Consider the following 264,734-nt stretch of genomic DNA (forward strand, 5'->3'; position numbering starts at 1 on the left):
TATACATAAGAAAGCACTTAAATACATATATATTATAGGTATGTGCTCAATATTTACTTAAATTTAATTCAACTTACATTCATATTGAGACTTTTAGCCTCCCATTCATGAAAATACTAAAGATGTCATCCATTCTGAATTGGGAAAAGCATGTGTTAAAATTTTAATAGTTTAACTTCTTATACTTTAATCTGAACAGCTGCTTAAACACAAGTACTAAGGCTAAAGCTATCAGCATCAAATTCTGAGCTTGGGGGCGATAATGGAGAATAGAAATGTATTCCTGAGGACGGAGAAGTACGTACCCATTCTAAACAGAAAGAGCAATATAAAAGAGGACTAAAAAAAAAAGGAAAAAAAAGGACTTAGATGCAAGAAGAGTTGCAGAGCCCAAATAGGCAACAAAAAAGACAGCACTCTGAGATAGCTTTGGCATTGCGTGGGAGGAATCTGCTCACAGCAGGAATAAGGAGACACCTGAAGGAGAGTGGATTCACTGCGGGATGGGAGCACGGGGGGTGATTGCCCTTCATTATCCCCAGCCAGGGACAGGGGCTCACATCACAGGGCTGAGCAAAAGCAGCACTGCTGCACCTTCCAGCCTGGGGAGCAGAGGCACCAGCAGCAGGGTGATCACAGAACTGCAAAGCATCACAGAACGCTTTTACAGATGTAAAGCTTGGAAATAAATTATTCAGAGGACCCAGAAAGGACAGGGTTTAAAAGAATTAGATCTGGAAAAGAATCTCTCTGCTATGCACGCTAGAGATGCAGCAGTGGGAACGGGGATGGTTTTGGACCTGCTTCTGTCCAGCAGAAGAAATCCTACAAGCAGCTGAGAGATTCTCTTTGTAATTAGGATGCTCCTGCTTTGAGAGCCACTTGAATTGTGTCTGCTCTAGGGACAGCAATGGAGCAAAATATTTTACTCAGCCTGTTTTCAGCTCCAACTCAAGAAAAGTCATTTTTACAGAGTTTGGGGAATATTTACTTAGTGCATCAAAAAAGCAAAAGAAAAAAGACCAGAGCGCTCAGAAGATGTAAACCATTGAGTTTATAAAATCCATCTTGTGACAATCCCTCCATGACTCTTGTTTTTCACATGCATTTTGTGACATCTCAAAGGCCTCTACATTCATTTTTCTCAGACCACATTCTCACTTGATGAGAGAGTTTATCATCCTCGACCTGAGGAGAGGCATTTTCACCCGAGTGCCCCTCTCCCTGTAACAATCTCCCAGTACCCAGGAAATGTAGCAGGGCAGGGAGGTGAAGTCACAACTCTGGCAGCTGTGAGCATAACCAGCCTGGTCTGAACAGGGCTTCAAAGTTTTGTGCTGGAATTTCCAGATTAGTTATTGGATTAAATATAGGAATTTTTGCATTTTCTTTTTATACAGGACAGGTGGAACCCTGAGCTGCTCCCGATTTCCATGAAAATCAGTTTGTACTTTCTCACTCCACAGTTTCATCAGCTGTTCGCCTCATCCCTGATTCACCTGTAGTTTTCAAATATTTTGTTCATTAAAGTCTAAGACAAGCATGCTTGCAGAATCTAAAACAAAAAATCCACCCATAAATAGTGGCAAAATTGAATGCCTTCTCTGATTAGTATCTGTATGGAGTAAAAAGAAGTACACAACAAAATCTCTGATAAAATACATAAAGGATATATTTTCATTTAATTATTACATTAGTGCAATATAGGTTTTATTACAAGTACTTAACAAATTGCTGCACTTTGCCTAGAAGTTTTATGTGTGCAAAATTGACTAATTACTTATTAGCTTTTTATGTAACTGAAGACATTATAAAACTTCAGATGAAAATTCAGGGTGAATTAATCTAAATTGCAGACCATATCATTAAATAAGCCCCTTAAAATGCAGTATAAATTCTGATTGTTCAAATGAAAGCACTGTTTAAAAGTCATGACCTTAACAGCCAGATAGGGTGTTCCTTTCATAGTTTCATTTGCCTTACATAATTCTCTGAAAAAAATATAAAATCTACTTGGATTATAATGAGAGTAATCTAGATTAGGCAGCATTTTTCACTAAAAAAATAAAAATAAGGAAAGTGCGAGCAGAAACCAACTAATGTAGTGTTTTCTAGTTATGCTAAGTTTCCAGAAGAAAAATACAAACTATATTTTAATATAAACTTCATAGCAAAAGGATATTGTTATGTTTTATATATCATAATAGCAATTTGGTAAAGTAATCCTAGTATATTACTGAAGAACAATTTTCCTTGTAAAACAAGACAAGTATATTCAATCTGCTCATATACTTACCCAATTTAAAGATTGCTCTAGTCAGTTAAAAATAATACCAGAATCCTAAACATCTAGATGCAGCTGTGGCCACACTAAACTACAAACATCATGAAGCAGATGTGGGTTATTTATTCTGGAATGCAATTCAGCACAGTTATGTGGTGTAGCCCCCACATGGCACCATTGTCTATTCCTGTACCTTGCCTCTGCATTTTCAAACTGCAGCTAAACTCGCTTATCCTTGCTCTTCTCTTAGTCCTTGAACACCTTCAATTTTCCCAGTTGCCCTGCAAGACCTCTGAATCTCTGCCAACAATTTGTGAAACAGTGAAATGCTAAACAATTGCTGATTTTGATTAAGTTCCTCACTAGCAAGAAGAGCACAAACATGGTAATCTCATTCAAATATGCCATGTTTGAAAAACCATCACTCCGGGGCGACACCTATTCTCAAAACAACTAAAAAAGAGTTTGGCTCTGATAGTCAACACCTTCAAAAGCAACAGCTCTGTACCAGGACCCTGGGAGAAGCAGCTTTGCTTCTATTCCAGTGGCTGCTGTGCAACCTGAAGTTACATTTCCCACTCCATCCAAGACCCTCCATCCCTTTCAGCTGGCACAGCTGTTGATTTTATCAGAGACACTCTCAAATTGCAACTCTTCTACAGGATACAAGCTACAGTGTCAAGATAAGCATTTTTGGGTTTTAGTGCATTCACACAAATTAAAAATAAAACCATAGAAAAGACTGTAAAATAGGGAACTTTAATTAGTGCTTCAAAATTTTCCTTCCAGGCAGCAAATTATATCAGCTCTTGCAGCAGCTAACATATCAATTGTCCTGTTGCTTTGCTGAACAGAAAAACTTGCACAATTTACATCTTCAGTCACATCAGAGGGTAACACTTAGTTAAACATTTCTTTGGATCCACTCACAGGTCATTCCTTCCTATTTAAATCAAGTATTTCCTGGTAATTTCTCCCTCATCATTTCACAGGGGGCACACACAGCCCTTACAGGTTTTATATTTTCTGAATGGTGCTGAAAAATCCAAATACAAGTTCTATTTCACTACCAGCCCCCAGGAGTTTGGAAGTTAATTTAAGGTGAGATATGCAAGGGGTAGAGTGATGAACAGGGGAATGAGAGGGAAAGCACATTGAAGGAGCAGGCTGCTACACAGACCAGCTGTGCATACAATTGAATATCAGTATTTTTAAATTTAAACTAAGAATTTGTTGAAGTAATAAAATAAAAGCCTTAAGATCTGGTATCGTATAATCAATTTCAAAATATTTAATCTGCTACATTATTAATGTTAATTGCACTGTTCTATGTGCTCATTCAGTGTGGGGCTTCAGACAATGCAATTTATTCTCCTTCCCAGAAAACCATTTATGTATTCCTGACAATGCACTATAAGAACACCACATTTTTTTTCTGCCTCAGTCTCCATAATCAACTCTTCACTCAGCCCACTAAAATACAGGGGAGGAATTTGGGTCTCATAAATACCTAAATAATAAATGAAGCTGATTTTGAGTAATGCTATTCTGAGTATCTCAACAATCAGGAATAAGTTTGCATCCAGGAAGAGATTCACAAGTCCAGAAGCCTTTTCTGGATGTACTCCCTTATAAATTCTTCTGGAAGCAAGGAAGTGTCTAAAGCTCTGGGAAAAGCTTTTCTGTGGCAGGGCAGGACTAAAGTGGCACGGGAAGGAGATCACATAGAATGGGTGTCTGACAGAAGGAAAACAAGATGCCACAACTTTTTCTTCCTTAGCAAGATACAAACAGAACTAGGGGAAACACAAATATGTTTTACTCTAAGAATAGCTCTAATAGCTGGAATTACAATTTATACATGTAGCAGTATGAGTTGCAAGAACTACTGTGATAAATCTATCAAATTGCTTTGCAAACAGAGCTTTCATGTAAACATGACAGGTTTACTTCAGCTTCATTATAAATTCATCTTTTAATGAGACTGGCATTGTAGTGAAGTGGGCATACTCCTAGCTAGAGTAGGAAAGTTAAAGATCAGGTTGTTTAAATACTTATAGTCTTAATTTTAAATTTCATTAGCTAAGCAGATCTTTTATGAAAACATTTTTTAAAAATGCTGCACCACCAAAGAATGTAACATACTAGCCTTTTGTTTGGACAAATGGACAATTTCATGGTTAGACAGATTTTTAAACATTGTTTTATCCCCTTGCAGAACTGCCATTGAAAAGCCTAAAAGAACATTTTGCATAATTGAGAAAAAGGAAAAGTGAAAATTGGATGCACATGGAAAAGTGAAAGAATCAAAATAAAAAGCACTTCTTAACAATCAAGACAAACAAAGAAAAATTTTCCATTTCGGTAATCTTCTACGTTATTTTCAATAATGTCTGGTAAGCATATATCAGACCCAAGCCTAATGTTCCCATTATCACTATCATAAGTAACAAAATTTAGAAAAAAATGCTGTCTCAGTGTCCAAAAACCACAAGGGGTGTGATTTTTCTCTAGCTGTCTGGTAACTGTTCCATCTGTTTTTACAGAGGAAAACTCAGTGCATTACCCATCAGAGCACCTCACTATAGTGACAGTACTCCAATTAAAAATAAGTAGAATATCTTACAATTAGACTGTTTTCTTTGCAATCACACCAAACATGCTTTTCAATGCATTTAAAGACTGCATTGCAGTTGCTCTTGAAAATACAAATGCTTTCAAATACAAACTATCACTGAAAAATATGCAAATAGGGAAAAAAATATCATAGAAATAAAGACAAGGTACAAAACCTAGCAAAGAAAATGAGAATTTCTCTTGAAAATACATGAAGAGACAGGAAATACAAGTATTTTTACATACAAGCAGGATAACTTTACCTTGTACTGACCTTAAAAGACAAAAGCAGACCAGTGACAGTATAAGGAGAAAAACATATCTTAATTAAATTCAGCCTTCGTGAAGGGTGACTGAATTTAGCCAAAGTCATGGAGAGCACACCATGAGCTTTCTTTATCCAAAATTATCTTTTCTTTCCTCGCATGCATCCATAACATAGATTAAATGCTCGTAGGATTAAAATACCCCTCGAGCCTAAAGAAACAAATGTCATTTCAAGTAATTTCCCTAACAAGGGTCAGTTTCAGAATCTTCTCCTTACACAGAAGTCCAGCTGTGTTTCTAAAGAGCCACCTTTTCCTCAGAGATGTCTGTGGGGTTTCATTAACATTCTCAATGTGAGCCATTCACATTCAGAAAACTCAAAATTTATTTCCTGTGTGTTTACCTGTCATTGCTTTTATGCACTTGATGTGTGCATTCATTCCTATTATGATGTTAACTCACCAGCATACAGCCAAAGTGAAACCTTGAACAGAATTCAAACAGAAATATTGGCATAATTTCCCAAATAATACTGAATATTACAGTTTCACAGCTCCAGGATTGCTCATACTTGCAAGAGTATGTCTGTTTTGGGAGGGCGGAAATCAATGGAAAATGAATACTGAAATCTACCATTATTCACTACATGCACTTATTTTAATTGGAAATATGTTTCTTTCATTAATGAGTGGTTTTCTTACCCATCGTACTTTGTCCAATCCTAACACAGGAAGAGGGTTCACTTATAAAATCCTTAAATCTTCCAAATGCAGTAGTGCCCAAAAGTATATTTTAAGTATGTCTAAATCATGGGTTACAATCAAGAAATGCACAATTTTTTTCATTGCATTGAAACAGAATATCTAATGCTGAGTTTAGAGAGAAATTGCAGGCAGAAATCTCAGAGGAGAAAGAAGAAAATGACTGGGCAGTGGAAGAGCAAAATTAATAATACTGAGCAACTTTACCTATGTCTAGAGTTAGCTGAAGATTTATTTAAACTGTGTGGTTGTCTTATTTCTCATGTGAGGCAAAATTATGAGCACTTTATTGTTTTGCTACATAAACCATCTCTGCAACTTTAATATTCAGTGCTGAAATGCAGCATCAGTTAAGTGGTCCCTGGAGATAAAGAAACACATATCTGCCCCTCTCCCACCAGAGAGAGGACAGAAGACAGAGATAAAACAGGAAAACTGAATCACTGATAGGAACAGAGAAGGCTGTGACTCCTCACCCAGGTAAAGGCTTTCAGCAGAAAGACAAAACCACAGAGATCATGGGATGAGCAAGGACCAGTACCTCAACACTGTACACCAGCAGCCCTAGAACCATTGCACAGGGGCATAAAGTGCCCAAGAGATGCTTTAAGTTGTCAAAACCCATGAATTTACATCTGCTGAAAGAATGGATGAGCAGCAGCCTCTTTCTTCCATGCAGACCCAGAATGAGGGTCCATGGCCCAGGTGTGTTCAGAGCAGCAGGCAAACCTGCTCCACACAGGGAAGAAAATCTGCACTGATCTTCCTGTGCCAGGCACACTGGGTTTACTGCCAGACTCTGCTGGCAGGAGAGGAGCAGATAATTCTGGTAGCATGGCAGGAACATAAAGCTCTGCCCATAGCACAGAAAATTGAGTAGCTTTGCAGGAAAGACAGTGTTACATAGCAAATAGCAGAAATGCACTCCATGCAGACAGCTGGCATTGTTAATTTATACCCTTTTATGAGATCTAGAAACACAGGGTACCAGGGTGAATTTAGCAGTGGAATGGCTGCCATCCAGGTTATTTTCATGTCCACATTTCCATACAAACTCTTGTGCTTTGGTCACTTTTTTTTTTTTAATCACTTTGATCTCATCTCTTCTAGAGCACTTTGTTCCACACCCGCTCAGGTTTGCTCCCTTGCCTGATCAGAGCACTCAGGATGCAGGGATCTCTCTGCACAGATCATGTTATGGATATTTCATGACTGAGTGAGGATGCATCATGCTGGGACACCTCAGCTAACTCCACCATAAACCTCATTCCAGAACTGGAGGAATAACTACCCTGGGGTAGCACCCTGGGTACACTGCACTGCTGCCAGGACCTCTGCATGAAACTGGGCATGGCTCCCTGCACCTGGCAAATATCCCAGGGCTATTTTAGGGATGAATCTGAGCACAGAAATCCCCAAACTGATGGTGTGTCTATCACCATCAAAAAGCTATGCTAATCTTGATGCTCTTTCCTACCAGCATTACCATAGGCAAGTTCTGTGGCTGAAAAACTCCACAAAGACAGATAAACTCTCAGATAAAGTGGTAAATTCTGGCCAGCCAGGTATAGTCAGTATATAATGTCTAACTAAATGTATAAAATACCATTAACTAGGCAGTCACCCTGATTTCAGGCCTATTTTACTGAGATAAAGTCTAGTTGTTGCAACACCTCTACAGGCAGAAAAGTAGAACACAGTGTTTTACCTTAAAGCTGGCACATAAAAGTCTTTTTTTTTTTTTTTTTTTTTGCACAGATCCCTGCTCATTTTAAAAGTGAATAGCTGGTATCAAAAGATACTGCATGAATTAAGATTTTACACTTCTTCACATTCCTTTGCAAAGTTTACATAAAGTAGTTTGCTGCAACCCACCCTTTGATGCTTTGTGTACTTGCTTTATGACCTTGGGCTGCATGAATGCTACTTTAATATTTTTCTCAATTAGTGCTGTTCCAAGTATTATTGCATTTATGGATGGGGTTGGGGACAAATATAGTGATGGGTGAAGTGATTTTCCACATTGACTTTACTGTGGAAAGGATTATCTGTAGCAATTAATTTTTTCTTCCAATATCACATGGATGTCCCAATGAGACAGGAAAAGTAGGTCGACTCATTATCCCAGCTGCACTGACTCAGCAGCACTCTAACCATTTTCCTAGATCTAAACCAGGCAGTGCACAGAGAAACACATACAAATTAGGGGAGAAATATCAACATTGCATAGGTCAGCAAAACCATATGGTGTTTAGATTAAAGACATGCATATTCAGAAATACTGCAACCTTCAAGCTGCATATAAAAACTCACAGCACAGCTTTGAAGTCCTTGCTTCCCTTTCTATAGCCTAATCTCAGAGTCCATGAGCAGTTCTGTACTGACAGCTCTGGGCACCAAAGGATTCCAGCTGCAGCAGTGGCAGCTAGAGCATCACTGTGCTGTCCTGCCAGCTCTGGCTGCTTTGGGAATGCCACCTGTCTGGATCAGAAGGTGTTTCAGTCTCCCTCATTAACCCACCAGTTCCTCAGTCGAAGCTGACAACAGAATGCTGCAGGGGAGGCCTTTGAGGTAACAGACAGTGGCCAATGTAATCATTCAAATTGCCTTCAGCTGGATTTCACACCAGATGTAAAAAATGGCCCAAAGGAAAGCACTAAAGAACAATGAAAGTTCAAACCCCTAGAAACCCTTTTCTTATTTTCTTGATGACTCTCAAAATTATTTTCTATGGAGTGCTATATTGCCTCTTAAGCTCCTCAATTTAAAACCAATTTTATTGTAAGGCTATCACTACTCACAATCTGAAAGGAAAGCCACATAATGCTTAGGGTTGGAAAAGTCCTCTGTGACCACCCAGTTCAACCATTAGCCCAGCAGCACAGTGTTCACCATTAATCCATGTCCCCCAGTGCCACATCCATACAGCTTTTGAATACTTCCAACCACAGCGATTCCACCACTGCCCTGGGCAGCTTGTTCTCATAACTGACCATTTTTCTAGAGAAGAAATTTTTCTTAATTTCCAATCTAAACCTCCCCTATCCAAGTATCCAGGAGCCACACCAGCACTTGCAGAACTTTGACTGAGGCCACCCCACACTCACAGCCACACCAAATCTCCTTACCAGCTCAACTTCTGGGTTCCCACAGCAGAGTCTCAGTCATCCATAGCCTTACAATGATTTAATCTTGCTGCAACAACCAAACAATAAAACAACAGCCCAAGCTGGTGCTTCTGAGGAGGGATCCTGAATAATGCAGCCCTTGGGCTTTTATCTCCTCACGGTCAAACGAGCCACAGGTGCCCTTTGTTATCCAGAGGCAATTCCCAGCCTCTCCTCCAGAGCCCCAACCCAGAGCTCAGCTGCACTGAGTGCATCCCTCAGCACCTGCTGCACGCTGAGCCAGTGAACTCTTGGCACTTCTTACCTGGGAGAAGAGCTCAACTCCAACCTGCCTACAACCTCCTTTGGGGATTTGTACAAGTGAGAAGGTCCCTCCGAGACTACTTTTCAACCAGCCCAGCTCCCTCAGCTGCCCCAGACCCTTCCCCAGCTCTGTTCCCTTCCCCGGACAAGCTCCAGCCCCTCAAGGTTTTTCCTAAAGTGAAGGGCCCAGAACTAAACCCAGGAGATAAAATGTAACCTTCCAGATGAGGACCTGGGCAGTCAGAGGCAGACTGGTTTTTATTACTCTGCAACTCTGAAATCCTATTTACTCTTTTTAGCATTCTAAACTGCAGAAACACAATAAAATTTCCTGTATTCCCTTGAGTTACTTCATTGTTCCTGTTTTCTATCAGATAGAAAACAAGACCTTCTTAAATTTTCCTAAAAGGTAAAAATGTGATTCTGGAAGGAATTCAAGTTTTGAATTTGATCCACTGTGATATGGTTACAAAGCTCTAGCATCAGGTATATTGGAGGACTGGGATAGATTTTGGAAAACATGTGGCCCAGTTCTTAATGTTGAACTCTGAGTTACCTAAACTTTCCAAAGGAGCTCAGAGCATGAATAATTAAATTCTTAAATTCCTCTGGAAGTCACACCTGAATTCCCAAAGGAATCTCATAATATATTGCATAGACTACCAAATAACAGAAAAAGTAGCTACTGAGATGAAAGGTTTAATATGGTGTCTCTGAATTGTGGAGGTGCTCCACTCTTTGCTTGAAATTCCAGATGTAATTTCACTGTCTCAAATAAAAAAGAATGAGAAGCTGTAACTTTTAATTACTACATAAGCACATCATCCTTCGGAGCTATTAAAAAAGACATTCTACCACTTTTAATTTCCATTTGTTACTGTATTTTTAAATACAGTGACTCACATTGAGATTTCAGTGTTGCTGAGCACAGTACTGTAAAATTGTTTTGAAGACCAAGGAGCTGTTTTTCTTGTATAAATATCATTAACCACTGAATGCAAGTGATAAAAAAGCTGTTATTAAAAGAACCAAAGTGTATCAAACTAGCCCAGTGAGGTGAGCAAGACCAGGACATAATACCCAGTCACCATATTGCTGATCTGCATAGTGCATTATGATTTTCAATCACACTGAAGTTCTGATTTTCATTATCACCTCTTTTTGAAGAGAAGATATTAGAGTGGATAAACTGAGGAAAGCACTGATACCAGAAACTCCAGAATAGTTTATTCTTCCCTTTGATATACGTTGCCTGGCACACAGCTGCTAATGATGTGTACTCACACACAGCAACGTGGGTGATATCTGCTGAGCACACAGCATCACACTGGGCATGCAAAGCAGCTGCTCCCACTTTGTGGGTCCCAAGGGGAAAGAGCAGAAGCAGCTTAGGCAGTTTTCAGTAGGTATGACCTGACTCACCCTAAGCAGCATAAAACCTCATAATCATCCCTGCATCTTTGAATCAGGCTGTCAGAGGAAAGAGAGGCATTCTACAGCTCCTGATATCAGCAGAATCCAGAAGAAATTGAACAAAGCAACTTGGGATTTTCTGAGTTTTTGCAGAGAAACAGCAACTCACAAAGGTTTGAACTATGAGTATTCATTGCAACTGAGAAAAAGAGTAGGGAGGGTCACAGCAGCTGGGATCTACATCAAAACCTGGACCAGTATTTTCCTGAGGGTTGAAGTCTGTCAGACCCTGACATGTGGCTTACAGGCACAAGCCGGATCAGCTGGTGCCCTTGAGAAGCTGCAGCTACAGTCTGACAGGAATCTCATGCTGAAACAAAGACAAATGCAGTGTCCTGTGCTGGGGATGGAAAAATCCATCAGTACAGGCTGGGGGGCAAACAGCTGTTGAGCAGTTATGCAAAATCCCAGAAGGTTTGGGGTTGGAAGGAAGCAGCCTCCACATGTGGTTTAACCCCCCTAACCATGGGACACCTTCCTGTAGACCAGGTTGTTCCAAGCCCCATTCAGCCTGGTCTTGAGCACTGCCAGGAATGGGGAGTCCACAACCCTTCTGGGCAACATCTTCCAGTGCCTCACCAGCCTTAGGGGAAAAATTTTGTCCTAATATTGAATATAAATTCTCTCTCTTTCAGCTTAAGGCCATCCCCCCTTGCCCTTGTCAAAAGTCCCTCTCCAGCTCTGTTGTAGCTTTTTAGGTACTGAAAGGTGCTCTAAGGTCTCCCCAGAGCCTTCACCTCTCCACCCCGACTCTCAGCTTGTTTTCACCAAGAACTGAACATCCATAACATTTCATAAATAAACAGATTTTAAGTAAAGCAAAACTGAACTCTGGAAGGGTCAAATGTGATACACTCATTGGTTTTAGCTACAGAAAATGGTTTGGCTTCAAATTTTCTGCTTAGAAAGCTGCTTATGTAAAAATGGCAGAGGACAAAACAATCAGTTCATACATTATAGATGGCCTGTCTGAGCAGTGGATGCAGTACAAAGTAGGTTTGTTGCTTTGGAAAATTGTGGTCTCACAAAGTATTTAGGAAAATGAAAGACTCTCCCTCTTTTTTTATGCTAGGGAAAATTAGGGCCAGCATCACCAAGTGCAATGACTTTCTCAGGTGTTATTAGTGAAAATTCCCCATATCAAAGGAGAATTCCATGCTAGGTTTCAAGCAAATTTCAGGCATGCTTTACCTAACTCAGCCCACATAAGCTCACCTTATTACAGGTTTTTATAAAAGCTCATGGGAATTTCAGGAATAATCTTTAGTGGGTTCTTTTATCTTTTTTCCTCCACAGATATGTCAGGATTAAAACATGTTCAAAGTTGGGTTTTATATGCCACTATACAAGGTATCTGCAATTTTGAACTTTGGGAAAATCATTCTTAAAAACAGCCAGAAATAAATACCTGATTTTCTTTATCAATATCATACTTTAGTAGTTTGGGATACAGAGCTATTCAGTTCCCATCAGTGCTTGCTGTTAGGTACAGAAAAGAAAAACTGTTGTGTTTCCTGTTCTACTTTTACAAGAAATGTAGTAAATAAAATTAATTTCCAAATACTACTTGGACCTTCTTTTTTTTTTTTTTTTTTTGTAAACCATATATTACTAATCATAATATATGATTAACCATATATTAAGACCAATACAAAATTTCCAAGTTATTTATAGATTGACTTTATTCCCAGTAAAAAAAGGGATGCAAGAATTGCAGTATTAGCACATTTGGCAGGACCCTCTTCATCCTGAGAGCCAGATTCTCCAAAGTGCAAGAAGTGCTGCTGTGGCAGGCAGAGGTCAAACCTGCAAGTCAGGACTGAGATGAATGTGAGCAATGCTGGGGTGTAAAAGTCAACCAGCTTTTGTCTCAGTGAGCATTCCTCCAGCTTGTCTGTATTGTGTATATACTTGGATTGCAGATATTGACCTGAATCACAGCAAAAGCACTAAAGAAATCATTTTCCTGTATTCTTTATGCATGTTTTCTGTATTTATTACATCTGAGTGTGTACTTGATGGGAGGTTGAAAATTTACATTCAAAACTGTTTTCAGTGTCAGATGAAGCAGAAGAGAAAGTGATAATAAAATTAAAGTATGAAAAGAACACCCCTATAGTATGGAGGAGGGTTGATGTTTTGCTTTCCTTTTCTTTGTGTTCTAATTAGATCCTTCTCTGCTTTTAACATTGGTTAGCTCTACTGTGTTTTTGGTTTTTTTTATAATTTAACTATTTGTAGAGGCCAAAAAAATGTACATCAAAATATCTTCTTCCTGAACTTAGTATTTTCCTAGAAATAAAAGCTAACATTTTGATATTGAAAGATTCCTAACATTTTTAAGAATAAGGCTACCACTCTGGCCAATTCAAAAAAGCCACAAAGATTTTATGACTAAACTTTTAAAAATTGAAATATTTTCCCAAGAGCAGAACCTATGAGCTGAAACAGTTATTTCAAATGCCAGTGGTGTACAGAGATTTATTATAAAAATTAAGTCTCTGAAACAGAAGCTTATGGTGGAGGAGATAAAAAAACTCAGATCATTTTGTGACAGAGAAGACAAATAAGAGTGAGAATAAATGTTAGAAGCCCTAAAGCAATTGCAGTGCTGTGTGTGAGCCAAGAACCCCAAAGAACAGCACAACCAGCCCAGGATGTGTCACCCATGCAGCCCCACCAGCAAAGGCAGCAAAAGGACCAGCAGTGATTGCTTCTCCTTGGCCCCACCATGCTGACCATCTGAGTAAATTAGTTAATTAGTGGTGCAATCAGCTCCCAGTCAAACAGACAAAAAGCCCAGCTCTGTGCAGTGTGTCTGTAGTGACCCTGTCCTTGCTGTTTGCCAGGAAGGGAAGTTCCCCTTTGTGAATGGCAAAGGAACAACTCCACCTCTCTGAAGTTGTGCAGCACTGTGAAATTGCAGAATTCATGGCTAGTCCCTCCCATTGATATGCCAGTCCTGCTGTGCCTTTCAGAAGTTTTATGTATCCTATTAACCAAGTCTTAGATGTTATTTATAAGGGATATGTGAGTATGAAATATTCATTTTTAACCTGAAAACATTTAAAATATGCAAGCATATATTCAATTTAGAATTTCAATTTCATGCTGATTTGCATAATTCATTGAAAGGGAAAGCTTAGTTTATTACAAAGCTTCAGGATAAATTTCCTGCCTCAGGGTTGCAAAGTATATCCAGACCAGGTATATGACCATTCAGAGCATGAAGTGAATGCCTCAGGTTATTTAATTTAAACTAAAGGACTAAATGCTATCTTCTGGCATCCTTCAATATCTAGACAGGTGCCTTACCTGGCATTGAAATGCATACTTGTATATTTCTTTACCTCCTTTCATTTTTAAAAACTGTTCATATACATTTCAAATCACAGCAATCCTTAATACCATTTCTCCCAAAAAAATCTCTACCTGCAAACCATTCTCACGCCAGGCCAAACGTCAGGCACTGTTTCCCATGGCTGTTTCTGGGCTCTCCCTTTGGGCAACTCTCCATGTTTTTGGAGACTTGCACACACCCCACGCTGCCAGGCAACTGCAGCTCTGCCATCCCAGTGTCATCAGAACATGAATGGGCTTTAATGTCTGTGAACCACGACTCAAGGCACAGATGCTGACAGTGCCAAACTCACTATCACACATAACATTTGCCTATGTGCAGATGATAATGCCTTCTGTTACTACAAGCATATCAGATCAAGAACAAAACTGAATTTTTGTGCAGGCAGCGTATCACAAAAACATTTGTAAAACTATTCCCAGCAGAACCAGTATGTTTACCCACTTCCACACCTATAATATGTTTTCTAAATTTGAACCAATGCTTCAACAATCCATTTGTACAAATCATCTTTGCAAATAAATCCTCAAAGATTTGTGACATAAGTATGTGCTCACTTTAGATTTCACTCTTTTCTAAAGTGTTCACTTTATATTTCCCACTTTTTTCACACTTTAACAGACATGGTCCAGCACTTCTGGAAGAAAATAGTAATCAAAGAAAAAGATACACTGTCTAAAAATCAAATAAATTATCTTCCCAGGAAGCACCCAGTCTTCTCTTCCAATATTTAATATCCATATAGAAAAAACATTTCAGCTTTATTCCAGTGAATCAGAATAAAATCAAGTGGTAATTTTTAAGCTTCATAAAGGTATAACTCAGAAAAAAAATTGTCACCAAAAAAAAAAAAAATCTGCCCTGCCTATGTAAATGTACCAAGCAACAAACCACATTCTTACCTAGAAGTGCATGACTTTATGTCTTTGCAATTTGAAACTATTATGCTGACAAATACAACCCAGTAGGGATCAGGCACCACTTGGAGATTAACATTTTTGAAACCTATATCTATCATTAAAAAATCCACACTATCAAATACAGTGGAACAGATGGATCCTGATCAGGGACCAGGAGAGGCTGAGTGCAGCAAGTGCTGAAGATTGATACCTACTTACAAAGAAGCAATCTGGGCACAGTGAACAGCAGGTTGCTACAGACATTTGGCATATTTATTGAAGCATTAAGGGAGTTCCACAATTCCATTTACATATATACAGGACTATGTAAAAAACATAGTGTATTAGGCTTCCCACACGCATAGAAATCTTGAGTTATAATGACTAGGCTACACATAAAACTTAGTGAAATCTGCTTAATGTGGGATAATCCATTGTCAGCACTGCAATTTAACAGTACTTCCATTTTCAAAATGACAATGATATTTACAGCTCAAAATGCCTGGCCCAGTTTTGTTCCCAATAGCAAAATCAATTACAATCTCCCATAAAGTTGGAGAGAAGCAAAATCAGGCACTGTTGTATCTATTAAAGCAAAGGTACAAAACTTCACCATAAATATTCCCAGTTTAATTGCCCTTCTGCAGCACAAATAGCTGAGGCAAAACATCTCTGCTGCTTCTTTAGAAACTCTAATGTGTAGTAAGAAAACCCATAACTGGAAAAAGTCTTGAGGTAAATTTGAAAAGTCCAGTAATAGTTGTTAGCAGAAAACCAGAAAAAACTTGTATTCATCATCAAGTGCATTGAAAAAAACAGATTACATCCCTGCAGCCCATACCCAAGGACATACATTTGTCCTTCTAATGCCAATGGAGTTTAAAAGAATTTATCTCACCAAATTGAGAAGCTGCTATATCATTTTACCTTTTAGCTCTGAACTAATGTTTTTGGTCACAACCTGACCTTGACTTGCCCTTTCCTCTTTATTCTGACGATAATCTAGCATTCTGACTTGTAAGCAGAAGAGAAGCTTTCTAAAATCTTACTTCCTTTACTTTGATTGTTTTAATCTAGTTTGCTGTTGTACACACTAGACTAAAATATCTGTCATGAGTTTTGTTGTTCTCTTTCTGTGGGAGGAGAACAAATTTAAGATTTGAACAGTAAAAAAAAAAAAAAAGAAAACAATCTTAGAATAGCTATGAAAGTTTTGAGAATCATTTGGATTTAGTGACTGTTTCCAATGCTATAACACTGCACTCTTTAACCAATCATTTCATCAGCAATGAAACACAAAAACTGATATATTCAGCTGAAGTTTCAGCAACTAAACATGTGTCATCACCTAGGAAGCATGCAGAATCCACAGTCAATAAACCAGCTATCTCTAATCTGTGTTAGTCCTTCTGTGGCATCTTTGAGGTTGACTTTCTTCTTAAAAATGCAGATCACATTCCCCTGAGATACTCATCTTTTCCCGTGATGCAGCTGAGTGACAGAACAACAAGTTCAGTGCAAAGCAATGCCGCTGGGGTTGACAAGCAAACTCCATCAGTATGCAGTGTTTGCACAATACAGTTTAGTACCAGCAGCTCCCACAGTCCATTGCTTTGGAACAGAATTATAATTAAGCCTTAAATCTTCAGCTTTCTGATTAATTCTTATCACACAGGTCTTATACATTTTCCTGTGTAAATCTGAAAATATGCTTGTCACTGAAGAAAACAGCATATAATGGTTAACCAGCTTCAAGATGTTGTTGTCTGTAAAATGCCCAGGTACAATGAATCTAGGACACGAATATCTAGTGATTTCCTCATTAATTATGAGGTTTAAAAGCCTTATCAGAACATTAATGTTTTTCTGAAGTAACATTTCCCTCCTCTGACATGTGAAAACAATGTAAGTGTGGCAAGTAAAAGCTGTAAGAACTTGAGATGTGTCAGATCAGTTTAGAAACATCCTCTCTGTTTTATGAAAAAGTATTTTCTAAATATTTGCAAGTTCACAGCAAACATAATCCAAACCCAAGGGCTGTATAGACCTACAAGCTTCTGAGGAATGCCTCAGAAAAGAAAACAGAGGGAAAATGCCAGCACGACCCCTTTGAGGCCACCACATTCAAGAAGGACTGTGCCATTCTCACACAGGTCTAAAAGATCTTTGTTGCATCTTACCTAGCTCAGAACAACACCATGATTTTGTCCTTTTCACCTCTGTGTAGCCAAGCCAGAGGATCACTTGGAAGAATTTTTCCCAAGCAGTCCCAGGCAAGGGCAGATGTATGGGCTTAACATGGGGAAGGATACAAATCCTTCTCCTCAGACTTCGTTCCAGTCTGTATGGGAAACAACCTCCTGTCTCTCTTTCATGTCAGCAAAATAATTAACATTTTTTAAAGACTGCACAGCAGGCTGGGGAGAAAATCACCATATAAATCAGAACCCTTTACCGAACTCACTCTTTCTCCAACTCCAAAACATAAGCTCAGAAAAACAGTCTCATGTTATTTTACCACCCAAGACACATTATAGCACTAACTCTCATCTGCAGCAATTACTTTAACGTTTTTTTTAGTGACATATGCAGATCTTCCAAATGCATGTGCATATTTTCCATAAAACATGAATTACACTTACTGCATAGCAAGTAAATATATGACACTTGATATTTGAAAAGAAATAAACATTTTGGTAACCCTCTTACTGATCTAATACAGATTAACTTTTCATGGATGCTTCTCTCAGCTGGAGATGATATATTAACTGTACCATAGAATGGTTCAGGTTGGAAGGAATTTTTAAAGACTGTAGTCCAAAACCTCTTTAGTCCAATCTCTGTGCCACAGACAGAACATCTTTCACCATCCCAGGTTGCTCAAAGGCCCTCTAACCTGGTCTTGAACACTTCCAGTGATGGGGCTGTCACAGCTTCTCTGAGCCTGTGTCTTCCTACCCTCATCACATACAAATTCCATCCCTATATCCAAGTCAATCTACCCTCTTTCACCCCATTTTCTGTCACGCCCTAGTAAAATGCCTTTCCTTCTTATAAGCCCTTTTCCTATACTAAAAGGCCACAATAAGCTCTCCCCAAAGCCCTCTCCTCTTCAGACTGAACAGAAAAAAACTGCATGGCAAAGGGGATTATGTTTACGCTGAGCTCCAATGTATAAAGAATGGCTGGCACCAGTTGAAAATTACCAAGTAGGGAGTAAAATCAGAGAAGGTCCCAAGATACAATCAGTGGTGAGGGTACACAGCAGATCCTACAATCAGAAAACCTGATTTAGCAGAGTCTGTAGGCGTAGCTCTTGGACAAGTAATTCAGCACTACTAATCTGCAGATTGTTGAATCCCACAGGTTCCTGGGTTTTTGGTACAGATGATGGTGTAAAGGGAAGTCCTCTGGATGTCACACAAAGTGCAAGGGAAAGGCTAAGAGTGTCAAAGTGGATGGTAACTTGTATGACAGGTATGAAATAATAATAAAACAGTGACAAAAAAATAATACTGCAATAAAAAAAAATTCATTTCGGGAAGACAGTTCTCAGTAAGTGAGAACTGGAAACAAGCTGTCCCAGGATGTTGGCATCCATTTAAAGAAACATTTTTAAAGGCCAAGTACAAACGATTCAATCACAGAGTAAGAGATCATCTTGGCTATGCTGTAAGCTGTTCTCTGATCCTAATACAAGGAAGCATGCTGGAGATGAAAATAAAATCAGATTATTGTAGAATTTAAAGCTATTTTCTAGTTCCCCATATGAACTTGTAGGGAGAAATCCAATCAGCAAAATGAAATAAAATTACAAGAAAAAGTAATACAAACATATTGTGCCCTATAAAAATATAATGACAACTTACTCAGTCCTGCACTCAAGAAGTGACCAAAGGGGATACAGGTCTGAACACCTTGCCCATCAGCTTCTTAATCAAAACTGAGTCAAAATACATTTTATTTTGATCAGCATTTTAGAAAAGCAGCATTAAAAAAAAATGGAAAAAGAAAACATAATAATGGTGAAATATAAGATATTTAACCTAATCTTCAAAATCAGTAGAGAAGGCATTAATACAGGGCAAATAGAGGCACTGAAGCCTAGCTCCCCCAATTACAGATACTCCACGACCCTCCCCAGCCGAGGATGTGCTGGGATCTCTCCCAGGCCGTGTCACTCAGTGCCAGCCCCGGCTGTGCCCGCCAGGGAGGGCACGGGGAGATTTTCTGCTCCGTTCTGCGCTGATAATGCCGAGCCATCAGTGCCACCGTGTGGTGCAGCTCCCCGGCTCACCCTGCCCGGCCGGCCCTTGCCTTTAGAACAGATCGACAACGAGCAAAAATATGTTAAAACCACGAGTTTGCTTTTTAAATCGACTGGCTGCACCGCTAGCATTTCGAACTGAGCATCACTCTGGGGAGGTGAGAATGAACTGACAGTGCAGTGATGCCTGAAAAAGGCAGGGTAAGGGTTAGGGTTAAAAACATCCCTTCTCTCACTCCCTGCATCCACAGCTGCAGCCATGAGGCTGTAAGTGATTTTTTTTTTTTTTTTTTTTTTAGACAACCACCAAGGATAAAATTCTCTTGGAGTTTTTCGTCTTTAAGCAAGCAAAATAAAAATACCTTGTGACCATGAGTGCAGCCTAGCCGAGGCACAAGGAAGGTGTTTCCTGGCTGACACTGGCTGATCTCCTGTGCTGCCTCACATCTGACAGCCCCAGGTACCCTGATGAACCAGCTTTGGCTTCCCCCAGATCTTTGCTTCCTGGTGATGCTGCAGGGGATTTCTGGCAAATTCTCTCTGAGAGCTCCTGCAAACGGTTTTAACTCACTCTCACAGGCTTACAATGCACATTCTAGATGTCCTCAACTTCTTTAAAGCATGGAAATTAAGCTGTTACACAGTGGATAATTCAATCAACTCACAACTAAATATGGCACTTTTGAAATTGTCCCTCTTTACTCTCTGCACAGCTCTTTACTCCTAGCTCTGAGTTTCTAGGTTTGATTTGTATTTCAACCATGTGTTAACATTGAGAGAACAGGTCACTGACAAGTTAAACATCCTGGTTTGGCCCAGGCTGAACAGCTAGACAACTTACATCTACATCCTCATTATGCAAATGACGTATGCAGATAATTGCATGTTTCATCTTATTGTTTTGATGTCTTGGAGCAGATGGCAGAAAATGAACCACACTGGAAGCAACCAAGTGAAATTTTTGCAAACCATTGCCTTCAGTGCCTTCCTGCCATTGCTCACATTACGGTGCTGACATTCAGTCTGTCCTCCCTCTATCAGATGCCCGAGCTGCCAGGCTCCTCTTATCACCAGCCAGCAGAAACTCCACTCTGGCCTCAATAACCTGCTAGTTCTATTTGCAGCCAGATTTTTAAAGAAGCAAGTCAAAGCCCCATAATTCATGGGAACAGATGAGTTTCTCCTCCTAAATAAAGATGCACAAAACTGCTGTTCCTGAAGAATGCATTAAACTCACATCTCTTTGTTTGGCAGTGCAAGAGACTGTGCTGAATGAAATAAGCTCTGTCTGTAAAACTTACAACAGACAAATAATGATAGGAATCTTTAAATAAAATCTTTAAATAAAGTATGTGTGCAATAATAATTCTGTTGGTTCTTTAATTCTGAGGGGTTTTCTGCTTAATCTGGTTTGCTGTTATGATTATTATTGTTCAATCAAATACCATATGCTTTATTTGTACACCACACAAAGGTCTTCAACTTAAAGAGTCAACCTAGCTTTCAGACCTACATTGTATCCTAAAGAAAAGTGCTTTGATTTGGTGATGTAGTTCATAAAAATGCAGTGTTTTTAAAGAATATCCAACAAATCTGATCAGTTTATATACAGAGCTTTATTTTATTCCACAAGAATATATAATTGGAGAATAATTTGCACCAGCCATAATCCACCAACACTTAGTAGGCCAATGTCGCTGTTGAGTCAGGGATGGACGAAAAGCCTCAAGTCACAGAAGGTGAAAAAGAGCCTTTAATGAAAGTAGTAAATCTCTTTTATAATGTAACTCACTAAGGTGAAATATGATTGGTCTCAAAGTAAAAACCTTGCACACCATTGGTGCAGTGTGAATAGCACACTGTGGTAGAACATATCTACAAACAATATGAACAGATAGAGAGATAATAATTGTTTTCATTCTTCCTCCTAACTTCCCCAGGCTAGGCCTGGGAGGAATCTCTCTCTTCTCTCTCTGACTGAACTGAGAACATCCACAGGCCAATCCCCATTTAACAGTCCCAGCTATGAGCCAGCCATGTGAATATCAAGTTGCTCTCCAAAGAATGTTATTTTACATGCAGAAAACCAAAGTAATAACACCACCTTACTGTTTGTGGACTTTCTAAAGTTGACACACTGCTAACAAGTTTCATTTGAATTTTCATTTATCTTCTTGACACCTAATGTCTTAGAATATGAAATATTTACTTTGCTGCCTCTAGTTTCAATGCTTAGTTATCTCACCACTAGCAAAACCAAGCAACATTTCAGCTTATATCTCTGAAATAGGTTTCATTACTTTTTGTTCACCCAAGGAGTACATTTGTCAACTTCTTAAAAACACATAAATAAAATTTTACAATCTCTACATGGGTAAATCTGGAAAGAAAATACTGCAGATTATTTTTCTCTTTCTTGAATGTTAATTTTCCTGTCTGTACCTTCACAAAGGCACATATGCTTTTTAAAGGTCATTACCTTAAATGACATATTTGTAAACATAAAATATAAATCTTCAATTTAAAAAAAAAAAATGGGCCACAGTTATAGGGTAGATCACAGACCACATTACTTCTCTGGGGTCTAAGTACAAAACAAAGTTTAGGAGGTGCTGCACACTCTTTCTGTGGCCAGAGTTGCTAATCAGGGAGCATGCCATGGCAATGAGTTACTCTAAATTTAATATAATTTCTTTCCTGAAAGCAAGAAAAGTACAAGATGAGTTGCACAGGGATAGGATTCAGAGAATGCATCATAAATTATATACTTCCTTGGTATAGCTTGCACAGAAGCACAAAATTCAAGTGTTTTAAAAGCAGTTCTGGCTGTATCAGGTAAAAGTGCTGCTGGGAGTGGCAGGTTTGTCATCCAGGCACTGGGAAGACTGTGCAGGTACTTATAAAACTTTCTGTAAGGTACTCAGCATGTCACTGAATAAAAAAGAAGACAAATGTACACAGAAAAATACTTCTGGGAAGATACAGACTTCTTCCTGAGCTTGTCATGCGTTTTTAATAAAATGCCAAGTTTACTGCTAATGGCTGTTAATCAGAGCCTTCTTCAACAGAATTTAAATATATTTCACTTCCTAATTTAAAGTTTGGTACTACACAATCTTTTAGACTCAGAACCCATGTTCATCTTGGTATGAAATATTCATTTTGTTAACAGCATTAACAGCAAATTTCAGTGCTCCTTTGAAATATGACTATGCTTGGGAAAGAGGCAGGCTCTGACAGAAAGAGGTAGTTTCCCCTTGTAGCCTGGGAAGGTATCAGGTGAGTAAAAAACTACACCTAATAGTCTTGACAAAAAAACGAAATCAGGAGACAGCACAACTAAGATTCCCCAAGTCCAGTTTAGCACCTCATAAATGCATATGGAACAACAGGGAAGTGACAGGGTTGCTTCAGGGAACAAAACTTTTTCCAGACAGATATAAAATCCCGACCTTGCATTCAACTGAGTCAGAAATACTTGCTGAAATATTTGCCTATGTGTGTGCAAATTTCATCAAAAAATTCAAAATTCATCCATAAAGCCCAGAACCCCCATTCTGGAATTCTCACAAGGACTGCCAGCCCACTTCCTGCACCTCATGCTGCACATTATGGAGGAGCAAAACAAAAAGTAATAATGCTGCTGGAAAAAAAAAAAAAAAAAAAAAAAAGAAGATTTTTTGTTGTTTTGATTTTTCTCACAATACCAATGCTAGACAAGCTCCACTTATAACCTGACACAGTAGGAGTAATAGAAGAAGATTATGGGATTCAAAAGGTGATGCTGAAATCAGGTATGAGTCAAGTCTATTTCCTTTAGCAGTGCAAGAAGGTTACTTGAAATAACAGAGACAAGGTATTGTCCAAAAAAAAAAAAAAAATCCATGAAACACTGAAATAAGCTGAAGAGTCATGGCTTAAAATGCAAACTGGTACCTGACCTGCTACCTTTTAAATTTTTCTATATTCTCATAGCTCAGGAAACAGTTCTGTGGTTTGGTTTTTTTAATCATTGTCCAACCTTTTAGCTTTTCATTGAAATACCAACCTGTAGAGCTTTTAGTCAAATAAAAAAGTAGTGTATGACAAGCAGGGGAACTGCTTTGTGTGGTGCATTTACAAATCTTGAGGGGTACCTGAGTACACAGGCAGGTGGTTCCTTTTCTAGAGAAATCCTTCAGTGGGTAAATTCATGCTGTTGTTCAGACACACACATAACACACAGAGTTTCTTAATCTGAAATTTGATACATTTAATATTTAAATTCATTTTTCAGCAAGTCCTATCCAAAAAAGCATGTTACTATTCAAAACACAGTACTGTGGTCTGAATTCCCTCTTCAGCCCTGCCAACAAAGAACTCTTACCGTGACCTGCAGGTGCACACACAAATAGCACAACAGAGAGCACCTGGAAACATATTTACCTAAAAACTCAGGTTCTCCTTGTGGTACAGGTTTCATGTGTGATGCCTGATTGCTTAAATTAAAAGTTTTGTTCCTAACAGATGTGTAGTCACAGTTATTTTCTCAGTCACAGGCAAAGGAGTTCCACAATTACAGAAATGCACAATTTCTGCAGACTTAAACAGGACAACATGACAAGTACCAGTACAAGTTAATACTTAGAAAGTTCCTTCCTGACTTGTTAAAAAACCCAAACAAAACAGAACAAACAGCAAAATAAACCAGCCATGAGGAAGAAAATGCTCTTTTCTGTAATTAAAAGGCAGAAAACAAGGAGAATTCTGCAGGGAAAAGGTTTTCAATGCCATTTGATGTAGACATAGCACTTCCACCCCCAGCCTGTGACTCAGAAGTCCCACAGTGCATCAGCAGAATCAGTCTGGCTGGAAGGAAGCCCTCCCTCTACAGTCTTCATAACCTGTTCTGTCAAAAATGTATGGAAAAGAATTTATCCATAGCATGTCCTTTCACAGATGTGGTCACAAAATAATTAGCAGCCACAATTCTTAGGCTAACAATATTTAAATGATGTTAAAATAAATACACACATGCCTAATGCTGTTGTTGGATTTATTTATCCACATCATTTCACTGGTAAATAAGATTAATTGGTTTACATCTCTTATACACTCCTATGAGACAGTTCTGGAAACAACTCAGAACAGCAGCAAATCCCAGGGTCTCCATCTCCTCAGAACCAGCCATCAGCCACATCAAAGTGCTTCAACAGCCAGGCTTCTTCCCCAGCAGTGTATCAGATAATTAATCATTTTACCAAGAGCCTCACAATCACTCTCAGACACAGCTGCTCCCAGGCAGCTCTAAGCTCATTTTCTGGGATTGATCCTTCCCAGTGCTGCTCCCCTCCAGCCAGGGCAGCTCCCCACACCTCCAGCTGCCCAGGCTCCTCCAGGAGCACAAAACTATATAATAAAAATTTATAGTATCATAATTATGAACAATAAATAGTAAAGGATTGTTATTATGGGACATGTGGCTTGGTTGGGGAGTAAGGAATAGGAGTATTCTAAGGTTTGTGTTCTACTCAGGTGATTTTCTGAAATGCTAAATGAGATGAAGAACACCTGTTTCAGGAGCAGCTCTAGTAGCATTGCTATTATCCCTGCATTACCTGTTCCTTTCACTCACTTTTAATCTACTGTGAAATCTTCAAGTGAGGCCAAAATCAGATCATTAATTAATCTTCTGAAGGCTTTTAAATATTGCATTTTTGTATTTTGGAATATGTGTGCCTCTACATTTCTGGAATCAGCATATGCTCTTCAGCTAAGTTTAATATTGCAATAAATAGTGTACCTTAGGCTATTTATTTTGTCATTCCTACTTAGACCTTAGAAAATCATGTACAAAATTGTGTCCATACAATGTACAGATACACATTGGTTGTGCTCAATTTTTGTTTGCATTTGGTTACTACTTGAAATATTGAGCTTTATTAGTAGAAATGCTTTGGAAAGTGTATTCTCAGCTTATAAAAGCTACCATTTGCAAAAGGAAAACTTAAATTTACAAATGTAAACACTGATCTGGAAAGCATTTCTGTGTATAATTGGCTTAAACCAACAATGTACATTGTCTGACTCATAAAAATGAGGCAAGAAACACAAATTTTCAAAAGGTCCTTGGCAACAGATGGAGCTTCAAACTGATGTTTGTACAGGAAATGCAACTATTACAGACAGAAATAAACCTACTTCTGCATTTGTGACAATTAAGATATAAGCTACATTTCAAATTATTCCTGGTATGTGATTCACTCACATTCCTCTGTTATCTTAACCTTGAGGGGCTTTCATTGTGTTCTAGAAAAATTATTCCTGTGCTCTTTACAGACACATTAGGGCTTCGAAATGTTTCTACTTCTGCTTCATCTCTGAACTCTTTGCTGACATTTCCATTTAAAGAGAATCTGTAGCAGATATTCAGGAGCACATTTACACTTATTTTACACAAAGACAAAATTGCACAGTTTCCACATCAGTATGAGAACCACAGCCTTTGTACTTGCTGCGATTTTCTCTTTTTGAAGCCAGTAAAAATTGAAATTTAGAAAGCAGTCTCATGCACTGTGCCTTGAATAAAGTTAAACTGTATTTTTACACTGATTCATTAAAGTGTCTTGATTTTATGTTCTATTCATTTTGACCCTCCACCCACATTTTAATTCTAAGACAAGCCCTGCATGCATTGCATAATACATCACATAGGCAGGAGGTCTTCCATCTTAAACAGCTTCATACAGTTGTTGCTTTTACTTTACAAACCAGGGAAAATATTCAGGAAAATATTATATTGCTCTTCTAATTCCTACTCAGCTAATATCAATTTTAGTTAAGGAAGAGCATTTTGTTGTATGGATTAGCTCCCCTTGTTGAGTCTCACTGCAATCACTCCATGAACCAGGGTAAATTTGAGTTTGGCAGGCTGATGGCACATTCACTGCAATTTTTTGTCAAAAAATGTTCCCAGTAACAGAACAGATACCAACTTTGTAGTATTTTGGCATCATATGAACCACATATTCCAACAGCCTTTCCTTTTATTTTTTCTCATGTGTCCCAATCAGTTCTAGTCTTAAGTGTTTATTAAATAATTGGTTTATTTCATCATGCAACTAGTTTGATTGCTTTAAATTTGTTTAGTAAAAAACCTTTTCAGCCACCATGCAGCAAAAACACAAGACAGGTTTATCTGGACAGATGCTGTTTTTGTCTTCTTCAGTAACTCCCATGGCTATTACTGAGAACAAAATGTCCCCATGAGTTGGAAGTCTCATAACATATCATTGATGCATTGGAATAATTCTGAAATGTGTCTTCTTTACATCAAACAGAAACAGAGTGTAGTGGTCTGCTATTATGATATTAGTAACTAACATTTAAAAAGCTACAATATAGGATGAGTTGTGAGTTGCGAGTCTTAATTTATTCCTACCCAACCTATAGCTGGAATGAACTCTGTGAAATACCCTGAATTCATTTATGCTACTGTTTAAGCAGCAGGTGAGTTATAGCTGAACATTACCAGAAAATTACTGATCTAATCTGAGATTCTGTGTAAATTCATATCATTCATGCTGAGTAATGATGAATAAAGGATTAAACAGAGTTTGTGAGATTTCCAGAAGTAAGAAAACTGTCCTATTTTAAAAAGGAGGAAAAAAGTCAGTTTGTTTTGGCAAAAGACATAGTCATTCTTTAAAGGTAGAGAGGAATGTAAGAGAACTTAGAGAAAAATGCTGGCCCAAAATTTGACAAGTGTGAACTGGCTAGAAATTAGAAGTCTGCACATCAAGAGTGAGATTGACTGCAGGGAAGTATTCTACCTGTTCTAAAGAAGGCTTGCTAAAAGTGTTGTTGCCTGTGACTGGCTATGACATGGCAAAACATTTAACTCTAATACAGAATCACATTTGAAATCCTAGCAGTGTTTTGTAGTGAGTGTTAACACAATATTTATGAGCAGGGCATTTGGAGCAGACCAAGGCAAGTTCTGGCTATCAGAAAGAATCGCTGTTTCATTTTGTAGAGCTTAACACCACTTGACCCTCTTGTACCCCTGTTAACATACTGCTTATTCTTAAAGCACAGGGAATGTTGGAAAAGCTGAAACTGGTACAACAAACTAATTAAAAGCAACAGCAGATGAGCTGAAATCTGTCCTGTTCATGGACCATAATGTCACAGGCTGCTTGGTGCTGACAGTAGCTGCAGAAGAAATGGTGTTTTTCCTCTCTGGGGAAAAGGGCAGCATGACTGGGATGAGTGTGACTACAGTGGCTCAGGGTTACATCATTAACTTAACTCCTGGATCCCTCTGCCTGAAATAACACAGCCCCTTTATGGATCCTGGCAGCTCCCTTTTGACTCGGAGGGCATCAAGCTGCCCACATTTCTAATTCTGCCACCTTATGATGAGCTTTCTGTTGTTCTGAGAAGAGCAGGAATGTGATGTGCCTAAAGCTGAACTGCTTTATCTAATTTGATATTATGAAGCTGTTAATAAAAAAACTGGAGGCACTTTTTTTATAAAACACCCTGCATTTCAAGGGAAATTCCCTTCCCCATAGCCAAGTGCAGAGCAGCAGCAAGGTCACTTAGAAGAGCAAATCCAGGCCTTTTTTCTCTTGCTGTTAAATCTTGGGTGAAATATATGCTGTCAGCCAGCCCCTGAGATTAATAGTTCTATTTGCTGTTCAGTATATTTGAGGCACTCCTATTATTAATGTAATTTGGGAAGAACTTAAAGTTCTCAAGGCCTTTTTTAGAATATGTACATGTGCTGGTGAGATTCTTTCTAACATCTTATAAAAGGCAACATAACATGGCAAATTTACCCCTGTATAATTGTGCTCAGAAATATATGACTGACATATTTCTCATTCAATAATTATCCCTTATAGCTCTATTTGTTCTCACTTTACCTGCTTTAATTAAAAATAATTATCTAGAGATCAGAGATGCATTAAATCTTCCTTTGGAATTTATAATATATTCCCATTATTCTGGATGAGTCATATATTATTTTCTTCATTAAGCAGAAACATGATCTTGTGCCACTAGTAGTTTTAAAGCAGTGTATGCCTTACCTTTTAGTGTTCCGGTAGAGTACGTACAACTGTAAGGTATCAGCAAAGTTTCTCATGTCTCCTTCTAATAGGACAATGTCTAGATCAGTTAGTACAATTTTTTACTTCAAGCAGTAGGCATGGATACTGAAATTGAAACTTGTTTACATCCTTTTGTTATGCTGGTGTAACAGGCAATTGCATTATACTCCAAAAACTGTACCTTAGACTCCTGATCACAGAACACAAGATGATATTTTAGTTGCATTTTAGTGAATTCCTTTAATTTGTAACAAATGCATTATTACAAGGTAGGCTGTAAGATTAAAATCTCCTTAACAAGTACATTTCCATATACCTTAATGTTTTCCAGTACTCTTGTCTTAGGTTGGAAATGGAGGTGTGTATTCTATTCCTATCTGATGGGGCAGTTATCTTCTGTTCATTGGGCAGTTTTCTTTATCTCTTCCACAACCAATCCTCCCTCTGGGAGATCTCTTCTGTTAATAGGCCATTAATTATTAATTATCTCCTGTTCATGGCCACTGAGTGTCCCTGCATGGCTGAGAAAATTCCATCATCCCACGGGAGATGCTCTGCCTAGGGGAGGAGCCAAACATTCCTACCTGGATCCAATCTGACCTGGGAACAGCACAGCAGCCTTTGCCCCCTGCATTCCCAGAGGAGCAGCTTTCTTCCTCCTGCATTCCCAGAGGAGCAGCTTCCTTCCCCCTGCATTCCCAGAGGAGCCCAGGCCCATCTCCCCCAGCCCTGGAGCTCCAAGGAAAACTCCCCCCTTGTGCAGGATCCTGCTCCAGCAGAAGCACAGCTGGCACTGCAGGAGGCTGAGCCACCCTGGGATGGGACTGCTGCCACCTCCCTGACACACAGGGTGTCAGGTTGGATTCTGACTCTGACAGTGCTGTTTTGTATTACTGTATTGTTTATTTAATTTTTATTTTCTTCCCTAATAAAGAACTGTTATTCCTGCTCCCATATCTTTGCCTGAGAGCCCCTTTAATTTCAAAATTATAACAATTCAGGGGGAGGGGGTTTACATTTTTCATTTCAGGGGAGCCTCCTGCCTTCCTTAGCAGATACCTGTCTTTTCAAACTAAAGACAACCCTGTATATAGCAGGTAGCAAGGGGAGATTGGATTTTCTTTACATTTAAACTGAATATATTCCTGCATTCATCTTACATCTGTGGCTTGGCAAGTTCTCTCACCAGTTGCTTCATTACTGGGGGGTGGATCCCATCAGAGCCCACAGACTCATGAGTATCCAACTGGCAGAGCACATCAATAACCAAGCCCTGGTCACAGGGGTGTGGCAAGCACATTTATCTCCCTCTCAGGATTTTTCATAGAGGTGCACAGACAGAAATGAAAGAAAATTTCTATTTCTGCTCCTTGTTTTTCCTATGTGAAATGTGTTTGGAGAATTGTTTACCTGAAGTGAATGCTTGATTGGATTCTGGTGAGGATTGTTTGAGCCTGATGGCCAATCCAATCCACCTGTGTCTGGACTCTCAGAGAGGGTCACTAGTTGTGTTAGAGAAAGTAGTATGTAGTTTTACTGTCTTCCTTTTTATATAGTATATTAATGTATTTTAGCATAGTTATAATAAAGAAATCATTCAGCCTTCTGAATTGAATCAGACATTGTCATTTCTTCCCATTGGGTTCACCTGCATTTACAATACAGGGGCTTTACTCAACTCAACATTCCAGCTCTGGGGGCTGGGTATCCTCAGGACAACTGGCCCTGACATTAAAGACTGAAAAAAGAATGCACCTCTGGATTTTGTTCCCCATCCCCTGTCACTACACCACCCTCTGCTTATAACAAATGAAGGCCTTGCCTTTCCCAGCAACCCCTAGCCTTTCCTAGCCTCCCTTGAACCGCCTTCCCTTGCCTAACCCTTCCTTGCATTTCCTAGCCTCCCCTGTCCCTTCCTTGCCTTCCCCTCACCTTCCTTTCCTGCACCTGCTTGCTTTGCCCAGCCCAACCTTCCCATGCCCTGCCTCACCAACACCTCCCTTGCCTTGTTTCCCCTTCCCTTGCATACCTGTGCCAGCTCCAGTCTTTATCCCAGCCCCACAAGCTTTATTTCACTGCCAGTTCTGCTCTTTCAGCTCCAGCTCCACATCTTCCCAGCACTGCCAGGTGAAAAGGTTGTCAGTGAAGGATTTTCTTTATGGCTCCAGCTCAGCAACACTTCAGCTCCCATCCCACCATCTTCATCCCAGTCCTACACTCCCTATCCCAGTCCTAAAATAGTTTTGTCCCCAGCCCTTCCATCTGTCAACCAGCTCTGCTACCTGAGCTCCAGCTTCTCATCTTCCCACTGCCTCCAGCTAAAAGCTGTTCCTGGTTCTCACTGCACCTCGGGGCTGCTGACAAGGCCACAAATGAGTCATTGTCATCACTTAAACATATCTATAAGCTGTTACCCATCCCCAGGGGGGTCCCCTACTTTGGTGGGAACAGCCTGGCTCTTCTGGGGCTGGTTATGAACAGCCCTGAGAAATGCACTCCTGGTTTGTGCTTGGTATCATGCTGGGGCCTGGAGGTCCCAAAGCACCTCCTGCAGCCCCTTCCCCATGGGATTTATTTCAGTTCCAAATCACTTTGGGGCTGGGTCCTGTGTAGGTGAACACAATTGGTGTTTCAGCCTGACCACCTTTACTTAATGGGCATCATGCATCCAGTAACAGAAAAAAAAAACAAGTACCAAAAATACAGTAATGCCATAGTATAATACATTAATCATAGACTAGTATGTAGAACGCTAAAACAACAGAAGGTGGTAGTAGCAGAAAGTGAAAGTAGAACAAAGCAATAATAAAGCAAAATGGGTTTATAGCCCGTATTTTTCATGCTACTTTAACCTCCAGAACCCCGCGGGGCCACAACCCAGCACTCAGTGAGCCGCCTCAGGGCAGCGGCCGCTTCCCCTGCCACCCCGGAAGGCCCCGCACCGGCCTCTGGCGCCGCCGCTGCCTTATTCCCCCGCAAAGTAGAGCAGGGGGGGTTCACGGCCTCTCCCCGCGGGGCACACCGGAGGCCGGACCGGACCGGGCCAGCAGCACCGGCCCAGAACAGCGCCCACGCAAGGCCCCAGGCGCGGCTCGGACCGCTCCCGCTGCCACAGCAGCAGCACCGCCCGCCTCAGTGACCCACAGCCAGACTGAGGGCGGCGCCCACTCGCGCACATTTATAGCCCCCGGCACGGCCAGTCCCGCCCCGCCCCGCCAGCACAGCCAATCCCAGCCCGAGGCAGAGCCCGGCCCCACCAATCGCGGCCCGCCCTTTCGTCTCCCGAAGCCCGCGTCCCCTCAGGCCTCGCTCCCACCCGCTCGCCGCTCGCTCCCATCCCCGGGAGAACTCCCGGCCGGCGCGTGGACAGGAGCCCCCGCCGGCCTTTCCCGGGCCCCAGCAGCACCTCCCGGGGCAGCGGCAGCGCGGCCGCGCCGGCTCCAGAAGCCGCGGCGGTAGGAGCGGTAGCTGCGCCTTGGAGGAGCCGGGCTGAGGGGCAGAGTTTGGCGGGCTCGGGGCCGTTTGAAAGGGCGGCTGTGATTGGGCGGGGCGGAGAAAGGCGGGCCGGGATTGGCGGGGAGCGGGGTGGGTGGGGCCGGTGGCGCTGAGGGGGCGGCCCGGGGCCTGCGGCAGGGCCGAGAGAGGCGCTGGAAGGGTCGAAGTGTGGGGATGGAGCGAGCTTTAGTGTTGGGAATTTCTGAAGGGAAAAATAGCCCCCAAACCTGCTATACGGAGCTGCTGTTACACCCTTTATGTGAGAAACTGCATTGACTTGTTTGTTCATCAAAAGTATGAAATTAGGATAAAAGGGGGGGAAGTCGGGACATGGAATTTGCAGGCTTGACTGGTAACCACAAACAAAGATTGTGAAAGATTTTGCAGGACTGGCTGGAACTGATAACCGCAGTGGAAACCCATTGTTACTGAAAACTGATAAACCGCAGTGGAAAGAGACACACCACCCCACTTGTGAAATCCTTTGTTTTTAGGACTGATAACCACGGTGGAACGAGACTCATCACCCCCACTCATGCAAGATAAAAAGGGACTGAAGAGAAGGAAAGGTTGTCAGCTTTTGGCGGAGCCAGGCTCCCAGCTGAACCCAGCGCTGTTTTGCTTGCTATCGCTTGCTGTAATTAATAAAATTATTAATTGATCTTAACAGGCTGAATCAAATTATACGCCTCAACTTATAACACTTTATACACATGATCCAACTCCCCCAAACAAAATTCCAGACAAAAAGCAGAACGTATTATATACGCACAACTTTTTTAACCTTATTATCTGGAGTTAGTTAGGAGATATGATGGGTTTGGGTAATTCCTGGACTTCTTTTACACCTTTGACATGACTTATTGAAGATGCCGCTTTGTTTTCGGGTTTGGGTTTTTTTTTTTTTCAGAATGTATGGAAGAAATTCATAGCATGTAAAAGATTGCATTTTAAATAAAGAGCACACAAAACAGGGCAGTCGTTACTGAGAGAAGACAAGAGGTGTTGCCATGGAAATTATTCTAATTTGTGATCCACTACAACAACAAACACTTAATTTTTTTTTTTGTTCTACCTCTAGATCTCATTGGAATCTTGCAAATAGTCAGCCGTACTGCATTATGATTTCATAGACTTCATAGATGTATTTTTTTGTCATGGTTTTTAAAAATAGAATAACTAAATTTAGATTTTAACAGCTCTGAAGTTTGAGGTAGTTCATGTCACACACTGAACTTTTAGGTAAAATCCTTGTTTTATTAAAAGAGGGGTTTGAGCAGTGGTGGAAAAAGCAATATAATTCCAGAAATATGCAACTAATTTTCAGATTTGTTGCCCTACCATTTCATTCAATAGAAGAAATTTTGAGATGTATATTGACATTAAATAGCCAGTCTTTGAACCTATGATTAAAAGATTTACCTATGCTTGAGAGCTCAGATTGTAGCCTAGAGCCACATTTCCTGTGCAGCTTTTGTACAACCTTCCATTATTCTGCTCACAAAAAATATACTCAAAAATGCAGTTTCATGACAGCAGCAATATTATAGATTATTTCCAGTGAATTAATTGCAAATTGCTTTTGTTTATTCACTATACTATGATAGCAATTATCATTCTGCATCTGCAACTCAGGGCTTTCAAGAATTTCAAAAATGCCCATTTTTGAAAGTCTACTTTTCACATTCCAATTGTGTTTTCTGGAGTAAGGTGAATTGAGAAGAAGAATTTTAGTTGGCAGTTAGGTGGGTTGTTGCTTTTTTATTTGTTTGTTTGGGGTTTTTTTGGTTTGTTTTTTGGGTTTTTTTGGTGGGTTTTTTTTTGTTTGCTTGTTTTTTAGTAAAATCTAAGCTTCCATTACTGGTTAAATAGAAAGGTAATATTTCCAATACAGAAGAAATATTAGCAAGAAGGCATTTTGAGCATAGATTTTAATATAGATCCATTTCCTCCTCTCTTTGAGGCAATAAGAATTGATTTTAAATAAGGATGTTTAAGATGGGAAATTTTTCACCAGGAAACACAGCATGTGGTTGGAACAGTAATTGCAATATTTGCCTTAAAGTCCAATTATAAAACTAATCCAAACATCAGCATTTCATTTTGTTACTTTCATCAGAAATTTACTTCATTTTACTAAAATGTTTGTTTTTAAAAGATTTATTATGAGTTGTTCATTTCCACATTGAGTTTTTAGATTTATTTGCATAATATTACCTATAGCAGCAATATAGATAATATTCCAGTGTTATAAAATTGAACATTAAAGAAAAATATGAGTATACAGCACTTTCATAAAGCAATTAATTTGCTGTGTATGGACCTCATTTAAATCTGTGATAGTGGCATGTTAATATTTGCAAAATAGCATCATCAGCTGTAGGAATCTCTGGACCCTTGTTAATATAGATAGTGCTACTTTCCCCAAAAAACCTCTTTGTATTCAGTGAATTGTTTATTCAAATACGTATTTCTGCATCAGGTTAGTCATGTACAATGCTAGTAGTTTATTTAGCTGTTGATTCTTTTCTTACGTATATGCAGTCTAAAAAGACTCAAATCCCTGGATTATTTTTTTCAGTTATATTGATGGTTTACATTTTGAAAAACAGCCATTACATTGTAGTACATTTTTTAAAAATCTACATTTTTGAAAAGACTTTTCTTTTGAATACAGTCTGCTGAAGTGTAATTTTAAAAACCTGTGTAGTTGGAATCTGCAGTTTCAATGATAGCTGTGATTTTATTTGTAATTTGCAGACTGTCTGAGGTAGAAAAAAGAGATCTCACTCTTTTAAAATCTAAGGGACTTGAAGACAAAGAAAGAAGTTCAACTGCCACCATATCATTGCAAAAATAAAATTGGGCACAGCAGATTCTTCCATCTGCAGCCCAGAGCCAAGGAGCAGCCCACAAGTCTGGACCAAACAATGCCAGTTCGAGTGGGTGGCTCTGCTTAGTGCCAGTCTGCATGGAGCACCCAAAAACAGCAAGGAGAAGGCCAAGGCATGGCCTTAAGTGGGATGTTGGTAGAAAAGGGCAGAACTAAAATGACTCCAGGTATGGACTGTCTGAAATAAAAAAAATAGCATTGTAAAAATGTTGGTTTCTAGTCTGTCTACCACTCGTAATTTAAAAAACAACAATTAAAAAAAAAAACTACAAAAATAACCCCACATAATTTCTTGCCTTTTCTTTGTTATTCAACTTTTTTCATGAACTGGCTTTCTCAAATAATTAGCTGGGAGCTCTGGCACTTTGGTACTTGGATATACTTGTGTTCATCCCCTGGATAAGTGATGTACAGAAACAATGTAAGCAACAAAATTAGCGGGGGAGCAGAATGGCCCAAATATTCTGCAATGCTGCCAATTTTCAAAGTAAGATTTTTTTTTTCAATATATTAGTCAAACTAAAAACTAGTTTTCTTCTTTCCATGCTAGGTGAGATGCTTAAAAGTTCTTTAGCTGTGGGAGAGGTGAACTGTTATTCCTGCTCTCATACTTTTGCCTGAGAGCCCCCCTTCATTTCAAATTTATAACAATTCAGAGGGAAGGAGTTTACATTTTTCCATTTCAGGTTTTGAGGCATTTACTGCCTTACACAAGATGGCCATTCGTGTTGATCAGAGGCACTTTTTTTCTGGTTTTGTTCAATTTCTTTTTAAAATGTTGTCATTTACAAAGAGATAAACAAGCTGTAAATAAAAATTCATAGGGTTTTTTTACAGTTCTGACAACAACTATAAACAATTAAGGCTTCTCAAATCACTCATTAAAATCTAATGCTATCTAAAGTTCAGGGATCAATGTATCCATTTAGTAAACATACCTTTTTGTACACGCTTTTAGCCCTCTCGTATTAGCATTCAGGTAGAATCATTACTGAAGTATTCTAAATATATATTGGCTTTTAAGTATATATCTGGCTTTTAAGTTTATACCCTTCAAATTAATAAAAGGTCTTCCATTATGTGACATCATGTTTTGCAATGACTGTTTTTAAAATGCTTTCCTTTCCTTGTATTTTTATCTTTTAATGTAGTTAAAAATAAGAATTGTTAAAGCTGCTTCTAAAATGGAAAGCTTTCTTTTGTTTGGCCACAATATAAAGAGGACACTTAAAATTAACAACTCAAATCCTTTCATTGCTTACATATTTTTAAAATTTCAGTCTAATAATTTTTTGCACAGCAGTATTTCCATTAGTTCTGTGTCTTGCTCCAGCTAGACCAATATACCTTTATACCTCCTGTGTATACCCTACCCATGGCCTTGTTAAGCCTTGCTACATATACAGTCTTCAACTTTCCTCATAAGGAGATTATCAGGGTTATTTCAGCCTGATGGATAGGTAGCCTGAGATAGGGAGATATTTTCTTCAACAGAGAATTGTAGCATGATGTTGGAGGTGGAAATAATTTAGAACTGTCCATTTAAGTCTATCTTATTTCTTTTTTTTCTTTTTTTTTAATTTAAACTGAAATAATATTTTTGCTTTAAGGTCGTCTTTTAAAAGGGATTTTATGAGCAGGTCATTCCACTTTACTGGATTTAGTAGAACTGAGGTATCTCTTCACTGCAGATTTGTTACTAAAAATATACTTGTTTCACAATTTGCTTACCCATAGTTTTGTCACTACTAAAACAAATGCTGTTCCAGAATCCTCCTGTGAACTTAAAATAAGTATTAATTACCTAGACAATCTATGATTTCGTTTTCACCCTTGTCTATGTATCTGAAAAACTAGTTTTACATGTAATGCTTACAGCTCTCCCTTTATCATTACCCATCTTGATCTGGATGGTGATCTCGATTTGAATCTTAATAGGGAAGATTAAATAGAATAAATGAAGCCTGAAAAACAGCCTTGGCAGACACATAACTGGATGTGCATACAGAGAGATAATTGCCCTCATCTCTTCAGCATCCACTGATGTTGTGGTTCAGCTGATGTTCACAGCCCAGGGCTGCAGCAGTTGGCTTGGAAGGGTGGGATTGGACTGACAACTGAGCACAGAGCTTTTTTATTTCATACAGCATCTCTGAGTGACTTTGTGTGTCTGAATATCTTATATATGGACAGAGAGACACACATAGGCAAATATATGTACACATTTACAGGTTTTCTTTTCCAAAATTTATCAAATTTTATGTTTATTGATATCACTACACAAGAATTATTTAAGTGTAATAAACATTCAGGGTTAAGTGTTTCAGTTTCTCATCATGCTTCCAGTTCTGACCATAAGAAATGGGTAGAAGTTGGCAATTTGGCTTCAATGTATAATCACTCAGCCATATTCACCCTAATTAATAATGAATGTTAAACTGAAAGTGAAAATTAGGAGCCAATGTTCAACATTTGGTCCTGAATTACTATGATTTATCTCCTATTGTAAATGGACTTTTTCCTTTTTAATTAAAAAATCAAACTAGATGTCACCATTTGAAAAAGCCAGTAGGAATGTGGGGTTTAGCACTGAGATGAACTGATTCTATTTCCTCCACTCAGCTGTGTTCTTCTGTTTGCAAAGAGTAACAAGCCCTTTTTTAACCTCACAAACATACACTTGTAGATGCACTTGCAGTTCTAATCCCTTATGAGAAATAAGATCCTCAATTCCATCTGAGTTCCAATAGTAGCTGTTTTCAGACAGCAGACTTGGGAAGTCAATTTGGCTAAGCATGGCTATCTCATCTGTCTACCAGAGATATTAATATGTACTTCACCTAAATGCTACATGGTCAAGATTACTTCTCAGCCAAAAGAACATAAACAAATGGGTTTTCTCATCCTCTACACAAACTATGTACTGATGTCATGGAGGTACAGGAAAACAGCTTCACACAGAGAACAAACTTGGACAAACTTATATTCACAACCAAATTCTATGGCCAAAACTGACAAAAAAGATGTATCCACAATGATACAGGTTCCCGGTTCACTGTGTGAGGATACAGTTACTGCACAGACAGGAAGGATGACCCAAAGCTCACTCACACACATACAGACACCTTTAACTCAAGAGCAGCCGGCAGATCGGGCTGTTCCAGCCAAAGGGCTGAAGAATCCCTCAGAGGATCCAGCAGAAAAACAATCCCTCACCAGAGAGTGAGGGGTGAGGGGCCCCACTCCCAGGCAGCCCCTGTGGCTGCTGCCCCTGCCCCAGGGGACACTTCCCTTCACAGCCCTGCTGCTCCAGGGAATCCACACTGGTGGAACTCCTACACACCTGCTCTGGGCAGTGTTCCCTCTCCCTGGGCAGGAGAACCATCTCCTGCTTTGCTTCCAGCAGATTGTCTGCTTTGAAGGTTAAGCTCTGTCAAAGGTTAAGGCATCTCAGCAGTGGTGATTGCACTCGGGCTGTTATAAGCTCCATGATTCATCCCATCTTGTGTTACTACCATGCTCTGTGGAGACAATGTGCCAAGAATTTGCGTGATTTGCTGTCCATGCCCAGTGCACGTGAGCTTTGGGGGTCCTTCTGCCAGCTTGCATCCTACAGGACCATGCACTACACAGCAGTTGGGAATGAGCATCCTCTGTGGAGTATGTCCTGCTAAGAACAGTTGCTGCAGAATGATCTGTCATGTTAGTAACACTTCCTTTAGTTTGTGCCCAGACTGCTGCAGGCACTTGTTTATTTTTTCTTCTTCTCCATCTGATTTTTGTTTTAGAGTTTGCTTCTACTGAGATCTCATACTCTCTCAGCTGGGTTTTGTTTAGCAGCTCAAAACAGCCGGGCCAGCAATGTCTGGAGTTACCTGAGAGCAAGATTTCTCCTTCTAAGCTTTAGAAATAAGCAGCACCTGTGTTCTATCCATTTACTTTCTTACATTGTTTTCTAGATCAAAGTCTGGGCATTTAAAGGCCACTGAATTACTTGATATGTGAATGTGTATTTTTTTCCTCTCACTCTGCTGCTGTTGTTGCTAAATAGAGCACCCTTTCCTTGCTTGAATTTGAGAAACCTCATTACAGCTTTTTCAACACGACCAGAACTGGATTGTCTCAGATGCAGCTTCACAGAGACTGGGCTAGAATCACTCATCCGATTCATCTGGTGTGGGTGTATCCTGTCAGTGGGGAATCCCATTGCCCTGCCTGGTTTTGTTATTATTACCTAACTCCCTAGGTCTTGCATTACAGATAGAACCTTGCACTTGCAGAAAAAGCAGAATTGATCTTTTTCTAGGGTAACTGATGTACAGGCCCACACCTCACAGAACCAGCTTTGTACTGAAGGCATGCCTGAGGATGCTTTGTGCTTCTATGTAAGTGCCCGGAGAGCTGTTAATCTGCACTTCTGGGGGAAGCAACAAGGAGAGGGAGAACTCAAGGGAGATGTGAGATCTTGTCAAAATTCTATTTTTACACGTCATTCTCTGGTCAGAACATTGTTGCACCATCAAAGCACACCCTCGTGTTCCAGTGAAGACTGGCATGTGGTAGGTGTCAATGCCTTGAGACACTAACATTTGAAGTTAGCATTAAGACAGTTTTCAAAAAACAGTATTTTTTTCTATTATTATGTAACATAACTCTAGCAAGTAATAATTTGGATTTTGTTGGCTATGCTGTTGCTCTTGAAGTGGCCAAAGAGATTTTGTGGTAGAAATATTTTCCTCCAAGTCCTGTATTGCTTTTAGGGCTGGTATGAAGACTGCCATTCACAATCTGTACAATAACACTTATCATTAGCTCCAAATAAGTATTAGCTGATTTTCTGATCCATCTAGCAAGAAAATATTAGTGTCATCAGTGTAGGGGGCTTAATATAGTAGAAGTTTTCCAAGATGGATATAAGGCTCTCTATAAAATAAAAAATGTAAGCACAAGTGAATAGAGGTATTCAAAACCTGATGAATTTTACCAGTTCTGTTATATTCAGTATCCAGCTCTGTAACAACTGTCCTAAAAATTGCAATTAGACACTGGTCCATGAGTTTTTTATCCCAGGGTGGTTTTCAGCATTTTCCCTCAAACTTTTTAATAGTATTTTATAGACTCAGGAACCTGTTAATATTTAGTTTGATTTGGGCTTACCTCTGTTTTCATTTAATTAATAACTAAAAAAGGAGAAGTTTCTGTACACACTTCAAACAGCAACTCATATAGGAAATGGAAGGAAAATTCAAACAGTTTTATGCAGTTTATTATATCTGATAGTCCTTGGGAGAAGACTGAATAAATAATAGTAGACTGAATCACTTTTTAAACTACATTCAAGAAACTTTAAAATTATGAAATAAATCTCATTCTCTCTGAGTTGATGGTTTGTTTTTCCTTCTTGCCCTTGCAGAGGATGCAAGTCATTTGCTAAGTACAGCAATAGAGTTATTCTGCAGATTACTTTACCCAAAGCAAACAGGCTTTGTTCTTACCTTTCAAGTCTGCAATCTGGTATGGTAGGTGTGCATGACAGATTCTTGATAAATAAATGCATAATAAAATGTGGCTAGACTTTTATTCTTCCCTGAAAGATTGTAATGTCATAAAGAGCTTGGCAGATACTTTACCTTTGCTGTGGCAGGTATGCACATAATTATTCCTCATCCTTGCAAATGTAAAAGCAAAACCCAAAAGAAAACAAAACCACTTTGTTGCTGGCTGAGATTAAAATTGAAGCTTGCCTTTTGGTGGTGATATGAAGAAAGGAATTAACTTTGGTGATATGAATTCCATTGTGTAGCTATTCTACACATTTCATTCACTCAAATTCTTTAACTGTTTTGAAAATAAAATGTAGGGAGACAGAATTTTTTTGAAGCTTCTACAGCTCTAATTACTTTCTAGTGACCTTTTGCTCAAGAACTGTATCCCTCTCTTTTTCTTACTTCTGCTTCTGTAATGGGGACTGTCACAGGACTGTCACACAGAGAAATATACACATTGCTGTTTTCTTTAGAATTGTGCATAACTAAAATTTAAAAACTTATTTCAAGGACTGAACAGATTGTTAAAAACAGGAGAGGGTGAGATGGGAATTGCAAAGCCACTGGGTAAATTGGACCGGAAACTATTGGGTGAGGAAGTTATCCAGAAGAAAAAGGCAAGAGGACAGAAAGGAGAAATGATGACCAGGGGGGTGGTCAGATAATGGAGGAAAAAAAAATCACTTCAGACCCTCTTCTGACAAAAGGGCTGCATGAATGGGTAAATCTTCAGTGAGCAGCAGCCTTGACCAGGGTTAGGAATCAGGTGTAAATTAGCAAAAAAATATTTTGTGATCTTGTATGACTAAGTATGACTTACTGCACTATTAGTTCAATTCAGGTTACTTTACTCTTCTTTGTCCTTCATTTTAATTCCCCATTTTACTCCCAGTTGCTTTTTAACCAGATGCTTTTCTTTCTGATCTTGCTTTATCCCAACACTTTCACTGACTCAGCTAGAATCCTCTTGTCTGCACTGCTTTGGCTTGGTTTTTAACTCTCAAAAAAGCCTGGTGCCATTTGTAATTTCAGGAAGCTTTTCTTTCTCTCTTTCTTTCTTTCTTTCTCTCTTTCTTTCTTTCTTTCTTTCTTTTTCTTTTCTTTCTTTCTTTCTTTTTCTTTTCTTTCTTTTCTTTCCTTCCTTCCTTCCTTCCTTCCTTCCTTCCTTCCTTCCTTCCTTCCTTCCTTCTGCAGAAATAATTTTTTTTCTTCCAGTAATAATAAGAATTATTTGACTTTGTATATATCAGAGTAGGCCTATGATATAATAGAGGAATACAGAAAATGCTGTTGGCAAATATGAAGAGTTTATAAGTAGTTTTTTATTGTCAATAGTGAAACCCTTAACTTTTCATAAATTAAAGCCATCCCCTCTAATACAAGTGTCCTTTTCATAAGCAAATTAGTACTGATTTGCAGTTAATCTATTAAATGGTTTTCTTTAGTTCAGAGACTTCATATTTTATGGCAAATTTTCTAAGAGACCAAAGCTATTTCATTAGCTTCCCAAAATATGAGGCAATTATTAATTAGATACATGGTTTTTTCCTTGCCAATAAATAATCTAATGCATGTTTGGTTGCAGCAAAGTCTCGGCTATGCAGTAAAATCTTTTGGCTTTGATTTCAGAAATTAGTTTTATGTACAGAAAAGTATTCCTGGGAACTACTGAGCAATTATGGCCTCTGCTGGAAGCCTTAAAATGGCTTCTGATAGATAGCAACCACTGGAAGTCATCATTACTGTTACTTTAGGCACTAATCTGCAGCATGCTGGGCACTGTACAGATGGATTAAGAGCTTGCACTAGTCTGAGGAGTTTACAGGATAAATAGTAAAGGAAAAACATAAGCATAAATAGAAAATATAAATTAAATCAGAGGTCATCAGTGGCAGTGGCTCTTAAACTGCATGTGATACATTTGAAATAGTATAAGATAGTGATGAATATTTACCATGCTTATGGGCATGGTTATAAGTATCCTGATAAACCGAATACTTCAAATTCTTAGTTAGAAACAATATTCCTTATTATTCTTTCCAAATAAAACAGTGAAGAATTTCTTTGTTTAGGAAGAAATTCAGTATTGAGTTACTACTGGGAAAAAAAATAGACATTCACATGTGTATGACAGAGGGAGAATTTAGTGGAAGCACAAGGAACTATATATTAATTTCTCTAGGATTGCCTTTAGCCACCATTCATGATTCCAGCCCAGAGTGAACCTCAAGGTGCTCATAACCCCAATGCTTTAAGTGATGCAAGGCTGTGCATCAGCATGAAATGTACAATAAACCACAAATTTCACTTGTATTATTGGAAAAAGACTTTACATTTGACAACTTAGAGTGAAGAATGAACTGATTGTGGAGTTTTGAAAAATGCAAATGAATTTATGGCTTTTCTTAGAGTGGAGCATTTGCCATCCTGAACATATGGTTCATAAAGGCTTCAGCAACTGTTTACTGTGGTTAAAAACAGGGTTGTGGGAATTCTAAAAAGCAATGCAGTAAAATCAGAGCTCTTTGATGTCAGAAGGCCCTGAAGCCAAGGCTGTTTGCTTTCCCCATGCATCCCTGTCTTCTGTCATCGTGTGTACAATATGACTATCCTTTTAAAAATATCTTTATATTGTGATTGTGTTAAAATATAGGCATGTCCCTAAGAACCTCTTAGGTCCAAGTGTTATGTAATGAAAAACAGATCTGCATGAAACTTATTGGGAAATAGGATTAGTTTAGTACAAAGAGTAGCCCATTTACTGGATGGTCAAATCTGACTGTCACACTGGAAGGAACCACTCTGCCATCCCAATTAAACCTTCAGGCATTCTTTGAATAAATGGGAAACTTCCATTGCTTTTGGTCAAGTGATGAGTTTAGCCATAAATAGCTTACAGTGTATAAATAGCTCTTGAAGAGAAGGGGAAAAGATGCAGGAAGAGCTGAGAGATGGGATTTCTGTCTATACTAGGGAAAGAGCACTATGAATCCTCTGCATACTCCTTATCCTTCTAGCAAAGCAAGTGGGGAAGGCATTGTCATTTCTTAAAATTCCTGGAGAGGAAGAATATTCAGAGAAGATTTAAAAGACTATTTACTGAGGGCAGAAACACACTTGGAATGTTTCTGTTTTCCTCAAGAGAATAAGTCTTCAAGAAGTCCTTTTGATGAACTTTAAATATAACTGAAATATAAATTACATACCAAAATAACAACATTCTTTATTTCCTATGGATTTTAACTTCTTATACATCCCTGTTTATTTCAGTATATCTGTTTAATTCTTCTTGGCTTTTGCAGGGATCTTCAAGGTGCTTTTTTGTCATAGCTTAGTTATCAGGCTTCAACAATATGCTTTGAATTGTTCCAGATCCTTTTAGTGCAGGTGCAGAGCTAATATAAATCAGGCAATTAAACTGTGAATCAAGAGGAACGTTAGATGGTATTCTTGGCTTTTTCTTTGCATTCTATAATATTATTTTGTTTTTGAAAGACTCTTAGATTTTCCTGGTGGGGCACAGGGAGGAAGTAATATCCTTGAAGTTCTGGTGGAACAGCTGGACCAGAATGCAGAGGAAAGTAAGGTACTTTTTCTTTACTTTTTCTTTGCTTTTAAAGCAAGAAAAGTGTTTCATGTGTTAGTGTCTTACAGGGATGAAGACAAGGAATTTTATACCTTTTGAGATTGCAATGAAGAACCAGCAAGTAATAAAAAACAGCATAGCAAAAAGAACAATGTTATTTCAAAGCACATGTTAAGGTAAAATACTGATCCTTTTGAAATTACATCAGCATTCTACTAGGGAATGAATAGAGGATATCAGTCCTCATTTCCTCATTGCCAAACAGACAAGTAGTACAAGATTGGCCCAGTGTGATAAGATACCTAAAATGGAAAATTAATCATGTCATGGGAATTAGTAGGAGGAAAAAAAGAATCTAACTTAGTCTGTGGAGGAGCAACTCTGTTAATGAGCCTGATGTGATTTCATGCCTACCTAGAGACCACTTAACAGGTGTGCCTGAATTAGAGGAAATCTGACTCACAGATTGTAGACAGAGGATGTTCCTGGAGATTTCAAGGCAGGACAGTGCCTATATTTATTGGGACTGTGAATAACTAAAATGCTTGAAAATATGGGGAGTTATGTTTGTGATTATTATAGGGTGCCAAGTCCAAAAGGGGTCATAGGTTAGATTTTGCCACAAGCTGTAAAAATAAGTTTGCAGATGAGCAACTGAAAGTATGATTATTCTCTGAAGATACACTCTCAAATTGTGAACAGCTGTACTCATTTCAATCTGAGAAACTGCAAAGTCTGTATAAAGTCTTTGTGAAGACTGAAATATTCAAAGTATATATTGTGCACTGTAATAAAATTTTGAAATGGTGGGAGTAAAATATTCATAATTGAGAAAGCTTTGCCTAATAAGAGAACAAGACAAATTATGACTGTCAATAACACAACTGGTATTTAAATCCTAAGCAGGCAAGAAAGCAAGGTGGAAGGACATGCATTTCTAAGCTTGTGGGTGCCTTGCTCGAAGCTGAGTATTGCAAGCAGTAAGTGTAGACTTACCTAAGTAATATTTTATACATTATACTACTGTCCCTAGTTCCTGTAGCATCTTGATTACATTAGTATTCTAAGTCCTCTGCACTTCCTTTGTGGGGAAGTGCTAACTTTGGCAACTGCAGCTTCTCAGCTCTAACACTAATGAAAAGGGAGTACAAGTGAAAAACCTTTCATTTGTTGTGATTCTGCTGCTGAGGAGCCAACAGAGGGAGCTTAAGTAACAAACTCTCTTCCCAGGGCTTATTAATAATGCAAAGGTACATATACAAATAAACAAAAGTCTGCCATGATAGCCTATTCCCTGTAGGAAATGGGAGGAAAAAGAAGATCTGTAGCTCTTGAATGGAAAATGGTAAAATCAGTAGGGAAAGGAAACTTTCCTAGTAAACAAGAATACACTAAAATTAACATTAAAAAAATCAGTGTTTTAAAATATATAAATCTCTGTCAAATTTGCAGAGAATAAATGGTTATGTTCTTCAACTTTTATCCATATCCATGAAATTTGCTGTTAGTCTTGTTTACTTTTTCTTTTTTATGAATGCTCAGAGTTGTAAGAAATGTCATCTGGACTTTTTCCTTTACACACCATTGTCTTACAAGTGCTGTGACTTCAGAAAAATATTTGGGATAGATTTGCACTGCATTTTCTAACACAGTAGAATAATGTCCAAGAAATTCCTAAGCCTATCTCTTTACCTATCTCATCAGGACAATCAAGTTGGTAGAAAGTAAAACAAACAGGAAAATAATGTCCATCTCTTTTTCAAGGAGCTACATAACCTCAATTGGCTTTTTCAGCTTAGACAAGCTCCAGGACCACTTGACAGAGCAGTGACAGGAGAACTCTAGTTCCTGCTGAGCTGAGGAGCCTGGGGCACTTTGTTAGAATGTCATGAGCACCTTATTTCAAGTGTATAAATTTTGCCTATGCTAGCATCTTTGAGGAATATAATTTTGGGCAACTATATCAAGGTCTGGAAAAGACATGAAGAAGAATCACAAGTGTGTTCTCAGGTGGGTTTTTTTTTTGCCTTGTTTTGAAATATGTATGTATTTGTGCTCAATATTTATGGCACTATCAGTTATAGAAGAGTTGGAGTTTTAAGGAAATTTTATCAAAGATTTCCTAACAACTGGTGGCTAGAAAGATTGGTTAGTATTGAATAAGAATTTTCTAATAACAACTTTGCTGTTAGAGCTCAATATTGATTGTGTAGCTTGTGGCTGAGCTGTCCACAGGGCACATTGTAAAATTATATCCTCTCACTTAGTTTCTTTCACTTGAGGCATATTAGAGAACAGCTGCTGAAACAAGTGTCAGTGATCTATAGACTTGCTGAATGTATAGTTGATTTCCAGCTGTACGCACATTTATTTCACATTGCCACTTCTAAGTGCCAAGTTTGGGAGTACTCTCCTTGAATATGCTAGATTTTCAAGTTATGCACACTGTTCTGATTTGCTTTGCATCCCCATAAATAAAACTGGTTTATGGCTTTGACAACAGGAAAGCAGACCCCTCAATGAAAAATTTCTGAGTTCCTTTCTTCTTGTGGGTCAATACAGCACTTGGCTGCCTACCTCTTTTCAGCCAAGAAATCAATCCCCTTCAGAAAAGACTGAGACCAATTTCACACTTGCTGTGTACTTCATAATTGGCCCAGTTCATTCCAGTGTCAAAATTATTTATTTTGTCATGATGATAATCTCTTTCCAGTAGTCCTAAAGTGTCACCTTGTGGCTTATGCTGGTTATGAATTTATGTTTTCAAGAGAATACATCCCTAAACAAAAAAATACAGAAAATCTGTAAGTTCCTCTCCAGGTATTCATAAAATTAATTTGGGGAGTCAAGATTATTTTATTTTAACTGAGATTAAATTATTGAAATAACTGGTGATAGGTAGAAGCAAAAACCTACTAAGCAGTTGATAAACTATTTGGAAGCTACTAATAGATTTTTCTATGTTCAATTGCAGTCACATGACTTTAGGATGTGTGAAAAAATGAAATGTAACAAATCATTAGATCTTTAAAATGCTGACTGCTGAGTAATAAACCTAAATGTTTATTTTGAGCGGAAAATGTATGTGTGACTTTTGCCAGTGGGTAGAGTCAGAGACACAGACACCAGCTTAAGGAATAGTGGCATTTACTGTGATGTAAAACTGCAAATAATCACCAAAGGTTATGCTAGGCAAGGCACCTAACCATGAGCAAAGAATTACAAAGGGACAAGCTAAGCAATGCTAGTCATTGCTGGGAAAGAATGCCTACAGTGGTTAAGAAAGATTCATCACCAGTTAGCCCAGGGTTGATACATCATCCAAGCCCAAGAGACATCAGCTCTGGGGGAAGCTGGCACAGCCAAGGACTGGAGAACCACGCCAGGAACTGCAACTCCTGCAGTGCCTCCTCCTTTACAGGCCACGAGGCTCCCCCACTTTGCTGTGACGGTGGTCCAGCTTTTACAGTGCTAAACAAAACAGCTGACATCATTTCTAATTTCATTTTCCTGTCAGCATTCTCCCAAAGCCTGGCCAGGGCTCAAGGAGGATTCAAGGGAGTTGTCTTTGATCCTATACCTCCTAATTAGGCTGGATGTGGCCTTATCCTGTTTCTAGATTCAGAAAGGTGAACATTTTGCCAGTAAATGAACACATATAACTTTGTTCATGAGTTTTATATAAAACAACTATGTATATAACATTTAGTTGGAAGGTTCATCTAGAAGTCAGCTTTGGCTTGGGCCTGTTGTTAAGGCCTTGGTACTTCCCTGACCCAGAGCACAGGGGATCTAAATTCATTTGCACAAAGGGCAATGGAGTTAATGTATAGACAAGATGATCTTTCTGAGATGAGAATTGCTGATGAAACATATTCCTGTTGTTTGAGCTCATTTGTGTGTAATATTTTACACTGCATAACATGTCTTTAAAATAGATTTTTAAGTTGTGACTGAGCTAGCACAGATGCCCACTTTAGTGATAACTTCCAATGCTTCTGAAGTACTGCTAAGGTAAATTAGATATTGATTTCTGACAAAATGGAAGATTTGTCTCATTGCTGAATTTTGAACCTTACATGTTAAATAAGAATTTGATAGCTGATGCAAAAACTTATTGTTCTGTTTGATATATCCAGAGTCCTAAACTGAAAGATGCCACTGCACAAGTGCTCTGTTTAAAAACAAAGAAACAAAAACAACAACAGCAAACTGTTTTCCCTGTCAGCTCTGCTCTGCTGGAGCTTCGAGTGATGACTCTGAAGTGTTTCCTTTTTGCCAAATCATTTTCTTGGGGTGTCAGGTTATTTCTGCTACAAGCAGCAAATTAATGACAGCTGTGACTGGTACTGTCAGTGTTCACACACACACCGGTGACTCCTCACTGGCTGACACTGTTCACTTGCTGCATGGCTGTGACTGAGAGCAGCATATTGAATTCATTATTACTGGATATCTGTTATCTGCAAATCTCATGTGTTAAACCAGGCTTGCTGATAAAGCAAGAGATATTTCAGAACCAAGAACGTCAAGAAAACAATTACTGACAGTATAGCACTAACAGTTTAAAAATGAAATATGTAGCAAAAGAAAATCTTCTTTATCCTTTAGTATTTAAGTTTTTTAACATCGAAGTTATAAACCCTGTGTCAGAATGTGATGAGATTCTGCTGAAAGTCATTAGCAGTGGTATAACAATACTAAAATTATTTACGTCAAGCAACGTAAAGTTAAATGAGCTAGACCTTGGGTTCAAAGAGAAGATGAGTTTTTATGTAAATGAAAACAGATTTTTACTGGCCATTAATCAAGTGTTTACCTGTTTCCATTAGAACTACATTGAGTTCAATCAGTATGCCTTTTAATGCATGCATTTCCCCCAAAACAAGGAGCATTTTTGTCATGATTATTTAAATTGGATTTTAAGTCCGTGAAAGTTTAATTTAAATAAAAAATGAGATGGTTTTCTCAGGCTTGAAAGTTAGCATCCTCAGATCCTATTTAAAAGTGTAAACAATTTTTTAAATTAATCGTCTCCAAAGACTTCTTCTTAGCATTTGGGATTAAATGTCTTTAATTGTAAAAGGCTTAAATGTAACTACAATTAATGCAATGCTATCTGTATATAACTATAAAGGTTTTGTTTCTGGTAACTAAGGAGAACTATTATAAAATAATTCAGAAATGGGCAGAATACAGATTAATTTAAACATAAAACATGTAAATATAACCGAACCTTATTCAAATCTCTGTGGAAAAAAGGCCTGTGGATGTAGATTTCTATGAATATATCTTCTACATACACAAACAGAAGTGAAGCATTTCATGCTGTAAGGAGAAACCAGAATACAAGGAAGCAGGGAGTTGACAAATGACAAACAAGTGATGGCCTGAGCGAGTGGCCACAAATGGAGGGGCATTTTCCATGGATAAAGAAGTTATTTCCCCAGGGTCTGGGTATCAGCTCAGAGGTAGCCTTTGGGGATATAAGGGAATGTTTGGTCCTAGCTGCTGTCAGCTTCAGTTTTGGAGAAATTCAGCAAAATTTGCAAATTTTTAGTTTGCCACCCCCCTATCCTTTAGGACCAGTAGCCAAAAAGAGAGGCCATGTTCCATGGAAAAAAGAAGCCATTTCACCAGGGTCTGGCTACCAGCTCAGAGGTGGCGTTTGGAGCCGCTAAGAGAATGCATGGTCCTAGTGTCTCCCACCTTTAATTTTGGAGAAATTAACTCCACCACTCACCACCCAAGTTTCCTGATGTCAGTTTGCAGGATACACTTCGGACTCTCAAGGCAGCCCAAACTTGAGATGGCGGCAGGACACATCCTGCATTATTTGGAATTTCAGAAGTTGGCCATGCTCTCAGGCCCACAGGCCCCTGAAAATGAACGCCAGACCTTTTCCCTGTGAAACAAAACTCACTACCCCATATTCCTGATGTCAGTTTACAGGATGCATTTGGGACTGTCAAGGCAGCCCAAGTCTGAGGTGGTGCCAAGTTCGGATTGAGACACATCCTGCGCTGTTTGGAATTTCAGGAACTGGCTGCCCACTCAGGGCCACAGGCCCCTGATCACAAATTTCAGCCCTTTTGCCTGTGAAACAAACTTCACCACCCCAGGCTCCTGATGTCAGTTTGCAGGATGCACTTGGGACTGTCAAGGTAACCATGAGTTCGAGGTGGTGGCACTTTGGGTCTGGGACACATCCTGCGCCGTTCAGAATTTCAGGATGTGACCGTTCACTCAGCGATGGTCCTGGTGATGAACCTCAGCCCTTTTCCCTATCAAACTAAACTCGCCACCCCAGGTTCCTGATGCCAGTTTGCAAGATGCCCTTGGGACTGTCTAGGCAGCCCACGTTTGGAGTGGAGGCTGGTTGGGTCCGGGAGACATCCTGGACCATTCAGAATTCCAGGAGGCAGCCGCCCACTCAGGTCACAGGCCACTGAGCACGAATTTCAGCCTGTTTCCTCCCAACACCTGCCCCATAGTGAAACACTTTTAATGTTGAATAGCATATTAATACCAATACCAAACCCAGTATACCCTGTGCAGCTGCATCTGTTTGCAATCTTAGAAAGCTTTTTCTAATCTTTTTATAGAATTAGCTTTCCTTTTGTTAATATCACTAAAATTACTTTCGAAGGAACCACTTACTGCTTTTCTGGACTGCTGTTCTGTAAACTAACCCAGCAGAGGTATGTTATGTGTAGTAGACATAATTCACTCCATTTCTACTATGATATATGTGATATTGAATATTTGTTGGAGTATACACGTTTGTATTAGGAGTGTCCCGTCCCCCCCCCCCCACCCTCGCAGGTGAAACCTGGTGTTATGTTGAAACCCGATTTACACTTAAAAGGATGTGGCTCTCTGGAGATGGGCGTATCTGAAGCAATACGGGGATACCCGAGTGCTGATCATTGCGTGAACGACACAAGATGGATATCATGGAAATCCTCTGGATAGATCCATGTGAATGCAGGATTCCCATAAATTTCATCAAGGGATTCAACAACTCTGGACATCAAATTGTTCTACCTCATCGCCAATAATAGAAATCTCATCAAACTATGGGACTCTGAATAGAAGGAAGGACTGTTTGCCAAAATCCTGACCTCAGGCAAAATTTTCCCTATAAAAACCACTTGTACCAGAATGGTGGTGTGGGCACAGAGGAAAACCTCTGCTGAGGCTGTCTTCTCTGTTGCATACCCAGCGCCGACCCCGGGCTCGGCTCTGTTCTTTTCCTTGTGGCTGGCTAGATAGAATCTGACTGCAAAATGAAATCCTTTTATTTGTATTTTTAATTTGGCTGGATCAATTTCCATTTCTAACAGCTACAACAGCCATGAAGAAAACGCCTACATGCTGCACATTTGAAGCAGCACCTCCAGCTCCGCTGCCCGGCTCCGCTCCCCGAGCATTGCCCGGACTACAACTCCCAGCAGGCAGCGGGGCGCGCGGCCGCGGAAGCGGACGGGGCCGTTTGTCCCGCGGCGGTGGCGGTGGCGTCGTACCGGGGAACGAACCGGGCCGGCGGGGCGGTGAGTGGGGCGGCGGCTCCTCCTATGGCCGCGGCGGCTCCTCCTGCGGGAGCGGCGCGGGGAGCGCGGCGCGGCCGGAGCTGCTGAGAGGGCTGTGCCCGGCCGGGGGTCCGGCCTGCGGCTTATATCTAACTGGAAGTTCCTGTAGGCTAATTCTAAAGATATGGAAAATCTTCCACTCTTTTTATGTTTTTTCCACTCTTTTTTATGTTTTTTCTTTTCGCTTATTTTTGATTAACAAAAGTGCTGAAGTGACTGTATGGTAACTTTTCTTGGAAATAAAATCTCATTAAAATTTATAAGGTTCAGCATAGCATCTGGATCTGCCCAGGTATTAATTACTATTTTGTTCTAAATTTCAGTGATGAAAAAGATTGAAAGCAAGACTGACTTGTTGGAAACGGAACTTCCATTAATCCTCTTTGTTCCTTTAGGACAAAGCCATATGGAGGCTAGTTAATGATAGAGGGCTTTGCTGGTAGAAGAAAGGCATCACTTAGGCAGTAGTTTTGATAATAAAATGAAGAGATATTTCATGGAATGTCTGTAGATTATACTATGTCACTTCTGTCTTCTGATGCAAGTCTTTTTAACATCCCTGTTAATATGCCAATGGACTCCTAGATATGTTTGGATTCACTGAGGATTTTATCATCTGAAGGGTGTAACAGTGTGGGGGGGAAAGGCCATCCTAAGGACTTCATGTGCCTCCTTTTCACATTGTTTCAGCATTCCTTAATTCTCTGGCCAACATTTAATTTTGTGCCCTGGAAGATAAGAAACAGCAGCATTTTCATATATTACAGTGATTAATTAATACTTTCTTAATCTCGCTTTGTCATGTAGCTGAACTTTCTGTTGTCCCAAAAAATAAATGTGTTTGGATTTAGGAATATCATTAGTAGGAATGTCTCTATTTTAAAAAGTAATTTCTCTTAGAACAATGATTGAAAGAAGACTAAGAGATTGGTAGGTAGCACTGAAATGACTCCATAACCCCCAGCACTTCATCTTAGGGTCCCATTCAGAATGTGAAGGATGGCATTCCTCATCTACCAGTTGATGCCTTAAGCTTTGACCTGATTTAAAATGAACAAACAACTTTAAAAAACCCCACAAAACAAAAACAAATAAACGAAACCACAAAACAAAACAAACCACCAAAAAACCCCAAAAACACAGAAGAAACCCCATCAAGTCCTCCTCCCACATCCACCTGGAAATATGGCCTTAGCCCAAAGATTTCTGAAGACAATCTAGAACTAGAGCTTTAAAAACACATACATTCTGCAAGCATTAAATACAATTGGAGCTAGCTACTGCATAACCAAATAAACCATATTTTGTGCATGGATTTAAAATGGCATAACGTTAAACTTGAAGGTTTTGATTGTCCTCTGAGGAATTCAGTTGAGATAGGAGCATTTACAGTAATACACGAGTTGGTCATTCCAGTGAATCTGTCATTACTTTTGCCATCATTTTATATGATGTTTTTTTAGTTCATTCTAGTCTCAGTTTAAATTGCAGATAGAGAAGCATTTGAATTTTGTTGTTCCTAGGTAAGCCATGCCTGTTTCAGCTGATGAAACTGTGGGGAACCTGGCTGTGAGAGATACAGTCCTTACTTCAGCTGGAATTGAAGAATTACAAGGTTTGTACCTTGTAATTCTAAGGTACTTTATTGTATGCTCTTTCTTGCAATTGCAGACTTCAATCAGTGGCTTTCTTAGCTTCGTCCATAAAATGAAGTTCAAAATCTGGGTTAAATTTTGAAAGGTAGAGTGACTAATTCTATATTCAAGTAGGTTGTTGCAAAAGAGTAATTGCTGTGAGATACTAAAAACTGGAAAGCTCATCAAGCTATAACATTCATCCTTCCAGAAAGAAAGGATGCTTTTATGCTGAACTGAGGACAAGGTCAGATCCATTTAAGAAAATGGAAACCAAAAGTGCTATGCAGTTCTTATATGTTACTCAGCTGCTATTAGAATGGAACTGCTGGGCTTAGTCTTCATAGTAATTTTCATAAGTGTGAGTTAATTCTTTCAAGCTTCAAGAGGGTATGTTCACTTTGAAACAGATTAGAAAACATCTCAATGGTAATGTTCATCCTATCTTTTGATTAGTATGTTTCACCATTCCTGGTTGCTTGCTAAATTGTTATCTTTGCATTGCCTGGTAGGTAATCAGTTTGCTGCATCATTTGAACTACATTCTTTTTAGTCTCTTAGAGAAAGGAAAAAGGAAGTGATTAACCTGCCAATAAGTCTGAGGAAATTAATCAATAGACTGAAACAAGTGTAAAATATCATATTACTTGAAAATTTTCGTTAATTTTTTTTCAGATTTTCAAAGTGAGTTAGACTTTGAATTATGTGTTGTTGAATGTATTGAAGGTAATTTAAAATTGCCTTGGTTTGGGTAGAGTCATCATCTATACAGAATGTAAAAGCTCGACAAGTCATATCAAAAATCAGTCGGGAGGAACTGGAAGACAGATTTCTTCGTCTGCGTGATGACCACATCCTACTCAAACAGTATGCCAATAAGCAAGAGAAGAAAATTAAAAGGTATGGGATATCTTTGTCCCCTTAAAGGATTGTGAATAAATTAAAAATCATGCTGATTTCTCTCAGAGCACTTTTTAATGCCGTAGCAAAAATCACCCACTGGACATGATTTTTGTATTGAATTCTACAATCTGTTGTCTCTGAATACTGAGATGGTTTTTACAGGGACCCCTATTAGATCTCCCTGTACAGAGGTACACTGCTGTCTGTTACATCAGAGATGATACCTTGAATTCCCAGCTGTGCTAGTGGAGTGTTCTGGGAATTGGAGAGCAGGCTGTAGAAGCCTAATGGTTCTTCAGGCTTTTCATTCTAGAATCAAAATGGTTTGTCCAGAGAGATTCTGACCCTTTTTTGTCCCAATCTGTCTTTCAAGAAGTTGAATAGCATCTAGATTTTTATTGGTGAACTAGCAATAAAATGTCTTTATAATCATCACTCCTTTATTCAGTGTAGTAGATAACTGTCACATTATGTCACAGATAAGCTGGCTTCTACTGGGTAATTAATTAGGCTACAGATAAGAAACCCTGTCAGCTCCATAAAACTGGCACCTGGGTTGACTGGCAGTAACTTCAGGCAATTACATTCCATCCTGAGCTGCAGACATGTCACTGGTTTGGGAGCTGGGTGGTGTCAAAGATCAGACCAATGAGCTATCCAGACTGGGTTTTTCAGACCCCTTTGTAAAGAGGGGCTTGAGGAATAAACATGCTCTTTTGCCACATGGACATTGGGGTGTGTGTTATCCCTGTCCCCAGCCACTGACACCACAAAACACATGGATATTAAATGTAATAGATAACTTCAGTGAAGAAGTCCCAAATAGCATGGGGAGCACAGTACCCAGTTGACCCACAAATATACAAGCAACTTTAGGCTGATTATTAAACTCAGTGTCTTACAACTTGTGTGCTAATCTTTGCCAGGACTTAGTGTGGTGGCAAACTGATCTGGACTGTGAAGAACTGTTTGTAGTATTACGATATTGCAGAAGGGCTCAATGCTGTGACTGTTTGCATTGTGCTAATTTTTAACAAAGTCTTTCTGCATCTAAGCCAGTTTCTGGTGAGGAGCTAATGAATTCTTCAAAGGGTAGTTGAAAATACTGCCTATTTCATGCTTTAGTATTGCCTATTACATACTTTAAAGTCCAAACCATTATTTTCTTTTGACTCAGTATTCAGTGAGCCACTTTCCAGTTGACCAGCATTACATAATTTCCATCTTTTCTGTCAGATTGTTGCCAAATACAAGATTGTAGACTAAGTGAATTGTTTTGTTATTTCAAATGGCAGTTCTTATATTTCTGTGTGCAGGAAATACTGCTCATCATCCACTTACACCAAGTGGGTGTACTCATAGTCCACTTAGGTAAAATTACATACAATGTAAATGTGTCCTTCCTTTACTAACCTTAAATGATAAGCCTTAGGAAACTGTTACTTGTCAGTGCTATAAAGCAGATTGCTGCTCAGTGCTATCAGTTGTCTTCAAGGAGTTTGTCACAGGCAACAATAGTTATATCAAAACTTGAAATTTATTATCAGACGTTCTATGCTGACATATCCACAGGGGTTATGCTCTTTTGAACAGAATACTTTTTATGTTGACTTTTCACATATTTTTTCTTTTTTTTTAATTGTTTTCCCCAGAACGACCACCAAGTTAATACGGCTCATTAATGATAAAAGAAAATGTGACCAGGCTGGCTCTGGACCCAAGCGCCTGGGTCAGGCCCTGGAGCTGGAAGAAATGATTGAGGATTTGCAAGAAAAAGTTCGTGAGCTTGAGAAACAAAATGAGAGCCTCCGCCACAAACTCATTTCAACTAAACAGCAGCTCCAGATTCAAGGCCACAGGCCTTGTCTCTACAGCTCTGTTCAAGCTCGTGTCAACACTGGTCTCAGAAAAGAGAGTGAGGCTGCTGGCATGCCAGAGCACACCAAGAAGGGTATAATTCACTTTTATTAAAACAGCAGACTTTTTGATTGCACTTGAAACCATGATTCTGAATTTCAAAACATTTTTAGTGCAGATCAGAAAATACGCAGAGCAATTACTGAAAGATAAAATGCCTGGAAAAAATAAGGATAGGTTAGCTGTCTCTAAGGTATTAAGAGACAAAAAAACTCTACAAACAATAATTAGAGCTTCCTGTATCTGCTTTTTGTTTGGCTGATTTAAAAATACCATGTAAAGCTAATCAGGTATGGATGTTCTGTAAATACTTGCTTTCTTTATTGAGTGCAATCATCTAAGAAATATCATTTGAACAAAAGTAAACAAAAAAAATTTCTAGGCATACACACACACACACACACACACACATATATATATGTGTGTATTGCAACTACCAGTACCTTAAAATAACACATAAAGGTCAAAATTCAAAATAGGTCAAGTTAATGCAGCAAATTAGGTAAGTTTTTCAGGCATTTTGGGGAACTGCTGGTGTCATTGTACCTTAAACCTAAGTGGTGCAATTCTGAGGACTGAGGGATGGCTGCCTTAATTGTGGCTTTGAAATTAAATGTATTTGGTCCCACCTCAAAACTTGTTTAATTTCTTCTTTCTAAGAGTCGGAGAAAAATGTGGAGAAGCCATTGCATTTGCTCCTTAAGTAATAATTCTTCCTTAATTAATTTCTTACTTCTCTTCTTCACCATGGTCTTAGGATGCCTCTAAACAACACAAGGAAATTATCTGCACTGCAACTGAAATACAGTCCTAACAATTGCATGTCTGGGCAAATGACACTTGGGATTTTGCAAAGAAATTGCTGAGAAAAAGTGATTACAAGTCCATGTTCCTGTCTAATAATACTGATATTTCTCTTCTTTGAAGACATCATCTCTGTTCTCTGTTGAAAGTAAAATCTTCTAAAAATCTTTCAGGACATGTTTTTAACAGTTCGCTTTAGCACTGTTTGGCATTGCCCATCCTTCAGATTTTACATCAGCTTATGTTGTGCATACTGTGATTATTTCTTTCCATGTGGTTTTGATGTAAAAATATTTTTAATGACATCTATATAGAAGTTGCAATTGTTTGTACTGTATCAAGTTAGTTAGTTTGTTAAAAGCTTTCTCATTCAACAAGTCAAAAATTTCTCTTTTTTTTCGTATTCAGGAATGAGATTTCAAAATTTAGAATTGAGATCATCTGACCCTGTGCTCCCCAAATATGAACAGAGTCTGCTTGAGGATTCAAGGGCTGAAATCAGAAATTTGTATGATTTTCATATTACTTTTTTTGTCATTATAGTTCTTAGAACTTACGGTTTTCTTGAAGAAAAAAAGTGTATCTTTTAAGAAGTTTTCAGTTCAGAAAATAAAATGGTTGGTTCTGACAATAATAACACTGGTAACAATGCAGAATATTAAGGAAAACAGGAAATCAGGTATTTAGAATGCAAAATGTAGGTACATAAGAATTTGGCAAAAGGTTAACACTGGTCTCCAGTGATGAGACTCTCTTTGCTAGGATGCAATGTCTGCCTTGTTTGTTATGGGTCAAAGCTGACAAAAGAAGAAAGAACCTTAGCTGCAAAATTTTTACCAATGTAAGTCTTAAAATGTGCACCACCATGCAAGTGGTAACTATGTGGATGTGTTTTGCTGATGCATTTAAGTTTCATTCCTAGAGGCAGACTAATTTTATGGATAAGTACAAAAGGCACAGTATTGGGATAGTTATGTAAAATTATACTGATTCACCTTTGCATTTTGAAGTGTGGTTTGTAATTCAGCTCCACATTTCAAATGAAATTTACACTTAGGAAACCTTTACAACATCCTTGATGTAGTGATAGCATGAGACTAGAGAGGTGTTACATAAAAAAGGTAGCTAGCATCTAATTTCAAGATATTGAGGTGTCTGATTAGAATATTTTTCTTCTCTGAATTGTGTGTTTAGAACCTGGGTTTTCTAAAAGCTGTTTGTTTATTTTAACAGTGATTTATTTAAATCAGATTATCAATTACATTCTCTGTAAATGCTAAATTTCCAATTAATTGGCAAGCTAAGTTTAGAAATACATGGATTAATGTGCAATCATTTATTTTGTACTTGAAATTTTATAAATGCAAAGATGAACTGGAATCATAAAAAACAATTGTACAGAAATAGTCCTATAATTTTTTTTTTATTGCATTTAGTGGATAAATTCCACTGTTAAAATTTTCACTGTTTAAAACACATCTTTTGATTTTATTTTCTTTTTTGATTTTTTTGGGGGGTTTAGATTTTTCCATCTCAGAATAAAAGCTTAAAAATTACTTTCAGTGCTCCATCCATTGAAGATCAAATTTTGTGATAGCTAGTAATGGTGGTTTACTTTTGACAAACCATTGGTGCTAATGAATTAGAAGGAGGATACTTCTAATACAGAGTGTAAGAAACCATGAACAACAGTGTTTTAGTGAGGTCCTGCTAAGCATTATTCAGTCCACAAAAACATTTATTTTGAGAGTTTGTGTTGCGCTTTCATAGCAATTTAAACTCATAAGCCTCTCTTGTGACATATGTTATTAGGAAATACAGATTTTGCTGAACACTTAAAAGTTTGACTTATTTGAATACTTTTTTTCCCCTTTTTAAAAATATATAGCTGGTTTTAGAATGTAGGATGCTTGTGTTTGCAGGGAGAGAGTCATTGAGTCCCAAAAGAACCAAATTGAAGAACTAGACCGTGCCAGAGAGTTTCTTGGGAGTCAGCTAAGAAGGAAAGAAAAGGAAATTGAAGAATCCACCCTACGGCTGAAAGAGCAGGGTACAGCAAGCCAAAGGTATTGTGAAAAATTAAGATCTCCATGGTGGAAAAGTCAGGAAGAGTTATACCATACTGTTTGTAGGTAGCTGTGGAAGTTACTACTTCTGTAAAGAAATATAGGCCTTAGTAATTTTTGTCTGGTTGGTGAAACCAAGCCATAAAATGTTTTGCCAAATAGCATGGATAATTATAAGCAGGAGATTGTTACAATAATAAGTTATGATGTTTTTTTCATAAATAAGCAAAAAAAAATCATAATTACCATTTCAGAGAATTCTTTTCCAACTGATACAGGTTCAGTTGAAATTCAAGTCATAAAATTTTAATCATCTATTTTTCCTTCACTTTAATTTTTATCAAATTTTAGATGTAGCTTCATAGTGGATAATTTAATGTTCACTAGTATTCAATAATTTGGAGTCTACAAATAGTAGAAAAATACTGGCTCTGCTGTTGCAGAAAATGTTGAGATAAATGAAAGTCTCTAACCATGTTTTGGTATTAGAGAGCAACATTGTTTTATTCACTTAGCTATTTTGCAGATATTTAAGCTTTGTAGCCCCTTCACTTGTTCCAGCATGGCATTGTGACTATTTGTCCAGCATGTCTAAAATAGGCAAGTACTGGAAGAGAAATTGCCTTTTCAGATATTGAAAGTCTATTCTGATTTTATCATTATTTATATTAATGAAAACCCAAACTGGTTTCTCCTCTCATACTTGTAGAAATAATGGGATTTAGTTGCACCATTTGAAGTAAGGAAAAACACCTAAGTAAATATTTTTTAAATTCTGAATAATTTTAAACATCCTTTCTAATACACAGTACAGTACAGGCTCAAATTAATCTTAGAATTGTAAGATTATCTGCATAGATAATAAATTATTTTCATATAATCATAACACACTGGAAGCTTGTTACAGTCTAAATTGCTAGGTCACACATTCTTTGCAGTATCTGATAGGTGGAAACTTCACAAAATGGTGTTCAACTGGCAATGAATGCTTTGGATGGTGGGAGAGAGGGAAAACAATCTCTTTAGGCACAGGATTGTTTATTGTATAAAACTGTATATGACAGAAAAAAAACCAAAGATGTACATATATTGATTGAAGTTGCTGTGTCATCAAACAATACAATGTTTATTTACCTACACTCTCTAGTGTGAACTATAGATGAACAAATTAATTTGGGTATTATATGCTACATCTTATTTGAAATATGTGTTTATGATGCATTTGGTTTTAATTTTGAAGGCTAAACATTCAGGACAATGTGGAAATGATCAAGGTCCGTAAGCAGCTGGCTGAGAAAAGCAACGCTCTTTCGGCAATGGAAGGAAGATTTCTCCAGCTTGAAGAGGTAATTGCAGTTTGATCAGTAGCATTCCTATATCTTATTGCATAAGAATGCTAAACAGAAGACAAATTACACATAGTTCATGATTCAAAGTCAATACTGAGTACATAAAAATCAATCACATCCTACATTGCATTCAAACTACTCCAGATGTAGTAGGGATTTTTAGTCTTCATCTCTTTTTTTCGTCAGCAGGGTCTAGCAGGTCTTAGTGATTTCATCTGCATAGTCATACCAGGGAGATTATGAAGAATGAACTGAATTGTCTGGCTATGGAAGGAGATCCCTGATCATTTACAGAGAGGACTTTGATTTAGATGTATTGATTAGCCAAAAAAGAGTACCAAGCCCCCTCTACTTTATTACTCTTTGCTGAAGTTTGGGCTGTTTGGCTCTTCTGATGTTAGGATTTAACCTCTGCTCATATGTTCATGGAAATTATTTTAGAGGACTGCTTTAAGTAATAAGAGCAATTTTATGAAAATATCTCCAGAACATACAATTCCATGGTAGATTATCTAGAGGTTTTAATTATACTGATTATTTTCTGCTTTTTCCTGTATATATATGTAAAACTGCATATGCATACAAAGGTGGTATGATAATACCTTGGCAATGGGAGACTTCCTGTAAGGAGGAGCCCTAACTGCAATAGAGCCTTATTAAGTATCCAGGATTAAGAACTGGAAGCACTGAGTATCCTTATAAACTCTAAACTTCTGTATGTTTATTGTTAACATGCTAAATAACACTTGTGTCATTAGATTTTTGTTTGATTCCTTTTTTTGCCCATGTTTTTCTGTTTCTGTATTTTGTTTTGCTTTGCCTCCTTCCCCCTCTTCAGTGTAACTCCTGTATCTTCTCTGCCAAACGGAGAAAAGGCTTAACATGGTTTTTTGTCTTCTTTCTCTTTAAGAAATCTAAAACAGAGAGAGTTTAACTCTAGAATTTAGAATTCTCTCTATTTATAACTATAAAATAACTATTTCTTTTTTTTAATTATTATTTCAATGCTAGCATTGTGTATTCTCCATGATTTTTGTCTTCCTGAGAAATGAATACAAAAAGCTGAAGATCAAGTTGGTGACTGATTTTTCATGGGTTTTTTGTTAATTTCCAGTCTGTTCAGACTGCATGTAAATGTAAACAATTTTTACAGGATTAACATTTAGCTTCTCCATTTAACTACTTCGTAGGAATATTGTATGGAAAAAATGAAGCTAACTTCTTTATGTCTAAAAGCACTAAACATTAACTATATTCGTGTATGTATTTGGCATAAATTATCATCCAGTCATTTTATGAAACAGGAGACTGGGCTTTCAACTGTTTTGTCTCAAATCGTAGTTTGAATGTGATTTACATGTGAATTTTTAATGAATGAGGCTTACCTACAGGATTGTAGGCAATATAATATTAACTAATATTCTGAAAATAGAAACTCTATCAGCATCCTCCATTTAATTTTAAAATTGGTTAAATGTGTCATCAAAGTAAATGAAAATATAAAGGAAATCAGAAGTCCCTTATTAAAGTTCTTCAAGCTCAGAAATAGATCTGAATGCATAAGGGTTGCAAAAGAATCATATATCTACAATTGTGTGTATGTGTATCTATAAGTATAAAGATTTATATGTGTGTGTGTGTATATTTATATTAAATATATAAGAGAGCTGTGGTAAGCTGTATGATTAACACAGATGTGGACAACACTGATTTCTGCTTGCTGCTGCAGTGGTTTTTAGTTAGCATGTCCAATCACTGTAACCACTGCAAAATCTTTTAATTGCTTTACAAATTTATTTGTCATTTTCATCATGAGTAAACTGAAGGTTTGTTGTTCATGAGGGCAACCAGGTCACCTTCTGCTGGCCTTCCTCACTGGAAAGTGAAAGTTACTTTCACTTACTTACTTCAAGAATGTGTCCTGCTTATCCCATTGAGAACATCTACTCAGTAGCACCTTGAGAGCCCCCTGTTGAAATAGACAGTGTGGGAACATTCTACTAGGTCTGATTTTCATATTTTTTCCTTCTTTTTCACAGAACCTAAAGAACTTGAAGACCAACCATGATGCTTTATTAGCAAAAGGTGATGAACTGAATGTTCAGCTTAAAGAGGAGCGGTTAAAGTGCTTCCATCTTCAGAAAGAATTGCAGTCGGTAACTATTTCAAACAGAAGGACAGAAGAGGTGAGACTGTGTTCAAGAGATCTTGAATCTGCTTGAAGTACATATAGATAAGGGAAGAGTTAATGACCTTTTAATTGTGGAAATGTGAATAGATGTTTCAAACACATTCATTTAGAAGACTGACCTGGTGATATATATACTTTTATCCCATTAAAAAGAAAAAAACAGTGGTTGCTGCTTGCATTTGATAGAATATCAACCACACTTGATCCCTGTGCCACATAGTCACTGCACCAGTGTTTGGACAATAGTAGAGGTTAAAGCTTAGAATTTCATGTCAATTCTGATACTGAACAAGTGGTTTGTTAACTGAAAGAAAGTGATACTTAATTTATTGATAATAGTTTTTTAGTATTCTTTTAACCTGATTTAATTCCAGTACAGTATAGTGTTATATCTTATTTAGCAGTTCAAATCAACTACTTCTGTTTCTTTGTCTAGAGGCTCTCAGACTATTGTTATCTACACTTAGGGCTAGAAATCAAGTGCTTTATTCCTCATTCTCTTCAATGCATGAGGAGTAAGAGTCTGCAATCTTGTTTTTCTGTTACTTTTTGTAGTAAATTTAGTTTAACCACCTGGTTTACCTATTTTAAATGTATTTTGCATGAACCAAGTTTACCAAGATTATCTCATAGGTACTTCCTCCAAGCCTTTAAAGTATTGCAATGCATGAAGTTATGTTCTTGGTATCTCATAGCTTTAAAATTGTGTCTTGCTTTAGTGAATATTTTGAAAACAAGGATGTGTTCTTTACCATGTCAGTAATACACTTAGACTTTTAGATTTTTATATTATTTTGCATGTATACCCTGAGATTGGCTCTGTTGATTAGAGCAGGGTGCTAATACTACCAAGACTGTGGTTTTCATCCCCAAATGGGCCATTCACTTTAAAGCTGGATTTGATGATCCTTGTATCCCTTCCATCACAGAATATTCTGTGATTCTGATTTTGTATAAAAGGAACAAATAATAGCTTGGCAATACCTACAAATGATTAACTATTTGTCTTCATACATTCATTGTAATTTCCTTTTGTGCTGTGCATCAAATAAAACTTCCTTCTTCATTTTAGTTACAGGAAAGAATAAATGATCTAGAAAAAGAGAACGAACTCTTGAAGGAAAACTATGATAAGCTGCATAACAGGTAAGTTATGGATTCTGTATATGAAAAATTAGATTCCCATCCTGTTGAATAGGTCTTCATACACCAAGTGCTGGAATGTGCCTATTGCATGTTTGTGCACACATGTAAATATGTTTGTGCTCCAGTTTTTCATATCTAAGCATATATGGAAACTTTCATGGTACTCTGCCTTTATTTCATCTGTCCTGTTGAAATGGACCCACTTGTTCTAATACTCTTGAAACAATAGGATACTACTTTTAAAAACATAATTAAAAATAAATAGGAGTCACTTTATTTTGAACATAAATGAAAAAAGTTCTCAGTTGAATTTCTCATTCTTTTCATTAGAGTTATTGTTGAAAGAAGGATACTTCTAGGTAGATATATATTAATTTGGGTTTATTTTGGGTTTTAGGATTGTTTCTTGTTGTTTTTTTCTTTAACAAAGGGGTGTTTGAATTTTTGTCTTAAGTTTTTCCAGCACTTCACAGTGAACCTATATAAAGTTTGATATTTGACAGCTTTTTCCACAGTTTATGATTTTTCACAGAATATGTAAGTGAATAAACTGGTTTATAGTTTAAGATGGACATTTTTCCATAATAAGAATGCACGAATTGAACAAGAGTAATATGAAGAGCATAGTACTCACTGTCTAAGTTACAAGAAAGCACATTACATTGCTTTTTCTTTTTACCTGCAAGGAATTACACTGTAGATTATATAATATAATTACTTTTATTTCAGTCTAGTTATACATTTTGTTGTGGTTTCAGCAGTTCTGATTCTGTATCCATGCAGTCCTTGCAAATAGATTGGCAATTTACAAGCAAATAATGTTAAAGGCAAAACAGTTATTCTAATTTACTTTCCCACTTTTTTTTATTTCTTCAAGATTACTTTATATGTGCTTCTTAATCAGCATCAGAATTGTTGTTTTAGAGTATGAGAAAACTGTTGTCACTTTGTGGTCAACACTTCTTTGACCAGGCAACTGACATTAGGTTCTGCATGTCTCAAAAATTTAAAAGAAATCAGCTGGATGATCCCAATTCTCTACATTAAGAGGGTTTGTACACCAAAAAAACCCTGGTTTTGTAGTCACTTGCTGAAGTTTACAGTTGTGGATTATTCTGAGATATGTATCTCAGCTCCTTTCATAGTCTCACAAATGTTGGATGCTACCAACTTATTTAACTTTGGAGCTCTAAATTAAGGCCAGCTCCTTTGCTCATCCCACAAATCTTTCATGTTTTTTAACTGCATCCTGAGAGAGCCTCCTGGGTTTCAAGAGCAGCAGACCAACATATGTTTACATAATTCCTCAGCCACAATGACAGCGATCTCTGTGCTGCTAAAAGTTTTTTTTCTTGATTATTTTCTGCTGAAGCTGTTTTCTAAAAGTTTTTCATATAACATATATTTTATTGCAGTGTCTTCAGTCTACCCCATGAACAGCAATGGAAGTCAAAGGAAGTGCAACTGAAACTGCAAATTGCTAAACTAGAGACAGCTATCAAAACTGATTTAGCAGACAAAAATGAAATCCTTGACAAGATCAAAGTAGAAAGAGGTATATTTTTGAGAAAACTAGTATTTTCTCAAAGTGTGATGTTATACCCCTGTTGGAGTTGAGATATACTGCCCAGAAAAGTGGAGTCTCTGTTGCTGGTGTTTTCAAATCTGCATTTTAAGTGTACATTTGCTAAATACACTTAAGTTATGACTATCTATTTAGTGCAGAATATGACCCAATACAGAATATGGGCTGAATGAGGCTCATATAATTTCAGCTGAATCCATTCTTCATCTGTTGGGTTCATATTTACTCTTTGCTCAGTATTTCTTCTCTACACTGGTGCATTTCTGTGAACAATTTAATGGAATGAAGTGGGCCAACATGTGAATAATTCTTATGCGTTGAGTTTAGCACATACTTACCATTAGGATTCTCAGTAGTTCTGCTGACTTCACATACCAGATTGAATATTTAAACATTTTGTTTGACCACAGCAAGTGTTTGCAAAATTAGCCTTAATTGACCCTAAAATAAAGATGCCTTAAGGTACATTATTATGAAGTTATGACATACTAACAGTTGTTACTTGTAGCATGATTAAGAAAAAACTGGCGTTCCATCTTCTTTCCTTCCTGTGGGGATTATATTTAAGTGTCAGGTATTTACCATCCCTTCCCCAGGTAGCTTGTTGTACTCCTAAACTGAAACACCAGAGTACTACACTTCTGATTTCTATTGAATTGACTTGCTGCAGCTGGAGTAGATGTTCTAATATCCTTCCAGACTTCTGTATATCGGATTTGATTACAGCTCTGTCTTTCACAAAATGTAGGCAGTAAACTTTCTTCAGTCACATATTTCAGAGTGTCTGCCTTTGCTGCACATTCTTCTTTGAAGTTCAGTATGAGAATTGAAATGAATGCTTGTCTTAACGTACGGCCTAGAACTAGTGTAGAAATAATGTCATGTCTACCCTTTGTAGTTTGGCATATGAATCTTTTTCCTAAACTTCTTTCCTGTGTCCAAGAAAGATGGTAAAATAAGTGAAGCCTTGAAAATTCTTAATGCTACAGGAGACCAACATGATCATGACATTTTCTATGTCCTCCTTCTGTAGTTCCCTTTTAGAATGACCCTATAATTTGATCTGATTGTTTTAGAAGTATTTTGATGGCCATAACATCATAATGTGCTTTGTAATACTTAAAAGAAAAGTTTTTAGATAGGAAATAGAGTAACACTCTATGTTTTCTGGGTTTTTTTTAGTATAGTATTTTCAGAAGCTATATCACGCTTCCACCAGCCCCATTTCCCTTAGACATTTATAGTTGTTCTTCTCATCTTACCAGTATTTCCCACATTCTCAGCCATAAATTACAATAGCTGTTTGGTTCATGTTCATTGAAGATTACTCACAGTAGTGTTTCATGCAGGTTTTAAAAGCCTGAGATAAGCTAGTACAAAATCTAAGTTGAAACAATTCCTATAGCAAAGATTCTTTTCACTCATCTCATAAATTCATACACTGTATCTATTTATTTAGTTATACATACACTGTCTAAAATACTTTTTATTTTATATTAACAAAATCTCATGCATTGCTGTATTTGTACTTATTTATAGTACTGTTCTACAGAGTACAATAAGTACAATTTTTTATGATTGTCTTGATAGAGAAGTATTGATTGTGTCAGAAAAAGTTGACGTCTCACAAAAATTAACCCTGTCCTAACCAGAACAAGGACACAAAGATTTCCCCAAACAAAATACATTTGTTTCTGCTTTTTGCAATGACATTTTCATGCATATATTAATATGAAAAAATCCAGTTTGTAATTTTCTTACCTATTTTTAATTAAGTATAATATTTTGTTCTTCTATATCAAGACCAAAAGGAAAAGCTGATGCAAGACAACAGAGACCTGCAGTTACGCTACCTGGAACAAAAACAACAACTAGATGATCTGAAAAATCAAGTGAAGTTTTTAACCAAGGTGAACTGTATTTTTGTTTTTAATATGACAAAAGAAACCCCTCTATGTTTTAGGCATAGTGCAGATACTTCTTGAAAGTCAAAGAACATAGAAAAACAAGTGTTTATTTAGTCATGCTATCAAGCAAAACATCATATCTAGTGAGAATGTATATTGTTATCCTGAATGTATTTCTTCAATTCACATCTGGTAACACCTTTCCATTATGTTTCAGGAAAGTGATGTTGGTATGGCAGAATTCAGTGAAAACCTCTTCCTTATAAAGGTACCTTACAAAGAATGCAGGGCTGGAACTAGATGATATTTAGGATCCCTTTCAACCCAAACCATTCTAGAATTCCATATTTTGCATTCTCTTATTTTCTTATTTGTGCAAGGTGTTTTTGTTGGTTTGTTGGTTTTGTTGGTTTTTTTTCTTCTTTTGTTAAACCCTTGGCTGACCATTATATGCATTCTACACACCTCAAATTTTCAAGGGCTGAATTATTTGAGCATCTTTCAGTAGTTAATGCCTCAAGCTCAAATGTGTGCTCTTGTCGTTTTTTAGTTACAGTTAATCAGAAGGGAAAATGAAAAAAATTGCCAGAATTAAATCTTAATTTATGTAAATAATTAATTATAACAACTAAAGTGAAGTAAATTAGATTCACAGCCATTTGAAAAAAAACTTAGTTTTTCTCAGTTAAATAACTTACCATGGCATCTTGTTATCTCTATAATGTTTACTAAAACCAATTTTTTTTTATTAATTCTACAATTGATGCAACTTTACCATAAGCATAGATGTTCCAATATGTAGTACAGCAATGCTTAGGAACTTCTCTTTGTTTATTAAAACAGAAAACCAAAAAAACAGAAAATACTCTATTCTTTTTTCTCTTGCACAAATTAAAAATGGAGTGAGAGGAAGATATCAGTGAACAAATAATTTTGCAATATTTCCACTGTTTGGGTAATTTATGTTTTATTTTCTTGAGGAAGTGTTTACTATAATGATGATTATATAATGATAATGGAAAAAAAAAAACAAGTACAAAAAACCTCAATGAAAACTAACTCCCCAGTATTAATAACAGAAGAAGTGTAGACTTGAGAATAATAATTCGGGGTTTGTACATTTATGGAGGCAGGATTATTAATTATGAGAAAGGCAAATATATCTGTTTGTATTTTCATTGGATAGAAAGGAATGATTGCTTCTGAATATCTGATATATTTTAATTGGTTCCTGAGATTACATTGTTGAAAACAATCCTGACACATTGTAGTCTACCTCATTCCTATTTTTGTGTTACCATGTGCTTAAAGTTTGTAAAGTTCTGCTTGCTGCCTTACTGTTGTACCAAAGTATATGCCAGTATTGCATTAAGCCATGCACAGATAAACACAAATATTTTGCAAAAATCTTTTCTATTAATTTTTCAAATGTGCTCCAGGATCAAAAGCAACAAAAGAATGTGGACCTTCTGTTCTTGGAAAAAGTGGAAAAAGATATCCATAAAGATTTAGAACACTCCATGCAGGAGCTGCAGTTAACACATGCAGAAACAGTGCAAGAACTGGAAAAGACAAGGAATTTGTTACTTGTGCAGCACAAAATTAGCAAAGATTACCAGGTACTAAACTCTACTCACAGTGGGAAATAACTTGGTAATAACATTTTAACCTTTGTAGCTCTGACACTTGTAATAATTAAGACTCGAAAATTCAGCAACAAAGCCAGTCTGTGCATAGGGAACCAAACACAAAATCTTCTGTTGCTGAAGGTATTGTTTAAAAAGCATGAGATGCAGGTGACTAAATTGTAGTCTTTTAGCTCATCCTCCCCTTAACCCTCAGACTGTGCCTTCTCTCCGAGTTCCTACCAAGTCTTCACAGGTAAGATCGTAAATATGCTTATCAAGTAAGCTTCCTTTTCCATACCACTCTGCTTTCACTGTCTTCTTTCTACTTCCACTGTTGGAGTAGTGCTGATCATATTTTGACTTTTCTTTCAATTAATTAGCATTTAAAATAACAAAATCATTAAACAAACTGTTAGGTATATTGTCCTAAAACAAAAACTACTCTGTTTTTCCTATTGATGTTTTTAGATTTTGCTGACATTAGAACTGAATTGTTGTATTGATAAGTGAAAAACTGCTGCTATTTTTGCATACTCTAAATGTTCCTTTCTCAAATCTGACTGTATTTTAACTTATAGCCAAAAGCCATGTGCAACATCCATTCAAACAATCCTCAGAAGTTCCTTTTACATGCAATTGTTTTTCAGACTGAAGTAGAAACAATGACAAGAAAGATGGAAAATCTACAGAAAGACTATGAGGTAAAATTGGAACAGTATACCCATCTTCTCGATATTAGAGCTGCACGTATCAGAAAACTAGAAGGTATCTTTAAATCATATTCTTCACTAATTTTTTTTTATATTTTATCTCCTCCAAATTACTGTTTTAAATTTGTTCTCCATTTGAAACACTTTTCCATTCCTAAAACTAGTAGAAAGGTCAGTTCTTTCATGAAAAGGTATCTATTCCAGTTAATTTTCCTTGACTTAAATGACAGTTATTAACTAAATCAAAGCCAACAAAGTGGTTTTTATACTGCAGCTATTGCTGAATAAGAATAAAATGACCAAACTTTTTTTTTTTTCTAATAAATCATACTTTTATGGTCAACCTTTTACTTTGCAGTAATATCATTACTTTGTGTTACTAAAATCACTTTGTGTTACTAAAATGCCTCAAGTCTTGTTATAATATACTGACATAGTATTTAAACAGGATGAATTTCAAGTATTTTTTAGTGGCTTCACTGTGTAAAAGGTGCATAGGAAGCCTCAAATAGGATATTTTACAAACTGATGTTGAAACAATTTTCACATTTTGTCTCCCAAGTTGCATCTACTGCATCATGGTTTATGTCTTAATGCTGTAATCATGTATTTTGATTTCTTAGAATCATACAATGCCAGAATGGCTTGGGTTGGAACCCATCTCATTCCAAACCCCTGCCAGGGGCAGGACATCTTCCACTAGAAGACTACTCAGAACCCCATCCAGCCACTTATTAACCACTTACCACCTGAGGCTGGGAAACATGTGAAAGTCATTGCTGATAGTACTATCCACTCAAGATACAACAGATGTTAAAAGTCAGATGTATTAATTCTTTCTCTGGCAAATTTAGATCAACCCTACAAAAATGTACATCTTAAATCTCTGCTACATTTGCATAGTGATACTTACTTTGAATATTGCTTAAGACTTCTGAATTTTACCCTTTTTAACTCCCAGTTTTTATCAGTTTTAATAATAACTGATTGAGGCCTGTGTCTGTGTAACTGAGGCAGCTCCACTGAGGAAATACTCTTGATTGTTGCCAGTGTGCTCAGTGTGCATTCAGTGTATGAATTCTTTTTGATAATGCCTTTATGAAAGTAACATCGTTAATATAATTGAATTACGCCTTTATCCTTCCTTCTCAGTCATTAATTGTATTTGAGTTTTTGAAAAGACAATCATATTATAACTATTTTATCTGTTGCAGCCCAGCTAAGAGACATTGTGTATGATACAAAACCACTTAAGTCCAGACGAGACATATTGCTGAGTGATCCAGTGGGTGAATTTTTTGAAACTGTTCGTTTAGAAAGAGGAGAGAACCGTTTTGAAATTCATATCAGCAAAGTGATCTTCTCTTCTGAAGCTATGCACACTTTTGGTGACTGGGAACCTGCTACCTTTTGTACTTACGCCTTCTATGACTTTGAACTTCAGATAACGCCAGTAGTTCATGGGAAGACACCATCATATGACTTCACTTCTCAGTTTCTTGTGCAGTCTGATGATAGCTTCTTTCACTACATAAAGGAAAACAGCATCACACTGGAGGTTCATCGTGCCTATGGCATAGATTATGAAACAATTGCTTCTTGTCAGCTTAAGTTCCATGAAATCCTGGAAAATGACGGCAAGATCTACAACACAGCAAATTTAGCTGGTAGTTAATATATTGCAAAGTATTCTGTTTGATTGCAAGTGATAAATCATGCATATTTGACAAAATATGTATTTGTGCATTACTATTTCAAAAGGGGGGAAAAGAGCGTTTACAAGAATGCTATTTTCTGTTGGGTGTGCAGCATGTTCTTGTGATTCTGCCAACATTTGTGGAAAGCTGGGATGGGTGCAATGCTGGCCATAACAGCATATAGGCACAGGATAAGAGGGAAAAACCCAAAAAAGGAGACACCCCCACTTTGCCCATATCAAACATCAATGCTTTTTATCTGGGCTGAATGTCATAAGTATATCCTCTCATTCCTTATCAATAATCAAAGGAAGAAATAGTGTAATCTAAACTGGTTAGACAAAGTTTGCTGTATAATAGTGAAAAAGGTACAAATTGTGGTGATCATGATTAATAATGTATATATATAGTAGCATAATCTAGGAGGGTGTTTGTTTACAATTTGTGGGTTATTTTAGGCACATTCATATTCATTACATTAAAATAATTTTAAGGTATCCTGGACAAGACAATTCTAAAAAGTATTGAATATTCTTTGAGGCTTACTTTTTCTTCTAGAAACATTTTGTCAGATAAGCATATTCAGTGACCTCTTAACTGCCCACTGTTGTAGAGAATCTAGTTTAATAAGGCATTGTAAAGTGGTACCTTTGCCAGTTATTTAAATTGCATACCATTTTTTGGGACACTTCTAACTATTAACAAACAAAAGTGTCCAAACTTTTATTTGCCTTAAGGAGATAAAAATATTGAACTTTGATTTAACCCTGTAGTAAATATATAAGTAGGGGAAAATGGCCATATTTTGATTTTGGAGCATACAGTGGGAGCCTGACGAGTTGTTTCTGTTTCTAACATGAACTACAGATCTCACATCACAAGCACTGGTGTAAAGTATAGGCACAATCTTTAATTTGTGGCTGTTCTATAAATCTTGAATTTGTGGTTTTTCCTAGCTTTTGAGTAACATACCTTAATGTTGAAAAGAAAATTAATGCAATCTCCTATTTATTCCTTAGGAAAAACAGGACACATTGAAAATTTTGGTACCGTAGAATACTGGATCAGGTTACAAGTTCCTATGGACCGAGCTATTATTCCCTACAAACAGAGGTCAAAGGATCTGGGATATATAACACCCAGTTTTAGGGAACATGAACAACCATCCAAGGTATGTTTGGGTCTGTACTTGATAGAGAGAATTACTTCATGGAGAAGAGAAGCTTCAGGCTGACCTATTGCAGCCTTCCAGTACCTAAGGAAGCCTACAAGAAGGCTGGAGAGAGAGCAAGGGCATAGGACAAGGGGGAATGACTTCCAACTCAGAGAAAGTTGGTTTAGGTTAGAAGGCAGCAATTCTTCATAGAATCATAGAATAGGCTGAGTTAGAGGGCACTGATCAGAATCAATGAGTCAAACTCCTGGCCCTGCACAGACACCTCAACAATCCCAAATTCTCCAAATGCAAACTGGGACAATCCCAATTGTCCAAGTGCTCCTGGAGCTCTGGCAGCCTTGGGGTCATGACCATTCCCTGGGAAGCTTTTTCAGTGCCCAGCCACTGTGCAGAGAACCTGTTCCTGATGTCCTGTCCCTCTCCTGGCACAACTCCAGCCGTGCCTTTGACTAGGACAGGTTGTCCACAGAAACTGGGGATTCCCCATCCCTGGAAGTGTCTGAGGCCAGGTTGGACAGGGCTTGGAGCACCTGGTCCAGTGGAAGGTGTCCCTGCCCATGGCAAGGAATTTGTAACTAAATTTTAAGTTCCCTTCCAATCCAAGCCATTATGTGATTCTGTGATAGTTTTGATAAAATAAACTGTTCGGTTCTTACTTTTAAGTTCAAATAGCTTAGGTCAAGTCTTGATATGTTCAAAGTGTAATAAAGTTAAAGATTCTTGAACTGGAAAATATGTTAGCTGTTTTTCATATAAAGAGATCAAGAGTTAGTTGAATTATACCTTGTCTGAAGACACAAAGTCTTAAACTTATTTATTTTTACTGAAATTATCATTAGAACATTTGACATATTCATTTTCTTGAGCTGTAAGCGGCAGATGTTTTAGTATCATAGTCATGAATTTTAAACCAACTAGGTCAGATATGTAGAGTCGGTGAAGCAGTTTTCAAAAAGGTCTGGAAGTTCTTAACATTGGAGTATTGTGAGATTGAGATTCCTTCACAATGGGTTTTCAATTGGATATTGAAGAGAATTTTGAAAATGTAATTCACTGTACAATTACATTTAAATAAAGGCCACAGAAAAAGAAGGGACTTTCAAATATCTTTGACAGTCATTTAAGAAATAAAAGCAAACAGGTTGAAATGTATAAATTAAAATACTAGAGTTTTTAGTGGGCTTTTTTTTAACCTAAGATGTTTAAAATATTCTATGTCTGAAATAACTCTAATATTTTATATTATTCCATAATGTAAATTTATACTATATATAAAATCTCCATGGGTTCCATGGTGTAATCTGAGAAATATGTTGTGTATGAATTGTGTTAAATTGTGTCTGATTAGAATTTAATTCAGTGCCATTAGATTTGGCTTTGAAAAAAAATTAGAGTTCCTCATAATTTATTGTAAAATAAGATGGCAATAAATGTTCTTCAGTATATTTGTTTATTACAGACTCCAGCACTCAAAGTGAAGCAGCGGGCAGCTCAAGCACACAAGAGAGTCTCTTTTCTGGATGTTAGTGCAATACAGATGGCAGTAAGTTCTAAGTATTTCTGTCATGCACAATGAAGCATGAAAGGCTACCTGTGGCTCCGTATGGGCAATTTGTAGAACTAATAATTAAGAACACTGGATTATATTAGCAGCACAATACTGTGATGTCCCAGGCAATGAATGATGGCATAGTACTGATATAGGTGGGGGACACAATGCAGAGGTGTTTGTTGTTTGTTAAAAGGCTCTGGATAATGAACCTGGGCCATAATTCTTCAAGTTTTGAACTTTAGTAATTTTTTCTATTCAAGGAGTTTTATAAAGGCTGTAAGTTTATCTTTTCCTGTAGCATGTACAGGATACTAAACAGCTGTCGGGTGACAAAGTGAAGGAGGTGGCTGAAGAAATTCAGCAGGAGAAAGAAGAGCTCTCTCGTCTGTCAGAGGAGCAGTTGGCTGACCAAACACTGATTACTTCTAGAGATGAGACAGAAATAATTGAAGAATTGGAACCAGAAGGTAGGATTCATTGTTATTAATAAGTAGCTGTATTTTCTGAAAAAAATCTGTGTCCATTTTCATAAGCACTTCTTACTAGTAGTGGAAGCTGCCTCATTATGAGAAACTTCATGACGTAAATTATATTCTAGCTGAAGCTAGGTGGTAGATGTGTTTTCTTCCCAAATGGAAACCATGTTGTAATTGATTGCAAAAATCTGATACATGACTTATTAAAGGAAACATGGCTTCTATTTTAAATGTCTTAATATTCTCCCTTATATCTATGCTGTTCCAAAGACTATTTTAATACGAATATGCTCTTTAAATTTATTAAAATAAGCATATTTTAATGCATATGCTCTTTTTGTCTGCAGATAACAGCCAATGCTGATACCAGAATACTTTCAGAGAGTGAGAGGTCTAGGATGCTATATCACATATGTGACACAAAGTTATTAGATTTATTTAAAGATTCTAAAAGCCAGGTCATCCTGTCCCAGCTCCAAGCTTAAACTGTTTATTATAGCAATAACCATGTCCATGATACCAAATTTAAAATAAAAGCAGAAGCAGAATGCTAAAATGTTATGTTTAGTTGTTGGCAGCTTTTGCATAAGAATTTTTTAAAAAGATAGGAAAAACTTGTTGAATGTTCCAGAAAATAATGCACATGCATACAAAAGTACTTTTTTACTAAAGAAAAAAGGTGCATTCTTCTTCTGCATATGCATGGTGTTGAAGGAAGTCAGAGGAAATTCAGGCCATATTTCTTAAATGAAGCTAACAGCTGTGCATATTTAGTTTGTTACAGGACTTACTCTATTAGCCAGTTTGCCTGGAAAACATTATTTTTTAACAAACCAGAAAAAATACAGATTAGGTGACTCTAAAGGTCATTGAATCACAGTGTTAATCTTCTTCAAGGAAGAGAAGATTTACCTGGAGCTTACTCTTTCTATACTAGAGAAGGAAATTTATTGGTGTGAGATTTCTTATTAAGTCTTAGGTGATCTAAAATATAGCGGGTATTACCTGCATTGATTTTTTTTTTTTAAGATCAAGAAGATCATCAAGAGGATGATGCTGTTGAATCAATAAAAACTGACAGTGATGACTGTATTATTTCAAGTCCAGTATCCACAAATATTAAACAGCTGAGTCAGAGTGTGCATGGCAATTATTTGGTAAGACTAAAAAATATTTTAAGCCTAATGTCCTCTAAGAGTATCTTTGCTATATCTAACATCAGTTTTCAATGAAGCTGTACATGTACCATGTAGCAAATCTCTTGACTTATTCTTAAAACCAGCAATTCAGGACTAGAAGTCATATATACAAAATAGCACAGCATAATAATAAATTTGGAAAACTTATTTTGAACAGTATTTCAATAGGATAGTTCTCAAAAAGATATTTCACACTTTTATATCTAACATTGACTGAACAATCTTAGCCATAAAACTAGTACTTGAAATTAACAGGTTTAAATGTTCTGCAGTGTGATATCCTAGAGGTAGTTTTATTTTTTTGAAGTGCTCTTTTCAAGGTTATGTGGTATCTTACAAAGTAACTAGCAACAAGAAACATGTATAAGAAATACTGCTACTTTTTTTTAAGCTGTAAAAAGTACATCTTAAAGAAGCCACATGTCTTCAACTACAGTAGATTTGTAGAAAAATACAGAAGTACCTTTGAAGATTGCATTATTTATAAGTAAAATGTTAAAAAAAATTCACCTCTAATTTTGAGAACTAAAATGAATACTAGTAATTACTACTAAGTCAAACTATAATACAGTTGCTCTATACCTTTCTAGTCATCCTGTATTTTACTTTATCAAAATTATTTAAGAACAATTCTGAGAGGATGTTGTATGAAGACCAATCTCAGATTTCAATTTCTACGTTCCTCCATTGACCAATGTGCATGTTTGTGAACAGTAGATAAAAACAGTGCAAGCTCTATACTATTAAGACAACATGTGTGATAAAAGTTGGATTTTAGAAATACACATTATTTTGCTTGAATTCTTGGCTTGATTATAGAATATAGCATGTCAAAATTGCCATTGAATTCTTTTTTGTTTGTTTAAAATCAGAAACACTGCCTTTAATCTTTTGAGATAATTATCCTTCTGATACTCAAATACTGTAGCTAAGTTTTGTGAATTTTGGAGATCATTGTGATAATTATCCTATAAATATGAATTGTATGCCAGACTATATAAGTAAGTTAAGATCATACCAGAGTTTTTTCTATGTTGTAAATTAGACAGTTCATGGTTATATTGATCATAAATCATATCTAACAGATTTTCCAGTTTTCAAGCTGTACCAGTTGTGTCTTTAGTTTTTCTTCTTGTCTATGATGTATGATTAATCATAAAATACTTCATTTTATTTAATTTCATGTCTAAATTCAAATATGAAAAGCATATTCAAGTCAAAGACCATCACTTTAATGACATTCAGTGGCCATTTAACTTACTAGATTTTAGGAAAAAAAAATCCTAAAGCCATGAACCTTTATTAGTAGAGACAGAATGCTGTGGAATTTTTTCTGTCATCCTGGTAAAATTTCCATGAACTTGCTGAATAGTAGAAGAACCTCATTGAAATATTGATCCAGATTTGGACTTTTAGTTAAAGTGTCATAGGATACATAAAAAAATGAAAAGTCTTTTTAAAGTGGGGGTAAAATTACATAATCAAATACTGAAGGCACTTGACAGCAATGGAAATTATTCTGTATGGTGGATATTTTTACTATCAGATACATTGCTTTTCATTTTGATTATTTTTATCATTTTGTCAGCAAAATGTAAGGTATCACCATATTAAATAAGCACATTAACTTGGAGTTTTGACTGAATATAGAAAGCTAATACTTTGAGTGTGATTTAGTACTTCAGGTGATTTAAGTTTAGAAATAAAAATAGTCAAAATATTTCCATATAGAAGAAATATTTTGATAAAGTTATAAAAATAAAATAATATATTGAAAAGAAATAGGTTTTTAAAAATTCAACATTTCTGTATCCAGTGTGTTCTGTTTGCTCTTTAAAGAATATAATCATTGAATGCTCACCTGCATATTCCAGTTTTGAAACCATAGTGGCTTTTCCTTCTTCCCAGAGTAACTTCGGGAAATATTTGTGACTCTTTCTTAAATACAACTTACTAAAATTTATCTGTACACAAATATTCCAGACTTGGCAGAACAGTATGAAACCATTCCATATAAGGAACAGAAAAATGTAATTTCAGTTAAAGATAATAAGAAAAGTCTATGGTGAAGAACAATTGGGGTATTAATTTCATTAGCACATGTTAATATTAACTTTGTAAGATGTGTTTGACTTAACTAGGAAAGTTCACTAAATGAAGTTGAATTCTTTACAAATACATTATTACATTACATACCTAACAATTTTGTGATTTGATGGATTTAATTGAACTGTTTGTAGTATATTCTGCAGTAGGTACTAACAATTCTCTTTTATTTGGAAAACTTCAGTAGCTCGTATTACTGACAGTATTTTAAGCAGTTACAGAATCACTTTGCTGTGTAGGTAAAAATGATGACAGCTGGAATTTGTGATTCAGATAGCATTTTTACCTAACGATAACCAGCAGACTGTAACTATGATTTCTGCAAAAGCATTTTAAATATTGAATGGAAATCAGTATCTCTTGCAACAACAGTCTTAGCTACAAACCCTGGAGCTTTAGATTCTCATTTTGTATGTTTCAGTCAATCAGTATTAATCATATAAAACACTGATGATTTACACATATCTATGTATGTTTGTTTTGTGTTAGCACTTAAGCAAAAAATAATTTGTGTTATGTTTATATTTTGTTTTTAAATAGGAAGCTGAAAAAATTCAGATTAAAATTACATCACTTGGTCTTACTGAGTCACGAATTACAGCAGATGAAACAATACAGCAGCTGTTTGTAGAATGCAGATTAAACAATTTCCTTGCAGAGGAGACCCCACTGTCACTTCCAAAACCACCTGGTGGTCAGAGGATTCACTATAACTATAGCACTGGTAAGGCTGATGTATTTCTGAGCAGGCTTGGTTCTTCTCTTAAATTCTGTCTTATGAAAATACCTGCAATAAAGCCTACTTCCTATATATTATAGTTGCATTTCTCTATGTGCCAACTCTATTTGCCTATTTTCCAGATATTTTGGGAAATACTAAAAGTGATTTTTAAGAAATGAGGTAAGTATGCAATTATCAAGTATACAATTAAATGCTGAAGGAGGCTGGTATATAAAATGGTAGCATCACAACATATTTAAATATGCTGGTAGTGCATAAATTTCAAAATTAGACAGTACATAACTAAAATCTATATATTCTTTTTTGAAGAGCATGATCATCTAATTTTTCTATCAGTACATTATGATACATCCTAGCAAAAGAAAAACATTCTAACCTGTACATGTAAAACACTGTTGAAAAGAGAGAATATGTAGTTGGACTTTGTTACTACTTGCAAATACTCAGTGTTCCTTTAATGACAACTTCTTAATAGGGAATTGATTCATCTTTATTTCATACTAATTGCCATACATTGCAAATTAATACTTTATATTTACACTACTAGCAAAAATAGAACTATTGTAATAATTTATAATTCTCTTGTTAATTATCTCCCCAGCTATGTCATCATATTTCAATTAACATTTTCTTCCTGGTAAAATTTTATTTCATTTAAGATTCATCCTGAGTGCTTCAGTCTTGGACTTTTAGCTAAGAGTATTCTGGAGAGGGTGAATCAGGGTTAGAGTTAGGGTTATTGCTATTTGTGACAAACCTTTAATACAGACATTCAAATTAAGCATTCTTTTAAAAATAATTACATAAAAGTGGCTTTGCAGAAATGCAGATCTTTAAAATTCTACAAACCTGATTTTAGAATGCAACTTCCCAAAGAATTCACTCATTTAGATCCTCCTCTTACTCATAGATTATTGGATTGTTCCATGTGTAGCTGAAGCCTGAAATGAATCAGAAATGTCACGTCAACCACTGCTGTGTTGGCATTGCCCACTTAAGAGGGAATGACAGATTTTCTCCAGTCCATTGGTCTGAAGATTTCTTGTATTGAAATAGTGTGGCAGGAAGGAAGGATTGAATTATGAGGCTGTCAAAAAGGATAAGCACTTTGCCATACATTCTCATTATCTGTAGCTTCCTTAGTGGAAGAAAATGCAGTAAATCACTTCAAATACAAAGCAGTAAAGAGCCTTGGCTTTTAAAATCATGGCTGCTATTGCTGTTAATAGAAAGTGGCAGCTCTGTGACATGCTTAGATGCTGTTTTTGTATCTTATTTGACAGTGTTCATAGAAACCTGCCAGGGACACACCATTAGATCACATGATTTTAACATTTGATTCTAACATTGTTGGTTTTCCTTAGAAAAGAAAAGGAAATAAACACTTTATTTTGTTCTTTTCTTCTTGTTCTTTCTTCTAATAGGTGATAAACAATTGATAACCACTTATATTAATTTATTTGCTTTGCAGTGATAAATGTGGATAAGGAAGATAATCATGCAGAAAGAGAGTATCTCAAGTCAATTCTTCTAAAGCCAGATCTACCTGCTCACAGGTACAGATTAATACTAAAAACCTGTATTATAGGTCTTTGTATGTAATGCTCATGGTTTGCCTTTTTGTTTATCTTTACTGACAAGGTAACCCTAAGTAACTAACACATAACTAATAAGAAAAAAATAATTGTTTCAGCTAGGAATGATGCCTGCATTGTGATCTGGCTGCTGCTGGTCTTATTTCTTCTCCGAGTAGGTGCATATGGAATGGAATATTACAAACTCATTTTATGTTTGTTTAGTGCTGTGGTTTAATTTGGGGGTGGGGGGGTGTTTGTTTTGTTGATGATTTTTTTAAACAACTTTGTTTTACAAAACAGAGTTTCTAGAGTCTATCATCAGTAGTCTGTCAGTAAAGAAGTTGAAAAGCACGTATCTGTACAATGGTAGAGTACATTTGTCGCTTTCTGAATTCACGATACTAAAACGAGTCTTAAAAACTGCAGGAAGTGTTCCTTGGCCCCAGAATTTAAAGGAAAAAAATATATGTGTGTATATATGGATATAGCAGACATCTGTTATATGAATATATATGAAAAAGATTATAAATTATACTTGTTCAATTTCATAGAAATAATTTTGTTCTTAGTCATTTTTTTTCATGGAGGTAGCCATGTGCATTACTTGGAGAGAATGAATAACATACTTTGATTGTGTTTCTTCTTGAATGTCAATAATCATTAAGAAGAAACAACTATTAATTTTAAAATCCATTAAATTTACAGAAGACTGGTTTACCTGCTGATTGTATTTGAAGTGTCAGAGTCAGTTGTAAATCTTACTCACAAATCACTGATTCACTCTGAGAAAGAGAGAATGATCTCTCTTCATTCCATATCCCTTATTTGGCATCTATATTAGGAAGATTGCTAAACATATTCTAATAAAGCATGTTTTACTAAGATTTAACAATAATGAGGATAAGATACTTCTTTTAATTTCCCTGACAGATAATTTAGTTGCTAAAGAGATTTCCATGTCCCAGGATCACTGTGGCAGTCACACTTCACCACCTGATCTGAGGTCCCTTTGCAGCTGCACCCCTCACACTGTCCCAGCCAGACCAGTTGCCCTCACCAACTCCAGCCCAGGTTTCCAGTTGCTGAGTTTTAGAGGTCGCAGTCCTTAAAATAACTTCATATTTGGTGCAGTAATTAAATAAAACAAGAACAGTTCAAGTTGGAACCTCAGAAGAGGGACCCTGAACAAAGGTTTGTACCCTTACAGGACGCGCTGGGGCTCATCAGCTCCTGCCATGTCCCGGAGTGTCCCTCACCTGGCTGTAGCCAAAGTCTGGGAGTTACTGCTCCTGCCTTGTCCTCTGATTGTCCCTGCCCTGCCTGGCTCTGCCTTGTCCTCTGATTGTCCCTGCCCTGCCTGGCTCCTGCTGTACCTCTGATTGTCCCTGCCCTGCCTGGCTCCTGTCTCTGTCTCTGGTTGTCCCTGCCCTGCCTGGCTCCTGCTGTACCTCTGATTGTCCCTGCCCTGCCTGGCTCCTGTCTCTGTCTCTGATTGTCCCTGCCCTGCCTGGCTCCTGTCTCTGTCTCTGATTGTCCCTGCCCTGCCTGGCTCCTGCTGTACCTCTGATTGTCCCTGTCCTGGCTGGCTCCTGTCTCTGTCTCTGGTTGTCCCTGTCCTGGCTGGCTCCTGTCTCTGTCTCTGGTTGTCCCTGCCCTGCCTGGCTCCTGTCTCTGTCTCTGATTGTCCCTGCCCTGCCTGGCTCCTGTCTCTGTCTCTGGTTGTCCCTGCCCTGCCTGGCTCCTGTCTCTGTCTCTGGTTGTCCCTGCCCTGCCTGGCTCCTGTCTCTGTCTCTGGTTGTCCCTGCCCTGCCTGGCTCCTGTCTCTGTCTCTGGTTGTCCCTGCCCTGGCTGGGCTCCCTGGGCCCTTTGTTGTGCTGAGGGACAGCAGTTCCCAGCTTTGGGTTGGGCTCCACCTGCGGCTGCTCCTGAGCCACCTGCACTGGATTGATTCCTCAACACAGTGAAACAACAGCTGCTCTGTGTGCTGCAATTTCCCCTATAAATACTTAGATAACTAAATACTAAATATTTTACAAACCTGAGGTAAAAATAAGGTAAAATAACAGCAGTGAGCTTTTACTCAGAACAGAAGCATTAACCTCTGATACATGCCATCATGTCACCACTGTCCCCTGTGTTATAAGTAGGTTGTTTCCTGCACTTATCAGAATGTCTGGTTTGCCTTGTGCTGAAATTTCAGTTTTGTATTGAATAAATAGGAAGGCAGAAGTTCATCAGTAGTCTAGTTTCCCATTTTATTGTAGCAAGAAGACCACCAAAAAACAATATTTATGGAAATATTCTGCCCATACATCAAGGGTGTATATGCATTTTAAACTTGTAAAATAGTGCAGTTTCTTTCTTCATTATTTGTAATTTGATTTTTGACCCTTTTTGAAAGCAAAATATCTTTTTTTGTGCGTGTGTGTTTAGCCTAAAATTTACAGTGGTCAGTGATCCCCCAGAAGATGAGCAGGATCTTGAATGTGAGGATATTGGGTTTGCTTATGTCAGTTTAAAAGAGATATTCCAGAAGCAAAGAGATATCATTGAGCAAGATATTGATGGTAAGTTTTAAAGATCACTTTCTTGTAAACTTCTGTAGCCTAAAATTAGTTGAATTTCTACTTTGCAAGTTATTATCTGACATTGTTTCACTTCCTTTCTTCTTTTTGAGGATTGCAGCCATATATCTTTATCATATTTTGTTTCTTTCATTGCTGATTGTGTCAAAGTAGTTTATTTGAAATTTGAAGCAATTAAGTGAATTGCTAAGCAAGAAGATGGGTGAAAAATATTATAGTCAAAATATCTAACAGTATGTCTCAGAGATAATAAGACAGCATAAAAAGTGAGAAAATAGAATTAGTGTTATCTTCTGATATAATTATCCTGCTCTAAAAAGGATAGAGTCCCCTGAAGTCTGCTCTTGAAGTTGATAGTTCACTAAGTGATTTGTTGGGACTGATTTGGACCCATCCATCATATGCAGTGTAGAAAAAGCATTAATTGGAATATATTACAGGAATAGTTTTAAGTATTTTTACTTAAAAATATTCCTATGTATGTAGATATATGTTTAATAGAATTTGGAAGATCTTTATTTACATATTTTGAAAAATAATTATTTCATATAGACAATTATTACATTGATAGTTTCCTTTCCAAATTAATACTTTTATTGATATATATTCTAGTTCTAGGAGTGGGTAATTTCCAGTAGCCTGAGGACATGATCTGCAAGATTTATTTATTTATTTCTCCCTTTTTTTTTTTTTTAGCATATGCTAGTTGCCCTTTAATCTGTCCAAACACTAAAGAAAATTATCAAAACAAAAGTGAAATCTGAAGTTGAATAGCTGATGCTGTTGTCTGATGTTTCCTTTCTAGTTTTTGATTCCCAGGACACCAGTGCAGTGATTGGAAAGCTGACAGTGACCGTGGCAGCCCTCAGTGCTCTGCGTTCAGTCCTTCAGGAATGCAAAAGGGATTAGGAGGCAGCAAAGGAACATTTGCCTCTGAAAGTTCTTGCTCCCAGTGTAAAGCTACACTTGATGGTTCATCAAAAATAAGATCTTTACCATTCTTACAGCATATTTAATATGAAAAAGATGCTTGATGTTGAGGTATAAAGTTTTATACACTTTTTAGTCTATTTTTTTAAGGTCCTTGCTGAATCATACTTCAGGCTCTTGACACTTGATTAACAATCTAACTTTCTTCCAACGAAGTTTGGTTTCAAATGCAAGCTTGCTTTTAAATTATCAGATACCAGTTGAGAGCATTTTGTCTAAGGAAATGAGTGATGGTGAACCTTCAAACAGAAATGCTTGTAGATTCTTACTAAGAGTAGTTCTGTCACAACACTGTCAGAATGCAATTGTTCCTGCTGGAAGTGACCTCAGGTAGATTTTAGTCCAGGATGAGGTGTTACGTTAGGCCATTTGCTCAGGGCTGTATCCAGCCTCCTCTGAGAACTTCCAAGGACAGGCACTGCTTAACTGCTCTGCACAACCTGTTCCAGTGCCTGACCTCATAAGGAAAAAAGGAGATGCATTTCTACACATTGCTTCAATCCAAATTGAAGCCAAAGCTAGATCTAAGCATGTGGAGCAGCTTTTGCACTTAATACACCATCTAATAATTTGTTTTGATTTTTTTTATTCTATGGATGGTATGTTTATAATTTGTTTCAGCCATTTAATATTTTGCACAGAAATAAAAATAACAAAGCATTTTAGTGTTGATTTTCATGTTTTGCAGTATACCATCACATTTTTATCCATTTTTGTGAAGCAGTTGACAAAATATAGCTGTTAATTTTATCAAAGTGGTTTGCTCAGGTAATGTTTCTGTAGATTTCAGTGGTAAACAATTTGTTATGGTTTATTCCTGGGTTTGGAGTTTTTTTTAATATTAGGCTTAGATTATTTTAAGAGTAAAGATAGCTGCAACAGTGCAAGACAGGTCTTCCACACAATTAGCAATTATTTGTTTCACATTTGTGTGGAGCTGTCATTCTTGTTAAATGCAGAATTATTTCCATATGTATTAAAGTCACAAGAACTGAACCATTCTTGAAAAAATGTTACAAAAATGTGGTCCTTCTACTGCTACAAAAAAAATCAATAAAATAAACTCTCTTTTGCTTGTTATAAACCAGTGGTTATTCTGTTATTCTGATTACCTACTTATAAGTATAAATAGCTACACAAGCTGACAGCCTTTGACTTCAGTGCTAGTGAACAACCAGATTTACCTTAACATGAGGAAGAACTTCTTTACCTTGAGGATAGCAGAGCACTGGGATAACTTCCCAGAGAGGTTGTGGAGTCTCCTCCAGACACATTCAAGACAAAAACCTACCTGGACATGTTCCTGTGTCACATCCAGGTGACCCTGCATTGGTGGGTGACTGGAGTGGATGATCTCCAAAGCTCCTTTCCAACCACCAACAAACTCTTCTGTGAGAATACTTCAAACCAGTGCCTTTTATTGAGGGTAAGTAAAGGTAAGGGGTTGATGTAGCTGGGCCTGTGAAATTTGCAGCTACTTAAAGGCCATTGCAAGTACAGTGGTGCCAGCCAGATCCTCCCACTTGTGGCAGACAGTGTAGAAGGGACACAAAAGCCAGACCTGGTGGTTTTGGGGGGCTCTGGTAGGGTTTTGGGGTTTGTGTGATGGGAAGGGGGACAGCACGGAGGGGGCGGGTCTGGCTGGACTCCATGACCCTCCCAACTCAGGATATTCTAATTTTCTGTGCATAACACATTTCAAAAATACTATGAATCTTGAACATTCCTTCTTTAATAAAGTTTGAAGATGAAGCAAATATAATAATTTAAAATACAGTATTAATATGTCTTTTTCTTGGGATTTGTTGGGGTTTTTTTCCCCAGTTTTGGCCACACTGTCTTTGTCTCCTTTTATTATCTTCAGTACTCATCATTGTCACAGCTTTGCCATTTTCTCTTTCTTTCATCCTGCTTGGTGCAGTTCACAGTCAGTTGGATGTGGCCAATTCAGGATAACTCTGCAGTCTTGAATTGTGCAGTTTGATTCTGACAGGGAGAAAAGGATAAGTCTGAAGGTACTGCTAATAAAGAAATTGTTAACCCATTGGGCTCTGTACTGTACACTGCTATGGCTGAACATGGTACATTTAGAGAAATAGAAATTTGAGTTGTTTACATTGTGAAGAGGAAATTTTAAAGAACTTTATTTTGCATGCATTATGACTAAGACAAAAAAAAACAACAGACTATAAAATAACAGAATGTTTGAGAATAAAGCTATTTTATGACAACTAGTATAGTTCAGAAAAGTAGACAAGTTTTTCATGGCAAAGTTAGAACAGAGACATCCTGATTTAAGGCTAAATTGGCAGCTAGTCCTCACATAAGGAAAACAAGCATCGTAATCCTTTAATTTCTTCATCTCTATTTGGTAAATATTTGTGACTGCAGTGCCTGTTGGTACTGTAAAGGCATGCACATCTGCAAGTTCTTCAAACCTGGTTTAATGAATTTTAAAGTCGATGTAGAACAAAAAATTCCAACAAGGAAAGGACATTGAAAGATTCCCAAGTGAGCAACTTGCCTGGCAACCTGCCAAGGTAAACTGAGGCAGATTTGTTGAGGCGTACTCATGATGGGATCACTTTCTGCTGAAGCTTCAACAGACTGTCATGTGAGACACACTGCAATGCATCCTCTTGGCAAGCAGGAAATGGGATGGAGCTGGTGGTGTGTGCTGGTGCACTGCCCTGGTACTGAGGAGTGGGTTCATCAGCAAGCACAGGGGGTGAGGTGTGCACCTGAGCCTTCAAACGGAGCAGAGGAGATGGGGAAATCCATACAAGCACCAGCTCTTCTCGGGGCACAGCCTGGGAGGATGGGAGGGCAGGCCCCACCCATAGACAGGGAACAGATGCTCTCCATTTTCCTGCTCAAATTGCAGCCAACAATTTGACCCAGACTGCTCCTTCTGCAGTTCCAAGGCTGGCCAGTCCCCAGCCAGACTCGGTGAGCAATGCCCACAGTTGGAAACTCACATTACAGGCTGGGTTTCTTCAGTCCTACCAGTCCACAGACTCATCAGATTCAGAAGCTTCAGGATGTGTTTGGGGAGTGGGTTTGATGAACAGATTTTCACCTGAAGAGACCAGTTTCCTTGGTTTGTGGAATATCTCAGACAGAAGAGATTAGGGTTATACTGGTCTGATGCACCAGAGTCTTGTAGAGGGGAAGTGAAGTGTGGGTTCTTGTCACCTACTGCTGTGAAAGTAAATCATGAAGGAGAGACCTAAAGAGGCATGTGAAGGTTTAGGCCAAAAACCCTCAAAATGTTGTTTCCCGAAGTTGGGCATTGATGATTGAGTTTTAGATTAGGTTTTAGCACATTTTAAACTTCTTCTGGGTATTTCTGAATTGAGAAGAACTAAGATGTTCCCTATTAGGTGAAGAAGCTGTTGCTTGCATGGTTGGAGTCCAATGAGGTCAACTTGTCCCACCATTTGGAACAGTGCAGGAAAGAGCTTTGCAGACTTCACCTTTTTTAGCTTTCTTAAGCTATATACCTTTAAGATATTCTTGCAGGAAAAAAACATAGTTTGGTTTGATAGACCCTGTCATTAGAGGATTCTGAAGTATCCTAATACTGTGTTAAAGCACATTTTGAGACCTAAAGCAAGCACTGTTTTTTGCAGAAATGCAAAATGCATTCAGCTTCATAAAAACGCTCCCAAATTTTTAACTTCTAACACAAACTCACCACCTCTTGAAAGCCAGGGTCATCATGAAGTAAACTGTTGTTCACTGGCGAAGGAGTAACAGGAAATAGAGAATTTCCAGAAAGATCTTGATTCCTACAGGAAAAACAAGCCAATGTACAAAGGCTGAACGTCCACCACATACTGCTGATCAGAGCACTGAGACTTAACTCTTGGGCTGTAATGGGAATATCCAAGAAGATAATTGAGATATTAGCAACAGGACTTACATGAAAAATAAAGATAAAAGAAATTAAATATACCCAAAGGCTTAATTAATGAACAATCCTCCTATGTGCATGCACAAAAGGGTACTAAATTTCACCATGGGAGTTCAGCTTAAATACTGAATCTGAGGTGTTCAGGCTTCCATTATAACTGTTTATAACTGTGCATTCATATGTACATGACAGCTGCTTGTGCTTATATACACAAAAAATGCAGTTAAAAAAAAGACTTGTCAGATTTTGTTCCCCAGTGACTGAAAACATTGCCCCTGGTTAGTACAAAACCCAGGGTTCTCATTATCCTGAATATTGCAGAAACAAATAAAGTATGGGAAATTGAAACTAAATAATCATCTGGCAAGCTAAACAACCAAACATTGAAATTAACTGCCAGCCCTCAGTAAGGATGCAATAACAAGATGCTGTTTTGATGAAAAACCTCAAGATTGCTCTATTACATCAACTCACTTTCTTTATACAATTTTTTAAAAATTATAATGATAAGGTTCATTCACAGGTGATCCTTTTTACCTGTCTGCAGGAGACTCTAAGTCAATATGGTGTTCAAAATCATTTGTGCAACTGTCTAATTCTGGTGAGTGAGAACTCCCTGGAAATAAGACAAGAGCATAATGACTATTCAGTTATGACAATTCCATTAACCAGTTAAAAACCACAGAAAGTGTTTTGTGTCATCTGTAGTCTGCTAGTAGATCTAAGGTAGTATACAAAGGTATGGTGCCATTTTATGGCAGATAATCAATAGCATCATCTTACAGCTTGAAAATGTTCATTTCTCATTTATTCACTTACAGAAGCATGAATCAGGGCTGTTGAAGTAATTAAGAACAATATCATCACCCCATTACAGACACAGGAGATGCTTCTGGTTTTAGGAACCACAGATATTCTGCTTAAACCCAGCAACTGCTCTGCAGAGCCTTTGAAAGAAGCAGTGGCACAGAAGGAACATGAGTCCTTAATGTCTGGGTTGCAAACGATGCCTGATTGTTGACTTGCTCCAAGGGTTAGTTCCATATACAGAAAATTAAGAATATATTCTTTGAACTACAGTCTCTTCCATTTAAAACAAAAGCACTGATAACTCTGTGGCTTTAGTATAAAAATTATCCAAGAGCTCAATAGTGGCTGGCCATACTGAATAGATTTTTTCTGTCAGACTGCAAGGTAAAGTTACACCCCAATTCCTAAATGTAATCTGACATGAAAACGTGGATTGCTGCTTTTCCATACAGCAGTGTCTGACACAGCTTGCAAGTTATGATGTTCTGAACCAATCTATTGTATTCTCTTAGTAAACAAAAAATTACAAGAATTGAATCCTTCCCCATGCAAAAGCCACAGGAAATCTTTGTTTCTTAAAAAAAAAAATTAGTTTTTCCAACAACAAATTGTTATCTTTGTAAAAGGCTTTAGGATTCAAAACTGTTCTTAAAAAAGTTTAAATATTTACACTTAAACTTTACCATTGGGACTATAAAACATACCCTTCCAATACTGCACAGTAATTGGCCTCCCATACAAATGGATTCCGTCCAGCAGAGCTTTTGCATAAGGCACAGATACTTTGTGTTTAAAGCAGACATATCCAAAAGACTCAGGTCTTCCTTCTTTGTCCTCACAAATCATCACTTTGGTTAATGGTCCAGCCTGAAAGAAATGTCTATTCTTTAGCAGAAACTTCATGTGTTTTGAATATTTAATTATTTCTCTTCAGCCATAGTCAGAAACTGTAAGTTTCTTACTTGGAAAATGTCTCTCCACATTCCCAAAGCTCAAATTCTGAGCCTTCTACAAACAAAAATCAGCTCCAGAAATGTTAAAAGGGAACCAAGCATCAACTCGTGTTCAATCTTTCATAACCAGAATTTTTATTATTTTTAGAATACCATACCATAATAATCAGCTTCTCGAAGGGGAAGACTAATTTACTGACTCTATAGTAAAAGCTCCTTCCAGTACATAAATAAAAATATTAATAGTTTAGGAGGAGCAGTAGATACTTGCTCATCATTTGATGGAAGGAAGAGCTAGAGGGTGCATGTTCAGGACTCTGCCACAGCAGGAATATTGAACTGGATATTTTCAAAGAGAGGGCAAGAGAAGCACAGGCTGTTACAACAAAAGGGAATGAAAACAAGCTAAAACGAGGGGAAAAGACAAGTTACTGGGATGACCTAAAGACCCAGATAAAAGCCGGCACTTGGATGGCTGCTGAATATTATGCAGAAGAATTATGTAAAAGTGTGTTCTAAGACCATCTTTATCACTTTTACATTTTGTCTTGTACTACTCATGTCCTCTAGGAAGATGAATTTCTTCAGCTCACGTTTGCAGTTTATAGTTATACAGCAGACTGCTGATTAATGTTGAAAACAGGAATTCAGCTCGGGCTTCAAACAGGTCCAGCTACCGTGTGTTTCTACAGTGTGAAAGGTCGGGGATTGAAGGAGACAACTGCAGAGCAGGCGGTCTGGCTTTCCTAACTGAACATCCCACCGGTCGAACTTTTCTTCTCGAGCATGAGAACAGCATCTCGATGTATAAGAGCACCCATCTGCTACCTGCAGGAAGAGCTCGTAGAGGATCTCCTCCCTGACCCGCCTCTCCAAGTTCCCCACCAGCAGGGTCTGCTCCGCCGCCAAGGAGCGCCCCAGCGACGCCATGGAGCCGGCGGAGCCTGCGGGAACCTGCGGGAACCTGCGGGAACTGCGGGAACCTGCGGGATCCCTGCGGGAACTGCGGGAACCTGCGGGAACTGCGGGAACCTGCGGGATCCCTGCGGGAACTGCGGGAACCTGCGGGATCCCTGCGGGAACCTGCGGGAACTGCGGGAACTGCGGGAACCTGCGGAACTGCGGGAACCTGCGGAACTGCGGGAACCTGCGGGAGTGCGAGAAGCGCGTCCCAGCTGCGCTCCAGGTGTGCGGGGCCGCGCCGGCTCCTGGCAGCACCGGAACGCGGGGAGCGGTACCGCGTCTGTTTGTGACACCACCCCCAGCAATCGCCAGGTGGGTAGTGATGATGGTAAATACCAACGTGAAGGTTTTCTCTTCTATTTTTGCCCCTGAGCAACCCTAAAAAACAATCCAGCTTCCCAGGCTAGTATTCACAAGTGTGTTCACACCATCCGCTCCCGCTATTACCATTGCAATGAGCTCTCACTGTAGAACAGGCTGCAAGCAGAGCAAGTGCTCAGCTCAGGAGCAAAGAGAGAGGTTTTTATCAGATACAAGTCCAAGAGAGGTTTTTATCAGATGCAAGTCCAAGAGAGGGTTTTATCAGATAGAAGTCCATGCCAGCCATAGAGAAAACCTATTTCTGCACTGTGCTAGCACTGGCTTTGTCGAAAATAGGTTAAAAAATGTTGTAAAATAGTTAGTAATTGTTAAACATGTACTGTTAGTTATTATATTATAAAAGGCGTTAAAAGTTTAAGCTCTTTTAAAAGTTTTAAGAAATACGGTACTGAACGTGCCGTATTACACCTAAACAAAGTGCACTACTCCCAGCGAAACGAGCCAGCCTGGACAGAACTGTAATGGGCCAATCAACCTTAAACCTTCATGCAAATGAAGGATCCAAACAGGAAACAATCCAAAGGAACAAAAAACAGGATAAAAAGGGGGCTTCTAACCCACGGAACCTATGCCACTCCACCTGGAACACCGGGGCCGGCGCTGCAGCATCCTCGACGGGAACGCTCCTGCCCAGTCCCGGGCCCCCTTGCTTTAGGCCTTTATAATAAATGCTGAAATCACTTTTAGTACCGAGAGTGTGGTCCCGTTTTTAACAGTTGGCAGGTGTATCTGTAGCAGGTGTCCTCATCCTATGTTCACTGGATATTATCCTATCCAAGCAGGCATTTTAGTACAAGCATACTTATATCAGCTATTTCACTAGGCTTAATGAACAAGAGAAATTAAAACTGTATCTTTATAACAAAGTTATTTTAACATCACACGTAAAGAATCCATTTAAATATTTGCGAAAAGCCAATATTATAATATGTATCTATAACACTTACGACCGATGCAAGCCCCAGGTGGGTGCAGTCACTGGCATCGCCTGCGGATGTTTTGGGGAAGAATGGGCACTCAGACGCTCAGTTGCGGCCTCTGTTATTACTGCAGGTACCTCGCACAAGCCCCTCCTTCTGCAGGGGCACCTGGACGGCCGCCCTGCCCTGGGGGCGGCCGGTGGACACAGGGCCAGTTTCAGGGGCGATGCTGAGCTGGGGCAGCGGCACAGGGCGATCAGGCTCGGTGGAGAGGCTCAGGGGAGCTCTGGCGGCACGGAGAGACGCTCAGCTCCCGTCCGGGGATGTGGCCGCCTCCGCCCGGGCCGGGAGCCGCGGCGGGTGGGCTGCAGCTTCTTTTTCCCCGGCATCCCGGGCGGCCCGAGGCGGCTCTACCGCGCTCGCCGAGGCTTTCTGTCATCTCACCGCCGCCGCCACCTCATCCCCCGTCTGCCGCTGCCACCGGCGGGCTCACGCCCGGCGCTCCGCCTCGCCGCTCCCGAGCGGGCGCCAGGGGCGCCCAAAGGTCGGGCGGCAGCGGCGCTCCGGCGGTACCGGCGCCGCGGCTCCGCGCTTGCACTCCGAGCGCCACCGACATCGTGCCCGCGGGACGGCAGCGGAACCGTTACCGGGAGCGGCTCCCAGGCAGCGGAGCCTTTACCGGAGCCTTCACCGGGAGCGCTCTCAGGCAGCGGAGCCTTTACCGGAGCCTTTACCGGGAGCGCTCCCAGCGCGGCCCCGCACACGCCCTGCAGTTCGGCAGCTCGGCCAGCGGGTGGCAGCAGGGAGAGCAGCCACTGCCCGGGCGGTGGCGCCGCCCGGCACGGCCCGGCCCGGCCCGGGGACAGCGCGGGTCACAGCCGGGAGCGGGGAAAGGACTCTGCGAGGCGGGAGATGGATGCACGACAAACACACAGACATACATACACCCGATCCACCGCAGTAATGCTCGGCAAACAGCTCATTTGGAATAATCCACACGAAGCAACCTAATCTGGCCGACCCACACTGGATAATCGTTTGCAATGCCCACGCCCAAACTGCAAACATTTCACCACAAATTTTCCCAATTGTTGGTTTCATTGTCATTTTTGAGTTTTTGCTAGTGTAACAATTGGGTTTTATTTTCCCAAATATTCAATTTGGCAGTTTTCTAAAGCTTTTTCACAACATAAAAACTAAGTGGTTTTTGCTTTTGGCTCTGTGCATGAACATGTGGGGATTTTCCCCACATTTCTGGCTGCTCACATCTGTGCAGCACAGGACAACCCAAGCACCAGCACCCACTGCCAGCACCATGAAAGCCCCTGGAGAGACGGGAGCACAGGTAGTGCCACAAGCATTCAGCTTTCCTGAGAGTTAACATCAGAATACAGGTGCCTGCAGACACTTCATGAGGCTCAACTACATTTCACCATGGATACCTGATGAAACCAGTTTTGGAATCTTGCACATCTGTGCCCCATCCATCTTGGAACACAGGTGCTCACAAGGCCAATGCAGGCAGGCAGAGTAGAGCAGAGCAGAGGTTGTGCTCTCAGCCTCTTCTACAGCTCCATCACTCCAGCTTCTCCACTGGCATCGCTCCACAGTGGCCATGCCTGCCTGGACCTGGTGGCCCCTGCCTGCTCACCATGCCCAAGCACAGCCTCCCTTCCCTAGTGCCTCCTGCACCCTTGCTGGCACAGCCCAGCTGTGCAGCTGCCCTTCCTGACTGGGCACTGCTCACACCAGCCCACCTTGTCCTCCAGGTCCATTCCCAAAGTCACCAGCCCTCAGCTCCCTGGCCCCTGCAGGCCAGGCTGGTGCTCAGTGTCCCCAGCAGCCCACTCCCCTCCTGCTCAGTCCAGGCTGTTGGCATGATCACTTGTACCCTCCAACTCCACAGAAAAGACTTGGAAGAGCAAACCCTGAGGGATCTCCCCAGTGCATGGCCACCAGCCACGCTTGGACACTTGTGCCAACACCCTGGAAGCCAACATAGCTGGGGCAGTCCCTCAGACCAACCTGGCACCACTGGCTAAAGGAGACCCCAGCCAGCTCTCCCCATACCCCTGCTCGTCCTGCACATCCAGGAGCATTTGTGCCAACACTTTTCCAGGGACACACAGAGCAGGTCTGAAGGCTCTCCTACCCTTCCTACTTGCCTTTCTGGAATAAGGCTGTGGTAGTTGCTCAGATTGATGGAAGTCTCCCCAGAGAAGCAGGACTTTCCAAGGAGCAGGGCCTGGCACTGGCAGCATGGCTCCCCACCCTAGCCCCAGAACGCTCCTTAGCAGTCACAGCCATGTAGTAAACAGTTTAATTAACACACTGACAGCACCACAGCCAGCCATAAAGTCCAGCCTGAGCTGGCCTTTATCCGCTGCTCTGCTTGGCCGCCAGTCTCTTGTCCCGCTCTTCAGCAATGGTCAGGCGGATGCCCTTCCCACGGGGCAAGGAGATCCATGGCTTGTTGCCCTGCAGCAATAGAGAAGAGACCACATCAGGAAACCCAGACAGCAACACAGCTCTCCCTCCAAGGGGGAAAGCAGCAGAAGCCCACCCCTGCTCATGGTGGGTCAGGTACACATGGTGATGGCACTGGCGCAGAGAGACCCTTAGGAAAGGTGCTAAGGATGCACAGGTCTACAGCTGCCTTTCAGTCACATCCCTGAAGAATGTGCTTCAAGCCAAAACCAAAACACCTCCTGCCCCTCCATAAACCGCACAAAGAGCCCGTCAGGGATGGCAAAACAGCAGATGCTTTGTGGGGGGCACTCAGAGTCATAGCAGCTGCTCAGATCACACCAAGTCTGAGCACCACTCAGGCCCCAGCTCTCAGGGATGCCTCTTGAAAATATAGTCATTCCTAAAGTTGCAAATGCTTCTTCCCCTTCCAAGAGCAGGGAAAAATACAGGGAGCTGAATCAGAAGTGAGACTAGCACTGAAGCTCCACTGTGTGGGAAGACAGCTGCCCAAGGAAACACCAAGGCTCTCTGCCTCAGTCGGCAGCCCCTCACAAGAGGAGAGAGCCCCTCACAAGAGACAACCCCCACCTGGTGTCCCCAGGCCTTACTTTGCCAATAACGAAGATGTTGGACAGCCTGGTGGCAAAGCTGTTGCCGTTGGCGTCCTTCACATGAACCACGTCAAACGAGCCGGGGTGCCTCTCCCGGTTGGTGATCACCCCAATACGGCCCAAGTTGGCACCGCCGGTCACCATGCACAGGTTACCTGAGGAAGGGAACACAGGTGTGACAAGGGCTGGCACCACATGCTGTGAAGTCCTTCCACTTGGGCTCTCTGCCCATACCAAACATTCCCATCCCACCATGCTAGCACTGCTCACATCTCTGTGACTGAAACTGTCTCTCCCCACCAAGAGCCAAGCTGAAGCACCTCCCCACCAGCTTTCTGCTTCTACCTGGTGCCTCAGGACTGCCAAGTCCCTGCCAAATGCTTCCCACTGCCAGGACACAGGAAGAATCCCCAGTTCCAGCTCCAGGTGGAGCTGGACATGCTGCTGGGAAACAAACCCCTTCACAAGGCTGACACCACTGCCTCTGCTCCAGTGCAAATATGCCTAGCATTTAACTTCCAGACTGCTCTCCACCGTGGGGAAGGGTACAGTGCTTTAATGGGATGCAAGACCTACCTGTGTCAAACTTGATGAAGTCTGTGATCTTGCCTGTCTCCAGGTCAATCTGGACCGTGTCATTCACCTTGATGAGGGGGTCTGGATAGCGGATAGTGCGGGCATCATGAGTGACCAAGTGAGGGATTCCTTTGGTGCCCACAAAGATCTTCCTCACCTTGCACAGCTTGTACTGCAAACAAAATCCAACACCTCTAAGCTGAGGCAGCGAACAATACCATGGACTAGGCAACCCTTGTATTCCAAAGAGCCACCAGCCAGCAGAGCACCCAGACACTCAGGGCTTGCAACATGAGCCCACAGAGTGACTTATCCTGCTCCCTGCCTCAGTACCTACTTTTGAGCAGCTGCCATGCAGCTCTGCTACAGCCCCACCCAAAAACACCTTTGCTGTTGGGAGCAGCAGCCCACCTTGAGCTTCAGCCTCCCCACAAAACATTGGCTGCTCTTTCACAGAAAGTCTTTACCAGGACAATGCCCTTATGTTTTCCCAAAGCCCATGACACACAGCAGAGACAGAAGCTGCATTTCTCCAGGACCAGACAGATCTGTCCCCTTCAGAGCACCGATTTCCCTCCTGCCTACCACCCTAACTCCCTCATAGCCTCTCTGGACCTCACAGATCAACACATAGCCATCAGAGAAGCCCATTACAAGGAGAACCACAGCAAAGTTGGCTCCAGCACAGCCAGCTCTGCCATCTACAGAGCTGCATGCCTGCACAGCCTGCCTTAAAGAAAGATGCAAACCAGAGTGCAGCCCTGCAGCTGAGGTATGCCATGCCTGGGTTAAGGGAATGCATGAGGAAGTTGCACCCCAGCATCCAAGGTGAGCATGCAGTTTTGTTGTTCTGAGAAGAAGTTCAAGGCCACAGACACTTCCATGTTTCTAGTCACTGTTAGCTGGCAAAGCCAAGACTCTCCTCCACCCCAAAACTCACTGATCCAGCCCATGCCAACAGCATCATCTCCAGCACCAGACAATGCTCTTACAGACATCTGTGAACTACTTCTTTGTAACAAAGAGATCTCCCCCAGACACAGGCTTCACCACAACCCTGAGCACTTCAATCTCAAGTGCAGCATGGCCTCAACTGTCAGGGAACAGAAACATCAGCTCTCATTCAGGAGATACCAAGAGGAAGCATTGCCCCAACCAACCCAACCAGGCCCACCCTTACACCACATCAAAGCTCCTCACCTTGGCCTCCTCAGGAGTGATGCGGTGAACAGCAAACCGGCCCTTGGTATCATACACCAGGCGGAAATGCTCACCTGTCTTCTCAATGCTGATCACATCTGATTGCAGCCAGGGAAACAGAACAGCAGCTGTTATCAGCTCATTACCCAGGACCCCAACTTGGGATCAAGCTCACATTTAAAAAGAAACTGCTGAAAAACATTTAGGGTGTGATTGATGAGGTTGGGATCTACCCTTGAGCATAGGCTCGCATCTTTTGCAGTGACAGACTGCAAATTAGCAAAAACTGCTGAAGGCTGGAATCTGAATAGCAATGTACCCAGGTCAAGCAGGCACTTACAGGTTACAAGTCTCTGACTATGGTATTCACTGCAGTGCACAATCCCAAACTTAGTAACTCCTTATACATATCTTTTCTTTAACTCCAGCAGGGAAACCTTGCCCCTCAAATAATGCCAGCCCCACAAAACACTCCCCTGGCAATGTAGAAGAGCTGCCTAAGGAATCGCCCCAACCCTACTCACCCATGAAGCCCGCAGGGTAGGTGATGTCGGTGCGGACTTTGCCATCTATTTTGATGAACCTCTGCATGCAGATCTTCTTGACCTCATCTCCAGTCAGAGCATATTTCAGCCGGTTCCGCAGGAAGATGATGAGGGGAAGGCACTCCCTCAATTTGTGCGGGCCTGTTGATGGACGGGGAGCCTGCCGACAGAAGGTTTCTGCTGGAGGCTTCCACCCCAGAGAAAGGAACCAAGGCGCCAACAGCTCCCGCAAGAGCACGGAAGGGCAGCAGCACTACTGGCAGCCGCCACACAGGCAGCGACCGGCTGAAGCTCCGTTCTTGGTATTCACAGCAGTTTCCCCCATGTCTTGCCAGCCTCACAAAAAGAGCACAACCATCCATCTCAACCCAGATGTGGAAAAGCACAATAAGCAGATTAAAAGAGAACATCCAACGACCCCATCACATCCTCTGCAAACGGGGGAACAAGAACGCTATTCAGAAAAACCCTAACGTTAAACAAACACCTCCCGCCATGTCCATCCGGCCCTGCTCACTGCTCGCCCCCGCGCAGCACCCGAACACTTCCCCGATGTGAGCGCGGCTGCCACGACCGCGGGCTCCACCTCCGACCCCAGTCTCAACCTCAAACCCAGGCCCGGCCCCAGCTTAACCCCAAGCCAGGCCCGCACTCACGAAGACGCCCGTCAGCTTGTCCAGCATCCAGTGCTTGGGTGCCGCCACGCGCTTCAGGTGCTTCTTGGGGCCGCGGGCCTGCAGGACGGGACGCGGTAAGGGAGGTGTTATGGGCGCCAGGCCCAGCCCCTCCAGCCAGCTCTCCCCCGCTCCCTCCGACCGCCATCCCCCGGTCCCCGGCTCCCTCCCGCGCTTGTCGCCCAGGGAGGGTGGCCACAGCCCGCGGGGAGAGGGGGATGGCGGCGGATGGCGGCGGGAAGCCGCGCCGCCGCGCCCTCACCATGGCTGCGCTCGGCCGAGAAAGGGCCGGCGCTTCCGGCCCGCCGCGGAAGTACACGGCACGGGGCGGCGGCGCGTGCGCCCCCTGGCGGCTCGGCGGACCCGTCCCGCGGCCGGCGCCGTGTCCGTGGGCATCGCTGGTGGCACGGGACGGCCCTGCGGTTTAGGAGAGCCGAGCCGGGGATCGCAGCGGTGCCGGGACCTCCCCCGTGCCACGGCCCCCCCGGGGTAGAGCTGGGACCCCGCGCAGCCCCCAGAGCTGAGGCCGGGCAGCTCGGGGTCAAGCGGTGCCAGCTGCCCTCTCCAGTGGCAGACGTGTCCCCGCAGCGCTCCGGAGCCCTGGGGACAGTGCCCGGCTGCCGCACCCCGCCAGGCAGCCCAGGGCTGCGGCAGCCGCACAGCCAGCCCGGCTCCACGCAGCGCCCCCGCAGCAGGCAGTGCCTGGGACACAGGTCCCACTCCCCAGGACGACCTGTCACCAAAAACCTCGGGAAAAATGAAACTTTATGTTTAGATTAGACAGCAGCATTATTCACAGTGCTGGGTGCACAGGGGGAGCTCCATCTATGATCCATGCACACTTTCAAAACTTTTTACTATTTATAGACTTCAGCAAAGCAATCACTGTTTATTTGCTGTAAAATACACAGTTCTCTTCATTAATTAGTATTTTATCTTCTACTAGTTATAGATTTCTTGCTTCGCATACTCATTAGCCTACATTTTCAGTCTTGTTATTATCTGTGAAAAATGTGTTCACTCTCCTGAGAAAATTTTAAAAGTTTAATAAAGGACAATAGGAGACAAGACCATAGAGCAAAGGTTATTACCGCAGGGCGCATCTCAGCACCCTGTTTTCTTCAGGGGTACCCCTTAAATACCTTTTCCTTACATCAGCCTGTTTCATATTCATATACCGTTATGCATGGTAAACTTTTTCCCCAAACTAGTTTACATGTTCCATTTGTTTAGCATGGCTCGTTCTTGCATCCGCCTTTTTAGAGCATGTGGATTCCTTGGCTGTGGTTTTAGTCCATTCTTATCACCTCCAATTTTTGAGCCTTGGCCCACACTCTCTTCAGACAGTGAGTGCTGATAGCTGGCAGCTCTGTGCAGGTGTCCTCATCCTATGTTCATTGGATGTTATCCATCCCAATGCACAAACATAGCTATTTAACTGCTATGTCTAACCTTAATTAACAACAGAAATAAAAGCAGTATCTTTATAACAAAGTTGCTTTAATGTTACACATATAAATCCATTTTCATGTTTGCAAAAAGTCAATTATAATACGTATCTATAACATTATCCTATTATCTTTTTCCCAGATAAGACAAATTGCTGAATTGTGTTTGTTTCTTTTTATCTCTGGGTTCTGCAAAATATTCTTGCAGCCTATAAATTATGCATTCTGTGGGTCCAGTTTCAGCACTATGTCTCTGCCATGCTTAACCCAATGAAGCGTTATCAGGGTTAAATTAGCAAAACCTAAAGGTTTAAGTAATTTTCCTGACCTCTGTTCCCACCATAGTAGTTTATGACAAACTTTGCTAAGCTAAATGCTTGGCTACGGTGGAAAATTACACTGTTCATGACTGATTAAAACAATTAATCAGAAATTTAAACTAGAGAAATTACTAGGGAAGTTGTATAATTTTCAACAGGATGGGAACACCACGAGCCGAGAAGAAGCAGTGGAGCTGCGGAGCACCCACCCTCCTTCACGCAATGTTCTCCGTGGAAATGGACCAGCCGTCGGAACGGGGATCCCTGCGGATTTCACCCCAGGGCAGCTGGGGACCGTGTCCTGCCCGGCCGGGGTGAGCAGGAGCCCCCGCCCCGGCCCCGGCCCCGTCCAGCCTCAGCAGCCGGCAGGTCCCTGGGAGTGCAGCTCGTGCTGACCGACCAGAGCTCCGGCAGCTCGTCGAGGCCGAGCTCCACCAGCAGCGTGCCCAGCACCTTGGCACCGGCTGCGAGCCGGCGAGGCCGGCAGCGGCACGGAGGGGGCGGCTCCCCAAGGCCAAGCCAGCGGCCAGCCGGACCCCGTGGGGCTGCAGGGACTCCCCGAGCCGCGGTTCTGGAACTTCTGCAGGCACAGGCTGGCCCACGAGGAGGTTGGGACCGGCCTTGGGGGGCCGCAGGGACGGGGAGCAGCTGGAGTCCCCACGCCTCGGCCCCCAAAGGGTACCGGCGCAGGGTCCCACCACGAGAGGAGCTTGGTGCCCCGGGGAGGGCACTGTGAACAGCTCATCTCCACTTCCAGCAATGCACCCGGACAGGGAGGGAACCAGAACACCACCCCGGTTTACCCCGGCCCCTTGGGCATCAGACGGGCATCCCACTTGGGATGGGGGATGTGGGGATTTCCACCCAAGAGGACCTCACCTAAAAGCCACAACCCTTGACACCTGCGGGTTTTCTTATTGTTGATTTTCCCAACTGTGTTCCTGAAACAGCTCCCTCAGCCTCACAAGGGCAGGCTACCTGCTGTGGGGACAGAGCACATGGAGCCCTGAGGTGGGTCAGAGGCAGCAGATAGCCAGCTTCTCTGTTCTCTCATTCCTCACCTTTTTCCCTGGGCAGTCCCAAAGCCTGACATCTCCCCAAGGCACTGGGATCCTTTGCTAGGGCATTGGCAGCACCAGCCTCCTGCCAGTGGTGACCACACAAGACTGGTCTCACCACAGCACACCACACCAGGTGCAGGGGTACATGGAAGCAGGCAAGGGGTCAGGAGTCATGGGAGCACATCCTGCTGACCTGTCTCCACACCAGATTTCCTGTTGTTTCAATCAGTAGTGAAAAACAACTGAGCAAAAAACAAAGCCAAGGCCAGGCTGGGAACCCTTTGTCTTGCTGTTTCCTCCAGTATAATCTAATTAAAGCCACAGGAAATATGCTTTCCTACACTGACTGGACATCATTAAAAAATCCAGAACAACAAAAAGTCCACGGGCCAAGAGAATGAGGGGACAAGGGTGACAGAGGCCGGGCTCCATGGCTCCTGGCACTGGGAGAGATCTGCTCCAGATACCTGTATACCTGTTCCCTTGCTGAGACACCTCATGGCAGCTCTCATGGGGCATTCATCCAAGATCTCCCAGGATAGGAGCTGCCACAATGCCCTGCATTGCCATTGACATTATTGAAAGGCTCTCCAAGGTCTGGTCCCTCTGTGCAGGATTTTAGGAGCTCACAAATGGCTCTGCAGTGGGCAGGGGTGTGCTGTGGAAAAGAGCACTGGCAAGGCAGGGTGGGTGGAAGAAGAAAGGAAAGGGCTGGAGGAGTATTTCAAGTCTTTTATTTTTAAAAAATTCCCAGTTAAAAACACAATGGCTGTGCCTTTCTGTGGGTAAGAGACACAACCAGGGTAGCCCTCAGGCTCTACTTCCTGAGTGGGCAGCTCTGAGGCTGTGGCCCTGCCAGGCAGGTAACACAGCACTGGGTTCCAGCTGGGGAGGGCTCACAGCTCTGAGAAGCCCCTCTCTTAAAATACATTTAAAAGCAGTTGTGAGAACAAACTGTGGTGTTAAAAAAGGAAGGGGAAAGGAGCAAGGGAGGCTCTGCCAGCACTGGAAGGCTGTGGTTGAAGGGCCCCACACTCCCACCTAGGGAAAGCCACAGTGCTTGTGCATGCAGCAGCTTTTCTTCTTTAAAGAGAAAAAAAAATAACCAACCAACAGTACTTTCTTCAAAAGTTTCCCTGCAGCCACAAATTCCACCTGTTGTTCACATAAATATGCTGTCGTCCTCACAGGAAATCTCTTGCCTGAGCCTTTATTTTCTGCTACACAACGTGCTTCAAATTCCCTGCAAACAAAAGGAAGCAAAAAAGGGCATTTCAACTGATATTTTAGCCTGATGGAGTGACCTGGCAAGGGATGCCACTCCCATGCCTGATGGACTAGACCATGATATGGGAATTCCAGCTTCAGCAGATCTCAGTTCCTTCTAACCCCTGGCTCCCTTTGCAGAGGCTGCTGCCCTCATTTGAGCCAGGCTTTGGAAATTACCACAAGGGGACCCTGTCACTGCCTTCACCATACTGAATGCGGTTTCAGGATTTGTGACCAGCATCCGAGAGTTGCATGCTGCTCCCTGCTGCCTCATCCTTCTTTCAGGCTGGATTCACAGACAGGAGTGCACAGCCCTTCCTTCCAGCTCTGGAGTAATGCTGTTCCTCCTACCCTCTTGGACATGTCCCCAGGGAGGGGATGTCCTCTCCCTGGGACTGGCCTGTGCTTGGGAATGGACACTCAAAGGCATCCATGGCCACTGCACTTCCTACCCTACTTCTAACACCAGCACACTGCAACACACACAGACAGAAAAAAAGGGCTGGCAAGCCCCATCATGCTGTTCCCAGCCCCTGTGGCAGAGAGGGACAAGACAGATGGATAAGGGCATTGAATCAGTTTGGCTGGAGCTGGCAGAGCTCACCCTGGCTCAGCCTGTCCTGGACTTGAAGAGCTTCAAGTCCTGCCTGCTGGAGCCCAGTTCCGGAGAGCTGTTTCCCAGAGCCTCCTCCTGGACCAACTGGAAAGACACAGACTGGATGGGTGGTCTGCAAAAGGGACAGGGAGGGAGCTCACTCACAGTAGTTTTTATGGATCAATGGTTTTTACATGGTCTTGCAGCCTGTCACAAGTGGGGTCCTCCAGGAACTGATACTGATACATATTGCTCAACATCATAAATGACCTTAATAAAGAGATTAAAAACAACCACAGCACCAAACTGGGTGCTGAAGTGAACACATCAGAAGGGAGAACCATCTTACAGAGCTGGACAGGCTGGAAGACTGGGCTAAAAAGAATAGTTTTAAGTTTAACAAAGACAAAAGCAAGGTCCTGCACTTGAGATAGAAGGTAGCCAGTTCAGGCTGGGATTTGTGTGACTGGGAAGTAGCTTTGTGGAAATGGATGTGGGGGTCCTGATAGGCAGGATCCAGCTGTGTGCTGCTGCAGCAGTGAAGCAAACCGTATCCTGTGCAGCATGTGGAGGAGCATTACTAAGAGAAACTGCATCATCTCATTCCAGGTGCATCTGACAAACAATGAGTACTGTGTCCAGTTATGATCTCCACAAATCACAAAAGACATGGACAGAGCAGAGAAGTCCAAAGGAGGACCACAAAGGTGATCAGATGCTGGAGAACCTGCCCAATGAGGACTCTCCCTGCAGAAGAGAAGGCTTAGGAGGTACCTCATTACAGCAATCTAGTACTTGAAGCCTGTGCTGTAGGCTTCAGAGGACAGAGGCTCTCTCTTCTCAAGGAGCCACATGGAGAGGACAATGGACGACAGGCATGAGTTGTACCAGGAGAGGTTTCACCTTATTTAAAGTTTTTTGGTTTTTTTTTGGTTTTTTTTTGACAATGAGAGCAATCAATCACTAGAGGAAACTCCCCAGGGATGTGGTAGCAGCCTCACTGACTGAAGTTTTCAGGATGTGACTGGACAGGTTGCTAGATAATCTTGTCTATGCTCCCTTTCCCACAAAAGTTTGGACCGGATGATCTTTGAAATCCTATAGAACCTGGGCTGTTATATGATACCAACAGGGACAAGGCTCCATGCTCCCCTGCTCAGCCAGAACAAAGACAATGGCAACTTTTGCTACAGGAACCCATAATTCTGTACCACCAACCCTGAAAATCCCAAGGGATGTGGGAAGCAAATGACACTGTGCACTAATGAACAGCCAAGTGAATGTGGTTCATCTTTCCAGTCAGTGAGAAAGACTCCAATGAGCTCTTCTGAGGCCCTCTCTAAAAAAACCTGTAAGCCTGAAGTAGGAGTATTGGCTTGGGCAACGCACCTTTGATAGAGTTCAGAATTTCTTGAATTCTCTGTGGCTCGTTGCGGTCTGGTCTGCAGCTTGGTGTGATCTCCAGCACGTAATCAGGACCATACTCTGTGAAGAACTGCAGGGAGGAGGAGATGAAAGTCAACACAGAGGTCTCTGAAGGCTAAGGCTAGAGGGAGGGCTCCCCATGGATACCTGTTTGTAAAAAGGAAAAAAAAACATTTCTCTACCTAAGGGCCATATGTAGCTTCACTACATCAAGGTGGTACTTCAGCAGTGTCTGTGTCCACCTGGAGTTTTCAACCATTTCCCAGTTCAAGGGATGGAAGCAGAGCCCAGTGAGGCAACCAAAAAGCAGTCAAATGTCTGTACCAATGCTTTACTTGGGAAAGCTGTTGACACTCATTTTACACATGGTTACCTGCAAATGGAATTTCTTTATTATTGAATTTCAAGTGCTGTAATCACATATCCTACCGTTCACCTCCTATCTTGCTGAACACTGCATTGACATGACAGTGAAACACCTGGGAAAGGAAAAATCAGTGTGCTGCAAGGATACTGTGTCTCTCCTGGCTAAGTGCTCAGATAGCATGCAGGAAATCTGCAGCACATGGGGCTGGCGTGCTAACACAGAATGACAGGTTACTGACAGCCACTGTGTCATAATTCTGGCCAAGACAGGGTCAGCTTTTGCAGTAGCTGGGAGGAGGCATGGCCAGGACACGGAGGTTATTCTACACGACCTCTTGTCATTGCTGAGGGCAGGGGAAAGGGACTCTCTTCCAGACAGAGGGGATTCCTTCCAGCTGAAATAGTGTAGGAGAGGGAGCTATGCAGTTTTGTCTATTGTCAGCAGGGCTGGGGTGTTTCTGTGTGAATTGTTTTTTGTTTTCTTGTTCCCTCTGTCATTAGTATTGTTGCTGTTATTGTTCAGTAAATTGTTCTTATTTCAACTGTGATCTTTACCCTTTGTGCCTCCAGTTGGAGAGGGTAGGGGGAACAATGCATGCTCTTAGCAGGAGCACTAAATTGGAAACTACCATTCCTAAGGCAACCTTAATTGGTGCCCAGTATGGGCCACAAAATGTTGAGATAACAACAGATCTGCCCAGAGTGGGTTGGAAACAATTTTGATTCTAAGCATTTGTTCATATTAGGTACAGAATCACTGGTCATAATGCTGCTTGGGTTTTTCAAAGTATTACCTCATGATCAGGGATCTCAGAGGACAGTGTTCTCCCAAGGATGACCCCAGTCAAGTATGTCCAACAGCGAGCGGTGTTGGCAAGGTTGTAACCTCCTGTTTCCAGCAACAATTGGGATTTGAGGAGGAAGAGTGGGGAAAGGGAAAAGAGGAAAAAGAGATTTAAGCGGAAGGAACAAATCATGAAACCAATGTGTGCACGTTACATGAGTTCAGCTTATTTCATCCACTCAAGCCATGCCCAAAATCTGCCTATTGCACCTGCTACACAAGGCCAAGTCTGAATGAGAGTGTATGCAAGAGCAGACTGCTCAAACTGAACCCCAGCTACATTCAGTGTGGCAGAGGCCAGTCCTCCAGCCACCATCTCAGACCCAGGATGAGCTCCCAGCCCCATGCACTGAACTCTCTCCTCACAACAAGGAGAGCCATTCTCAAGTAGCAGGCTGCAGCAGAAATGGGGGATTCCTGCTTTTTAATACCAGCCTTTGACCTATAAAGCAAAATACACATGCCCAGCCATATGCTGGTGAGCTCTTCAGCGCTGTTATGTTTGAGAGGACAAATGTGAAACTCATCACTACAACTTGCAACTGCTTTACGTGGAAATGAGATTTCACAGGGAGTAGGAAATGGTTACCTACATGGTAAAGGAATATGAGCCCACAAGGAGAAACCTTAGCTGAAAGCAATCCTGCAAGAGACTCACATAAGATTTTTTCCAGAACAGATGACTACAAAAGTAAAGGGAGAAAAGCACTTTGACAAGACAGACCATATTTTCCAATATTCCCTTGTGTTTGCAGTGGGATTTTTCCCTGCTTTTTTTCACTTCTCCCCCAGTTTCCACTCAAATCCTTCCACATGCTGCAGTGGTGGGAAACTCCCTGCTATTTTCACAAGTGACACATAGTTGATCCTCATTTTTTAACAGGAGCTTTGGGTTTTGTTTGAAAGCATACTCACAGACAAGCCACAGAAGGACCGAACACTCATATCCTTTCCAAAACAAAAGGCATCAGGCAAATCAAATTTTAGCCTTAATATGCTATACATTATTTCCCCCATCTAAAAAAGGGCAACACCTAGAGCTGATCTGGCTCCAGTCATGGAGCTCAGGGGGTTTCCCTGGCACAGTGGTTTTTGTTGTTCTGAAATGCTCTGTTAACATAACACCTGTCCTGTGCTCTCCCCATTGGACAAGCAGCTGGTTAGGCAGTACAACAGAAATAAGTCCAGCTTAGCTTTCACTGGGTATCAGAGCCCTGCTGTACCTTGCAGGCAGCCAGGCCTTGTCCCCAGCCCCTGCCTGAATCTTAATGAAATCATTCATCACCAGGTGCCCAAGGTAGGTTTGGGAATATAGTGCTCACTTTTAAAGAGAAGCACCGAAGGGCTGACCAGCAGAGATAGGAATCAGAGGTGTCACTGAGAAGTCAGGGTCAGTTTGTTGGCCTCTCCTCTTCTCCAGAGGAGCCATGCAGCTTTTAACTCAAGATCTGAGTCAGTATTGAGACTTGCACCTGTCAGTATCAAGGATTTCAGGGGTGAGAAAAAAGTACTGTGCCACAGTGTGTCCTCCTGACACTGCCCAGCAGTCATCCTGCTAAACCCTCGCCACTCCTGAGCCCAAGGGCAGGCAGGCACTAGAGGCAGGGTCACAGGAGGACAAATATGTTTCCCTGAGAACAGCAGGATGCACTCACCTCCTCCCAGGACAAGAGTTGCTAGTTGCCACTGCAAGACATACTTGAGGCACTTCCCCACTCCCTCGGGCGTCATGTTGAAAGAGCACATGGGGTCTCCAGCAATGGTGTCCGCCCCCAGCTGCAGCACAACTGCATCGGGGTTGAAGGCAGCATACACCTCCTTCAGCACTCTGGGAGAAGAGGAGCAGTCCAGTTACTGCCAGCACAGCTCAGAGAATGCCCTGGTCACTCAGATCCACCAATGCCTCTCAGGGTTTCTGCATTCTCTGCTTCCACCCAACTCACACCAGTTACACTACCTCTGTTCCCAGTTAGCCTTCTACCTCCACAGCAATTTTAGCTCTCAGAGCACTTATCAAAAGGCTGATGAATGCAAAAGCACCACTGATAACATGGCAGAGGGAGATCTAGTCCTCACCAGTTTAGTGGTGGCATCAAATTCTGCATTTACACTGTCTGCCTTTTGGCTGCAAGACAATCCACGGGCTTTTTTGCCCTGTGAAAGTCATGGTGGAAGTCAGGGTCTGGCAAAACAACAATTCTGAACTCTCAGACACCTCTCACCAGGACAGGCCAGCAGAGGACAGGAGAAACAGAGGAAGACTGTGGCTAGGGTCTTACTCCCCTCTCTCCTATATGGCTCTTGAGGCAAAACTATATGGAAAAGCTCTGTGCAGCGTGTAGTCAGCCTGCAAAAACCAACATTAGACAGTTTCAAGCTTCAAGCCCAACATGGTTTTGGGAAATACAGGCAATTACCCTCAAACAACAGCTGGATGAGACATCCATCCACAGTCATTCCTGTGACTGCCTCCCAGCCTGGACAGAACTCAAAGAGATCTCCAAGACTCTGCAGAAGCTTTACCTATACACAGCTTGAAATCTATGGTAGGTTATGATGTCCTTCAGCTGTGAAGGCAAGCAGCAGGCTCCTCCTGAGTGGGTTCCTGGCCTGTCTCAGCCCCTAGAGCTGCCTTTAGAAAGCATGTCCTCCAGCACAAAGAGGGCTGCTCTGCCCCAGCAATGGCCAGCACCAATGAACCAGCAGGAGGCACGGCCCCCCGTGACTGCCCTGCTGGCCTACAAGTTTAGAGAGGTTTCAGCTCTCAAGTGTTAGAGGTGGATGTGCTACCACATCCTGCAGCCCTGCACTGAGACTCCTCTCCCCTGGAAAACAACAAGCCCCGCAGCCCAGCTGAGGGACAGAGGGGGCTGCCAGGAGGCAGCTCTGTCACTGTCAGATATTCAGCCTTCAGCCTTTCATTCTTCCAGCACAAACAGAAGGTATTAGAAAAATGCTTTTAGCTAAGCCCCAGGCATGTGCCCACAGTCAGAATTCAGAGCACTTACTTGAAGAAAAACCATCTAGTCCTAAGTTCACAGCTAAAAAATACTTGTCACTTCTCAGTCTTTCCTTAGATAGACATCTGTGGAGGTTTATCTAAGGAGATAGGCTGACCTGCAGCAGAGACCCCTCCAGCCACCCACAATGTCTGTATATTCACTTTCCTGAGGATTCAGACAAGACCTCTGAGAACTTACAGTCCATGTTCATTGTAATCAAAGGGTGCAACAGGGGAAGGGACAAGCCTTAAGAAAGGACTGTAATTTAAAATACTAAGCTGTGTAGTATCTTAATTTCTAAAATCCCATCCAAGTCAGCAGTATCAGAGCAACAGGGCTTACGATTCACAGATCTGGTAGTATTTTTCATCCTGAATGCCATCTTGAATGGGCACATTCACGCTGTAATAGCGACCTTTTCCCAGGCCAACATCTGTCACATCACCAGTGCCTGCACAACAGAAACACCCCAATTAGAAAGGAAAGCAGAGCAGCAAGAGACCTGTGGGGTGTCTCAAAGGTAAGAGAGCCAGAATATTCAGCATGTTTATGGAGAAGTCCACTTGCCACCACCAAGAAAGGAGGGGTGGAGTGACCCAGTTCTATCCTTCACCCAGTTCTGCCATGCAGCATCAAAGGGGCTCTGCCTAGAGCTCAGCTACAACCAGAAAGGGGGAAATGCCAAACATGTTGCTTCTCCTCTTTCCTTCTCCTGGGTCAAGAGAAGAGGCAGCAAGACACGCTGGCTGGGCAGCACAAATGGGACTTGCCTTTATAGAGGCCTCACCAGTGACACATGAACCAAATGAGCACAAGCCTCTCAAGTTCTACTTACCTGGGAAAAATCCTGGTGAAAATTTGTGCAGAGAAACAGTCATAACTTTCGAGGTGAAACTAAAGGCATCTTCAACTCCTATTAGGAAAGTGAAAAAAAGCTTTCATGCATCATTTATATAAATGACAGTCTGAACACACAGAGTTGCTTGATACACACAGGGCAGCAAGCAGAAAAGGAGCAGCATAAGCAAAGCAGAAATGCAGGTGTGACTTAATAAATACATTCTCAATCCACAGGGACTGGAGCTCAACTGCAGCAAAGACCACAACTGCTATGAATCTGGCAGGTACCATGCCAATCAGTACTGAATGCATCTCAATATCTCATATCACTACCCATGGTAGCAGCACTTGCCTGCACTGCTAGTCCTGCAAAGCTGGGAGAGGGATCTGAGCACAGCTGCCTTGGCCAGAGCATGGTTCTGAACCAGTGCTACTGGGCTCTCTTGCTTTTTCTCAATGCTGCTGTGGTTCAACATGCCTTTTCCTTAAAGACACTATTAAGATAGTGGGCACGGAGAGGGAAAGAAGTAATAGAAACCAAATGCAGGGAGAAAACGGAACAAAATGAAACACATCATAAAATTTGGAAGAGCGGGAAATGTTAAATGGTGTAGAAATAATGTCCCTGAAGGAGGGAGCAGTTTCAGCAAGGCCAGCTCTGGCTCTAGATTTATAGCATCAAGCTTTCTTTTAAAAGCACCATTTACTACTGGCTGCTTCCCTGTTGCAATGGACCCTTAAACAATGAAACCCTGTCAGCAACTGCCCAGCCAGGATGGGAGACTCGGACACATTATCTGTTGCTTTAGGTACAAGACTTCTCCCCAGACCTGTAAGAGAGGTCTGAGGAGCAGCATAGGGCAAGTCTGTAAAGCAGGACAAGGTATAAACGGATTGAGGGAACAACTGCACTAAAAGGAGCCGAAGCCACGGCTGTTGCAGCAAGTAAACCCCTGCTGTGCAGACAGGCCTTGCCTTCTCCCATTCCCCTGAGTCTGTGCAGCTGTGCTGTTTGCAGCCTTCGCTGGGCCTTACCATCCCCATGATGCAAATCCAAATCGATATAAAGGACACGGTCAAATTTCTGGCGCAGTCGCAGGATGCCCAAGACAGCGTCGTTCAGGTAACAGAAACCAGAAGCTTCATCCCTGTGAAAACAATGACATTGAATATTGCCAATGCAATAACCACTGATCTTGGCATTCTCACTTTGACTCTCCAAGTGTCCACCTCACAGGGGCACAGAGAAGTAGGAAAACTCAGCCCAGCAGTGATCCAGAGACGAGTCAGGAACAGTTCAAAGCATGGATGGGAAGCACAGAGATCAGGACTGCTTGTGCCAACTGCTTCTCAGCTCTGGGCTTTCTGGCAGCTGCGTAAGCATCAGTTAGCTGTGCTGCAGAGAGACCCTGGTCTGAGGAGGGTACCTCTGACCATTGCACTCTGGAACAAATATAATGTTAGCTTTCTGCACCTGAGGCATTTTAAAGTTCAGAGCCACCTGACTCACACCCACTCTCTCTGAGGCAAGAGGACAGTCCCCTTGGTCATTTTCCTGTGAGTGCTGGACAGGCATAGACAGGCAGCCACTCCATCCCTGCTGTCTGGGTCACAGCTCCTGGGAAGGTCCTGGCAGTGAAAGGCAGGCCCAAGCCAATCACAGCATTCTCCTGCTGTTTTAAAGTCTCAGGCTATGAAGGTTAAGCCTTTTGCCAACCTTTCCTTTCTCTTCCCAGGAAAATGCAAATGGGATGTCCCACACACAGTCCCTCATGATACAGCTCCTGGGCTCAGCCAGGAGAGAGTTCCAGCAGCTAAACAGAGAACACATGTACCATATAAAGATTTATTGCTGACATTCATCAGGGACAGCTTACTTGCTGGCATCAAAGGGATAAGAAAGTTTCTTGACCCCTACTCCAGCCTCACTCCAAAGTCAAGTCCCCATCACCACTTAGCACCAATCCATACACATTCTTAAATCTGCCCTGGATAACTATTTTAAAGTGAAGCTTTATACTTGGCAGTAGGAGTCCCCAAATCCCTTTTCCAAAAATTATATCAGGATACAAGATGCACTTCTGGGAAATTCCTCTTGATTTCCAGTCACAGCACTCGGCTCATTTGCCCTGACGTTTCCTGCTCAGCAACAGCTGGGAATGGTGAGGAGCAAGCTGGGAGTGGCAGAACCAGACTTGCTTTCACTCTGCAAGTACCATGGAGCACAGGTGTTCCCCAGTGACTCTGCTCATTTACAGTAATGCTGAAAATGGAGGTGTTAACAGGTATCCTGAAAATCTAACTCAACAGTGATTATGTACTTCCCCCTCCCTCAGAGCCCACAAGGAAGTGTCTTGGGCACTCTCTCCATGCTGTAATACACATCTCTGAAACTCAAGGCCAAGCAGAGCAGTGTTGGAGCTGCTGCTCAGGACAAGCACTTGGGATTCCCCCTTGCTGCCCTAAATCCATCCAGCAAAGCTCTGAGTGTCACTGCCAGAAAGGAGGGTGAGGTTAGCTTGAGAAAAGGCACTTATTCAGCATCTTACCCTCAACCCCAAAGGCATCCTCTGAACCAAGAGCTTCTAAAGCCCCAGGTCATTCCTACCTTTAGAACTCTGGAAAACAATTAAACCACCAGACAGCAGGTGTTTTTTGACAAAAGGAATGTATTTTGCCAGGACACAGGTCCTAGAACCAAGCACCTGCAGTCTGGAGTCAGTCTGGCTGGACCTTCACACTGGGCTGGCATCTACCCTGAAGCATCACACACCAGCTTACTGGGGTGACTGGAAAGACTCCTTTGGGATCAGTGGGTATTAAATGCCTGTTTTTTAAACAGACTCTTTGCTTGCCAGAGCAGCACTAATAGTTCAGCAGCAGCAGCACTGCTAAGACATTTTTAAATTACAGGCGTTTTTTAAACCATGCAATCCAGACAGGATATAACAGAAGATTTCCCAAAAGCCATCAGTTCTGCACAGAGCAAGAGCTCAGCTCTGCCAAGTGCAAGTCTCCTTTCACAGCAAGCTGCAGCTGAAGCCATTTTGAGCCAAGTGCCCACCAGGAAACGAGCTGAGACAGTGGTATTGCTGGCACTTGCACACCACTGTTAGACCTCCAGACTTCCTCTGCCAGGTCAGAAAAGTCACTGGACCAAGATATCTGCACATGTGTGTACAAGCTGCCAGGATAAGACACAGGGCCCATGAAAACTCCTGAGGTTCCCCAAGGAGACAGAACAGCACTGCAAACACCAGTTGGCTGTGGACAAAGAAGGTTGGTGTCTTGTCTACACTGCAAAGAGGCCTCATGTTTTGGGAGATGGGGAGGATAAGTTAAATAAAACTTATTTAACTTATAATATTATAAATACAATTAAAATAATTAAAATATAATATTATAACTTAAAATAATACTTCCATGGAAAATGGCATGGAAACTAATTATTTTATCACTACGGAAGCACAGGATTCAGTGACAGAATTTTTACTTCCTCTCCTGTTGTGCTGGAAGACCACTACTGATGTTAGAGCTCACAGGAAACAGCCCCCCATGGAGCACAGGGAAACCCAAGAAGGTCAGTCCTGCACTGTTTCAAACCTCTTATTAGAAAACCCAAAAAGCCACACAAAACAATATGGACATTCCCATTATATTCCAAACTGGCAATTGTTTGTCTCTCCACTGTGCTTCTTCATGGACCCCACAAATAAATTCTCACTTGAGCTTCCTGAGAGAATGATGTATTAAGGAATCACAGGACATGTGAGTACACTTGTCCCAGACCTGCTCTGCAGCACATGACAGTGACAGCACCAGCACTGGGCAGTGACCTGCCTCCTCTCAAGCCTCTGCCCTGCCCTTTATTTCTTTCCTCTCTACCTCTTGCCTTCCCTCACACCTTGCTTTCTCTTCCAGCTGGATCATTGCACCCTGAGGGTTCTCAGGGAAGCTGGGAGCTAGGAAGCAGAGTTCAGACACCAGATGAGAAAACACAAGGGAGGAGATTTTTTTCTTACTTCTTTGCATGATGCCACCCTCCAGGCCAGTTAATTGCTACTTTGCACTTGCCATCCAGCAGGCACTGGGCTGCAGTGATGGTGGCTCCTCCCACAGCTGCTGCATACTCAAAGATCCCTTCAGTGGCTGGACAGTCGTAACCTGCAGGTAAGAGTCCGTGTAAGAGCTGCACATCACACACAACAGGCCTCTTCCTCCAGGGGAAGCACATTCCTTTTGTTTGAGTCCTCAAGACTGACCAGGGCTGGAGCAGCCTCTTTCTGAAGAACTGATCCCATGGAGGACCCATGCTGGAGAAGTTATTGAAAAACTGCTACCCATAGGAAAGACCCGCACTGGAAAAGTTCATGGAAGAAAGTGTCCTGTGGGAGGGACCCCACACACACACGGGACAAGAGTGAGGAGGAAGGAGAAGCAGAGAGGTGTGAACTGACCACAACCCCCATTCCTTGTCCCCATACACTGCTTGAGGGGGAAAGGAGGGAGCTGTGAGTGAAGCTGAGTCTGGAAAGAAAGGTGGACGAGGGGGATGGTGATTTCAGTTTTATTTTGAATTCCCACTATCCTCCTCCATTATTAATTGGCAATAAATTGAATTCATTTCCCCATGTAGAGTCTCTTTTGCTGGTGACAGTAACTGGAGAGTCATCTCCCTGTTATATGATGTTTTCCACTGTATTGTCTCCCCCACCCTATAGAGGCGGGGAGAGACTGTGTCTTGGTGGGCACCTGGCAAAAAAACCCCACCCACACCACAAAAAACAACCCACCCCAAAAAGCAACAATCCAAATGTTTTCTTGCACTCAGTTCATTTAAAAATGTGTCCTGAACCAACTTCTGAGTTGTGTGCCTGGGTTGCTGAACCTACTGGTTCCTCACACCAATCTCACAAAAAAACTACTTTCAAGTCTCTGGCCACCCAACCAGAAAAGCCCTGACATGGTCACTGACATACCTCTTCCCTAAAAATGTACATACACAAACTAGTCAAGCCTAGATAAGCTGTAGGTCTATGTCTACAGTACAATCTTCTCTTAGTCCTACTGCAGCCTCCCTGCAGCTGTTGCCCACCAAGCAGGATACCAGGGCTGCTTGTCTTCCTGTAGACAGAGCAGCTTCAGGAATGTACAGTCTAAGGCACACTCGTGAGATGGGCACAGAATACGCACCTCTGCCTCAGTTCTGGGTCACTCCTCCCATTCCTGATACCAAGACAGTGACCATAGCCATCTCATCTGCTTTACCTGCTGCATTGCTCAAGCCATCTTAGGTCCAGGAGGGCAAGAGCCCTCTGCTCCAGATGTAAGTCACCAGACTGCCCTGGTCACTATAGCTCCAGGCCACCGGAGCTACTGACAGCAGCTGCTCTGGTCACTACAGCTCCAGGCCACTGTTCACACATGCCCTCTCCACAGCAGGCTTGCAGCAGCCAGTCCCAGCTCCAGCCCAAGTGCAGTGCCAGGGTCTTCCATCCCATTCCAGAGCCTCAGAGCAACAGCAAAGGGCACCAGCCCCAGTCAGCAAGAGTCAGGCCAAGCTGCACAAAGCAGCAAAGGCAGGCTAGCTCTACCCTCAGCTGCACCAGGGAAAGTGCCAGCCAGCCTGTCAGATGACTGCTGGGGTTCAGCAATACCCTGTAAAAGAGTGTTTCCTTCCAAAACTAAGCCCAGCATCCCCCTGAGCTCACCCCTCTAACTACAGCTCCAGCAAAAAGCATCCTGACCCTGGCACTCAACTAATCTCTTGCTGAAGAAGCACATCCTTACCCAGTCCATACTCCACAGACTCCGGGTGGTCATCATCCCCCTCCTCGCTGACCTTCTGCAGGTGTTGCAGGTAAGCATCTGTATGGAAACTTGCCATTTCCTCCATGGAGGCCACTTTTGGCTTGACTATCCTGGGCAGAGAGGAAGAAGGGAGCATCAGGGCAAGAGGATCCAGGGTTCAGCTGGAATGTCCAGCTTTAGCCTTTACCCTAAGAGCCTTCTTTTGGCTGTTACTGATGTAAAAGCAAACAAAACTCCCTCTTCCTCTTGCAAGTGAGAAAGACACCCAGCTGAGCTGGAGCAGGCCTTGCCCCTGGTATGCTCACTGCCCACCCCAGTGAAGAACACCTGCAGGTGCTGCCTGCATTAATCTTCCCACTTTGCTTCAAGTTTTCTTCCCTGTTCTGCATGTTCTCTCAGTTTGTGCATTCCCCAGCATATCCAACATTCAGGTTACACACAGAGGAACTAATGGAGGGAAATGCCCAGGCCCAGCACAGCACTGTGGCAGGACTTCAGCCTGGATCAGCTATGCAATGCCTCTCACATGCAGTGACCTGCACCAAACCAGAGACTCTCACTGTTCCAAGCAACTTGCACAGCACCTTCCTGGGTCTGGGTGCTTTGTAGTGTGCCTAAACAAATCCTGCAACACACTGAACCCTCCCAAAAACTTGGACAGTGGGAGCATGCACAGGCAGTGCAGCACAGCTCTGTTGCTACAGGAAGAACACAGGAAGCTCCCAGCTCCAGGCTGGCCTCGATGCTTCCCACCCCATGTGAGGGCAAACAGTCCTTCAGGTCTGCTCCATAACGATGCCTGCAGTTGTTTCCCAAGTACACTTTGCCAGAAAAAAAAAATTGTTTAAAAAATTAGTCTCAAAACAACCTTCTAGCTGTGCTGAACTGGAGCACATTTTTTCTAATATTTTATGAGATGCTTCACAAGAGGGACTAAGCTATGCCTTTTTATTTTTCCCTTCATATGCCCCAGTATCAAGAGGTGAATGAGGCGGGAGGTACCTCACTTTTCTGCCCCAGATCTCATCCCATCTTCTCTCCTGGACAACATGCAGACCTCACAAAAAGTCCCCCAGATAAATGACAATGCACCAAAACAATATGGTCCCTCTCTGCATCAGCACTGACTGATCAGTGGATCTGGAGCAGCATCAAGGCAGTCACCCTGCTCAGAGTCTCAAGCATGGGGCACACTCTGTAGAGAAGGCACAAAGCTATAAGTGCTCCACCAGACCAGGAGGGTAACCATGAATTACGCCTTCCATAATTGCTGTAATCGTGTCCATGTAGCAAAACAAGCATTTTCCTTTAACCTTAGAAATACACACTGTGGGGGTTCCTATAATCACACCACCAGCAGGGACGGTGTGAAACCTGAAACTCAGCACCTTCCAAATGTTAATGGAGAATAAAACATCCCTTCACAGAAAACGGGAGCACTTACTTCATCTGGTCAAGCAAGCAATATGCTTCAATCAGTGAATGCACCATGCTGGCCTAAAGAAAAGAATAAGACTGTGAGAGCAGGAGACACAAAGCCAGCAGCCAGGAGCTCAAGGACTCGCAGACGAGGTGTGTCTGACTCCTCTCGGCAGCCACTTTCCCTGCCCGGGTCTCTCTCGGGCCCGAGCCATGCCGTGCGCAAGGGCCGCCGGTGTGCCGGGCAGCAGCACAGCCGGCACGGGAAAGGGAAGCGTCGCTCCATCGTCCGAGCCCGCGCTGCCGGGGCAGCGTGAACCACCCCGAGCCATCCCCGCCGAAAGGCCACACTCCTCCCGCCGGGCCGCCTGCTCCCCCGCTTCCTCCTTTCCTGCCCGGGCCTCACCGCTGCGCTCCCCGCGCCCCCTCGCCCCCGCCGCGGCGCTGACCCGCTTGGGCACTTTGCAGAGGGAGTCGCAGAGGGTCACGTACTCCGGGCTGTACACGTAGACCGGCACCGCGGCCATGGGGGCCGGCGCGGCCGGGACCAGCGCCCGCAAGGCCGCGGGCAGGGCGCGCCGGCAGCGGCGGTTCCGGCCCCGCGGCGCGCCGGGAGCTGTAGGCTCGCCCGGCCAGGAACAGCAGCCGGCTGCTGCTGGAGGCATTTTTACTGCCCCCCAGGCAGCTGGGTGCTGTTTATTCTCTAAGAATGTCGTGTAAAAAGGCCCGTGGCTCGCACGCAGCGCCCGCCCTGCTCAGGGAGCCGCGCCTCAGGCGGGCCCGGGCCCCCCCGGCCCGCGCTGCTCCCACCGCGCCCCTCGGTCTGAGGGCTGGGCCCCGCCGGGGCTCGGGCCCTTTACGGCTCCCCCGACCGGAGAAGGGTCACAAAGGGAGGGATTAGCCACGATAGAAAAGATGTATGCTACTGTCTTTACAAACAATTCCATGGGTGACAGTATGGGTGTTAACGTGTTAGAAATGGGTCTTAATGTTTCTACCCACTTCAAGCCTCATGTTTGTCACAGAACCCAGAGTCTGACTCCTGAAACAGACAAATGGGTCCACACCAGCCTGCGTTTCTGAACTTCGGGGGAAATGACAGGCTCAAGGGGAGAATTACGTGGTAGGCTGTTCAGGAAGGCTGTGCCTTCCTATCTCAGCCAATGGGTAAGGAAGAAAGCAACATGCACCCAGGAATTTAGGATAAAAGGAGGCTGCACTTTCTGAAACCTAGAGAGAATATCCCACAGGTTGATGTCCCAGTAGACTCTCTCCCTTTATTTGAATAAAGTTGCAGGGCTCCCCTATCTCCTTTATGGACACTGGCTTTTCAAAGCATGATCTTCCATACAGCCACACATACAGAAGAGCTGCTGCCCCAAGAGACCACCTGGCCTTGAGGCCAAACCAACTTGGACATCAGAAAACACAGGCACACACAAAGGAAAACATCTGGCTGTGGTACCAGCCATATCCACAGTGGAGTGGCTGATTTTTTTTTGCCTGGCAATCACCACTGCACCCACACACAGCCAGCCCAGGGTGCTCCACAGGCTGCATGGGCAGAGCATGGTGTTAGCACATGGCATGGGCACTGTCGCCCTGCCAGCTCAAGAGACAAGCTCAGCTGCTGTCCATCACCCTCTCAGAAGGAGCTCAGGCTGTGACATCCACCCGGCACAAACCACACCTTCTGTGTTTCCTAGAGTGGACATGGCCCCTCAGACAGAGCTCCCATGAAAACACAGAGCCATCCAGGCCTCTGGGTGCAGGGACTGCCAGAGCCTTTCACTGGGAAGGATGGCAGTGGTAAGAACAGCTGTGTTCAGTGTGGCCAAGATCTGCCAGCCCTCGGGGCTCAGCTATGAGAGGATGTAGAAAGATTAAGGGGCATAAGGGAGTCTGAGAAAGACTGGTAGAACCAGGCTCTGCCCTGCCTGACAGGAACAGCCAGTCCAAAATACACAAGTTCAAGGGGAGCCTGTATCCTCCCTCGCCAAGTGAAGGCAGTAACTTAAAGAAAAGGAGTGGGTGGAGGCCAGCAAACCCCCTCCTTGCCCACCTTGCTTCCCCATGTGCCTCTGTACAGCAGGTATGAAGCTCTCACGTGGAAGGCCAGACAATGGATGATGTGGATGTTAGTCCATCTACACCAGAGGTGTTGCCATGGCTGTGACACCCCAGACCATGTCCACCTCTAAAAGAGAGATGGGTTACAGCTGTAGGCAACTCCTTTCTGAGGGTCCAATGTGCCACACAGACAGTCCTCTTGGGGAAGTCTGCTGCCTCCCTGGGGCCCAGGTTAAGCACAGCACTAGGAAACTTCCCAGCCGGGTTCAGCTTCAGACTGTTATCCACTGCTGCTCTTCCATGTGGGTGACAATGGAACTGCAACACATAGTCCCAGGGCAGTCAAAGGAGACTTCAGGGCCTGGGGATGGCTGGTAAGGAATTCTGGACCACAGTTTCTTTCCTCTGTCCTTCCCGTTGTGGGCAGTGACATTGAAAGAGATGGAATCAGTCTGCTGAATATATGGCTTGGTGGCTGATGTCACTGCCACAATGTCAGGTTTTTTAATTTTTTTAACAAGGCACGCCGCTGTTAGATGTGATCAACCTTTCCCAAAGGGAAAGAGCATCTTTGCTGAGAGCTTTGCTCACTGACAGCTGTAAACCAGTCTTGGAGTGGGACATAGGTGATATTGGGCTGGCCTGTGACAAGCTGTGGAACATTGCAAGGTCATACAGTGCAAGTGAGGGTTCTTGGCCTGTTGCTCAACATGCTGAGTGTACTGGAGCACACCTAAAGTCTTAGGGAGGTGAACCAGAGAGCCAAAAGGGAACCCCAACTCTTCTACCACTTTGTGGCATGTGTGCCTGATCCTCATCAGCCCAAACACACCATCCTGAGTGGGGGATGAACCTGCAGGGTAGATTAGAGCAAGGATCCACTATGTCCCCACCCCTTTCTGTGCCAGGCTGTGGGAGATGGAGCAGAAGCCAGAGATGAGCATTAAAAGCATGGTTTTGATTGCACAGGTAAGACCAAATAGCCAGCTCAGAGCTGCTTCACAGGGCATGAGAACTCAGGAACCTGTGACTTGGCCACTAGCACGACTGCCAGGGATAGAGCAGATGGGACAGAGGGGCTGCCACTGGCATGTCCCAGCCAGCCAGAGCCCCTGTATTAGCAGCTTGGAGGTAAAACGGATCCTGGCTACCACAACCTCCCCAGCTCTGCACACAGGACACCCAGCGGGGGATGATGGGCTGCCTGCTTCCAAGCAGCACAGCTGTGGCTGGGCTGGACCATATTGATTTTGGATGTGCTGGGAGAAAGGCTCAGGCCCCATCCCCTATCTCTCTAGCAAAACTTTTCCATCAGCAGCAGGAAGAGCAAGAGCCTCAGCCTGCACTAGCATAAATCCTACAGATCTGGAATAAAAAGCAGCACAGAAGAGGTTAAAAACTGTAAACCTACTGGAGGCAGGGAGAGTGTGAGCTGGTCAGAAAGCATCGTAATGCTGAGCACGCAGGTCTGCTCAGGGGAATCCTTTCCAAGTCCCTCAAACAGAAGTCTTTCCAGGGGTGATGAATCAGGAAGAGTCATGCAGACAGAACCTTCTAACACAAGTACACTTCAAAGCTCAGCCTTTCCCGTGCTCTGCAGGCCACACAGGCACAGGTCAGTTTAGGACACATGCCTCCTGTGGAGTTCCTCAGAGGGCTGCTCACCCACCAAGAGGCCAGGACTGGGAGGAGAGATGGCCACACAAACTAACCTAGTGTTCATCTTTACAAGCTGAACAGTGAGGAACTGCAAAAGCTACTGCATGGAGCAGCCATCTGTGGGCAGAAAGTCGTACACGTACAAGGCCACCGACTTGGACAGGTAGGTCATGGTGCCAAAGCGGCCACTCGGTGCACTGTCATACAGCAGGCTGCAGATGCCTGTCGAAGGATCCCTCTCCAGCATCTGCTCATCAGCGCCCAGGGCTTTCTGGATTTTGGACAGGAAAGCAGAAAGGCATCATTAGAAAAAACAGCAATCCCATTATCAGCTTCCATCCCAAGCGTTCTCTGTTGCGCTCAGTGTGACACATTGACCATGAGCAGTGGGAGGAAGACACCACGGCTTTGCTGTGCCCCATGAACACAACAGGGACAACAGGCAGGGCTCTCCAAGTGGGTGAGCCCTGCACAGGTATGGGGAATGCAGCCAGCAGCCCTGGGTGAGGCCTGGCCCCTACCTGCTCCTCATAGAAGAGGTCATTGGCCATGTGCAAGATCTTTTCCACAGCTATGATGCCACCAATGGTGTGCACCTCCATGTCCACCAGCATGGTGAGCACTAAGATAGCTTCCACCAGCAGCTGCCTGTACTCTGGCTGGGGCACACGGTTGAGGACAGACTCCACATGCACAGCAAACTTCATTTCCCCTGGGGTCATCTGTGAGGAAGCAAAAAGAAATGTACCTAAAGCACTGTATGACCTGCTCAATTCCTGAGCTATGCTGGGCAATCAACCAGGGTAGCCAGCACACACAACTAATGTGTCCCATTCACATGAACCTCCTACCTCTCTGGTTGTTGAGGAGGGAAGAACAAAGCCCTCCACAGAGAGACCGTGGCACTGCAGAACAAGAAGGAGAGATCATGGTTATGGCTTGGGGAAGCACCATGCTAAGATACAGAGGTCCAGCCCACCAACTTCCTCCCACTTGAGCACTGGTGCATCCTGCCCATACATCCCAGCTCTGCCTCCTGACTCCATACAGCATCACTCCTTTCCCATCAGTTCAGTGTCAGCCAGAGCCCCCTGCATGGGGGCTCTGCTCCCTGGCTTATCATGCTGAGGATCAGCTGTACCCAGAGCACCTTCAGCTGTGGCTCTAGCCATGCACTTATCTGCTTGATGCATGAAGCATCTGAGCAGCTCCCCTCTGCAAGGTGCAGGCTGAGGCAAGTCTTACAAGACTACAAGGCAAGTACACATCTTCTACAGCTTTCCAAGGTCAGCTGCAGGCCTTGTCTATGAAGAATATATCTCCACAACATCAGGGACCAGCCCTGAGTGCCTAAGTCCCCCTGGCAAGGCTGGTGTCTGGGACCAGAGGCTCACATGCATGGAGAGGCACCAGCTATGTCTAACTCACCTTCTGCAGGACCTTCCAAACGTTCTGGTAGAAGCCCACAGGGACACGGTTCAGGGCCCCATCCAGGCGGCGCCTCCGCTGCCACTGGCCCTGCCGGCTGTCCGTACTGCCCTGGTCTTCTAGCTTGCTTGAAAAGGAGTCCTTGCACAGCAGCTCTGTATGCCCAGTAGACTGGGCAGACAAAACAAGAACCACAGAGACTGCTGCAAAGTTAAATATCCCACAGGAACGCAGCCTACTGCTGCTCAAGAGTTTGTAGTTCTCCAGCCTCATTCCCAAGACACAGCTGCTACCCCACTCCCTGCTCCCAGCAAAGCCCACCTTACAGTCCCAGCTCCCTGTAGCACCCCCCAGAGCACAGCTCCTTCCTGCAACCACAGACAAGACAGACCCCATGAGTGCAGCCAACAAACACAAGTTACCAGAGAGGATCTGAGGCCAGCGTCCCCGGACTGCAAACTGATGGGCTGAAGGAGAAAGGGAGAGATGGAAATGAGACTGTGCCAGAGCAGGGCAGAAGTCACAGCAAACAGAGCAGCAGCAGCAGCAGATCAGGGTCAGGTCACAGGGCAGTTATCCCAGGGCCAGGGCTGGCTGGAGACAAGAGGGAGTTTTGAAAGGAAAGCTGCAGAGGGCTGAACATGCCAGGGCTGCAGCAGCAGTAGGTCTGCGCTGGCCTGCACACAGGAATAGGACTGCTACTGCTCTGCTGGCTCGCTGGTATGGGCAGGGATTTAGTCTTAAGCAGACAGAAGGACCAGTAGGAAGGTCACTGCCCACACACAGCCCTCTGTGATGTCAGGTTTTACACTGCAGCAAGTTGGCCCTAACTCTGCTGCATCAGCCTGGCCCCAGCAAGCTCTGCCTCTTTGATGACAAAACACATTCTACAGCTCAGGACTCCTCCTGGACATAGGCACAAGAGGAGGTCCTTGGCATTTGTAGCTGACCAGAGGCCTCCTTCCCCAGAGAAGAAATAGCTGGGGAGGCAGCAGGCAGGATCCAATGAACTGTCCAGCAGTCACTACTGGCCATGGCACTGGCAGCATCACACCATCCTGCTCAGCAGATTTTGTGGGTATAATGGAATGCATTTGAGCACAGCTCCCAGCTGGCTATACTGGCAGTTGCTTAGAGGGGAAGCCAACTCATTCCTGCATCAGCTGAGGGAAGCTCATTGACTTGTGCATGCAGGGAAGCTGCCCTGGTGCATGGCATGAGGGGCAAAAGCTGAGATTGCAGGACCAGAGAGGTTTCACCTTACTCCCAGGCAGAGACTGCCTACGTTTATCCAATTGCTGCAAGAGAAGAACAAAATGAAGGTTCTGCTGTTGGAGGATGCCCACCAAGATGCTAGCCACACCTGAGACACCACACAGTCCTCCCCACCCCTGCATCTTCTCAAGCACCCCTGTGCTCCCACTGAATTGCCAGAGCAACCCCCACCCATTACCAGATTCACTCCAACTTTCCCCCCAGGGCAGGACTGGAGACAAAATTAGCTCCTGGAAGCATCTGTGTCTCCCACTCTTCCATCAGTTCTGCCTGGTTTGTAGCTGGTTTTCACCCACAAGACCTGTTGTGAGTGGCCTGCACCACCTGCCCTCACCTGCTTGATTTCACTTTTCAGCCTGACGAGGCCACTGCGCTCAGGCCTGGTGGTCCCGACAGCTCCCATGTCACAGATGGAGACAGCAGTGGTGAGCGACGAGTCCACTGACCGCACTGGTGGGGGACAGAGGTCTGGAGTGGGCAACCTCACTCATGGCATGGCCACCCCTCAAGGCTGCCTGGGCACTGGTACCTCTGCATGACCTTGCCCTCTAATATGATAGCATCGCAGACCCATGAGTGCAGTACAGAACTGCTTCAATTCAGACCCAACCAGGTCAAGTGCCAAACTAAGCAAAGCTCAAATAGCCATGAGATTCAGGCTTGAGCCCAGAAATCATTGAGCACCATCCTTATGAAGAGCAGAGCTTCCTGCTGGACCCTTCCAGTACTGAAGCATCTGTACTGAACATGGGGGAGCACAGGGACACCGCCCAAAGGTAGGAACATTATATGTGGCCATGCTGTGCATGCAGCTTTGCCCCGAGATGCTCTCTGCTGGGACTTACCACTCCTTTCCACCCCAAACTCCTTGCCAGAGAGGATGTGGTAGAGGAGATTTTTCATGTCTGATGGGCTGAGATTCATCAGGTTCTCTGTGGCTTCTCTAGCTGGAAAGAAGAGAACTGTGATTCTGTAGCCTGTGTTATAGTCATCCTAGGACATTTCTACCCTGCATGCCATTTTGGAGCAGGGAGAGCTCATCTGACAGGACATACACTAGCTCCAGGTGTTGCCTATAACATGGACTCTTCCCATGGCCAGCCCAACTCATGCTGGGATGAAGACTGCACTGCAAGCACTTGTTTGTGCTGCTCAAGAACACGTCCGGCTGCAGACACTGGCACTTCCATGCAGGGTCCTGTCCTAGCCTGAGCTGCCTGCTTTTAACAGTATTCCTTTCTAGCTGACAGAGCCCTAAGCATCACAGGAGCTACCCCAGCTAGGGTGCTGTCTCTGCCACACGTACCTGAACAACGCAGGGAGTGTGCCAGCTCTGTTGCCATCACCTGGATGATGAGCCCAATGCGGATGCGGAACATCTCAGCAAACAGTGAAGGCTGTGTGCGTATGTACATGGCCAAGTACACCATGATCTCCTAGAGGGGCAAAAGCAGATCACCTCACTGCTGCTCACCAGGGCAGACACCCAGCTCTAGGCTCCCCTGACACCCCAGCCCCTCACCTGGGTGAGGATAGACACACTGAGGTTCTTCTCACTGGCTTCATCAATAAGGCGAACGAGTTCCTCATAGGGGATTGGGCTGGGGAATGGACAAACAGCAGAGCAGGTGAGAGACAGCAGAGCAAACCCTTGCATACCCCGAGTCTTTACAGCCCCAGGAGGACAGATACAGGCTGGGGACAGCCACCCAGGGCCATTCCTGCCCATGGACCTCCCCAAGCACCAGGCTCACATCCAGACCCAGCCCAGCACGCTTGGGGAGAGAGAGGTGCCACACTCACGCGGTGATTGTCTTCTCACGTGGCTCTGGGGGCAGCCCCACTGTCAAGTGTTTCTGGTGAGACAGGAGGTCAGTACAGGCCTGGAGACAGAAAGGCAGCCACTGTCAGCAGCTGAGGGTCTGGGGGCTCATCACAAAGCAGAGGGAGACAGAGCTGATGCAGCCATGGTTCTGCTCACTCTGCTGCCTCCTCCCTGACAGAGCTCAGCCTGTTAGAGGCTGGTTGTACAGCTGTTACCTCATCCAGAGCCTCAACCTTCTTCTTGAGGATGCCAGAGATGTAGCGGATCAGGGCCCACTGGCGTGCCTCCCCCACGCGCACATACAGCTCAGTGAGGAGCTCCTTGACGGTGGGGCCAGGCTCACTATCAAGCCCCGTGTGCCACTCGGGTCCCCTGTGAAGGTGAAGGAGGTGCTGCGTTATATCCAGCAATTGTCAAAGCTCCCTGGCAGGCCCCCTGGGCTGTGCCAAACCCCTGTATGCACAGTGAGCCCTCAGGACACAGAGATCATCCTACTTGAGCATGTGGAGCATGTAAAGGATGTCTGCTTGCTCCTGCAGCGTGGGGCAGATGCGCAGCTGGTCCACCAGTGCCTTGCAGTCCACGTTGCCATCCTCATCATGTGGCAAGTTCATCTCTGCATAGAGTGCATGGCTCTGGGGGAAGGGAGACCCGTGCTGATGATTAGCATCACCAGCACCCTGCACCAAATGGACCCATGCATATTCTCCCTCATCAAACAACAGGACTTCCCTTTGCAATCCTGCAAGGACACTCTGGCTATAGCTGAAAGAATAGCTCAGTCTGGGAGAGACAGAACTCACCTTGCTGTCCAAGTCAGGCTGCTGGAGTGAACTCAGAAGCTTGACTGACTGCTGCGATGCCTGGAAGATCCTGCTGGGGACATACATCCCAACATCTAAAAAAAACCCCACAGGTTGGTGGAGATACATCCAGCCCAAATCACCATTACTGTGCCCCAAACTACCTCAGACACTGACGTTGCTCCCCCAGCAGTCCTTGCAGAGGTTGACTATGGGAGAAGCAGCCCCTGTCCACCCATTCAGAGGAACACCACAGGCAGCTGCCATCTTTTATTGAGTTTTCATGGGGCTGCACAGGCATCAACTCCAAGACATTCCATGGGCAGGACTAACATGATGGACATAAAGTGCCTTTGCCCAGGTAAAGGCTTAGTTTGTCTGCAATCCACAGGAACCCCAGCATCACCAGCATCACAGAGCTGTGAAAGCTCCCAAAGCACTTCAACCTCATCCCTGGGCTCAAGCGAAGATGTGGAGGGTGTTGGAGTTACTCACTCTGGACATGCAGGTCCTTGGCCTTGGATGCCAGGGACATGAGGTCACGGGTGGTGTGGACAGCAGCCCTGAAGCGGCTCAGCCCTCCCCGCTGGGTGGTCGGAGGCAGGTTTGACTGGGGAGTCGTGTGCTGCAGCAGGTGATCCAGATACTGAGCAACCTCATCATCTGTGTCCTCTGGAAGGGAAAGCACCAAGCAGGAGTTCAGCTACTTTGAGTCGTGGCACCCAAAGACCTAGAGAGCTCCCATGTAGAGGAATTTCTCATGGAACAAGGGCATGATATCCTTTATGGTATTTCTCTGCAGGAGCTGGACAACCCTGGCCTGCAGATTACAGAGATACTTTAGTTACCCTGGCCTGCAGAGATACTTTAGTTACTTTAGAAGTACTCAGGACATCCTTGGAAAGACAATAAGCTTTGTAAAAATACAATAGTCAATGCTGGATGCTGAAAACCATCACATACTATAACCTGATCAGACACTTGTAGTGTAACAGCCAATCAATAAGTGATTTGTATATGTAATCATATTATGCTAGCCAATGAATGTTAATTAGCTATTGCATTATGTAAGGCGATAAGGTATAAAACATGAATAAATTAGACAATAAAGGAGGATGACAGCTAGATATTGGTCTGAGTATTATCACGTCAGCCGGCTCTCCGTGGGACCCTCTCCCACCTGTGCCTCAGCAGGGACAAAGCTTTGCTGGCTGCACGAGGTGACAATGTAGGGCCAGTGTTGGCAGCAAAGTAGACTAATGGACAGTGCCAGCAGCCAGGCACACAAAGCACCCCTGGTCCTGCATGACTCCTGCCCTGGGACGCTGCCTGCCCCAAACTGGGGCTCCCTCCATGTTCCACGGTGACAAAGGAAGCAAAAGGGCTGCAGCATGTCTCTGATCCAAGCCTGTGCAAGGACAGGAATGTCCCACTCAAACCTAGCAGGAAAACCCTCACACTCCTTCTCTCCAGGGAAGAAGTGGGGAGGTACAGCCAGAGGCAGCTTGTCCAAGCAGAGACCACTTACAAGCACCCCAGCACAGCAAGGGCATCTTCCAAGCAGACTCCAGCAAGGGAGCAAGGCAAGGTGGGTTTTGCAACAGTTATTTGTAAGTTGGAGTTACAGGAAGAGTTATGGTTCCTGCCTTGCTCTTTGCCCAGCTTCAAGCAGCTCTCAACACCACATCGGGATCACCAGAGGCACCATGCACTAACAGCAGCATGGAAGAGGGTGCTCAGAGGCCAGGTCTCTGCACAGTCAGGAGATAAAACTGAGGAGATGCCCCTGGGGGGGAAGTGCCCCAGATAAAACACAGATATCAATGCACTAACAGTGGGCCAGGGCAAAGTTATGCTGCTCTCCAGCTGGAAAACTCGGAGGTGTGCTGGCCCCATGAGATGAGCTGCTGACTGCACCTGAAGCAGCACGGCATCCCCTTTCCACCCCTCAACGGAATGCCTCATGACAGTGCCTGAAGGCTAGGCTGGAAAAATCCCATAAGCACCACCCTTGAGAACATTCACCTGGCTGCAGCATCTGACCACAGGAAAATTTTAAAATCCAGCATCTTTGAGATGCTGTTGAAAGGACAGGCAGATCTCACTGGAGCTGGGAGGCAAAGCAGAAACCTTGGACAAATCCTGATGCAGCCTGTAAGGAGGCTGCAAATGAAGTGAGAGATGGGCTAGAAAAATGAGCATTCAGAGTCCCAGCAGTGTGTTCACTGGCTGCAGGAGCTGCAGAGGCAAAACAGATAGTGGGAAGGCTGATGATGACCAGTGCTAGATCACACAGGAGATGTCCCCAGCCTGCCTGCAAGGGGAACAGCAAAATTTGCACCCTGCCATGGTCCCAGCACAGGAAGGGGTTCCTAATGATGTGATGGGCCAAAGCATTCTCAAGTACTCTCTATACAGCAGTAAGGCTTCAATTTGGCACTCACTGGAGCAGCTCTGCCCAGGGGAGGGGCAAAGGCTTTGGGAAAAAAGAGATTAATTGGGGACATGGTGGCTCTTCCCCACCACCTTGGTCACTGTGCTATCATCTTCTGCAATGCCATTTATGCATCAAAGACCCTCAGCCACATCTCCCAAGCAGGGGCAGGTTGCCAACCCTTTATCTCTTCTCCACGGAGCAGCTTATGAAGGTCAGAGCTGCTTATTCCAGACAAGGTTGACAGAGAGCCAGATGGGAACATGGTGAAAACCCAAGCACATGAAGAACACAGCAGTGTATGCTGGCAGGGAGGTTAGGTGTTATGGTTGTAAGGGTGAGTTAGGCATTTGCCACCCCCCAGCAGTGACTGGCCTGTTCTCCCTTACTATCCTCTGCTACCTGCAAGCCATGCAGCCACTCCTAGGTGCCTAGCTTCTCCAAGCTGTCACTGCTGAGCCTGTAACTCTTGGCAAAGACCTTACCCTCTGGCCCAGGGTCCATAAAGCTGAGGTGCGTTCGGCATGATGTTGTCAGGAACTCCGACAATTTACCAGTCTGAATTCTGGGCAAGAGATAGGAAGGTCACATGGAGAGGAAAGGGGAGGTGATACCCTTGGCTTTACCTCGGGGCTCCAGGGCAGGCCCTTTGATGGGGAGACATGTTCACCAGGAGCATACACACACTGATGTCTACTTTAGCTGCCTGCCAACTCTATCAGCCGTGGGTGGGCATGGAAGGGATGCCCAAAAGTTATTAGAGGAATCCTGCAGTCATGGGTTTGATGATATGAAGAGCCATGTCCTCTCTTTCATCTCCTCAGTTGGGATTGTAGCCCTAGGGCATGCTGATAGCCTAGCACACCCCAGTGTATCTTCCCCAGCTTGCTCCCCCAACAGGCTATGCTCTGCCCATCAGGTATCCTCACAACCAGGCTCTTGGAGGCCATGAGCCCTCTCCCTCCTGCACTGCAGGAAGCTGCACTCACCTTGCACCACCGAAATACCCATCCTGCAGCTTCCGCAGCATCGCCAGCACCGTGGGATGCACACTGCTGCTGGTCTCATCTGTGTGGAAGATGCACAGGCAGTCAGGCTCTCACAATCAAACTCGCTCCCAGAAAGTAACCCAGGACCAGGTGGGCATTCAGACACCCAAAGCACCGCGGCCAGACCCTTACTCTGGAGTATGTGGTCAGGCTGTGGTACCAAAAGAACCACCCAAAAAGGAAAATTGTGGACTATCCAGGCTGGATTCAAGGAAAACCATGCCAGGATGTACTCCAGGCTCCTCGGATTTCACCTTGGGCTGAAGCAGACAGGACCAGACAGCAGCACCTAACAGCCTCCTGCTCTGTCTCTGCCTTTCACATAAGGAAGCAGAGGAGTGGGCTGCTGTCAAGGGTAGGGGGCACCACAGCAAAAGGTACACTCGAGAAATTAAGGGGATTTCAAGTACACAAGGAGACACAGAAAGGCCTTAAAGTAGAACAACATCACCTTCCTACACAGGCTCACAGGGAGCCCGTGAGCTGCTGCAGGCAAGCCAGTTCTACTCCGTGCCTTTGCTCCTTCTGGTTTACTATTTTCCCTTCTCTGCTGACTAGGAAAGCCTTTAGCAGGTGCTCACTCTTAGGGAAGAGTCAAGATGAAGAAAGAGCACCAAGAACACTTCTAGAGAGAAACTGCGGTTTTGGTCTTGGCTCCCAAAAGGCCTTCCCACAAGCCTATTTGCCTGGAATCTGAACACATCTGTGCCAGCAAACAGCCCTTGAGCTGCAGGTACTAGTGCCTGACAGACAACCCTGTTAGCTGCCAGGACAGCTGCCCACTCAACATGGCTCCACTGAGCAGTAAGCACTTCACAGGACACTACTAGCTGCTCCAGCCTCACCATGTCCCTGTTATTGAGATGGTCACACATTTGCCCACCCCCTTCCTCCTGCAGAGCTGTTTCCCAGGGCTGCTCTAACCAAATGCCTTGCAAGGCTTGAGCATCTGTACCGAGCATGGTGTGGGAGATGGGGAAGGTGATGGTTGGTCGCCCAGTCATCCTCCACCGACTGCACAGGTAGGAGAGGTCCGTCCTCAGCATCTCCACAATCATCTTGTTGTCAAGAGCCAGGTAGAACTGCTGCTGGTCTATGAACTGTGAGGACAACATGAGACATGATCGGCCCTGCACGCAGTCACCAGGTCCTTATGGTGCCACCTATGTCTTCCCACAGGCACACAGCCAAGCTAGGCATGCTGCGCACCCAGAGGACATGAACCTGCCTTTGCACCGACAGCTCATCCCACCTTACTCAGCAGGTGTTGTACAGCCTAGCAAGGGATCCTTCACCCCCAGGGCAGCTACTGGCCGCTAACAACTATGGGGATGTACCTAACACCACAGCTCAGCAGCAGCAGCATCCAGCCCCACGCAGTGAGTCCATGTTGTGCCTGTTCCAAGTGAATAAGCACTCCCCATAATGCTAGGCTTGGATCGCTGCTTGTCCCCTGGACACACGTCCCTGGCCTGCCATCAGCATCCTCCTGGTGTCCTCATCAGGGTGAGCAGAGATTTTCATCCAACACCGATCATTAAAAGGCTCAAACTGTCCCAACATCCACACAGTCAGACCATCAACTGTGCTGCCTCATGTCACATAGCTGGACTACTCCATACTCCCAGGCTGTTTAGAGAGTGTTGGGTCACACCTTAGAGTGTGTACCTTAGAATGAGTACCCAGCCATTGAAGAAATTTCCTGCCCAGTTTCATACCACAGAACAGCTAGGAATAAGCCTCTGCAATGTCACTCACCTGTGGGGTAAAGGTAAAGATGCTCCTCCTGATTTTGTAGAGCTTGGAGGTCCCAAGGACACCCATATGCCGGTAGGGCCGTCCAGTAAGGCACATCTGCTTGTTGCGGCCTGGGAGGGCAGGAAGAGGAGTTTTTAGTACAAACCTTCTCATGAAAGGGGCTGCAGCAGCAAGTAGTGCCAAGCATCTTGCTACTGGCCAGCAGGGAAATGCTGGTTTGAAGTTGGGATATCCCAGAACCCTGTGTCAAGCTGGTACAGTTCTAAGGGACAGGAATTCTCTGTTCCCAGACATGTCAGAGACACGCTGAAATAGTGATACACAGCCTGTCCTGATTTCTGCAGCGTCACAGCTTCTGGTCTTTGGCCACACCAGAAGCAGGAGCAGGGCTAGGGGTGCCCCTCTGCATAGGGCTGGCCCCCCTAAGTTGACAGCTCTATCAGCATTCCAATTGCTCCTGGATTACTCCCAAAGCCCAGGATGGTGCAGCAACAGCATTACCCCTTGCTTGTCAGCTCTGGCAGCTGCCAGGCTGCTCCTCCTGCCCATGTCACACTTGGCCTTTTGGTGGCCTAAATTAGCTGCCAAACTAAATCACAACAGATCAGGTGTCTCCTTCAGCCCAGGCTAAATCTCTGGCTCCTGCAAAACAAACCCCATGCCCGAGGGCTTGCAGCATCAAGGAGCAAGCATGCAGAGGTGAGCACATCCTCCCTTCACCCTTAGCCCTGCCCACCCACCAGCAACAGCCATACTGCCTGAGCTCTGGGCTCTCTTTGCCAGGGACAGCCAGAGGACCCTTCCTGGGATCTAGCTAGCCTCCCCCATCCAGATTTGAGTACAGGAACAGAAGACAACTCCTGGCCACGTGAGGTTCAACATCTGTCAGAGTCTTTTGTCTCTTCCTGGGGTGACTATACAACTGCAAGCCAAAGCTCTATTCCTGTCAGAATCACACTGAACAGCACTGTCTGCCACTTTGTTCTGTTTGGCATCAGTGGCTTTATCAGGCCTAGAAAAGGCCAGAATCTTCATCAGCCAAGCAGAGAGCAGGACACAAGTGTCTATGAGCAGGAGCACCAGGGGTGCACCCCGTTTGCTGCAGGAGCAGGGAGCCCAGCTCACCCAGCCGGGCATAGATGTGGCTGAGGATGCGAGCAGGCTGCACTCTGATGGGGTAGACATCTGCCACAGTCTCCACGTTAATGCCCTCCTTCTGCAGGATTGCCTTGATCCCCTCTGTTTCAGCCAGGATACACACTGTGGATGAAGACAGTATCAGCACAACAAAGGCACAAGGGTGTGACAGCACTGCCCCATGCCTTTGGGCACACATACAAGGCACCACACCACAGAGAATAAGCTGTCTGGTGTCCCTTGGGAACCAGTTCCCACTGCAGAAGTCTGCTTTGCCCCTCCTAACACTCTATACACACACAGGTCTTCCTCAACAAGTGGCAGGAAGAGAGTTTTCAACCTCTCTGTAGAGGAGGCTGCAGCAAATGATAATTTTGTGGATCAACACAGGATAAAATGGATGGACTTGCACCCCGTCTTCCACCCACCTTGCCAGGGCTGAGACTGGGCTGTACTGGCAGCAGCCCATCAAGCAGAGCCACCCCAGAGCCACCTCTGTGAATTCTGCACAGCCAGAGTCCTCCCCACCTGCCAGGCTCAGGGGTTTGGGACTGGTTCCTTTCCCTCACCTTGGACCACTACATCAGGTTTAGGGACAGTTGCAAAACGGCGGTTGAGGGGATCTATTTCACCAGGAGCTAGAAACCCCTGTGGGAAAAAACATATAAAGATATGAACATTTTACAGGCAGGGTAGAATGGGAGATGCCTACGGACAACCCACCTTTATGAGATTCTGGGGGATGGAGGTGACAACTTCCCCACGGTGGGTGGCAGCATTTGCACCTTCACAGCTCAGAGCCTGGTCCCACAGCCCTCCCCAGCACCCAGGGTGACCCTACCTCGGCCATCAGACAGCCCAGGATGTAGAGGGACTGTCCCCACATGTGTGGCAGCTTGCCCATGGGTATCCTGTCCACAGTGTGCGGATTCCTGTATTCTTCATCCACCTGAAAGACAAGCCAGGAGGTTAAGAAGGGATCCATAGTCACAGGATGCTGAAGGAAGCATCCTCACTGCATCCTGAAGTCCAGCAGTTCAAGGCTTAAAACAAGGCCCAATAACAGCATTTGTCACAGAGGGTCCAGAAGAGCCAGGTTACATTCCTCCTCTCTTCTTATGACTGCCCCAGGCATCCGTATCAGACAACAGAGCAGCTGCTCAAACCATGTTTGGTTTCTCAGCTCGGGCCATCCCACTAGAACTGACATGCCCCAGGAGCACCCAGAGATGCTTTCTGATACTGGTGAAGAGCACATCTCTCCTGGATGACCTGAGCATCAGGAGGTCACTGCTCTTAGCCCAGGCCCACACGAATTCCCTCAACACTGAACTGGAGCTCAGCACCACCTACTCAGCCCAGGTCTGCTTGTCCTGAGTTCTAGGAGCGCTCAGTCTCTGAGCAAGCAGACTGTCAGCAAAGAACTTATGTGTGGGAGCAAGAAATGCTTTGGGAGAAAAAACCCAATTTTTATCACAGTTTCATAACTCCAAGTCATCCTTTTTATACATGAGGTTTGCATGCCCTACATGTGCCCTTTCACTAACAACTTGGCTTAATAAGCACTTAAAACTTAATTATCTGGTAATGAGACCAGGAGTTTCAGCACTGGACTTTCATGATCTTTGTGGGTCCCTTCCAAATCAGAATATCCTGTGATTCTGTAAGACACTCCTGCTTCCCACCATAGCTCAGGATCACTCACCTTATCCGGTGGGACACTGTACAGCTCTGGCAGCAGGCGTACCCCATTCTTCCCCTTGATAAGAACCCCCTCAAGGGCTTCCCGGTACTCCTGCACCTGGGAAGAGAGGAGAGGAAATCTGCTGCCAGCTCCCTTCTTCCTTCCTCCACATGCTTCTCCTGCCAGGGACTTTTTTCCACTAGCCCAGCAGGTCTCACTTCTCTTACCTGCTCCATGTTTCCACTGAAAATCCCATCAATCATCAAGTATGCCCAGAAGAGAGGCCACTCACACTCAATGTTCTCAAACAGCTTCAGCTCAGCAGGTTCGTAGTAGAGGCGTTTGGGATCCTGTAAGCGACATCAAGGCAGGTGGTACGTAACAGGATCTCCTCAAACTGACACCCTGAGACCCTCGCCTCAGATGTCCTCCCAGCCCTTCTCTGCAGATGGCCAAGGAAGAACTGGAAAGCAGTTTCACCTCCAGCCTCTGTTTTCTCCATTGGACTACCTCCTTCTGAGCCCCCTGCACTGATAATGGAGAGACTTACCCTTCCTGGGGTCTACCTGGTCCCCAGCAGACACCCCAGACATTGTGCTGTTGTACAGCAACAGCACAACAACCCCTGTGCCGTGCTGGGTCCCCTTTGCCTTGCCTGCTCTGCCTGAGCCTCTCAGCATCTGTCTCCTCCAGCATCATCAAGCTGGCCCAGCCAGGCGAGAGGGCCTGGGCTGGTCACACAGGGCCAGAGAGGTTCCTTCACAGCGCTCCTGCCACATGGTGCCACTGTGAGCCCAACACAAGGGAAGTTGTCAGGATGAAGAGCTGCCTGCACAGAGTCCTCCCACCACAGTTCTGTGTGGTGTAGTGCCCTTTCTTTGACCCTCCCTGCTCACTGCTCTGTCTGCCGCAGAGAAGGGAGTGTTTGCCTTAGCAGACTACTCAGACAGAGAGGACAGAAGGAGCAAATATCTTCTACCTGGACTCCAGCCATATGCTTCCAAAATCCCATTTGACTACAGCTAGCTGCATGCCTCTGCAGGCGCTGCTGTCCTTTCCATGCCTCACAGCTCCCCAGAAGTAAGTAATCCACGACTCTGCATGCTGCCAAAGCTCATAAGCACTGGGAACACTGGACTGGAGATGCTGCTGCTTCTCTCTGGCTCTGGAGGAGGAGCAGCCACACATACTGCCTCTTACGGGCAGGTCTGCAGAGGTGCAGCAAAGGAGAAGCATTCAGAAGTACTCATGACAGGCACAGCAGCTGGTGATGACTTAAGAGCCTCTGAGTATCTTTCCTGAGTTCAGTGGTTAACAAATGAGACTGCTTCTTATAAAATTTTCCTGTTTTCTCTCCCCAAAGCAGCAAATTCTCCACTTGCTCTCAGGGCCATTCTGACAGTACCCAAGCTGACTGCTGGTCTAGGAGAGACAGAAGCAGTTTTGTGACCTCCAGAGCTACCATAGATGAGGCTGCTGGGTAGCAGCTCTGCAGTCACCTCCCCAGGCCTCCAGCCCTTGTTCAGGGCTGGTGCAGTCCTGGGAGAGCCCACCTCAGCAGGGCTCCCATGCTGGGTACTGGTCCCACCTTCTACCAGACACACCACCCAGGATACAGGCAGAGCCAGCCTCTGGCCACCTGCTATGGGTGTGGGTGGGACGAACCACCTCTCCAATGAGTTCTGGCATTTTTGGGAGCCTTGCCCAGACCCATGGCACTGCCTGGGGCTACTCAGGGCTCTTGTCTTCCCAGTGCTCCCCCAACACAGCTGCATCCAGGTGGGCTGCTGCTTGGCAGGCAAGTTCTGCCAGGCAGCAAGGCTGAGGACATTCACCTCTTTGGGAGTCCTGTATCCATCCCGGAGGAAGCGGCAGCAGCCATAGCGCCCCTGGAAGGGAGAGAAAGATTTGCTGAGCAGGAGGCAGTGTGAAATATCTTGTACCTTCAATGCAGACACAGGAGCAGGGTGTTTCCTTCAGCCAAACACCCCCTCCCTCACTCACCCAGCACTCAGGTACCACAGTCACAGTCTAGAGCCACAGCACACAGGGTGCTTCTTTGCACACCCCTGCCACAGAATCTTGGGAGATTAGGACAGAACATGCCCCAGCAACCCCCCAGGGAACATGTTTTTGGGAAAAAGGGCTATAGCAGTTTGGACTGCAGTTGTCTTCCTGGGAACAGTGAGACAAGGGCAGAGATGCTCACCTGCAGCTTGGTGATAATCTCCTGCTTGGTGATTTCTACCAGCTCGCTGTCCTCCACAGCAAATGCCGGGTAGGAGATGACAGAGAGCACGCTGGCATCCACCTCCTTGGATGTGGAGGCCCTGGGCAGCATTGAGTGGAGGATCGACTGGGCAAAGAGGAAGGAAAGGTGGTTAGGCTGTCAGGCCAGGCATCGTTCACACTTGCAAACCCAGTAGATCACAGTTCTCTTGCAGCAGTGTAACACCTGAGTCACCTCACCTGGCAGTGCTGCACCTCATCTGACAGCACCCGTATCACTGACTGCGGGCCTCCCTTGGCTCCAAAGAGATCCAGCTCATCCAGTGCCTCCAGGGCAGCCTGCAAGCAGGGTGAGACCCACACAGACATGTCCTTCACCATGCTGCTCATCTGTAAGAGCTCTCATTCCATGCTAGTCCCTGTGTATGAAGCACTGCCCAAATTTAAAAGTATTTGAATCCTGCAGTGGCTGCAGAACATATCTGGTCAAAATGGGACATTTCCAGACATCAAAAGGGCCTGGGACATTTCTGCCACACACCTCTGATTAACTTTTTGCTCCCAGTTCAGACAAAACCCAGGCTAGAAGGGCACAGTTTTATTACAGCAAACAAGATAGGTTCCCCAGGAACCTATCACTGCATTGAGCCTCAGCAGTTCAACATGTCCAGCCTGCCCTGTCAAAAAGCAGCTCAGGGCCGCTGGTGCTCCTCATCCCACCACCCAGCATTGTTTCCCAGCTCACCTTGGCCATGCCGACAGAACTGGCATTCAGCTCGGTGATGCCTTGGTTTGTCTTGTCCCCACGCTCCCATATGCCAAAGTCCTGTGAACCAGGCACTGTTTCAGAACACAGCCAGAAAGCCTTTGAATCCCACCCATCCATGGTGCTTCCAGAAGGTGCTGGTGTGGCTCAGGTGGAACCCACAGCTGTTCCTAGACACCAGTCCAGTATCTCCACCATCAGAGCACACCCCTCTTCCCCAGCACAAGTTACCCACCGCAGTTTTGTAGGCAGCTTCAATGTAGAACACAAGGTTCTGGATAAAGTTGACTTCATCCAAGCTGTGAATTATGTGGAGGCCTAAAGCAGAGGGAAGAATTCACACTAGCTGCTCCAAGCCCACAAGCATCCCCAGGATGGGGCTGCAGTAACCCAGGGATGATTCCTCCCCTCTGCATGCCTGCCCAATGCCGAGAACTCCCAAAGTTGGTGGGGTTGGGGGTCTTGTGAGGCCCCATGGCTGGGGACATCAGGGTACATGGAGCAGGTCACAGCCCAATGGGAGCTATGTCCTAGCTGGCTCCATCTCCACTCCCACTCCTTACAGCAGCACTGGGGCTTCAGACAAACAGGGGCTTTTGGAGAGACTGACATCAAGGGGCCCAAACCCACCTCAGGTACTGCGAGCATAAGGGACAGTGGGGATCATGGAAGCCATTGCAACAGCTTGGCACCCAGAAAGCTGCACCCAAACTGAGACTCTGGTGAACCTGAAGAGTAGCACACTCAAAGCTGCAATGGGAGCCCCCAGCATTACCTGAGGCCGTCATTTGTGCAAGCATGAGGAGGTAGAGGGAGGTAGCATCCATCTGTAGGTGACCCCATTCGTGGTCTCCTACCACGGTGGCACAGGTGTGGGTGTTATACTTGGCATGCAGGCAGTCCCTGGTACTCTGACTGTACTTGAAGGCCTCTACCTTATCCACCTTGAGAAGGGCAAAGAGATGCAGGCATTCATTGAACCCTGTCTCCAGAGAGATCTGACAACTCCTGAGCCAAGGGCTGCCCCATGCCATGAGTGGAGCACATGGAGTCATGCCTGGCAGGGCAGAAATTCCACAACCCCTGGACTGAGCCCCACTGTGCACCAAGGCAGTGAGTGCAGGCTCACATGTTGGTGCAGCAACAGGACTGCAACAGTGGAGGGCCCACTGCCACAGCTGCACCATGCAGAGAAAAGGGTTACCCCAAATGCCCTCAGCAGGGAGGAGCTGTAGAATCCTAGTGCCTGCCAGGCCACAAGACAGGGAGCAGCTGGCAAAGGCTCCACTGGCTGCCAGCCCACAGCTCGGGAACTTCAATCATACCCATGACAGATGCTCACTCAGAACTTATTTCAAGACTTGCTGGAAGGGGGCCTTCCCTCTGCTCATCAGGGGAGGCTGGGGAGGGCTGGAAGAGCTAGGACAATAGCCTCTGTGGCATAGCTGGGCTTTAAGGAGACTAAGTGACACTGAGAGGTACACCCCAGCCCCTACCTGTCTCATCATACACTGGAGCAGCCCCTGCATCAGCTTCACCACGCTCTGCAGGAACAAGGAAAAGAGGTTTGTTACTCCCCAGAAGTCCTGACTCAGGATCAGCTGGCCGCTGACCTTTGTGGGGCTCAGTGTCTGTAATCAGAGCCCCTGCTCCATTTTCACAGCCCCTGGGTGACAGCAGAGGGAAGATTTCTTGGTCCGCCAGCAAGGCCAGGTTGCCAGGCTGTGCAGGACCGAGGGCACGGCTGCAGGACGTGGCTCCCCAGCCCCAGAGAAAAGGTCTGCGGCCCCAGATCACCCCAGAGCCAGAGCTCCAGACCCGCTGGTTGTGCTCCAGCGTGGTTTGAGAAGAGCAGGCTCTGACATCCATTCCCACTGCCTCCCGTGCCGGGGACAGCCGCGTACCGCCCTCCCGGCCCTGCCCCAGCCGGCCGGCGGCTGAGCAGAGCGGGTGACCGCCGCCCGCAGCGACACCAGTGCCGGCCCTGCTCACTCCCACCTGCTCCAGCTCGTAGGCCTTGGCCTTGTCCTCGTCGCGGTCGGCATTCTTGCGGTAGGCGAGGCCGAGGCCCCACACGGCCAGGATGCTGTACACGTTGTCCCGGACCCAGGCGTCCCGGTGGTCGGCGCTGGCGGGGAGCAGCCCGGTCACCGCGTCCTGCGGAGGGACACACCGTGCACACGGTTCACAGCGAGCTGCGCGGCCCAGCGCCGGGGCCCCGGCTCTGCTCCTCATCCCGGGCAGGCTCCGACCTGGTGGCGGAGGATGGTCTGCTGCACCAGGCGCCCGTAGCCGTCCAGACGCACACCAGAGTTGCTCCGGCTCCTCATGACGGCGGCAGCAGGACCGGCACCGGCGGGACTGCACGGGTCCTGTCAGAGCCCCGCCCCGCGGCGCCGCCTGCTCGCTGCCGCCGGCGGCGCTGCCCGAGCGCCGCTACAGCCCCTGAGCGGCCGCCGTGCCCCGGCCGCGCGGCCCCGCGCTCCTCTCTCTGCTCTCCTCTCTCCGCGCTCCTCGCTCCTCTCTCTGCGCTCCTCTCTCCGCGCTCCCCGCCCCGCGCTCCTCTCTCTGCTCTCCTCGCTCCTCTCTCTGCTCTCCTCTCTCCGCGCTCCCCGCCCCGCGCTCCTCTCTCTGCTCTCCTCTCTCCGCGCTCCCCGCCCCGCGCTCCTCTCTCTGCTCTCCTCTCTCCGCGCTCCTCTCTCTGCTCTCCTCTCTCCGCGCTCCCCGCCCCGCGCTCCTCTCTCTGCTCTCCTCTCTCCGCGCTCCCCGCCCCGCGCTCCTCTCTCTGCTCTCCTCTCTCTGCTCTCCTCTCTCCGCGCTCCCCACCCCGCGCTCCCCGCCCCGCGCTCCTCTCTCTGCTCTCCTCTCTCCGCGCTCCTCGCTCCTCTCTCTGCTCTCCTCTCTCCGCACTCCCCACCCCGCGCTCCTCTCTTCGCGCTCCTCTCTCTGCGCTCCCCTCTCCGCGCTCCCCACCCCGCGCTCCTCTCTCCGCTCTCCTCTCTCCGCACTCCCCACCCCGCGCTCCCCACCCCGCGCTCCCCGCCCCGCGGGGCGCGCACTGCCGGGCGGGCAGGCCCCCAGGGCGGGGGGCGGCGGCGGCGTTCGGCGCCCCCTGCCGGGCGAAGGCCGAATAACGCTGAGCGCGGATCCGCGGCTGCAAGGACGGACACGGACAGACACACGGACACAAGGACACACACGGATACACGGACGGACACACGGACAGACACGGATACATGGACAGGCTCACAGACAGACACACGGACACAAGGACAGAGACATGGATACATGGGTGGGCTCGTGGACAGACACACAGATACATGGACGGGCACACGGACAGATACATGGACAGGCATGGACCAGCTGGGTGCTGCATCAGACTCTGTGGCTGTTAGGTAAGAGACAGGAGCCCACAGGTGCCATGTGCCACCCTGAGGCACACATGACCCTGTGATCCATGTAACCTGTCTTTGCACAGTTCGGCATGGACAAGAAGGTGCTGAATGTGGGCAGGGTGCATTAGGTTTATTTTCTGTGCAGAGCATCTGGAGCAGCCCAGCCACAGCATGGCCCCAGGGAGCTCAGCAGCACAGTCTCCCCCTGGCCCAGCCCACAGGACTGCTGGAGAATCCCGTCCCAGCAATAAGTGCAAGCTGTCCCTTGGTCTCTGGGGATCCCAGTGCACTATGGACATTTCTGGGGATGCTAGTGGCTGTCAGCACTCATACTGTGGTGGGGCACACACCCAGCCCTGTGGGAGAGAGCAGCTACGAGCAGTGTGCCAGCATGTCCAGAGGGAGAGCATCCCCGAGCTGAAGGCACCAAGATGAGGGGGCCAAAGGTGGGCTCTGCTGGGGTGATGCCTAGGCTGGAGTCACTGGAACTGGAGAACACCAGGATGGTGGGCACAGGAGGTCCCTGGACTGTGGGCAGTGGGGAATGCTGTAGGGGTGGGGGTCCCAGGGTCAAGAACTCCCAAGGTTGGTGGGGTTGGGGGACCTGTGAGGCCCCATGGCTGGGGACATCAGGGTACATGCAGCAGGTCACAGGGCTTGTAGGGATGAAAGACATGAAAAGTCCCAGGCATGCAGGCAAGGCTAGGCAGGGTGTGATGCAGGGGATGAGCAGGGGTCCCCAGTCACTGCAGGCCCTGATGACACACTCAGTGCTGTGCCAGCAGTGGGCACCCAGGGGTCTGCTGCTCTCCATCCTCTAGAAGGGTGTTGCATGGGGCATGTGGGGGGGCACGTGCCCCCCACCCTCTGGGGCTCCTGGATCACCCAGAGGGGCAGAAGACATTCCCCACTCATCACCAAGATGTGGCTAACTAGGGGCAAGACAGAACCTGGGGCTCTGGTTTCTCACTCTTCCAGGATAGGAAAGAAACTTTGAGACTAGCAGGAAAGGGAGGGATTGGAGTTGACAGCATCCCATCCAACAGCAAACACGGGAAAAATAAAATTGCTGAAACATCCCCATGGAGCTTGGGCCAGCAATAACAGATGGGGTTGGACCCCAAGCAAGAGGAAACCCTGGCAAAAGGATGAGCTGTGGAGAAACAGCACCCAGATGACAGTGGATGATGACTGCCACCTATACCTTACTGCTCAACGAATGGAAATTTTGCTCCAGCACTGCAAACAGGGCACCATTTCCAGCAAGAGTCAGGTTTGTTTACAGATACCTACACACACCAGCCCCAGCAGAGAAATGCCTTGGCCATGGTGACAGACAGCCCCAGGAGACCTGGTCATTGCCCCTCCAAGGTCCCCTAGGACTTGCCCTGTACAGAGGGATGTGGGGCATCTCTCATTCCCAGCCCCATGGAGGCAGCTGCCTGCAGCCACATCTCCTCTACACTAGGGTAGGTCAATGCTCCTGGGGAGGCACTTCTCATAGGCCCTGCTTGAACCAGATGGGATTTACCCCCACACCAGCCCACTCCAGTGAAAGCACAAGGGCTGTTGCACAGGGATACAGCCTAACCCAGGGGGCATCTGCTGCACCCCAGGGACAATGCAAGAACAGGCCAAGATGGTCTTTAGCAAAATCAAACAATTTATTTATTCACAGTCAAGAAATAAATAGAGAAAAATCAGGCAGCAGGGGTGCTGAGAGCAGGACTGACCCTTCTGGGAACAGGGACACACCAGGAGCCCAGCAGAACCCAAAGCCTGTGTGACAGCAAGAGTGCAAGAAGGTAGAGAAACATCTGCAATAGGAATCTGACCTCTGGGAAGAAGACCTGAGCCCTGCTAGAGGGCAAGCCAAGGTGCTGAAGAACAAGTGTGTCAGAGGAAACAGCAGGCAGAGCCCAGCACAGGCAGCTGCCTTGGCCTCTAGCACTGGAAGCAGAGATAGCAGCTCAGGTCCCTCTAGCTTTTCATAGTCCTTCCAAAGCAGAACTCAAGGGGAGGAGAGAGGCTTCCTCCCTCCAGCCCAAATTCTCAGCCTGATGAGATACCTCTGCAGCTGAGACTAGATAGGAATGGGGTGCATGTGAGTTGGGAAGGAATGCCACAGGCAGGGTCACATCAGATCCTAACACCACCAATGTGTCAGATACAAAGCACAGAGACACCTGGACTTCTTACCCTCCCTGCCCTCGCTCCACCAGGAGACTCCCAGCCACCTCCTAAGAGCTTCATACTCCAGTTTAGGACACAGCTCATATCTGAGAACATCAGGCCAAGCCCCCCCTGCCCACCAAAACCAGGCAGCAGCCATGGGGGCTGCAGGAAGGACAGATGTCATGGGGCAACAACCCCAGCACAGGTTCCTGCCTTTAAAAACCCACAATTTACATAAAACTGTCATTGTAAAACCTCCCCACTGAGCAGCACTGCACGGGGAGTGGAGATGAGCCAAGTAAGTCCCAGGTAGAGCAAGATAAATGCTAAAGTCCAGATCTGCAGGAAGAGGCAGAGCCCAGGGGTGATGTGCTGAGGGCAGTGGAAATTACCGGCAAGTGCAGGACTCTGCAATCATGTTCTCGAATTCCTTGTACAGTATGCCTCCATTGCGCTCAATCATGAGGACACTGATGGGGCTGTAGCGATAGGGCACACAGGAGGGCCGGGGCACACTGGCATCCACAAGCTGATGGACAAAACTCTGCACCACAGCGTGGTTGGGTGCGTGGTAGTCATAGCGGAGCAGGTGGGGACAGGTGCCCTTGCAGTAGCGTGGGTTGTAGCGGTGAGGAGCGATGATCCAGTGGTCCCAGCCCAGCTGTGCAAAACTGACAGGGAAGGAGTGGAGGGAACAGTCACTCTTCTCCCCTCCCTGCTCCCGCAGGTAGCTGGACAGGTCATGAGCCAGTGTCCCTGTATCACGTCGGTGCCGGTGGGGCTCTGCTGACAGAGGTGCCAACCCTGCCTGGGTATCGTTAAGGTAGAGAATGAGGAAAGGGTGGCCAGGGGCCACTGAGGCATTGTGGCCTCCTGCTCGGCCAGCGCGCACACAGACATGCTGCAGTACCAGGCTCCCCACGCTGCTGTTCCCCAACACCAGGTAAGGGGTGACATCAACTTCAGCCCAGCCATGGCGGGGACGGGCAGTAGGGCTGAGCAGCACCCTGGGTGCCTCATCAGCCATCACCAGCTCCAGAGCGCAGAGGAGGCGACCATGGGCCAGTGACAGACTGGGCAGGTAAACCACAGTAGCTCTGAGGAGGTGCTCAACCTCTGGCTGGCTCTCCACGTGGTAGGTGAGGGCCTGCAAGTACCAGCGACCTGCAGGGAAGCAGTGACCAGTACCCTGTTAGCATAGTGCAGGAGGCACTGTGCAGCACCCCTTCCTCTCATGGTGCTGCCACAGCCCTACACAGCACAGCAGAGCCTGTGACAGCCATCTACCCCAGCACAAGGCAGAAGCTGCAGCAAACAGAAGCCATGAGCCAAGGCTTGCTGGTGGCATGAAGGGCAGAGTCTGTAACACTTCCCATCCTCTGCACCAACACCACTAGCCTGGCAGAGCATCAGGAAGAGTGGGAACGAGAGAAGGGCACACAAGGGCCAGCTATGCATTTGCCCATCTCACCCCTAGGGCAGAGCCTTAGACTCCTGCCAAGTGGAACCCCACAATCAAGAGCAACCCCAGCCAGGACGCTGCAGAGAGGGGGAAGGAAGCAGGCAAGAGAGCTCGCCTGCAGAGCTCAAGGCCACCCTGCTAGCTCTGCTAAGCGCCCATGCCATCCTTAGTGCTCGCCAGTTCCTTACCTGCCCAGGGCTGACCCCCATGGGAAGTGGCCGGGACCAGGCGGATGGTGTTGGTGCCAAGGCTGCGGCTGCGGCGGGGCCGGCCTTCGCGGTCAGCAGCACGCCGGTACAGATCCAGCATGTAGCGCAGGGGCTGCCCACTGGCTGGCCTCGCTTGCCAGCCTGGGCTGCCTGGAGCCCGTGTTTGCAGGGCCTGCAGGAGGGGCAGGGTGGGGACAGCAGGCAGGGAGCCAAGGGGCAGTAGGGACTGGTTTGCAGCCTGGGAAAGGGGCACAACAAGGAGGAGGAGGAGGAGGCTGGTGAAAGAGTAGGGCATAGCCATGATAGGTGAGTGTCGGGAGCAGGTAAGAGGGACAAGGTGAGGATGGCCAGCAGAAGAATTAGGAAGAGCCTGCAGTCATGCTTCTCCTCACTTGAGAGGCAGAGTTGACTGTGGGCACCAGCAAAAGGATCCCAGGGTGCTTCCTGCTCCTATCAAAACAGGACAACCACAACAGCTGCTTCAGATTGACACAGGAACAGAAAGGTGGGGGGAATCTGTATGCAAAAAGAGGTATAAATTCCAGACTAAAATCCAGACCAGGAGCAAAGCAAGCCCAGCAGAGCCTGGCTATGGGAGCTGTAAAAGTGCTGGGGTAGGGGAGTGGGGTGAAGCGGAGAGGGAGTACCAGCTCATTCAGCTCACCTGCTCCTGGCTCAGCCTCCTCCTATGGGGTAGGAGGTGCTTGCCCAGGCCCATTTTAAAGGCATGGACTCAATTAGGTCTTAAAGAGGCAGGAGCTCACTGGGTCCCAGGGGATTGGGACCAGACAGAGCCCGAGAGGGTGCTTTCATGCAATGAGAGTCCCTCCAGCTCCCTCCACTCTGTGCTGACTCTCCAGCAGTGGCTCATCACCTTTATGCCCATTGCTGGTCTGCACTGCCCCAAGCAGGCACAGAGCCTGGGGTTCTGCTCCCCAGCATTCCCACAGCACAGACAGGCTGCCCAGTGCCTCAGTCTATCCAGCTGGCACTGAGACCCTTGGGTGAGCAGAGTGACCCTGAGCCCAGCAGTGCTAAGTATTTCTGGGTGAGCCAGCAGTACCACACTATAGGCATCATCCTGCCACCACCACCAGCATGCCCACAACTTTGACTACCTTGGCCAGTTTCCAGGCCTTTCTGCCAGCACCTGCTCAAAGCCGAGAGGTGAGCATGATGCCCAGCCTCTCACTGGCATGGGCCATTCGAGCCCCTTTCCATACTGGGGACAGTGACTCCATGGTGCTTGCCTGGGAAAGGCCCTCTGGGCACACACTACAGTGTGGCATGGGCAGCTGCAGCCAGTGCCATCTCCAGAGCCCCTAGTGTTGTGCCCAGACCCACAGTACACTGTTGCTCTCCTGCTGGGATGGAAGTGGCCAGGGGGTGAGCACACTGGTTGGGAATCACTGGTGCAGGCACAGGGATGTGGGGAGAGCTGGGAGAGTTGTACTGGTGTCTGCTGCCCACCCTTCCTGGTGCCAGCTGGGCACAGTGCTAAGGGCTGGAAGGGCTGTGTGGAGGTGTGTGTGGTGCTAAACGTGATGAGCCAGGGCACAGGAGCCCTTTTGACTGGCCAGGCAACCCTGGTTACTCATTTGGGAAAGTGCACAAGGGGCAGATGAGCCAGTGAATGTTAGGAAAAGCCTGGGCATGGCAGCAGCCAGTCATGATTTGGGGGCATTACAAGGCAGGTGGGAAGGCCATAGGGGAGAGCAGATTTGGGTCAGGGTGGTGGACACGTCAGTGGTGGACATGTCAGGGCCGTATGGGGGGAGCCATGCATCTCTCCTGGGTGGGCTCTAGCACTGCAAATAGCCCAGGTACCACTTCACCCTGTGACATCCTGGCTGTACTGGTCTGACTGCAGATGGGCTGCACAGGGAACAGGCAGAGTTCAAGGCAGGTGCTTGTGGACAGGGACTACCAAGAAAAACTTGAGATCATTCCAGCACTGGGAATGAACCAGCTTGTCACTGCAAGCCGACCCTCCCAGGCCGTGGCAGGCAACCAGGGGCTGCAGATGCTGCTTGCAGAGCGGAGCTTTCCAGGCCGGCTGTGTTGTCTGGGAATGAGATGAGTAAGAGTCGTGGCCCCAGGCGGGAAGGGGAGGAGCTGGACTCTCGGGTTTCCCCAGGAATCCATGCCGATCCACTCCCACCGTACCCTGCTTGCCATCGCCGGCTCTTCCCCTTGCCTCAGTTTCCCTCAAGTGGTACAGCTGCTTCTCCTGTGCCTGGCAGGGAAAAGACAAAGGTGAAGAACGGCCAAACTGCCAGGCACACCCTAAGGTGCCCAGCAGGATATGGATAGGGTGGGGGCTGGCATGGGTAGGTCAGACAGGAGCCAGCAGCATGCGCTGACCTGCAGGCAGTGGAGCTTGGGCTGCCAGTGTGACTGCATGGTGGGGAGCCGGGGGAGCTGCATCACCCTACTGCCACCCCTCGTACCCACCTGAGTGCTCTTGAACTGCCACCGTGCCGGGCTAAGCTGAGCTGAGCAGACCCTATTAGTGTGGGTTCCTGGTGGCACCATATTGTGCTGAACCCAGCTGGGTCATTTTGAGCTGAGCCTGTGCATGGTCAAGCTAAGTCAAGCCAGGCCAGGCTCTGCTGAGCTGAACTGTGCCAGCCCTGCTTGTCCAAGTCAACCAAACTGAACTGCACTGAACAAAACTGGGCCAGGCCAAGTGGAGCTAAGCCAGATGAGGCCCCTGGTTGTTCTACGCTGTACCAAACTTAACTTTGCCAGCACTGTGTCATGTTGAAATGAGCTGAGCCAAGCCAGAATGTGCCAACCCAGCTGAACTGCACCGAGGCATGCCAGGCTGAGCCATGCTGGGCCAGTTAACCCGTACTGGCCCCCCTGCCATCCCACACTGAGCTGAGTTGTGCTGTAACGTGCTGCACCGAGGTCAGTTGAGCCGGACAGTAGAGAAATACGCCGGCTTGGCTGTACCAAGATGAGCCAAGCAGCTCACTTCAGGTCCCTGGGCTAAAGGGCGGCATGCCAAGGTTTGAGCAGAAAGGCGCTGTGCCGTGCCATTGTGTGCAGAGCCATGCCACGAGCCGTGCTGTGCCGTGCCGAGCCGGCCGCCGCCGTCCCCCCGCGCCTCATTGGCGGCGGCGGAGCAGTCCCGGTGCGGGGCGGCCCCGCCCCGCACTCGCCCCGCGCCGCTCAGCCCGGGCGGGCGGGGGTGTCATTTCCTCCAGAGCTCGGGGCCGGGCCGGGATGGGGCTGTAGCTGCAGCCGCCATGGAGCGGGCCGAGGGCCGGCCCGGCGCCCCCCAGTACGTGCATGTGCAGCTGCAGGGGGGCGCGCCCTGGGGCTTCACGCTGCGCGGCGGGCTGGAGCACGGCGAGCCCCTCATCGTCTCCAAGGTAGGAATCGCCGGCGCCGTCCCGCGTGGGCTCCGCGACATCCCCCCGCGAGGGGCCTCCCGCCCGTGGCGGGGCGCGGGAGGCGGCAGGGGAGACGGGAGGACAGCCGGGGCGCGGCGGTGCCGGGGGTGCGGGGAGCCCCGGCGGGGTCTCGAGTCCCGGCGCGGCGGGACGGGGGCGGCCGCTCGCACCTACGATCTCCGCGGCCCTCCGCTGAGAGCCGCGGTGGAGAGTGAGAGCGAGAGGGGCGGAGGGACAGCCCGGGCCCGGCGGCAGGAAGAAATTCCTCTGGCACATCCGTTGGGCTGGCGTCGGGGGCGGCCCCCACATTCCCTTTCACGTCTTTCCCGGTCCCGTCCCGCGGGCTGTAGCCGGGGGAGGTCAGCCCCCCGTGTGCCCGTCTGTCGGTGCCGCGCCCACGGGCGTCCCGGGCACCGGACTCTGCGGGGACATTTAGGGCCACGGTGGGGGAGCCAGAGTCCGGCCCCTCGTGCCCCGGCACCCCTGGAAGGCGGGGGTAGGACCGTGCCCGGGACGGGGCTGGCGCCGGGGTGCGATGCCGAGCGGAGCCCGGCCGCAGCCGGCAGCGAGCGCTGAGGGTGAGCCCCGCGGCCCCGACGTCTGGGCACACAGAGGGGCAGCAATTCCCGCGGCCCCCGCCAGCGCATCGCTCCGCGGGGAGACCCGCAGGGTGCAGCGCCAGGGGAGCTGCAATAGCCACCCCTCCACGGAGCCCGGACGGGGGGGGCCCTGTCGCCGGACGATTTGGCCGCCTGCCCGCCCGGTGTCACCGTCCTGCCGAGCCGGGGTGCGGCGGGCCGGGCTGGCGGCCCCGGGGCTCTCCCTGCCCCGAGCCGCGCCGACTGCGCCCCCGGGCCGCTCCACGCCCTCGGCGGGACGCGGGCAGCGCGGTCTGGCTGGGGGAGCTGGAAAAGTGGCTCCGGTCCCAGCCCTGCGCCCTGAGGTGGCCCCGCCGGCGGGTGGGGAGCCGGGCGCCGAGGGAGTAACTGCCCGCGTCCCGACTCGCTGCTGCCCTTCGGGGTGCGGGTCCCCGCGGCCCCGCCGCTGGCCGGAGGAGGGGATGGAGCTCCTCGCCGCTTTGGAGAAGGGGGTTGGCTTGCGGGCCGCGGGGTGTCGGCCCCCGCGCTCCCACGGACACGCCGCCACCGCGTGTGCTCGGCAGACAAAAGGGGCTTGTTCCAGCGCTCTGTGCTTGCAGGGGAGGGTCCCCCGGGGTCACCGCTGCGGCCGGCCGAGGTGTGTGCGGAGAGGGGCGGCCCGAGGCGCGGGGGGCGCGGGCCGGAAAGAGGAAGGGCGTCCCCGCACTCGGTGACACAGTTTGGCCTCTGAGCCCACTCCGGGCAGGATCCCTTCCTGTGGCAGTCCCACGGCGGTGCTCACACGCGCTCTTAAGCCTTCCATGGAGCTGCAAACGCCGTCCCTGAGCACGTCAGGGGCAGGGAGGGAGGTTGGTGTGGGGCAGGGTGAGCACAGCTCTGGCACTGTTCTGGCTGTGATTCCTAAGACAAGTTTCTCCTGAGACAGGCAGACATTCCCCTGAGCCATCTGGTGCCCACCATTAGGGCCCAGAGCAAACTCCAGCGATGGTGTTCGGGAAGTGTCCTGGGCTGGCTCAGCCAGGCAGGGCAGCAGGCGGTGGTGTTTGCCAGCCAGTGCTGAGTTCACTGGTGGCAAAGGCAGAACAAGGGGCTGTTTGTGCCAAATTTAGCTCCTGGTGAGCGGTGCCAGGGCTGAGCCTGTCCGTCCTAGTGCATGTGATGGCCCAGACATGGGTGCAGACCTGGTGGTGTCCTGCAGCAAGTGGGGACACCTTTCACCTCTGACTCATCTCCATGGCAGTGGCAGGCAGGACTGGTGGGCACGTGTCTGGACAAAGGGCTGAGGTGAAGGTGCAGCCTGCCTTGCACGCTCTGCTGGTGCTCGGTGGTGGGCAGCAGCATGGCAGGAGGTAAACCCAGGTGCTCCACCGACTGCATGGTAGAACTGGGAGTCCTCACAGGCAGTCAGGGTCCCCTGCCAGGAAGGCAGCCCCATGGCTGACATCTGGGTAGGAGGGCAGCCTGCCTGCAAAGGCAGGCACATTGGGCTGTGCCCAGCCTGGGTATGGCATCGTGGTGCTAAGATCCCTGGAAAAATGGGAGAGCTGTCAGTTCTGGGCACAGCTGTGCCAGGCAAAGCCATGGGACAGTTGTGCACTGGGCAGGAGGTTTGGCTGCCCCTGCCTTCCTCCCTTCTAAGGTGACATTTTGTCCAGGGGTAGTGGAATGCTCCCTGAGCCCTGCCCAACATTAGGGCTGGAAAGTGGTGCTCAGGGGCACATGCACAGTGACTGACCTGCTAGGAAGCCATGGGTGCTTCCTGGCACTGAGGCCTGGCTGCTGCCCAGACTGGTCCTGCAGACACTGTGAGCAGAGCTCATTCCTTGGCCAGGCCTGGGAGCAACTGGGTGGGGTGAAGAGCCCATGGGCAGGGTGGGTGCAGGAGCCCCAGCATGGGGCCAGGTTAGCTCTGCCCTAGAGGTGGCTATAGGGTCTTGCCACATCAATGCTAGGCATGGGGCACCCCAGGTCCTGCCCTATACACCTGCATGCCCTGTGCTACTGCCACCATGCAGCAGCAGCTCCAGTCACTTGCCAGCCCTGTGGTGTGGACTTGGCGATCCCTGGCCATTGCAGCGGCAGGATGGGCAGAGAGCAGTGCTGGCAATGGGCACTGCTTAGCCCAGCTGGGCACTGCTTGTCCCAGGGCTGCCAGGACTGCACCTACCAGCTAGGGCAGAGGGCATGGGCCAGGATCTCATGTGCTGGCAGCACAATGGCCATACTTCCTCTAAGCACGTCAATACAGGGTGCCACATTCATGTTGGACATGGGTGTCAGGGAGGGTAGGCATGTGCCAGGGCTCAGCACTTCCCTGCTGTTGTCTCCTCTGTGCACATAGGGTGGGATGGCATCCTTTGGGCATTGAAATCACCACGGGTGCTTGGCAGGCTCGATGGGGGGTTGGAAGCAGCAGCAGGGGGCTGGCAGCCATGCTGGACAAAGGGCCCTTGTGCTGCCTGCGAGGGAATCTGCTGGGATGGGACATTTTTCTTTCTCCTCCCTCCCTTGATTCCCTTGCTCAGAAATTCATGTGACCAGAGAAGGGGGAGAGCCTGGCCCTGCAGATCCCTCTGTGGTGCCTGGGCCTCAGGCACCTTCTCTGAAGCCTCTTCCCTGAGACGTGGTGGCCATGGAACATCCTCTGGGATATTCTGGGGGCTGTGCCTGTCTTGATGCCCCTCTCTGTCACTCAGGTGGAGGATGGGGGCAAGGCTGCCCTGTCCCGCCGGCTGCAGCCAGGTGATGAGCTGGTGAACATCAGCGGGACGCCGCTGTACGGATCCCGCCAGGAGGCCCTCATCCTCATCAAGGGCTCCTACCGCACTCTGAAGATGGTTGTTCGCAGGTTGGCAGTGCTGTGGAGGGGACACAGGGAGGGCCAGTGGGGCTTTCCCTGCCTGGGGAACTGGCAGGAAGCTGGAGGTGCCCTTGTCTCCAGCTTGGAGGCGCCTCTTGCTGGGACAGGGTGGGGAGCAGCCCCTTTGCTGTTGTCAGCACTCCCGCTAAGTGGGGGTTCCACATCCAGCAGAGCCAGGGCAATGCATCGGGCTCACCACCCCCTCGCTGGGCGGTATCCTCAAGCGTGGCCGCTCCTCTCCCTTCCTGCCTGCCTGCCTCCTGCCTGCCTGCTTGCCTGGGAAAGGAAGGAGAGGCAGGGCTGGGCCTTGCATTCCCTTCCCCCCCCAACCCCTCCAACTGCATCCATTCCCTGGCTGCATCCTGACTGACTCCAGCTCCAGCAGCACTCAGGGGCAGGGACGGCACAGGGCACTGCCCTAAGGGGCAGGGGTCCCACGGGACTGTGCTGGGGCTCAGCATCATCCATGGTGAGTCTGGGGGTTCTGGGAAGTCCCTGTGCTGACCTCTCAGCTTGCCACTCATCCACTCAGTAGATGTTGTGGCAGCACTTGGCAGTTGGGAGGTACAGGAGGTGGCTTCTGACCACGTCTGTGTGGCATTTGCTTGGGAGGCTGGAGACTCCTATGGATGCTGTGAGGGGTGGGATAGGGACCAGCACAGGACCCTTCCCGGAGACATGGTGTGGCTGGTGCTTGCTGCAGATGCTGAGGGACAAAAGAACAAGGGGGAAGGTCAGGCTTGCGGTGGAGACAGATGTGGCCCCAGAGTCCCTTGGTGGAGCTAGTTCAGTCCCAGCAGAGACACTTGCCCTGCTCTGGGCACTGCCTATGGGCTATGCAGGGGCCATGTCCTCAGTCTCCTGTTGATGTGGCAGCAGGGATGCTTCAGTCTGGGGAGCCCTGGCCAGCTGGGTGAGCTGTGGGGTCCCCTTGCCCAGAGCTGGGTGCTTGCAGGGCTGGACCCTCCTCGCTGCCATCCCCTTTGGGCGGGCGCTGGCCTGGGGGGGACAGGAAATACCGTGGGAAGTGACTTCAGCCCCGGTTCCTTGGCCTGGCTTCCTCCCCATTCTTGTCCTTTCCCGCTGTTGCTCTTGGCAGGAGGAACGTGCCCGTCTTCCGGCCCCATTCCTGGCACGTGGCCAAACTTGCCGAAAGCCGCCCAGACGTCCCCACCATGCACTGCCCGGCTGATGCCTTCAGCCTCTCCTGGCCTTCGGGGTGTGATGTCAGGTGAGACCCTGGGGGCAGTTGTGAGACTGTGCAAGGGGAGGGGGCAGACGGGACACCCTCTTGGGTTGTGGCAGTGGGGCTGGCATAGGGGCTCCTGCGCTACTTTCGGGCATCCCTCCTCATCCTGCACTACCCTTTCCCCTGGCTGTTTACTCGCGGCTCCCGGCTCCAGGCAGGAAGGGGCGGTGGCTCTGCTGGAGACAGCCAGGAGCTGCTTAGTCCCACTGCCCCGGCTGCCAGAGCTGGGAGGTCTCGAGTGGCTGGAGTCAGACACACCCTGTGTTCCCTGTGCCTGCGCCCCTTGCCAGTGCCAGGCAACCTCGGTGGTGGCCCCAACCCGGGGGTGAAGGGCAGGTTGGGGTAGTGCTGCCTGGTGCTCCATTGTCCCTGGGAGGGTATATGTGGGGGTATGGGCTCCTTGGGATCTCTGTGGAGCTGGATGAGGGGCAGCAGGTGCCTGTAACACTGACGTGGGGCCAGGCAGCAGCAAGCTGTCCCTGCAGTGGAACCCACTGTCCTGGCACTGCAGCACTGACCGGAGCAGCTCCATCGGGAGCATGGAGAGCCTGGACCATCCCAGCCAGGCCTGCTATGAAGGAGACCCCTCACCCGTTGACCAGGGCATGTACCACAGCAAGCGGGATTCGGCCTACAGCTCCTTCTCTGCCAGCTCCATCGCCTCTGACTGCGCCCTCTCTCTCCGTCCTGAAGAGCCCGTGTCCATCGATCCCAGCCTCCAAGGCCCCTGCAAAGCCCCTGACAGGCGCTACCTGAGCACAGGGGCTGAGCCATCTGCCAGCTGGCACCCTGAGGCCTGGCGGGCAGTTGTGCCCCCCCAGCCCCCTGTTAGGAGGGACAGCCTGCGAGCAGCCCCAGCTGGCAGAGGGGACAGGCACCAGGCGTCAGTGTCAGCGGACATGCTGCATGCCAAGGGCCGGTGGATCTCGGACACCTTCCTCTGCCAGCGGGATGGGGAGGCAGAAGTGGTGGGCAGGAGGAAACCAGCACCATACCCCACAAAGGACTGTCTCTCTGCTGACCAGTATTACATGCTGAGCTCCCACCCGGACCGTTGCCCAGCTGAGCCACTCCTGGGGGAGAGCATGGAGTCTGACAGCCAGCCGTACCTGGATGACAGCATGCACCGAGTGCCTGATGCCACGACAGCAGGTGACAACCCACTGCTGTCCCCTCTCAAGGGCCACGTGTCGCACCGTCACAGTGCTCCCGAGCAGCTGCTGGCCTCCCAGTTCCGCTCCCTCCAGCTGGGCACCAGCAGCGGGCGAGCCTCGCCGGCCCCCAGTGGGCAACGCTGGACCTTGTCCCCACTGCATCCTGAGGGCAGCCGAGGGGGAACCACAGGGGCTGCCCAGGATCCCCCGCACTGCCCAGAGCCTTGCTGCCGCCCGCCGCCCTGCCGCTGCTGCCCCGAGCTGCAGCAGGCCTGCGGGCAGGACGGCCAGGGGGCTAGCCCAGTACTGGGCACGGAGGGGCCAGCGGAGGAGGAGAGCCGGGCCGGGGCCCGGCGCGCTGGGGGTCCTCCCCACCGCTCTGCTCAGATGCGCCGCCGCAGCGACCGCTTTGCCACCAGCCTGCGCAACGAGATCCAGCGCCGCAAGGCCCAGCTGCAGAAGAGCCGGGGTCCTGGTGCACCTCCACCTGCTGAGGAGCCAGTGGAGGAAACTGAGGAGCCCCCCGAGACCAGCGTGCTGGCAGAGCGACACCGTGCCCTGCCTGAGCGTCTCAGCCCCGCACCGAGTGAGGAGAGCAGGAACTCTGGCCGCTCTGCAGACCGGGGTATCCCCACCCCTGACCCAGTGCCAGCCCCTAAAGGGCCCCTGTCCCCTGAGCGGGTGGTGCCAACAGCCAGGGGCCGCTGGCGCTGGTCCCCGGAAAACAAGCTGCAGCCGCAGCACTCGCCCAGCCCCAGTGAACTGGAGGGCTACGGCCAGGGCCCGGCGGCCTGCGGCTCCCCGCCACGGGGCAGCGACGAAGCGGTGCTGCTGCCCTTTGCCGACCGCCGCCGGTTCTTTGAGGAGAGCAGCCGGCTGGCAGCACCCCGGCACAGCAAGCCGCCCGCGGGTGATCCCAGCGCCTTCCAGCCCCCCGGCCCTGAGCGCCGGGATGCCCGCCGCCTCTCCGTGGAGCAGCCCTACAGCCCCCCCTCACCCAGCCGCCCTGGCTCTGCCGGCCCCTATGCTGAGTGCTGCCGGGAGCAGCCCCACTGTTACAAGCCACTGGCGAGGCCGGGGGAGCTGGATTACCTGCGGGGCTTCTCCTACCCCTATGGGGCTCCCCTGCGCCCCGAGCCTTGCCGCTGTTGTGGAGGGGACCTCTGCCCACCCCCACTGCCCCGTGGCCACACGTGCCGCTGTCACCCTGTGTCCTGGGTGCGCTGTCCTGACTGCTGCTACCCGGCTACCCATCCTGGGCGAGAGGACAGTGATGCCTGGTCCCCCCGGCGAGCTTTCGTCCCGGTGAGTAGTGCCCTGTGGAACTGTGCTGGTGCACTGGCACTCCCTTGCACCCCTGGACCATTACCCTGGGTTGGGGTGTGGGGTGCTGTTCCCCCAGTGGCCCTGCAGACTGCCTGCAAGCCTTCTGGGGATGGGACACAGGTGCTGGGGGATCCATTTCATACTGCTTTCCCCCACACACAGGAATTTCCTCAGGATGAGTGGGAACCACCTGCAATAACCAGGAAAGTCAGCCAGTCCACCAGGTGAGCCCATGCCAAGTGCCACGGTGCTGGGATGCATGTGCCACTCAGTGGGGTCCTCTGCCAGGGGGATGTGGGGACTGCCATGAGTCTGATTTGGGATGTAGAAAGTGCCTCCCATACTTCCTTGGCCATCCTTGGTGTGGTGCCCTTTGAGGCAGGAGGGGGCATGCAGGGCAAGGGTGTGTGAGGAGGTGTCCACAGCAAAGGTGGTCCCTCCTTACCCTTTCCCAGAGGTCTGGGGCCATCTCTGGGGGGCTGTACCCAGCAGATGAGCCTGGGCTTCTCTCACCAGTGTGACTGGATGACTAGCTGGGGTAAATGAGGCAGGGCATGAAATGGGCCTGAACTGCCAGATGGGTGACTGTGTACGGGAGGACGGGTGCCTCCTTCTCTTCCTAGTGAGCTCTCCAGCTACCCACCGGGTTTCCCAAGGCTTGGCACATTCCACACCTGCCTTGAGAGCACCGAGCCACAGTGGCCACCCTGCTACCGGGCCACATCCACGCATGACCTCTTGTGGGATAATGACCGCCTGGCCCACACTCCTGAGAGCCCCCCGGATCCGCAGCACCGCCCGCTAAGGGGCAGAGCCTTCTCTGAGAGCCACCTCAACTTGGAACCTTCCAGCCCCTGGGGCTGTGACCAGAAGGACCATTTCCGTGCCAAGCTGGACCCTCCCAGCATCCCCAAAAAGAAGGGTCCCCCGCCACCCCGCCCACCTCCGCCCAACTGGGAGAAGTACAGGCAGCGCCGGGCATCCCAGCACCCACCAGATGGTGCTGGGCATGGCTCTGCCTTCTCTGCTGCCCCAGTGCCAACCCGCAGCATCGCTGACGCAGTGAGGGAGCGGTCGCAGAGCCTCACCGGGGAGCAGAAAGGCCAGCCCTGGGGGCACACTGTTTGCCCCCCTGCTCCATCAGGTGCCTGGCCCCGACCTGAGGCCCCCAGATCACTCCGCAGGACTCCTGGGCCTGATGCTGCCAACGCTGAAATTTGCAGGCAAGTGGTGCCATGGCATGGGGGTGGGAGTGAGAAAACAGGCTCAGTCGGGACACATGAGGGGGCTTTTGTGGGCCCTTGTACCCTGTATCAAAGCATCCTTAGAGCACCCTGTGGGGGTTTTTGTGTTGTGGGGTGTCCCTGGCATGGCCATAGCCCTGAGTATCCCTGCCTCCATGGGTGGGCTGGGGAGCTGACATGCCCTGGGTGGATGTTGGCAGGGTGTCAGGAGCCGGGGAGAAGCGGAGTAAGATGAAGCAGTCCTGGGAGATGGAGGAGCAGCCCCAAAGGCTCATCCAGAACCAGGAGCAGGGCTGTGCCAGTCCCCGTGGGGCGGGTGAGTGCTCCCTGTCCCTGCATTGTGGCTCTGGCCCTGCCCTGTCAGAGGCACTTAAGCCCAGCTCTGGGGCAGTGGAGGGGGTGAGCTGCCAGGGCAGCTGGCCCCAGCCCCGCCGCATGGACTCCGAGGAGCGGCTGTGGGACGTGGCTGTCAGGGACCATTCCCTGGCCAGTGTCATGGCCCCCTTGGCTTCCGCTGGCACTGCCACTGAGGTGATGGGTGAGCTGCTGGTGGCAGGGGAGCGACAGGCCTGGCAGAAGTGTTTCCAGCAGGACTGGCACCTGGAGGCCCTGGCTCAGGACAGGTAGGGCTGTCATGGCACCGGGCCCCATACCAAGGGCATGCTGACACCCCCAGTGCTTATTGCTGTATCTCTGTCTCCCCAGGCAAGGTTTTGAGCCCATCTCACTGCCTCCCAGGAGTGCTGCCAGCTCCAGTTCCTTCCCAGTGCACTATGGTGTTGCAGTGGGCAAAACCGAGCCACTCAACAAGGTAAAGGCACTGCCGGAGGTAGTGGAGGGGAGCTCGGAGGATGAGGAGGAGGAGGTGGACCATGAGCTGGTGGAAAAGAAGGTACAAGACACTGCTGGGGACAATTCCCTTGTGGTTCCCCACCACCCTGGCCAGGTGCTCATGGAGACTGGGGAGATTTCTGGATGCTCACGGGGACTAGGGCATCATTGGTTACTCTTGGGAGCTGGGACATCACCAGGCATTCATGGGCATGGGGGGTAATTGCTGGATGCTTGCAGGTACCAGGAACATTACTATATACTCACGTGGGGCTGGGACATTGTCAGATGTATGCAAGGACCAGGGGCATTGTCAGGTGTTTGCAGGACCTGGGAGTCTCACCAGATGCTCTTGGGGACCAGCGGGATCTCCAGATGCTTGATGTTTGCAGGGGCTGGGATGTTCCCAGATACCCACAGGGACTGGGGGCACCCATTAGGTGCACATGGACTCTGAGACATTGACGGATTCTTGTGGGGACTGGGAATTGCCACTGGCTCATGGGAACCAGGGGTACCACAAGGTTCTTGTGTACTGTTGGCCTCAGCACATCACCCCTACAACCTCTGTGCCAGTCCCCTGATCCCACAGAGAGTGGCCTCAGTTACCCCGACCCCTTTTGCTCCGGCAGCTGCAGCTGATCGAGAGTCTGAGCCGCAAGCTGGTGGTGCTGCAGGAGGCACAGCGGGGGCTGCAGGAGGACATCAGTGCCAATGGGGCACTGGGTGAAGATGTGGCTGCTCGCCTGCAAGCCCTCTGCACCCCAGGGGAGTTCGACAAGTACCGCCTCTTCGTGGGCGACCTGGACAAGGTGGTCAACCTCCTGCTCTCCCTCTCGGGTCGCCTGGCCCGGGTGGAAACTGCGCTGGGCAGCCTGGGGCCACACGCCCCTGCTGAGGACAAGGTGGGCATGGGGGAGGGACCCTCACCCTGGAGGCTTTGGGCTGTGGATGCCCTGCCAACTCCAGCTGTCTTGCCCACAGCTGGCCCTGCGGGAGAAGCAGCGGCTGCTGGTGGCACAGCTGGAGGATGCCAAAGAGCTGAAGGAGCATGTGGGGCGGCGGGAGGAGGCAGTGGGTGCCATGGTGGCACGGTACCTGCCCGCCGAGCACCTCCAGGACTACCAGCACTTTGTCAAGATGAAGTCGGCCCTCATTGCTGAGCAGCGGGAGCTGGAAGAGAAGATCAAGCTGGGCCAGGAGCAGCTCAGGTGCCTCCGTGAGAGCCTTGGCCAGGCCTCCAAGGACTGCTAGCCCCCTACCCAGTCTCCCTCCAGGATCCTGGCTGTGATCCCAGCTTGCTGCCAAAGAGGATCCAGCCCCTTGTGGATTCTCCCTGTCTGTCCATCTGTCCAGCCCCTGCCTTTTATTTATTTTTCTGATTTACCAAGCAGGGGAGGGGGGTTGCCAGTCCAGGTGCTGTCAGAGGCTGTTGTGCCGCAGAGCTGTCATGGGCTCTGGCCACTCAGCAGCCTGTGGCCCAGTAAGACCAGATGGATGGATGCTACCAGCACTTTCATGTGTCTTTCTGTGCACCCATGAGGTCCCTCCAACTTGTCCTGGTCACCAGTGTCTGTTTTGTATCTGGTGCTGTACCACATGCCTTAAATATCCCTCAGCTACTATTCATGCAGCACCTGAAAGGGTTAAACCATGCTCACCCTCTGTCATGTCTGTTTGTCCAGCTCTGTCCATCTGTCCGGTGGGAGCTGAAGGAATTTCAGCCCCAGCATCCTCTTCCTCCTCATTGTGTCAGAAACAATGGCCCCAGCCAGCGGGTTCTTAACCCACTCCCTGCTGGCTGAGGAACCCCAGGGGGCCGAGGTGAGTGCCAGGAGGTGCTGTGTACCTGTGCCTTGGGATGGTGCCCTGCCAGGGCATGGCATGCTGAGATAAATACACTGCTACTCTGTCACCCGTGCTGTGGGCATGGAGACAGCCCAGCCTCAACCAGCCCTCACCGCTCGCTTCTAGCTCAACACCAGGAGGGATTAATAGAGGAAAAACTACATTAAAGACAAAACGGGGTACCTGTCCCCTCCTTTCTGCTGCAACAGCCACAAATAGCACTTAGATGTCACCCCCGCCACTGTCCACCTGTCTCCATGGCATGAGCAGGTGCCTTCATACTGATTTTGCACAGGGGTTTAATGCAACCAGCAGGAGCTTGGGCCAGAGGGGCAAACATTTTGGGGAGGTGGGTCAGCTGCAGCACTTTAGCATGGCCCCATAGCTGGACAACCCAGCCCAGGGTTCAGGCAGTGTCCATGCCTGCCTGTGAGCTCCAGCAGCAGCCTCCCTGTGTTGCTACCCCTGCTCTGGGCCACCCTTAGCCTGTTAAACACTACACCTCACACCTGCCTGACTGTATTGGGGTATGGTGCCTGGCAGGAGTGGGGTCCTCAACATTCCCTCTGTCCCAGCCACCCCCAGGATCATTGCTAGGACCAAAGACTGCCCCCCCGGGGGCCATGCTGCTCTCATGGTGGGGGTCAGCAGCCCTGCACAGGGCCTGTGCTGGAGGAGCTGCCAGCGCCTGCGTGTTGCTGCATGCCATTGTATCTCTAACAGTAAAGCAGCAGCAGGAGCTGCACTCTGTTCCAGCTGTGTCTTGCGTGATTTGTCCCCCGTGCTCCAACAAGTGGCGCTGGAGCGGGAAGGGGGTAATTGCTCCAGCTGGGATGAACCGAGCCTTAGCCAGCTCTTGCAAGCTGAATGCCCCCGTGGCACAGGGGGCACCTGAAATGCAGCTGTGGGCAGGGTGTCTTGTGCTCCCAGTGCTCCTAGGCTGAGCTGGGGCACGGGTCATGCCTGGACCCTTCCCCCGGGATGCACGTGGGGGTCACAGCACTTGGGTAGTGGATACAGCGCTTTCCCTGGCAGTCTGTCAGGGCACAGATGCCAGAGCTTTTGGGGCAGCCGCGGGGAGGGGGTGGCCGTGCCCAGGGGGGTGTCGCCGTGCTGCTGCCGCCGCTGCGGCTGTTCCGGGCTGCCGCGGTGCAGGGCGGTGCCCGGTGCCGTGCCCGGTGCCGTGCCCGGTGCCGTGCCCGGTGCCGTGCCCGGTGCCGTGCCCGGTTCTGGGGAGCCGCGGGCGCCGCGCGGCACCGGGACAGCGCAGGGGCGGCGGCGGCCGCCGGGGGGCGCCAGTGCCCGCTCGGAGCGCGCGCGGGTGGGCGTGGGAGCGCAGGTGTGCGCGGGCACGCGCGGGGGCGCGCCGCCGGCCGTGCTGCAGTGCGCGCGCCCGCGCGCGCGGGGGAGCCCAGGCGGGTGCAGGGCGGGGTGCGCGCGGGCACGAGCGCGGTGCGGGCACGCGGCTGTGCAGGGGCTACGGGCGCGTCAGCGCGCACAGGTGAGCGTGTGCGCGCGGGTGGGTGCGTGCGCGCGCACGCGAGCGCTCGCAGGCGAGCTCCCGCACGGGTGAGCGCACGCACCCACCCGCGCGCACACGTTCTCATCGCTGAGCACACGCCGCGTGTGTCAGTGCGTGCGTACACGCACAGCCCCACGCCGCTGCTCACAAGAGTGACTGCACCTGCAGGTGAACGCACACGCGGGGGAACTTGTCCTGTGTCTGATGTGCATGCACATGTGTGAAAGTGTGAGTTCATAGGGCTGCTTGTGCAAGCCCTTGCATATGGATAACTGCGGGCACGGGGAAACTGCCCCACGACCCCATTCAAAACCCCGTTACGCCTCCATGCAGCTCCAGCTGCTGCCAGGTAGGACCATCGGCCCAAGGCATGGTGGTGTGGCCGGGTTGCTGGGTACAGGCACCCTCAGTGCTGGACGTGGCCATGGCATGGGGTATCCTGGGAATCCTTTCGTGAGATCCCAGAGTCTTCCAGAGCTGCAAACAGAACCCACAAAGGTGCGGTAGCCCCTGGCCCTGGTGTCTGTCTCCCCATCACGATGATCTCTCCATTTTACAGATCCCAGATCTGTCCCACAATATGCCATACACCTGAGCTGGGGAAGGACGAGGACATGGCAGATAGTGATGCTTTAATAAGAAACCCCTGCCACATTTTGGAGATGGGGAATCCTGGAGCATAAATGTCCAAACCCCACAGTAGGCCCCCCTCACTCCCACAGTCCATTACAGCCCAAAAGGGAAAGCCATGCATTGGGAAGAGACAAGAGAGCCCTCCCTGTCCCTGCACTGGGACAGCATGGCTCTGCAGGAAGGAAGGGATATGGGGCTCTGCTGGCACTGGAGAGCCCAGAGCAGCAGTGGGTGAAAGATGAGCACAGGCACCCATGGGACACTGGGATGGAAAGTGAGGCCAGACCCTCTCTCCCTGGATGTGGGCTGTTTGGCTGCACACCCCCCTGTGTGCATGCATGTGTGTGTGCTCCAACGCACGCTCCAGGGCATGTTCTATGCAATCACACCTCCCTGGGGGTATCTGCATGCACACACTACTGAGTCACAGAAAGGTTTGGGTTGGAAGGGATCATTGAAGAACATTCTGTCCAACCCTCCCTACCATGGGCAGAGTTAGGGTTAGGGCTAGGGTTAGGGCAGGGACATCTTCCAGGGATGCCAGGTTGCTCCAAGCCCTATCCAGCCTGGCACTGAGCACTTCCAGAGACGGGCCAGCCACAGCTTCTCTAGGCAACCTGTGCCAGTGCCTCACCACCCCCATGAAAAAGGATTTCCTCTTTCTGTCTAACCCAAACACACCATAAGTCACCTTAAAACTGATGTCCCTTGTCCTGTCTCTACATGCCCTGTGAAAAACTTTCCTTTTGGAATCCCCTTGATGTATTGAAATGCTACTTTAAGGTCTCCTTGGAGCCTTGTCTTCTCCAGGCTGAACAATCCCACATCTCACAGCCTGTTTCCACAGTAGATAGTTTTCAGCCCTCAGAGCATCTCTGTAGTGTCCTCTTGACCAACTCTAACAGCACCACATCCTCCTTGTGCTGGGACCCCAGAGCTGGAGCCAGCACACTTGGGCATCTCACCAGAGCACTGCAGAGCAGATGGGGAGAAGCTCCCTCCCTCACCCTGCTGCCCACCATGCTGGGGCTGCACTCAGGACATGGGTGGCTCTCTGGGCTGCCAGCACACTTGTGTGCACATGGAAGTGTGTGGTGGCAGCTGTGTATGTGCTCGGCTCCATGTGATGATGCCATATGCCCATATGGTTGCATGGCAATGGTGCACATGCTCACCTGTGCTTGGGGTGTGCATGTGGGTACGTGCACAAAAATGTGTGTGACCACGGTGTGAATGCTGACCTGTGCCAGCCATGTGCCTGTCTTGTCCATGTGGGGAATGCACAAATGTGTGCACAGTGGCAGCGCGTGTGCTCACCCATGCCCACACGCATCCATGGCATGCACGGGGTACAAGTGCTTCCCCACGCCTGGGGCGTGCAGGCACATGTGGCCTGTGACTGCTTGTGCGTGTGCCTGCGTGGATGGTGCACACACATGTGCGGCCGTGATGCCTGTGCATGCGCTGGCCCTGCCCACACAGGTGCTGCACACGCAGGTGCACGGCAGTGGTGCATGTGCTCTCCCATGCCCATGCACGTACCCGCGTGAGGGGAGCATCCGTCTGTGCATGGTGGAAGCCGTGCCTGCCTGTGCATGTGTGAGCCTGTGCCAACATATGTGCACCCAAGAACACCCACAGCGGTGTGCCTGAGAGCACACACACACCAGTGTGCCTGAGTACACCCACAGCGGTGTGCCCAAGCACACTCACACCTATGTGCCCGTGAGCTCACCCACACCGGTGTGCCCGTGAGCTCACCCATGCCGGTGTGCCCGTGAGCTCACCCATGCCGGTGTGTCCCTGAGCACACCCACATAGGTGTGCCCATGAGCACACCCACCCCTATGCGCCTGAGCTCACCCACGCCAGTGTCCCCGACCACAATCACACTGGTGTGTCCCTGAGCACACTCACACCGGTGTGCCATTGAGCACACCCACGCTGGTGTGCTCATGAGCTCACCCGCACAGGTGTGCCATTGAGCACACCCACACCGGTGTTGTGTCTGTGAGCTCACCCGCACCGGTGTGTCACCGAACACACGCACACCAAGTGCCTGTGATCACACCCGCACCGGTGTGCCATTGAGCACACCCGCACCGGTGTCCGCGAACACACGTACAACCGATGTGTCCCTGAGCTCACCCACACCGGTGTTGTGCCCGTGAGCACACCCGCACCGGTGTGTCCCTGAGCTCACCCGCACCGGGTGCCCGTGAGCACACCCGCACCGGGTGCCTGCCGTGCCCCGTGGGCGGGCGGTGCCCACGTGCTCTCCGGTGCTGTGCCGTGCTGTGCCGTGCTCTCCCGTGCTGTGCCGTGTTCTCCCCTGCTCTCCCGTGCCCTCCCGTGCCCTCCCGTGCTCTCCCGTGCTCACCCCTGCTCTCCCGTGTTCTCCCCTGTTCTCCCGTGCTCTCCCCTGCTCCCCCCTGCTCTCCCGTGCTCTCCCGTATTCTCCCGTGCCCTCCCGTGCCCTCCCGTGCTCTCCCCTGTTCTCCCCTGTTCTCCCGTGCTCTCCCGTGCTCTCCCGTGTTCTCCCCTGCTCTCCCCTGTTCTCCCCTGTTCTCCCCTGTTCTCCCGTGCTCTCCCGTGTTCTCCCCTGTTCTCCCGTGTTCTCCCGTGCTCTCCCCTGTTCTCCCGTGCTCTCCCGTGTTCTCCCCTGCTCTCCCCTGTTCTCCCGTGCCCTCCCGTGCTCTCCCCTGTTCTCCCCTGTTCTCCCGTGCTCTCCCCTGCTCTCCCGTGCTCTCCCGTGCTCTCCCGTGCCCTCCCGTGCTCTCCCCTGTTCTCCCGTGCTCTCCCCTGTTCTCCCCTGTTCTCCCCTGCTCTCCCGTGTTCTCCCGTGCTCTCCCCTGCTCTCCCGTGCTCTCCCGTGCTCTCCCGTGCTCTCCCGTGCTCTCCCGTGCTCTCCCCTGCTCTCCCGTGCTCTCCCGTGCTCTCCCGTGCTCTCCCGTGCCCGCGCGGTGCCGCGCCCGGGCGCGCGCGGCGGCGCGCGGGTGCCCGCCGTGCCCGCATGCTCGGGGCCGTGCGTGGGCCGCCCGCGCCGCGCAGCAGCGCCCGCCGTGCCGAGCAGGCCGGGGCTTGCGGCAGGGGCAGGGCCGGGGCCGCTTGCGGAGGCACGTCCCGGCGGGGCCGGGGGGCCGAAGAGAGAGCGACCTTGCACCGGCGGCGGCGGCGGCTCGGGTCGCGCAAGGTGTGTGCGGTTCGGGGGGCGCTCCGCCTTCCCCCTCCCGGGCGAGCTGCGGGATGCTCGGCGGGGATCCGGCACCCGGCAGCCCTGGGGCTGGAGGAGGCGATGCACCGGCTGCAGGGGGGGCGGGCCGCAGCGCTGCCCTCGCTCCCTCCCTCCCTCTCCTCTCCTCTCCCCGCAACGCTTGTTGCTGCGCCGGGAGACGGCACCGCGGTTGCCGGCAGCCGCGGGGAAGGGGGAGGGCGCGGCGGAGCCGGCCCGTGGTAGGTGCGCGGGGCCCGGCACGGCGCCGTGGGGTGCCCCCCGCCACCCCCGGGCCGGCCACGGCAGCCCTGCTGCCGTCCGGGTTCGCTCGTCGAGGTAGGTGCCCCCCCGGTCCCTCCGCAGCCCTCGGGGCCGCGGGATGCCATGGGGACGTGGCTTCCCCCGCATGCGGGAGCCCCGCGCTCCCCCCTCCATCCCAGCCCACCCGCAGTCACCTGCTCGGGGCTCGCAACCCACGGGCGCGGGAGGTGCACCCACCCCTCCCCAGCTGCCGGAGCCAGAAGGATGGCGCGGTCCAGCTGCTGCTTTTCATGGAGATCCCTGTGCTGTCCCCGGCCTCCCAGGGCAGCCCAGCACCTCGGGGGTGGGCAGCAAGGGGAAATAGCACAGGCTGCGGGAATGGCTTCCACCCCTCTATGCACCAATGTACCAATGCCCGAGCGTGGGATAACCACAGTCTCCTGCGCCCAAGTCGGGGACAACGCTGGGATGCCAGGTAGGCTGAGGAATAGTTGGGACACTGAAAAAAAGCAAGGAAGGAAAACTTTGCCTGCAAGGATGCCACCCTGAGTGTCATTTCTGGGCAAGGATGCGCTACGTCCCTTGATTTCCAGGACTGCACCTCCCAGCTGGCAGAGCCCTACAGGATGAGGGGCTATGCGTGCCTCTTCAGGGCTTTTCCTCCATTCCTATGCGTCCTTGTCCTCTCAGGGCTGTCATCAGGGGCTGCAGAGCTCTGAGCCAAGCCAGGTTGGAAGATGGCCGAGAAGCTGGTGCCTGGGGACTTGTTCTCCAGGAAGACCCGGGAATCAGTGTCATCCTTGGACTTGGACAAGCTGGCACCCATCTCACCCGAGGTGGGTGGCGAGGAGTCGTCCGACAGCGAGGGAGAGCAGGAGGACAGTTCTCACAAGCTCATCCGGAAGGTTTCCACCTCGGGGCAGATGAGAAGCAAGGTCAGGGGTGGCGGATGCCGCCGGTGAGGGGCTGGCTGGGTGTGGGGTCACTGCTGAGAATGGGGCAGGGGAGTTCACCAGGGTGTAAATCAGTTCCAGGTTCTTGCTGCTGGCAGACTTGGCCCATCCAGAGCTTGGAGGGTTCTGGCCCCATGTGTCCTGTGGGAGGGCACATAGAAACATGCAAACCCCACAGTGGTAGTGCCAGCATTGGTCCCGTGGGGCTGTGAAGCACAGATTTTATCCCACTATTCAGGAACAGGGTCTCTCCCATATCCACATAGCTCCTACCACATTGCCTTCATGCTGCATTTGTATCCCCTGGGTTCCCCTTACCTGTCCCTGGAAGATGAAGACTCTTTTTTGGGAGGCTCTGCTCCGTGGATGCTCTGGGGCTGAGGTTTAGGGTCATGAAAGTTCTGTAGGCTCCTTGGATCCCACACCCTGCTGCAAGCATTGTGTATCCAGGGCTTGCTGGGTGGCAAAATGGAACCTGCATCTTTCCTAGTGCCCCAGATCAATTTGGCTGTGCCAGCTGCCCATGCTCCCCATTCCCACAGAGCTAGTTTGCAGTGGTGGTTTGCTGGACAGAAAGGGAACACCTTTGAGGTCAGATGTGACACTCATACTTCCCAGGCATGACAGCAGCTGGGGTGTGTGTGTGTCTGTGTGTGTGTGTGTGTGTGTGTGTGTGTGTGTGTGTGTGTGTGTATCACAGGTTGCTCAGAAAAAGCTATTTTGATAGCACCTACAAAATATGGGGTGTGGTGCCTTTAGCCAAACAGGAATGCATGGTCAGAGGTGTCCCAGGTCAGGAGAGTGAAATGCAATGCAGGGAGAAAAAACCTGGGCTGAATGGCCAGGTGGGATGTGGGGAGAGAAGGGGGTTTGGGGGGGGGACATTTTGGGGAGGGAGGATGCAGACACAGCGCTGGGAGGATGCTCTGGATGACATGCTGGTCCTTTGCATCGACCTTTCAGCTGCAGGAAGAAGGTGGTGGAATGAGTCAAGGCAGTGCCTGCAGTGTTGGGTGGCACACGGGGGCTGCTAGAAATCCCCCTGCAGCCAGCTTTTGGTGCCAGCCACCCCTCAGCGGGGATTTGGTGGCTGTGCTGCTGCAGGGAGAGGGGAGAGCTCTGACAACACAGCACAGGAATGTAGTTGTGGAGAAGGGGGCAATCACTGGACTCTAGTGCTGGGTGCTGAGGGCATGGAGGAGGGGGAATGAGGCAGTGAGGGGATGCTTGGGGCTGGGGTAGGCTCCCCTCCTGCTGGCCCTGTCTTGGCTGTTACGCCAAGCCTGGTGCACTGGCATGTGGTGGGGCAGAGGATACCTGCCCAAGGGTATGGAAATTGCATCCTCCCAGCCTAGCACTGTGGGGATTTTCCACGTGGCAGAAGAGACTTCTGGGGCATTGAGAGGGCTCTTACTGAGTCCCTCTGGCTGCTTAAGGAACATACCTCAATTTCCCCTTCTTTGAAGCAGGCTGGCATCAACTCTGCCCTTTCCAAACTGGCTGCCAGGTGGGTGTAGAGGGCTATGCGGGTCAGGCTGCTGGGGAGGAGGTCGCCAAATCCCCCCACACCACCAGCAGGTTCTGGCCTCGTGCTGACAGGCTGCACGTGGGGAAAGGCTGCTGTGGTTGCTGCCCACATCCTGCCTGGCAGCAGCAACGAGCCATGCAGGAGCATGGCTGTGCAGCGTGCCAGGGGAGGCAGGTGGCGTGATGGATGGGCAGGTGGAAATGACATGTCTGAGTTAACAGCCCATGGAGCTGGGGGAGAGAGTGAGAGCTGGCAGGGCTGGAGCTGGAGGGGCCCGAGAGTGAGCTGTGCATGCTTCCCCTGCCACCTCTGTGTTTTCAGTGTTGGGGTTCAGTGTTTTTCCCGAGGATTCCTTTGCCCTGGTCCAGATGGGCAGGACTGCACTTGCCAGCCTGGCCTCTGGTTGGATGGACTCCTTGCTTTCTTATGGGGATGAGGAGTTTTGGATGACATTGCTGCTGCCACCCAGGTCAGGCTCGCAGCCCTGACATGGCACACGTGCTGCCTGTCACTCCAGGCACAGCCACAGGGTGTGTGCCATGGCAGGCACCTTCCTGAGTGGCATCCTTGGCACCCAGGTGAGGCTGGGGGAGGGAATCATTGCCTGCACCCCAGGGGCAGGGCCTGAAGAACACAGTTTATAAGGGAGAGTTCAGCGCCAGGGTGGCAGCTCCTGAGACGCCACGTTGCGGGGGTCAGGGCTCACTGTCCTATTTTGGGTCATATGTGGTGGGTGGGGTGCTTGAGAGGGTCTACAGGAGCCTGCCATGTTGGGGGGCTGGGAAAGGTCAGGACCCCCACCCCATCCACAGTGCCTGGGGAACTGGGGAACCCTTGGTCTCTGGTGATGGAAGCAGGCAGCTTCTCCCACTCCAGGCTGTTGTCCAGCCCCTGGGACAGGAAGAGGTGAGGATCATTTTGGGATCTATTGAATCCCTCTGATTGCTGCTCCCCATTCCCAGTGCTCCTGCACTCTGAATGCTCATGCCCCCACATCCCTTCCTAAGCCTCCCCATCAGTCACATCCCCCCCACTCCACACCTCCAGGCTGGAACTGCAGATGCCCTGTGGGGTGCTTTGTGCCAGCGTTGCTGTGGAGGTGGCGAGGTCATTGTACTCGGTGACAAAAACAACTGCCAGATGCAGGTGTCCCTGCTGGACTGAAAGGCTCCAGGATGGATGGAGTCCTGCTGACATTCCCCCCCACCCGCCCCCACCCTCCTCAGTGCATCTGGGGGCTGCCAGTTGCCAGTTTTAGGTGTGCAAGTGCAGAGTGGGAGGGGGGTGTGACTCTGCTTCCCAGCACTGGTCCCCTTCGGGCTGGGCGAAGGGGAGAGAGGGGCCACTGGTTCTGGGGTGCACCAATGCATTTGAGTTGATGGGGTGGTGGGTCACACCTGGCCCGTGTGGCTGGCATGTTCATTCCCAGCAGCTGCCTCCCAGAGTGGAGGCAGAGACTGATCCAGCAGTGCTGTTTGGTTCAGCAACACGTCCTGGGATGATTGCACCACTGCTGGGAGGCAGAGGCATCAAGGGGGAGACAGCAGGGTGTGTGCCAGGGATCCAGGGTTGCCCATGGCATGAGCACAATGCATGGCCATGGTGGGCAGGGGCAACCATGGCTTGTCTGCTGTTTGGAAAGGGGGACAGTGTTCCCAAATTCCTGATCTTGAGATACATCACAGCTGTTTGGTGGGGCTGAGGGACACACCAGAATCCTCCCATGGGGCTCAGGGAGGTCAGTGGGTTTATTGGTACCCTTGTCCTTGCTGCAGGTATCGAGCATCCTGCAGGCTCGGGGTGCCCCAGGAGTGGGGCAAGCTGTACCTGTGCATGCTGGGGTGTTGGGCAGCTGTAGGAGCCTGGTGAGGCAGTGCTGTGGAGCCAGGCTGTGGGGAAGGCTGCCAACTGAGTGCTAAATCCTGCCCAAAAGATGAAGAAAGAAGGTAAAACTGGCTGGGACCAGGCCTGGAAACCTTTCTTCTGCAGCAGGAGGGTGACTCCTGAGCAGTGCATCCTCTAGGCTTGACACTGGTGGGGTACTGGAGCATCTCTCATACAGAGAGAGCCTGGGAGAGCTGGGATTGTTCATCCTGGAGGAGAGACTGTAACCGAGGGGTTTGAAAGGGAGGGTGCAGCAAAGGGGGAACCAGGCTCTTCTCAGTGGTGCCTGCCAGTGGACAGAGATGAAGAAATAGGAATTGCACCTCAAAACAAGAAAACAGTCTGAGACCAGGGAGGCTGGGCTTGCTCTCATTAATCAGGGCTCACCAAGCTGGTGCCTGGGCTGTGAAGATAGCCCCGCTGTCAGGAGCCGGATGTTTGTGAGGTTTCTCAGGCACTCTGCTCTCTCCTTGCTCACTTTTTCTGTTATATGAATGTCGCTCTTGTCCATCAGCTCTTGCTCAGCCCTGCTGGGCAGAGTGGGAGGGCTGTGCCCCCCAGCACTGGGGCACAAGGTGCAGAGGTGAGCTAGCACAGCTGGGCTGAGTGGGATGCTTGTAGCAGGGTGCTTGGAGATCAACGTGGCTGTAGATAGGGAAGCACGGCCTCATTTCTAAAAAGCAGCTGCTGGATAATGTGCTATAGGGGGTTTGCCTTTCTTCTGGGGGCTCCTTTCCTCATTCCTCTCCTCCTTTTGGGCACCTTTCAATGGCCTTGTGGGCACGATGTGATGGCTTGTCAGGACTGGTGCTGGGATCTCCTTTTGAGCATCCACCCAGCACGGTGTGGGACACTGTGGTTGGTCCTGCATGGCAGAAAGCTCCATCCTCTGGGAGCAGCTGAGCCTGTGGGGCCATAGCACCTGTCAGGCACTGAGCCCCCTGACTGCCCAGTCCCGGAAGAGCTCTGCTGTGTCACAAAGCCTGATAAGGTTTCCAACTGATTCCAGCCCGTGGGGTGCCTAGCAGCTCCTGGAAGCCCTACAGCTGGGCTGTTTGAGGTCTGCCAGCTTTTCTCTGCTGTCCTGGTGCCTGCTGGATCATCTGGGAGATGAGCTTTTATACAACTGGACCCTGGCTTGTGCCCAGTGGGGTGCTGCTCTTGGAGTAGGAGGGTGGCTGCCTGGAATGATGCTGGTGCAATGCAGGTTGGTGTGTTGACAAGTTATCCTCTTTTCCTTCTCCTCCTACCGGGTGAGGCATCGTGTGGTCACAGAGGGAAGTATATCCCTTCAGGAGTGGTGTAGGGTGGCCAGCTGTGTGGGCAGATAGTGTGGTGCTCACCAGCTGTATGTTATGGCATTCCTGAGTACCAACCTTCCTGGCTCTTCTCCAGGCACGCCTTCGCTGTCCAAGCTGATCCCAGCAGGAAAACCCTCCTGCCTCAGCTGTGGTCAGACCTCGCTGCACAATGGGCAGGAGTGGTGGGGCAGAGCTGGGAGAGTGGGGTGACAGAAAAAAGCAGCATCCTGAGGCTCTGCTGAAGGAAGGGCTGGCATTTTGGGTTGTAGCCTGACCTGGAAGAATCCCTGCTGGAGGGTGCTGAGCTGCCTGGGCTGCGGTTCAAGCCCCCTGCTTGTGCTGAGCACACAGGCAGGCTGTGGCATGGTGGCCTCTGGAAACCAGCCCAGTCCTGGCACAGCACGTGGCTGGCCGTCCTCCCAGGGCCATGTTTACCTGTGTCCCCTCTGAGGCTCCAGTGCCACTGCCACTCCAGCTGCATCTGAGCTGGAGGTGGTAGTGGGTCTGCAGATGCTGTTTGGTTTAATTCTTGCCTTTGCCTTCCTGCCCGGTGCCTCTGGGATCCCCCCAGTGCTGCTGCTGAGTCCCCTGGGCTGGAGAGAGCAGGGAGGGACCTCGGGATGGGGCAGTGGAGGGCTGGGACAGAGGAGCTGCCTCTGGCTGATTGCTGGGCAGGTTGCATGTGGCTCTGGGTGTGCTGCCTTGGCTGCTGAGGTGAGACCAGCTCTGGCTTTGCTGAGGCTCCCTGCAGTGCTGCCTGGGGCTTTCCAGACAGAAAAGCTGTGGTTGGGGTGAGTGGAGTGGCTTGGGTTTGTTTTGGGGTGTGGGTGGCACGCTGTGCTTTACAGCTGTGCAGTGACTGGTGCAGAGCTCCCAGCCAGTGGCCAGGTGCTGCCAGTGTCCCCAAAACTCCAGGAAGAAGAGGCAATCCCTGTGCTGCAGGTGCTCAGGTCCAGCACTCTGCAGCTCTGGGGTACCTCATAGCCACTTGCTATATAATTGTGGTGGCCCTGGTGCTCTGGGCAGGGCTCTGGGGAGCCAGCACAGCAGGGCTGATGCCACCCTGGCACGGCCTGCCTGCCCTTGCCATCGTCACCCCTGTCCTGTTTGCAAGGAGGAAGCACTGGGCTCTCCCAGCAATGCTGCAGCGTGGCTTCCACCGTGTGCCTGGGCCTGCTGCTGCCTTGGTCATCAGGTGTCCTCCTGTTGTTCATTCCAAAAACAAGGGTCCAAAACCATGGAGCCTCCTGGGAGCTGCTCCCTGCCCCAAGCAGGTGCCCCTGGCTGAGACCCACGGTGGCTTCCCACAGTGAGATCCCAAAACAGCCCTCTGGCACCCCAGACTTGTGTGCCTGCCCAGCAGGATAGGACAGCTGGACTCCTATTAGGGCTTATTTTGGAAAGGGGATTTGCCTTATTTTCCCCAGGGAGGGTTTATGTGGCCCCATGCTGGCACCAATGGAACCTGTGCGCTGTGGCATCACACAGCAGGGATGGTGGGGCCTGGGTGGGCAGCTGAGGAGTTGTGCAGCCAAATGCTGCACATGGCAACACAGAGGGCTTGGGCTTTGATACCCAAAGTAACCCGCAAGGGTGGGCGTGGGGAGAGGTGCCCCTGAGCTTCTCTACACCAATTTTGCCACCCCGTGTTGGGATGGCTAGGGATTAGTCTGCACTGGTGGGAAACTGAGGCACACTCCCCCCAGCCATGGTATGGAAGTGTTGTAAAGCTCTCATGGGTGTTGTGGTGGAGGTGGGGGAGTCTGCCTTTCAGGGCAGCTGCATCCTGTCCCTGGGAGGGCCGGGACTGTGACACCTTGGGGCTGGGTGATGACTTTTTGCTGCTGTCAGCAGCTGCAGGAGTGGGTGCCACCCTCCCAGGCAGCCAGTCCTTCCTTGCTGTATCCTGCCACCCCCGTGGCCCTGGAGCCAGGCAGAGTGCTTATGCCCAGCTGGCTCCTGCCCCTGCTGTGATAGCCCTGAGACACCTTCAAGGACCCTCCTCTTCCTTCTCCTTGTCATCCTTTTCTCCTGCTGCCACCCTGCCCTTCATTGTCACAGTTCCTCTCCCACTCTTGGCTGTCACACACTGCCTGTCCCTGCAGCAACACAAGGACTGCAGCAAACACACACAGCACCTGAGCCTGATGAGAGCAGCCAGGAGTGCTGGATGTGGTGTTTGGGGCTGGATCCCCGCTGGGCCATGACAGGACCCTGGCTTGTCCCCTCCTGGCGTGGGACGAAGACTGCTGGGGTGCGTGGTCGTGTGTGGCTCTGGGGGGTCACAGCTGGACCCCACTGGAGGGTCCCTCTGTGCTTTCACAGCTGAGAGGCCGGGGAAGGGACACGGTGTGCCCTGGGTGCTGGCACTGGGGACAGCTGGGCTGTTTGCACCTGCACCGACAGCCTGAGGCATCATGGGGATTGACCACAGCCAAACTCTGCACCAGTCCTGGGGAGGGATAAAGGCTTAAAACATCCCTCTTCAAACTCCAAGCTGGAAGAGAGCAGGGAACAATGTGCTGGGTGCCCCAGGGAGGTTCCAGAGGGTTACACATTTGGGGAGTTGAGGCTCAGGGAGCACCCCAGGTGGGGTTTTAATTTCTTTGTGAAGGCTTCTGCTATTCCTGGTGCTTTGGCCATCTGGTTCAGACCCGTGGGGCAGTAGATGAAGGCTGACACCTGGGGCTGGTGTGTTTGCAGGCTGACGGGTGCCTGGGTGCCACCTCTCGCTGCACATGGGTTGGCACAGGAGTGCAGAGCCCCAGGGCCACGCTTCTCTCACTGTGCCCTGTGCCCAGTGTTAATTTGCTGTTAAATGTGGCTTGTCATCATGTGCCTGGATTGGATACAACCGCTGTGGCAGCTAATTGCAGAGGAGCAGCTGAACAGAGCTGCCGGTGGTGTTTAAAGAAGATACAATCAAAGATGAGGCAGTGCCAGAGCATCTCTGCCGCCTCTTTCAGGCTCATAGCCATGTTGCAAACACTAATTAATTGAGTCTTGTAAACACCACTGCGAGAAGGGTAAATATTGGCAGGTGCTGCATTTCGGGAAGGGCAGAGGACGGGCAGCCAGGTTGCAGTGATGCACTGTGCTGCAAGGGATGCTCTGCCTGTGGGCTGCCCTCAGCCAGGCTGTCCTCTCCGGGGGCTCTGAGGAGAGCTGGCTGCTCTCCAGACCAGCTGAGGCTGCAGTAATGCCCAGGTAATGCCACTTCAAATATGCAGTCCAGGTATCTCTGGGGCACTAGTGTCCTCTTAAAGGAAGCTCTCCTGGCTCCAGTTTGCCCTTGGCTTCTAGGGAGCTGCAGCAGGGTGAGGATCTCCAGGCACTACCCTGGGGGTGGAGAGGAAATATCAGCAGTGGAGCTTCTGCACTGCTGAGACCTGCATCTTTCAGCCCTGCCATGCCCAGCAGCATCCTTCCAGATGACAGGGAGTGCCCAGTGCCCAGGCAATGGCAGGCAGGGAACATAATTTCCCCTGCTACATGCAGCAGAGAGTGAGCCCCAGAATGTCCAATCTGTGCTCCTGGGGACCCAGGGACTGGTGTCACAGGGGGAAAGGGTGGCTTTGGTGACCCCGAGGGGCTACAGGAGCTCAGGACATTGTGGTCTCTGCAGAAGAGTGTAAAGGAGGGGCTGTTGCTGAAGCAGACGAGCTCCTTCCAGAGGTGGAAGAGACGATACTTCAAGCTGCGAGGCAGGACGCTTTATTATGCCAAGGATGCCAAGGTAGGCGGGGGGGTGCTTCCAACATCCTCAGTTGGGGGGGCCCTGAGCCTGCCAGCCCAGGAGGGGACGGGGGGGGCAGCCTGCTGGACTGGGTTTTTGCTTCCTCCCTCGCAGTCCCTGATCTTTGATGAGGTGGACCTGTCCGATGCCAGTGTGGCCGAGACCAGCACCAAGAACATCAACAACAGTTTCACGGTGAGGGAGCTGTGGGGCTGCACCCTGTGGAGACCTCGGCACCTTGTGGGGAGGCACTAGAGACCTCCCTCATCCCCCCAGAGCCATGGGGCACTCCATAGCGTGGCCTCCCGCTGCTCAAGGTGGCCCTGGTGTGCCAGAGATGGCTGGGGTCTGGGCTGGGCCCTGGCTGGCCTGGCAGTGGCCTTGCAGGAGAACATGGGGCTGGTGGCTGTTGCAGGTGATCACGCCGTTCAGGAAGCTCATCTTGTGTGCGGAGAACAGGAAGGAGATGGAGGACTGGATCACTGCCCTGAAATCTGTCCAGAAGTGGGAGATCCACGAGGTGATGTGGGCAGGGTGCTGTATGGATCTGCATTTCCATGTGGAGTGTGTTTCCCTCTGTGTGCCTTTGATTGCCAGACAAGAGCTGCGTTGCCCCACAGACAGGAGTTGGGCTGGGGGGACTCGGGGGGTCAGGAGGGAGGGAGTGCCAGCTGAGGGTGCCAGGCACTGATGGGGCAGGGCTGTGCCTCCAGGCCACGCAGTTCAACATGGAGCACTTCTCGGGCATGCACAACTGGTACGCCTGCTCCCACGCCCGCCCCACCTTCTGCAACGTGTGCCGCGAAGCTCTTCCAGGGGTCACCTCCCATGGCCTCTCCTGTGAAGGTCAGCGCTGGGGTCCCGCTGGGAGGTGGGGTTGGCATCAGCCAGGGCAGCCTCTCAAGGCTGGCCCAGAGCAGGAGTGCTGCAGGGTGGTGCCCACTGCCCAGATGCAGAGGGGTTTGGGACCAGGGATGTGCATGCTGCGGGGACCTTCCCTGCTCCTCACTGCTCCCCTCCACGCAGTCTGCAAGTTCAAGGCACACAAGCGCTGTGCTGTCAGAGCCACAAACAACTGCAAGTGGACGACTCTGGCCTCCATCGGCATCGAAATCATCGAGGATGAGGATGGGGTAAGCAGGGGAGTCCCTGTCGGGACAGATCCTCCAGCAGAACCAGCCTTGCTGTGCCCAAATCAGGAAGGAGGAAGACACTGTAGCTGTCCCCCGCACTGCGTGGCCTCTGGGCTTGGCTCTGCAGGGGCATAGCTTGGGGACTCCTCCTCTGGAGCCCTGTATCAGGATCCCCTTTAGCTGTCCATGTGGGACCACCTCCAGACATTTCCTGGGGATGTATCTGGCCTGCCTCACATGCTGATGGCTTCAAGCCAGGTGGGCAGGGATGAGAGGCCATGGGAGGGATCCCAGGCCTACCTTGCCCTGCTGCACGGCACCACCTCCATGGTGCTTGGGGAAAGAGGTGGCTGTGGTCTCTCCCTCAGGCGTGCAGGATGCTATTGGTAGCTGCCCTTTCTGCAGGTGGCCATGCCCCACCAGTGGCTGGAGGGGAACTTGCCCGTCAGCGCACGCTGTGCTGTGTGCGACCGGACCTGCGGCAGTGTCCGGAGGCTGCAGGACTGGCGGTGTCTCTGGTGCAAGGCCATCGTAAGGATGCACCCACCCCTGTCCCCACCCCTCTCCCAGCACAGACAGCGCTGCCCCTCCTGTGTGCATCTCTGTGAAAGCTGGTGCTGGAGACTTTGGTGCTGCATCCCCCAGCTTTGCTGATACACGTGTTCCTGTGCTCCCAGGTTCACAGTGCCTGCAAGGAGCTCCTTGGCAAGAGGTGCCCCCTGGGCCAGTACAAAGTGTCCATCATCCCACCAACTGCCTTGAACAGCATCGATTCTGATGGTGAGTCCTGGAGGGCACAGGGCTGGTCTGGAGCGGGGGACAGGCTGTTTGGGACAGGGTTCTGAGCTCTCTGAGGTCCTCTGGAGGTATTCACTTGTGGCACAGCAGGAACACCAGCTTCAGTAGGCTCCAGAGTCAATGCCCCTCTCTTAGTTGAAGGCTGCTTGTTGCCTTGCACTCTGTTTCAAGGCTTGGTGGTATTGTGTGAGCTTTGGAGTGGCATTTCTTGCCTGCATGTGGCTTTAGCTGCTCCTGCCAGGCCACCACTTGCAGTGGGTCAGGACATGGTCCCACTGTGCTGGGATCAGCAGTGCTAGCCCTACACCCCTGAGGTGGGCTGTTCTCTGTTGCACCTCAATGGCTCAGCATCTCTCAAGGCAGGATAAAGCTCTTGCTTGGGTTATTTCTCAGTATCTGAAGCTCAGCTGGCTTTTTGGTGGTGCAGAGCACAGCTTTTCCCTGGCACGGGACACTGCAGGGAGAAGCCATGTGGAGCGTGGGGGGACCCCCCCAGCTGTCTCCTTCTCCTGAGGGGCCCAGCTGGGCTCTGCCGAGCAAAATCTGTTCTCCTCCGGATATTTCTTTCTTCATTCTTTAGTGCTTTTCAGCACTCAGCTCAGCCGGTGGCACATTTGCCTCTAGTTACTCATTGGGATGCTGTCAGGGTAACCATCACGTGCTGCTCCTCAGCTCCAGAGCCTCGGCTGCTGGTGGCTGATCCTGGCAGCATTTCTGTCCCATCCCTCTCCAGCAGCCCGGCCATCCGTGGCTGTGAGTGCTGCCCACCCGACTGGGAACAGCTCAGCAAGGCCTCAGTCCCCCTTTGTCCTGCCACGCTGTCCTGCAGCACATGGGGACTGCTGGCAGCAGCTTTCCCGCTGCAGCCCACGCTCTGACTCAGCAGCGCTCGGTGCTTTGTGTTCCCCATCCTCGCTGCTCGGCTGGGCTGCCGGTGGAGATGGAGCAGGGGCCGGGCAAGGAGGGGGGGCTGTGGGATGTTACCCCCGTGCTCCTGCTGGGGTGGGGGTGCTAGGGCTCTTGGCTGCAGCCCACGGGGCTCGAAGGGCTGTGGGGCTGGTGCCAGTGGCATGATGGTGCTATGGTCCCTGCTGCAGCACTGCTTGCTCTGCCAAGGGAAGGAGCCTGCAGACACAGCCAGGGGACTGGGATGGCCAAGATGTTCCTGAGGCAGGTGTGGGCTCTGGGCCAGCTGTAAATCCTGCTCTGCCTAGGGCACATTTCTTTCCCCATCTCTTTTCCTTAGAAGCACAGTGCTTCCTCTTCCCTCTGCCCCTCACCATCCCCATCGCTGCCCCTCCTGCCCCAGCACCCCACAGACAGATGGAGCATCCATACTCTGCTCTCCTGAATTGTGTGTGGGGAGTGAGAGCCGGGGCTCATGTGTTTGGGTTTCCTGCAGGTTTCTGGAAAGCCACCTGCCCCTCGACCTGCTCCAGCCCTCTCCTGGCCTTTGTCAACTCCAAGAGTGGGGACAACCAGGGTGTCAAGTTTCTGCGCAAGTTCAAGCAGTTCCTCAACCCAGCCCAAGTCTTTGACCTCATGAATGGGGGCCCACACCTGGGGTAAGCACCAGCCTGAGCACCGTGGAATTGCCTTGGTGGGATCCCCGTGGGCATCTGGCACAGCACCTAGTGCCTCTCTCCTTGCCCCCCACCCAGGCTGCGCCTCTTCCAGAAGTTCTCCACCTTCAGAATCCTGGTGTGTGGTGGGGATGGCAGCGTGGGTTGGGTGCTCTCTGAGATAGATGCCCTTGGCCTCCACAAGCAGGTGAGTTGGGAGTGCCTGGCATTACTAGTGCATGCTGGCACCATCCCCGGCCCTGGCACCCCGTGTGTGCTCCAGGTGCTGCCAAGCAATGGGCACAGCAGAGTTGGGGGTGTCACAGGTGCCCTTGGGGGCTGCTCTGAGCCCCCCCACTCTGTCTCTCTCCTGCAGTGTCAGCTGGGTGTCCTGCCGCTGGGGACTGGCAACGACCTGGCACGGGTCCTGGGTTGGGGCAGCTTGTGTGACGATGACACTCAGCTGCTGCAGATCCTGGAGAAGCTGGAAAGGGCCACCACCAAGATGCTGGACCGGTGAGCAGGGCACAGAACACCTGCCTCTCTGTCCCCCCTGCCTTGGCATCTCTTGGACAGCCTGTCCCAGTTCCTTGCCCGTCCCTGTGCTAGGGGGCTGGGAGATGGCAAGCAGCCATGGTCTGTGTTGGCAGGTGGAGTGTGCTTACCTATGAGGCCCCCAAGCAGTCCCCGTCAGCCCTGAAGGAGGAGGAAAATGGGGACTCCAACATCCAGGTGGGAACTGGATGTTGGCATCTGGGGGCTTGAGATGGGGAGGGCAGGCTGGAGGGCAGGTTCCTGTTCAACCCAATTCCGGGACACACAGGGAGGGATGGCACAGGGAGAGGTTATTCTGGGGGTCCCTGGGGATCTGAGGGGGCTGGAGTTGGCTGCATGCACTGAAATGAGCCTGGCAGGTCTCAGCTTGGCATGTGCAGTTGGGAGCAGGCAGAAGGTGAGGTAGAGCTAGCCTGCCACCTGCTTTGGACTCTTCTGTGTGCTCCTGTTCAGCCCCTTGCCTCAGTTTCCCTCCCGATGTGACTGCCCTCCCCTCTGCCCAGCAGCACGGGCATGGCTACCCTCAGTGCTGGGGAGGGCTGAATAAGGGCTGATCATCCCCAGCTCCAGGCTGGCTGGGCAAAGCTCCATCCCTGAGCGGGGCACATGGCAAGGTGGCAGGTGTCCAGCTGTCCCCACCTGTGTCCCCCAGGTCCAGATCTCGCATTACGCCGACTCTGTTGCCTTCCACCTGGCCAAGATCCTGGAGTCAGACAAGCACTCAGTGGTGATCTCCTCTGCAAAGTAAGGAGGGGACTGTTGATGGGGGTGCCAGGAGCCCCTTTTGCTGGGCTGGGGCTTGTCCTCAGCACCACTGCACCCCCCTCGGCCTGGCTGTCCCAGCGGGTGGATAATCCTGGCGTGGCCCTCGGGAGCAGCGGGTGTTATCCCAGCAGGTGCCCTGGCTGGCACCTGTGCCTCTCTGGCCACGCTGTGCCCCTCCTGACCTCCAGCCACTTCCCTGGCAGGTTCCTCTGTGGCACTGTCAATGACTTTGTGACCGAGGTTGGGCGGGCGTACAAGAGGGCAACGGAGAACAAGCAGGAGGCTGAGCTGATGGCACGGAAGGTGTGTTGGAGGGGAGCTGGAGGGTTGGGTAAAGCTGTGGCAATGCTCCCGAGCAGGGGAGGGGCTGCTCCACAGGTCTATGCCCTTGTTGAGCATGTAATTGGGGTGTGCCATGCTTGGGGTGCCCAGGCACAGGGTGTCCAGGTGTTTGGGATGCCCAGGCACGGGGTGTCCAGGTGCCTGGGGGTATCCAGGCACTCCTAGTGCCCGGGAAGCCCCCAGCACTGGTGGGGGGCAGCAGCTTGTGCCAGTGCTGAGTGGGGTAGGTGTCCCACAGTGTGCCATGCTGAATGAAAAGCTGGACTCGCTGGTGCGGGAGCTGAATGAGGAAGCTCAGGCCATCATGGTCCCTGAAGAAGTGGCACAGGCCACCCATGCTGATGTCAAGGACCAGGAGAAAGCTGGCAGCTTCAACCCCAGTCCTGTGCCTCGCATCTTCAAATCCAAGGAGCAACTCATGCTGCGGGCAAACAGCCTGAAGAAAGCCCTGCGGCAAATCATTGAGCAGACAGAGAAAGGTAAGGGGGTGGTGGGAGCTGGCAGGGAGCTGGCTGATGCTTCCCTGCAGCAGCCTGGCAGGGGCTGTGAAGCCTCAGTGGGTTGGTTGCTGGACCCGTGCCTTGGTTCTCCCCTGGGATCCTTGGGGATGGCAGCAGTGGCCCCACCCTGGGCCCTTCTGGCCCAAGTCCACAGGGCTGACTCGAGGAGGGGCTACAGGGCTGCAGAGCCTCCCTGTCATGCCCCTCTTTGTATCCAGCTGTGGATGAGCAGAACAAGCAGACCCAAGCCTACCAGGGCAGCGTGGGCCCCAGCAAGGACATCTCGGAGGAGTTCAACAAGGAGGAGGAGAAGCTCAGTAAGATGCCAGCAGGGCACATGGCATTTTGTGGGGGCACGGTGGTGAGCTGTGGGACGGGCTCAGAGTGAGAACCCCTGTGGCAGCTACCTCCCTGTCACCCTGGCCAGGCTCCCGGCGGGTGACAGTGACCTCTGCATCTTCCTCCATCATCCTGGACCGGCCAGACACCTTTGGCAGCTTGCAGTTCCCTGAAGACCCCAGCACCCTGTGAGTCAGGTGTTCTGCCTGCCCTGGGGACCCTGGCCCTCTCTTGCTGCCCAGGAGCAGAGCTGGGACCATGCTGCCCTTTGAGGGGAGCCTCTGCCCACCAGTGAGGCACCTCTGCTACCAGGCCCTCCCTGGCCAAGCAGTGCCTGTACTGGGGGGGCCAGCCTATGGATGGTGTGGGATCTCTGGCTGATGCTTGGAGCTTGGTGCTCCCGCCTGCAGGCAGGTCCTGGATGTGCCATGGGTGTCCTGCCATGGTGACTGAGAGAAATGCAGCCATCCCTGCTAGTTTTGGTCAGGCTTCCCAGTGCCAGCTGCCCTGCTCCAGTGGGTGTTACACTGCATCCTCTGGTGCCAGCCCAGAGTCGGTGATGTGCAGCTGCTGCTCAACCTGATTTCCCTCTTTGCTGATTTCAGACACTTCTCGGAGAAATGTGTCATGAATAACTACTTTGGCATCGGCCTGGATGCAAAGATCTCCCTGGAGTTCAACAACAAACGCGATGAGCACCCCAAGAAGTGCAGGTTGGCTGGAACCCCCAGATTTGCCCCAGGACAAACATGTACCTCTGGCTCCCCAGTGCCATCAGGTTGCTGGGAGCCGTAGGGGTGACTCGGTGCTACTGTGCTGGGGACCCTTCCTGCAGCAGATTTTGTACCTGCACCCATTGTTGGGATGAGCACCCCTTGGTGGCAGGCTGCAAACACCCCAGAGAGGGTGAAGACACAAGGACTTGGTGGGATTTACTTCCTCTGCACCTGGAGAGAGGGACACTGCCATGCTGGCGTGGAAGGGTCGATATCTGGGTGCAACATGCTGCACCTTTGGCTTTTCTGGGAGGTAGCAGGAATTGAGGAAACTAAAGTCAGCAGTCTGGGACTGTTGAGCACGGTGCCCCAGGAAGGGTGTGGAGCCTGTGGCAGGCAGTGGGGAGCCCACGGCCCCTCATCTGTTGCACTCTGCCCCACAGCAGCCGCACCAAGAACATGATGTGGTACGGGGTGCTAGGCACGAAGGAGCTCCTGCAGCGCACCTACAAGAACCTGGAGCAGCGGGTACAGCTGGAGGTACAGGGCTGGGAGAACAGGCAAGGGGTGGCAGGGGCAGCGTTCCAGCAGCCCCCCAGGCTGAGCCCTCTCTTGCAGTGTGACGGGGTGCCCATCTCACTGCCCAGCCTGCAGGGCATTGCTGTCCTCAACATCCCCAGCTATGCCGGGGGCATCAACTTCTGGGGAGGCACCAAGGAGGACAACGTGAGTGCCAGTCCTGTAAGATGAGCTGGGTGGCCTGATGGCCTTGCCCCAGTCCTAAGATAGCCCAGGGCTGGGGTGTCCCTGCTTTGGGCACAGATGGGGGAAAATGGAAGTCTTCATGCGTAGTGTTCCTCTGCAGAACTTTGGGGCTCCATCCTTCGATGACAAGAAGCTGGAGGTGGTGGCAGTTTTTGGCAGCATCCAGATGGCCGTGTCACGGGTCATCAACCTCCAGCACCACCGCATTGCACAGGTAGTGGCAAGGTACCCTGCAGGACCACAGCTCGTGCCTGAAAGCTCTCAGGGCAGCAGCGGAGCCAGAGGCAGCGTGGCTCTGCTCAGCCTGGCAGCTGTTGATGGCAGCCCTGGGCTGTGTGCCCCGCAGTGCCGCGTGGTGAAGATCACCATCCGGGGCGACGAGGGTGTGCCTGTGCAGGTGGATGGGGAGGCCTGGATCCAGCCACCTGGCATCATCAAAATCCAGCACAAGAACAGAGCCCAGATGCTGACGAGGGACCGGGTGAGAGCGAGGTGCTCAGCAAGACCATGCCGGGAATGGGGAGGTATGACCATCTCAGAGGGGCCGTGTCTGTCCCCCGCAGGCATTTGAAAGCACCCTCAAGTCTTGGGAGGACAAGCAGAAAGGGGAGAGCTACCGAGCAGGCACACGGCCACGGCTCAGCTCCCAGCAGTCCATGGAGTACCTGACCGAGGAGGAGAGCAGCCTCTTGCAGCAGGTCTCACGGGTGGCCGAGACCCTCATTGCCAGGTCAGACTGTGGGAAGGGAATGTGGTGGGCACAGGCAAGGGGGAACTGTGCTGTGGCCATGCAGAGTGCCTGCCCAGCCCAGGGGAGCCCTGGCAGCTCCAGCCCCTGTCACCCGCAGGATCCATGAGGCAGCCAAGGCTCACAAAGCCATGGAGCAGGAGCTGGCACATGCAGTCAATGCCAGCTCCCTGGCGCTGAGTGAAGCCCTCTCCCACAAAGCTGCTGGCACCTCAGAGGTGAGCGGGGACTGGGCAACCTTCACCCAGGCCCCATGGGCCCTGCAGCTCAAGGGGCTACCCCTCTGTGCCCCAGTTTCTCAGCAGGAATATGGCTGTGGAGATGGTGCTGAGCATCAAGGAGCTGTGGGCTGAGACCAGGGCATTCCTGGAAGGGAAGGCGGTGAGTGAGGGGCTGGAGAGCACCCAAAGCCCCTCAAGGCTGCTAGCTCTGGGGTGGCAGCAGGGCTGGGCATGGTCCCTGTCCCCACAGCTGGACTCGCCGCAGGAGGAGGAGGCGCTCCAGGGCCCCCTGACTGTGCTGGGGCAGGAGCTGCAGCGGCTGCTGGACATCCACTGGCTGGGCCCCATTGCCCACCCTGCTGAGGAGGTGGGTGCACAGGGCCTGGGGTCTGGCACAGCCCAGGCTCAGGGAGCTGGAGCATCCCACCAAGCCTGGCTTCTCACAGGAAGGTGCCAGCAAGGGCAGCTTTAAGCTTCGCCTCAACATCCCCAAGCCCAGGAAGGAGAAGGACAAGCTGCAGAAGCAGAAGGCCAACAGTGCACTCCCAGGTAAAGTGAGCAGTGTGCCAGGGTGGTGCAGTCCCTGCTAGAAAGGACCCCCCTCTGCTGACCTATCCCTCAATCTCCTGTCCTGGGGATGCTGGGGAAGAATCCTCAGGAAGGGGGAGCAGGGCTGGCTGGGGGTGGCACCCTCGTCACCAAGAGTCCATTACAGCTTTTTCTGATATCAGACATGCAGAGCACCCCAACCCCATAACTCCTTGGCTAGGGGGAGAAGGGAGCTCTGTACAGCTCAGACCTTTGGGTAAGTCCCTTATCCACAGCTGGGGGTCTGGTTGAGGTGGAGCAGCTCAGGCGCTCCATAAGTAAGCCAAGGAGAGGAGAGATCTCTGCAGCCTGAGCAGGCTGTGGCCCTGCTGGAGTCAGGGGTGGGAGGGGGTATCCTGTCTGCTGACCACAGGCTGCCATCACTGCTGCCTGCCCTGCTGCGTCCCCTGCCTGCACAGGACCCAGCAGCCCACCACTGTTTTCCTCCCTGCTAGCAGACAAGTGGGGCTCCGAGGAAGTGGCAGCTTGGCTGGAAGCGCTTGGTTTAGGGGAATACAGAGAAATTTTCATCCGGCATGACATCCAGGGCTCAGAGTTGATTCTGCTGGAGAGGAGAGACCTTAAGGTACAACCCCCTTGTGCCTCCTGAGGACACCCCCTGCCCTGAGGAGCATGGTGTCCTCCATCCCTCCTGGTGGCAGGTTGGCCCTACATCTGGGTCTGCAGAGTTGAGCTTGTGTAGCCTGTGTGCAGGGGTGGGGAAGCAGGGGAGGGTGGCCTTGCTCCTCCAGCTTGCAAGGCTCCAAACACCTGTGCAAAGCACTGTCAGCAGCACCCAACCCTCACCTGCACTCAGGTGTGGGGATGTGCTTTCAAGAGGACAGCAGGCTTCAGGGAAGCACTATGCTCTAGCCATGGAGAGCACGGGGAGCTGGGCTGTGCTCATCCTCCACCCTGTGGCTTATCTACCAGCAAGGGCCAAGAGCTGCACCCCTGCAAATGCATCACCTCCACTTTCTCTTTCCTGCAGGACCTGGGGATCACCAAAGTGGGCCATATGAAGAGGATCCTTCAGGCCATTAAGGAACTCAGCAACCTGCCCTAGGCTGACAGCAGAGCAGCAGCCCAGCCCAGGTGCTGGGTGGGTGCTGCCCCAGGGAACAGGGGTTGGGTGGGGGAACAGGTCCCTGCCCCTGCCCCATATGTGTGGAGCCCCCCCTGCTTGCCTTGCTTTAACTCTGTCCCCAGTGACCCTGGAGCCACTGCTTCCCCCCAGCCTATGGGGCTGGGGACACAAGCAGAGGTCAGCCCTGATAGGTGTGTGGTCTGACCACCAGTCCCACCCCATCAGGGTCACTGTAGGAGCTGGGGCCACCCTCTGTGTGCTCAAGCTGGAGCCAAAGCAAAGTTTCCCCTTCCCCTTGTGGGTATTTATGCTGTGTAAATATTTGGAGAGAAGATACTCATTGCTGCTGCTCGCATGGTGTCATTACTAAGGGGAAGGTGGGGAGGAGGGAATTGAGAATGCCTTTCCAGCCTTCAGCTCTGAGCTTCCTGCTCTCAGTCACCCTGCTTTCACCCTCTGTCTCATCACCACACAGGGAAGTACAGTGCTGGGGCTCAGTCTCCTGTGCCAGCATGTACAACAAACATATTTTATTAACAGTTACACGTGACTTTTTTTTTCCCCTCCCCCCCTCTTCCTCAGTTAAAATTATGTACATGGTACCACCCTGCTTGAGGGTACCCCATTATTTACAGGCTTATTCACAGAGTAGGGCTAGGAGCTAGTGAGTGTCTCCTCGAGCTTGAGCATGTCCATGGGGGTGACTTTGGCAACCTCAAAGAAGACCCTGGAAGGAATGTGTTGGCTTAGAGCTCAACCACAGCCCTGACACCCCTCCACCAGTGCTCCCAGGACCCCACAGAGCCCCGGGGTGCACGCTGGTGGTGTCACTCCCTGGGACATCCCCCCGACCCTCACCTGTGTGAGTACTTGCTGCGCACAGCGTTCAGCTTGTCGCGGGGCTGGTACGTGAGCAGGAAATTCAGCCTCTTCACCAGGGGGTGCAGGTCCTGGGCACTGTACCCACTGTAGTACTCCAGAGTAGGGGTCTGCAAGGGGACAGCAGGGCTGAGCCGTGTCCTCAATGACAGGACAGCCATCCTCTTCCCTTTTCCAGCATCCAAATCCAATCACAGCCCTAGTGCATCACCCACTCATCGTTGCATCCCCCTGCAGCACCGCCTCGGCAGGGACAGTACTCACCCAGCCCCCGAGGTTCTTCATGGTAAGTGCCAGCAGCAGGCAGCTGGCAGCCAGCTTGGAGGGGCTCTCGCGGGCGTAGTCGTACTCCTGCAGGGTGATCTCGCACAGGAAGCGGGCCAGCGTCAGCGTCTCCATGGTGGCACGGGCACACTGCAGCCGGTGGGCAGGGAAAGGCTCAGCCTTTTCAGCAGTGCTGCTGCCCCTTCCCAGCCTTTCCAGGACCTCGACTGCTGCCCCTGGGGCACAGCACAGGGATCCCACACACCCCCAGCCAACCCAGACCACCACCCTCACACCCCTGAACGCTTTTGAGGGGACTTGGATGAAGTTTCCTTGGTGCCAGCTGGGAGCCTGAAGCCCCAGCAATGGGAGTCACTGTCCCATGGAGCCAACAGCAGGGGTGCCTGGGGGCACCCAGCCCACCCTCCGAAAGCACTCACCTTGGCAAAGCGCCGCAGGAAGCGGTAGGGGATGGGGATGTTGATGTCGAACTTGAGGGTGCTGAGGATGCTCATCTCCATGGCAATCAGCTCCTCCCGCTTGTAGGCATCATCACAGATATAGAGGAAATCGTCCACACACGGGGGGCACCGCTCCTGTAGGGGCACAGCCACTCAGCACCCCAGCAGGGGCTCATCCTGGCCTCACCCAGGAGATCCCAGCCATCCTGCAGGCCCTGTAAGTGCTCACGTGCTGCTGGACTCAGCAAGGACTGCTAACACCCCGTGGGACATTTGTGATGTCCATACTTGAGCCTCATGCCTGCGCTAGGTAAACTAAGGTATCCTGATGGTCAGTGCAGAGCAGAGACAAGCTGGCTCTCCAGTGACAGCAGGACACAGGTTTCAGCCCATCGTGACTGTGTTTGCAGCCCTTGGGACAGGAAGGAGGAGCGTGACACACATGCCACCTCAGGGCAGTAAGCTGGCCTTCTCTAAAACCCCCCAGGGACCACAGAGGCACAGCCCCTCTGCCCCTGCACCCCAGGAGGGCACACAAAGAGTCACCTCAAATTTGGAGGCAATGAGGATGGCAGTGGAGCCGATGAGCTGCAGCTTCTCCCTCATGCTCACCACCTCCACCAGGTAGTGGTCCACTAGCTTCACAGCCAGGTATAGTGTCTCATGGTTCAGCTCAAAGTTCTCCTGCAAGAATGAGAGTGGGGATCAGAACAGAGTGCCAGACAGAAATTGGGCCTGGCCAGCTCCTTCCAGCTCTCACAAAGGCCAGGGTGCCTATGGCCAGGCTCAGAGGGTGGGGTAGGATTAGCTCTGCACAGGGAATGCTTGCAGGAGCCTCTGCTGGCACACAGGTCACACGTGCCAAAGGCAGCACAGGGGCTGCTCTGCACAAAGCTGAGCCCTCTCACCTGCACCTCCACCATCCAGTCCACAAGGATAGCACGCATGTCCCCACTGATGTCTGTCTGCTTCTCCATGTAGTCAGGGAGCAGGAATTTTTCCTGCCAAAGAGCCAGCTGTGAGGGACAGGGCAAACACCCCCACCCTCAAACAAACCTCTTCTCACCCTGTGCAGCCCCCTGCCAGGTGGTCAGAGCCTCTGGGCAGTCAGGGGCCCTGCTGCAGTCACTCCTTCCCTGGACAGGCATCACCCACCTCTCTCTCCCGCATGTATTCAAAGATCTCCTTGGCATACTCTGCACTGGCGTAGGGGTCACCCAGCTGCTCCTTGTCAATGTCCTCCACTGCTGGCACCTGCAGGCATGGAGGAGGCAGCAGTAAGGGGGAGGCCGTGTGGGTGCCAGTCACCTTCTCGGGGCAAGGCTGCTGCTCCTCTGCACCCCCCTTTTCCTCCCTGCCCTCATCACCCTGCAGTCCCTGCCCCACTCTTTCCCAGGGGAGGATTCCTGAAGGAAGATGCTGGTGCACTTTGCCCCCCTCCCCAGCTTTCCATCGCCTTGGCTGAGGTCTCTGCAGGGCCCAGAGCACTGCCTGGTGCCCGAGCACCACCAGTGCAGCCACTGGTGCTGTGATGGGCATGGGGCAGTGCTGCAGCCCAGGGTCCCTACCCTCTGCTCAGGGGGCTTCAGTTCCTGTACTGACACCGGCTTCTCTGGCACAGGATCCACTCTGGGCTCTGCAGGAGCTGTAGGGGGAGTTTTCTTCATTGACCTGGGAAGGACAGGAGAATAAATCATTGCTGGGAGAAGACCAAACTTCTTGGTTTAAAGGGGCCTTCCAGAGACTCTTGCTGCTTCAGGAAGGAGCAAAACCAACCCTAAAATATCCCCACAGACTCCTAGAACCACTTAGGTTGGAAAAGACCTTTAAAGATATTGAGGACAGCAGTTCCCCCAGCACTGCCATGCCCACCACTAAACAATGTCCCCAGTGGGCACATCCACATGACTTTTAAATCCTTCCATGGAAGGTGACTCTACAACTGTCCTGGGCAGCCTGTGCCAGGGCTGAGCAGCCCTTCTGGGGAAGAAATTTTTCCTCATATCCAACCTAACCCTCCCCTGCCACAACCTAATGCCATTTATAATAGCTATACTCGTTCCCTCCTGCATCTGGCTCAGCCTCCATCACCCAAAGGAAGCCCCTATTACTCGTCCCCATGGGACAAGTTTGCAGCAAACCCCTGCCACCAGCTACTCACTTTTTAAGGTTGATTTCGTTGTTCTTGGCTATCCCTAAGGCATTATGTGCCTTCTGTGCCTTGGGTGGAGCAACCTTCACAGCCTCCTTCTTGCCTGCCACCACCTGGTTCTTGCGAGCCTGTTTGGGTCACAACAGGGGCATGCAGGGGCTGCACGGTGGAGAGCAAGGTGTGCCCTGCAGGGAGAGCCCTCCTCTTCCTCATGGGCATGGGGTGTGCCCCCCACCACGGGGAGCTCACAGGGCACACCAGAGCCCCCACCCTCACAGAAGCACTCACATTGGTGAGGTCTCCAAAGGCTGATCTCTTCTTGGGCCCACCCTGGGGTGAGGATGAAGACCTCTTGGCGTGAGAGCTCTCCTCCTGCAATGGAGGCTGTTAGAAGATGGTGCTCAGCAGCCCCACAGGGGCTCGACAGCCCTCGCTTGGCTGGGTGCTCACCTTCTCAGGGTCGACATTCTCTGTAGCAGGGCCTGCCTTGCCTGCCCGGGGCTGTTTGGTGGCCAGCATCTTGGCAGTGCGTGGCAACGGCACCCTCTCCCTTGGTCTCTGTGAGCAAGCTGGGGGCAAAGCATGGTGTGATGGAGGCTGCTGCCCACCTGCCTCCAGGGACACCCTCCCTTGGGGCAGCGCAGGAGGATGTTTGTCCCTCCTGGGGGTTAGCACAGCAGGATTGATGCTTTCCCTGAGCATGGCAGGGGGGTGGTGCCCCAAGACAAGCCCTGGCAAGGGACAAATCTGGCTAGGGTGCTCCCAGGGAGGAAGGGACACAGACCCCAAAGACCACCACCAAAAGCACTCTGCTGGGCGAGGTGGTAGGGGGGACAGGCAATTCCCACATTCCTGCACCCCAGAGAAGGACGCAAGGGCTCGAACTTCCTCAGAGAGCTGGAGGTCTTGGAGATCCCCCCTCTCCCACAACCTCAGGGTCCCCTGGGGGACTCGGAAATCCCAAAGTTCCCCTCTCTCCTGCATCTCTCAGAGTTCCCAGGGGAGCTGGGGATCTTGGCAGCCCTTACTCCCTTGCACTCTCCGGTGTCCGCACGCCTGCCACCAATTACGGGTCCCAGTGCTGCCCACTCCCCCGCAGCCCTGAGACCCCACTCCCCCATAGCCAGGGGGGATCCCCCCACTCACCCATGCCCAGAGATGTCCCTTCCCCACTAACCCATGCCCGGCTCTCCCCGCTCCCCCACGCCTGGGATGGGGATGTTCTTTCCCCACTCCCCATGCCCGGCTCTCCTCTCCCCACTCCCCCATGCCCGGGTATCCTCTCCCCATGCCCGGCTCTCCTCTCCCCGTTTCCCCATGCCCGGCTCTCCCCACTCCCCCATGCCCGGGTATCCTCTCCCCACTCCCCCATGCCCGGGTGTCCCCACTCACCCATGCCCGGGTATCCTTTCCCCACTCTCTCCCCATGCCCGGGTGTCCCCACTCACCCATGCCCGGCTCTCCCCACTCACCCATGCCCGGGTGTCCCCACTCACCCATGCCCTGGGTATCCTCTCCCCACTCACCCATGCCCGGGTGTCCCCACTCTCTCCCCATGCCCGGGTGTCCCCACTCACCCATGCCCGGGTGTCCTCTCCCCATGCCCGGCTCTCCCCACTCCCCCATGCCCGGGTATCCCCACTCACCCATGCCCGGCTCTCCCCACTCACCCATGCCCGGGTACCCTCTCCCCATGCCCGGCTCTCCCCACTCCCCCATGCCCGGGTACCCTCGCCCCATGCCCGGGTGTCCCCACTCACCCATGCCCGGGTGTCCTCTCCCCATGCCCGGCTCTCCCCACTCCCCCATGCCCGGGTATCCCCACTCCCCCATGCCCGGGTGTCCCCACTCACCCATGCCCGGGTATCCTTTCCCCACTCACCCATGCCCGCTCGCTGTCCCGCACCTGCGGCCCGGCACTTTTGAAAGTAGCAGTTCGGTAGCGGCCGGCCAGCACTGGCCGAGCCTCGCCCAATCAGCGTGCGAGGCGGTGCCAGGCGCCGGCCAATCGGCGTGCGCGCAGGGATGCAGTTGCTAAGGAGCGGGGCGGCAGGGTTTAAAATTCAACGCCGCTGACCAATGGCAAGGCGAGCATGAGGCAGGGGCGGGGCGAACGCCGGCAGGGCGGGCGCTGATTGGTGGGAGCGGGCGCCGTTTAAATCCGTTCTGCGCTCTGCAGCGCCGGCATGGGCATGGCGGCCCCGGCGCTGCTGTGCCTGCGGCGGGCGGAGCGGGCACCTGGGGCCGCTGGATCCTCTGGGATTACTGCCTCCATTGCCTGCACTGCCTCCGCTGGGGTCACTGCCTTCACTGGGTTCACTGCCTCCATTGCCTGCACTGCCTCCGCTGGGTCCATTGCCTCCGCTGCCTCCGTCTGCTGGGCGTCCCAGACCTCGGGGCTGCCCCTTCCCATGGGCTGGGGAGCTCCAGCCTCTGGGGTTTGGGGCAGGGTGTGCTGGCCACGCACCTTCCCTGGCCCCGTGTCGCGAACAGAGGGCTCTTGGATCGCTTGGATAATCACGGAGCGCTTTGGGTGGGACGGGACATTAAGCTCAACCCGTTCCACCCCCTGCCATGGGTGGGGACACCTCCCACTGTCCCAGGCTGCTCCAAGCCCCATGTCCAGCCTGGTCTTGGGCACTGCCAGGATCCAGGGGCAGCCCCAGCTGCTCTGGGCACGCTGTGCCAGGGCCTGCCCACCCTCACAGCGGAGATATTTTTATTATATCCAGTCTAAGCCTACTTTGATTGTCTGCACTAGCACAGGAGCACTGCTCATGTGGTGTCCTACAGGCTGACCAAGTTCGGGGTGAGGCTCTCTGGGACTCCCCCATCACCCACAGGATGTCACAGTCACTGTCACAGTCATTGTGCTACGGGGCTGGATGAGAGACCGGCCACTTCTCGGACATCTGCCGAGGGTAAGAGCACCCCACGTGTATCCAGGACCAGCCCCGAGGGCACTGCAGTTCTTGGGGAGACCCCTGTCCTGCAGCCAGGCTGCTGGACGGGGAGAGCTCGGACAAGGCTCGCTCAGCCTGGCAGTTGGTTTGAAGTCAATTTCCATGTATCAGGAAAGGAATGCATGAGACTCCTCACACCCACAGCTTGCTTTGTTCCTTGATAAACTAGTCTTGGAAAAGCCACCCACTTTTCACGTGTGAGACACATGATCCATGTTTGTATGCTTGGTGCTCACTGTATCACTCTGCTCCTTTTTGAGTTTCCAGCAGAGTTCTTTGCTCTCGTGCCCCCACCATGCAGTGGTTCTGTGTCCTCGGCAGCTCTTGGGCACAAGTGAAGCCCCTCTGAGGAAAACTCAGCAGAGCTCAGCACTGCAGCAGAGAAGAGCTTCTTCCCCTTGGCCACCAGATTCCCAGAAAAACTTTTCAAATTCCTAAGTTTAACCCAAGAAAATCCTTTCAGATAATCGCACAGCCATGTGCTGCTGTTGTGGGTGGAGCTGATGAACCCCTGGCCAGGGAAACACAGCAGTGCCAGCATCTGAGGGGATTTAAACCTGCTGCCCAAGGGCTGCGTGGGCAGGATCAGGCACATGGCTTGCATGCATGCTGCACACTGCTGCATGCAGGCAGCTCTGCCACCTCTCCAGCAGAAAGACCTGGACCGTGGACAGCCAGGAGCAGAATTCTGCTCACAGGTTCACTGGAGGTTTAAACCTGGGTCACACAGATCTTGGGTCCCTTCAGACCCAAAACTGGTCAGGGTTGCTGCAGCTCCAGCCCACCTTGTTCCCTCCTTGGCCACTTGTCCTCTCCAGCCCCAACTGCCCCGGTGTCACTGCTTCTGTCCTTGGCCTGGGGCTCCTTGAGGCTTGCTTGCTCTTGGTTTGGGATCCTGTGGGATCCAGGTGCCTGCCTTGCCCTATGCATGTTAAGGCAGTGCATAGCCCAGCCAAAAATACAAGCTGGTGCATACTAGCCAGACAGAGCCAGGACACATCCCACTGCCAGTGGTTATCCCGTGGGATAAGATCCTCAGCCCAAACTCCCATCCAAGTCTGCCCATAGCTCTGTGGAGGCTGGGATGAGCTCCCTGCTTTGGGAAAGGTTCATGTCTAGCTATCCTGCCCAGGCTTGGCACTGGGAAGCTGGCTTTTCCAGTCTCCAAAGCACTGCCATGCTGGTGCTCCTGGCAAGGCCCTTGGGAATCCCAGCCCTGCTACAGGGGTGTGACTCCCACCACGCAAGCTGAAATTGCCCCTGGACATGGGGCGTGTGGGAGAAAAGATGAGGAGAGCAAGAAGTGCAAGGTGAAGCCATGGGTGTGCAGCAGGAGCTGTGCCAGCTGTCCAAGCATCGAGACAAGGCTGTGGTCTCAGTCCTGCTCACAATCTATGGATGCTGGGGTCCAGCTGGAGGTGAGACCTCTGCCAGCTCTCCTTAGCTCTGACATTCCCTCAGCTAAACTCCCAAATCAGGTAGAATGCAGGTCCTTGGCTCCTCCCGCTGGACTCTGCTGTGTGCAGGCTCAAGAGCATTTGTGCCTGGCATGTCCCTTTTGCAAGGAGAGCTGGGTTGTTGCTTCCATCCAGCCTCTTCCCACAGCACTAAAAAGCCTGCACTGCCTTTCCTAGTTGGAGCAGCCCCCAGCCCCAGCCTGGCTTCCTGGCACTGCAGGACTGCTGAGAAGCCCCTCTGCAAGGTACCTGGGGACCTTTGCTTCAGGCTGCTTACCAGATGGGAAGCCCTGGGCTGAAGAAGAGCAGCAAGGCCAGGGAAGCATCATTCCTGGGATCCAGATGGACTGCTTTTCCCCTTTCCCTTCCCCTTATTCTTTCCTGTGGTGAAACAGGCCCAACTTGCTGCTTCCCATGGCCCAGTGCCAGAAGTGCTGGTGAGAGGCAAGGTACTTCTCTGCACAGGGAGGGCTGAGCTTTGCCTCTTCCTTTTTCCCCTTTTCATTATTAATGGCCAGGGTCAGGGAGAAATATTGTGCCAAAGAGCTGTTGCATTTATTGACTGGGAAAAAACACAGCAAGTTAAAACTTGGGGCTCTCCTGCCACTGAGGAAAGTAGAGAAGAAAGCATAGAGCAACACGGGGTGACAGAGCTCCTGAATGCCTGCAGGGAGGTGAGAGCCTGTGTTGTGCTGAGCTGCCAGTGGCCACAGCCAGGGAGTAGCTCCCTTGGCACAGCAGGGCTGCATGGCATGCACCACAGTGGGGCTGTGCTGTGCTTGCACACCCACTCCACCTGCCTCTCCCTATGTCCTGGCCATTCCTGCCTCTGCTGCTGACACAGTGCCCGAGTGCAGGGTGTGTTTGCAGCATCAGGAGTGGAATCCAGCACCCAAGCAGGAATAGGAGCAAGCAGCCTCAAAGGGCTCAGGGTGGGCTTGGCACAGCTGAGCAGGGTTAAACTCTAGAGCCAGACAATGCAAGCTGAGAACAGGGAGGTTAGGTTAGGGTTAGTGGCGTCTGTGGCAAAGGAGCCCATGGCCCACAGAAGCATCACACAGCCCCTCACCACACCGAGGGTCTGCATGTCACCCCCAGTTAGAGGTTTCCATGCTGGTGGAGCAGTGGGCTGATGCACACAGACCCGGCTGCTGCTCAGGATGTCCAGTCACCCCAAGGAGCCCAAACTCTTATGTCTCTCTGATTTCAGATCCCACTGAGCCTGCACCCCTCTGCTGCGCTCCGGCCATTTTCTTCCAGTTCTTATTTGGTGGCCGATTTGATCTTGTGTATGGCATATGGGCTTGACTCCTTGGGCATCCAGATTTCGTCCCCACTGTGGCCCTGGTGCTCCCCTGCTCCCTCCATAGCTGCTGTCAGCTCAGGGCCAAAGATGCTGTCAGCAGCCCGGTAGGTGCGGGTGAGGCGGCGGAAGGAGGAGTCTGAGGAGCTGTCATCAGGGACGTCTTCATCCTGCTCATCCCGCAGCTTGGTCCTGCCCAGCTCTGAGCTGCTCCCCAGCTCTGGGTCTTTGAGAGCCTCCCCCACCTCCTGCAGGAAGGTTGTTTTGGGGCTGATGATGCACAGCAGCAGCATGAGGCCTCCCGAGACTCCACAAAGAAAGTAAAGGGCAACTTTCTCTGGGACACCTGAACGGAGAAGGAAAGAAAGACACCAGGGTACAAACTGCCCTGCAGCTGTGGGGTATCAGTGCCTGCAAAGCCCCTCTGCCAGGATATGGAAGTGAGAGGAGGGGAGCAGGGATGCCCTCACCACCCAGGCTGCAGAGACAGGACAGACCCTGCCCCAGTGATCATGGAAGTGTTACCTAGAGCCTCATCAGCACCCACCAGTCCTGAAATGGGCCTTTCCCCAAAGGAAACCTCCACTGGCATGCGGGGTAGGCAGAGCAGGGGAAAGAATAATCCCTTGGGGGATTAAATGAGTAATTTCCTCTGGCAAGGGAAATTTTTGCCTGCAGAGAGGTGGTCTCCATCAGTGCCTGCAGATAGGGCAGGAAGGAAAAGACTCAGTGGGTAATCTGGCCTGTTGGAAAAGGAATGTCCACAGGCAGGACTGTAGCCACACCGTGACTCTTGATGCTGTGAGACTTTGAGGCTCGTTGTACCTCTGAGTTCCCTCCCTACCTGTCCACCCCAAACCCAGCATGGGGGCTTGGTGCCCTGCTCCTTCATGTGCCTGTTGGCCCTGCTGGAGAGGTTTGGGGTCTGGCTGCTCTGAGATGAGCCCTGGGTTGAGCTGGGGCCATCTGGGATGTCAGCCACCCCCCAGCCTGTCCTGTTTCCCCAGGTGCTGCGTGAGACCCAGGGAGGGCACATACCCCAAAGGTGAGCAAAAGCTGCCAGAGAGCTAGTAAAAATCATGCGGTCTTCCTGGAGCCTGGAGAACCTGGGCCCTTTGTACCAGCCACCTGCAGTGACAAGGGGATGCAGGCTGAGGCACGAGGTGCTCTTGGTGCCCCGTGTCCCGGCTGCCTGCTCCTGCCTGCCCTTCCCCACACCACACTCCATCCTTCCTGCACAAGTGCTCTGCTGTCCACAGGGATGACCCCGTGTGTCTTCCTCTCCCCTGCTCGCAGCAGATGCCACCTCCATCCCCTCAGGATGGGCACTGACCAAGGGATGGCTTCCACTGTGGGACAGGGATGCTGGGCTGGAGCTGGTACCAGGCATGCAGGCAACCCATGGTGGGTTCACCCGAGCACAGACATGGTGCCACGCTGCTTGTGGTGCAACCCTCCTCCCCCCACGTTACCGTGCATGTAGTCCGAGAGCAGGAAGGGGTCCGAGGTGTCAGGGCCCACCTCCTCCAGCAGCTGCTTGGGCACTGCAAGGAGAGCACACAGCAAGCATCACCACCCTGCTCCTCCCCTGGGGATCCCCACGGCCCCGCCTGCCTGGCACGGCGTGGGCAGAGCAGATGCTCCACAGGGACCCCTGTGCCCCTGGCTCCGTGGGGAGCTCTCACCACAGGTGTAAGAGACTCGCAGCTGCTTCTTCATGCCGGGGAGGCACGGGTCCCCGAAGGTGGCCTTGTCAGCGGCCACAGTGCAGTTCCCCTTGCGGTGGCACTTCTTGGAGACCCTGCGCAGAGCGTCTGGAGCCACGCACTCTGCAGAGACATGAGGCACGGACCCATGGGCAGAGCTGCCTGCCCCTCCCTGCTGGGCATCAGCCAGCACAGGCCAAAGGACACAGGTACAGCCCAGAGCCCACTTGTGCCATGCTCTGTGCGTGATTCCTGCCCCATTTCTGTCTCAAACCATTCTGCCATACCTATATGGGGTTCTCCGGTGTTCAAGGCATCACATTCCGGTTTGCCCCGCAGGAATCGTCCATAACTTGCAGAATAAATGGCCAGGATGGATTTTGGTCGACACTGCAGCCTGAGCTTGTCATTCTCACACACGGTCTTGACCCGATGGTTCCCTAGGGAGTGACATTGCTGAGTGCCCAATGCATCCTGAATCTTAGGCCAAAGGAAGGGTTGAAAGAGGGCTGCGAGCTGCAGGAGCAGCCATGCTCTCCTTCCTGCCCCTTTCTGAGGGGGCAGAAAGCTGAGGTCAGGGAGAGCCCTGAGGTCAGGGAGAGCCCATGCAGTATTGCCCAGCCCGTGCTCCAGCTCACCTGGACGGCACTTGTAGGAAGCGATGAGATACTTGTGTGTCCCAGGGCATGGGTCTGGCCCAAAGACCTGGCTGTGCACTGAGAACTGGCACCACTGCTGGTCCTGGCACTCAGCCAGCAGCTTCTGGAGAGCAGAGTGCGAAAGGTGTGAGTTGGGTGAGACTCCTGAGGCTGTTCTCACCTCCTTCACCACGCTCAGGGGAGAGGCCTCTCACCCTGATGCAGACATCCCAATTCCAGTGCCCGTTCCTGAACCAGTGTCCCCCTTGCACCCACAGTGAATTGTGTGCCCTACACAGCTGCTACTACCTGTGGTGGCATCTCAGTGCCATGCCATGCCATGCCATGCCATCCTGTACCACGCCATGCCACGCCACGCCATGCCATGCCACGCCATGCCACGTCATACCATGCCATGCCATGCCATGCCATGCCATGCCATGCCATGCCATGCCACGTCATGCCATGCCATGCCATGCCATGCCACGTCATGCCATCCCATCCCATGCCATCCCATCCCGTGCCGTGCCATCCCACGCGTGTCTCGCTGTCCCGCCGCCGGCCGGCGTTCCCGGTCCCTGCAATGTCCCCGCGCGGCCACAAGGTGGGGCCCAGGGCGCACCCGCGGGCCGGGGGGCCCCGCCCGTGGCCGCGGCTGTGTCCCCCGGCTGTGTCCCCCGGCTGTGTCCCCTCCTGCCCCCCGGCTGTGTCCCCTCCTGCCCCGCGCTCTGTGTCCCCTCCTGCCCCCCGGCTGTGTCCCCCGGCTGTGTCCCCTTCTGCCCCCCGGCTGTGTCCCCCGGCTGTGTCCCCTTCTGTCCCCCGGCTGTGTCCCCCCGGCTGTGTCCCCCCGGCTGTGTCCCCTCCTGCCCCCCGGCTGTGTCCCCCGGCTGTGTCCCCTCCTGCCCCCCGGCTGTGTCCCCCGGCTGTGTCCCCTTCTGTCCCCCGGCTATGTCCCCTTCTGTCTCCCGGCTGTGTCCCCTTCTGTCCCCCGGCTATGTCCCCTTCTGTCCCCCGGCCGTGTCCCCCGACTGTGTCCCCTTCTGCCCCCCGGCTGTGTCCCCTCCTGCCCCCGGCTGTGTCCCCTCCTGTCCCCCGGCTGTGTCCCCTCTTGCCCCGCGGTCCGTGTCCCCTCCTGCCCCGCGGTCCGTGTCCCCTCCTGCCCCCCGGCTATGTCTCCTCCTGTCCCCCGGCTATGTCTCCTCCTGTCCCCCGGCTGTGTCCCCTCCTGCCCCGCGGTCCGTGTCCCCCGGCTGTGTCCCCTCCTGCCCCCCGGCTGTGTCCCCTCCTGCCCCCCGGCTGTGTCCCCTCCTGCCCCCGGCTGTGTCCCCTTCTGCCCCTCGGCTGTGTCCCCTCCTGCCCCGCGGTCTGTGTCCCCTCCTGCCCCGCGGTCTGTGTCCCCTGCTGCCCACAGGCCGTGGCCGGTGTCCCCCTGCCGCTGTGTCCCCCCTTTGTCCCGCAGCGGCTGCCGGCAGAGGGGAGAGGTTTATTCCCTTGTTCTCCCTTCGTGAGCCAGGCCCGGGGATCCCAGCGCCCCAAACGGAGCCCTCCTCGTGTCTCCTTCCCCTCCCCTGTCCCCATCCCTCCCGCCCAGCCCAGCACTGAGCCTCCGCCTGCTCTTCGCTGGCTGCCAGAACGGAAATTCACGGAGGAAACACAAGCGATGTCTCCTCCCAGCTGCTGCCTAACCAGAGCAGAGCCTTGGCAGCAGCTCCGCTCTCTGCCCTCCGGACGTGCCTGTTCCTTGAGCAGCAAGAGGGTATTGCAGCCCTGTGCCGGCATGGCCACCCCACCGCTTACCCGGTGTGAGCCCGAGCTACGCAGACCTGGGCCAGACCTGCCCCTGTTCCCAAGCGCCTGTGCCAGGCCATGCTCTCCATCCTGCAGAGAGGGGGACCCTGACCTGCCTTTGCAGGGTGGCTCTCGGCACCAGCCTGGTGCTTGCAGAGCTTCTGGAACATGCCGGATCCCAGAAGGGGATGTATGGTTGGAGCAGGACCAGGCAGGAAAGCTCCTAAGCAGTGCACTGCCTCATTCCCTGTTCTTGTAGGCAGTTGCAGACACTGGCTTTGCAGCAGGTTTGCCCCAGCCTTAGCAAGGAGCTGGAGCAGGGTCTTAGAAAAGCAGCGTATGAATCGATGTCCCTATCGAGGGACCTAGGCATCAGCTTTGAGGAGGTTCCATCCCTTTTCTTCTGTCAGCCTCTGCTTTCCTGCCCTTTCCCTGCACCAGCTGCTGCCATCAAACAGGCACCCCTTTGGTCTGCTTCACTAATCCAGTCCCTGGGAGCTGCCAGCACCGGTGGGTGCTGCTTCTGGCTGGGGAAGAGCCAAGTTCTGTGCTGACCCCGGGGGATGCAGCCAGCTCAGGGGGTCCTGTCAGTTCATGAGCCCAGCAGCCTGGCTATGGCACTGCCCCTCTCGAGGAGCCAGCCCCAGGTGCCAGGGCATTCGGTGAGCCGGCTGCTTCCTGTGGGATTGCTCCAAAAGCCATCTCCAGACACAGCAGTGCCTCCTGCCAGGCTCTACCCTGGAACATGTGGCAGAACATCTCTTCCACCCTTAACTTCCAAAAATGGTCTAGGAAAAGGGCCCCACAGTGAATCACAGATGATACAAACCTATGAGGAACTGTTGACTCACTGGAAGGCAGAGAGGCCCCACAGACAGACCTCAAGAAATTAGAGGACTGTGCAATCACCAACCATAGGAAATTCAGCAAGGGAAAGTGCTGGATTCTGCACCTGGGAAAGGGCAGCCCTGGGTGTATGGACAAATTTGATGTTTGAAAGCAGTGCTGCAGCAAGGGACCTGTGGGCTCTGGTCAACAACAACCTGAATATTGGTCAGCAGTGCCCTGGCAGCCAGGAGAGCCAACCTTGTCCTGGATGGCATCAGGCTCAGCCAGGCCAGGGAGGGGATTGCACATCTCTGCTCTGCATGGGGCAGCCTCACTTTGTGTAGTTTTGGTCACCATAATATAAGAAAGATACTAAACTATTAGCATCCAAAGGAGGGCAACAAATTGTGAAGGGCCTTGATGGGAAGCCTTATGAGGACTGGCTGAAGACACTTGGCCTTGTTCAGCCTGGAGGAGTCTGAGTCCTCATTTCAGTCTACAACTTCCTCACGAAAGGAAGAGAAGGAGCAAGCACTGATCTTTCCTCTGTGGTGACCAGTGACAGGACCTGATGAAATGGGCTGAAGTTGTATCAGGGCAGGTTTAGGCTGGATATTAGAAGAAAGCTCCTCTCACAGAGGGTGGTTGGGAACAGGCTCCCCAGAAAAGTAGTCTCAGCACCAAGCCTAACAGAGTTCAAGAAGGGTTTGTGATTCTTTGATTCCATGATTCTGTAATCCTGATGGAAACCTCCCCAGGGCATGGGGAGGCTGCACTGCCTGCAGCCCCCAGCCCAAGCAGCTCAGTGATGTGGGGCAGAGGGCTGTCAGCCTGGCCCTGGGGTCCCTCCCTTACCAGGTGGGCGGTGGCAGACGTGCACTCGGTGCTCTCCTGGGAGGCATTGTCGGGGCTGGGGCAGAGGCTGGTGCTGGGAACCCGGCGCCCATAGAAAGCCCCCAGGATGCTGATGGTGGTTTTGCGGGGGCAGACGATGAGGAGCTGCTCTCCATCACAGGTGTGGGCAGTGTGGTTCCTCAGCACCTTGCGCAGGTACCCTGGAAGGGAAAGCAGGGGTGGCGTTGTCCAGAGGAGCCACCAGAGCCATGGCAGTGGTGGCACTTGGGCACCCAAGTGCTGGTTGCAGCGAGGATATCTTGAGATGAGGTACTTTTGGGGTGACCAAGATCAGAGCAGGACAGCAGCAGAGAAGATGGGCCTGTAGCAAACCTTGCATACAGCATTGCTGCCAGGAGCCTGGAAAGCAGCACAGAACAGCTGAGCTGGTTAGCAACAGGAAAGGAAAGATGGAGGCAGTACAGCAAGCCAGAGAAGATGGGGGAATCCCATAAGGAGTTGTCAAGTGTTTATAGAGAAAATCAGGCTTGTTATGGAGTCATGGTGGGGAGAGAACAAGAATGAGCCAGAGATGGTTCCCCAGTGGTGATCTCTGGAGTCAGGGTGAGGAGGATGCACTCTGTCACAAGCTGAGCCATGAGCTGGATGAGAGAAGGGTCCAGGGGCTGCTGCAAGCTCCCACAGCTGGCTGGGTCAGTATGGAGGAGTGTGAGCCACAAAGTCATCACTTGAGCCCACGTCTCTGCTGAAGAAGCCCAGGGTGTTGGTGCAAACTATTCCTGGCCCGCAACCCTTTCAATGGGCACTGGCCCTTCCTTCCTTGAATTCCCATCACAGAATGTTTCTTTCTTTCAATCCTGCCTAGTTCGTGTCCCAAACTACTGCCCCTGTTTTTTCCCTACAGGGGACAACAAAGTGGGACTGTCCTGTCCAGTCTCTCCAAGGGCTTAACATGCAGCATTGGCTCCAGTTGGCATAGGCTGTACTGGGTGGGCAAGGAAGCTGTTTTAGTAAGAGCTCTTCAAGCTGCCAGGTGCTCTGAGCAGGCACCAGTTCCTGGAGAAGGCTGAGGAAGCAAGAAAAGCTGATGATATGCCCTGAATGAAGCACTTTTCATCTTTGAATAAAACAAAAGCAAAGGGGAAGCATCATTTTGAGGCTTGGGATATTGCAGCAGGGCAACATGGGGCTTCTGAGCAGATCACAGACCCCAGACCCAGCTCTGGGGTCTTTGGGGGAGCTTGCAGCTCAGCCCCAGGCCAGTGCTGGGGCCCAGGGCAGGACATGCACCCTATCCCCCAAACCCCAGTGTGTCAGACTCCCCCAGACCAAGACAAGAAGGTGGGAGCACCAGCTCCCCCACCCCCCTCTGCAAACTGGTGCCAGGCTCAGCAGCACAAAGGGCCCCTTTCACCTTCAGTGCTGCCACTAACCCCTCAGCATCTGCAGTCAGAGTCCCTCCTGGGATGTCAGCGGGTGCAGCTGGGAGCTGCCTCCAGCCTTGGCATTATTCCTCACAAGCTGGGATGAGCAAGTGGGTGGCCACAGCATCCCAGAAGCAAGCCCTTGATTGCTTCTCTGCATGCTGGAGGAGAGAGGAAAGGAGAGGTACAGGAGGGTAGATGGCAGTAGACAAGGTGTTCTAGCCAGGTCAAAGCTCCAGTGTGATGCAAAGATGTTCTTTGAATGGCACAGACTGGAACAGACCCTTGGAGTGCAGTGTTCACAAAGAGGGGACAGGACAAACCCTATCCTGTCCCTCTCCTCTGGTTGCCCCATATCACTGGATGCTGGGGGCTGTGAGGGGCACAGGACCCTGCCCAGGCTGCCAGCCCCCATCCCCTTCCTCTGCATCCCTGCAGCATCCATACATGCAGCACCAGCCCCATACCTGGCAGCAGTCAGATGCCCCTGAAGGTTTCAGAGCCACCCTGGCCTTGACCTCTGCCTAGCAATGACTCCAAACCCAACACTGCTGGATGTAGGGCAGCCTTGGATGCAGAGGGCTCAGACAAATTCTAGGGATGTCAAGGAACTCAGGGAAGAAATATGAGAAGAAATGGGTTTCCCCAAATCCAGCCTTGAGGCTGCCACTCTGTTCTGCTGTCATGCCTGCTGCAGGCACCAGTGGTTTGTATTTTAAAACTGAGGCTCAGACATTGCCATGGGTGCAGAGGTTTCTCCATCACACTCTTTTGGGCCAGTGAGGAGTTGTGAGGATGATTTTTTGGGTGGAGCCATGTCAGGGAGGCTGCTGGCAGACTTTGTGCCAGTAGAGCTGACTCAGTCTCCGGTGCTGTGGTTGTGCCGTTAGCTCTGCCCCGATGAAATCACATCCTCCTCACCACAGCAAACCCTGCAGCATCAGCTTTTCACCCACCTGGGCTTGGCTGAGCAATGGAAGGTGTGCGTGGGGAATGCCTGGTGCCCAGCCTGCCTGCTCCTGTGCTGACTGTTCAAAGAGCTGGCACAGAAGGGATCCCAAATCTGTGCCTTGTCTCCATCTATAAGGTTCACTGGCATGGCCCTGGGGAGAGCTCCTGGCCCATGCTGTATCTTGTGGCAGGGGACCCTGCAGCACCCGACTCACGAGTGGCTCTAGGTGGGGCGCAGCCACCAGCTCCATCTAGGAACCAGGTACAGCTTCAACCCAACTCTTCCCCCTGCCCTCCTTGGAGCAGGGAAGGCTGGCAGGGCAGCCCTGGGTGCTGCTTCAGCCCAGCACCAAGAGTAGAAGCATCGTGGCTGAGGGTATGCTCAGCAAAGCTCAGGGACTGGCTTGATATTTGTTTCTTTGCATTTCTGCCTGCAAAACACCCAAGAGAGCACAGCAGAGCTGGGGAGCCACTCTCACGCAGGCTGTGGGATGCGTGCAGTGTGTTTTCAGAGAACGGCCCTGCGTGGAGATAAAGAAATCCCAGCATTTTGGGGAGACTCACTCTGGCCTGCCATGGTTTATACCTCACTTGTCCCTACCCCACCGAACTGCTGTCACCTCGCCCTCCCATCACATGCTGTCACCTCGTCCTCCCATCACAGCAGCGCGTTCTCAGCATCCCCCTGCTTCCCGCCGCCCCTGACTCACCGGACAGCTCCGGGCTGGCCTCCAGGCTCACAGCAAGGCAGAGCAGGACCGCGGTGACCGCTGGCCGGAGCAGCCCGGCCATGGCACAGCCCCGTGTCCCAGCCGGCAGCTGGCACCGGGGCCGGGCGGTGCCCGCGGGGCTGGCCCTACGCGGGACAATGGCTCGCTTCTCTGCCCTGTGCTCGCCGGGCACATGTGTGCTCACTCCCAGCCTGCTGCCAGGGCCAGAGGCTGCTCGGGACAGCTGGGTCACTCAGCACAGAAACGCTTCCCCCAGGGCACCCTGGTACAGGTGAGCCGTGCCTTGGCATCCCATTGCTGGCAAAGAAACTGGCAGTCCCTTCCCTTCCACCTCTGCTCCCCCTGGGCAGAGGAACAGGGCTTGACAAGGTTTCCAAAGTGCCCCGAGCTTCCTCCCAGACACAAATCCAGATAAATGCATGCTGTAATCTCAATCTCGGCAAATGTCCGGCCATTCACTCTGTGAGGAGGAAGGGAAAGGCTCCCTGACCTGCCTCCCAGGCGGCTGTTCCTGCAGAAAAGACAAACACCCTGCACCCAACAGTGTGGGAAGGGACCTCTTTGCTGCCACGTTTCTGCCCCACAGCCCCTGTGGGGCCAGGTGCTGGCACCCTGTGAGTGAGGGCACCGTGCCACACTGTGCCCCCACCTGCAGGATTAAATCCCTGCTCGCTGCTTCAGCTGGAGGGGAATGCCAGGGGCTGGAGCTGCCCGCTCTGCGCCCGGCTGAGCTCAGCAGAGACAGAGCAGCTGCAGTGCCAGGAGCCAACACAGCTCCCCGAGGGTCAGCACTGCCCAGGCAGGGGTAGCTGGGGAGGCTGTGGCAGCAGTGGGGACTGGCACACCTCACCTGTGTTGCTGTCAAGGCAGGACCAGAATGAAGAAGACTCTGATTCAGAAGGCTGTGAGAGTAAAACTCCCATTTATTCAAAATGCACCGCTCTTTTATACAGAGCTTTGTGAGGACCAACTCCTTTGGTTCTGAAATGAAAACAACCCACAGTATTGGTGCAGAGTGCTTGATGCACAGTGATAGAACTTAACTATAAACAATGAGAGATAAAGAATTATTTACATTCTTTCCCAGGCCTCTGCCTGGCTAGAAAACTCTCCGTTTCTTCCTTTGACTGAATCTGAGTCCCACACACCTGGGGTCCACAGTGGGAGCTGTGTCCTGGGTGTCCAGCTTGTATCAGGGTAATGCCACTCACAGTGCCACCAATACACACCTCTTGATTATGGGAGCATGAGTCAGTGTCCTGTCCCATCCAGTAGGGTTCCAAGTTCTCCCAGAGTTTTGATGGGGCAGAAAAAAATTGCCCCCCCACCCCCTGAACCCCTAGTGTTAGCACCACTCTGGGCTGTGTAGCAGGAGCAGGGGAAACATCTTTGCTGGGGAGTCTCCTCCAGGGGTCTGCAAAATAATTTCCCATCCAAATCACCTTGAGGGAGATTGCTGTCTGATCAGGGTTTGATTATTTGGGGAAAGCTGGAGCTTATCTGAGCTGGGGAGGCGAGCTGAGTCAAGCATTGGAGATCCCCATTTTGTGCAATGGTACCAGCTATGTGCTCTAGGGGTGTGAGACAGGCCTTGCCTGAGAGTTAAACCCGTGTATGCTGGGAAGCTGTTCCTGCAGTCTCTGCAGCCAGGGTGATCTGACTGCAAACAGTTCCCTCCCATCCTGGGAGGAAAGCAAGCTGTTCATCCTTCCTGCAAAACAGCCCAGTTCCAGGAATGGGGCCCTGCTGAAGGTCAGCCCCAAAGACATCCCATCCATCATCCTGCCAAGCCCCACGTAGCTGGGCGGCTGCCAGGGGCACTCTGGGGTTCCCCACTGCTCCCCGGCATGCTTCAGCATCTTCTGTCTCCTCCCTTAGCTTAAGATTTTGCAATATTTTCCGCTCAAGGCCTATGCCTCAGCTTCAGAAAGTCAGGGCCATGTGCCCAGACTGCTCCACTCAGCTTCCCCGAGCAGCCCAGCTCCTTGCAGCGAGGGGAGCTCACACAAGCCCACGCAGGGATCCCCCGAGGGTGGTGGGCTGGGAGAGGACTGTGCCCTCCCTCTGGGTGGCTGCCTGGCATAATGCAGCCAAAGGAGGCAGCAAAAAGGTCAGCCAGGTTCACCCCAAAGTGATAAAGAAGCCCTGGGGCACTGGACACCAGCATGGGGGTGGGAGAGCGGTGAAGAGCCAAGACAGGAGGAGCAACAGGCAAGACACCTCCTCTATAAAGCCCTGCTCCCAGCTGGGAAGGGACAGCAGCAGTGCTGGGAGACCAGAGGTGCTGGGGATGGCAGCCCAGTGCTCCGAGGGCCTGGAGGAGCACCTGGGTGGGTGCGATAGACTCCAGAGTGGCAGATAGAGCCGTGCTGAGTCACAGCTGAGAGGCCCTAGCGCTTCCTCCCCTTGCTGGCGGGTCCTGGCGTGCACCCCATTGCTCCTCCCTTCAGCAAAGGAAGGAAAGTGTGAGCTCCAGCCCTCGGCAGAGCAAGAGCAGCCCAGCGGCCCGAGGCACCAGCCCTCAGAAAGCCTTTCCCCATCAGAGCTCTGCAGGGCACAGATCGACTCGCCACCGCGGCCAGCGCTGGTCCCGCTGCTGGGATGGACGGTCGGCAGCACAGCCCCACCAAGGAGCCCGAGATCGAGCTGTTCGTGAAGGTGGGTCTGGGGAGGGGGGCACTGACTCTTTGGCTCACCCTCGCCGAGATCCAGCTGTGTGCAGGTGTTCTGGGAGGTGTTCTGGAGATGGGCGCCGGTTCCAGTGCCACTGGCTGAACGCCTGCCCAAACGGGGGGACCCTGCGGCGCTGGGGGGACTCTGGGGTGTCCCACTCGGCAGGCTGAGATGCCCTGGTCTTGTGATGGCTGTGCACCCCGGAGAAGTGGCACTGCTGGCAGCAGCAGGACGAAGGAGTGGGAACACACACGCCTCTCAAAACCCAGATAAGACAAGCCCCAGCCTGGGAACAGCGAGCAGGAGGGCTGGGAGCAGCCACTCCAGCTTCTTCTGAGAGCAGAGTTGCGAAACAAGCGTGGATGGCTTGGGGAGCTGGTGTGGGAGTCCACACGTGGGCGAGGTGGGGCGGCATCACCGAGGGGTGCTGGCTGGAAATGGTTTCTGTTTTTCCCTGTTAAGCAATTTTGTGAAGCCTTTCCTTGGAATATTTTAACACGAGTTCAAAACATCTGCAGCGGCCATGGGTGGAGCCAAAGCTGTGGTCAGTAGCTGTGTCTGCCCACAGCAGTGCCAGGGGGCCCGGGACACGCTGTGACAGTGAGCAGGGGGCAATGGCTCTCTGTGCCACCCCAGCGAGGTCTTTAGGGTGGTTGCTCTGTAGGCACTCAGGTCCATGGGCTTTGCTCTCCTCCTGGGGCAGTTTGGTGCCCAAAAGGACTGCGTCAGAGGCACTGGCTTCCCTGGCACAGGCACCCAGCAGTTCTAGGCACTGAATGGTGCCTTCCTTGGGTAGTAGTTAGACATACTTGCTAGAAAGGATTAGCTGAGCCTTCCCAGGAGAGTTCTCTCTCATCCCCGTGCTAAAATTGTAGCCACAGCACTTCTTGATGGACATTGAGCTTTGCTGAGCTGGATCTGGACAAGTATTTTTGGTAAAAGTAATCTGTCTTGAATTCTCTGCTTAACACTTTTCCTTGGGACGGCTGGAAAAGAAAACAATACATGAGGTGACTGAAATGGCAGCAGCACATTCTAGGGGGTTTTCAGAGGGAAGTGAAACAGAAAACCAGCAGCAGCATCAGGACTTCCCCTGTGCTGTAATGTAGCGTGCAAAAACCGTCCTGGCTTGTCTGTTCACAGAAAGGTTGATGATGTTGTGCCTCCCCATCCTGACTCTCACTTTACCAAAGACACAGTGGCTCTAGCTGCTGACAGGAACCTTCCTCTAGCTGCCTTCAGCACCTCCCTGGGCTGGGAACGCCCCAAACACAGCTGCTGCTGTGAGCAGGGGCAGCTGGAAATCATGGGGAAAGCTGGTGCTCCCACAAGTGCCTGCTGGTACAGCAGGGCATGGCATGGCATGGCATGGCATGGCATGGCATGGCATGGCATGGCATGGCATGGCATGGCATGGCATGGCACCCTGCCTGCCTTTCACTTGGCACATGCTGGAGTTACCATGGTAAGGATGGACACAGTGCAGAGCAGCTCCCCTTTACCCTGAGCTGGGGGTGGCTGGTTCCCAAGGGGCTGGCAGCTTCTCACCTGCCACGTCCCTGGCAAGAGCATCGTTGTGCTGGCTGGGAGGCTCTGCTCTGCACCTCCACCAGGCATTTAGCTGCTCCCTGGCTCTCAGGTTGGTTGTAGGAGTTGGGGCAGGTGCCATGGGGACTGAACATTTAGCAGTGCCCCATGCAGGCAAAGCTGTTCCCTCCTCCCACTGCATTTAAGGTTATTTCACCACGGGGAAACCACAGGAACTGCAAAATAGCTTTGGGGTTTCAGTGCCCTGTGCAGCCTAGTGATGCCTCAGAAAGCTGGGGCTAAAAGCCTGCAACCCTCCTGGAGGTTCTGTGCTCATCCACGCTGGGTTTCTCGATCATCTGAGGGGAAAAGATTGAGGGATGCCAGTCTGTGTCCCCACCCCAATCCCTGCTGCAGCAGGAGGAGCAGCAGAGGCACTTTGGGGAAGTGAAGAGCAATGATTCCCCCCACTCTGCTGCTCTGCGTTTGCCAGGGAGGGAGGACACATGGCTGCAAGTCTCCTCTGAGGGCTCCTGGCTCCCTGAGGCTCCCCTCATGGCCAGTGGTTGCCAGCAAGGCCCTTCCAGAGCCTGATGCTCCCCCAGCACTGCCTCCCTCCAGTTCCTCCAGATAAAGGTTTTGGCCCTGAGCATCCTGGTATGGGCTTGACTCTTTCTCCCTGCAGAGGCCATTTTGATTTTCTTTTCACTCTAGACCAAAATTCCCCACCTCTCTATATTTAAAAGATAAGGGCGAAGACCAGCCTGAACAGCTCAGGGACTGGAGCTACCAGACAAGCACGGGAACACCAGAAGAGGTGATCAGAGTCTGTGTCCCGAGCAGCCCTCAGCACAGGCACTCCTCCCCTCGCCCACCCCCTGACCCCCACCCCACCCTGTCCCAGCGTGGCTCCAGCAGAGCTTTGTGCTGCCAGCACAGCAGCTCCTGGGGACAACAGGACACATTCAGCCCCCTCATCCCCAGCCTTGTGCAGCTGGCAGGGAGAGCAGGGAGGAAAGCACTTCTCCTCCTGCTGGGCAGCACAAAGGCACTTGCTGAGCTGTTGATTCTGGAGATGCTCCAAAGCATGGCCAGAGTTGGGGTCACAGGTGGCAGGGGTGCTGGGGAGGGGGAGCAGAGATGCCCTGTGCTCTTGGGCAGCCTCGAGGCTGCTCCCTGACTCTCCCTGCAGCTCATTCAAAGGAAGACTGAGACCCAGTTTCACCCCTTTCCAAAGAAGCCCTATTTACTATTAATGACACAGGATGTTCCTGAGCTGTAGCCCCTCTGGGAGTATTTGCTCTTATTAATATACACTGTCTAGATTCAGATTTACTGTTGGGCACATCCTAGGGAATCAACATTTCTCAGTTCCCATTTCCTTCCTCAGATTTCATGACATAATTTCATGACAGTTGAGCATAAAAAATACTTGTTAAAAGTAATTTTCATTCCTCTGGAAGGACTAAAAGGTCTTGGCACGATGGAAAAACAAAACCCCTGCTCCAGCTTACTACCCAGAGTATTGGAAGGTTGTTTTCATCCTTTTACAGTCCCACTTAACATGAGTTTGATGTCAGTCTTCTCTTCCTGGAGAAGCCATGCACTCCCGATTCTACAGGTTTTTGGGTGCCTGTGGTGAATTGTAGCAGCTACCTCCAGCCCAGGAGAACCAGGCACAGGTCTCTGTCTCCTCAGCCATCCTGTCTCTGGGTCCCAAAAGAGGTGTGCGTTCTGGAGCCGTGTCCAGCTGCCCACCCTGGAGGTTTTTGCTGCTACTTGACTCTGCCAGACCCTCTGAAATCTCATCACCCTTCTGCTTAGCCTCAGGACTTCAGCTCACTGTCGGATATCAGGGCTTAGCACAGAGCTGTCCCACTAAGGCTCACGTCCCACCCCACACTGCTCCAGGGGAGCAGCATCCTCCCGTGATGGGGCTGGCAGAGCTGTGCTGCTCCTCCCTGCCGGGGCAGGGTGGCCACACGAGCATTGTGGTTCACATGCAGCTTAGGAACCCGGTGACTCTCTCAGAGAAACTGAGTTTCCTGTGAGCCATTTTACCTCTCAGCACAGCACAGCTTCCGCCTCACAGCAGCATCTCATCCAGTTTTTGTGAACGGGAGAACCTGCCACATCCTCTTACCAAACTTCTCACAAGGTGTTTCAGTCGTTTTTGCAAAGGATATTTCCAGCTGCTGCATAGCAAGGAAATGTGCTTCACTGCCTGTGGCCGTGCTCATGCAGAGGGGCTGCAAGGGGGTCCTGGAGCAGGAACTCAAGGTGTGGGATGCCAGCACAAATTGTCTTTGGCACAACCCTCCTGTGCCCAGCCTGGGGCAGGCTGCTGGGTGCTTCTTGGCCTGGGGACTCATGCCTGGGTTGGTTAAACACCCACGAGGCCGGAGGCAGACACGACCAGCACATGAAAACAAGCTGCTCTTTTCCTGGCAAACATGAGCTCATTTCCCTTCTCCCACCCTCTCCAGACTGGCCTCCTGGCCAAGCTGCACCCTCCCTTCCTCCCCATCCATTAGCAGTTACTTTCTCCCTGCCTCCTTCTCCACCTCCTCCCGGCTTTATCTCACATTTCAGGGAAGGATCTGACCCCTGGCATCCCGAGTATGCTCTTGGTGGCCCTCAGGGCCATGGCTCAGGGTGGGTCCTACAGCTGACCCCTGGCATCCCGAGTATGCTCTTGGTGGCCCCCAGGGCCATGGCTCAGGGTGGGTCCTACAGCTGATCCCCCCTGAGTCTGGAGGGGCTCCCTGCAGCGTGCTGTACACAGCGGCTCTTCAGCTCTGGGGCTCAGTCTGTGTAAGGGTTAAATCTTCATTTTTCTTCTCTCCTGGCAGGCTGGTCTGGATGGAGAAAACATTGGAAACTGCCCCTTCTGCCAGCGCCTCTTCATGGTGCTCTGGCTCAAAGGGGTCAAGTTCAATGTCACCACTGTGGACATGACCAGGTGAGTGGCACTCGGGTGGGGTGACACATGCCCTGCTCAGCTCCCCCATCAGCACGTCTTCCCCCGCCTGCTCTGCAGCTCGTGTGTCACTGCACAGGAGCAATTGCTGCCCAAAACTGCCCACCTCACTTGGGGTACAAGTGTGGGCCAGCACGGACTTGGGCCACCTGCCAGTGTGCATGGCCCCGTCCTGCTGGATGTGAGGATGACTTGAAGGCACCACTGGGCAGATCCAGAGGCTGAGGAGCACTTGTCAGCTCCCTGAAGCCAGCAGAGCTGGGAATGTTCCTGGTCCTGTGCTCCCTCCTACCCCCACCTCTGCCGTGTCCACTTTCCCTGGGGACTGGCGGAGGCAGATGTGCTACAGGCTCTGAGCCTGCTTGTTCTCTCTGCTCCAGGAAACCTGAAGAGTTGAAAGATTTAGCACCAGGCACCAACCCACCCTTCTTGCTGTTCAACAAGGAGCTGAAAACAGACTTCATCAAGATTGAGGAGTTCCTGGAGCAGACCCTGTGTCCACCCACGTAACTGCAAACTTACTTCTTCCCCATTCTGGGGCCTGTCACAGGGTTGTCCAGGGCTTGGCAGATTGGGGAACCGAGGCAGGGTGCCAGGAGGGGCCCCAGGGCAGCCCAGGCAGCAGATGCCCCCTCAGCCCCTGAGCCTGCTCTGCAGGGCAGGCCCTTGATGCTGAGGGGCTGGGTCCGCATGGGGACAACAGGAACAGAAAAGAGTGGGAGGAAATGCACCAGCCACTGCACCCCACTCTGGGGACAGAGGGACATGGGGACGTCCCTGCAGGGACCCTGGCACTGGTGGGTTTGCCACTGGCTGTGGCAGCTGGTGTTGAGGTAGAGGGGGATGTGAGACCCCTTTGCTTGTTTATATTCAGCGCACTCAGCTGAATGAAAGCAAATGCCCTTGGCTTGACAGCAGCAATGCAGGTGGCCCACAGGGTGGTTGGGGGGTGGTCTTCCCTGAGCTCACTGGGGAGCCCCCAAACCAGCCTCCCCCACCTCCCCCGTGCCCTGTGCGGCTGCAGCCCCCCCACTGCTGCAGAGGAAGCTCAAGTGCATTTGTCACTTGCCTCCTTGAATGTGTCTGCCCTTGCAGCACGCCCTGGAACATGTCAGCAAACAGAAGACAGTTCCTGAGGAAGTCATGGGAGTTTCTGGCTTCCTGACACCCCTCTGTGCCAATGTGCTTCCTCTGGGCTGGGCCAGAACTGCCTGAAGGAAGAGCTCTGCTCTGGGGTTCTACTGCCACCAGTGTCCCCGAACTGTGGAGTATCTGCCCTGAGATTGTCCCAAACACCCAGGGTAGAAGACACAGGGTAGAAGACACAGCTCACAGGGTGGCAGCTGCAGTAATTTACATCATCATGATTCTCCCACAGCCAGATGAGCATCCCCTGCATCCTCCAGTACCAGCCTTGGGCTCTATGGCCCAGGAACTGACACTGTTGTATCCCTGCTCCATCCCTGCTCCCTCCCTGCTCCATCCCTGCTCCATCCCTGCTCCATCCCTACTCAATCCCTGCTCCATCCATGCTCCATCCCTGCCTGCACTGACATAAATGTCTTATTGAAGGTATCCACACCTGAGCCCCAAGTACAAGGAGTCCTTTGATGTGGGCAGTGACATCTTTGCCAAGTTCTCGGCATACATCAAGAACCCGCGCAAAGAAGCCAATATCAGTAAGGACCAAAGCTTGCTGGACTCTAGACTCTAGTCAACCACGCTGCAGCAGGAGAAATGCTTTTGTCTGCTGGCAAATCCTGCCCTGGGGTTAAGGTTGCTGCTGCCTGCCTCACCAAAGCCTCCTGGGGGAGAGGAGGGGCAGAGGGGAAGGATGAAGGCAGTTCTCTGCTCCCTCCACGGGGATAACAGCAGAGCAGAGGGTGGTGCTGCTGTAGTCCCCTGGGAACAGAGACTGGCCAGGGTCAATGTTTTGTCCCCATGTTGTGGTCTGAGGGCTTTTTCCCTCTCTGCAAAACCTGTGGGAGGCTCAGCCAGCCCAGCCCAGCCTAATGCTTGCCTGGGAGTCCTGGGCACACACTCACTACTCTTGCTTTCCCACCCTCCCAGATTTTGAGAAGGCCCTGCTGCGGGAGTTTCAGCGCCTGGATGTTTACCTGAACACGCCTCTCCCAGAGGAGATTGACCAGGATAGTGTGGAGGACATCACCATCTCCAAGAGGAAATTCCTGGATGGAGACCATCTGACTCTGGCTGATTGCAACCTCCTGCCCAAGCTGCACATCATCAAGGTAATGGCACTGGTCCCCAGGGCCAGGAGAGGGGGGCTCCTGCTCCAAGAGGAGTGGACAGGGAGTCCCGCTGCCAAAGCCAGAGAGTCAGTCTCCCCCAGGAAGTTTCAGCCTCCTCCTCCTCCTTCACTCTCCTCTAGATTGCAGCCAAAAAGTACCGTGACTTCGAGATCCCAGAGGACATGACGGGCGTCTGGCGGTACCTGAACAACGCCTATGCCTGTGATGAGTTCAACCATACCTGTCCTGCAGACGAGGAGATCGAGCACACATATGCCAGCGTTGCCAGGAAGATGACCTAAGCACAGGGTGGGCTGGGCTGGCAGCACTGCCCTGGCTGAGCCCTCCAACTCTGCAGTCCTGACACAACCAAAACCGGCCGGTGGAGAGCCTGGAGAGGGTTTACAACATTTGCTTTCAGGCACAGCACCTTGCTTCACAGCCCCTGCCACTGCCTCCTCCTTCTGTGCTGCTGGCTGAGACCCCCAGGCACCAGCAGTGCTGACCACATGTATACACTGCTCCCATCTGGATGTAGCTGCATCCCTACTCCCCAAAAATGTTTCTCACAGCCTGTGACTGTGTGTCATGGGAAAAGCTGAGCACCAGCCTCCTGCAGTAGTGCTTTCTCATCATGAGATGACATCCCCAAATGGCTAAGCCAGCCCAGCCTCCCCATCCCCATCTGTCAGCCCTGTGTGGTCCCAGCCATCCTGTGCTTGTCGTGGGATCCCTGGGCCGGAGCTGTTTGCGTTTGCCTGTTGCCAACCTGCTCAGCACCTGGGGCTGGCATTTGGGCAGCCCTCTCTTCCAAGACATCAGCTCCCTCTGAAGATATGCAAAGGCTTTGCCTTGGCAGCTCATCCCAGTGAAAAATTGTGCTCACTGCTGAGGGCTGTGACGTGGGTCTGACTCCCCACAGGACATGGGGGTAGGTGGGTGCTGGGAGTGATGCCTGGAGCAGCAGTGCCAGGACCAGCTATGGGAGGAAACAAAGGGTTGGGGATCTGCACAGGGCCTGAGGATGAAGGATCAGGGCATCCCTCCCACGACTGCCAGCACCCATGTGCTGCTGGCTCAAGGAGCTGCACGGCTCCTCCTGGCTCAGAAGCCTCTGTGCCTTGCAGAGCCCTGCAGAGGGTGCAGCCATGCTCTAGCTCCATACCCCCTAGTTCCCACCAACACTTCTGGCACCTGAGGCTGGGAGCAGCCACAGGGTAGGGCACACGTTCAGTTTCCACACTGGGAAGCCCAGGAGAACAGACAGCAGCTGTTTGACAAAGTGCCGTGTCTGTGGAAAGGTGTGGGCAGTGCCCCTTGGCTCAGCGTGCCTTCACGCCAAAGCTGCTCTGCACAGCCATACATCCCGTGTTCCCCCTCTGACACTTCCAGCTCCCCCAGGACTCCCACCAGACCTTGAGAATTCGGCCAGCCCTCCCCAGCCTGCCCCAGGGTGAATCAATACTGTACAGTGGGCATGGTGGGTTCTGTGGGAACTGAAGCGAGCAGAGCCCCCTCAGCCCTCACTGCCACTTTCCTCTTTGCACTAAAGGTGTGTCCTCGCAAGGCCCCACATAGTACTGGGTTTGGGGACTGGGTTTGTTACTGATGGGTTTTGGTTTGTTGGGTTTTTATAAACTAAGAATAACAATAAACTATATTTTAATATGCCTTTCTGGTGTGCAGGCAGCCGGGCACGCAGGCTGCTGGCATGGAGGGTGCTGTGGAGTGGCGGGGCTCTCCGGCAGTGGCAGCGCCTCTGGGATTTAGCAGAAGTGAAGCTGTAGCTGCAGTCTCTGCTGGCCTGGATCAGTGGCTCACAGCCAGCCCAATGTGTCCTGGTGCCCGGGGCTGCTCTCCCTGCAGGCAGGACTTGGCACTTCCCCTTGCTGAGCAGCACAAGGTCTGGCTTTTCAGCAGCTCTGCTGTTCACTGTGATGTGCTGTCAGTGGGCAGTGCTGTGGAAGGCTGGGCAGGTTAACCCTGGCTCTGGTGCGGTTTGGAAGTTGAGCAGAAGAGAACATGAGGCCAAAATCTGGACAAAACACATGGATCCATGCTTTCTTTTTGCAGGATCTTCCTCCCTGAGGGCTACCATGTGTCTTCTGCTCCTTCCACATCTCATGGCAGCAAGAGGGCCGTGGCACAGCCTTTGGGCATCTGGGCATCCCAGGCTGGTTCTCAGTGTATGCTCCGTCCCTGGAGACAGGATTCAGCCAGTGACAAGGCTTATCCTCTGCTGCTGAGAGCTTCCTTGCTGGAGCAGTATTTGACCTTGCTGGCATTGGGAGAAGCCTCTCCCCTCCATCCCAGAAGCTGCCATGCAGTTCCTCCTTCTGGAGGATGTGTCTGTGAGCTCCAGGTGGCTGATGTAATCCCAGACCCCTTGGCTGGGGCCATCAGGGGACACTCCTGGGGTGGAGAGAGTTTCCCTGCAGACTGGAGAGATCAGTCTGGGCCTCACAGCAACAGGAAAATGGCAGAATTCAGGACAAGTGCTGGGGTCTGGAGAGCTTTGGAGAGGGAAATACTCCTCCTCACTCTCTGGAAAAAAGGCAGGCAGTGATGGAGGCCAGTCCACCAGTGTCCCGAAACACCATCCATGAGACAGGGCCATGGAAAATGGCTTTTCTGAGAGAACAGCAGTGTGGTGGTGCACACTCTTCCCAAAGCTGCAGGTACAGAGGCAGCCCCCAGCCACTGGCTGTGTCAGCTGGGACCTGGCCCAGCTCTCTGTGTTGACATTTTCCCAGTTCCCATTAGAGATCTTGTTTTTTTCCCCTGACTTCAGTTTCCAATTGCCATGCTATCAGCCAACTGGAAATGCTTCTAATTACTTCTCTTCCCCTGGAAGGCTTTAATTCAGAGAAATCCAGCTAGAATGGGTCCCTCTGGTGACCTCAACCAGGCCCTTGTTGTTGTGACTGCAGCTGATGAGCACCACATTTCCTGACGGCAGTGGGGAAGTGACTGATAGGCACAAGAAGATTTTAAACTTTCAAGAGCTTAAAATCCTGAGGTCTTATTCATGGAGGAGAGGAGAACAACTTGTTCTATGCCTTTCCCTACCTGCACCAAGGCTGGGGCTTAGACAGATTGAACAGTGCTTGCTTCATAGGTGCCGCATGGAAAGTCCCTCTGAAGTCTTGGCATGAGATTCATGTTTCTCAAGTCTCTTGTGTCCTCTTATCTTGTGGGGTGGGACATCACACTAGGACTTTCTTGAGGAAGAGGGGACAGGATGATGAGCAGCCTGAGCCTCTATTGTTTAATCACGAGGCTGACCATGACCCTGCTGACCACAAAACAGAAGCTCTCATTTCTCATGGAGTGGTTGAAGGTGCATTATCCAGAGATCATTGATTATCTCTGTTTGCCAGTTCCCATCTGTCAGGCATGGATATGACTGGGGAACAGCTGAGATGAAGCTATCATCCATTTCAAGCAGGCACCTATCCAGCTGGGACTTTTGTCCTAAGAAAAATCTGTATCTAGCCTGTTTTCCATCCTCTGGAAAATAGAGGATGGAAAAAATCAGAATCCTGCCAGATTTCGTGTCACAGAATGAAAAATCCTGGAGACAGACTCATGCCATTTGCTGTGGTGCCATGAGGAGGAAGCACACAACATCCCTGCCATAAACTCAGAGCCAATACACACCCAGCTCAGGGGGCAGCGTGCTGGTCCTGTCTGTCACCAGGAGCATGAATGATCCTAGGGGGCAGAGAGCTACTGGAGCAGGGCCAGGAAGTGGGAAGGTGTTGACTGAGCTGCCATTCCCACAGGCTACAGGAGCAGAAACCCCCTGTTGTGCATCTGAAGGGTGGGAAGTGCAGGACCTGGCTGTGTGTCACAGACCCTGAGAAGAGCAGTGGTGAGCGGTGAGGACAACACAGGGGAGGTTGTCCTGCAGAGTAAGGGCACCTGGTGACCAAGCTAGGTGGTATTTGACTCTGTCAGGGTGCCCTTGGCACCTTCTCAGTGCAGACACATGCCATGCATGCCCAGCTGAGGGCACGCTCAGACCAGCACATTAAACAGGACCAGTTTTGCTCTACAGCCCCCTGGAGTGACCTGAATGTCCCAATCACCCTGCTTGAGTCCTAATCCACTGAATTGCAGGAAAGCTCCTGCCTGGAGAGAAACCACACAGGTCTGAGCCACCAGATTCATTCTCTGCAGCCCTCTTCATGCACATCCTCTAACACACCACACTCGGGCTCCAGCTTCTGGGGCTCTCACAGTCCCCACCCACATCCTGGTGGGCTTCCTGACCAAGGCAAGCAGCTCAGATCACTGAGAGGGGGGTGCAGCAGGAGTCAGTGCCCTGGATGTTGCAGCTCACACCTGTCAACCCACAAAGACTTTTGGGGCTGAAGGAGGGGGTCCAGCAGCACAGCTGGGATGCTGCTGCTCTGTGCTGCTCCAGGGACCTACCTAGAGCTACAGACCCATCACAAAGGCACCTTGCACAGGGAGGCTGAGGGACAGGGCCTTGCTGAGGTCCCAGGTCTTTGCCATAGACACAGATGTGCTGGACAGCACTTTGAGGTGGTTCTGAGGATTTGGGGTGGCTCTGGGCTGTCTCAGAGGGGTGGCAGGGCAGCTGCAGTGGCAGGCAGGAGGGAAAGCAGACAGAGCAGAGTGGGCTCAGGCTCAGAGCAGACCCTGCTGTTTGCAGCTCTGCCTCCCATGGTTTTCAAAGGCAAATGGGAATGGTTTTGGGTACTGGCAGCCCACAAAATATAAGAGCTTGATTTTCCCCCATCATTTAAGATTCCACCACATCTTTCATGGTTGTCAGGTACAATGGTTCCCACTCAGCAACTGTGAAAGCCCCATTAGCCCCCAGAGAGCAATTTTCCACTGTGCACCATTTTCATAGGCTGGCAGCTTCGCTCTCTGAGAATTAGTAATAAGAAATAAGCTCTTGCACAGTCCTAAACCCACTGTTTCTAATAAAGAGCTCTTTGCAGCAGCATCCCTCTCGTTGCTTTGATCTGGGACCAGCAGAACCTGAAAACACCACGGAGAGAAGGCAGGAGGAGCAGATAGATTGTGGTGAGTCAGAGCTTTCACCAGCCCCCGCACCAGCCTCTGCTGTGCCAGGGGCCTGAGACCAGCACCAGGGATGGCATCGGACCTCCAAGGTGGTGGATGGTGCTGTAGGGTGGGCTGGGTGCCACAGGGCCAGTCGCTGGCCCAGCCCTTTCCAGGCTGTGGAGGGAGCATGGAAATGAGAGAGGACCTGGCTGTATGCACGTGACTGGGGCTGCAGAGGTGATGGAGGGACTGGTCCAGTGTCCTGTGCAGACCTGCCTGGGGCTGGGGGCTTAGCCCTGACCCAGATCCATCCTCCAGCACAGTCCAGTCCTGTTCAGCACATAACAAGCTGCCTGGCAGACCAAAGCGGGATCTAATTCAGGCCCCACTCTGCACATAGTGGTGACAGGTCTCTCCTGGGACATGCTGGGACTTCACCCCGCAGCGAATGTTGCATTTTCTCTCTGTGGTTCTGCACAAACCCACATGCTACTCACACCTTGAGGCAAAGCAGAAACCCCCTCTCACATCCACTCGGAAACTTCAGCTGCTGATGGCATCTTGAAATGTCACAACTCTTCTGTATTTTTCCACTCCCCATCACCAACTCTTCCATATGAGTCAGAATATTCCAGCTGTGCAGCTACCCCTGGGCCAGGGCAAGCCCCTGCTGCCAGTGAGTGAGTGCCTAAATCCCCCATGGCAGCCCAGCACCCTTGTCCTGCCACAGGCTCAGGAAAGAGCTGGTCCTCCTCAGACCTGCAGCCAGCTGTGATCAGAGCACTGGCCGTGCTCCAGTGCAGCCCAGCTCCCACAGCACAGCAGCACAGCAGCACAGCAGCTGTGGGAGCCAGTCTGGTCCCATTGCACTGGCCCAGTGTCCTGGCAAACACACAGGACTGGACTGGAGCAACACGATGGATGCTCTGCTGGGCCTGGACAAGCTCCTGCTGGGATGTGGCTCCTGCCCAGAGCCTGTGGCACAAACAGCAGCTCTGACTGATGCTCCTGCTAAGAGGTGCCTTGCCTGGGACCATGCTGTGACCTGACAGAGTGGTGTGGGGTTGGAGGCCCTGTGGGCTCTGGGGATGAGGCAATTGTTCAAACAGGGCTGCAGGCATGTAGGGCTTGACCATGATCTTGAGGCAGATCAGAGACTGTGAGGGACAAAGGAGATGGCAACTGGACACCAACTTCATAGGTAGAAAAAAGCATATGGGTAACACATGTGTTCCTCAAGCAGCTCTTGGGATTGTCTATTTTTTTTTTTTTTTTTTTTTTTTTTTTTTTGTGTGCTAATTCAGATCAATTTCTTCAATACATGTCCTCACATTGACTGTGAGAGATTGACCTGGCCAGAAGCCAGACACACCCCAAAACTGCTCCATCACGCTCCCTACAAAGTCCCAATCCCCTTTAGCAAACCTGTGTCAGCTTGGGCTCCTCTCTCCATGGGTCCTGCCTGCCAGGAGCTTGCTCCAGTCATGATGTTCCCAGAGACCCATGGCCTCCTTTGGGCATCTGGTCTGGGCTCCTCCCTAAACTGCAGGTGGATCTCTGCTCCCTCCTGGACCCTTGTGGGCTGCAGGGCTCAGTACGAGTTCCATCCCTGCAGTAGGAGGCAGGGATGGGACATGGCTGGGGTGTCAGGAGTGACTCACAGGGCTGGAACATGGCCCCGCACAGCCCCAAAGGCTCCCCAAGCCTGGCAGCACTGTACCCCAGCCCCTCCGCCAGCTGCCTGGACATAGACACCAGTTTGTCACCTGTTCCCAGATCCAGAGTAATTTTTGTGAGTCCAAAAGCCTGGATTTGTCACCCCATTTTGAGTCCACGGATCCCAGCCTGCGACACAGCACAAGGAGGCTTCCCCTCACCTCTGTGGCTTCAGGCACAGCCTCAAAACACATCCTGAGGAACAACTGCAGGGCAGGGCTTCTCAGCCATAAATCACTCCAGTGCTGGCAGCAGGAATAATAAATGTATCCATGGTGCTAAAAAACAGTTTTTTCCTGGAGGATAGCAAGACAGAGAATGTTCTGCCTGGAAAACCCCAAGTTTATCCTGTGCCTTTCCTGACTGCTGCACAGGGAAGGGCCGTGCTGGGTCTGTAACACACAAACAATGAATAGAGAAGCCAGTTTTCTAGAATAAATTAGTGATATTTAAGAACAACTCGAGCACAGAATCAACATTTCCACAGAAGTAAAAACCTCAACATTTTTTCATTAAAGAGCTTTATAAATATATATGTATATACATTAGAATAGCTACTGTACTATACATGCTCACATACAGACACATCTCTAGATAAGAGTTTTAGGGGCTCAGGGTTGGTCCATACTCTTTATCTCCTTATGCTGTGTCTCAAGAGCACCAAAGTCCCAGAGGAAAGTTCTGGATCCTGCCCATCCTTGGCAGATCCTTGGCGGCCGTGCCCGGAATACGCCTCTGCCTGCCCCTGGAGCTTGCCCCAGTGCCATCCCCATCCCCAGCAGGCTGGGACACGCAGCCTCAGGGCCAGGGAGCCCGGGAAGGGCTCTGCTGGCAGCTGGAGGCTGCTGGGGAGCCCCGCTGGCTGTGGCTCACTGCCCGATGGGGGCCCGTGGCTCGTAGCCAGAGGAGGTAACTGGCCTCAGGGGCGAGGGGGGCAGCGGGCTGGGGCAGGGGAGGCACGGTTCTGGTTCTGCCTGCTCCCAGCAGCCTCGCTGAGCGGTGCTGTCACCTTGTTGTGGCTCAGTCCTGTCACCACGCAGGGCTTGGGGAGCACAGAGGTGCTGCCCTCCCTCTGCCTCCACACCCGCCAGGAGCTTCACGGAGCTGAGCCGGATCCAGTGCCCAGCCGTGCCCAGACTCTCCTGCAGGTACTCCTGCCTGCAGCTTCTGCTTGGCACGGGCAGAGGAAGGTGGCTGTCTGCTCCCAGGACTGGGCACTGGCATTTAGAATAAAGCTGGAGGTGCAGGGGCTGCCATAGCTCAGGTATCTGGCTGTCCCTGTCACCTATGTAGCTGTGTCCAGCCAGTCCCACTAGCACCAGCTGCTCTGGCAAGTCATCCCCATCACCTGCCTCCTCATCCTCCTCCAGCTGGGAGGGGAGCTGGGAAGCTAAGGCACGTCCCAGCTGACTGTGGGTGCAGGATGACTCCCTTCCCTCAGTGCAGTTTGGGCTGAACCCATTGGCACAGTAGCCACTCACATCCTGGGCAAGGCCTCGGAGCAGCCGTGGGGCCGTGGCTGATGCCTGCACAGCTGTGGGTGGCCCGTGGGAGGGGAGGGCAGTCTGCAGGAGCTGGGCCAGGGGGTCCTCCTCAAGCTGGAGTGGAGGCAGCTGCATGGTCACACTCATGTTCTGGAGAGCCTGCAAGGACAAAAGCAGCAACAGGGTCAGCCTCAGCTGGCCAAAGCCCTGCCAGCTAGGGGATTGTGGCAAACTATGCTGAACACCAAGGGCTGCACTGCCTGAGACCTCATCCTCTGCTGCGACCCATGGCTGGCCAATGCCCTCCACCACTACCTTCCTCTTGGGGGACAGTGGTTCAGATGGCAGGGGGGGCACCTGGGTGCCAAAATGGATTTGGTGATGTGAGAGCTGGAGGAGAATTGGACTCTGGCTTGTCTATGCCTACCACACAAGGTGGAGGCTGGAGGAGGATCGTCACTCACCAGTGCTTTTGGGAGGCACGTCTGTGGAGAATTGGGAAAGACACGCAGCCACATGATGCAGAACCCGGCCACACTTAGTAGCAGCAGCAGGAAGAAGGCACTCAGCGCAGCAGACAGCCATGAAAAACCTGCCAGGATGTCACAGCAGGCTGAGGGGTCACTCAAGCACATCCCTCCCACCCCACTCTCTATCAGTGTTTCCCATCCATGTCACACTGGGATGCTTCAGGAGGCAAGCCCAGGGCAGATGACAAGAAAGCATCACCATGACAGGTCCCCCACTGGGCAGCACTGGGCCATAACCCTGACAACAGTACCTCACCCCTCCACACGAGTTTGTGCTGTGAGTAGGACCTGAGGTGCAGCCGTGCCAGCTGAGTTGGTGAGAGAGCTCCCACCTGCAGGGGCTGCTGGAGTCAGCAGGCACTGCTCGGCCTCCCGGCTACGCTCCCGGGCAATGCCCGCAGCCGCCGTCCGCACGCAGTACTGCGTGCTGGCCTTCAGGTGCTCAAAGCTGCAGGGCACTTCCTCACTCCTCCGTTTGCAGGGCACCTGAAAGCAGATGGGACAGGCGGCCACAGAGCCAGAGGTGGGGTTTGTGCATGGCTCCGCTGCTCTGTGCAGCCTCAACATCCCTCTTGCCCCATGCTCCCTCCTCCTGGGCACCTCCAACCCTCAGTTCTTTGCCCCAGGAGGTGTTCAGGTCCCAAAGCATCTTCTGAAACACCTGTGGCATCACCTTTCCTCTGAACAGAACCAGCCCAGCTCTTCTTGCCCAGGGGAGGGAAGTGATCTCCTGCCTCGCTGAGGTGGGAGTCCCAGACTGGGGGTGCAGAGCACCTCACTCCTGCATGCACAGCCAGGGCTGCAGCATGGGCACCCTGCACCACTGCAACCTGCGATGGTGGCTGTGCTGCACCAGGAAAGCTTGTGCAAGCCCTGCACCTCTGGGCCCTGCCCAGCACCACACACACCTCCTGGACAAGCCGCTCCCCCTCGTAGAGCTGCAGCCAGTACCACAGCTTCAGCAGCACTTGGTTGACTCGCTTGTAGGAGCCAGTTCTTCTCTTGTAGGGAGTGAGTGGTGTGGTGATGTTTACGCTGAGAATTTGGTCCTGGAGCAGCAAGGACAGCTTGGGGGGGCCAACAATTGCTGTAGGGAAAGGGAAAAAAATGGAAAATTAAGGCCTTCAAAGGAAGGCAGACATCTTGTTTCTCTAGAAATTATATTTTTCTCTCTGACATTCCCCTCTCAGAGCACAGAATCTCCTTGGGTTTTGCCTGATGGCACTTTGTGCTCTGAAACCAGCTCCTGAATATTTTCTAGCTCCAAGAGTCTGCTAGGCTTTTTGGCCAGAACAGCCAGTCTGTGACTGAGAAGAGGCACATTCCCATGCCTGGCAAACACAATGAATCACCAGAGAGTCTGTCCCTGTGCCAGCTTGATCCCAGACCATGACAGGGGAGGAAGGTGAGCCTTGCAAAAGCCAAGCCCAGAGGCATAGCCTCTTTCCTGCCCATCTCGATGCATTTCCCAGAGACCCAAATTCTCACGGTGCCTTGCTGGCCTGGCCTCCTACCAATCACCTCACTGTGTCTCCTCTGTCCTTTTGCTCTTCACCCAGCCCTCCTCCAGCAGCCCTGCCTCATTCCTTTCCTCTGCTAAGAGCTCTTGACTCTTTTGCCTCCAGTATTCTAGCATGCTTTCCCACCGTATCCCATCAGATCTCTCCAAGGTCCCCTCTCCCCATCAGCCCCCCAGGAAGAGCCCAGCTGGAGGAGCTCCCCAGTCCTTACTGTCTCTGTACAGCTGCAGCTCGCTGGAACTGGCCCACTCGGACTGCTCACCTCCGGCCACCACTCTCACCCGTGCCCAGTAGATATCATGAATCCTGTCAAAATGCAGCTCACACCCCCAGGAGTTTCTGTTGTTCCCCCCACAGGCACCTGCCTTGGTCCAGTTCGAGGTTCTGCCCAGGGAGAAAGCACAGGGATTGCTTCTTTTCAGCATCCTCCCAGCCCAAAGGGAGGGAGGATCAGCATCCTCCTAGCCACTGCCATGCTGCCCAGGTGGGGAGCGTAGGAAAGCCCAGCTATCAGCCAAAAGCATCCCAGGATGTGTGAGGAGGGGGGCACCAGCAAGCTGACTCCCTCCTGGGGACAGATGGTATCTGGCACTGTGCCCTGAGCTGTGCTCTCCACAATGAGAAAACACACAGCCGTGGAGGGATAACCCACCAAGGAGTTGAGGCTGTTGAGGCTCTGTGGCACGAGGGAAACTGAGCGAGTGGTGACAGCTTGAGCCTCAGAGAAAGGTGACAGGGTGGGAGGGTGGGGTCTTATCAATACAAGGAGCAGATAGAGTCTTCCTCTCAGTGGTGCCCAGCAAAAGGACAAGAGGCAGTGGACACAAGTTGAAATACAGGAAATACTATTTAGCATAATGAAAAACAAAACAAAACAAAACAAAACAAAACAACAAATTTAAAACCCCAGTCCAAAAGCAACCCCTTAGTTTGTTACTGGGAGAGTGACCAGGAAAGGGACCAAGCTGTCCAGTGATGCTGTCCTGAAGTTGTTCAAAACCCACCAGGACACAGTCCTGAGCTGACCTTGCATGTGCAGGGAGTAGGACAAGCCAATCCCTGCCAGCTCCACTGCTGTGTTACTGTGCCATTTACTGCCAGACAACATCTTCTGGCTGCCAGGGGTCCCCAACAGCCTCTGCCAGGGTGTAAGAGGACCAGAGCCCTTCACCCCCTCCTCCCCACCTACCTATTCCTCCACTCCACCTCGTAGGTGGCAGAGCTGGGTAAGCTGGGGTCTGGCTCCCAGTGCAGCTGGACGTGGAAGTTCTGTGCCTCCAGCCTCACGTGCTGTGGCCTCAGTAGCATCCCTGGGGAGGGAGCAGAGGGGTGTGAGGCAGTGTCCTGCAGGGTGCCCTTGTGGCCCGGTGCACAGGTTCCCCAGCTTCAGCCCAGCATGGGCAAACACTGACTTCAAAGCAGCTGCTCAGCACCTGGATCCCCCAATTCATCACACACTGAGAACACCCTCTCCACACTGCTGCCAAAGCAGAAACACAGCTGACAAAACAGGAGAGACAGCACCCTGACACAGGTACTGCTGACCCTGTGTTTTTCTTTCTCTTCATACCTTGACGACCACTTGAGCCTCTCCTCTTCACAAGTAACTTCAGTAGTTCTGAGAGGTGTCCCTGTGCCTCCTCCTGCCCTGCAGCCAGGGCCCCCCGAGACTGTGGTGACAGCTTCAGCACTGGCTTACCCTGGAGCAGGGAGCAGCTGGCCAGGGAGAGCAGCAGGAGCGGGGCAGGGCTCATCCTACCACGGCCCGTCCATCTCCCCTGCACTACGCTGCCACGCCGGGGGCCATGGAAAGGGACGGGGGTGCTGGAGCTGTTCTGCTGCCCACAGACATCATGGGCTGCTGGGACCTGGGATTAAAAACAGAAGCTTCAGCCAGTGACACTGCCCCATGGAGGCCACATGCCTATTGTAGCACAGAAGTGACCACTATGGAGGGGCAGGGGACCTTCTGCTGTGGGGGTGCAGCAGGGCAGGTACCCTCGGGGCTGTGGTGGTAAGTGAACCCCCAGGGGTAGTGGGCAGCTGCCACACTGCTATGGCACTATGCACTTGCTGCAGCAACCTTCTGTTGCACCCACCTCTGGCACCCCGTGGTGAGGAGCCATACTGCCTTTGCCACCACGATGTGAGTCTGAGAAAGCTCCTCACTTGAGAAAGCTCACACCACTGGGAAGTGACTCAGCCAGCTCTGGGCATGACTCACACTGGCACAACCTGTGACACCACTGCCAGGGCAGCCCCAGCCGTCTCACAGCCTCCCTGGTACGGGAGGGCACCGTGTGTGACGGCACCCCAAGGCAAAACGGGGCACAGTGGGGGACCCCTGTGGGCTGTAAGCAGAGACCTCAGACTGAGCCACAGCAGAGGCTGGTCCCGCTGGGCACCTGCACCTGACACCTGGCCAGTCCCTTCTTACCTTGGCCTCGCCCCACCATCCAGCCACCAGGAATCTTTCCCTGCTCTTGCCGGTGACAGAGGAACCTTCCTCTCCTGGAGCAGACATGCAAGGGCTTTGAGGCTACCATCACCAACCTTGTGGTTGTGGGGACACATTCCCCTGTGAAGGTGGGGAGCCCAGGGGTGCTCCAGAGGCAGAGGGGTGGGAATGCCCCTGACCAGATGGGACAGTGGTGGGGCTGGCTCACCACTCTCACTGCTTCTCACTCTTCCCACTTCACACCGACCTTGCACTGTTACAAGCGCAACCACCTCAGCATGTGGGTACAAAACATTGCCCCCCATGTCTTCTCTGTCCCTTGCAGCATTAAGAGCTTGGAACGAGGAGGAACAGACAACAAGCAGGGACGTGTAGCTGCAAACTGTGGGCGAGGGCTGAAGTGAGACCTCTGAAACACCAGAGTCGAAGCACAGGCAGTCAGCTTAGGGATTCCCCCCACCCCGAGACCAGCAAGGACCTTCCCAGTTTTGCAACAGAGCCCATTGAAGGAGGCAGCATTTCTGCCTGGAGGGAGAAAGAGCCTCCAGGATTGTTCCTGGAGCTTACAGAGGCACAGAGCTGGGGAACTGCTGGAGACCCCAGGACCGGCTGCCTGTGCAGGCAGGGACAGGGCTGCTCTCACTGCAGAAGGCAGCACAAGGGAGGCAATGCTTCCCTGAAGCAGCGAGGGTGACTGCAGGCCAGTCCCTGCCAGCCCCCCTCTGAGCCCCGGCACATCCGTTCCCCTTTCCTTCGGCCAGAGGAAAAATCCCAGCAACTCTCCCCGTGTTGTGGCAATAACTGAGACTGGGGATTAACCCCCTCTGCTCTGCACATCCTCTCCTTTGTCTGCATCCCCATGACACTACCCTGAAGCACCAGCACTCCCCCCGCAGCTTGGATCCAGCATTTCCTCTCTTCCCTTCTGCTTACCAGGAACCCACCTCACCAACCACATTTAAGCACAACCCTCAGCTCAGCAACCTCACGTTTGGCTCCGAGAGTTCATTGGAAGCGTCACCACGGTCTGCTCAGCTGCCAGGCTTCCTCCAGATGGGAGACAGTCCGTGTTGTCTGTGCCACCACGCTGGGAAATGTGATTTGACTTCGGTGGTTTTCACCTCCTTTGCTGAGCCGGGGTTTGTTGTTTTTCCTTCCTCGCTTCCTCGTTACCAGAGTGCCAGCTGGGCACGGGTGCTCAGCAGTGCCCTCTGCACACCAGAGCTGAGGCACAGCCGGGCCCAGCACGTCATCCCAGCATCCTGCGCTACCCGTGCAGGGACCATCAGCACGTGGGGACAGAAAGGAGCAAGGGCTGAGGCCAGAGGTGACACATGGCAGGGCAGACACAGGCCAGGACATGCCAGCAAAACCAGTAGCAGGTTTTATCCTTGCCAAGACCAATGCTGCAGGCTGGGCACACATGCCTAGGGCCCCTCATTTTGCCCTGGAGACCATGAGAGACTTGCACGTGGCTCTGCACCTCAAGAGCTCCTGGCTTCTGGCAGCCCAATGGGGCAAAACACAGCTGGACCTGTGCAACCATTGCAAGGCTAACAGAGCCATTGGTGGCAGCACTGTGGGGCTCACAAGCACCATTCAGCTCTGCCCAGAGCCCAGCAGTCGCTGCTGGCCTGGGTATTCCAAAACAAGAGCCCAGTGGCCACATGCCACCTGGGGGACCAATGCCAGGATCTCCCCTGCTGTCCCTCCAGCACTCCAATGGCCAGCAGCGCTGGGTAGTCCTGACACACCCCTGGCAGAGATGGGGCTGGGGCCTGGCAGGAGCTGGAAGGGAGACAGCCAAGAGGAAAAGGACACACAGCCACAGTAGACTGAACAAGCTCTTTAATACCTCCCTCAATGAGAACACCTTGTGCTTGCTGCCTGCTCAGATGAACCATTCACATTGCTGCCCACGTCTGTTCCTGGGGCAGAGGCCAGGCAGCGCAGCAGGACAGGCAGCAAAGGATACCAGTCAGGCAGGATAATCCCCCCAGAGAGAAGGGGAAAACACAAACAGGAGACGTTTTAGCCACTGCTAAAAGCTCCCAAATGCACCTGACAGCTGCACACACCAGAGCCCAGCACATGCCACACCTGTGGTGTTGCTGAGGCGGGCCTATGGCTCCCCCAGCCCCCTCTCCCTTTTGGTCAGAGGGTAGGGGGAAGCCTGCAGGAGCTTAGGAGGACTGTGGAGGCTGGAAAGTTTGGGTGCAGCAGGCACAGTCCAGCCCTGTGGGTAGGGTTGGGCCAAGGAGGACCCCCTAGGCCCAGCCCCCAGCAATCTGGAACACGTCCTCTGCTCAGCTCTCACTCAGTGCTTTGAAAACAGAAGGGTTACAGAGCTGGCCAACTCCACGGTCTGAAAAAGGTGGGTGGGTGCCACTGCAGGCAGGATACAGGCAGGGCATCCTCAGACTGTGGCACTTTGGCTCCTGAGGGGGTCGGGAAAGGCAGTCTCTCCCTGACAGAGGGTGCCACAGGGATGAGGACTCCAGGGGCAATGATCCAGCTGTTCCTGGGCTGGAGGCACCATCTGCCACTCCCAGCAGGGCACAGGGCGATGCAGAGGGAGCAGACAGTGCCGAGATGGGATCAAGCATCAGCACTTGTCACTGCCTCTGTCCCTGCCTCCCAAGGTTAAACCTCCCCTGGTACAACCCATCCTCCAAAGGCTTTCTCCAGGTACCGGGCCACTGCCAGCGTCAAGTGGTCATTGTAGGCGGCTGCCACCAGCTGGATGCCCAGCGGCAGCCCCTCGCTGCCCAGCCCCAGCGGGCACTGCGTCACCGGCAGGCCCAGCACGTTGAAGATGGCTGCAAGAGAGAAGGTTGGCTGCATTAGAGGGAGCTCAGTGACTGGGATACATCACTGCCTGGCTCTCCCACCCTGGGCAGGCACCTCTGCCAATACAGCACCAAGATGCTGGGAGCTGGTGCTTCATGCAGCAATGCAGAGAAATGGTGACAAGGGACATCACTGGCCAGAGATTCCCAGTGCCCCCATGTGTATAAACAACATCCATGAGTGATGATGGCACACACTGTGGCATGCCAAATTTGGGACATTCCTGCCCCAGGCACGAGTCTGCCATCACTCCACAGAGCAAGGCAGCACTGACACTGTCACCGAGGTGTTCAGACCACATGGGAAGCACACAGGGAGCCCCAGGCTGTACCCCAAGAAATGGTGGGTCTTGGGTTCCTGCTAAACCCCAATATCACACACAAGTCAGACCTGCCCTGCTGTGGACAGGCAACTTTGGCAAAAGATGCCACACAGTATGAAGCACAACAGCTCCACTGTCTGGAGTAACAAGACACCTCTCTGTGCTGCACAGCCCACTGTCAGCAATGCAAACACTGGACACAACACCCCAGCTGCCAGCCCACACTGCTGCCACGGGGAGACCATCTTGGCAGCCCTACCTGCAACCCCACAGGAGCCAGGGCTGCTCACCTGTGTAGGCAAAATTGAAGGGCATGCAGATTGGGGAGTGGTGCTTGGGGGCGATGGTGGGGTGTGAGGGGTAGAGGAGCACTCCATCCGGCCCCAGCAGTGCCTCCATCTCCTCCTGTAGGCTCTTCCCCATGCTCACCAGCTTGGCCTTCCCACTGACGTTGAGGTTCACCAGCTTCTCTGTCAGTCCCAGGGCTGCAGCGAAAGGCAGAAATGGGGACAAGAGCGTATGAGAGGACTGTGGGCTGTGTGGGGCAGAAACACAATGCCCAGCCACATGCAACATCCTCTGCTTCTGGGGTGGCCCCCCAGTATCCCTTCTTGCCAGTAGTCACAGCAGATTGCCTCTTCCTTCCAGCTTTTCCAGCCAGTGGGGTTGAGCAGAGTTGGCAGAACGACCCCAGCACTCATTAGACAGCAGCACAACTGCACTAATTAGGGCTCTCTAGTACCTGCCACTATGAAACAAGATCAGTGCAGACTGTCACTGAGCCCTCTGAGCCCCTAGTAATTCTGGTGTGGCTCACAGCAGAAGTGAACCCTGCCCCCAGCTCCATCATCCTCACTTCTTCCCCCAAGGTACCCACTTCCATTTATCAAAGATCCACACTCTTGATCTTGCATGCAACTCTAAGACACGGAGTGTCATTACAAAACTAGGCTGAAGCTGCTCAGGGCAAGCCCCAAGTTCCTTCACTGGGCATTGGAAGGGTAATACCTGCATTTAACAACTTGCCCACCCCACCACTGCCTCTGCACTTCCCAGGGCCCCTGCCAGCATTACCAATAGCTGGGAGAGTGTGAGAAGACATCCCCACGAGCCACTTCATCAGCTCCCACAGCGGCCACACTGGCTTCCCGTGGTCCCCCAGCAGGTCCGTGAATCTTTGTGCCTCCTGTAACACACCCACTCCCCCCGTCAGCACAGCCAACATGTAGCAGGGAGGCACAGGCAGGCACTGGACAGTGAAATTCTGGTTATCCCATTATCCCAATGAGAGTTATTCCCACTGTCACACAGGAGATGTCTCCCAGGAGCTCCACGGCTCTGACAGTGATCCAGGGCAGCAGCAGGAGCATTTTTCCCTGCCAGAGACAGCAAGAAGGGAGAGCCCCCCCAAAGCAGCACCCAACTAACACAATGCAAGGTGTAATGTCCCAGAAGCATTTCCTCCTGTGATACAACAATGGGATCTGGAAGAAGGAAGCAGAGGAACCAGACAAGCCCTCCTTGGTGTGGTGGGATTGGATTGTTTCATCACTGCCTGTGTGCCAGGAGTGCACAAGTTACGACACTCCCACAAGTTTATTTTATTACAAAGTATTTTCCTGCATGCACAAAGCATAGCACAGCAGCTGCAATTCTAGGGAAAAGTAACACAAGCAGGCCTCCTGCTGGAAAGCTGCTAGTCCCCTGCCTGTCCTGGCATGCCAAAGGGTGTTAATCCCAGCCTACAAGTCAGAAGACACAGCACGGGGCAAAGAGCAAGGCAAGATGCCCCCTGCTTGGCTGACTTACCAACCTGCATGGAAAAGGTGAATGTGCCAGAACAACCTCTCCCCTCCCTATTACCACATTGCTCCTCTGCTGAGAGCCAGGGCCTCAACCCACAGGACAGCAAGGGAGAAGGGGCTGTGCAATGAAAGGAGGATTGGGTGGGCACAAGGAACAGGGAAAGCCCCCGGGTAGGTTTGGAAAGCCTACAGCTCTCCACAGCTAGCCCCGAAGAGCTGTTTCTTCCCTGATGCCTCCAAAGTTGTGCCTTTGCCAACTCATTCTGACACACCTGCCCGTCACTGTCCTTGGATGACATCATGGCTGACCAGATCTGGAAAGAATACTTCATCTTGTGGATTGTCACATGCTGAACCCGGACCCCGAGGTCACTTTCAAGGTGCTCCACCACCTGAAGGGAAGAGCAAGGACATGCTTGTTTCCACAAAGATTTGATGCACTGCCATCAGCCAGTGGAAATTACAGAGAAGAGTAAGGGGACCTACTCTCAAGATCTTCCCCTTGTGTCTTCTTCACCTCTGAAGAAGTTCTTTCTACTTTTTGACCGCTGAAAGCACAGGACTGGGATGCAAGGTTGCCTCCCCAGCCCTTGATTCCACCAGCTCCTGCAGGAGCCACACACAGAGCAGCTCTTTCCCCTCCCCAGGCCTCCTTGAGTGGTCTCCCAGGTTCTATCTTCAGGCTCACGCCGGTGAGTACCATCCTCTTCTGCTTCCTACCTTCTTTTGGACCTGCAAGATCTCCTTGTCCACAGGTGATACAAAAATGGACCCGCCGTCATGATCCATGCAGTGGAATTTGATTTTCTCCAGCGACACTTTCTCATTCAGTTTCAGCCTGGAAAAGGAATGGTGCTTTGTCACAAATCCATCCCCAGCTCCTCTGCAGCTCCTAGAGGTTCTCACACAGTTGTTATGTGCCCTCAAAAGACCCTGCTCTGTCCCCCAGAGTGGCAAGGTGAGACCCTGGAGACACAGACACCTACTGCCCACAACGCATCCAGCTGCTCACCTGCCCCCTCAGTCCCATCAAATTTCTGGTGGGAGAGTTCTCATTTCTCCAGAAGCACCTTGTGATTACAAACCCTGGCTGCAGGCAAGGCTGGGATTGCACAAGAGCCCGGGGAAAAGCAAAGTGGTAATAGAGAGAGCAACTGTGTGCAGGCTGTGGCAAAAGGGAGGGCTGCCCCATGTGCCCCATCTCTGCTCTGCCCCTCATTGGCACACAGCATGGTTGCACTTGATTGCACAGACCAGGAACTGAAGGAACTGAACTAGCCATGGTGTGGGATGGAAAACTCCTCATTCAACAACAGGAAGAAAGGCACTGTAATACCCAGGAGCAAGGCCAGCCCCTCTGTGTGGGACAGAGCTGGGAAGCAGCTCACTGGTGAAGGGGGAGATAGTCTGCCCATGGCTGCCAGCTCCTGGGAGCACATGGGTGGTGGGAAAGGTAGTCCCAGAAGCCAAGGTCCTGCTGAATCCAGCAGCAAAGAAGGAAATCAGTAACAAGCAAACTGGGTGGGGTGCAGACCTGTCTCGTACAAAGGACTAATACATTGTGAGGAGCAGAGAGCTGCTGACTCCAGCTCAGCAGCTTGGAGCAGTGGGAACAACTCACTTGCTGACCCCAGGACCGGCCATGACTCTCAGCACAGGCTCCAGGTCCTCCGCGTAGCGGCACATGGGCCCCGTGCACAGGTAGCTGGTCCGCACCCCCTGAGCGTTTGGGAACTGGCCGTCGTTGGGCACCACCCCTGGGGGCACAGAAGTCAGACACGACCCCGAGTATCGCCTGCAGACAGGGACAGCCCTGCTGGGGCGTCTCGGTGCAGGGAGATATGGTTCCCCAGGGATTGCACACCCCACAAGCGCTGATGGCAAGGTGCATGGGGTGGGGATGGCAGGAAAAGCACCCAGTCAGGACACTGAAAGACAGAGAAACATCCAGCAGATCCCAACCTTGTGAAAACATCCCAGGCTGAGGAGGCAGTACTTGGGTAAACCCCTGCCCATCTCCCATGTGGCTGGCATTCTGCCACCAAAAGCTTCCCAAATGCCAGCCCCAGCCATGCTCCCTCAACAGGTTTGTCACAGCAAGAGGTTACCCGACTCCTTACAGCAATCCCACCAGTGAACAGCATAGGGGTGTCCTGAAGGGGCTCATCCCACAGCCCCCATTTCACCTCATGGCATTTCTGATGGTGGGGAAGAGGAAGAGCCCCAGCACCCCCCTTACCTGTTGTGGGTTTATGGCCAAAGACTCCATTGAAGAAGGCAGGCATTCGGATGCTGCCGCCGATGTCAGAGCCCACACCTATGACTGAGCAGGCAGCTGCCAGGACACTGCCCTCCCCACCTGCACAGGAGAAAACATGGCAAAACCCCCCAGATTTATGGTGCAAATCATCCAGGAAAGCAAGAACACCTCACTGGGAGGGTGGGGGCCTAAAAAGCAAGAAAGGTGGGGAGCACCTTGGCTTTAGTGATGGGTGGGGAATAGCTGGGGAATGCGGGCCAAAGGGATTTTCCTGCTGAAGTACAACAGAGCAAACTGAAGCAATGCCAGATGAAACACCCAGAAGAGGCAAAGCAGCTAGACCTCCCAACAGCCTACAGCAGGGCCCAGGAAAGAGGCCCATAAGCTCTGCAAGAGCCCAGGAACATGTTAATAGCTGTGTGCGAAGACTTGGAACTCTTCCCTCGCTGCATTTTAACCTGCCACTCGTGCAGGACCGTGCCGAGGTGCTGGTGTTCACCTGAGCTGCCGCCCACAATCCTCTGCAGGTCATAGGGGTTGTTGGTCCGCCCGTAGACCTTGTTGCTGGACTCGTACCACATGCAGAGCTCGCTGCAGTTGGTGACACCCAGCGGGATGGCACCAGCCTGCTTCAGCCGTGACACCACGGTGGCATCTGAAGTGGCGATCACGTTGCGGCGGTTGACCAAGCCAGAGGTGTTGGGCATCCCTGTGGTGCCAAGGTCAACAGGAGGGAGGCATCAGGGCCAGTGCCCCGAGACGACCCAGAGCTGCAAGAAGCAGGTTCCCAGTGAGGGCTGCTCCTCCGTTGCACCTGTGTGCTATAAATGAACACAAACGCAGAAGCCCAGGCAGAGCTTGGTGCAAACCAGGGAAAGGGGGACTACTTCCCTCCAAGCACCTGCCACAGCCACTCACCACTGTGGGGAGCACGTCAAGACCTGCAGAGACACAAAGACAAACCCACCGTAGAGAGAAAAGGCCTCCTTAACGGTGATGGGAACTCCCAACAAGGGGAACTTCTCCTCCAGGCAGTCATCGGCAGGAGCCTCGGAAAGCAGCTTGTCGACCTGCCGGGCTTCCTGCAGGGCCTCCTCGAACCTGCAGCAAAGCACCCGGCGATGTTCAGGCGCTGCATCAGCGAGGAGCGGCTCCCCGCGGGGCGGGTGGGCCCCAAGTGCGGCAGGAGTGGGGAAAGCGGGGGAAGTGAGACCGCCCGCGCCCTGCCGGTGGCGGCGCGGTGCAGCGGTCGGGCCCGGGGCCCGGAGGGAGGCAGGCGGGGAGCCATTCTGTCCCCGAGCAGCTCACCTGTCCTTCACCACGGCATTGATGAGGGGATTCACCTCCTTGATCCTCTCCACGTACGCCTCCACCACCTCCACGCACGCCACCTGCGCGGGGGGGCACCGCGGGTCCTGCCGTCAGGCGCGGCGCGGCCCGGGACCCGCGGCCCGCGCTGCCCCCCCCCCTCCCCGGGGCCCGGGTGGTACCTGCCGCGCGCGGAGCAGCTGCGCGAGGCGCCGCGCGGGCAGCAGCAGCAGCGCGCGCCGCGGCGGCGGGACGGCGCGCGCGGGGCCGGCGCGCGGCGGCGGCGGCGTCAGCAGCGCCAGCAGCGCGAGGCAGGCGCGCGACAGCAGCCGCAGCAGCAGCGCCAGGCAGCGCTCCGCGCGCGACAGCGCCATGGCGGCACGGCCCGGCACGGCACGGCCCAGCACGGCACGGCACGCCCCGGCCCGGCCCCGGCCCCGGCCCAGCCCGGCCCGGCACGGCCCGGCACGGCCCCGCCCCGCCCCGCCCCTCGCGGAACTGACGCCGCGGCGACCGCCCCGCCCGCGTTGCCATGGCGACCGCCCCGCCGCGGCCCGTCCCGGTGCCCGTCCCGGTGCCGCCTGCCCACGGGCCGCACCGGCCCGCACCGCTCCCCTCGGGAACGCAGCGGAGAAGCGGGGCAGCTAGCAGCTGTTCAGTCCTCGCCGATTGACTCCTGTCCCCGTAGATGGTATCTGGTAATTTTGACAGTTTTTGGCGACAGTAGCTTTTGCTTGATGTTTTGAAAGCGTGAACATTCTGATAAGGGCAGGTACATTCTGATGGTAAAATGCGTGTGACAGCTTTGCCTGGGCAGAGATGTCAGGGAGGTTGGCAGTTTCTATTGCCATGGCCAATGCGTGCGCTTTCCTGTTCCCTGCCGTGATGAAACCTGGCGGATCGGGGCGTGACATCAGGTAGAAGGGGGCGCACACGGCAGGCGGGCTGTCCCGGGACAGAGGCAGCGGGTCGGGGCGGGCTGTCCCGGGACAGAGGCAGCGGGTCGGGGCGCACACGGCAGGCGGGCTGTCCCGGGACAGAGGCAGCGGGTCGGGGCGCACACGGCAGGCGGGCTGTCCCGGGACAGAGGCAGCGGGTCGGGGCGGGCTGTCCCGGGACAGAGGCAGCGGGTCGGGGCGCACACGGCAGGCGGGCTGTCCCGGGACAGAGGCAGCGGGTCGGGGCGCACACGGCAGGCGGGCTGTGCCCGCGCAGGGTGACAGCGGCACCGCCGACCTGCGGCCCGTGCGGATCACGGAACTGCCCTGAAGCCCCACCGGGACAGTGCGGCCGCAGCCCGAGGCCGCGCCGAGCCCCGCACCGCAGCGCCTCTGAGCTGCCCGCGGAACGGCCCGCGCTGCACCGGGATACAGGCGCTTCCCTTTCCACCACAGCTTGCCCGTCCCCATCTAAAAGCCTGCCCTCTGGGTCAGACTGCACATAAACACTCTAGTGAGTGTCTAACGTAACTATGGGGCATTGAGAAATATCAGTTTAAGGTTGACATCAAATTATAATGGTCTTTTGCATTATAAACAACGAGCCTCATTCTTGAACTTTTCCCTTGTAAAATGCAGCTATTATCACGCTTATTTTTAAGCATACTCTGAGGTGTTCAGGTGCTTGATTATGGAAACAGGGATAGCACTGTATAATCCTCAACCCTTCGGGCAAAGGAATGGTAATGCTGGGGGCAAAAAATGTCTTTCAAAGCAAGGATTTAAGCAGCATGCTGCATCTCTTACTGCATCTTACTGCATCTCTTCCCTTCCACATAGTTGGCAATTGAATTATCAGCACAAAGCAAGGCTGCAAAGGAATACATTCCTTGTGAAAATCTTTTATGACTGCAAAGTCAGCACGTCAGCATTTATAGAACAGTCTGCAGCGCACACGCTCTGGAAGGCCATCAGCCAACCTCTGTCCCCTAAAACCTAAGCTGACATCGAAGTCATCTTGATAGTAGTTCTTTTTTACAGTCTTATCAAGGATACTTCTTTTTCTCCCTGCCGGAGAGGAGAGGAGAGGAGAGGAGAGGAGAGGAGAGGAGAGGAGAGGAGAGGAGAGGAGAGGAGAGGAGGAAGCTGATAAGGGCTCCCTCAGTGCTCAGGAGTCAGTCAGGTGTCCTCTGTCTTCCAGAGCTAAAAGAGTAAAACTCTGAACTACCCTCCTAAATTTGATCTCAACAATGATTTTGCCAGGTTTTTTCCTCAAACTCTTGGTGGATTTGCTGGTTTCCCCCCTTCAAATCCTGCCCAAATGTTGGCAGAGAGGAGTACAACCCAAAATATTTCTGTCCTGGGTCTCTGCTTTTGTTGCTGCTCTGCAGAAAACTTCCCTAAGCTCTGGCATTTCCTTTGCCATGGAAAGTGTCTTCCTAAATTTTCTCTTTTAATATTTCAAGAACAGAGCTTTGGAATTCACACTGATCAGCTGCTGCATTGCTCTCTGTGAGCTCCCCTTGTCCCTGCTCTTCCCATTGCACACCAGTGCTGTCCCAGATAGCAGCTCGGGCTGCTGCTCCGTTAGGTCAAGGTGAGGAGTTTCTTGGGAGCCAAGCAAAAAGAACGGCTGACAGAGCTCATGATAACCCAGTGGAGCTTTGTTTCCATGAAAAATGGAAGAAACAGGATACAAGGTGCTCTAGAAATAAAGCAGTAAGCTCTGGAAACCTAAGGTTGAAGTGATTTGGACTGTTTTTCAGTTACCATAAGCAGCCAAACGAGCAAACACCACCCTGGATGCACACTAGGAAACCAGTGAATAACAGTCTGATTGCCAAGAGCATGGGGGCTCAACATGCAGAGTGAAGCTCACCCAGTCAGACCTGTCCCACTAAGGGACACCAGCTGCTTAGAAGAAAAACATCTTTCCAGGTCTTACACGCCAGGAGTTTATGCTTGTCATTATCCTCAGTAATTTCCTTACTACCAAAGGCTTAAAAAACCGCAACAGGTTATCAAGGACACACAGAAAGCTGGAGTGGTTCTGCTGGCTGTGTGGATGTGTGTTGCAACCACTAATTGCCTGGGAAGCCATGGAACAGGCTTGGCAGCTGAGTGGGAGGCTGGTGGGAAGAAGAGGTGTGTGCTGATTGGCAGTACCACAGTCTGGCTGCCTTCACAGTGTTCTCCAAAGCTCTTCTCAATCTAGTCCCCAGTACACAAAAAATACCTTTTTGGAAATCAAAAGAAGAAAAATAACATGATAGCACAATTCTTTGTGAAAGGAGTCCTTTAAATCTTATCCTTAAAATCATGCTTCCAAAGAAATCTGGGGTTTGTGTAGCACATGCTGGGATGGGGGGGAGTGGGAAGGATGTTTAAAGGTTTAGGTTTAAACACAGCAACTCAGGTGCTTAATTCTTAGCTGATCCCAGAAAACAAAACAAAACGAAACAAAAACCAACCCTGAATGTGATGGCAGTTCCTCAAAGCCAGATCCACCACAAAGGGATTCTGTGCTCTGTGTTTCCATCAACTGTCTTCTTGCGTGCTGGCCCGGGATCCATCAGCGGATGTTGGGCACCGTGCTGCTCACTCGGGGCTTGCAGAGAAGGAGCTCTGAGCTTGCCTTGCTCTCACTGAGCTGGGGGCCTGGCAGGGCACAGGAGGTCCCCAGCCCCAACACCTCATTCCCAGAAGGGCAGGAAGGGATCCCATCCCGCCTGTGTGAGCACACAGCAGCTGGCACTGCCAGGGTCTCGGGCTCTCTTGACACGACGCTGCCATGAGCTGCCCACCCGCAGAGCCACGGGCAGGGCAGCTCGGAGGGCCGAAGCGAGCCTTGCACCGCACACTGCCATTCACACTGCCCTGGGAGCAGCCAGAGCCGCCGGCAGGGGGGCACAGCCTGCCTTCGGAGCGGGGACACGGCTGTCGTGGGGCTTCCTTCTGCCGAGCAGCCGGGGATCGGGCCCGTGCCACGGGAGGTCGCTCTGCCACCGCCGATCCGTGTCCCTGGCCCTGCCCCGCAGGGCCGCAGCTGTTCCCGCTGCACCGAGCCAGGGTACACTGTGTTCACTCCCAGTCCTTGATTAAACAAAATGTTTATGCGTGCCTCTGCTCCGGCAAACATCTTGGCGGCTGCGCCAAGCCTGTTTGCTGCTGCTGCTGCTCCGGCTGCACTGGAATTGGGGCAGGGTCTGTGCGATGCTTCAGGAGCATTCCAGCTGGCCTTTCCTGGGATGGTCCCCAGCCCAGTAACAGCTCACCTGCCCCAGGTCCCTGCACCCCCAGTTCCATTGGAGGGACCCTGTCTGCTGGGGAGGGCTGTGCCCACATCCCCTTGGTCCCGAACTGAGCTGCTGTCCCTTTGGAAAGGCTGGGCGGGGAAATGCTCTGCTTCTTTACCCTGAGGGTGTGACACCCACCTCACAAACCCACCGCCCATTTCCCACTTAAAGCAGGGCTTTGAGGTGGATCTTGAAATTGCAAGAGCAGCTAAGACATTTCCTGGGCTCTGCAGTGCCTTCAGTGGAGCAGAGCACTCTGCCACTGTGCCTTCCTGACATGCTGCACCCACTGTTGACGGCCATATACAGCACCATGGAGTTGGGTGGGCATAGACAGCCCTGTCTGGGGCACCCGCAGGGCTCCCAGGGCCTGGCTGCAGCTCCATGTCCCCTGCCTGTTTAGCAGTGTCTCCAGGATGTGCCTGCTTTCTGCCCTGAGGGGATTGTGTCAGTTGTGCATATCTGGAGTTAACTGGGGACAGGCTGGCCCTGCTGTGTCACCTCTCGGGCATCATGCAGCCGCTGGTCTGTGCCTGGAGGGCAGCCCTCAGCCAGATGTGCTGTCACCACAATTATTCTGTTGCTCCAGCTGATACCTCAAAACCACTTGGAGGGACTGGGGTACCTCTCTGCCTAAGCCATAGACCTGAGGACGGAGGAGCATGCCCCGGGTGAGTGGGGAACCAGCAGGTTGAGGTCATCTACAGCCAGCTGAGACCAAGGGAAAGGGTTCTGCAGGACTGAGAGAGGGCCAAGACCAAAGCTCATAGCTCCGTCCTTGAACTCAGGAGACCAGAAAGGAGAAGGTGCTGATGGCCACTCAGATGCCATCAATCCACACTAGAATCCCAGCCTGGAGTGTTTCCCAAGAGCACAGACTTTCAGCAGAGCCGGTTGCCCAAGTGGCTTGCATGCCTCTGCCAGGCTGTATGCCATGGCTCTTGCGAAACAGTGTTGATAAACACTCCAGGGCATGCCAAGTCCTGCAGGATGACAGCTGATGTGCTCGGGCTGTACTGAGCGCCAGCACAGTGAGAGGAATTTTCCACTCCTCTGTGGCCAGTGTGCCTGACCCTGCTGAGGGACTGTCCCCAGACAGGCAAAGGTTATCTGGTGTCCCAGCTGGCTTGTCATGCTCAATAAACCCCCCATGCAAGGCCTGTCCTTAGGCACATGGCAAAACAAGGGGTGGTTGGGTTGCCTGGGGCATGGTGGCACCCTACAGGGCTGGGTTAGGGTCCCACCATCCCAAGGAGACCCCATTTCACCATGGGGCTATTCTTGTGTCCTGGCAATGAACTGCCTCTGTGCCTTTCCAAGCACATTGGCCAAGCTGGGGTGAGCCATATGCTTCTCCATTCCCTGTCCCAAGGACTTGCCTTCCTGTGATTCTGGTCCTCTTTCTATATGCCCTGAAAGCAATGAGCAACCCTTGACAGGGCCCTCCAAGCTGTCTCAGTAAGTTCCCTTCCCTTCCCTTCCCTTCCCTTCCCTTCCCTTCCCTTCCCTTCCCTTCCCTTCTGTTTCTCTTTCCTCCCTTTCTTCTCTTTTGCTGACACCTGGACATGCCTCTGCTGCCACCATGATGCTCCCTTGCTTATCCTTCTGCTGTCTGGGCTAGCAGCAGCAGAGGTGGGCTGCTCATTCCATTTCACATCTGGCTGCTGCCCTGTGCTGTGCATGGTGGCTGTCCCAGCCCAGCTGGGCTGTGATGGAGCAGCACCACTGCTCTGACCGATCAGGGTCCCCTTCCCACGTCCCTTCAGCCTCCAGGTCAGTGGTACTGGCCCAAGGCACTGTGGGCCACACTGTGGGCCACTGTGAGACAGCGACAGAGTGATGGGATGCACTTGCTGAGGGTCCTGCTGGGAGCAGATCCTGGGAACAGGCACATGCAGGGGTCTGCTGCTGTGTGGGATCCTGCGCTTCGGATGGAGACAGTGGCAAGAGGAAGAGAGACATACGGCAGCAGACACAGGAGCCCTGCCGTCTCTTGGCTCCAGCTTGTGGCATCATGGCTTGTGCATGTGTGCAGAGGTGACAGTGGCAGCGCAGCTTTTGGTGCCTGCACCTCTCCACTGGGGACAGACAGAGCTTGGGCAAAAGGCAGCAGCAGCAGCAGTGAGCCCCGTCCTGCCCCCGGCTGTTTGGGACATGCTGTTCTCTGGAGCGATGATAAGGACAATCAATAATAAAAGCAGGCAGATGGAACGCGAGCCCGGCCTCCAGCCAGCGACCTTCAGGAGCTGGGTTACTGGAGCAGGCGCAGGAGTTTTGGCAGAGGAGCAGCGTGGCGTCGGGAGCCCGTGCAGGATAAACACGGCTGCTGCAGCGCTCGCACAGCACTGCCCGACTGCGTGGCTCGGCCACCGGCCCCCTGGCATGCAGCCTGGCAGCACCGGGCATCTCGGCAGCCCAAGCACACGCTGTGCACCTTCGTAACGAGCTGGGACAGTGTCAAAACTCCACGGAGCTTTGGGCTGCGTGTGCCGCTGTCCCCGGTCACCACGGTGGCGTGTGGCCCGGCAGCCGCGCACATGCGCTGGGGAGGCACAGCCGGCCGAGCCTCCGGAGTAACCCCGAGCACTTACATAACCATTCGCCTGCACAAACTACTGCACAAACATGACCCACTCAGCGCCAATCTCAGCAAGATCCTGATAAAGCAGAAAAACAGCAATCCCAGCCCAGTGCCTGGACTCAGCTGGCCCAGGCTGCTTGGGGCTGAGATGTGGGAGGGTCGGCAATGTCCTTGCCAAGCAGCTGTGGGGCTGCGTAACAGCCTGGAAGGTTCGGCTGGCCCAGCGCCCACATGGGCGTCTGCCTTCCAGCAGGTTCTCGCTTTCTGAGCTTCTTGGAGCTGCAGCGAAGCTCAGGGTTTTGCAATTTTCTCAGAGACAAAGGGCTATGTGGCCACACAAAGTAACACCTCCTGCCACAAGTGGAGAGTACTTTTGCCCCCAGAGACAAAACAGCCTTTGCAGAGGGGATGCAGAGGATCCCAGCCTGAGACTGGAATGTCCCTGCCTGGTGAAAACCCAGGCTGTTTCTTTGCTGCAACACTCTTTGCTGCCCAAAGAGCACTTCTTTCTCCTGAGCATTGATATGATAAGGGGTTTGGGATGTGCCATCTCATGTCTTCTGTTTTGGGGACAGGGCAGCATCACTCCCATCAGTACTCTCGGGGGATTCTGGCCATGGCACAGGTACTCCACAGTGCTGGCAGGCACTGTGTCCCTCACATTCTTCTCTCCCCCTCATGGGGCCTGGTCTCAATCCCAAGCCTGAATGTGACACTGGCTGACTTCAGCTCTGTCGGCTCCATCTGGCGGCTCCTGCACTGCCATGGCTATGTGTGACCCTCTCTGGGGTCACCCTAAGGTCATGTCCTGTCCCATCAACTTCCCTTCCCTCCCTACGCCTTTGCACCTCACCTTGCCCAGGACTGTAGCTGCACAGGAACCTCCCTGCTGGCATCACATGGAGGAGCTGCCTTGGTTAGGCTCTGGAGAGGTGAAGGCTGCTGCTGCCACAGTTAGGAAGATGTGGGCATCACAGCTCCCTTGTGGAAGGCCAAATCTTGCACAGCACAGGTGGGTGGGAGAAGAGGAGCTTGTTCCTGTGTGCAGCACGGGGCAGCAGGTGCTCCAAGGCATATGCTTCCCCATCTGGATTGGGAAACCTTTCTGCACTGCATATTGCTCCCCTTCCTCTGGGCATGCAAAGCAGGACAACTTCTCCAGCCCTTTGAGTGCCTGTGGAAAAGACCCACTGAGAAAAACCCAAAAATAACCTAGAAATAGTGGAGGAGAAAAAAAAAGGGGGGGGGTTGGGGCTCTTTATGTCTTAGCCAACAACAGAACCAGTCGTTGCCTGGCAAAAATGAGAGAGGAACTGGGAGTTAAAATAACATCCGCTTGCAGGGAGCCAGCCCGGGCAGCCACGTTCCCAGGTTTCCTGCAGGCAGGAGCAGTGTGCTGCTGCCTGCGTGGGCTGAACGCATGGGAACTCTATTCCTGAGCCACATCCAAGGTCTGTGCTCCTCCAAGCTCCCAGTGGGGATGCAGGGACCCCTCCCTGCACCAGCAGGATGCTCTCCACCACTGCCTGTGGTGGACAGCTGCCTGTGGTCCCAGGAGTAATTTCCCTGCAGAGGAAAGCAGGATGGGGTTTCTCCTGATATACTGGGTATAGCTGGTGCCACTGACTGCATGTTTGGGCTGCTGTGGGGAGCAGGGATGTGGCTGGCAAAGCCTGGGATAAACAACCAGAGTGAGGGAAGCCAGGCTGTGCGTGTCCCCTGCCTGGGTCTGTCCCAGCTGTGGGATAGCTGGTAGGCTCCTTGTGTGGCAGTAATGGGAACAGCCTGCTCACTGTGCCAGTACCTGGGCTCTGACCTGAGAGCATCACTGCTATCACCAGCTTTGCTGCAGGAATGGGCAGCTTTTCTCAGTGAGTGGGGGGAACCAGCTTCTTCATCCCACTCATAACAGCCAGGCATGCAGACTATGGATGCCTGTGGCTTTCACTTGGAAGGTGCTGAAAGCAACCAGAAAACAGAGTTATATAAAAAATCATTTACAGTCTAGTCAAGTGGATCCGGCACAAGCCCAGCACATCCCGTCCCTCCTGTGGCATGCAAGGCCAGCTCTCTGGGGCAGGAGCAGCTTGCTTAGGACAGCCAACAGCTCTGCTGGGCCCTCCCCATCATGGATAGCAGCCAAGCCAAGTTCTCTTCATGTCAGGAGTCTCTCTTCTGCTTGACCTCAAACACACCTGCAGGCCTGGAGTAGCAGAGGTGGCTCTGATGAGCCCAGCTGCAGCAGTGATAGCTTATCTCTCACTCTGTGCCATGGCTCTGCTCCTCCAGTGGAGCAAGGTGATTGCAAAGTGGTAAATAAAACACTCTGGGCTCTGCTCCTCCTCAGCACAGAGCAGCCACATCCCTTAGGGGTACCTCTATTGTGATGACCACACTGGCCAAGTCCTGCCTCTGTGAAGCTGCTCCTGAGCCCACAAGGGAGCAGTCTGCCCTCCTGCAGCCAGGAAAGCCCAGAGCATTTAGCATCTTGACTGCTTTGTAGGAGTCTTGTGGGTGGGAGCATGGGGTCTTGAGACCCCTGAAGGACTTGTGACTGAAGGACTGGGCTTCATAGGAGTCTGACCTTATTGCTTTAAATTCTGCATGTTGGAATATGCATCTGGCCTGTTCTTCTTGTGCTCCTGTCAGGGGCTCCTGAGGAGTGGGTGGCAGTCATGAGCGAGCAGGGAAAATCAGGTGGTTTGTGTCACACCAGAGTGCACAAAAGTGGATGGAGGCCATGCTTATGGGGATGCAGAGCAGAGTTGGAGCCCTGAGTTTGTCTCCAGAGCTGAAGCTTGAACCCTCCCTTGTGTTAGGCAGGTTGAAAACTAGTCTGCCCTGAGCCTACAGGAAAGCACATGAGCCTGCAGCTCTTGTGCAGCTTCTCACCCTGCCTGTCCCCCAATGGGCATGGTGTGGAGCTGTGGCAGGTACACCATTTCGCAGGACTCTGTCCTAGGTGAGGGCAAACCTCACTGCCTGTCAGAGTCTGCCCTCATATCTAAACCTGTCAGGGATGTGTCCCACCCCATTCCCTCCATTGCCTGCACAGTCCATAGGGCTGTCTTGGGCTCCCCAGCTGTGGTAAAATGGCCTTCCCTTTGATCAAGTAACAGTGCCTCCCCTTGTGGGGTGGACTTTGTGCCACTTGAGGGAATGTGAGAACTCTGTCTGCACAGCCTGGCATCTCTGTTCCCAGTGCTACCATTGCCAGGAGCAGAGGAGCAGGACACCCTTGCAGGATTTCTCAGCAGCACTTGTTTTCTGCTCCTGGCAGAGCAACGTGTGCCTCACACCCTCACTTCTGGTGGCCAGGAAAGTGAGGCAGAGCACTATGCCACGGTCTGGACCCTCATGGGCTCAGGGGGCTGTGTGGATCATCCTGGTCCCCGAGGAGGTGACACCTCAGTGCTGCAGCCCCAGCCGCCCCTTTTACCTGGGGAGGTGAGGCTGCCTGTCCCTGGAGAGGCTCGGGTGCTCAAAGGTAACCTGAACCCGCTTCCCATGGTGCACAGCCATGCGACCACTCCTTGGAGCAGGGCTTGCAGCAGCCTTGTCCCGTGCTGTTCCTGCCCCAGTTCCGTGGGTATGTGCAGGGTGTGCAACCCTCGCTGTGTGACCCTCGCGGTGTGACCCTCTCTATGTGACCCTCTCTATGTGACCCTCGCTATGTGACCCTCGCTGTGCCATCCTCGCTATGTGACCCTCGCTGTGCCATCCTCGCTGTGTGACCCTCACTGTGTGACCCTCGCTGTGTGACCCTCACTGTTTGACTCTCGCTGTGCGACCCTCACTGTGTGACCCTCGCTGTGCCATCCTCGCTGTGCCATCCTCGCTGTGTGACCCTCACTGTGCCATCCTCGCTGTGCCATCCTCGCTGTGTGACCCTCGCTGTGTGACCCTCGCTGTGCCATCATCGCTGTGCCATCCTCACTGTGCGACCCTCACTGTGTGACCCTCGCTGTGCCATCATCGCTGTGCCATCCTCGCTATGTGACCCTCACTGTGTGACCCTCGCTGTGCCATCCTCGCTGTGCCATCCTCGCTGTGTGATCCTCGCTGTGCCATCCTCGCTGTGTGACCCTCACTGTGCCATCCTCGCTCCCTCCCCAGCCCCGGCTGCCGGGCACTGCCTGTGCCGGGCTGCCCTGGGCTGCCCTGAGCCCGGCCGTGCCCAGGAGATGGCAGCAGCCCCTCAGCCTGTGCCAGGCCTGTGCGGCTGGGACCCCTTCAGAGGAGCGCTCCCACTGCTCTGTTTCCTCCTCTGGCACCGCGAAGAAGCAGAGCTTGGCCCTGGGCTGGAGGGCAGCCGGGCTGGAGGGGCTCCAGGGACACGCTGGGGTGAAGATGAGGGGACAGGGCGGCTCTGAGCAGCACAGCAGGGCTGTGGTTTAAGCCCTGCAAAGCACTGAGGTTTGAGGCCGCAGCGTGTGGAAGTCGGAAAGAACAGACTGTTCAGCCGCCAGCCCTTCCAGCTTCTGCTTTCGAAGTTATCTAACAGCCCAAACAAACACAAAAGTGCTGGCTCAGCCACAGCTGGCTGGCCTGGCCCGTTGGTGTGGGACACAGCCCATCCTATTCCTAATCCTGCAGCCCAGCCTTGCCAGGTCATTGCTTCTCCATGGGTGGGTAAGGGGCTGTGCTCATAGGGTAACTGCTTTCCATTGTGTTACACAGATCAAGGATGCTCAGTGTTTCCATGGACAAAATGGACACCTGAGAGTTTTACTGGACCTTATCTTTAGGATATTTGAGCCAGAGGCACTCCAGGATGACTCACTCATCACTTCAGCTGTTCCACCCCTTCCAGTGCCACCACTGATGCCTCCCGGGCAGGTTCTTGGGATGCCACTGCAGTGATGACTGGTGGTCACTTGTCCCAGCAGAGATGGACAACCCCATGGCTCAGAAGCTCCCTTGCACTCTGCTGGGTCCTGCTCAGGCCCAGCAAGCAGCACGGGATTGCTGTGGAGATGCCATTTGCCAGCGGCAGGGAGGCAGGATTGGCACAGAGATGCCACGGCTGATCTGTGTGGAGAGGAGAGCACTGACCCACCACCACCAGGTGCTTCAGTGCACCCACAGCTCTGCAGATGGGCACAGGCTGCAGGACCCACATGGTTCAGCCATGGGGACAGGGACAAGCCTTCATGTCCTCAGTCAAGCTGTGGGATCAAGAAGCTGTCAGGTTAAGGGATGCAGGAGGAGATTGCAAATTGTGCAGAGGGGACACTGAGTGCCTGGAGAGCCCAGAGCAGAGTTGCATGGGTGACAGAAAGGGGAAGCTGCGGGCTGTGATCAGCTTTAACAAACAATGTTGGGCCGTGGTGTCTTGTCACACACGCCAAATTCACACGGGGGGGGGGGGGGGGGCGGTGCAGGTGGGAGGGAGAGCGGGGAAGGGGTGGAGAGCTCTGTTTCATAGAGCGTCCTTCAGCCTTCCTTCCTGTGGCCACAGGCTGAGGGTATATAAACAGTGGAGCTATAATTATCTGGGGTGGTGAGCAGCACACACGACTGCTGGCTGCCATGGGCACAGCTGGAGACAGCCATGCAGAGCTCCCGGGGCTGGCACCCAGCTGCACTGCTGCCCATCACAGCTCCTCCAGGAGATTCTTGTCATAGGGTAACTGCTTTCCATTGTGTTACACAGATCCAGGATGCTCAGTGCTTCAATGGGCAAAATGGACACCTGAGAGTTTTACTGGACCTTATCTTTAGGATATTTGGGCCAGAGGCACTCCAGGTTGCCCTCAGAAGGCACCAATGCCCATACGAGTGCCTTGCATCTCTGGGTGCAGGCAGATGGTTCCCCTGAACACACCACTTCATGTTCACCCTGGGTGGGAGGAGAGGGGAAGCAGGAGAAAAGGGTCAGGGCAATGCTGGGGACTGCTGGGGGAGACTAGGGAGGGTGAGAGGGGGTTTTGGCAGGTCCTTCTATTGGAGAAATGCTGGTGCAGTGGTCAGACAGGACAGAAGGGGAAGGGCTAGAGTGAGTTTGGAGTTTGTTCCCTGGAGCAGATGCAGATGTGTGGCCTGGACTGGAGGTGGCTGTGTCCTCTGGGGCATACCTCCCCTGCTCCCTTGTGTGGCTTACATCATCCAGGTCAGGCTGAGGTAGCTCCAGTTTGGGCCATGATTTCTGGAACTCATGGGGAATGGTGTGCAGTGAGTGAGGAACTAAAGTCACTGTGTGAAGACACCTGGTCATTGTGAAAGGCTCAGTCCAGGCCTGGCTGAATGGCATAGAAAGTATTTGGGAAGAGTTTGTGCTTAAAATGTGCAGCCCTTCCAGCCTTCTCACCCTCAGCTGAGCACAGTGTTTGCTTTTTTTGCCCTGCCTAGGCTCCAAGACTGACAAGTGCTGGGAACATTCCACGTCCAACAGGAAAAAAATAAAAAAAAACAAAAGACATGCAAGAGAAAACAATGTTCACATTTGGAAGTAAAGAAGGAATCCATCATTTCAAAAGCAATCCACACTTGGCAGGGAGCTGGGTAGGGAATGGAAACAGCCACCTGACCAAGCTGAATGGGTCACCAAAATGGTTCTGGTGACCCAGTTGTGCTGCCTGGTTTGGGGCAAGTGGTCTTGCTGGTCACCCTGGGAAGCCCAAAATATGCCAAACTGAGGGAGAGGTTTTCGGATATTTTAGGGCACTTTGGAGCAGGCCATCAGCTCTTGAAGAGCTCAGCATTGGTGACCTCAGGGCAGGAGTGTCAGGCAGTGGCTCCAGTGTCAGTGGTGACTTGTCACAAAGAGGCAGGCTGGGTCAAGCATGAGCACATCTCCTCCCATGGAGGGTGAGCTCCATGCCACAGACTGGGGTGGTTTGGGCTGGCTCTGCCACCCTTCAGTCACATCCTCTGTCCTGTGGCTGTGGATTCCTGGCTCCAGTGCAGGCTTGAGCCATTCACATCTCCTGGGGATCTCAGCCCCAGCACAGCACAGTCCCAGGAGCGTGAGAGGACTGGCAGGTCTCACCTCCTGCTTGCCCGGTCTCTCACCCTGCTGAGCACCGGCTGAGAACAGCCTTCAGCCAGGGACAGAGTGGGGATCCAGCGTGCTTCATCACAGGTTGTGACAGCAGGGACACATCCAGTGACAGGACACCAGCAGTTTGGCAGAGACCACGTTCCCTTGCAGTGGGGAAGGGGACAAAGGAACACGTGCAGACTCCAGCAGCGATTGCGGGCACAGACGTGGTCCCTGCAGCAGGGTCAGGGCAAGCAGGAGCCCCTGCTCAGTGCAGTGGCCGTGCTGCTGCTGGGAGGGCAGCCCATGCTCCTGCTGAGTAGCTTGGGAAGCCAGCCAGCACCTGCAGCCCCATCTCACCTGCCCTGCTCCTCCTCTCCTGCAGGGAAAGACAAACCTGGGATTAGCTGTTCCTAACACATTCCAGATACTTACCTCCCAGGATTCCCACTCTGAAGGACTTTGTTGACGAAAGACACAGACCTGGCACAGACCGTTTGGCTGACGAAAGACACAGTGGAAGTTGCCAGCAGAGCAAGTTCCCTGTGTGCTTGCATCAGGCTCCCAGGTTTCACTGGGGTGAGGTATGGCCAGACCCCGTGCCTGGCTATTATCCTGTTTGTGTCATTGACCTCCCATCCCAAAAAGGGACAATGAAGCACCTGCTTCCATTTTGTCCTTCTGGGGAGACTGGCAGGGGAGCTGGAGAGTACAGCCACATTCCATGGGTGCCCTGAGAACAGGTTGTTCCCCTCAGCTCCCCTCAGCTCTCTCAGTGGGAGCAGAGAGGGGGTTTGGCCCAGGGCTGTGCAGGATCTGTGGCTGGAGGGTAAGGTTTCAGCAGGGTGCTGAAGCTGGGGTGGGAGCTGATGTGGCTCTGAGGGTGCTGTGCTGCAGGCAGAGGCATCACCCTTCAGCACCAGCACTTGTTCCCCTGTCCAGGGGGACACCTACCCACACAGGCTGACCAAGGACTTCTCCATAGCACAGACAGATGGTGAACCTCTCCCACTGCAGTGATGCAATCCTGGAATCACCCCTGAAGATGCTCGTCCAGACTCTGCTTTCTGAGCTGACTCACAGTCTGCTTTCATCCTGGAACACCCCATGCCTGCGGGGTGCCTTTCCCAAGCAGCTGTGGGGACGAGTGTTTCTTGTCATCAAGCCCTGCAGGTATCATACATCCCAGAGGAGCTGGGGGCCTGCAGGGCCTGTAAAAGCAGCTGGGGCACATCGGGGTGCAGGCTGGGCTCATAACCCAGAGCCTCAGCAAAACATTTGTCCTTTCCCTGCCCTGTGGAGGCGACGGGTCCCCAGGGCAGAGGTGACCTCCAGTTTGTGTGAGCAGCATGCCACTGAGGATGAGGACCTATAGGTGGTCTTGCCAGAGGGGATCCCAGAAGGTGTTTCACAGTCATCATTTGACTGCCTTGGGTTTGACTTAAAGATGGGTTGTCTCCAGCCCAGTGAGAAGAGCTTTCCTGGTGAGATACCATTTCCTCCTTGGTAGGAGAGTTAGACTTTGAAGATCACTGTGGGTCCCTTCCAGCTATTCTATAATTCTACTCCCTAAGAGCTTCTTTGTCCTCAAGGACCTGCTCCTATCACTCCCAGCCAAAGCTGGACCCAGAGGGAGGTGTGGAGTGAGCCCCACCTCTGTGCCTCTCTTTTATTTATGGGTTGTTTTTCCCCAGCACAAATACATCGGGGCTGGCTCATGAGCTCTGTTTTCTTCCCTGGGCAGAGAGCTGTGCCAACAAAGCAAAGTTTCTTCCTTATCCCTCCCCTTTCTAATTATTTCCCTATGGATCCAATTTCACCATGTCCCGGAGCAGGTTTGGGTTCCCTGCCTACATGAAGTTGAAAACAAGGGCTGAGGCACCAGCTGTTGGCAGCAGTGCATGTCCTTCCTGCATTGTCCTTGGAGCATAGTGCAGCTTCCAGGCTTGGCTCCTCCAGGCGCCTGAGACCTGTGGTCCTTCCTCAGGTAATGAAAGACATAGGAACACTTGTGGTGGTGCAGCAGGGCTCCAGGCAGGGCTGTGAAGCCGTGCTTGGGCCTTGTGATGGGTCCTGGGCTTGTTAACTGAGCACCACACCCCTGGCACTCCTCCCATCCCCGTCCCCGTGCACCCTGTGTGGCTTCTCTGGGGACAGCCCCTGCCTGGGGTTCCTGTGGTGCCGCCTGTCCCCACTGCTAGCCCTGGCTGTGCCCTGCCACAGAGCCGTGCAATGGCCCTGGCAGCTTACCACATCCCAGAAGGGAAACAACAAGCCTCTTTAGAAAGGAGGTTCCTTTGTCTGGTTCCTTTTCTGTCTTACACTGTGAGGCCCTGGAGTCTTTGCAGAGGAGCAGTGTCACCTGGCTGGGGGAGCTGAGAGACACACATGGCAGATGTGTAGCAGCCCCTGACTGCATCCCAGGCCAGTCTGGCACTGTCAGTGGCAAAGATGGTCCCCACCAGCCATGGCCTCACCCTGATGCTCACCCTCTTGCTGGAAGGAGCCAGCTGAGATGTGGTGATGGTAAGGACAGGATGCTCTGGGAGGTGGCATGTCACATGCCATGGCTTCACTGGTGTCTGGTGAGGCTGCTGCCAAGCTTGCCTGTTCCTTGCCTGCCCATCGTGACCATGGAGAGATTGTCATTCATCAGGTCATGGTCTAACAGCATCTGCTTGTTTTTGCTTGTGTTTAGGGGAGCACTGTGGTCTCCCCTAAATCCTGTCTCCAGAGAGGGGGATTGCTGCACCAGCCCTCTGCATCCTGACTGTGGATGCACAGCAAGAGCAAGCTGCTGTCTGACCTTGTTGCTGGCCTCGTGCCCTGTTTGGACAGTTCTGATAGGACTGACATTGGAAGAGTGATGCCAGGTGGGTGGCACCTCACATGGCATCTCCTAGTGCCAGAGGGTCCCTGGGTTGCTCTGTGCCAGGGAGCCACCAGTTCTGGGTGTGCTGCAGGCTGGAGCTGGGTGCTGCTGGAGTACCTCAGGGGGTGCTGCCTCTCCTGCCTGCCCACAGCACTCAGAGGCACCACAATGGCTGTGGAGTGCTGAGGCCCTTCTGCTGTGCAGTTTGAGGGCCAGTAAAAGTCACATCAAAGGGAGATGGGACAGAGAAGGGCTTTTAGGATGGAGCAGGGATTTGGTAATCAGGAAGAGCTGTGGAAAGCAGCCAGCTCTGTCTCCCTGGCTGCCTGGGTGCCATCCAGCCTCGACAGAGCTCAGCCAGCTCCCAGCACTTCCCACACACTCGGCCATCCCACAGACTGTGTCTGGGGTGGCTCTGGCATGACCTGGCTCCAGGGAAGCCCAGCCGTGTGCTTGGGCTGTGCTTGGTCACCAGTGGGGACTGCAGAGCTGGGGATGCTCCTGATTCACAAAGGCTTTTCTGTCTGAGAGGGCCCATACCGTGATTGTCCCTGTCCCAGATTCAATGCCATTGCACACACTGCTCATCTTTCCAGGGCAGTGAAAGGGCCTTTGTGTGCCAGCACAGTGGCTCTGTCCCCATGCAGAGTCTGCCCCTCGCTCCTTGGATCACACTGCTTTGTTTGCACTGGGTTTGACCAGACCATGAAGTATCTTCTCACGTTCATCTATCCTCCTGCAGAGCTGTCTAGCCTGGCACTGCCAGGCAGGGAGAGACACTGGCTGGCTGTCACCTCTGCTGGTAGGGCCTCTGTCTGCATCCCTGCAGCGGTGCTCCCTGTGTTCCCCCAGCACCATGGGGCAGTGCCCCTGCCTGTGTCCATGCAGTGGTGTGGGTTGGGGTATCACGGCTGTGCTGCTGAGGGGTGCAGACCCCGACAGGGGTGATGTTCTGGCAGCTTGGGTGTCCCCTAAGGAATGTGGCAGGGTAGGAAGGGCAGTGTGAGCCCTCAGGCTCTTGGGCTTCCTGGGCATGGAGCAGTGGTGGAAGTGCCTCTCAACCCAGGAAAGCTTCTTCAGCCCAGAGCTGAGATGGGGCAGGGGCCACAGGTCATGGTGGCTGTCTCAGACCCCAGCTGCCCAGAGACCATCTGCAGGGTGTCCCTGGGGAGCCCAGAGAGTGCTAGCCCTGGGTATCTTTGAAGTCAGGCCTTGGTTTTCCCAAGGGAGGACTTGCCCTGAGCCAGGAGCTGCAGCATCCTGGGCCTGGGATTATCCCCAGTGTGTCTGTGGGGTGTATGGAGAAGCCAGGAAGCTGGAGCAGATGCAGTCAGGGATGACAGCAAGGGAGGGCTGGAGCACGAGGCACAACAGGAGAGCAGGCTTGGGAGAAGGCCAAGGCACAGGTTTGTGCTAGTAGCACAGACTCTGAGCAAGGAAATCCCCTTTTATTGCCTCGTTTGTTCTGGCTGGGCTCAAGGACAAGGATCTGAAGGCTTCCCTTGACACCATCACTGGCCCCAGTACACGGTGTCCGCCTGGCGCGGAGCCCCGAGCGCCTGGAGCCAAGCGGGGCCGCGTGGGTGCGCAGCTGTGTCTGCACCCCGGGCCCACCCAGCCACGCCGCCCCGCTGCAGCGCAGGCATCACGCCCCTGCCAGGGCGTGCACACGCACGTGTGTGTGCACATGCCCCGTGCACGTAGCTGGGTCCCACGGGATCTGCATGCCAGCAGGAGAGTGGGTGTGTGCGTTTGTGCAAGCACGCTGCTGTGCGTGGCTCCGCTCTGCAGCCATCGCTGCAAGGCTGTTCTCTCTTCTGTTACTCCTTGCCTGCCTTTTTCTCCTCAGACGCCAGAATTTAATCGTTTCACAGCCTGGGAACATCACTGCTTTTTCCTGGCAGCCACGCTGGTGCCGTGTGTGGGATGGGGGATATGTGGAGCTGCAGGCGCGTGGTCTCAGTGTTGTCCCCGCAGCGTATGCATTCTGTTGCTGAGGATTGTGACACGATGTGCTGGTTTGGAAATGTCCATCTGATGGAGCCATATGCCAAGACCTGGGCCAGGGGACCCTGTGTTGTGGGCACCGTGGCTTTGCTGTGTCCGGGGGTGGAGCCCGTGCCCCGAGTGTCGCAGCCCTGCCCAGTGTCAGATGGGCAGGCCAGGACAAGTGAGCTGGGATGTCAACCCTCTTTTGGACACCACACCAAGCAGGAGAAAAGTCTCTTTCCCAATATCTGCCACATGCTGCTGTTTTCTAGTGGGAGAGAAAACTGCTGGCTGCACATGTGTGTGCCAGCACATGCCTCAGCCCAGCTCATTCCGTGTCCCCAGTCCTGCCATGGCCCCAGGCTACAGCAGCACATGTCTTTGTCCTGTCATCTCAGCCATCAGAACGTGTCCAGCTGCAGCTCCATGACTGATGGGGCAGACACAGACCCTGTTTATCCTGACAGCTCCTCTCTGGTGGCCTCATGCCACCTGCAGCACCTATTTTCTCCCAGCCCCCTGCCTCTTTCTTAAGGTTTTACCCTTCTTTCAACAGGCAAAAACATCCACCTACCATGCACCTCCCCTCCCTCTCTGAATCCAAGCTATTTTTCCTTTTGTTTTCAGCCAGCTACTATCCTGGAGTTAAAAATAACAAGGAATTTACAGCCCTCGACCTTGAACTTGGCCAAGCGCTTCCACAGAGTGGAGTGCTTCCATTTTGTGCAGTGTCAGCAGAGTGCTTGATGGCTCATCCTGGGTTTTTGTCCATCTCCACAAGTCTTCTCCCCAGGGCACAGTACTGGGACGCTGTCCAGACTGGCACCGGCTGAGAGGGATGCTGTGAGCTGGGCACGTAAGAAGGGTGGGGCTTGCCACAGCCAGGGGAGCCGGGCAGGGTGTGATCCTGAGAGTTTAAGTCCCCAAGTGTCATGGGATTTGGGGCTTTCGTCACATCTTTTCACATTCTGTCTAACGACATTTCCTTTGCTGATGTTATTAGTATGGATTTAGAAAGGTTCCCAGGTTTTCTCCTCCATAATTGGGAACACAGGAAACTCAAAGGAAACTCATTTCAGTGTCATTTTCTTTAAAAGGAAAACTGGGATTGTCACCCAGCGCTGGGGCTCCTGCAGCCACAGGCCTTTACACGGTCCCCCAGCCCATATTTGCAGATCATTGCTTTTCAGGGACGTGATGAGTGTCCACGTCCCTGTGGCTCTTCATGTGCCTCTTACGTGGGGCAGGACGCTCTGAGCCGGGCAGGACGCTGTCCCGAGGGGGTGTGATGGAAACAGGGAGGTGCCACAGCTCCACTGCACCTGTGGGACACAGATGCACCTGCTAATGCACCAGCTGCTGTGACACATCCAGACCCCTTACTCTGCCCTTTCTCCCCCAAAAAGAGGTTGTGAGCCATGGGCTGTGTACCCACCCCAGGAGGGGATGGAGAGGGCTGACAACCCACTCCCATCAGCATGGACCCGAGCAGGCAGCAGTGCTGCATGGATGGGCCAGTCTTTGGGAGCACCAGCCCCTTGCCAGTGGTAGGGCAGGGACCATTGCCTGAACAGGAACGTTCTGCACTGCCCCTAATGCTCCTGACACCCGTGTCAGCTGTGACATTAAACAGGGTGGATATGCTCACCCATCTGGGTGGATATAGCAGAGTGTGACCCAGCCTTCTGCTTCTAATGGTAACCCCAGTTCTGACAAAGGGCTCTGCCATGTCCCCCAGGATTGTGTCCCTGCTGTAGAATAGGACTGATTCCTACAAAGGAAAGCATGCAGGAAAGCATGCAAGGCTGTGCCATCCTCTCCCTGCCCCAAATTAGCACAAAACTCACTTGATTGCTTCCTTGTGGGATGAGTTTGGAGTGTCCATCATTTGAAGAAGTAACACAGATGTTACTGCAGGCTGATGGCACAATCCTTGCTGTGATGGAAGGCCAGAGCCCCTCGGCAGCTCAGTGTGGGCTGGGCCAGCACGACCTGCTGTGCTCTGCCTGGAGATGGGCACACAGAGGTGTTGTCTGCAGGTGCTGCTCGTGGCCTCCCTGCTGTTCACCATGTGGCTGCCAGTTCCCAGCTGCTCATGCTGGTGTCAGTCGTGTGCTGAGTCCCTCACTGTGGCCTTGGGTGCCAGTGGGTCCCCAAAAAGCTGGGCTTGTGTTGGAATCTGTGGTATTGATGATTCTGAGACTGTAGAAAGTCTCTGTCTTTCTGCCCCATTGCCAAAGCAGAAGCCATAATTGGTCTGTGCTGGTTCCAAGGTTGTTTATTCTGTTTATCTCTAACACGTTCTGCTGCCCTGCCCAGCTCTGTCCTGCAGGGCAGCGTGTGGGGCTCTGCCCTCAGTGGGATGTGACAAACATTAAATACCAGAAACTCCCTGGGCTGGATTTACAATAACGTGCCAATATCTGTCACCTACGTTGGACAGTGTGTCCCCAGCCTGAACCAACAGGAAAATGCCAACACCGCAGTGAAACATGGAGGGCATGAAGAGGAAGAAAAAGGACAAGACACACCTAATTTCCTCCATCTTGTCCCCTTTGGACCCCTAATCGAGAAACTTAAAATTTTACTTTTGCAGCCATACCACACTTAATTATTACTTATATCAAACACTCAGAGCTTGTAATTCACCCTGTAAGATTGAAAACTCTTTTCCATGGATAGAGATCACAGCCAGTGTCTCTGGGGGCTCTGTCCAGGGGGGTTCCTGACCCCTGCCAGGGTCCCAGACCTGCCAGGGCAGCCAGAGGGAAGCCTTGGATTCCCACAGGCTTGCTCTCAGCTGGTTTAAAAGCCAACAGCACCTGACATCCCAAGGGGTGGCTGCTAAATTGTCCCTGCATTTTTCAGTTGTAGCTGGTTCCAGTGCCTGCTGTCTTCTTCCCCACTTGGCCTGGGGAGGCCAGGACAGGGGAGCTGGAGGTGTCTGGCTGTGGAATGCCATGGAATCTGGGGATGTGTCACCAAGGTGCCAAGCAGCTCCCAGCATTCTGCAGCAAGGCTGGGTGTGCTAGGCAGGGCAAAGGACCTGTGGGGAGAGAGCAGGCAGTGCTGCTGGTGTTGCTCAGGGGACACTGCCTGGGTGCTCTTTGCCTGTGTTGTTTCCCAGAGCAAGGGCAGTAAGGTTTGGCTGATGGGAAGGGAGCCCACAGGGAGTGGGAATGATTCATCGACTGAATTAAGCAGATTTATGAGGTTATTTCTCAAACGTGTGTGTCATGCCATCCTGGCTTGGCTGCACCACAGCACTGCTGCTAGAGCAGAGCCTGCCAGACCACAGCCCTTCCAGCAAAACAACTCTAGTGGGCAATAAAAGTGGGATAAACATAGCAGCACTGGCTTGGTCTGCCCAGGAGGCCACACATCCCCATTTCCCAGGGCCAGGCTGCTGATATTCACAGTCACTGAGGAGCCCTGGGCAGGGGGAAGGAGCTCAAGGGCTCAAGGAGTTCGAGCTGCACTCAAGGAGTTCGAGTAACTTGCTGGGGAAAAGGTGCAATTTCTCCTTGTTCCCTTGTCTTGCAACATCTGAGTTGCCTTACCAGGAGCTGGGGGGTCACTGTTCTGCAGAACACATGTCCCATTGGGCACTGGATGCCATTGGGGCCACAAACTATCCAGGAAGGATGCACTGCAAGAGCTGTGGTGTCTGTGAGAGGTTTGAGACTGACTGTGGGATCATACCAGTCCATGGGCCCCAGCAGGGACAGTGGGAAGAACTCAGGAGGTGCAGTGCCCGTGCCCAGAATAGGGCTGGGGTTAGGGGACCCACAGCTGGGACTGTGCTTGGGTTATCCCAAGAAGTATCCATGCCTATAAAGGACAATGTTTGAGGATGGTCTAAAGGAAACCCTCATCATTCCTTTGGATGCTCCCAGGCAATATTTCTCAGGTTCAGTTTTCTACCAGCTCTACCTTTTAGCCATGAGGGTTAAAGTCAGGTGTGCAGCCTGCCTGTCCTTGCAGGTGCTGAGACTTTGCCATCACCAATGAGCTCCCCCAGAAAACATCCCCCCTCCAGCTGGATGGAACTTTGGCATCCCCCTGCAGTGCCCACCACACCCCAGGGCCACCATGGCCCTGTGGCACCCCCAAACCAGGGACAAGCCTGTCTTGCTAAATGAGTAGAAAATGAATCCTGGGACATTCCTGGCTGACGATCATTTAAAATCTATTAAAAGAGGTTACAACCTTCCAAGAAATCTGTCTCTGGGAAGCTGCCCAGTGGGAAAGAGGACAGACCCAGAACATCCCAGCAGTGAGGCAAGATTGAAAACAAGCTAGAAATAAAAAAATGACTATATATATAAACACGCCAGGCAGAAAAGCCAGTGCCTCAGCCTGTGTTCTTTGGTTGTTGTTGTTGTTTCTAAAGCTTTGAGTTGGAAACTTGCTGCTATTTATAGCCCTTCCTTTCCCCACAGTGGTTACTGTGCTGATCCCTTCCAGATGCTGGTTCCTCACAGACCTGTGCTGGGGGGGCTATCGGCAGCTGGGGATTATTTTGCAACATTGCAACACTGGGGATATGAAGCAGAGGGGTGAACAGCCTCAGCACTCACGTGAGGGTGGGTTCACACACGTCAGGAGTGAACCCACATGCAGGCACCACGCTGCTGAGCTGCAACAGCAGCTGCTGGGGAAGGATCTTTCTCCTAAAGGATGAAGGAATCCCCTATCATACAGCCCCAAGGAACCCCAACATTCCTGCAGAGCTTGGATGTGCTCTTGGCAGCTCTTGGTGTAGACAGCCCTGGTCCCTGGGACATCCCTATGATGTCAACATCTCTGTCCACCTCCAGCAACATCTCTCCCCACCTCAGAAGCTTGAATGAGCTGTAGGAATCCCACGGAAAATATGAGACTGGGTTTTCCTGCCTGTGAAAGAGGTTTGGTTGTGACTCAGTGGCCACACGAACCACAACAGACAGTAACCAAGGCAGCAGCATTCAAAACACTATGGAGCACAAGGGGGGCAAGGGGATACTGTATGGAGCAGGAGGCATGCTGGACACTCAGGGGAGCTACAATTAGTCCCTGGCTCCTCGGCTGGTGATAAGGAGGCTCAGGGTATCTATGCTGCTCCATGATGGGGTGGGGGCTCAGAGCCTGCTTGAGAACCACCAAGGAGAAGGTACTCTGTCTCAGGGGAGCGAGATGAAGGTTTCTGGGAGCCTGATGCTGCTGTGTCCCGGTACGGGCACAACAGAGCCTGAGGGCGCTGGGAAGCATTTCACTCGGGAACAGGATGCTTAAGGGCAGCAGCGTCCTGGTCCTTGCTGGATGCCCTGGCGTGCCCAGGATGGAAAGGGAAGGAGGCAGAGGGAGCCTGTGCAGGGTGGGTGTGCCTGAGTTACTGCCACTCGCACAGCGGGGACACACCAGAGGAGGTGCTGGCTCACCCAACCTGGGCTGGAGAGATGGGGACACCCCATCTCCGAGCCTGACCGTGCTGATCGTCAGCCAGGCTGCCCGACGGGCGCTGTGGGAAAGCCGGAGATGCCCGGGGTGGTGAGAAGGGGAGGGGAGGTCGGGGCCAGGCGGGGCCGGGCGGGTGGCCAGCTCTGAGTCGCCCCGCCGGCTGCTGACGTCGTGTCACCCGATTTTGTGGGAGGAAGCAGCAAACGCTGAGCTGTCGCCACAGCAACAGCTGTTTTTCTGCGCGCCTGGGGAAACGATCCCATGGGATGGACGTTTTTGGGCTGGTCCCTCTGCTTGCTCACCCCTAGCCTTGCACGCACTCCTACGTCTTCCTCAGGGTACTAGCTGGGCTGAGTGGGCAGCGATATTTTAGGGCTTTTTGAGCTATTTTGGGCCGTGCTGTGACACACTGTGGGCAAGCAGAAGTGACAGGTTTTGGTTCCTGCTTCCAGAGCAACGGCTGGATTGGGATGCGGGGTGGGGCAGGGCCGAGGGAAGCCCTGGGCTGTCCGCAGGGAGCAGCCAAAGGAGGAGCCGAGAGCTGCCCTGGCCAGGAGGGGTGGGAAGATGCTCATGGCTGTGCAACATGGTGAGGAGCTTGAGGGGATGCTGGGGAGGCTCCCCAGCCTCCCAGGAATCCCGGTGCTGCAACTATGGGATCAGCAACTTGTTTCTCAGCCCTGGGGATTTTTGCACTGTGTTTTGTGAGGTGCTATTTCAGGCAGGCCAAGAAGTGGGTTGTTTTCCGAGAAACCCCCTGGCTCCAGCAGGCAGGCACGTATGTGAGTGAGGGGACACTGCCATCTGCCTGCTGGGAGAGCCGGCAGCGGGGCGGGGGGCACAGCCATGGCACTGGCAAGGGGCTGCATCCCTTCAGCAGTGAGTAAGGACAAAAGGAGGGGTAAACCAGCCTGGAACAACCTGCTTGGCAGCAGCACACCCGAGTCTGCTTCTGCCTCTCCGTGTGAGCCTGGGCACATCCTTCCCCAGCACTCCCAGTGCTTGGCAGGGCCAGCCACCCCCCACTCAGAAAGCAGAAGTTGTCCCTGGCCAGGCTGGCACGACGACAGGAGAGAGTGGCAGAGGCAGCTGCACGTGGGGGCACGCCGGGCAGAGCACGGCCGCCACGCCACCGGCCTCATGCTTCTGCTGCTCCCACCCATCTTGGTAAACAAGTCCCGGGAACAGAGATCTGAGTCATCCGCCAGCTCAAAAACACCCAAACATGGTCATGGCCAAGCAGCAGCTCCTCCGTGGGCCAGGCGTGGAAGGGGCTGCAGCAGTGGTGCGGTGCCTGGGCACAGTGGGGCTCCACAGGACCCAGCAGTGAGGATGCAGCAGCCATTCCTGGGACAGACAGAGTCCTCAGTGGGACAGCCAGAGGATCTCTGTTATCCCATGGCTGTGATGCACCCAGCTGGGCACAGTTGGGGACGGCCCAATCCTGCCAGAGCTGTGGCCATACACAGCCCCAGGCACGTGGTGTGTGTCAGCCCCTGCAACGCCAGTGGCACCTTCCCAATCTGCTCCCTGTCCTGGGAAAGATACAACAGACAAGGGAATGTTACCTCCATGGCAAACACATAAAGAGACTAGTTTAAATTAAAAGAAAAAGTCCTATTCTGCTGGACTGCATTCAGCAGCAGTATAACCCTGCTGGGGACCTAAGTTTTTTGGGTGTCCTAAGGCACCTCAACCTGGAGACCCGGAGTTCATGGGGTCAGAGCAAGGTAGAGGTGGGTCTGGACTGGGATCCAGCTGGCTGTCTCCACCTTCTAAAAATACAGGGCATAGCACATCTCGGCTTTCAGCCCAGGAGCCCTCCCCACCAGACTCCATCCATGCCAATGAGGCATCATCTGTGGGATCTGTTAGACCTGAAAATTGGGAGATTCCCAAAGGAAACAGTTTGCAGAAGCACAGTGCCTCTTTCCATGTTTACAGTTCATTAAAAATAATCACTCCTGTCTGATGCAAACATTACGCTTGAAACAGGAAGAAAATGTTTTGTATTTGATGTGTCTGGGAGGTGATCCTTCCTGGAACTGGTTTTGGCCAGAAAGCCCCTTCAACTTCTTCCAGGCCCCAGTGCCTTGGTCAGTACATGTAGGGACACGTGTTCCCCACTTCACATGATCCTCACCAAAACATCTGGATGGGACGAGGGGGATTCAGGTGAGGGGGATTCTGAGGGCTGTGGACCCAGCTCTAGCAAATAGCCTGGAGGAGGTTGCCCTGTGCTGCACACAGCTGGTGGCAGAAGGTATGAGATCTGGTGAGCAGATCCCGGCTGAGCAGGGCAACTTGCAAGCTCATGGGAGAAGGAGGAGGAGGAGGCTGAAGGCTGAGCCCTAGCAGCATAACCTGCCAGTGATGGGAGCATCCCAGATGCAGTGAGATAGGCTGGAAGCAGGGGTACCAGGCTAGCCTCAGGGTTTGGTTGCTTCCCTCAACCTTCCCATGATCTTTCCACCTCCATCTGTCCAGTGGAGGTAGGAAGGGAAAGGCATTTTTGGCCAATCATATCTATCATCTGCAACAGGTACCCTCTTGTCACTGCGATGGGAGCAGCAGGCAGAGAGCAGCTGTGCTTATACAGAGCACTGTGCCTGGCTCCTGGATGCCACAGGGCTGAGCACACTGTGGTGACAGACCTGGGGCTCGGGTGAGGGTCAGATGGCCACAGACCTCCAAGCTCTCTCTTCTCATGAAGCCCTGTCAGCTTTCCACCCCCAGCTGCTGGCCCCTCTTGGCCACGGGGGCTGAAATGTCCCCAGGGTGGTGGCAGGGAGCAGGGGCTGGTTCTTCCAGCCCTAGGAAGAAGTTGGTGACTCCAAGCCATGGGGCACAGATGCAGCCCAAGTGTGGCTGCCAGATCCAGGCACTGGTTAGACACCCAACTCCCAGAAGGGTATTTTGTCTTCTTGCCTGAGTTCCTGCAGCCCTGGAAGGTCTATCCTGGCCCCAAGCCAGTGCCTGGATTAATTAGTATTGTGGCATTCCCGTGCTGCAGCAGTGCTGTTCACAGCCTAATTGCGCCCAGCGTGTGTGCAGTGACCCTTCTCCTGCCCCCGGGCAGCTCTGCCACGGTGCCTGGGGGTCACCTGCCAGCAGAGTGTTTTGTGGGGGGCAGACAGAGGGGAGCAGAGCCAGGTCAGAGCTGTTAAAATGACACATTCCTTCTCTGTTTCCCCAATACAGGAATTCTGAGAGGTCACAGCCTCAGTGGTTCAGGTACTGCTGGGATGCCCCTCACAGCCAAGGCACAGGGCCTCCCTCCATGTGTGCTCACATGTCCCCACACTCCTTCTGCTAGGCAGGACTGTGTGGACTGCAGGCAGACCTGCTGCTGCCACAAACCCCTTAGTGTAACCCAGGCCTGGCTTGGAGCAGGGATTCGCTTCTGGGCTGAGAAGGACCTTCCTCCACTCCGTGCAGTGATGCGGTGGCATTTGGCAGGAGAGGTGTGAGCTCTGTCACGGCTGCACTGGACATAGCAAGGCACAGCTGGGCTGCCAGAAATGCTGCAGGCTGCTCCCAGGCTGCTCAGCCCTGCGAGAAACAGGAACGGCCCTGCTCCCCCATGGCATCCTGAAGGAAGCAGGCAATGGGGGGTAAAGCAAGAGGGATGGGTTCCCTCGCTGGGTGCAGGTTGTGATGGGTGTCTGTGGGTGCTAGGTGCTTCTATAAGTGTGAAATTAAGGAAGAGTGAGCAGTTACAGGAAGCTGGGGAGTGTTTCCCATTGTCCAGGACAGCTGGTAAGCTTTTGGTTAATATTAGCTCCCAAGCACTGCTCCACCACCCCAGGAGTTTTGGCATGGCCAGAGTAGAGCTGGGAGCTCCAGCTGTGCAACAGAACTCCTCCAGGACCTGGAGGCTGAGAATGATCAGGTGACATGGAGGGAGAGAGGTGGGCAGCATCCCTGCTCCAGCTTCCTGAAGGAGCAAAGCCCAGGCACTGCCAGCTGGGCTGGGCTCCAGCACTCTGGGTTCAGCTCTCTGGCAGTGCCAGCTCTGGCTGGAGAGGTGCTGGCACCAGACTGATGTCCCAGGGTAATCCCTGCCCCTCTGCAGCCCACAGCCCAGGCCTGCCTGCTGCTCCAACCCTTAATTCTCTAACAATCCCTCCTTAATAGTAGCCTGTACTGGAGTGGGAGGAGAGCTGGAAAGCCATGTGGGCCTGTCCCATGACCAGGGCATCCTCCCTGGCAGAGTTTCGAGCAGCGACACCCACTCTGGCTGTACCCCAAATGCAACACGGCAGGCCACGGGGACAGAGCGAGCCGGTCCCTGGCAGGGACTGATCCGGGGAAGAGGCACAGCCCTGGGATCAGCAGGGAGCTTTGGAGCTGTCAGCTCATCTCCAGACCCATCTGTCCTCTTCAGTCGGGACACCTGCATGCAGGAGAGCACAGTCCCGGGCTGTGGCCCCTGGAGGGAGGGCAGAGTGCTGTGGATGTCCCCAGGCAGGGACAGAGGCTGGGCACTGGCTAAGACACTTCCTGCCCTGGGGCAGCACTTCCCCGCTCCAGTGACAGCAGTGATGATGCCAGCAGTGATGCAATGGCAGCCGACTGTGGCTCTTGCTGTTATTGTAATTACAATAATAACAACAATAACAATAATTACCCAGCTAAGGAGCCTGTGGCCTCTGCGGCTCAGTGCTTTGCCATTCAGGCTCTTTGCCTGGGTCCTGGCCCTTGTACTGTGGGGGGACCAGAGCTCTGGGTGGTGTCAGCACCAAGCATTTCTGCCCCATGTCTGCCACTGGACCAAATTCCCAAAGTGTGGCTGCTGCAGCCAAACTGCTCACACTCTGCTCCATGCAGCAGGGTCTCCCCTGCACCTCCTGAGCCTTCAGCCACCCCAAAGGCTGCCTGGGGTACCTTGTGGGTCTGGTCCCACTGAGCAAGGAGCCAGGCACGTGCCTTAAAGCACGTGTGTATGTGTTAGTGCCATGGCTGCAGGGCTGACTGTGTGTCCCTGTGTGAGTGCAGTGTCCCACGGTGCTGGTGACACCACTGCCACTGCCACAGAGGCTCTCTCTGCCAGGTGGCCCAAGCCCATGGCTTACATGCTTCCAGAGCTCTGCATGCACCACTGGCACTGACAAGGGACCCTGGTGTTTGCCCAAGCACTGTCCCACCCAGCCCAGGACACCTTTGGGTCTGTCTCCCTGCAGTCACACCCCAGAAGTTTTCTGCATCCTCCTTGTTAGACAGCACAGATCCCTGCCACTGTGCAGTGTCTGTCCATCTGTTCTGGCCTTGTGGGAGTGCAGCTCCTGTGTCCCTGTGTCCTGTGGTGTCCAGCTCAGCCCGCTCAAGGCTCCCCTCATTCCTGGCCATCAGTGCAGGCTGTGCTTGTGAGCCCTGCTTTGACCCCTACAGTGTTCCTGTCCCTACTCCCCCCAGCCACTCTGAGTACCTGCTACATGCTGGAGCTGAGCTCTGGCGAGAGGAAGGGGGTGCTCAGAGCAAGAAGGTACCTGATCCCCTGGCCCCAGCCCCCTGGGGACCATGGCCCTGCCTGCCCTCTTCCCTGACATCTGTCTTTGTGCCTGGCCAGCGTGGGGGGGACTGAGGCAAGAAGGGCTTTGATGTGCAGCTCTGCTTGCTGCCACAGCTTCTGGGCACAGCAGGCTGGCACCAGTGGGGCCTGGGCTAGGCGGCCACTTCAGAGGTTCCTCTGGCTCACATTCCAGCATGGTGCTGCCTTGTTTGTGCCTGGTGAGGCCGGGACAGTCCCCCAGCACTTGGCTCCTGCTGTGATATGTTCCCAATGAGGTTTATGGAGAGCAGCAGGGCCAGGGGAGGCACTGCCCCAGGAGATCAGGCCACATGTTACACAAGAGAGCAGGTGCTGCCCTGGGGATGGCGAGGGCACCGGGGGGACAGGGAGACCCCGGGGGTGGCCCAAGAGGCCGCACAACTACAAAGCCTCCGGCTCCTGCACTGCTGAAGCCATCCAAGAAATTGGTTTAATTGGGAGCTGCCATGGCAGGAAGCTGGTCCCGGCTGGAAGCCCCGGCGGCGGCACGCAGCCGGCGGTGCCCACGCTGCCTTCCCTGCCAAGCACAGGGCCTGCTGCCACGGCCGTGTGAGCACAGCGAGGCTGCAGGGGCTGCTGCACTGCTGTGGGTCCGGGTGGGCATGGAGACAGCCGGGGCGAGCTCTCCTGCTCTCTCCCCTCCCTGCAGCTGGCGCTAGGCTGATGGAGCCCCAGCACCAAGATGGGATGGCACTGCAGCTTGGACCTTACTGGGACAGGGACAAGGCCGTGCACGCCTGTTACAGTGAGCTCATGGGCACTCTATCTCCCCTTCCCCGGGACCCTGTGACTCTGATCAGATAACCCTGGACCCTCCTTCCTGCCCCAACGGGGTTGGGGGAGAGCCAGGGAAGCCCACCCTGTCCAAAGTCTATATAGACCCCTGACATTTCCTGTTCCTGCTCTTTTGCCCTGCTCTCCCCTTGGACACCACAGAATAAAGAGACCTGAACCAATGTATTTTGGGGTAAGAGCCTCCTTTAGAAATCTTTGCCATCTCCTGATATTCCTCCCCTCACAGCCTCGGACTTCTGGGCTAGCCTGATATTCAGGGGGCTGCGTGAGGGGGAGAATGTCACACGCCCTGTGCTCACAGCCACTCGCCCTGCACAAGCCCCTGTGCCATGCGTTCACCCACAGGTGTTCCCAGCCTGGCAGTGACCTCACTGAGGGAGGCCAGACAGAGCCCAGCCTTTGTCCTGCCTTCCACAGTCCAAAGGTTCCCTCCTGGAAAATGAATAACAAGCTGCTGGCAAGGCTGCAGCCATCAGCCTCACGCCTGGCAGTGGCCAGCCCTGCCCGCGCTCCCACCGTGGGACCAGCCAGAGTGCCCCTGCCACCACATCACCTTTGTCACTCATGGTCAGCCCGTGCTGTGGGGGCTGGAGAGGAGGCCAGGGCAGCTAATGGCCTCCAGACCCACAGACAAACCTGCCTGCATCACCCTGGCCCAAGCACCCTTGGGGGCTTCTCCCAAGTGCACGGGGCTGTTCAGGAGCAGCAGCAGCTCTGCTGTGATGACACTTCTAACAGAGTTTGCTCATTAAAAATGGGACCACGCTGATGTTCCATGTTCCAGAGCACCAGAATGTTCCCAGCAGGTGAGGAGTCCCATTTCAAGCCTCTAGGAGCTTTGGGACAAGAAGTTTAGCTGTTTGGCTCAGAGGTGGCCAAGGACTGTCATTAACTTTGCCAGTGTATCTTCTGCTGTGAGCACAAAAGAATTACTGAATTGATGAGAGGAGAGTGCAGGAAGGTTGAGAGGGAGTTTCTCCAGGGGTAGAGGGGAAGGACTGGAAGTGTTGTGCTGCTTTGCACTGTGCAAGTACAAACAGAGCCCATCCAGGAGAGTGGTGGCTTTTTGCAGCCCACCTCTTGCTTTCTCTTCCAAGACCTGGGTGCCCTGGTGTCTGCTGCAGTGAGCCTTCACCTCAGGTCCCCTTCTCTGAAACACCAGGGTGGCTGCACAGCAAACAACAAAGGCCAAAATATCACTCCAGCTTGTGATCCCAGAGCTGGGAGGTCTCCTGACAAGCCAAGCCCTGCTGGGGTTGCAGCTGCAGCAGGCCAGGCCCAGCAGGGCGATGTGGGACAGAGGAGGACTCAGACATGACAAATACACTCGAGCACTGTGTGGCATAACCAGCTGGAGTGATCCTATGCCAGGGCCCTGAGCTCCAGTGCAGCAGCCCATGACCTGTCCGGTGGCAGGGGTCAGTGTCTCCAGTGAGAGCAGAGGGGCCAGCACAGCTGACCCACAGTGGCAATAAGATCTTGATTTTTTGGGGGCAGGGAGGGGCTTGGGGCCTTCTGGGGTTCTGGTCTGTCCCACTGCAGCAGCCCACCAGCCGGCAGCAGGGTGGCCCCACACACCTTGGCTCTGTCAGCAAAAAGCTGTGCAGAAGTACTTGGGACCTGGCACCCTGCCCTGGCCAGCACAGACAGTGTTTACCTGGGGATGTCATTCGTGCTCTGTTACTGTCCTGGTGGCTCTTGTGTAGCCTCCATCCTGGGTAATCATTGACTGGGCTGGGAAGACTGGCAGGAGAGACCTCAGATACCAGAGAGACCTGATTGCTGAGCTCAGGGGAAAATGTCCATGTCAGTGTCTGGGAACGGTGTAAACCTGGCACGGGGCTGCCCCAACATCACCCACACCAACATCATGAGCTGCCTGTCCCTGCCCCAGCACGGCCTGCAGGCAGCCCTGGGCTCGAGTGGCAGTGGGATGAGGAGGAACCAGGCAGAGAGGCCAGCCTTACCCAGGGTGCAGGTCAGCCCTTGTCCCTCTGTTGTGCCCTCTGGTCTGGGAGCCAGGCAGTGTGGGCAGCTGCTTCTGCAGGCAGGGCACCATGCAGGCAGCTGGGGACTGAGACAGGCCATGGGCAGCCCCCAGAGGCTCAGATACAAGATAAGCCACTCATTTGCAAAGCCTTCTCCAGTGGAGGCAACCCCTACGTGACTTGTGTCCTCTTGTGAGTCCTGGCAAAGTCTGGAGCCTGGCGCCCGGAT

At 50.5% G+C, this 264,734-nt stretch overlaps 13 protein-coding genes and 1 long non-coding RNA gene across 44 annotated transcripts; 5 read left to right on the forward strand and 9 right to left on the reverse strand.

Moving 5' to 3' along the window:
- Window positions 1–31,771: 31,771 nt before the first annotated feature.
- LOC116183636 (uncharacterized) lies at window positions 31,772–32,618 on the forward strand. The gene is made up of 2 exons (XR_004148297.3): window positions 31,772–31,909; window positions 32,444–32,618. It is a non-coding gene; the product is annotated as an uncharacterized LOC116183636 (long non-coding RNA).
- Window positions 32,619–51,478: 18,860 nt separating this feature from the next.
- Window positions 51,479–84,591, forward strand: RPGRIP1L (RPGRIP1 like). 4 transcript variants are annotated; one of them, XM_085570643.1, is made up of 24 exons: window positions 51,479–51,531; window positions 51,592–51,858; window positions 53,090–53,181; window positions 53,956–54,100; window positions 55,756–56,054; window positions 57,233–57,332; window positions 58,747–58,890; window positions 60,131–60,236; window positions 62,279–62,425; window positions 63,503–63,576; window positions 64,992–65,131; window positions 66,965–67,071; window positions 67,286–67,336; window positions 68,508–68,687; window positions 69,344–69,461; window positions 70,621–71,073; window positions 72,123–72,274; window positions 73,740–73,823; window positions 74,131–74,299; window positions 75,338–75,465; window positions 78,154–78,337; window positions 79,827–79,911; window positions 82,366–82,499; window positions 83,323–84,591. In XM_085570643.1, the coding sequence occupies exons 3-24, from the start codon at window positions 53,097–53,099 to the stop codon at window positions 83,424–83,426; spliced, it is 3,189 nt and encodes a 1,062-aa protein (XP_085426769.1). In that variant the 5' UTR covers window positions 51,479–51,531; window positions 51,592–51,858; window positions 53,090–53,096; the 3' UTR covers window positions 83,427–84,591. The 4 variants fall into 4 exon arrangements, with proteins under 4 accessions (XP_085426769.1, XP_021403437.3, XP_085426770.1 ...); XM_021547762.3 differs by having other exon boundaries at window positions 51,479–51,527; window positions 51,769–51,858; XM_085570644.1 differs by lacking the exon at window positions 51,592–51,858 and having other exon boundaries at window positions 51,479–51,527; window positions 53,876–54,100.
- Window positions 84,592–85,307: 716 nt separating this feature from the next.
- Window positions 85,308–90,218, reverse strand: RBM11 (RNA binding motif protein 11). The gene is made up of 5 exons (XM_085570648.1): window positions 90,015–90,218; window positions 88,938–89,100; window positions 87,961–88,039; window positions 87,205–87,298; window positions 85,308–85,493 (listed from the first exon to the last, which is right to left on the reverse strand). The coding sequence occupies exons 1-5, from the start codon at window positions 90,114–90,116 to the stop codon at window positions 85,455–85,457; spliced, it is 477 nt and encodes a 158-aa protein (XP_085426774.1). The 5' UTR covers window positions 90,117–90,218; the 3' UTR covers window positions 85,308–85,454.
- A 3,536-nt stretch (window positions 90,219–93,754) lies between these two features.
- LOC110480069 (ribosomal protein S4 X-linked) lies at window positions 93,755–100,528 on the reverse strand. Its single transcript, XM_021547765.3, has 9 exons — window positions 100,470–100,528; window positions 99,747–100,043; window positions 97,788–97,923; window positions 97,508–97,585; window positions 96,831–97,011; window positions 96,307–96,404; window positions 95,107–95,278; window positions 94,528–94,685; window positions 93,755–93,928 (listed from the first exon to the last, which is right to left on the reverse strand). The coding sequence occupies exons 1-9, from the start codon at window positions 100,526–100,528 to the stop codon at window positions 93,827–93,829; spliced, it is 1,281 nt and encodes a 426-aa protein (XP_021403440.2). The 3' UTR covers window positions 93,755–93,826.
- Window positions 100,529–101,066: 538 nt separating this feature from the next.
- Window positions 101,067–116,750, reverse strand: HDAC8 (histone deacetylase 8). Of its 4 annotated transcripts, none has more exons than XM_021547810.3 (11): window positions 116,375–116,750; window positions 115,951–116,003; window positions 114,486–114,616; window positions 112,718–112,859; window positions 109,731–109,843; window positions 108,691–108,768; window positions 108,198–108,306; window positions 106,509–106,681; window positions 104,804–104,898; window positions 103,608–103,713; window positions 101,067–101,597 (listed from the first exon to the last, which is right to left on the reverse strand). In XM_021547810.3, the coding sequence occupies exons 1-11, from the start codon at window positions 116,588–116,590 to the stop codon at window positions 101,575–101,577; spliced, it is 1,239 nt and encodes a 412-aa protein (XP_021403485.2). In that variant the 5' UTR covers window positions 116,591–116,750; the 3' UTR covers window positions 101,067–101,574. The 4 variants fall into 4 exon arrangements, with proteins under 4 accessions (XP_021403485.2, XP_085426772.1, XP_077642690.2 ...); XM_085570646.1 differs by having other exon boundaries at window positions 116,332–116,511; XM_077786564.2 differs by lacking the exon at window positions 101,067–101,597 and having other exon boundaries at window positions 103,650–103,790; window positions 116,375–116,605.
- Window positions 116,751–118,459: 1,709 nt separating this feature from the next.
- Window positions 118,460–138,454, reverse strand: PHKA1 (phosphorylase kinase regulatory subunit alpha 1). 4 transcript variants are annotated; one of them, XR_014952436.1, is made up of 33 exons: window positions 138,295–138,454; window positions 138,041–138,199; window positions 137,539–137,586; window positions 136,818–136,986; window positions 136,278–136,360; window positions 136,022–136,102; window positions 135,517–135,615; window positions 135,257–135,403; window positions 134,883–134,936; window positions 133,275–133,397; window positions 133,069–133,164; window positions 132,205–132,312; window positions 131,933–132,011; window positions 131,352–131,486; window positions 130,227–130,336; window positions 129,424–129,568; window positions 128,409–128,487; window positions 127,905–127,984; window positions 125,481–125,657; window positions 124,986–125,080; window positions 124,678–124,817; window positions 124,398–124,554; window positions 124,161–124,240; window positions 123,880–123,958; window positions 123,664–123,793; window positions 123,203–123,304; window positions 122,692–122,807; window positions 122,342–122,380; window positions 121,505–121,549; window positions 121,083–121,282; window positions 120,506–120,559; window positions 120,176–120,376; window positions 118,460–119,925 (listed from the first exon to the last, which is right to left on the reverse strand). XR_014952436.1 is itself a non-coding variant. In XM_021547776.4 (33 exons), exons 1-33 carry the CDS (start codon window positions 138,370–138,372, stop codon window positions 119,752–119,754), a joined length of 3,633 nt encoding a protein of 1,210 aa, XP_021403451.1. In that variant the 5' UTR covers window positions 138,373–138,454; the 3' UTR covers window positions 118,460–119,751. The 4 variants fall into 4 exon arrangements, 2 of the variants coding, with proteins under 2 accessions (XP_021403451.1, XP_085426767.1); XM_021547776.4 differs by having other exon boundaries at window positions 121,083–121,253; XR_014952437.1 differs by lacking the exon at window positions 122,342–122,380.
- A 3,405-nt stretch (window positions 138,455–141,859) lies between these two features.
- Window positions 141,860–143,733, reverse strand: BMP15 (bone morphogenetic protein 15). The gene is made up of 2 exons (XM_021547831.4): window positions 143,263–143,733; window positions 141,860–142,776 (listed from the first exon to the last, which is right to left on the reverse strand). The coding sequence occupies exons 1-2, from the start codon at window positions 143,582–143,584 to the stop codon at window positions 142,001–142,003; spliced, it is 1,098 nt and encodes a 365-aa protein (XP_021403506.3). The 5' UTR covers window positions 143,585–143,733; the 3' UTR covers window positions 141,860–142,000.
- A 2,511-nt stretch (window positions 143,734–146,244) lies between these two features.
- On the forward strand, window positions 146,245–158,550 carry SHROOM4 (shroom family member 4). 6 transcript variants are annotated; one of them, XM_031504803.3, is made up of 10 exons: window positions 146,469–146,663; window positions 149,980–150,131; window positions 151,243–151,374; window positions 151,904–153,851; window positions 154,035–154,096; window positions 154,496–155,095; window positions 155,317–155,739; window positions 155,822–156,008; window positions 156,580–156,852; window positions 156,932–158,550. In XM_031504803.3, exons 1-10 carry the CDS (start codon window positions 146,538–146,540, stop codon window positions 157,199–157,201), a joined length of 4,173 nt encoding a protein of 1,390 aa, XP_031360663.3. In that variant the 5' UTR covers window positions 146,469–146,537; the 3' UTR covers window positions 157,202–158,550. The 6 variants fall into 6 exon arrangements, with proteins under 6 accessions (XP_085426763.1, XP_085426762.1, XP_031360663.3 ...); XM_085570640.1 differs by having other exon boundaries at window positions 155,822–156,062; window positions 156,932–157,897; XM_085570639.1 differs by having other exon boundaries at window positions 146,494–146,663; window positions 151,995–153,851.
- A 4,453-nt stretch (window positions 158,551–163,003) lies between these two features.
- DGKK (diacylglycerol kinase kappa) lies at window positions 163,004–183,295 on the forward strand. Of its 7 annotated transcripts, none has more exons than XM_085570836.1 (30): window positions 163,004–163,143; window positions 164,116–164,360; window positions 172,717–172,827; window positions 172,942–173,022; window positions 173,243–173,347; window positions 173,541–173,673; window positions 173,854–173,960; window positions 174,366–174,491; window positions 174,638–174,740; window positions 176,161–176,323; window positions 176,420–176,528; window positions 176,697–176,836; window positions 176,971–177,052; window positions 177,528–177,619; window positions 177,844–177,943; window positions 178,221–178,461; window positions 178,701–178,799; window positions 178,886–179,009; window positions 179,427–179,534; window positions 179,981–180,077; window positions 180,156–180,263; window positions 180,403–180,516; window positions 180,649–180,783; window positions 180,866–181,032; window positions 181,151–181,268; window positions 181,345–181,431; window positions 181,522–181,638; window positions 181,718–181,820; window positions 182,315–182,445; window positions 182,851–183,295. In XM_085570836.1, exons 2-30 carry the CDS (start codon window positions 164,163–164,165, stop codon window positions 182,923–182,925), a joined length of 3,474 nt encoding a protein of 1,157 aa, XP_085426962.1. In that variant the 5' UTR covers window positions 163,004–163,143; window positions 164,116–164,162; the 3' UTR covers window positions 182,926–183,295. The 7 variants fall into 7 exon arrangements, with proteins under 7 accessions (XP_085426962.1, XP_085426963.1, XP_085426964.1 ...); XM_085570837.1 differs by having other exon boundaries at window positions 182,318–182,445; XM_085570838.1 differs by having other exon boundaries at window positions 179,984–180,077.
- On the reverse strand, window positions 176,310–188,632 carry CCNB3 (cyclin B3). Of its 3 annotated transcripts, none has more exons than XM_085570849.1 (12): window positions 188,585–188,632; window positions 187,153–187,271; window positions 186,991–187,074; window positions 186,712–186,830; window positions 186,119–186,221; window positions 185,706–185,804; window positions 185,459–185,551; window positions 185,097–185,234; window positions 184,530–184,685; window positions 184,090–184,239; window positions 183,805–183,935; window positions 176,310–177,612 (listed from the first exon to the last, which is right to left on the reverse strand). In XM_085570849.1, exons 1-12 carry the CDS (start codon window positions 188,586–188,588, stop codon window positions 177,597–177,599), a joined length of 1,212 nt encoding a protein of 403 aa, XP_085426975.1. In that variant the 5' UTR covers window positions 188,589–188,632; the 3' UTR covers window positions 176,310–177,596. The 3 variants fall into 3 exon arrangements, with proteins under 3 accessions (XP_085426975.1, XP_077642692.2, XP_085426974.1); XM_077786566.2 differs by lacking the exon at window positions 176,310–177,612 and adding an exon at window positions 183,447–183,673; XM_085570848.1 differs by lacking the exon at window positions 176,310–177,612 and adding an exon at window positions 183,447–183,673 and having other exon boundaries at window positions 188,556–188,632.
- Window positions 188,633–191,653: 3,021 nt separating this feature from the next.
- Window positions 191,654–201,657, reverse strand: LOC110480073 (protein eva-1 homolog C). 4 transcript variants are annotated; one of them, XM_085570850.1, is made up of 8 exons: window positions 201,326–201,657; window positions 198,241–198,440; window positions 194,770–194,893; window positions 194,419–194,571; window positions 194,114–194,254; window positions 193,898–193,969; window positions 193,464–193,553; window positions 191,654–192,771 (listed from the first exon to the last, which is right to left on the reverse strand). In XM_085570850.1, the coding sequence occupies exons 1-8, from the start codon at window positions 201,405–201,407 to the stop codon at window positions 192,386–192,388; spliced, it is 1,248 nt and encodes a 415-aa protein (XP_085426976.1). In that variant the 5' UTR covers window positions 201,408–201,657; the 3' UTR covers window positions 191,654–192,385. The 4 variants fall into 4 exon arrangements, with proteins under 4 accessions (XP_085426976.1, XP_031360664.3, XP_085426978.1 ...); XM_031504804.3 differs by having other exon boundaries at window positions 194,111–194,254; window positions 201,326–201,504; XM_085570852.1 differs by lacking the exon at window positions 193,464–193,553 and having other exon boundaries at window positions 201,326–201,504.
- Window positions 201,658–203,526: 1,869 nt separating this feature from the next.
- LOC110480060 (chloride intracellular channel protein 2) lies at window positions 203,527–212,449 on the forward strand. The gene is made up of 6 exons (XM_021547746.4): window positions 203,527–204,004; window positions 208,399–208,508; window positions 208,907–209,032; window positions 210,099–210,205; window positions 210,597–210,778; window positions 210,919–212,449. Exons 1-6 carry the CDS (start codon window positions 203,948–203,950, stop codon window positions 211,078–211,080), a joined length of 744 nt encoding a protein of 247 aa, XP_021403421.1. The 5' UTR covers window positions 203,527–203,947; the 3' UTR covers window positions 211,081–212,449.
- Window positions 212,450–217,073: 4,624 nt separating this feature from the next.
- On the reverse strand, window positions 217,074–225,231 carry LOC110480115 (interferon upsilon receptor 1-like). 6 transcript variants are annotated; one of them, XM_085570847.1, is made up of 9 exons: window positions 224,474–225,231; window positions 222,642–222,939; window positions 222,261–222,381; window positions 221,283–221,455; window positions 220,460–220,638; window positions 219,884–220,037; window positions 219,486–219,613; window positions 219,019–219,180; window positions 217,074–217,929 (listed from the first exon to the last, which is right to left on the reverse strand). In XM_085570847.1, the coding sequence occupies exons 2-9, from the start codon at window positions 222,823–222,825 to the stop codon at window positions 217,816–217,818; spliced, it is 1,215 nt and encodes a 404-aa protein (XP_085426973.1). In that variant the 5' UTR covers window positions 222,826–222,939; window positions 224,474–225,231; the 3' UTR covers window positions 217,074–217,815. The 6 variants fall into 6 exon arrangements, with proteins under 6 accessions (XP_085426973.1, XP_085426971.1, XP_085426970.1 ...); XM_085570845.1 differs by lacking the exon at window positions 217,074–217,929 and having other exon boundaries at window positions 217,960–219,180; window positions 224,519–225,231; XM_085570844.1 differs by lacking the exon at window positions 217,074–217,929 and having other exon boundaries at window positions 217,960–219,180; window positions 224,514–225,231.
- A 129-nt stretch (window positions 225,232–225,360) lies between these two features.
- On the reverse strand, window positions 225,361–232,463 carry FAAH2 (fatty acid amide hydrolase 2). The gene is made up of 11 exons (XM_021547789.4): window positions 232,257–232,463; window positions 232,075–232,157; window positions 231,734–231,867; window positions 231,266–231,475; window positions 230,746–230,865; window positions 230,128–230,263; window positions 229,227–229,344; window positions 228,779–228,898; window positions 227,776–227,887; window positions 226,992–227,186; window positions 225,361–226,348 (listed from the first exon to the last, which is right to left on the reverse strand). The coding sequence occupies exons 1-11, from the start codon at window positions 232,446–232,448 to the stop codon at window positions 226,173–226,175; spliced, it is 1,596 nt and encodes a 531-aa protein (XP_021403464.2). The 5' UTR covers window positions 232,449–232,463; the 3' UTR covers window positions 225,361–226,172.
- Window positions 232,464–264,734: the final 32,271 nt, after the last annotated feature.

The sequence above is a fragment of the Lonchura striata genome, chromosome 4A, assembly GCF_050655825.1.
Source record: "Lonchura striata isolate lonStrDom1 chromosome 4A, ASM5065582v1, whole genome shotgun sequence".
Lineage (NCBI taxonomy): Eukaryota > Metazoa > Chordata > Aves > Passeriformes > Estrildidae > Lonchura > Lonchura striata.

Coding starts and splice junctions, on each gene's coding strand:
- RPGRIP1L (XM_085570643.1), top strand. CDS start 53,097: ATGCCTGTTTCAGCTGATGAAACTGTGGGGAACCTGGCTGTGAGAGAT. Junction 53,182..53,955: donor TGGAATTGAAGAATTACAAG/GTTTGTACCTTG, acceptor TGGTTTGGGTAG/AGTCATCATCTATACAGAAT. Junction 68,688..69,343: donor AAATTAGCAAAGATTACCAG/GTACTAAACTCT, acceptor ATTGTTTTTCAG/ACTGAAGTAGAAACAATGAC.
- RBM11 (XM_085570648.1), bottom strand. CDS start 90,116: ATGGCGTCGCTGGGGCGCTCCTTGGCGGCGGAGCAGACCCTGCTGGTG. Junction 89,101..90,014: donor TCTACGAGCTCTTCCTGCAG/GTAGCAGATGGG, acceptor CATTTCTTTCAG/GCTGGACCATTAACCAAAGT. Junction 87,299..87,960: donor TTAGAGTCTCCTGCAGACAG/GTAAAAAGGATC, acceptor TTTTTCCTGTAG/GAATCAAGATCTTTCTGGAA.
- LOC110480069 (XM_021547765.3), bottom strand. CDS start 100,528: ATGACTCCTGACCCCTTGCCTGCTTCCATGTACCCCTGCACCTGGTGT. Junction 97,586..97,787: donor CTCGGCCGAGCGCAGCCATG/GTGAGGGCGCGG, acceptor CCCGTCCTGCAG/GCCCGCGGCCCCAAGAAGCA. Junction 97,012..97,507: donor ACAAGCTGACGGGCGTCTTC/GTGAGTGCGGGC, acceptor TTCTGTCGGCAG/GCTCCCCGTCCATCAACAGG.
- HDAC8 (XM_021547810.3), bottom strand. CDS start 116,590: ATGCCTCCAGCAGCAGCCGGCTGCTGTTCCTGGCCGGGCGAGCCTACA. Junction 109,844..112,717: donor GGGTGGCATCATGCAAAGAA/GTAAGAAAAAAA, acceptor TTGTTTTCACAG/GGATGAAGCTTCTGGTTTCT. Junction 103,714..104,803: donor CTGAGATCCCTGATCATGAG/GTAATACTTTGA, acceptor TCCTCCCTGCAG/TTCTTCACAGAGTATGGTCC.
- PHKA1 (XM_021547776.4), bottom strand. CDS start 138,372: ATGAGGAGCCGGAGCAACTCTGGTGTGCGTCTGGACGGCTACGGGCGC. Junction 134,937..135,256: donor AGATTATCACCAAGCTGCAG/GTGAGCATCTCT, acceptor TCTCCCTTCCAG/GGGCGCTATGGCTGCTGCCG. Junction 130,337..131,351: donor CCACATCTATGCCCGGCTGG/GTGAGCTGGGCT, acceptor CTGCCCTCCCAG/GCCGCAACAAGCAGATGTGC.
- BMP15 (XM_021547831.4), bottom strand. CDS start 143,584: ATGGCTATGCCCTACTCTTTCACCAGCCTCCTCCTCCTCCTCCTTGTT. Junction 142,777..143,262: donor TGGGGGTCAGCCCTGGGCAG/GTAAGGAACTGG, acceptor GCTTCCCTGCAG/GTCGCTGGTACTTGCAGGCC.
- SHROOM4 (XM_085570636.1), top strand. CDS start 146,342: ATGCCACGAGCCGTGCTGTGCCGTGCCGAGCCGGCCGCCGCCGTCCCC. Junction 151,375..151,854: donor CCTTCGGGGTGTGATGTCAG/GTGAGACCCTGG, acceptor ACGTGGGGCCAG/GCAGCAGCAAGCTGTCCCTG. Junction 154,097..154,495: donor AAAGTCAGCCAGTCCACCAG/GTGAGCCCATGC, acceptor TTCTCTTCCTAG/TGAGCTCTCCAGCTACCCAC.
- DGKK (XM_085570836.1), top strand. CDS start 164,163: ATGGCCGAGAAGCTGGTGCCTGGGGACTTGTTCTCCAGGAAGACCCGG. Junction 174,492..174,637: donor GTCTCTGGTGCAAGGCCATC/GTAAGGATGCAC, acceptor CTGTGCTCCCAG/GTTCACAGTGCCTGCAAGGA. Junction 177,053..177,527: donor ATGGGGACTCCAACATCCAG/GTGGGAACTGGA, acceptor TGTGTCCCCCAG/GTCCAGATCTCGCATTACGC.
- CCNB3 (XM_077786566.2), bottom strand. Junction 186,831..186,990: donor CCTTTGGAGACCTCACCAAT/GTGAGTGCTTCT, acceptor TGACCCAAACAG/GCTCGCAAGAACCAGGTGGT. Junction 183,936..184,089: donor TGAAGAACCTCGGGGGCTGG/GTGAGTACTGTC, acceptor GTCCCCTTGCAG/ACCCCTACTCTGGAGTACTA.
- LOC110480073 (XM_031504804.3), bottom strand. CDS start 201,407: ATGGCCGGGCTGCTCCGGCCAGCGGTCACCGCGGTCCTGCTCTGCCTT. Junction 194,894..198,240: donor CGTCTGCCACCGCCCACCTG/GTAAGGGAGGGA, acceptor TCTGCTCTCCAG/AAGCTGCTGGCTGAGTGCCA. Junction 194,255..194,418: donor CACCGGAGAACCCCATATAG/GTATGGCAGAAT, acceptor ATGTCTCTGCAG/AGTGCGTGGCTCCAGACGCT.
- LOC110480060 (XM_021547746.4), top strand. CDS start 203,948: ATGGACGGTCGGCAGCACAGCCCCACCAAGGAGCCCGAGATCGAGCTG. Junction 208,509..208,906: donor ACCACTGTGGACATGACCAG/GTGAGTGGCACT, acceptor TCTCTGCTCCAG/GAAACCTGAAGAGTTGAAAG. Junction 209,033..210,098: donor CAGACCCTGTGTCCACCCAC/GTAACTGCAAAC, acceptor GTCTTATTGAAG/GTATCCACACCTGAGCCCCA.
- LOC110480115 (XM_085570845.1), bottom strand. CDS start 222,825: ATGAGCCCTGCCCCGCTCCTGCTGCTCTCCCTGGCCAGCTGCTCCCTG. Junction 220,639..221,282: donor GCTGCAGCTGTACAGAGACA/GTAAGGACTGGG, acceptor CTTTCCCTACAG/CAATTGTTGGCCCCCCCAAG. Junction 220,038..220,459: donor GGGAGCGGCTTGTCCAGGAG/GTGTGTGTGGTG, acceptor ATCTGCTTTCAG/GTGCCCTGCAAACGGAGGAG.
- FAAH2 (XM_021547789.4), bottom strand. CDS start 232,448: ATGGCGCTGTCGCGCGCGGAGCGCTGCCTGGCGCTGCTGCTGCGGCTG. Junction 231,868..232,074: donor AATGCCGTGGTGAAGGACAG/GTGAGCTGCTCG, acceptor GCTTTGCTGCAG/GTTCGAGGAGGCCCTGCAGG. Junction 229,345..230,127: donor GCCGGTCCTGGGGTCAGCAA/GTGAGTTGTTCC, acceptor TTCCTTTTCCAG/GCTGAAACTGAATGAGAAAG.